The 224,862-nt window shown below is 38.7% G+C and overlaps 1 protein-coding gene and 1 non-coding gene across 4 annotated transcripts; one reads left to right on the top strand and one right to left on the bottom strand.

Moving 5' to 3' along the window:
* Nucleotides 1-3,440: 3,440 nt before the first annotated feature.
* Nucleotides 3,441-135,542, bottom strand: LOC136881060 (kelch domain-containing protein 3). Of its 3 annotated transcripts, XM_067153668.2 has the most exons (9): nucleotides 135,436-135,542; nucleotides 135,107-135,282; nucleotides 95,790-95,960; nucleotides 87,365-87,552; nucleotides 82,853-83,066; nucleotides 70,407-70,493; nucleotides 42,619-42,825; nucleotides 12,273-12,351; nucleotides 3,441-3,812 (listed from the first exon to the last, which is right to left on the bottom strand). In XM_067153668.2, the coding sequence occupies exons 1-9, from the start codon at nucleotides 135,450-135,452 to the stop codon at nucleotides 3,749-3,751; spliced, it is 1,203 nt and encodes a 400-aa protein (XP_067009769.1). In that variant the 5' UTR covers nucleotides 135,453-135,542; the 3' UTR covers nucleotides 3,441-3,748. The 3 variants fall into 3 exon arrangements, with proteins under 3 accessions (XP_067009769.1, XP_067009771.1, XP_067009770.1); XM_067153670.2 differs by lacking the exon at nucleotides 42,619-42,825; XM_067153669.2 differs by lacking the exons at nucleotides 135,107-135,282; nucleotides 135,436-135,542 and adding an exon at nucleotides 126,880-127,003.
* On the top strand, nucleotides 35,910-36,020 carry LOC136881339 (U6 spliceosomal RNA). Its single transcript, XR_010861021.1, has one exon. It is a non-coding gene; the product is annotated as a U6 spliceosomal RNA (small nuclear RNA).
* Nucleotides 135,543-224,862: the final 89,320 nt, after the last annotated feature.

Genomic DNA, 224,862 nt, shown 5'->3' with positions numbered 1-224,862 from the left:
TGGCCTAAATTCTGTAAGAAAGGGTATTGCATTCAACAGTCAAAAAAGTACTAATAATATCCAATGCTCATTTACTCTATACTGGGGAAAACTTCCTCATGAAAATCCAAACTTCAAATGATGTTAAGATTAAAATTAATAATGGAGAAATAATGGCAGCCAAGGATTTTATCACCCTTAATTTTAAAATGAACTCCAAAAGTGATTGTGACTCTGCACCCCTGAAAATAAGCAATGGCTGGTACTTGGAAGGAATGTGAGGATAGGCTTGGAAAATATCAGGAAAAGCAGGGACATCACCGAAAGAGCAATATGCACACTGATTGTGCCATTGTTTTCCCCATAGTAACTTACGCCGACAAAACAAGGACCCTGAAGAAAGCTGACAAGGAGATTGATGCATTTGAGCTATGGTGTTGGTGTTATCTACCTGGAATACAGTGGGCTGCCAGAATTATTCATTAAAATGTCTTCTAACAGGTCAAGTCTAAACTCTCCTTAGAAGGAAACATAGTGAGATAAAAGTTATCCTACTTAAGTCACATAATGAGAAGTAGTATCTCCTTGGAAAAAAAATGTTGCACTGGAATAATAGGTGGCAAATGAAAATGGAAGGCCAAGATAATGTTCGTCAGATGGTGACCGATTGCTAATGGAAAGAAGTTGCATGGAACACAGATGAATGGGGACATGTGATCGATGAGACGAGCAAGAGCTGTACTCGACTGAACAGAATATAGAGAAATAATTAAAAGAATTGTTGAACATAATTAATAAACTAAATTTTGTGGTCAAAGTCAATTTACTAGTTAATTATTTACTATGCTTCATGCTGGTGAAGCTTCCCTGTTGCCTTAATTGTGGACAGAAAAAGATGGGTCTATCAAGCAAAACAGCATTAAGGTCTGTCTATAAGGCATATTTTATTCTGCCTTCAGCATAAGGAACATCCAAACAGGACCAGGGAGAAGGTTGGTCTTAATTAGTTTTTGAGCCAGGATTTATTTATATTTGACACTTGACAATTACAGATGCCTACACAGCAATCTTTTTTCCCAAAGCCTTCCATTATTCAGCCAGAAATAGGGTAAATATGAGGTGCTACCCAGAATTTCTGCAATTCTGAACATGCTGCAAAAACAAGCGGGGATGCCAAGTTCCAATGCCAGGTGTCTCTTGGTGTATGTCTCAAATATTAAGCCTGCTAACTGGCATCCTGTAACTCCAAGTGTTTTGTAAGTTTCAGTGTTTTCCTTTCCACCATGTTACTGTGTTCCTGTGAACTTTAATACAGTTGATACTAAGAACAAAGAATCTGCATTAAATTTTGCTTCACGCTCAATAAAAACTGTGGTTGAAACACATCACATGCTAAAGGCAGCTTTTGGTGACCAAGATTTAAGTCAAGCACTAACATCTGAGGGTTTTAAGCATTTCAAAGAAGGCAGAGAATCTGTGGAAGATAATAAATATTATGGTTGGTCCTCACACAACTTTTGAAATTATTGCAAAGGCATTTTGAAATAACTGAGGGAAGATGTGAGCAGCAGATGGTTTGAGATGTGGCACAGTGGGGACGGATTGCTGCAGCACCCACCCAACATGACTACTATATTGCAAACCCCCATTCCTAGGCTTCTACCACTTCCCTAACTCTAAGTTACAGGTTGGCGTTTTGACCCATTACCAACTACATATAGACAAAACATCAATTTAAAGTTCACTCCCAAAGAACTGACAGTAAGAAATTTGACACTCAAAACTGCATGAACACAAGAAAGATGACAGACTCATAGTGACATGATGAGGAAGTATTTGAAAGTTAAAAAGTACAAGAAGACTAATGCTAACTAATGGTTGTACGTGTTCCTTAGAGGGCTGAACACATAATATACTGTATATACTGTATATACTATATATACATAATATACTGTATATAATGTCCCATTAACTAGTTTGATTATGGTTCTCGGAGAGGGTGAGGTGCTGGAGTTTTATTCCAGAGGAGTTCTTTTACGTGTTGGTAAATCTACCGACATGAGGTTGGCATATCAGAGCACCTCCAAATTCTACCAGACTAAGCTAGGATCAAACCTGCCAATCTGGGCTAAAGACCATATGAACCACTTAGTTCACCATCAGTAAAGAAATCTTTACTGAAGTACGGTAGTGTACTCATTCAGCGATTCCCACATGCTCTGCATAATTCATAATTTATCATTCCCAGAACATCAGAAGAACATGTACTTACTGAGCCAAATATTTTACACGAATTATTTATTACACAAGATTCAATCTTTACGTACTGGTATAGCCATGTTTCCCATAGCAAATCCAAACTTTTGAAAGGAGAATTATCATGTCATGAAAGGTTAGGAATTAGTGAGGAATGACCTGATCTAGTAAGCCCGCAAGAAATCCATGAAAGTTCAAAATTTTATCATACCACTGAAACTAAGACCAATATCCTCTACTGTAATGAAGGCTACATCCAATAAATTTGGACTTCCATGTGTTTCATTTGTGTGCACACTAACCACACATGTTTACATGGTAAGTTATTCATCTCCATCAGTTTCATATTTGGGTTACTACATCACCAACCAACTAGATTCTGGCAAAGATCTTTTCTCCCTAATAGTTCAACGAAAGCTGCTTCAAGCCAGCATTCTTACCTGGACATTTTGATAAGAGTTTAGGGTAACTATTTATCCTTAACTGTGGCTGATAACATTAAAATTAAGACCAATATCTTGTACTATCATTTGTCTCTAAATCTGAAAAATAATAGTTCTATTTTTACTGTCCAGTAATTTAAGGATAGATTCTGTAGAACACAATGCTGTCTCTCTCGTAAAATTAAAAAAAAAAAAAAAAAAGAAATATTCACTGATTTACAAAGGCATTCTAGAATTGTGTTTTAGGTGACAGCCTGATATTGCAGTAGACAAGAAGTAAAATCCACTGTTAAGTCTAGATGTATGCAGTTTTAAATGCTTTCACTGACTTGACTGAGTTGACAGATGGTAGACTCAAAATACAGTATTTACCATTTAAATGTTACACATCAAATAGAACCTACAGGCTTGTATCTCAACTCTGACACATAAACCCCCTTATACAAGTAGGTTTAAATGTTCCACACAGATTCTGTAAACAATTTTTACTGTACAAAATTGATGAAGTCAATTTTATGTGCTGCTTAGATTACCTGAATAAGAAATGCTGTATCCAAGATCTGAGCACCAAATATGAGATTTATGCTCTTGGAAGAATTGAGACAGCCTGAAGAAAATTGAGACTAGGATAATTTCTTTTTAGTTAAATGATATCAATAAGGTAATATTTCATTTCAGTCTGCTACTGGTTAGATTGAAGTAACAGCAAACATAATATTGAGCATTAACAAACACAAAATAGGAGTATCAACACACTTAACATGAACAGTTAAAAAACTTCTTTAATGATATAATAATAAATACTTCATTCATCACAAATGATTTGTAGCCATCCATCTCAAATGATTTGTAACTCTAGTACTAGGAGTGACTGGAAGAAACAAGAGCATGGACGTGTTCAAACTTAAGTATACTTTCAGATCTCTTCAAAGTACTCCACAACACACAGTAAAACTGTGAATTCTTCCATGTCTGTTCACCTCTTGTTTGCATTTCATAAACATGCACCTGATTGCAAGCATAGAAACCACAATAAAACATGGCAGTTCATATAAACCAATTGTAGAAACTTAACCTGTGCTATTGAGGGATCTACTGATGACATTGTTAGTAGTCATGGCATGAAGTTCCATTCTGAAAATAAAAAATAAAATAAAAAATTAAGAGGTGAAGGGAAAAATATTTATTCATTTCTGAAAAAAAACAAACAAACAAACAAACAAACAAACAAACAAACAAACAAACCAACCAACCAACCAACCACAACGACAACTCAGTTTTCACACATCAGATGAAAGCCACCTAAGAACCAATGAATCTGATGTGAGTTGTACAACACAATATTCTATAACAGTCATTAACACAATCGTCTTCTTCTTCTGTAACCCTTATCCAGAAAGTTCCAAGGTTAGGCAGTGAAACACTAACTCCATCTACTTATTACAACTCTCTGGAGATACAAGAGATGTGCACTGCTTCTGGGGTATTTCTTAGCTCCTTGTCCTGATCCACCTTTGACTTCATATAGGTAGAGCCCTGCATGGATGTGGATATCCGCACAGTTAGTGTCTGGTATGGTAATGCAGATAATTATGCTGATAATTTCTAAATAATGATGCTTATTGATTTTCACCCAGATATACTCAGGTGTATCTCGTCAGGTCAGTCTTTCATACATTACATGAAGATATTTTTGCTTATGGTGAGGCGACCCGTAACACTCGTGAGGGAAAGTGGTGGTATATAAAGAGCCCTATGTCCATAAAGACATCTGACCTAAGCCTAACTGGCTCCTGCCCGCAATTAATGAAAGGAACAAAGGTTCTGAAAGGGAACCGCTCAATATGTCGGTAGTTGTCGCAAGAAGAAAGTGTCATTGTAGTGGGCTGTTGCCAGGTATCAGGTCTATTGTATTATGTTAACAGATCTATCTGTTTAAATAATAATAATAATAATGTTATTTGTTTTACGTCCCACTAACTACTCTTTTACGGTTTTCCGAGACGCCGAGGTGCCGGAACTTAGTCCCGCAGGAGTTCTTTTACGTGCCAGTAAATCTACTGACACGAGGCTGACGTATTTGAGCACCTTCAAATACCACCGGACTGAGCCAGGATCGAACCTGCCAATTTGGGGTCAGAAGGCCAGCGCCTTAACTGTTTGAGACACTCAGCCCGGCTATCCGTTTAAATACCTTGGGTGTAGTATAGTTAAACAGTTGCAATATCTGCGGATAACCATTCACGGATGGAGGAAGAGCAGATGCGGATAATATTTTGTATATCCCCACAGGTGTTATTATGATCTGGCCAGGTATCCAGTTACGGTTATAGATTAAGACCGTACAGCCAATGACTCAACGCTGAGTGTCGATAAAAATCTCTGGCTTTGGGCAAATGAGCCCCTTTTGGTGGAGTGACGGTCCCCTTAGTGGAGAAAATGCCATTGGAAGCTACTGCACATTAGGCCCAACGGCAAAGCGGGAGGAGTGGGAACTTATTACAAAGTTCCCATTGTGATTCTTAACAGTCGTGGAGGTGGAAGAGGTTGTGAGGCTGTGAAGGCAAAACTCACCTTTTCTTGAGCCGGTGGCAGTTAGTTGCAGTTCTGGTATTCTGAAATCATGTCTCTTGCTTTATGTGCCATGATGAACGACTGCAGAATCACACTGTGTGGGTCACTTGCTGGCACATTGCAATCCAAAATCATGCTAATGGCAATTTCTCCTGCCATTTCCTTGAGAAGTCCAATGGCGATAGGATAAGAATGGTTGTAGCAGATTTTGGATGAAACTGGGAGCTACTAGTCTGGACCTACTGGTTGGCAGAAGCTGTGTGATGGTCACCTTTCTGAGACCTGTGATTTCTAAGGGATCTGGTCCTGCAACTGTGATTGGGCAGGCCTATATAGGATAACCACTACCCACCATTAATGGGGAAGGCTCTAGAAAATGTGGACTAAATATTTGTAATCAAACTTGAACCTGGCTGGAAATCTGCATCCAGAAGGTCACTCCAATTTTTGCAGACAAAAACCAAGAAATAAAATATATAAACATGGAACATCAAGGTTCTGCTGAACTTTTTTTGGTAACAATAACGGACCAGACAGAAGAACAGCTCTCATTACCCATGAGCTTGCTAGGCAGGATATTGACGTTGTTGCTCAGAGTGAAACCAGGTTATCAGGTATTGGACAAATCAATGAGACAAGCTCAGGCTAAACCATTTTTGGAGAGTAAAGGATGCTGAAGGACCATGCATCTATGTTGTCAGATTTGCAGTGAAAACAATCATCAATTCACCTCTACTGCAGTCAATGAAAGACTCATGACTCTTCGAATTCCTCTTGCTGGAGATAGTTTTCTCACCCTTGTCTCCGTCTATGCTCCCACTTTAAACGATGATGAAGATTCCCGCAGAATCAACCACCAACTAAACAGTGTTCTTGCCAAGACAACTACTAAAGATAAGCTTTTGTCGGTTGGCATTTTAATGCCAGGGTGGGAAGAGAGGGAATTGATTAAGGGGAAATTTCATGAATATTCATCAAGATGATGGAAATTGGAATGCAAAAAGGACTACTACTACTTCTTGGTCTCTGTGGCGAGCACAGGCTCTTCATCACCAAACGCCATTCCAGCTACCTAATAGCTTTAAGACCACATGGATGCATCCACTGGCATCTCATTGAGACAGAAAAGATGTTCTGATTACAAGAACTATAAGAAACATAGATAACTACTGGACTGACCACAGACTTCTAGTTAGCTGACTAAAGATCACCATACTTCGTAAAACACGGTCTTACTTCCTGAACCCTTCCAAGAGGTAACTCAACATCACCAAACTTCAGAATAGAGCTGTGAGTACCGGTTTCCAAAATGCTCTTTTAAATCAGCTAAACAAAAATCTGGTCAATACAAAGTATACAAAGTAACTGGTCTGTTACTGGACACTATAAATTTTCCAGCTAACTCAGAGGCCACTGCGTAGGCTACTTGGAGCCACCGTCAGTGCCAATGCTCTATGAGAGACTTTGTCTCATTTACAAAGTATGTCGAGCTAGTGCTGACCACATAAAAAAGCGTCATATAAACAACAACAGAGAAGATCGTTGGTTTTGATGTAATAAAAAGAAAGAACTTGTTGGACTAAAATAATGAACAGATTCTGAGCCTTGTCAGTGTCAAGAGGGATGCATACCTCTCACTTTCTCCAGTCCATGGAGAAGAAATCATGCTTTCAAGATTGCAAACAAAAATACCACACTGAAATAAAGGAAATAAAAAACAACTAGTGGCAACAAAACGCCACGGAACTCCATAGTTTACCAGATATCAGAGACCTATAGAATTTTTATGCTGGTATAAATGAGCTCCATGTTCCAGTTTGCTCCTCATCAGGTACCCCGAAAGCTACCGACAATTCTACTGTCCTAACAGATAGTAAGGACATCCTGAGCCGCTGGAGAACACTTCAACTTGCTCTTAAACAACATTCCTACCGCTGGTGAAGACTTACTCCAATGTGTGCCACAGCATTCTACACAACCTTGGATGGCAATCCTTCCAACTTTTCAGGAATTTAGTAAGACTCTTGATAGTACAAAACCAGAAAGGCAACTGGATCCAACAACATTCCCCTTGAGCTCATTCAAAGTGGAGGCTTACCTCTAAAAACTACACTCTTCTCCCTGATCGTTTTAATATGGGAAACATGAAAGGTCTCTGCTGACATGAAGTCCACCATTGTCACCATCATCTGTTGCAATTACAGTGGCATATCCCTGCTATCCATAACTGGTAAAATCTTTGCTAGAAATCTGCTTAAGGGCACATGTCTGTGAAATCCACAGTAAAGTAGTAGAAAATCACTATTTTTGCCATCATAATTTGGACAGAAACTTTTTCCAGGGGGTCAAAAATGATCATGTGCAATGAATGAACACTGTAGATTGTTAATAGCTTATTGTTTACATTTCATGCTCAACCTTTTATGACAGTTTATTCCTTGCCATGTTTTTTAAGGCTGCAAATTCACTTCAATCTGTCGGAAGGGTAAACTTGGAAACTACTAGTATCATAAAGGATATTTTTACAGCTACTACCCACATCCTGTACCTACAATGTAGACTACAATCATGGTATTTGGTACAAGTTTTCTTGTTAGAAATGTTCAAATATTGTTATTCAAAAGTTCATAACTTTTGTTAAGAAAGAAGCCATATTTTCCAGTGTAGACTTATTAAATGCAATAAAAACTTTCCAGTCTGTCAGACACACAATTTCAAATGCAAATTAAAACACTAAAGCATAACTGTAAAAATCACATATTATATACAAAGACAGACTGGAAAGTTTTTATTGCATTCGTAACAGGATTTACATCTTGGTTTTTACATGAAAAGTTCAGTTTCTGGTTTCTTTCTACACACTGGACACTTTTCTTATTTTTTTCGTTTGCATATGTTTGAGTATACCACACTTAAAATCAAATAATAATATTAGATTAAAAATTCCACCTGTTCAATATATAAGTGTTTTTTATTTAAATTTAAGATATAGTTCTTAAGATATTACATACAGGGACATGTTTCACCCATGTTGAGGGCATCATAAGCCTAAAAATCTCAAACCTAAAAGAAAGATAGATCAGGATCCTGATTGTTTTTATACTTAAGTAAGAGGTACAATTTGTATAGATTTCTGCAAATGTCTTGTTTTTTAAAATGTGGTAACAAGTGGTTAGTTAGAAGTTTAAAAATAATACGTAAAATTGCTGCGCTGAATTAAAATTTGGTAAAATATGGTGCCTTATTCTGGAGATGGCAAAAGTAGCTTATACTAGCTTAATAAATTAGGAATAAAAGTCACTCTTAGCCAGAGCATTACCAAAATTACACAACAAAGATACTCCCATACGTCCAATAATCAATTGTAAAAACAGCCCACTTATAAAACATCTAAATTTATCCACAAATTTCTCAAAAAACATTACATTTTTAATAAAAAATCCCCTTTAAAGAATTCAGTAGACTTTTGCGATATTCTAACAAAATTCTCCTTACAACCAAACCACATTATGTGCTCTTTTGACATTACAAATATGTACTCTAACGTACCAACCAAAGAAACAGTAAACATCATCAAAGACAACCTCAGTAAACATAGCAAACTTAGCAAGCTTGAAATAGAAGATTTCTTAAGAATCCTAAACTTTGTGTTAAAAAATAATTATTTTACTTTTAATGATAAAATTTACCATCAGGATGGTCTGGCTATGGGAGACCCCTTATCTGGCATCTTAGCCGACATATACTTAGATTTCTTAGAACATCATAAAATTTCAACAAATATAAAAGGCCTAAGCTTTTGGCTCAGATACGTTGACGACACTTTTGTAATTATTGACAAAGAGCTCAACAACAGCGACAACATTTTAACTTACCAAAACAATCTAGACAAAAATATAAAATTCACCAAGGAAGATGAAATCAATAAATCCTTAAATTTCCTACATATCACAGTAACACGTAATAATGATAATTTTGACTTCCAAATTTATAGAAAACCAACCCACACTGCAATAACAATAAAAAACACTTTAAAAAAAAACTTACTACCACTAAGAGTGACTTTTATTCCTAATTTATTAAGCTAGTATTAGCTACTTTTGCCATCTCCAGAATAAGGCACCATATTTTACCAAATTTTATTTCAGCGCAGCAATTTTATCTACCAGCTAACCTGTCTTCGCTCCTAAGCACTTGAACAACTTACTACCACTAAGAGTGTTCTTTATTCCTAATTTATTAAGCTATTATAAGCTACTTATGCCATCTCCAGAATAAGGCACCATATTTTACCAAATTTTAATTCAGCGCAGCAATTTTACGTATTATTTTTAAACTTCTAACTAACCACTTGTTACCATATTTAAAAAAACAAGACATTCGCAGAAATCTATACAAATTGCACCTCTTACTTAAGTATAAAAACAATCAAGATCCTGATCTATCTTTCTTTTAGGTTTGAGATTTTTAGGCTGATGATGCCCTCAACATGGGTGAAACATGTCCCTGTATGTAATATCTTAAGAACTATATCTTAAATTTAAATAAAAAACACTTATGTATTGAACAGGTGGAATTTTTAATCTAATATTATTATTTGATTTTAAGTACATTTCAATACGGAACATAATATGAGATTTATACCATGTAATATACCACACTTCCCGCCACGCGCAACTAAATCACACCTACATATAGTACAGAATGTGAATGTTGGTCCCTTCCTGGATTCACTGAAACTCTTCCCTATAAGCACTTTTAAACACTGCATCATATTTCCTTTTTGACATTTTGGCCAAAACAAATATTAAGGCAGACAACACGAGCACTTACGCAAGTTCTGCCCCGGGTAGACGTCTATGGCGTGCCACTTCTGAGATTAGGTTACTCACTTGCAACTTCCACTTCCTATTAAGCTATTTGAGTATTTGACAAAAGAGAATGAGTATTTGACTGTATTATAGACCAAAGTGGAGCACATGACTGGCCACTGTGCTCCATACTGCCATCTGGTTTCATTATCAGAGCTACTATCGGCCAGCCATACTAAGCCATATATCGATAGAACGAGGAAATGCGTGGGAGTTTAAAATAATACGAAAATTACTGAAACTGCTCTGAAAATCGGGGGATCGGTCCTGGAGATCGGGAGATCAGGAAGAACGATGGAAAATTGGGACTCTCCCGCTTAAATCGGGAGACTTGTTAAAAGTAAAGAAAGGGTTACAGGAATGCTGGGAGCTAATATGAAGGAACCGAAAAACTAAAACTACTAATGATTGGAAAATCGGCGAAGCCTTGCTGTTTCTCGGGTGTGAATTAATTACCAGTCACGTACAAAAACAACCCCCGAAGTTGGGGATGACAAGCTCCATTTACGAATTTCGGCTGCGTGGTATTGATGAGAAGTTTCAACGCGAAGGGAGGAAAGGTTAACAGTAACAAACAGAAGAGACTAATGGATGTTTCCCAAAGGTGTTAACCGAGGTATGTTTCTTGTTTACCTACTGTATGTACTGAACCTGTCTTCTAAAAAGTTACTGTAATAAGGGTTATAATTAAAGTGATGCCATAACATAGTTTGTGTGTATATTTTAAAATATTGTTCAAAATAATGTATTCAGTATAAGCTTCTAATTCAATTATGTGCTATACATGCTCAAAACGGTATTCTCTATATATCGAAATTCCAATAACTCGAAATAAAATTTAGCTCCTGAGGTGATTCAAGATATCAAGGTTCCTCTGTATATCTACTTCACATACTGTTGCAACAGCTGCACCAGGCTACGCATCATTTTATGTCGTCAATGTATGTCAGAACGAGTATCCAAGCGGCGGAGTGCGAGGGATTATGGCAACAATGGAATGCACTAAGCCCATAAGCCCTGTAGTTTTCTTAACCCTGCATGCTCTACAGGAGGAAGGATGCCCACCCTACTGACAAGCTGAGAAGTGGAGTTAAGCCTGTTGGGGGAGGAGAAGAGGCAAGCTCTGGTTCACGAGAAGGGAGTCTAGCAATGTGAAGAGGCAGTTTATGATGAAGTGGAGTTCAATCTTGTCTTCTTGCATTCTCATGTTTCACCTTTTAGTTTCTTCTACTTTGTACAGTGACAAATCATTACAGATATGTTTTGCATGTTCCAAATGTTTACTAGTAATTGCTGCATACTAACATAAAATTTCAATATAAAAGCAATCAAGGTTTTTTAAAAACAAATTTGTAATGGAAGAGGGAAGGATAATGCAGCAGATGATGGAGACTAAGATTGATGGTTGGAGAAAAGAAGTAGTCCCAGACAAAGGTGGTTGGACTTGATCAAGAACAGTATAATAAGAAGGAAACTGGATTGGAACCAGTTAAGGAGCAGCTGTGGTGGCTGGACAGAAGAAGGAAAAATGTCATTAAAGACCTGACAAGACTGGAGCTAGAAAAGGAAAACTGATGATGATATTGATCAATCCAAGGAACTAGAAAATAAATTTTTTTAAAGTTCTTGCAAGCATTGATCAAGGATACAATATACAATTGCCAAAAAAAGTGCACAGTACTAACTTATACAAGATCCTCCCACGTAGGCTTTTCTCAGAAACTTTTTCTGCTAGTTTCTTTACGTCGCACCGACACAGATAGGTCTTATGGCGACGATGGGACAGGAAAGGGCTAGGAGTGGAAAGGAAGCGGCCGTGGCCTTAATTAAGGTACAGCACCAGCATTTGCCTGGTATGAAAATGGGAAACCACGGAAAACCAACTTCAGGGTTGCCGACAGTGGGGTTCGAACCTACTATCTCCCGAATACTGGATACTGGCCGCACTTAAGCGACTGCAGCTATCGAGCTCGGTACTCAGAAACTACTGAATCTAAAGATACAATGTTTGTATCTACATACTGTAGGATGTGAATTATATTTTAATAATACAGTAATTAAAATTAAGTCTGATAAATATTAAATGAGAGGAACATACAATACCATGCACTTATTCCTTTTTTCTTAAGTGACTATACAATACACTTACTTGATATCATCAGGAAGCCAGTATTGATCCATGCGGTGTTCAAGAACCACAAGCATGCAGAGCGTGCGTAGACTTGGGGCTGAAACAAAGATTTCCTGTAAGGAGGTATAGTTCAACAAAATATGAAATAGGCACTTTTTTAAGGGTTCGAGGAACAGTTTCTATGATGAGCAAATACACAAATAAGAATAAATTGAAACAGTAATTTATGTAACATGAAAAATAAAGACAGAAATGCTCAAAATTTGAATACTATCACTATTTTACAAAATATAATATAGCTTAGGTTTGAATTTAAGACCTTTCCCTGTTTTAACATCCTATCATTTTCCATCCTTCGAAGATGACCAGCTCATTGAAGTCTTCTGGAATTGATGATGTTGATTACTGGTGCTTGCTGTGATAGTGTATTTCTTTATTTAATCTCTTATTCCAGGTTTGGGATTTAGAATCAAAGTATGGTCCAAAAATTTTCCTGTAAACTTTATTTTCGAAAACCTATAACTGATGTTCTTCTCTCTCTCTCTTTTTGTTTTTTTGTTTTTTGTTGTTGTTAAACTCCATGATTCTGAACCATAAGTTAGAACTAGTCTGATGACAGTACTGTGTATTTTCAGTTTTGTACTTCTCGTTAAAAATTTTAATCCCAATAGAAGCTCTAGAGAGTAGTATACGTTGTTAGCATTCTGTATTCTAACTTTGATTTCCAATTTTCTTTGATTCTGATCGCTAATAATAACTCCTAGGAACTTGATAAGCTCATTCGTTCAAAAGTATGTTTACCAATAATCAGAGGTGACCGGTTCTCATTCGTGTCAATATTCCTCTTTATTATCATGTATCGAGTCTTTTGGTTGTTAATTCTGAGGCCTAATTTTAACACTGTCTCCTCAAGTTCAATCAACAATTTCCATATTTCAATCTCATTTCTCCCTATGTGTACAGTAACATCTGCGTATGCAAGCACCCTATGATACTGTCCCGAGATGTATTCCTCCCAGAACTAATTTCAGTGATCTAACAACTTTTTCAAGAGCAATATTGAAAAGAAAAGCGGATAAAGCATTGCCTTGTCTTAAACCAGTTCTGTTTTGGAAAGGGTCAAATCTTTTCCAATTCAGGGGAATCTACTTGTATTGTCATCCATACACAGTCTACGCAGATTAATGAGTTTAAAAGGGAAGCCAAATTTTGCCATGACATTCCACAGACTGTCTCTATGAATTGAGTCATATGCTTTCAGGAAATCAATGAACAAATAGTGAATACTTTGATAATATTCCCACACTTTCTCACTTATCATTTTGATCGCAAATATTTTATCAGTCTGGATCTATTGCTGCAAGCTCCATTTTGGTTTCAGGCGATTTAGTAGAATAAAAGATAAAATTTCATAAGATGTAATAACAAGAGATATCCCACGGTAATTTTGAATATTTTCTTTGTCTTCTTTTTTTATGTAGTGGCACTATGAGTGATTCTTTCCACACTACAGGCATAACTTCTTCCTGCCAAATCCTTAGGATAAGTTGGAATATATATATATTTGTATAGTACTTCTCCTCCAGATTTGATTAGTTCAGCTGGGATGTTATCATTACCCAAAGCTTTCTTATTTTTCAGATGTTTAATACTGTTTACTACCTCCTCATAAGTAGGCTCCGGAATTAAATCATACTTAGGAGGACACTTTGGTTTCACAATTGGCTATTCTGGATCAGGGTAGTTTAGCAAATTGTCAAAATATTCCTTGCAATGAGAAAGCAGGTTATTCTATTCAGTTATGAAGTTCCCCTTATGATCCTTCATGAACTTGATTTGAAGCCTTTCTTTATAGTTATATAGTTATATTAATTGTAGCATACATTTGACGGATGTTATTGTTTTGATGATCATCTTGTATTGCTTCAACTTGTTGCTTATAATACATACATACATACATACATACATACATACATACATACATACATACATACATACATACATACATACATACATACATACATACATACATACATACATACATACATACATACATTACATACATACATACATACATACATACATACATACATACATACATACATACATTATCATTATAGACTGTTATGCCTTTCAGCGTTCAGTCTGCAAGCCTCTGTGAATTTACTAGATGTCGCCACAATCCCCTATTTGCAACTAATGCTGTGGCATCATTTAGTTCTATACCTCTTATCTTTAAATCATTAGAAACTGAGTCTAACCATCGTCGTCTTGGTCTCCCTCTACTTCCCTTACCCTCCATAACAGAGACCATTATTCTCCTAGGTAATCTATTCTCCTCCATTCGCCTCACATGACCCCACCACCGAAGCCGCTTTATGCGTACAGCTTCATCCACTGAGTTAATTTCTAACTCAGCCTTTATCTTCTCATTCCGAGTACCCTTCTGCCATTGTTCCCACCTGTTTGTACCAGCAATCATTATCGCTACTTTCATGTCTGTTGCTTCTAGCTTATGAATAAGATATCCTGAGTCCACCCAGCTTTCACTCCCATAAAGCAAAGTTGGTCTGAAAATAGACCGATGTAAAGATAGTTTCGTCTGGGAGCTGACTTCCTTCTTACAGAATACTGCAGATCACAACTGAGAGCTCACTACATTAGCTTTACTACACCTTGATTCAATCTCACTTACTGTATTACCATCCTGGGAGAACACACAACCTAAATACTTGAAATTATCTACCTGTTCTAGCTTTGTATCACCAATCTGACATTCAATTCTGTAGAATTTCTTACTTACTGACATCAATTTAGACTTCGAAAGGCTAATTTTCATACCATACTAATTGCACCTATTTTCAAGTTGTAAGATATTAGACTGCAGGCTTTCTGCACAATCTGCCATTAAGACCAAGTCGTCAGAATCCTTCCCTGTCATTTTATACCTTTCAGCAGATGTAAACTACGAACAGCAAAGGTGAAAGATTACAGCCTTGTCTAACCCCTGCAAGTACCCTGAGCCAAGAACTCATTCTACCATCAATTCTCAATAAAGCCCAACTGTCAACATAAATGCCTTTGATTGATTTTAATAATCTACCTTTAATTCCATAGTCCCCCAGTATGGCGAACATCTTTTCCCTCGGTACCCTGTCATAGGCTTTCTCTAGACCTACGAAACATAAACACAACTGCCTATTCCTCTCGTAGCATTTTTCAATTACTTGCCGCATACTGAAAAATCTGATCCTGACAGCCCCACTGTGGTCTGAGACCACACTGGTTTTCATCCAACTTCCTCTCAACAACTGATCGAACCCTCCCTTTCAAGATGCCAGTGAATACCTTGCCTGGTACACTAATCACTGACATACCTCGATAGCTGTTGCAATCCTTCCTGTTTCCTTGCTTATAGATAGGTGCAATTACTGCTTTTGTCCAATCTAAAGGTACCTTACCAACACTCCGTGCTAATCTTATTACTCTATGAAGCCATTTCAACCCTGCCTTCCCACTATACTTCACCATTTCAGGTCTAATTTCATCTATTCCTGCTGCTTTATGACAATGGAGTTTATTTACCATCCTTTCTACTTTCTCAGGCGTAATTTCACCAACATAATTTTCCTCCTCCCCATGAGCTTGGCTGTTCACAACACCACCAAGAAGATTTCCTTGTACATTGAGAAGATGTTCAAAATATTCCCTCCACCTCTCCAGTGCTCCCGGGGATCTATTATGAGTTCACCTGAATTACTCAAAACACTGTTCATTTCCTTTTTACCTCCCTTTCTAAGATTCTTTATTACTGGCCAGAAAGGTTTCCCTGCTGCTTGACCTAGCTTTTCCAGTTTATTACCAAAATCTTCCCAAGACTTCTTTTTGGATTCAACAACTATTTGTTTCGCTCTGTTTCTTTCACCTACATACAACTCCCTGTCTGTCTCGGCCCTTGTTTGGGGCCATTTCTGATAAGCCTTCTTTTTACGTTTACATGCTGCTCTCACTTCATCATTCCACCAAGATGTTCGCCTTTACCCATCTTTACACACAGTTGTTCCTAGGCATTACCTTGCTGTTTCTACTACAGCATCCCTGTATCCCACCCATTCTCTTTCTATATCTTGAACCTGCTTACTGTCTACTGTTCGAAACTTCTCACTAATCATATCCAGGTACTTCTGTCTAATTTCCTCGTCCTGGAGGTTTTCAACCCTTATCCGTTTGCAGACAGATTTCACTTTCTCTATCCTAGGCCTAGAGATACTTAGTTCACTACAGATCAGATAGTGGTCTGTATCATCGAAAAATCCCCGGAAAACTCGTACATTCCCGGCAGATTTCCTGAATTCAAAGTCGGTTAAGATATAGTCTATTATGGATATGGTACCCCTAGCCTCTCATGTGTAGCGGTGAATAGCCTTATGCTTGAAGAATTTATTCGTAACTGCTAAACCCATACTAGCACAGAAGTCCAGCAACCGCTTCCCGTTCCTATTAGCTTCCATATCTTTCCCACATTTACCAAGCACTCTTTCGTATCCTTGAGTTCTATTTCCAACTCTCGCATTGAAACCGCCTATTAGCACTATTTTACCCTTGCTGTTGACCCTGACCACGATGTCACTCAATGCTTCATAAAACTTGTCAACTTCATCCTCATCTGCACCCTCACATGGTGAATACACGGACACAATACTTGTCCTAATTCCTCCAACTGCCAAATCTACCCACATAATTCGCTCATTTACGTGCCTAACAGAAATTATGTTGAGTGCAATGGTATTCCTGATAAACAGCCCTACATCATACTCTGCCCTTCCCTTTTTAACACCCGTCAAGTACACTTTATAATCTCCTATCTCTTTCTCGTTATCTCCCCTTACCCGAATATCACTTACTCCTAGCACATCCAAATGCATCCTCTTTCCTGACTCAGTCAGTTCTATTTTCTTTCCTTCTTTCTTTCTTTCTTTCTTTCTTTCTTCCATAGGCCCCATTAATATTGATAACTCCCCATCGAATTCCATTTCGTTCGCCAAGTTGTTTCCAAGGAGTCCCTCGCCTGTCAAATGGGAGTGGGACTCCGTTACTCCCAATAGGTCTGAGACTTGCTTAGAATGTTCTGAGCTCGGTAAATTCATGAAGCAGGATGCTACCCTACTTGCACATATAATATTGTTTCTTTTTCTTCCGAATCAATTTACTGCAATTTTTCTGTTTCTCTTTGTAGGCTTGTTCTATAACAGGATCCCTATTTAGACCGCAACCATTCTCTACATAAAACATTACTTCATTCACTGCTTCCTGACATGTTGCATCAAACTATTTCTTTTTAGTTTTACTCTTTTTAGGTAAACAACTCTTTGCTGCTTATAGAATACATTGTTTAATATTATTCCATTCTGTATTACAATTTACCTCCACCTCCTCATTATTCTCTGTAAGTGAACTATTATCTAACAGTTCAAATCTATTTTGAATTTCAATATTATATTTTACACTTTCCTCTGTTATTTTTAAATTTTCCATTTCATATTTCTTAATGAACTCAGAAGAAGACCTCAGTGTAGTTTTCAATTTCATTTTGTTTGTTGCAAATACAAGATTGTGATCAGTTCCCATTTCGGCACCTCTACAGAATCGGATGTCAGAAATAGCATGTCTATGTTTTCTTTTCTATTTATAAGAAAGTGGTCAATCTGATTTGCTCTTTTGCCATCACAGGAATACCAAGTTTCTTTATGTATCTGTCTGCGAGGAAAAATAGTACTACTGATGATCATGTTAGCTGATACAACCAACTTTATCAGCTGCACTGCATATTCATTACTTTCATTATGCAGACTTTCTGCACTTATAGTGGGTTGAAAGAAATTCTCCTTTCCTATTTTTGCATTGAAGTCACCCAATATTATCTTAACATTATGGCATGGCACTCTATTCCATAATTCTGATAAATCTTATCCTTAATATCATCATCTTTTTCATTCGTTGGTGCATGACAGTGTCTTCATAAAAGGTATCCTTAATATCATAATCTTTTTCATTCGTTGGTGCATGACAGTTTATTAAGGACAAACTAAACCATTTGGATCTTAATCTTAAATAGCACAGTCTTTCGTTAACACGTTCAAAGGAGATGACTGAAGAGAGGAATACCAATATAAATGGTCCGTTATTGGACATTATAAATTTTCCTGCTAACTCATTCTTGGTTGCCAGCGTTTCGCCCTCGTGTGCTAGGGTGGGCTCATCAGTTGGTACCTAGCACACCTACCAATACGCTGGCTAGTGCATACCGTGGAGGCCACTGCGTAGGCTAACTGAAGCCACCGGCAGTGCCAATGCACTAAGAGACTTTGTCTCATCAGCAAAATTTACTCATTCAGGACAAATATTTCATATTCCCTATGGGAATCAACATCTATATCATGAAGAGAGGAAGTTATTCAACACACAAAAGGCAGTGTCAAACTCATGCGATCCGTTTTCTTTACTACTATTGAAAAAAGTATACTTTTCTATATCCTGTATATCTGCTCCCAGTTATCTTGTTTCCTGTATTGCAGCAATTACAATTTCATATTTTTCTAACCGCTGACTTAACATTCTAAAAGATTCAGATTTATACATAGTTTGTAAATTCCATGAAAATTAAAGCATGCCCCCCCCCCCCCCCCCAAAAAAAAAAAAAAAAGCCAAGTGTAACGTCGTCAGCCAACATCAGTGTGTTCAAACCGGTCTGTTTTGGAGTTGCCATGTTAAGTAGCTGGTGTGTGTGAAGGTGAGACCTGTCAATCAAGATTACAGAAGGGTCATCCATTCCAGGTAAATAGGAGCAAGCTGAAGATCTTCTGTGAGGACAAGATACTTTTGTAAATAGTCACTAATTAGTGAAGTGTTGTCATTCATTTCCAAGTACAGGGTGATTTATATACACCAGGATGTTGTGATTGCTTTCTAAATGTCAAGAAACTCTGGAAGATTCACTTACAGACATCTGCCAACAAAATGCAAATTATTCTTTGTAAGGTGTCACTTGTTTTCTCAATTTTGCTTGCTGCAGGCTTGATTGTTCATTTACCGTACATTTGTTCAAGATGCAGTACACATAGCCTCAGTGCATGTTTTAAGTGAAAAACTATTGGATTACGAAGTCTATCGTAGAAATGCAAAGGGTTTTTCAGGAAAGAGTATGGTGTGTGAGATCCTCCTAAGACAGAGACAAAATATTGCCTACAAGGAGAAAAACGAGCGCATGGCTATATGATTTGGGTCATGTAGCTGTCAGCTTGCATTCAGGAGATAGTAAGTTTAAACCCCACTGTCGGCCCTGATGGTGGTTTTCTGTGATTTCCCATTTTCATACCAGGCTAATGCCAGGACTGTAACTTCTCAATCCCAGTCCTTTCCTACCCCACCATTGCCATAAAACCTATCTCTTTATTAACTTAACCACTGTGGTTTGCTTTTATAATGGTCCATATTGATTACAATCTCTACTCCAATACATACAATACCTAGAGTTATTTAATGAATTATTTGTTATCACCTAATACATTATATATGTTTCAAAGATCTTATTGTCCCCTTACTCAGCATTTTTTTCACACTACCAAATATCTCTTCAACCTCTTTGCTCGGTATTATATTTGGATACGTATTTGATTCTGGACTTCTTCCCATACAGTGCTCTCTAACGCTATGTCTAACTAACATTCTTGATCCATGACTTCTTCATGATTGACACGCAGTGCTGATCCTTCAAATTATACAGTGTCTTATAAACTGCAGCTGATAAATATGTATTTGATTTTAGACTTTTTTCATAACATTGTGTTACAGTGCTTCATAAACTGCATGTGACTGACTATTTTTCAATGCACAATACTCCCTAAAGATTTTAGTGCTTCACTATCAGCAACCTACAGAATTCTTTATACTTCACAATTTATTTGTCTGTGCATTGTCTTACACTTATTTGCGATCGGCTGCTGATGACCAAAAGTACTGGTCGAAACCGGTACCAATTTTAATTAAATAGGAAAGTAAACTTACATTTCTTATTTTAACAGTATTGAAAGGTTTTACCATTTTATACTTTCTTTTAACTTATTAGTGAACTTACTTCAATACAGAACAATTTGAAATTCTTATCTCTTAATTGCCTTCGAATGTCGACGAGAGAACTCGCAATTGCACATAGCGAGAAAACGTTACCGAAGCTCGCCTTTTGTGGCAAACACTTGTTTTGTTATTCAAACAGCATCACCTAACCCAACTTAAAAACATACATCAAGCGCCAGTAGGAAAGTGATAACCGTACTACTGTATATCTTCACATTAAGTTTTTCTGTATTTAGTGGCAGATAAAAGTGTATTTCTTTTCAAAAAGATAGAAAAACAACCTTTAAGGTATGGATTAGAGGAGATGTTATTTAAGAGGAGCTGCAATTGTAAAGTTCACAATGGCAGACTCATTAATTTAAATCGAGAGCAGATATTTTTAGCCTAAGACTAGCTGCTTCAGAGAAGTTTTTTAAAGGTGTAGTTAATTTGACAAATTTGTTATGATATTCAGGTTGACTCTGCAAATAACCTCAACCTTTGTGGGTGGGGTTAACTTCCCATAAATAACCATGGGAACCTAACCCCAACAGAGCGCGTCCCCAGGTGGCGGATAGGGGGTCCTTACAGTACGTAGGGCTGGTTGAAATACCCAATACAACCCGTGGACCAACAGGAAGCCCAATCCTGGAGGCTTTAAAATACTGGGACACCCTTTCTCCAGGGGTCATAAATATGGAGGGCCCTTGCCCTGGGTTATGGATGGAGACCTCAACGGCATCTACGGCGGAGAAGACAGACTTCGGTATGGTGGAAATGGTGCAAGGGGCAAACTTATAGCGTCTGTACTCCAGAGGAATGGCTACAAGAGGCGTCTGACTCCATGTTAGGGGCGGCCTAATTTGAACCTGGCAGTAGGTAATAAAATGCCTTTGGGAGTGGCGAACCCATTGTACAAACAGCCTAAAAAATGAGTGCGCTTGAATCGAGGCCTCGGAAAATGCTAGGACGTCACCCTGAAGTGACGTGCAGTTCCCGGTGCTCTGGGCGAACTGTGAGAAGTGGGCTACCAGACATCACAAGAATTGGTATCATCAATGTCATGACTTTGAATGGCAAGGTAGAAGAACTGATAGAGTATATGGAGAAGAAAGACATAGTAATGATGGAAATGAGTGAGACAAAATGGAAGGGAAAGGTAAAAAAGAATTGAAGAAAGGGTATAGATTATATCTGAGCGGAGGAAAGATGGCAACAAATGGTGCTGGTGTTATACTGAGAGAAGACCTAGCACAATATGTGGACAAAATTGACCAGATCAGTTTGGTGAAGAACAGGTTACGAAATAGAGAAGATACAAAATTTGTGAAAACTGAAACAGCGCAGATATTGACACAAAGTGATGATATACTAAAAAGGGGGGGGGGGGAATACTTCTCAGAGTTGCTAAATATTAAATACAGTGAACTGGTAGATGAGAAGGAGCAAGAAGAAACAACGGGGAAAGAAGACGAACAAGAAAAGGAGATACTGATGTTTGAAATAGAAGAAGCCGTACAAAAGATGAAGAGCGGTAAAGCAGCAGGAGTGGTCGAGGTAACCATGGGAATGATAAAAGCAGCAGGACCAATAGGGCTACAGTGGCTGTATAGATTATTTAGTAGAATAATCTGGAGGAAGAAAGAGATCCCAGTAGAGTGGGGAAAGGGTTTAATTATCCCGATATTTAAAAAATGTGATAAAAAGGAATGTAATAAATACAGAGGGATATCACCCTTATTGCCCATGTAGCTAAGATATTTGAGAGAGTATTGGAAGGAAGACTGAGGAGGAAGCTAGAAGGAGAAAGGGAAGAAGAACAGTATGGTTTTAGGAAAGGCAGATCAATATTTGACCTGATCTTTACATTAAGACATAATGATGAACAAAAGATGGGAGTTTGGAAAAGACATAATGATGGCATTTATTGACTTTGAGAAAGCTTATGACAATGTGCCCAGACAGTTGGTATCAAAATCAAATCAAAATCTTTTTATTTGCAAATGAGGTGTTTACCTCGGTGGCAAATGGTACACTAAAATACATTATTGTCAAGCACTAAATATTAAATTAACAAGAGAATAAAATTTTCCTATAATACAATATTATATAATTTACGCTAACGATTTTTTCTATTAAACACACAGCTCATCCTTAATAAATTTACATTGTTTACAAAATTCTACTTATAATATCTCCTGTACTACATACAAATATAGTCATCTGATATACAGTATGTGGAATTACTTCAAATGATACTGTACAACTGGTATAAGATTAAAATGTACATTGTATTTATTTACTTTTTCTTTTCTTTACCCATTCTGGAACCTAAGTAGCATAACGACCTGCTGCGTCTTAACCAGAGCCCCTTTTACCACCACTTTTCAGAGTTCCTGAAGGGCCTTCACAGCTACCGTAGCGGTCCCAGGGCCCTCGAAGTCCCCACTGTACTTCACCCCTACAGGCAGTCCCCTACTTTGGCTGTCCAAACTCCTTAGACCAGGGGATGGAATTAATTTATTTACACACATTTTTAATTTACAATAACCTGCACTGGTCGAATGCCCTCTAACACTTCATTTATTTTCTCTGTTGCTGTTTATTCTCTTTTTGAATATCTGTAGAGATTTTGGAAAAGGATCAAACACTACCCCTGGTAAACTGTTCCACTCCTTCACACCCTTCCCAATGAATGAAAATTTACCCCAATCGCTTCTGCTAAAATTCCTTCTAATTTTATATTTGTGGTCAGTCCTGCCGATATAATTATTTTCCAACTGAAGCCTCTCACGGATATCTCCCCATGCTGCTTCTCCTGTATAGGCTCTATATAAACCTGTAAGTCTAGTTTTCTCCCTTCTCTTACTTAAAGTTTCCCACCCTAGTTTCTTTAACATTTCTGATACACTACTCTTTCTCCTGAAATCCCGTTACAAATCTTGCTGCTTTCCTCTGCACACTATCTATTTCTTTTATTAGGTATTCTTGGTGAGGATCCCAAACACTGTTTGCATATTCCAATAATGGACGAGCCATACTTAAGTAACTTTTCTCTTTTAATTCTTTGTTGCATCCTTTAAGTAGCCTCATTATAACATGTAACGATCTGTATGCTTTCCCAACAATGTCATCCACATGACCCTTCCAATGCAAATTACTTTCAAATCTTACACCTAAGTATTTGCACTTGCCATCTTTTGGGATAACTACCCCATCCAAAGTATATTCAAATTCAGTTTTAAAACTCCTGTTTGTAAATGTCGTAACAGTTGATTTGCCTCCATTAACTTTCATGTTATTCTCTTTAACCCATTGTTGGATACTCTCAAGGTCCCTTTGTAATTCTGAACAATCCTCAATGGTATTTATTTCCCTGTAAACAATTATGTCATCTGCATACAATCTTATTTTTGATGTTATATTGTTCCCTAAATCATTTACGTATATTAAGAAAAGTAACGGACCGATTATACTACCCTGTGCAATTCCCTTCCAAACTTTCTCTTCCTGCGATACGTTAATTCCTACTTTGACTTTCTGAACCCTTGAATTTAGAAATGTTTTTACCCAACATGTAACCCTTACGTCCAATCCTATTCCCTCCAATTTCTTTAATAATATTCCATGTTCCACTCTATCAAAGGCTTTGGAAAGATCTATGGCTATGCAATCTAACTGGCCTCCTGAATCCAATTGATCTGATATGTTCTGCTGAAATCCCACCGGTTGTGCCTCACAAGAATATTTCTTTCTAAATCCATACTGGCTCCTCATGAACCAATTTTTATCATCACATATCCCTCTGATGTACTTTGATATTAAACTCTCCAGTATTTTACAAACTATACTGGTCAGGCTGATTGGTCTGTAGTTCTCTGGTTTCCTTTTATCACCCTTTCCTTTATAAATTGGTATTATTATAGATTCCTTCCATTCCTTTGGTATTACACTATTATTTATGACATAGTCAAAGAGAAATTTTAAATAAGGCACTATGTACCACCCCATTGTCTTTATCACCTCCCCAGTAATTTGATCACTTCCTGCTGCTTTTCCTTGGTGAAGCAGTTGGATTTCTCTGAAAATATCTTCATTTGTGAACGAGAAGCTTCTTGTTTCCCTCTGTGTCTGTCCCTCTGTAATTTCTGTTTCGGTGTCCAACTCCTGACAATCATCTACTGAATCTCTAAATTCCCTACTAAAGAGGTTTGCTTTCTCAGTATCTGTTAAATAGTGTTCACCCCCTTCTCCCACCATTATAGGTATTTGGATTCCATTTCCTTTTTGATTCCTGATATATGAATACAGCTTTTTCCATTTCCCTTTGTGGTCATTACGCTCTTGAAGAATGCCATTCATATAATTCTCTTTTGCTTCCTTTTTTACTCTATTCAGTTCCCTCATTAGCTGTTTTCTATTTTCTCTACTCTCCCTACCTTCTTTGATTTTCCTGTTTACTATTCTATATTTTCTTTTTAATTTTCTTATTTCCCTTGTGTAATAAACAGGGTCTGAGGTCATTTTACCCTTCTTAACAGGTACAAATCTCTTCTCTCCTTCCCAAACGATTCCTTTGAATTTAGCCCAAAGTATATCCACATTACTCCCTTCACTTATCCAACAACTGAATTGTGATTTAAGGTAAGTCCCAAATTCATCAACTTTAGTTTTTCTGTACAATTTCTTGTCTTGTGTGACCCTCTTATTAAGCCTTTTTGGTACCAGTCCTACATCCATTATTACAGCCTTATGGTCACCTATTCCTTCAATTACCTCAGTTTTATCAACAATTTCCCATGGTTTAACCAAGAATACATCTAGTAAGTTATTGAGACGAGTTGGTTCTTGTATTACTTGTGTAAATTCTCCCTCCCAAATTAACTTATTTGCCAGTTTCTGTTCATGGGCTTCACTTGCAGCTCCATTCCATTCAACCTCAGGCAAGTTTAGATCTCCCCCAATTATTACCACATCATTATTATTGTTTTTATGAATATAATCTATTATTTTCTCAAATATTTCCATGTCTCTTTCCTCTCTTCCTGGCCTGTATGTTCCTATAATTCTCACCTCCTTCATATTATCACAAATTAATTTTATCCCTAATATTTCATCCCTTTCATCGGTAAACCATTCATGTGAACAATATGTTTCCTTCACCAGAATAAACAGCCCCCCCTCCCTTTTTATCTCCTCGGTCTCTATGATAGACTGTGTACCCTTCTGGAAATACTTCTCTATTACCTCCCACCCCTTCTCTCAACCACGATTCCACTCCTATCACCACATCAGTCTCATAAGATTCCATCAATGTACCGAATTTTAATTGTTTATTTACTACACTCTGACAGTTTACCAAGAGCAATCTCAGACCCCCTTCCTCCCTAAAAATTGACTGTTGCAATTGGGTAACTTGAAATTGCTTACTTTCCTGAGTTTCATTTACTAGTTGGCTGAGCCAGCTTGAAGTACAGCTGGCTCTTTCTACTAGTTTTCCTGGTCAGTATTATAACTCAAGGGAGTTGCCTTTTTTACAGTACGTATCTTATGATTAATAAAATCTAGAACAATATTTGCTATCTTTCGTTTACCTGAATTGTTTAGATGAAGGCCATGCTTTGTGTAACAGTGTCTCTCGAAACTGCTGCTATCAATTACCTGTGTATTACGAAAATGTTTACAAATTTTAACCATATCTGTATTAACTTTGTCCACTTCAGTGTTCACACACGAGTCTCTAATCAAATCATGCCTGTGGGGCACGTTCACTACAAAAATGTTAGTGTGAGTCAGCTTACCTAGTGTACATTTAAGTTCCGAAATAACATTCTTAGCGTCGTTGTGAGCTACGTCGTTCGTCCCGCCGATGATCACTACTGCATCACGACTTCCGAGATTTCTTGCCGCCTGCTCCGTGTTTTCCAATACCTTCTTCATTGGGGCCCCAGGATAGATGACTGCCGATGCTGCAATATCTTCATTGACCATTTTCTCCGCAATTCCCCTCGCCTGGCTATCACCAAATATAAGAACGTTCGATACTTTCGCCGGTGCACTGTGTGGGATTTTAGGCCTAACTTTGCCGCTTCTCGTAACGGATTTTGCGCTATACGTTTGACTGCTTCCTATACGGATACCCTGCGTATCGCTTACTTCCCTCAGGGATGAAAATCTATTTTTGGTGTCAATTACACACATTAAGGAAAAAACAAGTTAACAGAGTGGAAGTGCAAATGATAAAAGCTATGTACAAACTGTATCAGTAGTGTGAAGACTAGTATAGGAAAAACAAAATGGTTTAATGTTGAAACTGGTCTCCGATAGGGAAATGTACTATCCCTCATACTATTCATCATAGTCATGGATGAAATTCATACGAACATTAAGCAGAGATTGGGAAGACAGGCAACAAAAGCCATGTTATTTGCAGATGATATAGTGATATGGGGTGAGGATGAAACAGAAGTGAAAAAACAAGTAGATGTATGGAATCAAGAGACAGAAAAATTTGGGATGAAATTAAGCACCGAGAAATGTAAAAACAATAGTGATGACAAGGGGAAGGAAGGAAGGAAGGAAGGAAGGAAGGAAGGAAGGAAGGAAGGAAGGAAGGAAGGAAGGAAGGAAGGAAGGAAGGAAGGAAGGAAGAGGAAAGATAAAAGTGAATGGTAAAATACTGGAAGTGGTTAAAAGTTTTAAGTACTTGAGAAGACAGTGTGATCACAGAAGATGGAATTTGGGAAAAGAATACAGCACGCAAACAGCTTCTACTACGTGTAAGGGGTATTTTGTGGAACCAAGATGTCCTGAAGAAATGTAAGATAGTATCATATTCAACCTATTATGAACCCATACTAACCTATGCAGCTGGATCGTGGACTATAACAAAACAAGAGGAGAGTAGAATACAGACAGCGGAGATGAAATTCCTAAGAGGTATCGAGGGGAAGACCAGAAAGGATAGAATTAGAAATGAAGAGATAAAGAAAAGGACAGGAATCTTGGAACTTTTAAGACAGAATAGAAACAACAAAGCTAAAGTGGTTTGGGCATATGATGAGAATGGGGGAAGAGAGAGTGCCAAAAAAAGCCTTTTCAGAGAAATTAACAGGAAAGAGACCACGAGGAAGACCCTGAAAGAGGTGGACAGATTCAGTGTGGGAGTGCATAGGGAAGAGGGGAGGAAAACCAAAAGATGTACTTAAAAAACAGAAGAGTGGTGGAGAGACAGGCAGCAATGGAGGTCCTTGATTCACAACCTGACCTGGGAAGCTGGAAATGGGAAATGAAGATGATGATGATTCAGATTGAAATTTTAATACACATAGATCTTTATGTTTTCTTTGAATTGACATACAAAAATATTGTTCCTAGGTACAGGGGATAAATATTTATTCAAATGATCTGCAAATTGTAATTTATATATTAGGCAAGAAAAGGCAGTGATATTAGGAAGTCCTAGAAGTGATTGGTAGATTGAACGGCCACTGAAGAAACGTGTATTAAACCTAGCATAATAAAAAAGACTAAAAAGTACTGACATGGTGGAACTATATTATTTAATTTGATTAGGTGATAGATAAAGTACGCCATTTCATCCGTACTACACCAAGACCACCTGTCTCCTGCCAAGCTCATTGTCTCATGTCGGACCGCCTCTAGATCGCTAAGAAGTAGTTTGATGTCATGCTTCTAGAAGGTACAACACGGCACTCTGAGAGTCCTTGGTTGTCACCACTCCATTTGGTACTGAAGAAGGGCGACGGCTGGCAGCCTTGCTGAGATTATCGCACCTTAAACTCATGAACCATTCCTGACAGATATCCACCTCAGCATATTCATGACTTCAGTTATCTGCTCCACAGATGCACTATTTCCTCCATTATCGACCTAGTGAAGGCCTATACCCAAAATTCCTGAGAACCCAAGTGACATTCCAAAGATCACAATCATAACAACCTTCGGACTCTTTGATTTTTCCTTCAAGAACTTCGGACAGCGCAATGCTGGTTAAACTTTTTAAAGATTCATAGACGAAGCACTATCTGGTCTGAATTTCACATTTGCGTACGTCGACGACATCTTGGTTTTCTCTAAAAGTCCCATAAAACACAGGCGACACCAGCGAGCTCTCTTCCCCCATCTGAGTATGGCATCCTTATCAAAGCTACCAAGAGTGTCTTAGCATCTCCGAGCGACACCTTTCTCAGATATGAAGTCTCCACCACAGGGACAGGATCACTGCCGAAATACACTGCAGATCTGCAGAATTTTCCTCTTCAGAAAAATGCATGTGATCTCAGAAGTTTCTTAGGAATGATCACTTTCTACAGCCAGTTCCTTCCCTTGGCATCACAGTACCAGGCTCCACTCCATGCAGCTGTATCCAGTTTACGTGGCTCTCAATCGGTACCCTGGACACCATGCATGGAAAGCATCTTCGCTGCCTGTAAAGTAAGCCTCGCTCAAGCCAACCTCCTAGAGCATACCGATCTGCAAGCAACAATGGGTTCGTTCACAGATTCATCCAACAATGCTATTGGAGACTGGAGCTAGTCTTCAGCAATACGTGGATGATGCCTGGCAGCTCCTAGACTTCTTCTCTAAGAAACTGTCCCCAAAGGGAACCGGATGCCCAGCCTACTACCGGGAGTTACTGGCGAGCCAAACTTCCTCCGTTATCGACCTACTGACAGCCTATAACCAAAATTCCTGTGAACCCAAATGACATTCCAAAGAGCACAATCATAACACCCTTCGAACTCTTTGGGATTTCCTTCATGACCTTTGGACTGCGCAATGCTGGTTAAACATGTAAGTAGCAACACTGGACAATCAGGAAGAAGTTTGACTTTGAATTTAAATGAAAACATTACAGATGAAATATTCGTTATATAAACTAGCATCTTGTCATTTATGAAAAAAAAAAAAATTTAAAGATAAGAGTTGAAGATCTTGAGTATATTTACGAAGTGAATCTAATTTTACATTATCTTAATAGTGAATATTTTATTTGATAGTAGTTTTCTAATGTACCATTAATAAGGGATTATTCATTGATATTGTAAATTGCGATATATTAGTTGTTTAAATTTAGGGTAAACAAATGAAAACTGTTATACTGTTCTCATTCTTTGATGTTGCAATTAAGTTAGAATTTGATGATCACTGATGCGCCATCCTGATACGTCTTGACTGCATCCGAAATGCACACAAAGATGATCTTGTTGCTTCCTCGGCAGAGCTAGTCTACGGAGAACCAATTCGACTTCCAGGAAAAATGCTGTATAACATGACAGACAGTCGCCTTGAGGACACTTCAGACTTCGTAGTCAGACTCCGCCAACAAATGAGTCGACTGCGTCCTTTACTACCAAAATCACGACATAATCTTCATGGATTTGAACACTTGTACTCATGTTTATCTAAGTGATGAGACGGTCTGCAGTGCCTTGCAGCCACCATACATCGGCCCACACTGAGGGATAGAGTGAAGTGATAGAGCACTGACACGGCAGATATGAAACAAGCCTGTCTGCGCCAGCATTGATTGGATAAAACCTGCCTTCCACCTGGCTGATAACATATCCTCTCCTGGACATAATGCCACCCAGTATCACCTCATCAGTCCAGAGAACACTCTCCACAATGATATAGCGTCAGTATCACTGGCACCTAAAAGTGCTTCGGCATCCCGTACAATAATAGACCTACAACTTGTTCCACAGCCGAAGAGTTAGGTTCCCAGAATACTTTCAGCCGTGACTGTCTCGACTCCATGCAGGGCTGATGTGGCGACCTTACAAGAGGGCTAGCATTCCACAACCACAAGAGTGCACCAGGTAACAGCACCAAAGAAGGGCAAGGAGTTTCCACAATGGCTGCAAAGCGACTAAATATAACAGATATAACTTCCTTGCTAAGACTAACAAAACACAAGATTCAGAAAGGTAAACAAACTACACGTTCCTATATGTTCTCTGAATAATAAAACAGTAAAGCTTGTCTAAAAATTAACATCGCATTTATTGTGTGTACATGTAAGTACAATGAGACAAAATTACCTATCTGGCTGCTCATACGAAGTGTTTAACTCGTAGCAACTGAAAGAAAATATTCAAAATGAACTCCTCGTGCACATGTTTTCATTAAGAGATATAAATTTAATTGTGAATGGTCCATATTGAACTGTGATTACAATTAAAATTAAAAGTACATTGGTTCAACCTTTTCAATACAAATTCAAGTAAAGTGGGTTACTTTACAGAAGAAACATTTACTATGTTCTAGTTTCGACCCATTATCAGGGTCATCATTAGCCAAAAGCACGAGTTGCACAATGTATCAAATAGTCCATAGAAATTGTAAAAAAGTCGCAGAAACATAGTGTACTAGTTTCGACCCATTATCATAGTCATCATCAGCCAAAAGCACGAGTTGCACAATGTACCAAATAGTCCATAGAAATTGTAAAAAAGTCGCAAAAACATAGCATGTCCCAGACACAGATAATGGGTCGGAACTAGTACCTAATAAATGTTTCTTCTGTAAAGTAACCCACTTTACTTGAATTTGTATTGAAAAAGTGGAACTATTGTACTTTTAATTTTAATTGCACATATTTCCAGCCGATCCCTAAAGTAGAAACAGCCACAGTGGCGACACCTGGGGGCGGGAACCGGAGCATAGGTGTCAGTGCATTCTGAATTAAATGTCTGTCACATGGGAACAGCCTAATGATCTTTTAGCATGCATGACATGGCATGTTATGTTTTTACCACCCAACAAACATCACTGTCTTCGGCTGGAATTGAACCTGTGATCTGGGGGTTATGGACAGAATGAGCTAACCACATACCAACAGCACGGGCTACCGCTAACATCATTTGATTATCTGATAAAATGTAATTCAAAACAGAGAAGAGTCTGGAAAAAGTGAAGAGCCCAGTAAAAATATGGAGCCACCAATCACATGGCTGGAGATAGAGAAGAGCCTTAAAAATATGAAGAAAGGGAAAGCTGCAGGAATAGACGAGTTAAGTGTGGACATGTTGAGAGCAGGAGAAACCCCAGCAATCCAATGGCTATATAGACTCCTAAATGTAGTATGGCATCAAAATACCATCCCAGAAGACTGGAAGAAAGGTATAATTGTACCTATATTCAAGAAAGGCAGCAGACGGAAATGAACCAACTACTGTGGAATTATTCTACTCTCTCATGGACTAAAAATTCTGGAAAAATTATAGAGGATAGATTATGAGAAATTGTAGAACCACTTTTAGAAGAGGAACAATATGGCTTTAGGCCTGGAAGATCAACAACAGATCTTATATTTGCTGACAGGATGCTAATGGAAAAACATTGGGAAAAAGAGAAGCCTTTGTATCTACTGTTCCTTGACATCGAAAATGCCTATGCTAGTTGCTTTACATCGCACCGACACAGATAGGTCTTATGGCGATGATGGGACAGAAAAGGGCTAGGACTGGGAAGGAAGCGGCCGTGGCCTTAATTAAGGTACAGCCCCAGCATTTGCCTGGTGTGAAAATGGGAAATCACGGAAAACCATCTTCAGGGCTGCCGACAGTGGGGTTCGAACCCACTATCTCCCAAATACTGGGGAGTAAACCATACAGCCAGTGTCTCCTCGCTGAGTGTTGGGCGGCGGTAAATAGCCTGACCCACTGTAAGGACCAACGGCTAAGGGCGGAGGAGTCCTTATAGAAGGGGGCCCTAAGTGGAGGAAATGCCACTGAAAGCCCATATCAGCTGTAGCATCTGTACTCCAGAGGAGCGGCTACAGAAGGCGCCTGTTCTCCATGTTAGGAGCGGTCTACAAGTTTCGGCTGGCAGTAGCTCTAAAATGCCTTTGGGAGTGGCAAATCCATCGTTATAAAAGCCTATAAATGACAAGTGTACTGAAGCCTCGGAAAATGCTAGGGCGTTCCCCACAAGCGGTGTGCAATTCTTGTGATGCTGGGAGAAACGTGAGAAATGGGCGACCAGCAACCAAATACATCAAGATAGCGACCATCAATGTAGTGACACTAACAGGGAAAGTGGAAGAAATTGTGGATTTCATGGTTGACAAAGATATAGCATTGCTGGGAATCAGTGAGACCAAATGGAAAGGAAAAGGTAAGAGGAAACTAAAGAAAGGATACACCTTATACTGTAGCGGAGGAAGAGAAGCCAAAAATGGTGTAGGTCTCATAATTAGAAAAGACCTAAAGGAATACAGCCTAGAATGGTGGAAAACATAAATGACAGGTTGATTAAGGTCAGATTCAGACTTGAAACTGGTGTTACAGATATAATTCAAGGGTATGCTCCACAAACAGGAAATACAGATATGGATCTAGAGGAATATCTGGAAGGCCATATACACGACAAACAAGTTGTGATCATAGGAGACATGAATGTCCAAGTAGGTCAGAAAAGAAAAGGAGGAGATTATAGGTTCATTTGGATATGGGAGGAGAAACAAGGCTGGACATATTTTGGTAGACTTTTGTAGAATAAATGAGCCGACCATTGGTAACACATGGTTTCAAAAGAAAAACAGTCAGAAGATAACAAGATATAGTTGGGATAACTAAATCAAAACTCTGATAGATTACATTTTGGTCGAGAAAGGTAACGGGAAAATGTTGGTAGATATAACAGCCCTCCCAAGTAAATCTTTCGAAGGAGATCACAGAGGTGTGATAGCTAAGTTAAAGATGGGAAAGATACAAAAGATGACTGAGATTAGGCAGAGAAAGCTAATGGTGTGGAAATTGCAGGAGAAGGAAATAAATAAAGAGTTCCATACACACATTAAAACAAGTATACCTAAGGAAGAAATCGGAAGCGTCGAAGAAGAATACAGTCATGGTCGAGTTTTCAGAAAAGACCAGTGGAAGAGTATCAGGCAGGAAGAAAGATCAAGAAATGCCCTGGTGGAATGACAGGGTAAAGGATATAGTTAAAAGGAAGAAACAAGCTTGGAAAAGATGACTGAGATACAGAACAACAGAATGCAAAACAAAATACAGGCACTGCAAGAAGGAGTGCTCCAAGGTGGTTCAAGAAGAGAAAAAGAAATTCTGGCAAAAATTCACTGAATCTCTGCAAGAAGATACAACCAGAAACAAATAGATATTCCAGTGGGTTAACAAGAAGAAAAGCCCAGGAGAAGGTGCTAACTTCATTAAAAATGAACAGGAGGAAGTGATGACACAGAAGCAGGATATATTGCAGAGGTGGAGAAAATACTTTGAACAGCTTTACAAATACAAAATACCTCAGTACAAGGAGAAATCGAAGAAACAGATTTAGTCCAGATGGAAGATAAGGAAAACCGGGGGTCCACGGCAGAGATTGAGTGGGACACTAAAAGATTGAAACGAGGCAAGGCAGCTGGAATTGATGAGGTCACCATAGAAATTATAATAGCAGCAGGAGTAGCTGGTCTACAGTGGTTGTATAGACACTTCAGAGTGATATGGAGAGAAAAGACTGTTCCAAAAGAGTGGACGAAAGGGGTCATTATACCAATTTTCAAGAAAGGAGACGGGAAGCAATGTGAAAATTACAGAGGAGTGACACTGATACCTCATACAGCTAAGATCCTTGAAAGAATCTTGGATAGACGAATAAGAGACAGAGTAGAGGGAAAATTAGCAGAACACCAGTATGGATTCAGAAGAGGCAGGTACATATTTGACCCAATATTTACATTGCATCAAATGATGAAAAGGTATTGGGAATATGGAAAGGACATGGTAGTAAAGTTTCTAGATATTGAAAAGATAGTGTCCCGAGGAATTTGGTATGGAAAACATTGACAGAGGCACAGATTGGGAATGAAACAATGCAATAGCATTGTATCAAAATTGCAAAAGCTGTGTTAGAACCAAAGTGGGTCAAACTGAATGGTTCAGAGTTGAGACAGGTTTAAGACAGGGAAGTGTATTGTCTCCCTTACTCTCCATTATCATCATGGATAGAATTCTACATAATATCAAGGAGAAGATGATGGGCAAGCAAGTAAAGTCTATGCTCTTTGCTGATGACATTGTAGTTTGGGGAGATAATGAAGAGGAAGTACAGACACAACTTGATTTATGGAATGAGGAGATAAGAAATTTCGGAATGAAGATTAGTACTGCAAAAAGTAAGACTTTGATCATGACGAGAGGTAACAGAAAATCCAGGGGAGTGTTAAAAATGAATCTCTTGAAATAGTGAAAAATTTTAAATATTTGGGCAGCGTGATATCACAGGATGGAAATTTAGATGGAGAAATTGATTTAATACAGCAGTCTGCAAGTTTCTACCAGTGTGTGAGAGACATTGTATGGAACAAGGATGTGCCAATGAAATGCAAGGTTTTATACTCGTCCTATTATAAACCTATACTGACCTATGCTTGAGCAGCCTGGAGATTAATTAAGTGGAACCAAAGTAAGATACAAGCAGCTGAAATGAGGTTCTTGAGGAGCATACAGGGAAAGACAAGACGAGATAGAATACGAAATGAGGAAATATGGAGAAGTGTGGTAATGTGTAAACTTCAAGGGATTGATATAGCAAAGCTAAAATGGTTTGGACACATGATGAGAATGCCAGGAGAGAGAATACCAAAGAGAACATTCATGGATACAGAGACTGGAAAGAGGGCTAGTGGACATCCTCGAATGGGATGGAGGAGCTCTGTTGTGGACTGTATTGCTAACAGAGGGGTCGACAGCAATAAAGTACTAGAAGAGGAATGTTGGAAAGATCGAGTAAGGTGGAGGGCTTTGGTACACTACCCTACCCAAAGAATCTGGAAAAGGGAACGAAGAAGAAGGCTGAAACAGTGGTGTTGAAGATACAGAAGTGTGACAATCAGCCAGAAATTATGCTAAATGGCACTAAGCTGGACAGTGTTACAAAATTTAAGTACTTGGGTAGTACTGTATAATGTCCAAGGATAACTTAGCTTAATATGAAGTAAACAGTCCAATCAGCAAAGCAATACATTTTTACATCCTAGTAAGACAGCTATTATGGGATATACAAGTACCACTCAAAACCAAGATGACACTGTATAAATCATACTACACCCCTCACATACAGCCTGGAAACCACTACATTAATAAGAAAGGACAACTCGAAACTCTAAGCAGCAGAAATGAAGTTCTTACGCCCAATGATCTAGAAGAGCATGAGGGATAAAATCAGGAATGAAAAGTCAGAGAAGATGTAGGACTAGAAGACTCCTTACTCCAGAAGATCCAAAAGGCAAGACTGAAGTGTTTTGGTCATGTGAAAAGAATGAGTGCCAACAGGTCTGCAAGAAAAGAGTATGAAAGAGAAATAAGGGGAAAGAGACCAGTGGGCAGACCTAGAGAAAAATGGACAGACTTAGTGAAGAAGGATGTAGAGGAGAGGGCCAGGATTGGGAGTGGATTGTGAACGGAGAATGGTTCATGGGCCGAATCAAATGGAAGGGGCTCGTATACCACACCTGGGAAACTGGAGTTGGTCAACGATGATGATGATGATGATGATAGAATGAATTATAACATACTTAAATTGGAACGATACAGAGAAGATTAGCATGGCCCCTGCGCAAGGATGACACGCAAAATGCAAAATCGTGAAGTGTTCCACATTTTAAAAAAATGTCGGAAGGACATTTAATTGCTTTGAAGTCTTACAAAAAGAAAAATGCTAGACTGTAACGGGACACATAGCCCAATACTTGGAAGGAAGATGATGATGATGATGATGATGATGATGATAACACACTTACTTTGATGGAGTGTACACTGAACATACGCTTTCAACAATATAATAATATTGATAATTAGAGCTCTGTGCGGATATACAAAATAACATTCGCATCCGCTCCGCACTTCCTTCATCCGCAAATGATTATCCGCATCCACAAAATGATTATCTGTGGATAATTTAAATATTTTACTAGAGTATATTACACCTAAGGTATTGAAATGGATAGATCTGTTAACGTAATACAATAGGCCTGACACCTGGCACAAGAACCCCTACAGTCACAGGTTTATGAGGGATTTTCTCTTGCGACAACTACTGACATATTGACCTTTGTTCCTTCCTTCCATTAATTGCGGACAGGAGCCAGTTAGGCTTAGCTTAGATTTACGTCTTTATTGTTTCAAGCCTCTTTATATATCACTATTCTCCCATACGAGTGTGAAGGGCTGCCTAACCAGAAGCAAAAACAAGAGTATACCTGAGTGAAAATCAATAAACGTCATTATTTAGAAATTATCAGCAAAATTTATCCGCACTGCCATACAGTTTGTATCCGCCAAGACACTAACTTAGCGGATATCCACACCCGTGAAGGGCTCTACTGATAAACTAAAAAATGAAGCATTTCAGGGTGTATGTTTATAGGACATATTTTCCATGTTTTGGCGTGAGGAACCCGCCCCCAAATATTTCTGATACACTCTGTATAATTTCACCTAAGCAATTAAAAAAAAAAAAAAAATCAATTTCCTTTACTTGAAACACGTAAAAGACGGGTTCTGCTGTATTTCCTAGTTACAAGCAAATGACAGGATTGTTCATACAATTTTTATCAAGATATTTTTCAATCTGATAGAGAATGAGAATACCGAGTGAGTTGGCCATGCAGTCAGGGACGTGCAGCTATGAACTTGCATTCGGGAGATAATGGGTTCGAACCTCACTATCGGCAGCCCTCGAGATGATTTTCTGTGATTTCCCATTTTCACACCAGGCACACGTTGGGGCCATACCTTAATTATGGCCATGGCTGTTTCCTTCCCACTCCTAGCCCTTTCCTATTCCATCATTGCCATAAGACCTATCTGTATCGGTGTGACGTAAAGCAACTTGTAAAAGAAGGAGGAGGAAAGAACATACATACATACATACATACATCCATACATACATACATACATACATACATACATACATACATACATTATCATTATCGACCGTTATACCCGTCAAAGTTCAGTCTGCAAGCCTCTGTGAATTTACTAAATGTTGCCACAACTCTCTATTTGCAACTAGTGCTGTGGCCTCATTTAGTTCTATATATCTTATCTTTAAATCGTTAGAAAACTGAGTCTAACCATCGTCGTCTTGGTCTCCCTCTACTTCTCTTACCCTCCATAACAGAGTCCATTATTCTCCTAGGTAATCTACCCTCCTCCATTCACCTCACATGACCCCACCACCGAAGCCGGTTAATGCGTACAGCTTCATCCATCGAGTTCATTCCTAAATTAGCCTTTATCTCCTCACACCGAGTACCCTCTTGCCATTGTTCCCGCTGATTTGTACCAGCAATCTTTCTCACTACCTTCATGTCCGTTATTTCTAACATATGAGTAAGATATCCTGAGTCCACCCAGCTTTCGCTCCCGTAAAGCAAAGTTGGTCGGAAAACAGACTAATGTAAAGATAGTTTCGTCTGGGAGCTGACTTCCTTCTTACAGAACACCGTTGATCGCAACATTCAATCTCACTTACTATATTACCATCATGAGAGAACACACATTCTAAATACTTTAAATTATCTACCTGTTCACCAATCTGACATTCAATTCTGTTGAATTTCTTACCTAACTAACATCAGTTTAGTCACTGAAAGGCTAATTTTCATACCATACTCATTGCATTCAAGTTCGAAGATATTAGACCCCAGGCTTTCGGCACATTCTGTCATTAAGACCAAGTCGTCAGCATAGGCCAGACTGCTTACTACATTTCCACCTGCCTGAATCCCTCCCTGCCACTTTATACCTTTCTGCAGATGATCCATGTAAACTATGAACAGCAAAGGTGAAAGATTACAGTCTTGTCTAACCTCTGTAAGTACCCTGAACCAAGAACTCATTCTACCATCAATTCTCACTGCAGCCCAATTGTCAACATAAATGCCTTCGATTGATTTTAATAAACTACCCTTAATTTCATAGTCCCCCAGTATGGCAAACGTCTTTTCCCTCGGCACCCGGTCATATGCTTTCTCTAGTTCTATGAAACATAAACACAACTGTCTATTCCTCTTGTAGCATTTTTCGATTACCAGGCTTATACCGAAAACCTTCTCCTGACTGCCCCTCTGTGGTCTGAAACCACACGGGTTTTCATCCAACTTCCTCTCAACAGAACCCTCCCTTCCAAAATGCCAGTGAATACTTTGCCTGGTATACTAATAAATGATAATATCCTATTATCAGTGTCATAAAGAAACGCAGACTTCAGTGGTATGGGCACGTAATGAGAATGAACAAGGAAAGACCTGCCAGAAAATATTTCGACCTTAATCTCATAGGAAGAAGACCACAGGGAAGACCAAGAAAACGTTGGATAGAGACTGTAAGATCAGATGTGGAGGAGAGAGGATACAAATGGGAGGATGTACTGGATCAGAAGATGTATGAAGACAGAAGGAGATGGCGAGCGCTTATACACCACACCCGGAAAACTGGAGTTGGGAAATGATGATGATGATGACTAATAAATGAGATATCTTGATAGTTGATCACAACTGCGATCCTTCCTGTTCCCTTACTTATAGATAAGAGCCCTGGACGGATTTACAAAATAATATCCGCATCTGCTCTGCATCCGCTAATGATTATCCGCATCTGCAAAATGGTTATCCGCGGATAATTTAAATATTTAACTAGAGTATATTACACCTAGGGTATTGAAATGGGATAGATCTGTTAACGTAATACAATAGGTCTGACACCTGGCATGGAACCCCTACAGTCACAGGTTTATGGGGGATTTTTTCTTGCAACAACTACCGACATATTGATCTTTGTTCCTTCCTTCCTTCCATTAATTGCGGACAGGAGCCAGTTGGGCTTAGGTCAGATTTACGGCTTTATGGTCTCAAGGCTCTTTATATATCACTATTCTCCCATACGAATGTGAAGGGTCACCTAACCATCGGCAAAAACAAGAGTATACCTGAGTGAAAATCAATAAACGTCATTATTTAGAAATGATCATCAAAATTTATCCGCACTGCCATACAATTTGTATCTGCCAAGACACTAACTTAGCGGATATCCGCGGATAAATCTGTGGATATCCGCATCCATGCAGGGCTCTACTTATAGATAGGTGCAATTACTCCTTTTGTCCAATACGAAGGTACCTTACCAACACTCCATGCTAATCTTACTACTCTAGGAAGCCATTTCATCCCTGCCTTCCCACTATACTTCACCATTTCAGGTCTAATTTCATCTATTCCTGGTGCTTTATGACAATAGAATCTACCATCCTTTCCACTTCCTCAAGCGTAATTTCACCATCATTTTCCTTCTCCTCATGAGCTTGGTTGTTTCCAACACCACCAGGGGCCTATTCCACGAACGAACTTTGCAACTTTTCACTTTGCACTTTTCAGTTCAGATTTTGTTCCAGCATCACTTTTCAGATTTAGCTTGCAAAGTGAAAAGTGAAAAGTTAGAAATCTTTTCACCTTTCAAGCCTGTTTTGTTCCTCCATTGGTACAGAAATGCAAAGTGCAAAGAAATGAAGTGAAAAGTTTTCATAAATCTTGCAAAGAGATGATTCCCTTTTCATATGTTAATTAACAAGTATGTACATTAGTTACTCGGCATAGAATTTGGTTTAGTGATATAAACACGTTACGACGTGAGCTTTTGTTAGCATCAAGTGAGAACAGTGATGAAGAATCCAATAATAGAACGTACAAAGACAGGATTAATTTTCATAACCTCACTTTGACGTAATATCGCAAGTGATTTCGTATTATCCCAACAGAGGCTGACTATATTCTTGAAATGATCGGTCATTTATTGAAACATAAAGAAGTAAATTCCTTTCCGAAAAATAACAAATTCTTATGTTTACATTTTTTAGTAAATGGTGCCCAGCTGTACTGTGTAACAGCAATGCATGGGACATCAAAATCAATTATTTGCAGAACTGTTACCAAAGTCGTAGATGTTATAGTAAATGTAATATTTCCTAACAGTACGTTGGCCTGATAATCCACTTAATATAGCGACGGGATTTCTAATGAAGGGTGAATGTCTTTCTGTGTGTATATGTGTTGACGGTACTCTCGTTAACATTGATGTGTGTCATCATTTGAGAGGTTATCTTTAAAGTTGTCTAAAAAAAGGATGTCACGTTTCTCCTTGACAACTTCCAGCACAGCCAGCTTCTTATAATAACCTTTCTTTTCCATGATAAAAACTTTAACGGTACAACAATTATACCGCCAAGTTCGCCGCGAAAAGTAAAGCATTAAAATCATAGAGTATTACGCCTATACAGTTTGCTCATGGAATAAACTCGATCGCATCACTTATTCGCAAAGACTTTTCACTTTGCGAAGAAACTGAAAAGTACAGCCTAGTTCATGGTGGAACAGAAAGACTTTGCACTTTACGAGAATTGAAAAGTGAAAAGTGCAAAGTGCAAAGTTGAAAAGTTGCAAAGTTCGTTCGTGGAACAGGCCCTAGGAAGATTTCCTTTTACGTTGAGAAGATTTTCAAAATATTCCCTCCACCTGACCAGTGATTCCCTGGGATCTGTTATGACTTCACCTGAATTACCCAAAACACTGTTCATTTCCCTTTTCCCTTCCTTTCTAAGATTCTTTATTACTGCCCAGAAAGGTTTCCCTGCTGCTTGACCTAGCCTTCGTAGGTTATTACAAAAATCTTTCCACGACTTCTTTTTGGATTCAACAACTATTTGTTTCGCTCTGTTTGTTTCATATACGTGCAATTCCCTGTCTGCATCAGACCTTGTTTGGAGCATTTCTGATAAGTCTTTTTATGTTTACAAGCTGCTCTCACTTCATCATTCCACCAAGATGTTCGCTTTTTCCCATCTTTGCACACAGTTGTTCCTAGGCATTCCCTTGCTGTTTCTACTACATCATCCCTGTATGCCACCCATTCTCTTTCTATATCCTGAAACTGGTTACTGTTCACTGTTCGGAACTTCCCACTAATCATATCCATGTACTTCTGTCTAATTTCCTCGTCCTAGAGATTTTCTACCCATAATCGTTTGCAGACAGATTTCATTTTCTCGATCCTAGGCCTAGATATACTTAGTTCACTACAGATCAGATAGGGGCCTGTATCATTGAAAAATCTCCAAAATACCCGTACATTCCTAACAGATTTCCTGAATTCAAAGTCGGTTAAGATATAGTCTCCCATGTGAAGCAGTGAATAGACTTACGCTTGAAGAATGTATTCGTAACTACTAAACCCATACTAGCACAGAAGTCCAGCAAACGCTTACCATTCCCATTAGCTTCCATATTTCCCCACATTTCCCACATTTACCCTTTCGTATCCTTCAGTTCTATTTCCAACTCTTGCATTGAAATCGCCCATTAGCATTATCCTATCCTTGCTGTTGACCCTGACTACGATGTCACTCAATGCTTCATAAAACTTGTCAACTTCATCCCCATCTGCACTCTCACATGATGAATACACCGAGGCAATTCTCATCCTAATTTCTCCAACTGCCAAATCTACCTATATCATTCGCTCATTTACGTGGCTAACAGAAACTATGTTGCGTGCAATGGTATTCCTGACGAACAGCCCAACCCCGCACCCTGATCTTCCCTTTTTAACACCCATCAAGTACATTTTATAGTCTCCTATCTCTTCCCCAATATCTCCTCTTACCCGAATAGCATTAATCCTAGCACATCCAGATGCATCCTCTTTGCTGACTCAGCCAGTTCTATTTTCTTTCTTCCATAAGCTCCATTAATACTGATAGCTCCCTATCGAATTCCATTTTGTTCGCCAAGTTGTTTCCAAGGAGTCCCTCACTTGTCAAATGGGAGTGGGACTCCCGTTACTCCCATAAGTCCGAGGCTTGCTAAAAATGTTTTGAGCTCGGTAAGTTCATGAAGCAGGATGCTACCCAACTTACACCTAGTCCAAGTGAGGATCTCTCCTCTAACAGGTTAGGGACCACGGTGGATTGTATAGTCCTAGCTGCCCGAGCACAAGGGGGGTCGTGGCTCAGAATATGTCCGAGGTGCCCATTCCCATTCCATAGCAACTGGTATCCTGACTCTCAGGACCACTTACTAGGCCACTCAGCCATTGCCCATCGTACACGAACTAGCATGTGACTACAGTAACCCACACCATGAACCATACAAAAAAAAAAAAAAAAAAAGAGATGAATTATAGGTCGAACTGAAGAGAATTAGACTCACCAAAGTCCAGTACATGCATGTCATTGTGATCCATTAGTCTGGTGTCTTGAGTCTCTGGATCCATGCTCAATGCAGTGGGATGATGACCGGGATAGGGACTAGTACCACCAAACAGGAATACTCTATCCCCGACAACTAGACATGATTGACGTCTCCGCTTGCTAGGAGGACGACCATGGGTCTGCACAGTCTGCCATTCATTCTGCTCTGTGGAAACATTGTAAGGTCTTCAATAAAATCTTACAAGGGTTATAATTAAGGAGATGGTGGGTACAGCGATACAAAAACTTTTTCCGTTATGTAAACTTTTAATCAAAAGAGAGTAATTTTAATTTATATTGCCAGCCAGATAACAATGAAGTTCAAATGAAAATTATTTTATAATGAATGAATCTGAAGCCATATAGAGTGAAATTAAAATTTGTCAACATTTGGAAAATCAGTTTGAGTTATAGTCCGATGTGCCCGTATGGACAACAAATATTTTGTGGAGATATTATAGTGTATACTATACAAAATAGTAAACAGTAAAAGAAGTGAATATATAAACATCCTTACACTGGAAACAGATGATGGTAGCTCAATACAAACAGAGGAAGGGATCAGGGATGAAATGAATAAGTACTTCAACACGCTGTTAAATGGAGATGGGGGCAAGACCACCACCAATGAATGTAGTGTAGATGAAGCCAAAAACAACAAATACCCATTAACATGGCTTGAGGTAGAAACAGCACTAAAGAGCATGCGAAGTGGGAAGTCCCCAGGCTTTGATGATCTCAACTCAGACATAATAAAGGCAGCTAGAATACCAGGCTTGAATTGGCTATATAGAGTGTTATCAGTGATTTGGGAAAGTAACAAAATTGGAGTAAAGGAGTCATCATCCCACTGTTCAAAAAGGGCAACCGGCGGAAATGTGGAAATTACAGAGGCACAACGCTGTTGTCACACTCACTGAAGCTGCTGGAATAGATCATAGAAATGAGACTTAGGAAGATAGTGGAACCTTTGCTTGAGGAAGAACAACACGGGCTCCGGAAAGGTCGAAGTACTGTGGATCTTATCTTTGCAGTAAAGATTCTGACAGAAAAGTACTGGGAATACGGAAGAAATCTTGTAATTGCATTTGTGGACATTGAAAAAGCATATGATAGTGTTCCTCGAAACAAGATATGGGAATGTCTGGAAGACCTAAAGGTGCCAAAGTACTTAATTGACAAAGTCAAGATGCTATACCAGAAGTGCTACAGCTGTGTCCAGATAGGCAACGGTCGATCAAAATGGTTTGAAAAAAGAGAGGTGTCCAACAAGGAAGTGCTCTGTCACCACTCCTGTTCATAATAGTAATGGACAAGGTCATCAAATCTATCAAGAAAGTGGAGCTTTTATGGAGAGAGACAGAAGCTGAAGTTCAGAAGAAACTTAATGAATGGAACAACACATTCAAAAATATTGGACTGAAGATGAGCAAAACAAAGACAGTGGAAATGACCATCAACGGGGAACAAGCTCAAATATATTTCTGGAAGGAGCAACAATCGAATCATCTTCCCACTTCAAGTACCTCGGAAGCACAATCTCAAAAGACAACACTGTTAGGCAGGAAATACTCAGCAGGACACAGAAAGCATCGAACTTTTACAGTCAAGTCGGAAATCTTCTCTGGGATTGCAAAATGCCACAAAAAGCAAAAACAATCATGTACCTCACTTATTTCGTACCAATCCTCACGTACGGTTTGGAGACATGTAGCCTACTAAACAAAGACTTCAGTAGAATCCAGGCAAATGAAATGAGATTCATTAGAACCATGAACCAAACTACCAGAAAGGACAAGATCGGAAATGAAGTGAATAGGAAAGTAGCTGGTATTGAGGTTCCTATTACCAGTGTCGTAAAGAAACAGAGACTTCAGTGATATGGGCACAAAATGAGAATGAACAGGGAAAGACCTGCCAGAAAATATTTTGACCTTAATCTCGTAGGAAGAAGACCACAGGGAAGACCAAGAAAATGCTGGATAGAGACTGTAAGATCAGATGTGGAGGAGAGAGGATACAAATGGGAGGATGTACTGGAACAGAAGATGTATGAAGACAGAAGGAGATGTCGAGCGCTGGTACACCACACCCGGGAAACTGGAGTTGGGAAATTATGATGATGATCATAGTGTGATATACCCACATGGACAACCAGTTTTAAAAGTACGTTTACACAAGTGCAAGAGGGGTAAAAGTGAAGGCAAACTGGGTTAAAGAAAGACATCTTGGCTAGGGAACCTCGACCAGTAGTTCCAGCTCAGTGCAGGTTTGCTGTTCCGATGTTTCGATAGCTACAGATAAAGTGTCAGTCATGCTTTTGATCATCGGCATACTTGGAGGGCATTTCACTATTGGGTGTCCCAAGAAAAGTACTCACTCTTGGAATGACAATAAATTCAGTGTTTATTAATACAAATACAAGGTTAATGGTTTCATTTATATTAAAGGACATTTTATGCCCCTTGCATGTTTGCTAATTATCAGACTGATGATCATTATTTTCCAGATACAGCTGACAATGTGGACCAATGAAGATGATAACGTTACAAATCGTCGCATTTGAAAATACAAGACATTGTCTTTAACGCATTGATTGTTGCGGGTTTTGTGCCGTAAAGCTTATCTTTGAGGTAACGCCATAAGAAAACGTCCACTGGCATGAGGATGGGGAACGTGCAGGGAATTCAACACTACCTCTTCCACCAATTCTTCTGTTCCAAAGCATGGCAATAAGATAGGCCTTGGGGTGATGTTCAATCTTGCTGGATGAAACACTCATCACCAAACATCTCTGCAATGTATGGACTGACAGATTAAAGCAGCAAGTTTAGGTAAAACATCCCCCGCGACAGTTCGGTCAAAAAAAAAAAAAAAAATGGTCCTAGGATGCCCATTGCAGATATCCCACACCACCGTTATTCCTGGGAGGTTCACATGGTGTTCAACAGTCACATGTGGATTTTCAGTTGCCCAGTAGGTGCAATTGAGTCAATTGATCAAATCATTTAACTTAAAGGTAGCCTCATTGCACCAGATAATTTTGTTGGGAAATGCTGCATCTTGTACACATCTGTCCAGGTACCGTTCACAAAATTCAACTCTCTGGTCAGGATCATCTTCATTTTGAGTGTGGGATAGATGTTGGAATGTTAGCTCTTCCAAAGGACATGTTTCAAAATGCGGTGGATGTTCGACTGCAGGAGTCCTGTCTCACGAGCTGCTAGCTGTACAGATTTCTTTGGAGAGTTGAGAAGGACTGTCAGCAAATGTTCCTCTCTTTCAGGGCTGGTGGATGTACGTGGTCTTCCAGAATGTTCCTTGTGGACACTGTGAACAGTTCCATCTGCTTCAAACTTGTCTCTGATGCAAGCAATGGTGTGTCATGTTGGTGGGTCTATGTGAAATTCCCTTTGCACCTCTGTGACATTTTCATACAATAATAGGATGCATTTTCTTTCTGCAAAGCTTAATCATACTTGAGCTATTTCCCATCAGTTGCCCCTATAAAAAGAAACAAACATACAGTGAGTGAGTACATTTGTTTGGGAAATACCGTATTTACTTGCGTATTAGACCCCCCTTCCCCCCCCCCCCACATTTACAGGGAAAAAAGTAGTGGGCGGGGGGGTCCAAATATGTGATAACCTCAAAATCTGTGCAGTGAACTCATGACTTCTAGGCTATAAAGAGCTATAAACTGTGCATGTAAACACTCAACACTATTCTTTAACAAACTTGTGAATGTATTCTGAGTTTTACTCGCTATTTTATTGGATCGCAGTATTTCTAAATTTAAAAAGAATAAATAGAATAAATAAATAGTGAACACATGACTTTTAGGTCTACATATAAAGTAAATATGGTCAGTTTTAGTTAGTCTTATTTCAAGTAATTCGTTTCATCCCATCAACTCCTCTGATGAGGTTGACGTTAGGAAGGGCACCTGGCTACAAAGATTTGTCTCACTTCATATTCGACCCCGTAGGGAAAAGTGATAAGGTTATCGTATGATGCAATAATAATACAAAAGAACATAATGTCCAGTCATTTGTCTTTGTCAGTTAAACAGAAGGCCTAGCACACAGTAGGAAATCTGATCACTGCTTTCATTTGAATTATCATAGTCTTGTGCCGCCAACTTCCCTGCTACTGGCATGTCGTTATTCCAAATGACGTCATCTTCACTGCCATTGAGGTATTCAAGATCCCATCTTTTCAAAACTTTTAAAAATACCTAGTTTCATTCCCGACTATAGAGTCCAAACAGTGAGAATCTATTCACAAATGTTTTCTGGAAATGGTCTCTGTTATTCCCAGTTGGTGTAAGTGTAGCAGAAGCCACCCCTTCTGAATAAAGCTATGCTGTAGAAAGCGTGCCAACCCACCAGCTGAAAACTAGTGTATGTTACGAGTTGTACTTCCAAATGTAATACAAAGTGACTGGAAGCATTATTTGAAAGCCAGACTTTTAGTTTTAAGTGTATTTCATGCCCCTTCTCTGCATTTATCACACCAGGATTTACCTAAACAGATGTAATTGAGATAAGAGAGATGGCATTGTTTAGCTTAGGTATGCTATCATTTCAACACCTCCTAGATAATAAGGCCTCACAACAGCGCTGTGACGTCACGCTAAGGAGGCGATCACAATCCAAAGAAACACAAAGCATGGTCACACACAAACAGGATTTTAATACTTTTAGCTTTTGGAATAACTTATTTACCAACAAATAAAGTTTAAATTTTAAAGGACATTGAATTATATTGCCGTTATTACCGTATCTTACAAGGAAACATCGGCAATGGGTTAGTCACCAATCGCGATGAAACTTGGAAAACACATTGAGGTACACGTAAAAATGATGTCGGCATCAATTTTGGGTGCCAACATTCATTAGAGCGTTAACTACGGGGCCTAAAAGTTGCGACATTTCAAATTCCGCGCGATCAGCGATGAATACCTGCTGGCCAATGCAAAGCTGGCACACTGCGTACTTGGAGACACGCCTCTGCACCTCCTCCCCTCCACGCTCCAATTGGTTCGCCACCACACGTTTCCCTTTTCCCCGCGCTTGCCGGCAGCGGTGGCGAACCAATTGGAGCGTGGAGGGGAGGAGGTGCAGAGGCGTGTCTCCAAGTACGCAGTGTGCCAGCTTAGCACTGGCCAGCAGGTATTCATCGCTGATCATGCGGAATTTGAAATGTCGCAACTTTTAGGCTGCGTAGTTAACGCCCTAATGAATGTTGGCACCCAAAATTGATGCCGACATCGTTTTTACGTGTACCTCCATGTGTTTTCCAAGTTTCATCACGATCGGCGACTTACCCATTGCCGATGTTCCCTTGTTAGAGACACTGTCATTAAAGATAAACAACACCCTGTTTTAAATCACAGCAGCATTTTACAACGTTAACTTACTCCAGGCTGACTTCCTAAGACACAGAACTGAAATTCACAAACATATTTCAATTTAAATAGGCACTGAATAGACAGTAAATGATTTTAAAATAAAAAGAGAATGCATAAAATTAATTTAGGCCTAACATGTAGACTGTACTACAAAAATATGATACACTAACTTAACATTTATTTACAGACTTCCATTTTGCGAAAATAACAAATTTTCTTAACTTGTATCGTCTTTTGTGCATGCAATGACTATTTTTATTTTGAATTAAAGTAAGTTTATAATAGCAGTAAATTTAGAAAGACACTGAGTTAATAATATTAAGGAAGAGGAGCATAACATTCACCTGGTCTGTAGGTAGGCCTAGGTCCAAATTATAACACACTGGCATTAAAGTTAATAAGATATACATCATCATATATCAAGCATGCTAGTAATGCAAAAAGACTTCAATACTTTTGCCTATTACATGAGTACTGTACATACCTATTTTGAGAAAATTACAGACTTTCTTGAATTTGTACAATGTTTTATGGATTCATTAGTTTTGTTCCTGCAGTAGTTATTTATTAGAATACTTGTAAACTTCCAAATAATGTTGTAATACAAATATTCTGAAGTGTGCTCCCTACATTCATTCCTGTCGTCTATACATTCATCAGCTGAGAGAACAATTTGCAGGGTCACATCACTTACATACTTTTTATGGTTATTTAAGCTAAGAAATTTTCTCTCACTTTCTGGCCTCAACATCTTTTTTATAATGACATATGTGTATGACACTAAGGTACAGCTGTTTCTGCAGGATATTTCAAATTGCCCCTATTGAGACTGTCAATAACATTATGATGACTATTTCTAACAGTAACATATTTCAAAACTAAGAAATCTGCACAGTAATTACAATTTAATTTCTTGAGAAGGGAATGACAACAATAACCTGCTATGTTTGTTAAAAGACTTGCAACACCAGATGTGTTGTCAAGATCTGAGTCTGTTACATTGAGCTCGCCTGTAAATGTTTGAAATGAGGAAACTGCACAATAATCATGATCTAACAGTATATCTTCAGCAACAATATCATTTACAACAGTTTTCCTACCATTAAAAATGGGCAGTTCAATTGAATTCAAGATCCTTATTTTTTTCTCAATTTCAAACACCTATCTAACAGAAACATGGTATTGGCCACCTGCAAGTTGCCTGTATTCACCAAATCATGCCTCCAATGCATCTGTCTGAAACTTTCCAGGAAGAAAATATGACCATTTCAGTACTTCAGAACAAAACTGTTAGCTGTATAAGGCAGTGAGTTGTTTGAGTAAGAGCCCTATGCGTTTGACTAGACAATTTGCCACATTTCAGACCTAGATTATCCCAGTGATCTAACCACTGAACAAACTTCATTAAAAAACCCTTCCGTTCATCACCAGGTTTGTTGGCGAGAGGCTGTTGAAATTTATCATTAAGTCTTACACCTTTGAAAGGGGTCTTAAGTCTTACACCTTTGAAAGAGGTCTTTACATTAACAATATGCCACCAGGTAGTGATTACTTTTACAAATTCAGCTGTGCCCTCATATGATGTTAAATTGTGCTTTTCTCCTACAACTAGTAAAGCATTTACTATAGGGTCATTAAACAACTGACACACATATTTCATATTTTGTCTCTCAAAACTTGAAGGCCATAGAGCTTTGCCAGTCAAACCATACCCAAGCTTACAAGAAAAATCATCAAAGTCAGGATACACAAATTCCAAACCATTAGTTTTCTGGCTGAGCCAATTATTTCTGACGCATTTAAATAAATGCTTAGTGTCATTGAGATAAAAAAAAGAGACTTGTTAGGATTTCCAGGATTACAATACTCAATTTTAAGTTGAGGTAGATTTGAAAATTTTGACACTGCTTTGGTGTTGAGAGCATTATTATCAGTCATAACAGCCAGAACATTAAATCCCATAGATTCCAAACCAACAATAACCTTTGACATGATACTGTGTAAATCATCACCTGTTAACTTGGACACAGGGAGAATATGAACTACTTCCTTCTTTGATGATAAAATGCTCTGGATCATAAATACATGTGCTGATGTAGCAACATTGGTAGTGTTAGCACATGAGCCTACAATGTTCCCTCCCTTGAAGTCCATGTATGGTTTAATGTGAATTTCATCTACCATCAATGTGACAAATTTGTCATTCTGTTGAAAACCTTGAACTTTCTGTTTTATGTATTACAGAAAATATGTAGGCTACCATTTAGACTGGAACATACTCTTTTCAAGGTATTAACATGTGGCAAAATTAAATTATTTCTATGTCTCATAAATTTGTAAACATGAGGAGAAATCAGTTGGAAGATTGAACTAATAACAACAAAATCATTATCATACTCCCTTTTGCGTTTAGGAACTAAGGAAAGTTTTAACTGTGATTTTATTAAATTAAATGTGGGGTCATCTTCCTCAGTGATTAACTTATTCGTTGTATCTTTCTGCACACTGTTACACTCATTCCCTGTAATGTAGCTATGGAATTTTGTAACTAAAGAATGTACTTCATTTGTGTTGGTAATTTTTTCTACATTAGAAAATTTACACTGCAATAAAACCCCTTTAGAATACACTTTTGAGGTCATGTCCTCTTCAATTATTATATATGCTATGCAATGTGGTTGCTTTAATGTATCCATGTACAGAAAAATTACCTGCATTTCCTTCACCACAGTACACCAACCATCAGGTAACATCAACATATTTATTTTACTTTTCAGTTGTGTTAGATTGTGGACTGAAATTCTGTCTGTGTATGAGGCATGATTGTTGATACTATCTTCAACTGCTCTGTTTATTGATTCCCTCTCTATTCTACTTCTCTTTTTGTCCAGTTCTTCTCTTGAACTGGCAGAATGTGAAGATAAATATGATGGACAGTTGGGAAAGATACAGGGGACTGCATTCTCTGACAGTTGTGGTCTTGGAAGAGGAGTAGTTAAAGTTTTTCCTGTCTTTGAATCAGTAGCAGTTACTTCCCACAAAACATCACTGGCTTTGAAATGTCTGTGGCATACCTATAAAATAAGATACCACCGTGAGCCAACTTCATGTATTTACAGAGTGAATAGGTCTAGATATGTAGGCATGTAGTTTAATGAGTATGATAATAATAATAATAATAATAATAATAATAATAATAATGTATCCCTTGATTGTAAGCTAACATAACCTCATATCTTATGAGAGTAAACATACCTATGTATCACCAGTTGCTGCGTGTAGTTTAATACCTAATAGGCCTATGTGCATTATGATTATGTGAGAATGTAAAAGTAACAGTTACTCACCACTGAGTAATTAGTAACTCGGTAATCTTGTCTTGGAATTGCACGTAACCATCTCTGCTGCATAACCTCATCTTTCGGGAACTTAAACACATGCACTTTGCTATCATTATCGTAATTTCCCTTGCAGTTGGGCACACAACACTTTAGCACCATTATACACAACAATTCGCAACTGGTACAATTAAAATAATTAAAACAATTCTACATAATTGCACTGACACATGGCCACACTCATTGCTTTCTTAACACTGAGAAGGTTCAAGCTTGCCTTCCGGTGCTGACGTCATGGTAGACATCCGGAACAGTTGTGAGGCCTTATTATCTAGGAGGTGTTGATCACTTGCCCGGATAGTACTGGAAATTTCATGACAGAAAGAATAAAAATAAATAACAGGAAAGCTTGCCACATTTATGGATATCTATAGGTGTGGCAGTAATGCGTTTAATTATAATAATGTTTAATTACGTACGTTCCTTGTTTCCATACTTTTTTATTAGCACGTAGTATGTTCTGTTTGGCGCCTCTGAAAATTGTAAAAGTACTTAGTGAGGATATAAAATCAGTAACATTATTATATTACAGTATTATTATTTGTTACAGTTAGGTATGTTATTAAGATCATCATCATCATCATCATCATCATCATCATCATCATCTAGGTATTCTGCCTTATGGCAGGTCTTGTCATGGGATGAACCTCTTCCACTGTTGCCTGTCCTGCGCCAAGTTTTTCATGTCCGAATATTTGTTTCCTTGGATATTGTCCAACATTTGATATTTTTTCCTTCCTCTTCCTCGTTTGCCTTTCACCATTCCTTCTATTCCTTCTTTCAGTAAACAGTCCCTCCTCAAACAATGTCCGATCCAGTTCATTAAGAGGAGGTTACAAAATGTACTGGCATGGTAATGAAATGAAACGGCGTATGGCTTTTAGTGCCGGGAGTGTCCGAGGACATGTTAGGCTCGCTACGTGCAGGTCTTTTGATATGACGCTCGTAGGCGACCTGCGAGTCGTGATGAGGATGAAATGATGATGAAGATGACACACACACACCCACCCCCAGCCCCCGTGCCAGCGAAATGGGTTAAAATTATCGAATGTGCCGGGAAATGAACCTGGGACACCTGCGACTAAAGAACAGCACGCTAACCATTTAGCAATGGAGCCGGACGGCATGGTAATAGAAAGGAAGCAAGAAAAGGAGTAGGTCTGGTACTCCACAAAGATATCACACATGTCACAGATGTTACCTTTGTAAACGATAGGACAATGAAATTTATTTATATTTAGATCCTAAAGTCAAAGTAGCCAAACTGGGCAAAGACATTGAATTTGTCAAACAGTATATCACACACAATTTGACACCCAACTTTCTTAACCCATTTGCCTCACATTTAAATACCATAGGAGTTCACTAAGAAATCACATTTAAATACCGCTCTGCGGCCGTCGTCATCACACTATTATTTAGAAAATCATACAAAACCAACCAGTAAATATTCCTTTCTGAAAATTTGCACGCATGATAAAGAAGTAATAAACTTACCAATGCCGCTATTTTAGTACGTCTGCTGGGTGTGGTACACCTCAAAACATTCTTCTAAGTGAAGAGCTACGCCACACTTTTTGCACTGCCAGCAACTTTCGCTTCTTTTACCCCAGCTGTAGCACACAACACACCTTCTTGTGACTTTTGATTTCTTCTCTGTAGGGGGAATACGCATGGGAAAGTGGGCCCATGATTTAGCTTGTAATCTGGTTGGGGTGGTGCTCGCTGAAGGTCGACCTCGAACCGATTACTCCGGCAACTGAACAGTCTCTAGTAGCTGCTGCGCAATGCTAGTTCGGAAGTCCATGTAGCTCGTCTTTCTGTTAGCAGTGATCTTGTGATAAACAGTGAAGGAATTGAAAATACACATATCTAGGAGATAAAAGAATATTTTCCTATATCCTTTCACCGTGCGTTGCATGACGGGGAACAGAGCTGTAACCTGATCCTGAAGGTCAACACCACCCATCCCCTTCTGGTATTCAAGGCCACACTTAGGCTTTATCACCTCTTCCCTCGGAGTTTGTCCTCTCTTTCGCCTGAGTTTGCCTGTCCCTGTCATGTCAGCTGATTTGTGTTTAGTGGTGAGAAAGCAAACATCCTTGTTATCTTTCCACTTCACACACAACATACTGTTGGCAGCCCACGTCTCATACTCTCCACGTTTTAGTTTCTTCTTTCTGATATTGCGAGGCATGTCTTTTCGGTTCTGTCTAACAGTTCCAATTACATTCATCTGCTTGTCGTGTAGCCTTTTGAATAAATCTGGGGAAGAATACCAGTTATCTAAAAACAATGTATGTCCTCGGCCTAACAAGGGTTCACACATGTTGAGCATGACGTTTGTACACGCTGGCAGACTTGGATCCGTTACATCATCACCTACATAAATTTTGAAAGACATTAGCCAGAACTTGATTCACAAATTTTGTAAATTTTTATTCCAAACCTAGAACGTTTAGACCTATTACACTGGACATATGAAAGGCGGCCTCTGAATTTCATTAGACTTTCATCTAGAGCAATGTCTTGTGAAGGTAAATATAATTCTGAAAATTTGGAGCAGAAATGTTGTATTATAGGCCTAATCTTTCTTAGCTTGTCACTACTATTGACTTGTTCGTCAACAAAATGTAAAAATCGTGAAATTATAATAAATCTTCCCGTGCTCAAGGTTTCACGAAAAATAGGAGTGTTTATATACCTGTTTTTACTCCAGTATAACTGTATTCTTGACTTTCGCACTTGTGACATTAGTATAACTAATGCAAAATATGCCCTAATTTCGTCGGGTGTAGTCTCAAACCATTGGTCATCGTCTTTCAACTTTTTTCTGTCAGGATTGCTCAACTGTTTTGCTGCATATGAATTTGTCTTGACAGATATATTGTCAAACAAAGGGTTCATGTATTCACAAAAAACTGAGAGTTCAGATAGTGGCTGCGTATCAAACTTTTTCAATAAATTTTCACTAACCCCACTGTATTCACTAAACTTATGTACAACAGGTTTACTGTCACTTTTTGTCCAGTTCCAGTCAGTCAAGTTAGTCTGTGCCGAGGTACGAGCTCATTTCGAAAGACTCGGCACACCGTCGTTATTTGCTTCACTTTCCGTGTCATCAGAACTATTATACGCATCGCTAGTACTCGAACTAAGGACTTCAGGGTATATTTCGTCGTCACAAACATCACTGCCTTCAATATCACTCTCTAAAACACTATCTAGCTTTCGTACTCCTTCTTCATCAACACCAGCATATCTGCTTGACGCCATGATGGCAACTGACATGAGCGAAATTATGTGAAAAAAGATTCTCTTATCTCTTGTTCCGCAAGTGTGCGAGAACCTGGTGAAAGGGAAAAAACCGAAGCCACATGTGTAAACTTCAGCTCAGAATGCATACAAGTGGCGTCTGTGAGTTATTGACCGAACTATATGGATTGATGTACAGCTGTGCATCGCCGCGAGCAGAGCTCGTCATTTGATTCATATGCCATGAGTAACTGTGACGAGCTAGGGTCGTCAAATGATGCGATTGGGTTAAAAGCAAGTTCAAGAAGCATCGTTCTTCTTTTCAAATTACTAAAACCCAAACTAGAACAAAAATATGATTTGCCTGAGAGAGATCAAATTTTTGTACAAGAAAATGTCCTTTTATAACATAGATTATATGAGGCTCACCTTGAAACTACAAGTTTACTTTCGGATGCTCAATGGAACCTCTTTCAAGCCCAAGTTGACAATAGCTTATTTATTGTATTATCAAAGAAACAACAAACCCTAGAGAAAAAGCTGCATATGTTAATGAACTCTAAACTCAACAATAACTATGCTAAAGAAACCAATGAAAACACAACGCCTAACATGCTCAACCAATTTCACCATCCGATCATAAATTTGTCCAATGTACCATTGAATGAAGACGAAAGTTCCATTTTAGCCAGGGGCCCTAAACACAATTGGCCTAATTTTAACACTCTGAACACAGCCATCACTACAACAGTAGAAGCAGAATTAGCCATTAGCAAATTGCCAGCAGATAAACAAGACAAAGTACGAATTGAAGTAAAAAGAAAAACTCCATTCTTAACCCAAAAAACAATATTAACTCCCGTAATTCACCCCTTACTACTCATTATGACAATAGCTACAAGGATTTGATTCTCGTACAAAAGCAAATACATGCTCTCAAAAAGAAAATCAATAATAATAATCTTATAATTACAAAAGCAGATAAACGTAACACTACTGTCATAATGTATAAAAACGAATATGTACACAAAACAAATCAATTTTTTAAAGATAGTTCATCCTTTACAGTAAAGAAAGACCCTACCCCGAGAATCTAACATCAACTTAAGTAGACCCTCAAGAATACTTCACATCTATTGACAGATCAAGAAAAAACTAATATGAACCCCGGTATACCCACTGCCAAAGCCCTCCTTTTCTCCCTTTCCCCAAATCACCACATCATCTGCAAATAGCAAAGCATTCACTTCATCACTACTGATACTCTTGTTTTACACGTTTTATGATTTCATCCATATTGATGAGCTGTGCGATATGAGAGGCAGTGGATCTGATCATGAAAGCAAAGCCAAGCAATATGACTGAAGATGTACTCATGTTGGCCACGCGTCAGTCCAGTATCTGCGGACCAGCTAGACGGGCAGCTGTCGTCTTAACAAGCCATAGAATAATGGGCTGTTGTCAAAGTGGGTTTTTTTTTGGTCATTGGCCCTGTACGTTATACATTTCTTGAATCCAGAATCGGTGGTGTATACTGTGCTGATGACTTGAATGTGACCCCATGTGAATATCTGTTTTTTGTGGATGAGATACCGAAAGGTACGTTGCTGCACAGTATAAAAGAATATCTGATTTGCCATCCTGGTAGAGTCAACCAGAGCGTCGTAACTTACACAAGGGTAAACAATGCTTGCACGTGGTACCTCGGGCAATATTATTGAGGAAGTTGCATGGGTGGGAGACTGGACATTTCGAATGAAAATCTGAAGGAGTTTGGATTGGTAATTAGTAAAAAGAAAACTGTAGTCATGGACTGTGAAAAAGAGAAGCCAAGTGAATATAGACGGAGAACGGTTAGAGAATGTAGAACAGTTTACATATCTAGGTAGCATTATTAATGGAACAAGGTAGCAGGCAGTCCTACCCAGGGAGTGGCATCCTTGCCTATTTGAGTCCCACAGCACACTGACCTGGTGTGTAACATCTGGTAAGGGTCCCAGCCCAGCGTTACAAGTGAAGACCTCAACGACATCTACAGCGGAGAAGGTGGACTTCGGAATGATGGAGATGGCGGAAGAGGCAGCCCTGAATTCAGGGATTAATATGAATACAACCTGCTGCCTTGTAGGTTGAGGTGAGGGATTACTGAAGAAGTTGCTTTCAAGAATAATACGAGCCTCGGATGCAGGAATTCACGACGACATCAGTTTGGTGCGAATGACGGTTTATAGTCCGATGTTACACCAGCTACCCAAACCAAACGAAGATAAAGTATCAGATTGGGAACAATAAATATCCTGACATTGACAAACAAAACTGAAGAGCTAGTCGACTTTATGGAAAGGAGGAAACTTCTGATCATGGCCCTGAGTGAAACATAGTGGAAGAAAACTGAGAAAATGAATATCAGACTTGACTGTAGTCTCTACTGGTCTAGAAATGAAGTAGAGTCTGTTGAAAGGATAATTAAGTTATCTGTGAACTTAAGAGGGAAAAAGTACAATGTGATCCACAGGTTGGATGCTCAAAAGAGGAAAAGGCCAACTTCCTTAATAACTTGGAAAAACACACTGAGTATGACAATCTAATTGTAATGGGTGATTTGAATTCACTAGTTGGTTCACAACGAACAGGATATGAATCCACACTGGACCCTCATGGAATGGGAAACAGAAATGAAGAGGGAGAATATAAGCTAGATCTATGCATGAGAAATAACCTGATAGTCACACTTGGTTCAAGAAAAGGGACTCCCATAAAATCAGTAGCGTAGCCAGGATTTCAGTTTGGGGGGGGGCATTCATCCAGAATTTTATTTTGATAGGTGTACAAACTTCCAGAATTTAGGTATTTAACGTTAAGAATTTCATTCTTCAGGTTCCGTATTGAATCAAGATTCACAATAAAGAAAGAAAAAGATAATATCCACCTTTTCAATACTATATATTACGTGAAAATTTAAATTTTTGTTAAATCATCACGTTTTTGTACATCTGGTACCGGTTTCGACAAGATTCCATGTCATCATCAGCCAAGGACTAATTACACAAAGACAAAATACATTGATCATGACTCCCATAGTAATATCACAATAATAGTTCAAGAAAAAATATACATGATAAAGCTAAAATGATATTTATATATACAAGCTGATTGTCACTGAGATAAAAATGGTTGTCTTTCTATAGGGTGTACACCTTAGTATTACTAATTAAAAGAATGATTAGTTAAAAGAAATGAATTCTAGTTGTAGCAAAAAACAATTATCAGCCTTTGATCTATGTTGCCGCTATCTGTTGAACATTCGGATTCATTTTTATAAAGGCTTTATGGCGATGTTTGACATATTAAAAGAAGTGAACAAACACTTAGTCAGAGTGTTCCATATGAATATGTGCACATTAAAAAGTAAAATTATTCTAATGGGGCTGCAACTTGGACTTAACAAATGAAGAATTTTAGTGTATTGTCCAATGTAACCAAATGGATTAGTTGTCACTGCAAGTTGATATTGACAAGCAAAGTGTCCATTGGAAAGTTCTATATATCGGTTTATATGTTTGTTTATATCGTATTAAAGAGTAGGTTGAACATAGTAAAGTAGCCGAAGTTCTTGTTGAATTGGTACTTGAAGAAAGGCTCTTATGATGCGAGTTGTAAATACATAAGTTGATCTAGAAAGGTCCTGAACCAAGACGGAACCTATAAGAAAATGAGGCGCGATTTAGAATTACGTAAAGCAGGAAAAAAAATATTATTAAAGGAAAAGGAATAGAAGACTCACCTCAGGTGCCAAGTTGATAGCAGATGTAATGGGGAGGAACTGACAGACTAAATGTCGAGGGACGGACCTTCGGAGGGGATGGGGAGGGGTGGAGTTTCTAAGTGGGAGGAAGGGGAAGCACAGTAGAGGCAGGGCTATAATCGGGTGGCCGCGGATGGCGGTAGGGGTAGTATGTAAGTGTGTTATGTATAGTTTTGAAGATTGATTGATTTTTGGGTATTTTAAGTTTATTCAGTATTTTAATAAGCGTATCAAACAAAATCGTGGGTTTTTCAGAAAGGTCATTGAGATTAAAGTTTGGATTATGGTACTGATCAAATGAAATATAAAATTGTTCAGTTAAATCAAGTACGGGGCCTTTATTTATTATTTCAATGATGTCTATATCGTGGTCTAAGCCATAAAATTTGTGTTTATAGTCGTTTATATGTTGACCTACTGTGGAAAATAGGTATATTGTCTTTGTGGATTTTGTGGATTGTCTTTGATGATTTACCGAGCATACAACATACCACTTACAAAAGATGATCTAAATAAAGAATTAAATTTAATTCATGATATAGCCAGACAGAATGGATACAAAAAAGAAATGATTAACAAGATTATTAATAAAATAAAAAACCAACCAAAAACCAACTTAACCAGAGCCGAGAAAGATAAAAAAGACTACGTACTATTCACCTATAACAATAGACATATAAATCCAATAACAAACATTTTTAAAAAACAAGGCCTAAAAATAGCTTACAAAACTACACATAGCAACGCCAACATCTTACACAATTAGTATTACTAATTACTCTCCACAGATGCCCTCCCATCCCTCCAAACTTCCCCTCCATATCCGCGAACTACAGCCCCAGAATAACACGTAACAGATCTCGTCGTGCAGCCGTGCAGCATACATCCGTCAACAATAAAAATCAATACAACCACTCAGGTGTCTACCGCTTGAAATGTAATGACTGCGAGGCCAGCTACATAGGGCATACTGGTAGGAATTTTCAGATACGATATAACGAACACATAAATGCAGTTAAGCACAGACATTTTTCAGCTATGAGACAACACATCGATGAACAAAAACATCGATTTACAAATATTAACCATGACATGCAAATTCTGAATACAAACCCCAAAAGCCCCTTGCTCAGCATCTTGGAAGAATTTTACATTAATTTAGATCAATACATCAACCCAAATTTCAATCTAAATGAAATCACAGAAAATACTAACATTCTTTTCGATACAGTCATTCCCTTTCTAAAAAATCATTATCTGAAAAGAATTAAAAAACAACAGCCTATACATACAAATGAACCGTCCAAAGACTCTCCCTACCCTAGTTCTGCTCTCTCCACAGATGCCCTCCCATCCCTCCAAACTTCCCCTCCATATCCGCGAACTACAGCCCCAGAATAACACGTAACAGATCTCGACGTGCAGCCGTGCAGCATACATCCGTCAACAATAAAAATCAATACAATCACTCAGGTGTCTACCGCTTGAAATGTAATGACTGCGAGGCCAGCTACATAGGGCATACTGGTAGGAACTTTCAGATACGATATAACGAACACATAAATGCAGTTAAGCACAGACATTTTTCAGCTATGAGACAACACATCGATGAACAAAAACATCGATTTACAAATATTAACCATGACATGCAAATTCTGAATACAAACCCCAAAAGCCCCTTGCTCAGCATCTTGGAAGAATTTTACATTAATTTAGATCAATACGTCAACCCAAATTTCAATCTAAATGAAATCACAGAAAATACTAACATTCTTTTCGATACAGTCATTCCCTTTCTAAAAAATCATTATCTGAAAAGAATTAAAAAACAACAGCCTATACATACAAATGAACCGTCCAAAGACTCTCCCTATCCTAGTTCCGCTCTCTCCACAGATGCCCTCCCATCCCTCCAAACTTCCCCTCCATATCCGCGAACTACAGCCCCAGAATAACACGTAACAGATCTCGACGTGCAGCCGTGCAGCATACACAGTGTCAACACTCAACGTAAGTATATCATACATAAATTACACTTTTCTTAGCCTATTACACGCCGATTCTTACACAATCTATCTCTAATTTCAGATATTACAGTCTACAATATAAAGGAAGCCCTCACGTTATCACCTAGAACTTATGTATATTGGTTGACACCAACATAGTTTTAATCCCAAGATGCACGGCATTACTCAATATTCCAGTTTAAAATAGGCATTATCTTAACTTAGCAATGGTGCATGCAATTTCTCATAATAATTTAGTACATCAAGACAACTGTAATATATTATACGAGCATTAATCAAGAAAACATCGGAATGAACAAAAACTATCACAAGTTCAAATATTAGAATATAAACACTGTGTACTTACCATATTACAAGAATAATGCAGCAACAACAAACCAGTACAAACTAGAGTTAAATGTGGACCCATTTTATCTTGTCTTTATCATTTCATCCACTTTTAAACGGCCTGTTATAGCGGGTCAAATTTTATGTGTATATATTTGTTTTTAATAGACAACATATGTTCCAATAATATATATGTAAATATGTAATAATTCCACATATACCAATGTAAACTTCATTTAATGTTTACTAGACTCAGGTTACAATGAGATGACGCTTTACATAATAAGCAACTTTTTAGTTAATGAGAAAAGATCCATTATACTACTGTTATATTCACTTTTTCATGATCTGTCAAATTGGGTCAGTGATAGAAAGACATTAGACCTTATGTGATGTTCTTGAAACCGATTTAATGTATAACAGCTGAGGATGACCCCATAGGGGTCGAAACTGGTACTGAATTTACTGCATCTTGTAAATAAATATTGTATTGATAAGGTGGAGGCTTCTATATTATTTTTATATTGTACGATTATGTTATCGAGATCAGAATCTTACATACTGTACATGAAGTCATGGGATGTTTTGGGATTGCCTATTACTGTTTTGGTCCTAATATACGACTGGGAATTTCACGTTTTTGTGCTAAAATGTTATAAAAACTGCAGTCTGTTTTTTTTTTTTTTTTTTTTTTTTTTGCGCACGTTACATTTAAAAACTTTGTACCATTTCGCAGTCGTACCGACTTATGCAGCGCGCGCGCTTTCCAGTTGAGTCAAGGTCGCAAATAACCGTAATTTCGGAAGGGTTAATGATATTTTTTCTCTTTCCAATTTGATTTTGAATTAAATATAACGCATTCGAGAACTTGAGGATCGATACTTACATTCAAAACCATATTCTCGAGTTCAACATAACCCTTAAAAGTGCGATGTAGGCCTAATTTACGCGGTACAAGATTTCCACAAACTGACTACGAACAGTATACTGGTGACTAAATTACAATGGAAGATATAACAAAAAGGATTTCGCCATTGTGTTGGGTGCTTTTGTATCTAATGTGCTTTATTTTATTAGATTAGAGAATTAAAAACTACTTGTGGTCGATTGTCGTTTGGCTTGGCGTTACAGGTGTTAGGCCCCATTCACAATGCAAACATAACCGTAAACTTAACGGTGTAACGTAACCGTAAAATTTGTGGATAACATGGACGTAAAGTGTACACAACAGTCAATCAAAACACTGCCATGTTATTTAGCATGGAAGTCGGGTTTTAGGCTATCTCGCAGTTTTATATTTTAATATCTCGATGGAATCAACGTGGTAGCAGAATTCATATTACTTCAGACATCTCTTGCTTTATTCCTGGGAGCTACTTTATGTACATGAAAAGGCAAACTAAACAACGGTGCAGAAAATGGGTTCATCCCTTGAATCAAAGAAGGTTATTTCAGAGCGATTTCGGTACGGTAATCTACTGTAAGAAATTACCCTCATCAGTTCGTTTTGTACATGTGGATGAAACCTGAACTGTTTGACACTATCTTACGATTTGATTCCCCTTTCCTAATAAAAAGAAGTGCAAGGTCTCCTTTACCGGCATCCATGCGCCTATATAGTTATCACAGTCCGATGAGATGTTTGGATGATATCGTTTTCGTAAACTAGTAGTCTGTCATAATGTTAAAAATATATATACAGGGATACTGTATTATCTATGACAGGAATCGTCTCTCGTCCGCTTGTCTCCCGCCATTTACCGTCAGATTTCATTGCTACAGCATATTTATTTCCACGTAATCTTTTTTGGTACAGCCTCTTTGTAATTCTTTTTCCTTTTGTCATACATACACATAGAGATTGTTTTGAAAGAGAATTACAAGTGTTTCATCGAAAGAAGTCATTATATCGCGCACAAAATACAAGGTTTACGTCTGCTTTGATTGGCTGGTTCTTAAACCTAACGTAAAATTAACCGCAAGAGCTTGGTTCTATTATATAACATGGCCGCTAACTTCTAAGTTAACGTTATTTTTAAGTTTACGTTACGTTATGTTTGCATTGTGAATGGGGCTTTAGATTTTTCGAAAAATTTGGCTGATCAAAGTTGTTGAATTGAAATAAGTTTTCAGAAGAAACTGACTAAGTTTTCCCAGTAAAAGTGAATGTAAAGTTTCGAGATTATTAAGTTGCGTACCAGTGATTAATGTCTGAAACCGGCCCCACAGTCTAACTTGCCTGCCTCTCACCTGGAGCGTCCAGGTTCAATTCCCGGCCAGGTCAGGCATTTTTACCTGGATATGAGGGCTGGTTCCAGGTTCATTCATTCCACCTTTAATTGAGGAGCTATTTAACGGTGAGTTGGCGACCCTGGTCTAGAGAGCCAGGAATAACGGCTGAGAGGATTAGTCACTTTGACCATGAGTCACCTCGTAATCTGCAGGCCTTCGGACCGAGCAGCAGTCGGTTGTTAGGTGAAAGGCCATTGGGGCTGTAGTTTGGTTTGGTTTAGTGGTGTTTGTAAGATTATAAGTATACATATTTCATTTTTGTGATGATAAGCCAAATAGTAGGTGGTCCATTCATTCCTGGATTTTCCATTTTTCCGTGTTGTACGTTTTTATTCCGTGGTGCCTCCAAAAACGGAGAATTGAGGTTTCACTGTAATAAAGTCTATTAAATTAATCACTATATGTTAATTTTAGTCCTTAATTACATTTAAAAAGAATAAAATGTTTCCTCGTGTCTAAATTTAACATTTACTTTGCCATTTAAATTAAAACAGTTTCAATTCATAAAATAATAAATAACATCTATAAAGTAAGCCACTATTTTAAAATCGTAAATAATAAATAGCCAATTCGTAAAATAATAAATAACATCTATAAAGTTAGTTGCTCTCTTAAAATATTTTCTACTCTCTTCTTCTTCTTCTTTCCTTAAGTCTGCTATAATTCCGATACCTCACATGAATTAGAATTTCCTCCTCTTAATCCCGTCCAATTCTTCATTTCATCTAATTTATCCACAAATTAAAGTGATGTAACTTTGGTCTGAACGAAACAATATGTCCTCCTTGCTGTCAAAGACCTTATGGGGCGAGCTGCTACTATGCTGCCGGTTACGTGATAACCATGCTAGCTACTTTTATAACTGTCAAATTCTTCAGTTCGATTGGTTGTCAAATTTAACCATGAACGAAATATTATTGCACTAGTCTGAATAAACAAACATGTTCTTGTTCTCTGCTGTCAATAATAAATAACGAATTTAAACTACAGCAGAGTCTCGATTATCCGACCCAAACGGGACCTGGAGTATGTCGGATCAGCGAAAATATCTGATAATACAGAATTACTTTGAAAATTAACTAAAACAAACAGGAAGTCCGTACTGTATTACTAAAACAAGAACATGTTTTACAGCACTCTATTTATTGAATTATGAGTTCAATTGCACAGTACATGCAGTATTGAACGAAAACATTCCAAGTATCTTACGAAAAGAAACTTGCCAACAATCAAGGATGAAAGGAGTTTCCGCCGATATTTCGTCTTCAGTGTTTCCAGTACACCTCGGTCCACTGCCTGGCATAATGACGTCACGTTAGGAGAGTGGAACGTGAATTTGATGTCACAACTTCTAAGTTGCTGTTCATTTGGGGGTGATGGAGCATTGTCTAGTTGAAGAAGAGGTTTTCTAGGGAGAGTGTTTGAAGCTAGAAATTTTTCTACATCTGGAACAAACTGTGTAACAAAACAGTCTTTACAGATGTCCGCAGACATCCAGGCAGCCTTCAGATTCATGTAATGGACTAGAAGAGCATTAACAGAAATATTTTTATAAATGCCCTAGGCTTCTTTGCTTTACCAATCATAAGCAATTTTCCTTGTAAGTACCCAGTAATATTACTACAGGCAAGAACAGTAAATCTTTCCTTACTACGCTTGTAGCCAGGTGCAGACGTCTCGGCTTGGGCTGCGAGAGTTTTTGATGGCAGCATCTTGAAATTTCGCCTAGTCTCATCACAATTAAAAATCTGTTAACCGGTTAATCCTTCAGCAAGTATTATTACCTGACATTCCTTTTTAAATTTCACAACCTCATCGGATTTAGCTGACAGTTTTTCTCCACAGATATTAAGCTGCCTAATTCCGTACCGTTCTTTCCACCGATGAAGCCACCCAGCACTGGCAGTAAATTTAGGGTCCCATTCATTAAACCTCCTTCTGGAAATACACCGCCTTTTCTTGCAGAACAGGGCCAGATATTGGCAAGTCCTTTAGTCTCCACCAAAACTTTAAAATTAAGGGCATCATCAGCCTCAAATTCAAACCTGTATGGTGAAAAATCAGGATCCATTTAAGAGATCTGTTGTCTTATCACAACATACGATATTGACATCTGTAACAGTGTATCAGCTTTGCTTTTTCTTATCATCTTCAAGGAGGCACATTTCTGTTTCATTATAAAGACAGCTGTTTACTGCCCTACCCCAGGAAGTTTTTCAACGCTCCGGAAAGTATATTCATGTGAACTTATGACATGCAGCTTGATACTGCAATTTTAGCCAAGGACATTCTAATATTTTGTATGTTTAGCCTGACACCTATAATGATATCCTCTTTTTATGGCTTGTAAGAGCAATCAGGATCCTGATTTTTCACCATACAGGTTTGAATTTGAGGCTGATGATGCCCTTAATATGGGCGAAACATATCCCTTAACATTTTATAATAATATTTAATTTCTAAAAAGATCTCTTTGTATTGAATAGGTGGATATATAAATAAACACTTGTAACATACTTTGTATTTAGTTGTTTTACGTCGCACCGACACAGATAGGTCTTACTGCGACAATGGGACAGGAAAGGCTAGGAGTGGGAAGGAAGTGGCCGTGGCCTTAATTAAGGTACAGCCCCAGCATTTGCCTGGCATGAAAATGGAAAACCATGGAAAACCATTTTCAGGGCTGCCTACAGTGGGGTTCAAACCTACTATCTTCCGAATACTGGATACTGGCCGCACTTAAGCGACTGCAGCTATCGAGCTCGGTTTGAAAATTCTAGTTTAAAGTCTGTAACAAATGACATAGTAAGTAAATGAAATGTGAAATTCAGACAAATATTGTAACAATTTCAAGATTTATATATAATTGTTCTATTTGTACCAATGCACCAAGTCCAAAGATGAATTAATGTTTGGCACCGCGGAAGAAGAGAGTAGTTGGCTCTCGAAACATGTACGGTAATTAAATATAATAAAATATGTAAAGTACTGACAAGGCGGGAAAGTGTTCTATAGAGATAGAGGCAACATATCTTAACTATGAAACACAGATGTACCACATGACTATGACGCGTGTTTCTATTGCAGGGTCGTACGGACAAAACTATTCACAAATTTGTGTGATGTCATTGGAACTGCAGTAAGGCTTGTACCCGCTTCGAAGCAGAATCGTTGTTCTTCTCTCACAAATTACGGTTGGTGAGGGGCGTGGTCTTGTATGCAAGATTTATATCTTTCAATTCCTTTGTCTCAAAAAGCCATTGAGGGAGGGTGTCCTAGTACATGAGGCAGTCTAATATGCGAGTAAATACGGTAATGCCCATATTACAATCTGGATGGCCCCTTCGACCAATAACATTTCGAAGACTAATAATTCGGCTTTATCTATTAATTTAAGAGATACAGTACAGTAAAACCTTGTTAATTCCAAGTCGTTAAGACGCAAAAATCGGACTTCGAATTACGTGATTTCGAATTAACCGCCAACACGTACTTCAGAAATGCCAACCCTTGCGGCGACACTATATATATATTATATTCTAATACCTGTAACTGCATGCAATTAACCTTGATTCGCAGTTTAAAGCTCTCAAATGCCATGGAAAAAACTATTTCCAAAATGTGCATTTACAGTATTCAAATAATGCACTTGGATAACTCACCGGCAAACCTAACCTCGTGCAATGAAATCAAAAGAAAGAAAACACGATTCTAAGACGAGGAGAAGTCTATACTGGCTCCCGTGTGCAAGTGCTTTATTCATTGGATTACTGTACTGTATGCATTTTAATTGCCTTGTGCTTGCATAGAATGTACTCGATGCCCTTAAAACATAGCGGCTTATCGAACTTTCCTATGACGAGGGGAGAAAGTCTCTAGCTTCCGGCCACATTACAACAGTACAGTAATCATATTTGTAAGATTTCCCGCCATGGCACTTCTAAGACCCATTAATGCATGCAATCACCTTGATTCTCAGTTTAAACCTTTCAAATGACATGGAAAACACTATTTCAGAAATTTATCCAACAAGGAGCATTTACATTATTCAAATAATGCTCTTGTATAAAACAATGACAAACATAACCTCACACAACGAAAGGAAGAAAAACCCGATTCAAAGACGAGGAAAAATTATGCCAGCTCCCCTATGCAAATGCTTTTATCTTTTAGATTACTGTACTGTCTGCATTTTTAGATGCCTTGTACTGGCATGGAAAGTGCCCGATGCCCTTAAAACATCGTGGCTTTTTGAACTTTCCTATGACAGGGGAAAGAATCCTCGCTTCCGTGTGCAGTGTGCACTCTGCACTGCATAACAACACAGTACATTTCCCGGCTGGCAATTCTCTCCTTTAAAACCATAAGTCCGTTTGGCCTCAGCATTTAAAAAAATAAAACAATCAAACAATGCAGTTTCACCAGCACTGACAATATTGTTTGGTGCGTGCTAATTGATTATAGGCTATAAGCCACGCTTTTTTGCCAACTGTCACCATCGCCAGTTTTCGTGGATTCTACCTCTCCGCACACTGCCTGCTACGTGATATTGTGGCGCCCTAAAAACGCTGAATATAAAATAATTACGATTCCGCTCAAACATAGCAGATATGAAGCACACTGTAGACACGTCGAAGTAGGTGAAAGTGCGCAAAGTTACTCTTTCACGTTCCGGAAGACGCGCTCTTTCATGACGCGGAGAAATTTTGAATTTAAATTACTCTGTAAAATACAATTTTTTAAAATGTAAAGGCAGTTTCAAATTAAAAGTCTGAATTTTGGTAACGGAACCGACATTGTTCTTCGAATTATGAATTATCCGTATTTCGAATTAAACAATTTAAATAACATGCAAAACCGTACTTCATGTTGTCATGTTGGTGACGTGTTTTTAGCTCTCCCCAACCATATTTCGAAACTGCATTCATGCTATAGAAATTGGTATCATTCGGAAATTATTTCTGCCTTGTATTCCACGATTACGTCCCGCATGGCTTTGCTCACATTGTTTATTTGTTATCATCTTCGACATGGAGCCCATGTGCTTATATTGCTTTAATGTTTTCTTCTATTGTACTCAAACTTGGTCTGGTACGATTCCGTGTCCTAAGTTGTGGTGTCACCTTGAGAGCGAGTTTCTCACTCTCTCTTTCCTGTCGGTGGGCCATGCTGGTTATAGCTTATAGCAGTGGGACACCATGAGTCGTGGCTTGAGTAAGATGAAGGAAGGCGGTGTATTTGCTCCGCCCCAGGATCTGGTTCCCATCTACGATATGGAGCCTGGATAGTTGGAATTTGAGTGAGGGTTTTGCCCTCGGAAATCTTTCTTTGTTGAACAAGAACATCCTCTTATTTATTTACTTTTCTTCTGGATATGGTAGCTACTAGTGCTTCTACATGAGTAGACAATTGTAATGTGTTTCTGCAGCTTGAACCAACATGTAAGTCTCTTCACAATTCTATTTCTTTTGGCCTCCAGATTCCACGGAAGATAATGTACCAACTTCGGGTCTGAAGATTTCGGGTGTGTGGACTTCTAAAAGCGTCCATCTTCGCATTCTTTTAATTTTAGTTCGGGTATTCAGTAAATCGGGTTCCTTCTTGTATCTTGATAATGTCGCCTAACTGTTTCTTAAAAGTGAGGGTAGTGAATTTTAAGAAGGTTGCTTCCAAATAAGTATTATGAGTTATTGTTATTTCGCATTTCTTCTTGTTTTGAACAGGCAAATTGGTTTGTATTTATCTAACGTTTCGGGTATGCGTAATTGAAAAGTAACAACCCCATTTATAAAATTATAGACCACAAGAGGTTTCACCTGAATTTTAGTGAAATGTTTTCCTGTCACATATTAATTCCTAATTCCCGTTAATTTATTTTATCTTGTAGTGTTCATATTTAATTATATTTTTGGGGTTTCTTTTCCTTCTGTGTATGTACCGCCTTACCGACTATCAGCAGTAGAATGTTTCCGGGAACGAAAGCTGCTTCGAATTAGGCAAGATTTTGAATTAACCGATTTCGAATTATCAAGGTTCTACTGCATATGCTTGTAACACTTTATCTGGACCCCCCTGTATACATGATGCATCATCATAATCATCCTTCCAAGAATTGGGCAGTGTGGCCCGTTACGGTCTTCCATTTTCTTTCCATCGCTTCGTTAGACGTCCTATAGATCTGCGTCCTCTTGGTTGGCAGCGTAGGATCTCCTTTGGTAGTCTTCCAAATTCCATCCTTTGAACGAGACGTTTCCAGTTTTCTTGGTAATCATAGATGTAATTGATTACTGGTTTCACATTCAGTTCCTTAAGTGCATCTTCATTTCTTATACGATCCCATTTTGTATAGCCTGCTGTTCTGCGCATGAACATCATTTCACGTGCTGTAATTCTGGAAATGTCTCGAGTTGCCTGGTGTGAAAATGGGAAACCACGGAAAACCATCTTCAGGGCTGCCAACAGTGGTGTTCGAACCCACTATCTCCCGGATGCAAGCTCACAGCCGCGCGCCCCTAACCGCACGGCCAATTTGCCCGGTTTTTTCATTTTTTGGTACATTCCCTCTTTATGACTTTTTTTTTTTTTTTGGTCTCCAGAAAAACGTTCTAACTAGTTTTGGCTGTATTTAATTTTTTCGCCATATAACTGTAGAATTTACTTAGAAGAAACAAATTACACCTCGCACAACGTGCTAGCATGCCCAAGTTGAGAACTACACTAATTGTTAGCCATGCGGCATGGCAATTTTTACATCTCACGGTGGTGGCACTATTGCATTACTTGCATATCTCATGCCGAGATCAGACACTTGTTGCTGTGCATACTGATTCCTTCTCTTTACAATGAGGTACTGGGTGCAGTCGTTGCATGTGTTATCTAAAAATTATTTCGATTTTAAAACTCTGAAGTTTCCTGTAACGCTTATCAGCTCAAGCATGGTTCTGAAATTATAGATATATTCTATGTCAAAATATTATGTAATCTTCAAAATCATTCTATTTTTGTTTTATCTGCTTATAGCATTAATTCACAATAACGGAACTGGTTTTAAAGGGGTGCAATTATGACTAGATGTAAGGAACACTGAAAAAATGCATTAAAATAATGGTTTTTATTTTCATTGTGCTTATTGCGGTTGCAATATTATCATGCCTCTACTCATGGTTTATCAACTAGGATGTGATTACATCCACATCATGAATGATATGAAGATCATTCATAAAATCTTACCTGGTGAAAATCTGTATAGATCATTGAAATGCTCATCACACAATCCGTTATATCCTCCGAAGATGAACAGATATCCTTTATACACAACTGTAAGAGAAAAAGAAACACAACTTGTTTTAATTTGCCTAGCAAAAATAAAAAAATCACAACATTAAACCAATATATATTTCAAGAGCAAAGTTAGTAGGAATGGGCTCTTTACACAGGCAAGTATTTTTTCTCACTGCTCTATCAGTCCAGGGAAATTTAATCTTTCATTGATATTATCTGGAAAAAAAAAATATTAGACTGCAGAAGTATGCAGTAGAAGTCCGTTATAGCGAGAATTCATAACAGCGAAAAATTTGCTTTAGTTAGGCCTATGCCGTATTTTCTTGTGGCTGCACAATAATTCTACATTTCCAAATGTTTTATAACCATTAACTTAAAATTGGCATCATAATATCGACTAGAATCCGTTGAAAATTTGCCGTCAATAACTTTTCCACGTATTTTTACAATACGACTGTCCATCACAAAAATATTCCTGCTGTCTATAAAACTTAATTTCACTAAGCGTCAAGTATAATAGACGCGTTATAACTCTGCCACTGAGTAGCAATGGCCTTTCTAAGAATTCGAAGGCTCGTATGTTTTGATGCCATTCTGCAGATTTGAGAAACGTTTTTGTAGAGGCTAAATGAATGCCATACTCTCTTCACTATTTCCCGAGATCCAGTGACGTTACACACAGGCACTCTACAACCGGTTGTTGCGGCTAGCGATGTAGGCTGTAGTAAAGGGGCGGTCGTTTATTGTCAACGCGTTTTGGGCACGTGTGAAAAGAAGCAGCGTGGTAACCGCTGTAGTTGCCAGAGGTATCCATTATCTTACTGTTAGGCCGCAAATGTAAGACAACCCTTGAGTTTTTGCATGAGTTTCTGAGAAAAAAAGTCCTGGATTTGGAGAAGATACGGTATCACTCCAGAGGTTTCTGTGGCAAACACTAAAGTTTTCCTCTTCAAACGGCGTCACCTAACCTAACCGTATAAGTATAATGAAAACATATTTTAAACGCATGTAGAGAAATGATACCTCCTCGTGAAAAATTTACATGTAAATAGCCTTTCCAAAATTTAACTAGACGCGAGAAGATATGAAATATCCTCTGAAATCAGTGATGTATTCTGCCATATCTTGAGGTGTAGGCCTATCACATTCTTCCTTAATTTCCGTATATAACATTAAAATTAAGATATCGTTTACTTCAGTCTTTATTTTTAACGAGTTAACAACTGCTATCGGCCACCTTATTTACGCATTTATTACGAGAACGTGTTATCGCCTTTCATTTCGAATTTTCTTTAGAGAACAGCAGTCGACGGGTATTACTAATCAACTCTAACATCGCCTTTGAATTTCGACGAGAGAGTTCGGAAATGCACAAAGTGAGAAACTATTCCGTACTGAAGATGACTGATCGCATTTTGTTGCAAACGTTTCAGTTTTCTTATTCAAACAGCGTCACCTATGCTAACTTAACCGTACTATACGTATTGCAACCGCTCCGGGTTAAACATTCTTTGCCCGATACCTCCATTTTCTAACTCGTCGTTGGGCAGCCTAGTTTGACGAAATGGAGTCGCTCAGCGGATACCTCAGGGTTTACTTATGGCAAGTAGGACATGTAATCCTACGGTAGAATTCGCTTTACGTGAGTCCAAGAGAATTCCAACTCACGGGTGATACCTATCGTTACTCACGACATAATGATAATCATCGCCGGCAACCTTATCAGAGTTTGACCTCGAGAGAAACTAGCCATGGTTAAATAAACACTTAATTGTACGGTACCTTACTTAGCTAGTAGTTAACTTACAATCTAGACAGTAATTAAAGAACTCATGACACCAGCAATTAGAAAAATAACAAAATATTTATTAATAAAATATTAAATAACTAACTTCATATTATGCAACGCATTATTCAAAATAATTGAAAATACGTAATGAAAATGAGTCAGCGCTGGCTCGTATGACAAACAAAAGATAATATTGAGTATTTAAATTGTTAAAATGATCAGTTCCTTTGTGAAGTTGAAGTTCAATATTTGCTCATTTACAATGTTCACTGGACACATCTGTGGTCCACCTCGCATTTGAAATGTAAGTATAACATCGACCCAATTAACTCATTCCGAAAGTTCACTTTCTTTAGTCGTATTTAAACAATCTCACTTGGATACAATATCCAGCCGCAATGCATTTCAAATACACTAATACATTAAGTGTGAATTAATTGGAATACGTTTAAGTGGTTCTGAGTGAATTATAGGAAAACTAAAATAGAACTGAGTATATTAAGTTAGGTTTTAATAAAATCCGAAGACATGATTTTATTGCAACGATCTCGTTGTGCCTTGAAACGCCTTACGAACTAAGGCATTCTTTCCTAATGCCAGTTAAATACGGCTCCTACTCTAGCCTTTCCCTAGCTGAAGTTCGTTAAAGAAATGTATGTTCAAAACGGAGAATACTAACCAATCTAGCTATCTATCTAACTTTAGCTTAATCTTTGGCTTTCTCACACATACCCTAATAGGTTCAATGTCCCTTTTATTAGTTATCTTTCAATAACATTCAACCACAATGCAAGCTACTTTACTCTCTTGCAATTAACATGGAAGCGCTAAGTTGCGAGGTTTGGAAAACATAATCTCATATATATTGGTATCGTAATGCTTCTGGTTAACTACAGCTATTCAAAGTCGTATAATTCTAATGTTCATAATAAGTCATCTATACTGAGATACAATTTCGTCACGAGCATACATCTATACTAATAAATCCAGTTCGTACCTTGGCTTATGTAGCTCCTGCGGTGTGGGCACTCTTACGCAAATTAATCATATAATTCACTTGTAGTGTGGCACAACTTAACTTGCAGGGACATGATGGTCCTGCATCGCGTAAAACCTTCTCAAATCACTATACATAACTCGAAACTTTCATCTAATTACCATATTCATATTCTCATTACAACATCAATTTTATATAAACACCGTAGCCTCCATAAAAATATATCGCGTTTCCCAACTTGACGACTACGATAAAATACCACACAGATTCTTAATAAAATTTACAAGTCGCAGATTCTCATAACTTACATACGAAGTTCAATGCCCTTTCTATGAACCAAACAAATGCGTAATTCCATGTTTCTTTCTACACCGCGCACAACCATACGTGACGTCAACTTCATGCATTACTTCAATGAAATCTCTATAATCTCCCAGTATGTCATTTCAATCAGCTGTTTCATATTTCTCTACAAACCTCACGCTTCTTTCAAATGTTCAGGTCGATATAGCATAAACTATTGCTATATTATTAAATCGTAACTTCGAACTTAATTATCTTACACTTTGTTGGTAATCATCACTTGCATTGCTATATTATCGGTCTACAATTGCCATCAGCACATACCTAAGGTACATGTGTAAGCAAACCAAAAATTATGCAATGAAATGTTATGAATGACTTAGCTCGCTCATGGTTGTCCCTGGTCCAGCTGTTCCATTCCCATTGGATGTAGATGGGTCTTCGGTTCGGTCAGGGGTTAGACATCTGGAACGTCATCCGCTCCTTCGTTCTGGTAGTACAATCTTGTTACCCGTCGCCTTCCTACGTCATGGCTCGGTCGGATGGTTACCCGTCGCCTTCCTCGTCATTTCCAGGTCGTATGGTAAGATGAATTGTTCCCAGATCGGTCCATCATGTGAATTTAGCACATCATCTTGATCATCTTCTTGACAGTCACAATGTTGAAGATAATATTGCAATATACTGCCATTTCAGTATTCTTCTCTGACGTCGTTTATCCTTAATTTAATTTATTTTTATTTTTCTTCGTATCTTCGTCGTATCCGCGATTTCTTACGTAACGACTTCAGTACATTTATTTTCGTCTCAACTGATTTTGAATTCAGGCGAAGACTTATATTTTATTCTTATTCAATCGTTGTATTCTTTCTTTTCTCTTATGCAATCCTTTGCTTCTCCAAAAGAAATATCCGATGACGATAATTGCGTCCGCTCTCGATGTCGTGAAAATTCAAGATGAAGATTATTTAATAATAATGTTTTTTCTATTTTTTTGAAAACAATACTGTAGACCGTCCACTGTCCGTTTTACTAGAATACATGACCATTCCGTGAAGTATATGGACCTCTGAGACATCATAGCAGGTGACTATTCCTTGCTTGTTTTAGATTACAAGGCCCATACCTTCGGTCGGCGCCATTTTGTAATCTGTCGTGGGACGTGCGAACGGGCACAGTATGATGAAAACACACTTCAAGCGTCAGTAGAGAAACGATAACCTTCTCGCTATAAATTTTCATAATAGCCTTTCCGTAATCTAACCAGACGTGGGAAAATATAAACTAACCTCTGAAATCAATTAAGCACTCAGCCATATCTCGAGGTGTATCCCATTCTTACTTAATTGCAGTATTTAGTCTCAAAATTAAGCGGTCGTTCAGTCAGCCTTAATTTTTAACGAGTTAACAACCGTTGATGGTTATGAATTTCATGTTTTTGGTCCGTATTGAACAATATATAAGTCTTAGGATTTCGCCACAAATGATCTTTGCTCCAATACGGCTGATGATGACCCCTAGATGGGTCGAAACTAGTACCGTATAATTTTGTAATTTTGTGAATATATTGTATTGAAAAGGTGGAAACATTTAAGTTATTATTATTAACAACCGTTATCGGACACGTTATTTACGCATTTATTACGAAAATATGTTCTCTTTCATTTAGAATTTACTTTACGGAACAGCAGTCGACGGGTATTACTAATCGACTCCGACTTTGCCTTTGAATTCAAAAACAATAAATTTTTAATATGGACCAAAAATGAGATTTATAACATGTAATTGCCTTTGAATGTCGACGAGAGAACTCGCTAGTGCACATAGAGAGGAAACGATGCCGAAGGTAATTGATCACATGCAATATCATCGCTGGGGTGTATAAATACCGGTAAAGGAAAAAATTGCACGCGCTTAATCGTTCATAATAACGGATGTGTCAGTGATAGGGCTCTCGTTGTAACCAAAGGACGATACACGATATATAGAAATTTTGAAGGGACAGAAAAAATCGTCGCTATAGTGGAGTTCTCGTTATACGCCGTACTAGCTATAGCGGACTTCTACTGTATTTTTGTGTATGGCAGTACAAGAATGTGTTAAGAAATCTCCTTTTAAGATATTTTGTTATAAGTACATGCCTTGAAAAATGAACATTATGGTATGGTATGGTATGGTATGGTATGTCAAAATTAGCAGACAATTTGTATATTCCAGACACATTCAGCTTCCGATTGTAAAAAACAAAACAAAAAAAACAAAAACAAAACACACCTTTATCATCCTATAACTAACTGCTGCATAAAACAGCAAAACTTTATTTTGCTCAGTGGATCACACTATAATATGATCCAAGATTCGAGTTGAGATAGAAGGGCATGCAAAAATCTTGATGTTCTATGACCATGCCATAATCACAGTGACAGTGCACTGTGCAATAAAGCCTAGAAACCACTTTGAAGAAATGTTCCAGATGACACAGAAAGAATGTCCAAATTGGTAAGTACAGAGGTGGCCAAATTATTAGACTAAAGACAAATTAGTTCTCAATACTAGCTCAATTAGCTTGTGTACTTTATAGGTGGTATCACCTCTTATAGGACATTTTTAGGAATGTGTGGAATACATCTATGTGCATTTTGAACTACATTTTGTGAATTTTCAGGTCATAGGTTGGTATTTCTGCATAATTTGATAGTCGGAGTTGGCTGTTTCAAGGAGCCGTTTTTTCTGTGTCTCTTGTGAGTTTGTTTTTGTAGTTGGTGATTTGTCACTGAGAAAAATTGCCATTGCAAGAACTTTGTTAATGAAGGTCGCTACACACAACAGGAAATTGCAATAAGGCTCAATATTTTTCAAAATCAGTGAGTAGAAAAAAAAATGTCCAAGAACAATGAAATTTGCCAGAATGCAAAGTTGAGCCCCAGAGGTGTAAGAAAATTTGTATGATTGGCATGTAAATGCACTTCTACTACTGACCTGAGAAAATCACTGCCAGCTGGTGGTATACAAATATCAACGAGAACTGTGAGAAGGACTCTATACAATGCGGGGCGGAAAGTTAGGCAGCCAACAAGGAAAGCAAAAATCATACCAACCAGGGCGAAAATTAGATTGGAATGGGCAAAGGGACTGCGACAATGGTCTTCTGAGGATTGGATGAAGGTAAGTTACAGTCTAAATAAGCAATTATTCTCAAAGTTTGATTATAAGAGGGTATCCCTTTGGCTGAACTGTATCCAACAGAAACCTTAAAAACCTCCTTCTAGATTGTTAAAATTAATTTTTAACCTGCATGTTTTAATAACACCGACAATTAACTGCAGCAATTGAAAGTTCTTTTCAGGTATGCTTTAGTGAGGAATCAAGTGTTTGAAGTTGCTGAAGAAAGCAGTCAATTTATCTGGAGGAGTCCAGAAGAAGAGTTCCATCAAGAATATGTTCAACAGACTGTAGAATGTAGAACACCCCCCCAAAAAAAGTATTGGTTTGGAGCGTTAAGTCTGTGTATGGCACTGAACAACTTTACATTGTAGAAGGTAGTATGAAACACGACCAATACATAGAAGTCCTCACAAAGCGACTCTCCCAGATAAAGGAATGGTTTGGGGGAAATCCTGTTGTCCTTGTGCATGAGAGTGCACTGTGCAATAAAGCCAAGCAACGCAGTTTTTGAAAGATTTAAGTCTTTCAGTGCTTCCATGGTCAGGAAATAGTATGGACAAGAACCCGACTGAAAACTTGTGGGGAATAATTAAGAAGAAAATTAGGAAAACAAACCTTACAACCAAAATTAGAGTCATGGAAACCCTGATCAAGACTTGGAACCACAACGAAGACATTAGAAAAATCTGTCAAACAATGGCTTCCATATCGGAGTCCATTTTGCTATGACACAGGGTTAGAGAAAATCTCTGCGAAGTGTGGACCACTGGTGGACATATTTAGCCACATGTGGCAATAGCTAATACCAGTGATCAAATTCAACCACCTGCCAGTGGTCAAGTACAAACACCAGAGGAAGTGGCTAGTAGTTCTGTTTTTTTCCCAGCCGTAAGAGTTCAAGGATATCAGTAAAGTCAATAGCCAACCTTAGGAGCAGAGTTAGTAAGGTGAGGTCAGTGGTACTTGAGAGTGCATAAATGAAACAACGCCATAGTGATGGTTACTAGGCCTTTGAAACAACTTCTGCAGGGCAAACTTCCTGACATTCCATTGTCTCTTAAAATCCATTATTATTTGAAGGGATGTTAAAACAAACAGTAACTTAATGTTGTTATAATAACATGGTAACATCACAATATCTTCCAGTGGCATGAACGGAATTGCAAGTAACATGCCAACCAAGTTTCGTACCTCCTGATTCTCCATTTTTGAGACCACACTTCATCACAGTACGCCACCAAATAGTCTGCGTAAAATGGAATAAGCAAGCACAAATCTGAGATTCAGGAAATACAAGTCCATATTACAAAGCCCATATTACAAAAATAACGAACAATGCCAACCGTATGCTTGGTTTTATAATAAGGAGTTCTAAATTATTTGCTCAATCATCGACTGTTATTCAGTTATTTACTAGCCTTGTTAGGAGTAAATTAGAATATGCATCTGTAATTTGGGACCCGTGTTCTAACGAACAAATACATACTATTGAAGTTGTTCAAAACAAGTTTTTGCGGTATCTGTATTATAAAACAAATAAGACATTTTGCCCTTTTGATACATCAACACGGTATTTAAGAAGTAACTTTAACCTCACGTCGTTGCGCAACAGAAGAATCATTATTTCTCTAAAAACGTTAAACAAAATCGTAAGAAATAAATTTAATTCCATAGGACTGCTCAATTTTATCTCCTTTCATGTTCCACGAGCTGGAGCTCGCATGAACACAGTATTTCAAGTTCCAAGATCTAGAACATCTCATCACTTGAACTCGCCATTTATTAAAATGCTACGATTTTATAACACATTTGCTGCAGGAATAGATTTATTTTCAGAATCACACACTGTCATTAATATACATTTAAAGGCCTGTGTTTCTAATTTATAAATTCAGACTCCTTTTCTATATAATAGGTGCTCTTTAACTTATTTATTAATATAGTCACTTACTACTTTATTTATACCTTTGTTGCAATTCTTGTATTTTTATAGTGTAGAAATAATCATTGTTGTACTCTGGATTGTCATTGTCTCTGTGTATGTGTTTTCCATTCATTCTTCTTCCTTGTCTTTATTATCTTCAGCATTATTAATGTGTATTTATCTTTACTGACATGTATGCATTAGAAGTACTGTTGACTGTTGTGTTAAGAAGGTACTGTATTGGGCTTACTGCCTGTGTACTTCCAATAAATAAATAAACAAACAAACAAACAAACAAACAAACAAACAAACAAACAAACAAACAAACAAACAAACAAACAAACAAACAAACAAATCAATAAACAAACAAACAAACAAACAAACAAACAAACAAACAAACAAACAAATAAATAAATAAATTACTGCTCTCAATGTTCATTAAAATCTTCTCAGGGTCCAAAATAAATTTTTTCTGCTGGCCTGCAATAGTCAGTGCCTCAGATGGTGGTGGTGATTTTTGTTTTAAGAGGAAGTACAACGAGGTAATCATCCTCTCTGAACAAATTAGTGGAAAGGAAATTTAAAATATAAAACAAAATTATTTATTCAACAAAGGAATTTGGAAACGCAGTACAAAATAAAACAAAAAAAACTATTATAGAATTAGGCCGAAAAGATTACTAACGAATCAAAAGGGAACGTACGTTCCCTGAGTAACAGTGCACTTGTAATTTATATACCCTTGATAAGTCCACTGTCGCACATAAAGCGGATGACGAGATCAGCAGTAGTCGCATCATCGGCTAGTATGCGTTCGAGTGTTTCCTGCAGGCCGAGGCTCCGTCTTAGGCCAGAGAGATCGGCGCACTCTGTGAGGATGTTCAGTGCTTCAGAAGATTGCTGTGTAAGATTTTTCATCCTGTATTATGGTCAAGTCGTATACCAGTGGAAATACAAAATACAAAAATTATCCAAAGATTTTGGGGACTGTTTTGAACGTTCCATCGGCAAACAGGCATGGGCTTTGTGCTATGGGACGAAAGATCTCTATCCGTTGAGAAAATAATTATTTGGCACTTCACGTTCTCCCGCACCGTGTATTTAGGAATATCTCACTGGTACTAGCGCTAGTAAGACAACCTGGCTCAGTCTGATGAAATTTGAAGGTGCTCAAATACCCCAGCCTCATGTTGGTAGATTTACTGGCATGTAAAAGAACTCCCGCGGGACTCAATTCTGGCACCTCAGCGTCTCTGAAAACTGAAAAAGTAGTTAATGGGATGTAAAGCAAATACCATTATTATTATTATGTATTACAACCTTGGGGTCTAGATACAGGTATGGACGGTGGTCCCTTGTTTTGTTGTTGATGTCGTCAAAAATTGTCCAAAGATTTTGGGGACTGTTTTGAACGTCGCCATATCACGATTGGATAGCTCCTCAATTAAAGGTAATCACGTAGGCTGAGTGGACCTGGAACCACCTCTTATATCCAGGTAAAATTGCCTGACCTGGTTGGAATCGAACCCAGGGCCTCTGGATGAGAGGCAGGCATGTTAGACCGCAAAACCGCATTAATTACTGGTACGCGAGTTCAAAATCTCAATACTTTATATTCAATTTTACAGAGGAATCTTTGTCAGTTTCCCGTGAAAACTTCTTTCAGTTTGCAACTTTGATTAGCCAAACTCTTTAAAAAAATCTCATGATGCCAAGCCAAACGACAATCGACCACAAGTAGTTTTTAATTCTCTCATCTAATAAAATAAAGTACATTCAATACAAAAGCGCCCAGCATGACGGGGAAATCCTTTCTTTTCGTAATCTTCCATTGTAATTTGGTCTCTGGTATACTCTTCGTAGTCAGTTTATGGAAATCTTGTACCACGTAAATTAGGCCTACATCGACTTTTAAAGATTATGCTGAACTCGAAAACATGGTTTCAAATGTAAGTATTGATTCTCAAAAGTTCTCGAATGCATTATATTAGATTCTGCCTGTCACTAATCCAATCAAATTGGAAAGAGAAAAAAATATCATCAAAACTTCAGAAATCACGTTTATTTGTGACCTTGAGGTCATCTGGAAAGCGCGCTCGCTGCACGTCAGTACGAGTTGGAAATGATACAAACCATTTAAACGTAACGTGTACAAATAAAACAACTGCGGTTTTTGGCATTTCAACATGAAAACGTAAAATTCCCAGTCTTACATTAGGACCAAAACAGTAATAGGCAATCCCAAGACTTCCCATGGCTTTCTTTTTTAATGTAAGGTGTCTTTTTTAATGTAAGGTGCAACATCTGTTCTGGTCTTGATAACATAATCGTGTACGATAATATTAAATTAAAAATTTGTGTTAAGAAGGAGCAGTTTCGATTCCTGCCTGAAAGATAAAACGTATGTCAAAGCTAGCGGAGTTCGGAAATTATGTGGTAGTCGAATGGATCTAAAAGATAGTCAAGTTGATGTGATAATTCCGTTGAAACATTTGTTGGAAGAAATGTTCAGGATTTTTCGTACGGAGCGTATTAGGTACGTCAGGTTGTTACAGCAACGCTAGCTTGATTACATTCACACTTCCATTTTAAATAACTGACAGCGATTTTACCACCTTGGATTCAACTTGGGAATTGAAGAAACATCCCCCTTTGATGATTGTGTTTATACTCAAGGCCATCACAGTCTTGATATTATAAAAAATATGGATTCATTTTAGTTTTAAACTCTCAAAATTTCATGTTTAATCACGTTTTAATCTTCAAAACTGTTAATTCACTCTCTTTTAACATACTTTGGTGCATTATCGTTGTTTTAGATGTTATTGTATAATATTTTACAAAATCATTTTTCAACATTTTAACCTATAATTTATAAGTATATGTATTATTTTTAAGATTGATATAGGCTGATGATGCCCGTAAGGAGGGTGAAACATGTACCTTTGACTTTCCTGCCTGAAAGCCCAGTTACTCTACAGTGCCCTGAGGAAAGTGCCGAAAACTTGTTCGGCAGTACGATCGAAAGAAAGTAAAAATATAAACATCTAACCCCGGACATAATATGGACGTTTTATAAGTGTGAACATTTGATGAAACTCGTTCCGTCTTCAAGCCGAGCCGTCGAAATGCGCCATGTCACCTTACAATTGTGGCCACTTTCTGCTTTATGATTTCCGAGATTCTCTGAACAATACCACTTGAATGTGATGCTAAGATGGTCCCTTATGCAAGTTCACTGCCGATCACTTTTCCAGTACGGTACAGTACATGCTCTAATTAGCGCAATGACGGGGCATTAACGCCAAGATCCATAAGTATGCCATAGCAGTCCTTTCGTGAGATACAATTTATTAAAAAACGATCGATAGAGGATTTAGCATTGATGGGACTGAAATTTCTGGACGGTTGATCCGGGAAATCATTTCTTCGAGGACCAGACAATCAGGATTTTTACAATGTGATTTAATTACAATGCTCGTGGGACCACATAATTTAAACGCATATTCCGGGAAAACGTAGTTTCCGGGAACGGATAATCGAGGTTCCACTGCACTGGCACAAAATTCCAGAAACCAAAAGCGAAGGGCATCTGACTGTTCATTGTATCTATTATTAGTACAAATTGAAGAAATAATATTATGTTGTTTGTCCAACCCTTGCCTTGTTTCTCTACGGGGTCGGGTATGAGGTGAGATGAATCTGTTGTGGAGGGTTTTTATGACCGGATGCTCTTTTTGACGTCAACCTCATCAGAGGAGTTAATGAGATGAAATGAATGACGTGATATATGATAGTAGGGAGAGGGTGAAAACAGGTGCTGGCACATAGCCTACTCCTGTCGAATAACACCAAGGGGTCTACTCAAGGCTTAAAGTCCCCATCCGACGGATGAATCACCATCAACAGCGCCATATGCCCTCACTCCATGTGAGCACTGCGGAGAGGTTTGGAATTTAATCCAGGCTTTTGGTACACAATCTAATGATTAGAAATTGTATACCACCACCTCTCCTACTCTGCTGGCCAACATTCTGATGGTGAATATTTTATGACCAACAGGACTCAAACCGGCTAACCTCGGTGTCAGACCGTTTAGACTTCAGCGCCTTAACGATCACGGCCACGAGGCGGGCTTGAGGAAATAATATAACCAAGGAAAATAAAGTTTCAGTAATTAAGGAAATTCAAAATGCTTACATAAAAAAGATACTTACATGCCGAGTGACTTCGCCTTCCAATGGGAATGGCACCTGTCGTGACAGGTCGATACCACCTCCCATTAATTGTATCCAGGTACATAATATCACTACAATACACCTCTTCTTGAGAATGATAAGGCCCGTTAAGGTCACCTCGACCACCAAAAATGTACATCCGGGACCCCACAGCAGTGGCGGAGTGGAAATCACGATACGACGGAGGTTCACCCTGCAAGAGGAATTGCAAATAGTAGCCTAACATTTATAAAACAAATATCAGATTTTTCCTAAATAAAGAACAGAAAGGTTGCATTGACAAAGATTATACACTCCAGGTGATTATTCTTTTAGGAAACAAAATAAGATTATATCAGCCAAGAGAAGGCTATAGAAAATACATATATCTTCATAACAGTAATAGATTTCAGCCAACATACTGCTAAACTTCATTAACAAACCACATGCCTTTAAGAGAACCTAATAATGAGACATATATTTTGATTGTAGCCACTGGGTCTCCTGTTCCGTGTGGAATCTGAACCACAGAGATGCAAGACTTATTCACAAAAACCCCACATGTACAGGCCTGGATTCCAATCAAAGCCACCTTGTTGAGAAGAGAAAACCAACCTTAAACAGTTGCCACCAATGCATCAATACTAAATTTGTGAAAAGTATACCTCTCATTGCCTGGAAAATTTAAAAGTCAGATTTCCTTAACATGGACTGTACCTGATTTAGCAGGAAATCTTCACACTTCACAAGTTACATAAATAAACACACATACAATAGCGGGTTGATGTAGACGTCTGTAGCATTTGGATATACAGTAAGCTGGCACCACCAAGATAGCTAGGAGCTTGTTTGTCATTTGTCATTTTGAGTGCCACTGCTGCACTTATAGATACACTTTGAATTGTGCTGCTCTGAAGGAGGTGAAGTGTTATAAGAACTGCCAAAGGTGGAGAGCCAAGTGCTGACATATTTTTCTGTTTGAGTTTAACAGATGAGCAAAAGCAACTGAGATGCCTCGAACCACTAAAACTGTATACGGAGACTATGTTATCAGCCATCAGGAAGAGAACAGCATGAAAACGGTTTAATAATTTTAATCCTAGAGTACTAACATTATTCGGTAGTGGCCCAATACTAACATATGTAAAATTTTCTTGTATGTCTATACCTACGCTAAAACAATAAGCAAACTCCACATAGTTGCCAGAAGTAATATATTATTTAAAAATTACAAAGTACAATTTGCATTATGTTGTTAGTAGAGAATAATTAAAGACACATAAATGGATAAGCTTCTACAGTACGTTCGGTGTAGGTCCTGGTTGGGTATGAACTATGTTCTTTTTCTGTGTGGGTATTTTTCTGTGTTTGAATCAGTTGTTTTCCATATATGCCCATCCTTACCAAAGAGTTTATCCACTTCACAGTCAACAAAAAGCTGTTCCAGAAGTTGAGAGGCTGAAGCGGAGCTGTTTGAAGTTATTCTCTTCCTAGTTCCTTTTTGAGATTTTCCTTTTTGATGGCCGCTAAATTGTTGAATTTCAACAGAAGCTCGTAAATCTGGATCACATTCGAGATTATGTTTAGAATCACTATCACTGGGTGAATAGTTCGGATCGTCATCGCAGAGTGTTCGCGTTCAGATTCAGTTTCTATACGGTCTTCTTTTTTTTTTTTTTTTTTTTGCTATTGGCTTTACGTCGCACCAACACAGATATGTCTTACGGTGACGATGGGATAGGAAAGGCCTAGGAGCAGGAAGGAAGCGGCCGTGGCCTTCATTAAGGTACAGCCCCAGCATTTGCCTGGTGTGAAAATAGGAAACCACGGAAGAGCATCTTCAGGGCTGCCGACAGTGCGATTCGAACCCACTATCTCCCGGATGCAAGCTCACAGCAGCGTACCTCTAACCGCACAGCCAACTCGCCCGGTAACGGTGGTCTTACCACTTCTCATCTCCATACAGCTCGTCAAGAATATGGCAAATGAACTTCTCCAGCTTCAGGGCTGCCGACAGTGGGATTCGAACCCACTATCTCCCAGATGCAAGCTCGCAGCCGCGCGCCTCTAACCGCACAGCCAACTCACCCGGTAACGGTTGTCCATACAGCTCGTCAAGAACACGGCAAATGAACTCCTCCTATTTCACTCTGCGTTTATCCATTGTGTCCTAATAACTATAAAGCAACCTTCCACAATGAGCAACATACCCGCATATGACAGCATCCAAGTACCTATTACATACAAATAAAATGTACATTTTATGTTCCAACGATAATGCATCAGTACTAACAATTCGTAAAAAAAACCTACACCAAACAACAACAACAACAACAACAACAAACACCACCACCACCACCACCACCACCAACAACAACAACAACGCAGTGACTTACTTAAAATAAACTCTCCCAGCACTCTCTCCTTCTCATGCAACTAAATGCTACAGTGACATCATCCACACTGATCAACGGAAGCACAGCACAGCATGGGAAGGAGCAGTGTGCAGTTATATGATGCATATGTGTTAATTTTACGTATGTTAGTATTCTAGAGTTAAAGGACTGACTTCAACCTGAAAGACCTTGTGTCCATGGTCATTAAAACGTCAAGATTATATGGCCTGACACTGCGGTTAGCTGGTTCAAGTCCCCTTGGTCGAAAAAAATTCACCATCAGAATGTTGGCTGGCAGGGTAGGAGTGGTGGTGGTATACAATTTCTAATCAATAGATTCCATGCCAAAAGCCTGGATTCATTTCCAAACCTATATGCAGTAATCATATGGAGTGAGAACATATGATGATGTTGACAGTGGTTCGTCCGTCGGATGGAAATGAACAGACCCTGATGCTATTCAACAGGAGTAGGGTATGTGCCAGCACCAGATTTCACCCTCTCCCTTCCTACTATCACATATTACATCCTTCATTTCATCTCATTAACTCCCCTGATGGGTTAATGTCAGGATGGGCATTTGGTCGTAAAAACTCGCTACTAAGATTCATATCCCTTCATACCCGACCCTGTAGAGAACCGGGACAAGTGTTGGACATACATCCTTTAACCTGCGAGATGATCAACATTCAAGAAGACCAACTCAACAAATCAATCCATGATGATCCACATCAGTCAACCCTACAATTAGAAAATATAATTAACAGATCTAGTCAACTGTTGTGTGATTTGTACACTCCGTGAAAAAGTTCAGAAATGGTGGGAGGAGGGGGTACCGTTTGTAAGTGAAAACAACCAACAGCGTGTAACCATTTGTGCATCTTCTGATTGATTAGTCATCAACAAAAGTAAGTTTTATTTCACTCTCAAACAGAATGACAAGTCACAATTACCGTATATTAGTTAGCAGTTAGTTCATAAACACCACTGAACATTATTCTTGTCCAGGATTGTTATGGGTGATGACAAATGGTATCTTTGTAAAAAAAAAAAAAAAGAAGAAAAAAAAAAAAAAAAAAAAAAAAAGAAATGGGTGAGTCCTAATTAAATGCCAAGCCCTCATCCAAGAGCAAGTGTCCATCCAAAAAAGGTCACGTGCGACAAGGAGGGCGTCATGTTTCAACGTCATGTCACAGCTAAAATGTTACCAACTTATTCATCAACATTATATTTCAATACAGCCTCTGAGAATGAACTATGAGCCTGAGCAATCCTGTATTTGTAATCAACCTAACGGCCTTATTTAGTTCCACACCTCTTATCGTTAAATCATCAAACTGAGTCTAATAATGGTTGTGCCCATCTCTCCCTGCTTCCTTTACCCTCTACAGATGTGCCCATTATTCTCCTGGTTAACCTACCTTCCTCCACCTGTGTTGTAGTTTTGACCACCAAGTTCATTCCTAATTAGCCAACTGTAAGTGCCCTGCTACCATTGTTCCAACCCGCTACTATGTGAGAAATCATTCTCGCTACTTTCATGTCCGCTTTTTGCTAAGTCTACCCAGCTATCACTCTCGTAGAGCAGAGTTGATCTGAAAACAGAGCAATGTAGAGATTAGGCCTACTTTATCAGAGAACCCACTTCCTTCTTGTAGAAAACTTGCACTATGCTAATTCAATGAAACGCAATGTGTTATACTGCCGCCCGGGAAAAATGCACATTCAGAAGATTTGAACATCATCCATCTACTCCTGTTCAGTATTCTCCATTTGATATTCAACTCTCTCTGGTTTCTTCCCAAATGACATCAATTTAGATGTGGAAATACTAATATTCATATCATACTTGTTGCATCTTTTTACAAGCTCCAAGATATTAGAGAATAGGCTTTCTGCACAGTCTGCAATTAAGACCAAGTTGTCAGCACAAACTAAACATTCCCACCCACTTGAATTTCTCCCTGCCAATTTACACCTTATAGTAAATGATACCCGTAACCAATATGGGTGGAAGACTAAAGCCTTGTACAGAAAAAGGAAAGAAGATATAACAAAATAAAACTACACACCTCAGCACCAACAACATACGATGAAAGCAGGCTAAAAATTGTACCTGAGTTATGACGTATCTCCACTTCATAGTTCGTAGGTCCAGAGCATGAACATCTTGAGAGAACCTGTCTATTTCCTCCTCAAAACCTCCAAATACATACATACAATGATCTATAATACATGCAGAGTGTCCATCACGAGCACCAGGAATCATGCCACTGACTGGAGGACAACTCCACTGAAGAGTAACTGCAATCACATATCATCAGTAATTATTTTATTATTTACTCAGCATATGATGCATACAAGACAAGAAATACATTTACAAAAATACACAATTTATAGCATTAGAACCACATTTTCATATCGGGATTGAAAGGCTTGTAATCCATGCAATTGCTTCAGGAGTTACTGAGTGGAGTTCACATCCAGAGAACTGGAGTAAGAGTGTAGAAGGTGTTCATGAGGTGATGTAAAATAATCATGGAACAGCAGAATGGAGATGTAGAATACCCACATAAAAAGTGACTGGGGCAGGTGACAGAACAAGTAAGCCAATGATGTTACACTATCAACATATTTATCTCCCTCATCCTCCAGCCTTTCTCTACAATGCACGATATGTTTCACAGTCTGCATTTCAGAACAACAGTCACATAGGAGGAGAGTCTATCCAACTCCACTGATGTAGGGCTGCACCGGTTTGAGCAGTATCACACTGAATTCTGTGCAATCTTGACCATACTGTCTGAGACAAACTGAAACCAGCTAGTCTTCTGGTGGTGGTGGTTATTATAATTCTTTTATGAGGAAGTACAATTGGGCAACCATCCTCAATTAACACTAATCAAACAGAAAAAATGGAAGGGATCCAACACTTCAAAACTGAAAGTATCAGCCAAAGAAAGGCAAGGGCCACAAAGGGCGTGAAAATGCAAGACTCCCTACACCTCGCAACCTAATACCATTGGGGTCGAAGAAGAACAAGATTTGACGATGGGAGGTTGAATAGGATAGATGAAAGTGAGGAGCCTGACTCAAGTGGAAGCAATGTCAGGACTCAGCTAAGGGCCCCGTGGTCGCCAATTCATGCTCCCAAAATAATAGATCCTGGAGTCCCTTTCAGTTGCCTCTTATGACAGGCAGGGGATACTGTGTGTGTTATTCTACTGCCCCCACCCAGAGGGGTAGTCTTTTGGTAGGATTACAGATTTGAATATGGCCATGAGGTGATGAGTTTAGCCATTCATTTCTCCAGGCAATTCAGAGGTTGAACTGTGTGGATGTAAGATCCATAGCTGTTATGCATGCTGGATTTTAGGATTTCAACCTGACTGTTGAGATGTGTTTGAACAACAGGTATACGATTTACAGATAAATCCTTAAATTACAAGGCAAGAAGATATCCCATATGCTTCACTGCCTTTTTCCATAGGTAATTATTATCTAATGGATTATAAGTCAATATAGAGTTGTTAAGAATTAGAACTAAATTGAAACAAGAAATTAAGTGGTTCAACCTATTCAATACAAGTAAATAAGAAATGTAGCATTACATTCTTATTTGGTTAAAAGCAGTACTGGTTTCGACCACCAATCTGGGTCATCATCAGCCGATTAAAAATACAAAAACAATGTTAATAGGGTCTTGTAGATTCCTTAAGAGATGCAGAACAGTTGACATAAAACACAACTGTGAGGAGAAAAATGTTAAAAAGCACAATATTGGAATCAAATGAAAAACGCATATGCATAGCGTGTTATTTCCTGAAGATAAGAATTCAGGTCGTACTTGAGGTAGCGTAAGATATGAGTTTAAATTTGAATGTTGTAATGATCTGAACTGTAGATGGTATTATAGTGTACAGTTCAATTCGGAAAATATTTTTTTTTTAATTTCGAGAGGAGAGGTGAAAAGAAAAGATAAGAAAAGATGGTATAAGGTAATAAAGGAGGAGGATTAGTAGATAAGAGAAGATTAAAAGAGAACTGGGAGTCAAAAGAAGATGGGAAAGGATAGGATAGGGAAATAAAGGAGGGGTAGTTTAAGGTGGGTTAGGAGGATGGGTAATTGGAGGTAGAAAACATGGGTAGGAACTGTGTAAGGCATGGAAAATTGAATTCGGGTTTAGAAATTTAACATTTTTGAGAAGAAGAATTAGGAAGTCAAATAGAATATTGGGTTTTTCAGAAATGTAGTTTAAATTGAAATTAGGGTTGAATTATTGGTCAAGGTGAATAAAACAATTTTCAGTAATATTTAGAAGGGGGCCTTTGTTAATGATTTTAAGTATTTTTATGTCTTTTTCAATACTGGTGAAATTATGTTTGGAGTCTTGTACGTGTTGTCAGAGAATCTGTTGTCTTTAATGGTGTTGATATGTTTGCAGTATCTGATATTAAAGTTACGTCCAGTCTGTCCAATGTACGAGGAGCTGCAGTTGTTACATTTGAATCTGTATACTCCAGATTTAGAAAAAGCATTAGATTTATTTAATGATTTAGAGTTGTGTAAAATATCAAGATTTCTGTTACTGGTTCTAAAAGAAATTTTCATGTTGTGTTTTTTAAGAACATTTGTTATTTTATAAGCATCTTAAGTGAAAGTAAAAGTGGAAAATGCAGTGGGTTTGGTGTTGTCTTTTGTTAACGTGGTTTTAGGACGGTGTTAGAATATGTTGATGATACGCTTTATGAAGTAAAAAGAAAACTTGAAAAAAATCTTCATTAATAATAACAAAAACACTTCCCTAAATAATAATAATAATAATAATAATAATAATAATAATAATAATAATAATAATAATAATTAATGACAAACAGCAACCACAATACGGCAGGATTCTTCACACCCTCAAGCACATAAACGTGCTACTTATAACATCATAATTTTTCGTGCCTTCAACACCCCTATGTCTAAAAAAAGATTTAAATAACGAACTGAACACTATACGTACTATCGCTAAACTTAATGGCTTTAACAACTCTTTCATAAACATAAGTCTTATGGGGATGATGGAATAGGAGTGGGAAAGAGTGACCACGGCCTTAATTAAGTTGCAGCCTGGTATGAAAATGGGAAAACACGATGTAAAACATGTAGCAGAAAAATAAAAACAAAGTACAGAACAAGAATGGCCAACCCAGTAGGATCCAAACCTACAACTTCTTTCTCATGAAACTTTCTTACTATGTCGAATAAGAACTCACGCCTTAGCGCAGAGTTTCTTAAATATTACTAAGTTGGTCACAGCAGGCTGCATGATATAGTGTTTATGAGCGTGATGTCACTCTTTTATAGCTGCTGTAATTTCTTTGTTACAACAAGGAACGAATTTTTGTCAAGTAGTCTCAAAAAAAGATGGAATGGACTCCTTAGCAGCAGCATGAATAACTTGTGTGATGTAACTTATATATGTTCCGGCCATTTGGGTTGTTAAAGCTAATGATGTGAACTCTGGCCAATGAGCACATTTTAGAATCAATCAAAGCTCCTCCTCGATGGATTTCTGTTTCAACAAAGTGAGGACAACTTTGAAACTGTCACTGTCACATAGGTCGTCATGTACATCCCACCAAAGCAGGGGAACGGGCGCATGGCTCCACAGACTAATGCCGATGCAGAAGAAGGTACTGTGCATTACGCTGAAGTGCGTTGATTCCCCTGTACTCAAAATGCATACAAGCAGCTCTCCTATCAAATTCTTCAATTCCCTTCCTCTGGTGTAAGCTATTTCAGAGGCCCGTGATGGGTGTTAAAATCACCAAATTAGAGGAAAGGAGTTGGGAGCTGATCTATAATGTCAATTACATCATTGATATTCAGAGGCTGACTTGGTGGGGAATAAAAATTATAAACTGTTGTTATGAAAAGCAATGAAACACATATGGCTACTGCCTCCACCTGCGTTCTTAGTGGAACTGCTTCGCTGTAGGTGACAGAACAAGTGAAAATATCAATCCCACCGGAAGACTCATTAGCATAATCCCGTTTTTCCAAGTATAGCCTTAAATTTCTTAACACTGTATGATGATCTGGTCTGAGATTAGTTTCTCGAATACAGACAATACTCGTCACGAACTGACGGATTAGCTGGTGCAGCTCAGCAAGATACCTGTCATAAATGTTACAAATTCCACTGTAACAGTGCCACAGTGTGGACTTGAAAAAGGTTCTAGGTTGTAAGCGGTGAGATGCTAACCTAAATACCAACATTTTGATCTGAGGCTGGAGACGAATGCTCAATGTGATGAGGTGATGGATGCCTAGTGCATCGTCGATGCTTTCGGTGGGGGGGTTCTTACAAGTGAAGCACAGGTTGTACAGCAAGTAGATCTGCTGGTGCTGACATATTATACTCTCCAGAATGACAGCATGTTTTCTCCTTCATAGGAGGGATAAGGTAGCGTAGGGAAGGGCTCTTTCCTTCTGAACCTTCTCTTCTTGTCTAGACGGACTGGGAGGTTGATTTCCAGCCCTGGTCGAAGTTGCCATCTCCGCTGGCTTGGCAGCGGCTTTCGCAGACCTACATACCAACATCTTGATCTGAGGCTGGGAAGGAAGGAGCCCTTCCCTGCACTCCCTTATCCCTCCTATGAAGGAAATTGCAAAATTGCGTAAAACATACCGAGACCATAATCCAGTGATTGCAGAAATACGATTACGACCGAGTCCAATGAACAAAGCTTTAGATCACGAGAAGTGGTATAAAGAATTAAAGCTCAAGGATGCAAACGGTTGAAATAATGTGGTCCACAGCCGGTCACAACAAAGCATTAATTTTTGCTCCAAGAGGGAGAGCGAACACGAAGTTCCATCCCGAATTATAAATAATGTTATTAGTTTTATGTCCCAAGGACACCACGTACTCTTGCATGATGAAAAAATTGATTTTTTTATTTTGGCACCATGAAATTCTTCATTCTTTTCTGAATCCAAATATATATAGCTTGTTGGGGTTTAGATGTCTAAAAGTACCTTAAATTCGTTTTTTAAAATAAGAGTCCCAAGCGTCACGCCTACTTACAGTATATGTCATCAGTGTACTGTTGGTTATCATTAGACATAACACAGAAGGTCCCTTGTTTAGCATCTTGAAAAATGCATGAATTCCTTGGTTGGCAATCCTGGGTTATGTTTAAACACCTTGAAATATTTCTGCTTGCCCCATGTATTTGTATACATTGTTTATGTTGAACATCGTGTTGCTTGGATATCATCATTAAATGTTTGATTTTGTGGTGGCGAAACATTGTCAGGACGAGGTAGTTTAACTGATGGGGAAATAGATGTACATCAAAATTATTATGGTCTAGCTATCAGGAGAACTGCATCATCGAATGATGTACATGTAATGAGAAGGGCAGTGTGGGCCACATTTTTTCATAAGTGCTCCACGGACGTTCACCCAATTCACGAGCTCTATCCAAAGGGTAGTGACACTTCGTGTGATTATCAAAGAGCACTGGTATCTGGTGAGCTCTACACTCATAAACATTCTCTTCCTGCAGCGGTAATGGCTGCCATTAATGCAATTTACAGAGATCTGAGTGACACAAAACTCCTCGCCAAGTGCTTACATGGTGGCACTCAGAATCCTAATGCAAGTTTGAACCATTGTATTTGGGGATGAGCACCAAAAAATGTTCTCGTTGGGCATAATACTCTCAAGATGAGTGTTTTAGATGCAGTAATTTGTTTCAATGGAGTTGTAATATCTAGAATGAATGTATTGAAGAACTTGAGGATAAAATGTGGACCTAATATGAAAAATAGTGTCATCACTGTTGACAAGGTGGAGAGTACAAGATGCCGAAAAGTATGCTGAACAGATCACCAAAGAGGCCAGGATGAGAAATAGGAATATAAATAGGAAGAGGGAAGAATCAGAACTAGAGAAAGATCATGATTATGCAGCTGGGATGTTCTAAAATACAGGTAACCCTCTGAAAAATATACTTTTAACTTTGCCAGCTGTTTCGCATTAATACTCATTTTTCATGTTAAGGTACCAATAACTAAAAAACCATTTAAGATAGAGGGCTAATTTTTTGTACATTAACGTGGCTAATGGAGTACTTGAATGTTAACCTATTTTCATTTCCAAAAAATAGTAAGCCTGGATTGGGAAGAGAAAAATTGATACATGTTTTTGAATAAATTTGAAAAGAAAGCGTTCAGAATTTTTTTCTTGCATTCTGTCACAATAATAATGAGACAAAGTGGTTACTCATCTGTCAACGTCTATTCCCAGTATGTGAACAAACTTTGAGAGTATTTGAATCAAAAACAACTGAGAAATGTGTAGTTAAAGTAACTTATACAAATTTTTTTTGGAAAACATATCTGTCCAAATTTTTATTCATTTCGCACATCCTATACAAGCAAAGTAGTACTACATGGTCATAAACAGCTCAGAATATACTGCTTTTTATATGTTACAAGAATCATAGCTGTACCTTTAGCACAAAACCCAGAAAATATTAAAGTGATGCCAAAAAATATACTTTTTTCATCGTGTAAGAGTACGTGATGGTTTTCAAAAGACTGCTAGGTGCCAAAATTTGGTCCCGCAGGAGTTATTTAATGTGCGAGTAAATCTACAACACGAGGCCGGTGTATTTGAGCACCTTCAAATACCACCGTACTGAGCCAGGATCAAACCTGACAAGTTCGCCTCAGAAAGCCAGAGCTCTACCACTTGAACTATTCAGCCCGGCTTCCATGCCGAAGAAGTTTGAGGGAAACTGGAGTCGCGACGCCTGGAAGTACACGTAGAGGGATGACATGCTGTCCATCTGGAGGGTATATCATCACCACTACGGCCAACTAGCGAAAGTGACGAACCAGAGAGACTTTGTCTTCCTCCCCTGCTGTGAAGGCTTAGTTTTCTTAGCTGGCACAGGGTTCTTTGTAATTGAAGGCTCGTTGGCCCCACCTTCAAGCTTTTTCTCTTTGCGCCTTGGGCACAGCGAACTTCACAGGTATTGCTGGAAGAAACGATGAACCTAGTATACTCCGTGCTATAACGCTGAAGTCTAGTGGCTTGGCAGGTGCATTCAAGTAGTTAATCTTATGGTGCGCTTCCTGGTGTGATGGAGATTTGCCAGACTGGCTGCACTCCAGCAACTTAACAGCATGAACTGCAGTGCCTGTCTTGAGTAGCAAACTACCAGTGTGCATTTTCTTAAGACCTTCTAGTTCCCCGTAAACAACTTCGATGTGATGAAAGCATATACAGAGCTTAATACTAATAAAATAGAAATAAACTGATGATAATAATAATAATTTGGTTGTGGGGGACTTGTGTTGTCAGGCAGATACCACTGCAGGGTACATAGTGCTTCCGCTCAAGAGGCTGTGTATAACATCTGGGCATTTGAGTGTTATCAGATATGTATGAGGCCTCTCTATAAGCAGCATGCACATACATTTTAATCGGTTTACAATTAACCATCGATAGGGCACCGATGGTCATATGACATTTTTTGTCACCTTCTACTATATAACACGCAGGAATTACCTGTGAATGTATTCAAATCCTTCCACCCACAGTGGGTCCAATTCCTGATTTCAATACCATAATCCATTTCCGCACCTAAGTCACTCCTTTTAGTTGCCGCTTATGACAGGCAGGGGATACTCTGGATTTGTTCTTTGTCTGTGGGCCCCACCCACAAGATGTTTGCCAGGATAATTTCTTCCACATCTAGAACTGCACATTTGCATACAAGTCTCAATGTTCATTGCGTGGGGTCACACAACCAGTATCGCAACACGCTACACTAATGCACGTACTCTTGCTGAATTGGACACCTGCCTGTTAAGGAATTTTTCCCCAATAAATTCACTTAGCACAGGGAATATTCTCTTATCATGGTATTTGTGGTTTGAATACACACACAAAAAGTGGCTTCAATAACATGGATTATTGGGTGAACCGCTCACTGTATGTCTACAATGCAAAGCATATACCAAGCCTATAGGAAGCATGCTTGTCATGGTAGATGCGTCCACCTATCCAATACAATATTGAACAGGTGGACCTTCTCATCCTCGTTGATAGTGGATAAATGATCAATACGGTCCAAAATGAAATTAATTTCATACGATGGTAGATGTGATTAAAAAGATATTGCCCTAAACATTTTTTCCTGATAAACCATTACATTTTTTTTTTCCACGTCTTTTGGCTTATTCTAACGTAGGGAATTGTACATCCTCGGCGGCGCAAACATCTCCCTCTCCTACACTGTACATATATTTCTGCTGATTCAGCAGCTTGTTGACCATGACTCCATATGATTTACATAATTACACAATCAGCCATTTTGTAACAGAAGTACTGTAATATTTTCAAATGGAGAAATTAGTGTTCCTATACCAATTTTCTTTTTGATGAAGATTTCAGTTTAAGGAGCATTAACATTAAGGTCATCAGACCCAAACTCATTCTTCTGTTGATCATTATTCAGGTGATACTTACCGGTATCAAAACAGAAAAGAATATTACAGGCAGCTTCATCATTGCGACCTCCCCAAACATAGATCTTGGTTCCATATGCGACTGCAGTGTGACCGTACCTCTGATATGGCACACAAGACCACTGTGGATCACTGTGCTTTGGTAGAGGGAGGGCGTACCACCTAAAGCTGGCTGAAAAATACAAACTGGCATGTAAATTTGTACCAATATAAATGGTCCATTATTGGACATTACACATCATGTAAATTTGTTTCAGATTCCTCAAAATCAGATCTCCTCCAATGCACTAATAATGCTACCTAACAGGTGTACTGGATTGAGACATAGACAAATATCAACTACTGATACAGATACTCTGTATAGAAATTTATTTAAAGTTAATTACAAGTAGGGCCAAGGTCCCTTTGGTGTAACCGACTGCCAGTGTAAATTAAATTTATCAATTAATATATGAAAATATAACTACAAAGAAGAGGACTCATAAAAGGACAAGGATTTTCATACTGAGGAGAAATTAAGATTAAACTTATCATCTAAAATATGTATATCTAAAAGATTAAATATTTCTTGCAACATTTCAGAAGCATAGATGTTTGGTGAAATTCACTTGCATATTAATATAAGGACACATTTTTTTCAAGTTTTGAAACTACTTAGCTGTATTTCATATGGACATGGTATAGGCTTTCGGGCTTATGCCATGTCAAGAAAATAAGGTGAAATTCTTTATGTTTCGCAGAGAACTTTTGTTCTGCATCTTCAGAAGAAAATCTTGACTGTTCACGAGGAAGGCTTCTCAAAAAATGAGGTTCGAATTTAGACGTTATAATAGAAGTGGAAGTGGTATGTTCATTCGTCATCAGATGGCTCACCGGATACAGTACAGCGCTAGTGTTCAAAGCGGAAGCTGATGGAACCATCAGAATCAGTCTGAGAGGGGATCACATAACAGATGTACACACATATGAAAGTATGACATTGACACAAGCCTGGAATGAAACATCTAGTGAAGAGGTACGTATGAATTTGGAAAACACCGAAACAAAATAACAATAGTGAAGGGACAGGGAAGGGAACTACCTACGTAAACCCTTAATGGCTGGCAACCACGTATTACTTAATTGATAGCCAGTATCTCTGTTGAAATTGTTAGAATTTCTGCGTATTTCTACAGCTTCCTGTATAATCCTGGACTGTAGTGTCTAATGTGGGTAAGAGCTCGAACATTTCATACAGTTTAAGGTCACTGTTTAACTGAGAGGTTGTGACAATAAATGACTTACTCAACTTCACCGTATGAAACCTGAAGAGTATTAGTTGTAAACCTTTCGTCCCAACCATGCACTTGAGTCATGTGAACAATGGACGTGACCAAATATGAGGAAGCATTAAATATTTAAATTCTTAGCAGTAAGCAAGCAAGCAGCTGAGTATAATCATCATCCCTGAGTTTCAACTACCCCGCAGTCTTGTAGTAAGATGTTACATAACAATCTTTACGAATTACTGAAGGTGAAACATGTACTGTATTTTCTTGCGTATACAACCTGATCGCATATAATTTTTGCCTTGCATATTAGACCCGAAATACAAGTAACTAATGATGCGTATTTACTACAGAGTCCCTTTTACTAGGCATTGTTTAATGGGAAAGGATCAGGTTATTACTATTTTCGATTCGGTATTCTGTGGACATTCTTGCATTACATATCGAGAGTGTACGGTACGAATTGCTGTTACCGTAGGTTACTTTGTGGGTGACAGTACAAGAAACGGCATACTTTCGTAACCGGGAAAAAGGCTGTGACTAGCTGCTATTAGAAATATACCTCGGAAACCCCTGCCCCAAAACCGCTTTCCAACCAGCCTTGAGCCAATCCTCTCACTCTTGCCTTTGTCAATATGCTTTATCAGGTAGCAGTCATTCAGTCAAGTTACAGTAACCTGCTGGTAGTCAGGGAAAGTTACAATCTCACTGGAATTAATTATGTAAGACTATGAGTGGTAACATTAATACCAGTAAGCATAATTATTCTGCTTCTTTTAAATTAAATGTTTGTATGTTTGCCGATGAGAATGGTGTAGGGGTGTAGGGGATGCTGCCCGTTAATTCGCTGTTCAACCAAACATGACGAGATATTCACAACAGTGATGAATGAAATGTAACAACAGATAAATGCAATTTATTTTTGTTCTGAAACTTTCTCCCTTAATAGTAATAATGCATCTACTTTAATTTTAGAAGAAGAATATCCTTAATGGTATTTTCCGTTTATTTCAGACGCGGTGAACATGAAATTAGGGCCACCCTACCACGTGCAGATACTTGCCGCAATTGTGGTAGATTTATATCAGGCTAATATTGTATAATGGTCCATAATTGTATTTTTTAAAACCTGAATAATATATTTTCTGTTCTGAAATATATTTTCGAGGATGTTCGTATGTATAGTTATTTAATTAATATTTTGATACCCTCTTAATTTTTGAGATATGTGTATATAAGACCTTCCTTGATTTTCAGCATTGAAAATAGGATAAAAACTGGTCTTATATGCGAGTAAATGTGGTAAGGGCGTTCTGAATTTATATTTCTCTATCACTGTAAATTAGTCCTTAATTACAACATACCCTCTGGCAAATAGACTGACAAACTGGTATGTAGAACAGCTAGAGTCATCAGAAAGAATGTACATTATGATGTTGAATAGGGCATGATAAATTGATGCCCCCCAAGTTGGTTGTCCTAGATGTGAGAATTCATGCCAATTCAGATCAGGTGAGCAGACAACAGTGAAAAACAGCTCTCTATAACAAAACATTTTATAGTAACCTTTTTGGCATAAACTAGAACAGTCCGATTTACTTCTGAAAAATGAGGAACAGGGTTTTTGCGAATTAAGTAAAAAATTCACACATTCACTCACTTGCAGAAAGAATTGTGCACCATGAAGCAACTCTTGCAATGGAATGTAATACAGCAGAGACACAGGGCATAATAATATAAAGGAACTCACTATATCAGACCTCAACAACCAGGTACTGCAAAGAAACAGAACTAGTCGTGCCATACGTTCTGTTCCTCATATAACCGAGTAAGTTGGCTGTGTGGTTAGGGTTGCATAGCTGTGAATTTGCATTTGAGGGATGGCAGGTTTGAATCCCACCGTCGGCAGCCCTGGAGATAGTATTTTTTGGTTTTCCTATTTTCACACCATTCAAATGCTGGACATGTACCTTAATTAAGGCTATGGCTGCTATCTTCCCAATCCCACCCTTGAGTTGGTGAAAACTTACAATGTGTTTGTGAGCCGTTAAAACTTGAGCAAAAAAAGTCCCTCCTACAAAGGTGACTAGTGTACAGAGAAAGGACAACAGGATTATAACTGGTACACTTCGTGCTACACCAATCTGTTCAATAATATACTACCTTCACACCATCAGATAACAGGAGGACCTGTTTCATCTTTGTCTAGGAAGCTGAGGAATAAGGCCACTACCAATTCACGAAGATGTCAAAAAGCAATGCAAACATCTTAAGTTTCGACAATCTGCTTGGAAGACTGCGATGAAGATCACATCCACCTGCTTCATCCCCACCATCGACTGGTTAAAAGAGAGGCTCTCTTCTCCACCACGAGGAATAGTGAAAATAAAAAAACCATCCATAAAACTTACTGGCTTCAACCTTCCACACTAAACCTGGAGTAGATTAAACTGCCTAAGATCCACTTCGAGCTTTCTCAGGCAACATAGTAGACCTCAACTCAATAACATCCGAGGCAGTGGAGCGGATAAGTAGACTTGATATTCACTTGTAGTTCAGAATGCAGTGCACGCACTCAATGTGCAAATACATTTCTATACGAGTTGTTTAAATGCAAATCAAAACCACAGCAAGGATCTTTTTGACAAAATTAGAATAATCACTCGAGATTTCAAGCCATATTCCTGGATTGTACAGAACCCAAAGGGTGATGATATTGTGGATATAGAGAATGTTCTAGAAGCATGAAGATTGTACTGCCAGGATCTGTACAGTGAACAATGCAACGCACAAGACCAAGTGAAGATAGACAAATAGATCCTGAACCTAACATCCTCCGAGATGAAGTAGAAATGGCTTTGAAAAGGCTGAGAACTGGAAAAGCGTGTTGACCTGATAGAATAATTGCAGAAGTCTTGAAAGCTACAGGCGATGCTGGAATTGAAATGCTATTGAAAATCTTCCAAGCAATATGGAATTCTAGAAGCTGGCTCGAGGAATGGGTACAGTCAATCTTTGTCCCAATCCACAAGAAAGGGTTGAGGAAAAAATGTGGAAATTATTGCTTAATTGCTTTGTTTTCACATGCCAGTAAAGTTATGCTTCATATCCTGCATACAAGACTCCGGGCATTCCTAGAGTATCAAATTCCTGAAGTCCAGACTGGATTCATGAAAGTAAAAGGCACTCGAGAACAGATCTTAAGCCTAAGACAAATCATAGAAAAGACTAGAGAATTGAATGTTCCGGTATACCTGTGCTTTACTGACTACCAAAAGGACTTCAATACCGTCAAATGGAACCATCTTTGGAAAATTTTAGATGACATGGGTTTGCCACTCCATTTGATTGATCTCAAGTCCTTGTATAAGGAAAATACAGCCACTGTGAATATTCAAAACAAAAAGTCACAGCAGTTTCGAAGAGGGCTGGAGTCCGTCAGGGACGTATCCTGCCATCATTACTTTGCAATCTCTGTGGTGAATATGCAATGAGAACTGCATTAGATGACTGGGACAAAGGATTTACCATTGGGGATGCAAGATCAACAACTTGAGATTTGCTGATGACACCACCTTGATAGCATCATCTGAACAGGAGTTGACAGAGCCGATCAAGAGAGTGGAGGAAGCAAGCCTTGAAATTGGTTTACACCTAAATCGACAGAAAACCAAAGTCATGACTGTTGATTGTAAGAACAACAACAGTCCACATGTCCAACAAATTGGAGGTTGTGAAGTTGTACATCAGTATGTATATCTAGGCTCCCTACTATCCAATTCTGGTGGTTCCAAAGATGAAATAAAGCAAAGAATTGAAAGAGCAAAGGTAGCAATGATCCGTCTGCGGAAGATCTGGAAAGATAATAACATCACCATTAATACAAAAAAAAGAAGCTCGTTGAATCTTTAGTCTTCTCAGTCTTCTTGTATGGCGCAGAGACATGGACCATCCTCAAACGTGATCGTGAACAGATAGAAAGCTTTGAAATGGGGTGCAAGAGGAAAATGTTGAGGATTCCTTGGACAGCTCATCGCAAGAACACATTAATCCTGAACCAACTTCAGATAAAAGTTTGCCTATCGTGTAAGGTCTCCCAGCAGATCGTACGCTACTTTGGACATATAATGCGCTGAGATTGTAGTCTTCAAAAGTTGATTGTTGAGGGTAAAGTCCAGGGAACCAGACGAGGACAAGTACCAACATGATGGATTGACATGGTGAACGGCCCCCAACAGAGTTCTCTCAGAGCAACCACATTGGAAGCTTTAGATAGGGAAGAATGGCGGCGTATGGTTCATCGGCTAGATGGCTGCATATTACGATAGTCACGACGTCTCAGTCATAAGGCAAGAAAGAAGAAAAGAAGAAACATCTAGGTCATCGGCTCCTAACGGTACGAAATGAGATGAAATGAAAATTAAAAACCCAAAATCCTATATTGACCACAATTCAAAACATGAGGACGAAGAATGGATGGATGGATATGAATTTAAAACGATCAGTGGAACCGACCCACAGTGCCTCACATGCACAGAAGCTGGTGTAAAACAATAGTATTACTGATCAAGGGACTGCTTCTATAGCACGATACTGAATCGATGATGTTTGTAGTCGAAAGGAGTCCAAAATCCAAGTCATCAGCCCCTCATAATTACTTATTGCTAGAAAAGCAGAACCATGGTATTTGCCATGTTGCGGTACTAATCAAGAGTAATGTAGACTCGCGGTATTTCACACATTATGGTACTGGACACAGGTAATGAAATTCGCACATGCATTAAGACCTACTGTGTTTCGCACATTGCGGTGCCATTGATAGGCAACGCAAACCTATGGTGTTCATCACCTAAGTGTACTAATCACAGGGACTCGTACTACCCTATGGTGTTCCTCATATACTGGGTACTAATCACAGGCAAGCCAGAACCATGGGTTCTGTCATCCCATGGTGTCGCTCATATAGTGCTACTAATCACAGGTACTGTAAAAGCCGCCGCGCTCTCGTTTGCTACTGATCACAAACCTATTTCGTACCTAACACAGTGGTACTATGCGCAAGGAAAAGCGACCCATGTTGTTCCCATCATGGTGGTACTAATCACAAGGAGTTTCATGGTTCTAATATAATCATCCCTTGGTTGCCCCTTGGTTGCCCCTTTTAGTTGCCTCTTACAACAGGCAGGCCATACCATTGGTGTATTCTTTGTCAGCATCCCCCACCCACAGGGGTTGTGGGTTTGGTCCGCGAAAGGTATTTTATTTCCCTCAAGTCCGCCGGCAGGCCGGTTTTATCCCCCTATCCGCCACCTGGGACGCGTCACGTGGGAGTATCACCTCTCCCCCTTCTACGCCATCGTAGTAGGTTTGTGGAGACTCTCGATTAACCATGGTAACTGGGGGCAGAGAACCTGCAGATAACATGAAAATGAGGTTAAAAAACGATACTGACAAAGCAATCTGCTATATTCAAATTGTTGTCTGATTTCTGAGCAATTATCTTCTTCCAATAAAATTCACTTCTGTCTGTGGATGTAATTTCGATGATAGAACAGACCAATCCTAGCATGGAACAAGCCTCCACACAGATTGCACAGAATTGTTGGAGGAGGATGTAGTTGTGCTCCACAGAGTTTTCGTGCTTGTCTTCTGGCCTCTTCACATCTGCGTCATTCCCCTTCAAACAAAGTGACAGCAGCAGGGATGATCCGGGGCCAACCGTGTTCCAGGTTTCTGGATTGAGACCTGTCATCTTCATATGGGCTTAACCTTTACCACGATATTACGACATGGCATTGTATCGCCCACCGCTCGTCTGCCGTTTCTTAGCCGACGTACTGCCATCTTTCGGTTCAGCGTGGAACTTTGTAGAATCCTGATATTATTTGACAGTCAGTCAATAATCTTTTATTTAGAGAGTAGTGTCGCCATCAGCTGTCCACTCATGCACACGAAAGGTCGAGCGATAGTAAACAAACATGGTCGCAATATGCTCTTTTAGTCATATATAGTTTACTGTTCAAAGTTGTATATGTCGTGTAACACACAAAACCACACTATTTTCGCACCTCTTCACCTTCCTTGTACCCTAAAAGTGAACTGGCGATGTTCAGCTTGTGTACCGTAACCCAACATGTGCCTTATGCTGACGGCTGGCACAATCATAAATCAACTGATCCCGATTTCAAGAAATTGCCATTTAGCCTACAAAATACTGTGAGGTATAAAACCAGGGACTGAATAGAGTTTTTCAGTTGGTTTTTACCGATAATTTGTTCAGTGAAATTATTAACGAAACCATTCGGTATGCGATAACGATAATAATAATATTAATAATTTGTCTTAAATTGCACATATTGCATTTATTTGCTCCAGTATAGCTTGCTTGAAACATGTATAGCCTAAATACATCATTTAAAAGCAAATGGTATCTCCAAAATCGTGAAAGATGAATACAGGTCATATAAGATAAAAATTCACATTTAAAATACGAGTAGCAGAGACAACACAGAGAACTTTAATTCAAGAGGTAAGGGTTAAGCTAGTCTTGTGGCACCTCATGGGGGCTCCATAAGGATTGGTGTCGGAACAAAGTTCACCATACAGGATTTGGCATAGAAATCTGGTATCACTCCTCCGACGGCCATGGCCAATCCATCTTTTTTTTTTTTTGCTAGTTGCTTTACGTCGCACCGACACAGATAGGTCTTATGGCGACGATGGGACGGGAAAGGGCTAGGAGTTGGAAGGAAGCAGCCGTGGCCTAAATTAAGGTACAGCCCCAGCATTTGCCTGGTGTGAAAATGGGGAAACCACGGAAAACCATTTTCAGGGCTGCCGACAGTGGGGTTCGAACCTACTATCTCCTGAATACTGGATACTGGCCGCACTTAAGCGACTGCAGCTATCGAGCTCGGTGCCAATCCATCTAAGCTGATGACCAATGATGGAAGATTCTATACTTTTGGCACACGCTTTCTCAAAAACAGCAATGTTGGTGACATGGTCTTCCATTTTGATTCTAAGGATGGATCGAAGATTGTTGGTGGAAGCGTTGAAGCTTTTTCAAGTCACGTCTGTACAGGGTCCAAGTTTCACAACCATACAGCAAATCAGCAATGACAACAGCGGGTACACCATGAGTTTCATGTTCACGGTCATGAACACCCAGTATGATATTCGTCCAAATTCTGCACGGGGAGCACCAATTCTATCTAACGTCGCTCTCGTGACAATGTCTCGAACGTATCAATTTGTTATATTCCCAAACATGACGTATCTTTAGCTTCTCTTAGATGGCGTCTCATGCCAATCGATATCTGACGAAGCATTTCTCTCTTGTGAAACTCTTTGTCTTCCGCTCGCTGTGAGACACAACAATGTCTGATGCGTGAAAGGTGGAAACGTTAAGCTACAAAATGATTGCACTAGATTGTATGTGGTTTATCAAATGGATTTATCATCCACCCTACGCGACTCTCAGACCAGAGTCAATGATTATGATTATACAGAATCAGCCGGTTCTATTCTTTGGGATGTAAGGTATTTATTTTGATTTTTGGTTTGCCATAGTTATGCTGATCTCGTGTACTGAGACCCTGTTCTACAGGTTTTTAAATTTTCACTTGCTGTAGGTTCTGTTGGTTTCTCTTGTGTGTACTCAGCTTACATGCCAGTTTGATTGTTTATTTTACAGATTTGCTCACCATTTCACCTTTATCATAGTGGGATACATTTAACGATTTCATAACCATGGCAACCTCTCATCTTTCATATATTCCTTTTTTTGTTTCTTACCGGGCCATCTTCCCGGTGTTCTTTTGTTTATTGTCTGTGGAAGCGGATCCTTAGAGGTGATTGTTGTGAACTGTGTCTTTTAAAATAAGATACGAATTAAACTCGTGTCTTGTATTACCGAATGCTCGTTTGTATGATTTAAGAAGTGAATGTTTGCTTTCATTGTACGTATCCAACTTGTCACTTTGGTGAAAGAGATGCTTCGTTCCAAATAGTCAATTACTTCACCAAGAAAGTTTTTTTTTGCTAGGGGCTTTACGTCGCACCGACACAGATAGGTCTTATGGTGACGATGGGATAGGAAAGGCCTAGGAGTTGGAAGGAAGCGGCCATGGCCTTAATTAAGGTACAGCCCCAACATTTGCCTGGTTTGAAAATGGGAAACCACAGAAAACCATCGTCAGGGCTGCCGATAGTGGGATTTGAACCTATCTCCAGGATGCAAGCTCACAGCCGCGCGCCTCTACGCGCACGGCCAACTTGCCCGGTCGCCAAGAAAGAGGTATGTTCTAATTCTAGTTGTAATTCACAACGTTTCCTTACAATTTTGTTAATATCTACCAAACGGCACTTATTACGGGAAACACAACTGCACGTTTTAAAGCCCTTACATCTGTGATACGTAAGTAATCCCTTTTCTGTATCCCCTCTTAATTTTTGTTCACTTTAAGTTTTTATTTGAATTCCTACTTGTGTTAATAAATTTATGTTTTTGATCCCATTCTTTTATTTGGGGGTGCGGGTTATCACCTTTCTGCTTCCTATCGTTGCTTGATGAGGTACGAGTCCAGCTCTGGGCTGTTTTAGCCTGTTCCAACCAGTCCACAAGGTAAGTATTTGTGTTAGTAGGCGTGTGTGTGTGTGTGTGTGTGTGTGTGTGTGTGCGTGCGCTATCAGGGGCACAAATATTATGGAATTTAATAGAGTTAATGACTTTGTAGTATCTAATGGTTATTTAAATTGCATTAGCCAACCAGAAGATGCATTTAATTCACCTTCAATTCCCAAACTTTGGACAAAAGTAAAAACAAAAACACGGCCTCTTTGGAGCATGGATCATGCAGAATGAACAGGATACAGATTATAGAATACGACGGTAAGAAAATTATTCATAGACAAACAAAAATATTGTATTATACAATATTCCCTAAATAAATGTATTTTCATTACTTTTACAAATCAAGGCATTGTCTTGTCATATTAATATAATGAAAATGCATTTGAATGTATTTTTTGTCTTGATTTACTAGTTTCATTTCCGTATTGATACTTCACGTATGTATAGACAAGAAAAGGTTCCACCTTATCAACACAATTTTATTATTGTAAGAATTAGCTTACAGGACTGGTTTCGACTTTTAAACAGTCATCATTAGCTGTACATGAATACCTTTACATTTGTGTCGAGCATTAGTTGGTATGCCCTTTTCTAAAGGAAGATGCCATAGGTAAGCATCATATCTAAGTGTCCAAATTGGGCATGTTGAATGTAAAATGGTTATAAATTATAATTCAGGTACTTAGGTATAGAGCTATCTCTTTCAGGACTAGAATTTGTTTATAAAACCTAACTTAAGCTTAAATCTAAATTACAAATACATTAAACACATTAAAATACACAGTACATGTTAAAATCCTATAAAATAATGAATATAAAACATTTCATAGAAATGAATGTATGCGTCTTGAGTGTATCTATGTTCTCGTTTGAGTCCAATGTTGTAAATAATTTAGTGCTTGCATTCATAGGCAATGCCGTAGCTATCTAAGGAAGTTTTATTGTATGTTTAAATGTCTTCACTTGTGTGTGTGGTGAAAAGCTTCTATTGTTAACAAAATCCAGTTATATAGATGGAGGTAAGTATATGCAGCTGTGAGTGGAATGTTATCTTTAAGTATTGGAGGAAGTTGTGGTCTTGGTTGTACGTAAGTATTTCTTGATGCACAGTGGTGGCTCCTTCCTCGTCTATAACTGTATGCTGATATAAATTATCTGTGGAAGACGAAAATAAAGTATGAGTAGAGTTAAAAGCTGAAGGAATGCCTGTATGTGTGTGTGTTAATGTGAATGTGTACTTACTATTGCTGTCGTGGTTGGGTTGCGTTGGATTTGAGAGCTTGGCGTGTACTGTATCGCGTTCTCCTTAGGTTTGTATCTGCTGCTGCAAGGGGAATAGATAAAGGGGTAGGGAGAGCTGCTGTTGTGGGGGTAGGGGCAAAGCTGGGCGCGTCGTTCGACGGTACTATGGCGCGTGTTATGTTCTGTTTTTTGATTGCTCTGAGATAGTAATTTTTTAAAGCGGGGATGGCTTTATTGAAAATGGTATTGGTTTTTTCTGTGATTTCATTTATATTGTAATTGGGATTGGCGTATTAGTCCAACAATATGTAAAACTCTTCTGTTATATTGAACAAGGGGCCTTTAGGATTTATATTTAATACTTTCATGTCATTTGCGATGTTCATGAAGCTGTGTTTATATTCTTCGATGTGTTGGCCTATAGCGGAAAAATGATTATGTTTTATGGCATTTAAGCGTTCATTATATCGGATTGTGAAGTTTCTACCGGTACGTCCAACATAGCTGGTTTCACAATTGTTACATCTGATATGATATACTCCTGATTGATTGTACTTGTTGTTACTGTTGATTATCTTGGCATTGTGTAAGATGTTAGTTATGGGATAAATGTGTGCATTGTTGAAAGTAAATAATACGTAATCCTTTTTAGGTTTGCCTATTTTTGTCAATATGGTTTTTGGTTGAGATTTTATTTTATGAATAATTGTATTGACCATTTCTTTCTTGAATTCATTATTTTTAGCTACTTCGTGGATTAGTCGTATTTCCTCTTTTAAGTCATCTTCTGTTAACGGTATATTAAAAGCTCTATAGATCATGCTGTAATAAGCTGCTTTTTTATGAGTATTGGGATGGATGGAATCTATTTTGATCGTGTTCGATGTATGTGTGGGTTTTCGGTATATTTTGTATGATAAGTGGTTTTCGTGTCTAGTTATTGTTATATCCAGATATTTCAAAGTGTGATTGTTTTCAGTTTCTTTAGTAAATTTTATGTAGGGGTCTATTGTGTTAAGCCTATCCAATATGATATTTTTGTCAGTGGATCTATTATCAATGATGATGAAAATGTCATCAACAAATCTGCACCAAAAGAATATATTATCTATTTCGCTGTTAGATGTGTATTCTAAGTAGTCTATGTAAATTTTGGCCAGTATGCCAGAAGCAGGAGACCCCGTTGGTAGGCCCTGTTGTTGGTAGATTGTGTCGTGAAATCTAAATTAGTTGTTATTAGTGGCGAATTCAAGTAGCTTCATAAATTCAATTTCTAGAGTGCTTAAATTGCTGTGGTTTCTTAGATTAGATTAAATAATTTCTATAGTTTTCTTGGTGGGAATATTGGGATACATGTTTGTTATAACGAATGATGCGATGGTATGGTACTGCTCTATTTTCAGTTCTTTGGTTTTGTTGCAAAAATCTATTGAATTCCGTATAGTTTTGTTTGCTAGGAATGAGTAACATTTCTTAAGGAATTTTCGGATGAATTGTGAGAGTTTATATGTTGGGCTTGCTCTGTAATTAATAATAGGTCTCATTGGTATATTTGTGTGTTTTTGGATAGACTTTTGCAGTCGGTAGTTGGGGGTTCATTTCTATACGATTTGTAGATTCTGTTTCAGTAAGTAAAAAAATGTGTTTTTTAGTAAGGTTTTGAGATTTCTTTGTATGTTGTTAGTTGAGTCTTTACGTATGATTAGAAAAGTGTTGCCTTAGAAGCATTCTTTAGTTTTTGTTATGTATTCATCCTTATCGATGATAACAGTGGTGTTGCTTTGTCGGCTTTCGTTATGAGTAGGTTGTTCTGTTTTATTTTGTTTTTAAGTTTATTTATGTGTACTTAAGTTGCAATGTTGTTATTAGGATTATTGTTTCGAATTTTGTTGATGTATTGTGGTAACCTTTTCATGATTTCATGTCCGACTTCTTCGCATAAATCGTGTGGAATCTTCTGTATGGCGTTTTCGGTTTCTGTAACAGTGGTTGTAATGTTCTGGAAAGTTGACATGCTGCCCCAGTTATGTTTCATGTACAGCTGATGATGACCGTTTAAAAGTCGAAACCGTTCCTGTAAGCTAATTCTTACAATAATAAAAATGTATTGATAAGGTGGAACCTTTTCTTGTCTATACATATATATGTATTTTTTGTACCGATGACTGTGACAGAAATAGACTTTGAACATCATCAGCCCAATGGGCGAGTTGGCCGTGCGGTTAGGGACGTGCAGCTGTGAGCTTGCATCTGGGAGATAGTGGGTTCGAACTCCACCGTTGGCAGCCCTGAAGATGGTTTTCCGTGGTTTCCCATTTTCACACCAGGCGAATGCTGGGGCTGTGCCTTAATTAAGGCCATGGACACTTCCTTCCCAATCCCATCGTCGCTATAAGACCTATCTGTGTCGGTGCGACATAAAACAAACTGGAAAAAAAAAGAAAAAGAAAAAGAAAAAAACAAACTATCAGCTAAAGTCTGAATTATATAAAAAAAATAAGAAAGAATCGTGAGAGTTGTCCTCCACTTGTGGATGCGGTGAGAAGTGGTAGTGATGATTTTTGTTTTACGAGGAAGTACAACTAGGTAACCATCCTCTCTAAACAAGATAAGTGGAAACAAAAATGAGAATAAAACTATTTATTACAAGATATTAGAATCATTCCCTATTGACGGTTTTCACTTTACAATGGCGAAAAATGAAAGTATCCTCCAAATCAATACATCATATATTCCGTCATTAGACGGAGTAAACAAGATCAGACATGTTTCGGCTCGTTTGAGCCATCTTCAGTGAAAAAAATTAGGGGGGTTGGAATAATTTACATAATATGAGTTGAAAAAATGCTAAAAAACATAATGAAAGCGCAAATGAAAAAACAAACAAAAGAGAGCCTATACGGAAACAAAATTAGCACAAATATACAATATTTACATCAATATGCAGAGCAAAAAACAACTTATTGTGACAAAATTCAGTGAAACAGGTGTTAATTTGAAATAATAATAGATACTAAAAACTGCGTTAACCTAAGAAACAAGGGAATGAGAAAACAAATGATGTAGATGGAAATGAATAATAGTAGCACATGGTGAGGTTGTGGACCTCATAGTTTACAAACTATTGGTTTATAAAAATCACAAAACAGTTTGAAATCGCTGTCAAAATCATCTTAGTGGAAACCCATCACATCAAATTGGTCAGGAGGAGAGCGGGAGCAAACATTTTGAGAGAAACCAAGCCTGAATTAACCTGCAGGCGAAAAGCCTGTGATAAGGAGAAAAAAACACCATGAAATTTAAGGCTTTAGAAATAGCAGCATTCTCAATATCTTCTCAATCTAGCGGTCCCTTTCTTCATTATTGTTTCATAATGTTGGCTGGTGTTTTGCCTTATTATAGAGGGGTCGGAAGAGCCGCATATAAAAATATGAGAAGCTGTGTTAGGTGGAAGACAGATGCATAGTAAATTGTAGTAATCTAGTGGAAACCGTCAATGAAGTTCTAATCTGTAATGGAAAAAATGAGGTTGTATGAGAAACATGGGTTGATAAGTAAAAAGTGTGGAATGGTTGTGAAGAATGCTTAAACTTACGGTGTGCAGTAGGTGGTGTCCTCTCTAGTGGCCTGGCTTTCTCAAAGTAACGGTCTCGTTCGCGTGATCGAGTCTATTGTTGGTTCGGCTGTGTTTGCTAGGATGGAAGGAGCGGAGGGGGAAGGGGAGGTGCAGGGCTGGTTTGAGGAAGGGAGGGGTGTTGAGTTGGAGAGATGGAGGTGGGTTTGTTTGGCAAATATAAGGAATGAATGTTTCAAGAGGATGTTAGTTTACTCACTGACTTCTAAAGCTCGAATGGCGTGGCCTTCTCAAAGTGACGGTCTCGGTCGCGTGATCGAGTCTGTTGTTGGTTGGCTGTATTTGCTAGGTTGGAAGGAGCGGAGGGGGAGGGTTGGTGTGAGGAGGGGGGGGGGGGGGAGTGGTGGTGAGTCGGGGAGATGGAGGTGGGGTTTGTTTGTGTTATGGAAATTCTGACAAATGTATGGGATGAATGTTTCAAGTAGAATGTTCTTTTTCTCGCTGACTTCATTTAAATTGTGAGTGGGGTTCATAAACTGATCTAAATCGATGTGGATGCTCTCGAGAATGTTGAGTAAGGTGCCTTTTTGCTCATAATGCAAGATCTTCAGGTCTTTATCTATCGAAGTGTATTTGTGGCTGGATGCTTTATGGTGTTCGCTCATAGCTGAAAAACGATTATATTTGAGAGCGTTGCGATGTTCGGCGTATCTTATCACAAACTTGCGGCCTGTTTGACCTATGTAGCTGGAATTACAGGATTGGCACTTTAATTTGTAAACTCCGGAGTTCAAATATTTGTTGTTGATGTTGCTATTGTTCTTGTTGACAGTGTGTGGATTGAAAATGAGTTTGGAGTTGGTGTGGGAGGTTCTGTAAGCTATTTTGATGCTGTGTTTCTTGAAAATGTTAGAAATTTGGTAAATGCTACTATTATTGAAAGTGAATGTGGAAAATTTTTCTTTTGGAGCGGAATCTTTAACTAGGGTAGTCTTGGGTCTGCTTTTGTATCTATTGATGATTCTGCTGATGAAGGTTTTATTGAAACCATTGTGTTCTGCAATGCTGTAGATGGTATTAATTTCTTTTTTGTAATTCTTGCGAGATAAAGGGATAGTTAATGCTCTGAGGACCATGCTATTGTAAGCTGCTTTTTTATGTATGTCTGGGTGCACAGAGGTCTGATGGATGGTGTTGATGGTGTGGGTGGGTTTCCTGTATATATTGAAGGATAAAGTGTTGTTGCTGTTGCGCCTAATGGTTAAGTCCAGGTAATTAAGGGCTTTATTGTTTTCTGACTCTATGGTGAATTTTATATGTGGGTCAATAGAGTTGAGAAATCCAAGTACTGTGTTGCTGTTAGTAACGTGGGAGTCTAAAATAACAAAGGTGTCATCTACAAAGCGTGTCCAGTGTTGAATGCCATTGATCTTGCCAATGATGTGAGAATGTTCTAAATGATCAATGTAGATGTCTGCAAGGATTCCTGAAGCAGGAGACCCCATGGGAAGACCTATCTGTTGGTAAATGACATTGTTGAAAGTGAAGAAATTGTTGTTCAAAGTAAATTCAAGAATTCAAATAAATTCATCTATTTCGCCTATACTTAAATTGCTGAATTTGGAGAGATTGTTTTTGATCAATTGTACGGCGCTGTTAACGGGAACATTAGCGTACATGTTGGTAATATCAAAAGAATGCAGAGTGTGGTGTTTGGATAAATTAAAGTGTTTGATCTTATTGCAGAATTCTAAGGAGTTCTTTACTGATGTGTTGGCAACAACACTTTATCCTTCAATATATACAGGAAACCCACCCACACCATCAATACCATCCATCAGACCTCTGTGCACCCAGACATACATAAAAAAGCAGCTTACAATAGCATGGTCCTCAGAGCATTAACTATCCCTTTATCTCGCAAGAATTACAAAAAAGAAATTAATACCATCTACAGCATTGCAGAACACAATGGTTTCAATAGAACCTTCATCAGCAGAATCATCAATAGATACAAAAGCAGACCCAAGACTACCCTAGTTAAAGATTCCGCTCCAAAAGAAAAATTTTCCACATTCACTTTCAATAATAGTAGCATTTACCAAATTTCTAACATTTTCAAGAAACACAGCATCAAAATAGCTTACAGAACCTCCCACACCAACTCCAAACTCATTTTCAATCCACACACTGTCAACAAGAACAATAGCAACATCAACAACAAATATTTGAACTCCGGAGTTTACAAATTAAAGTGCCAATCCTGTAATTCCAGCTACATAGGTCAAACAGGCCGCAAGTTTGTGATAAGATACGCCGAACATCGCAACGCTCTCAAATATAATCGTTTTTCAGCTATGAGCGAACACCATAAAGCATCCAGCCACAAATACACTTCGATAGATAAAAACCTGAAGATCTTGCATTATGAGCAAAAAGGCACCTTACTCAACATTCTCGAGAGCATCCACATCGATTTAGATCAGTTTATGAACCCCACTCACAATTTAAATGAAGTCAGCGAGAAAAAGAACATTCTACATGAAACATTCATCCCATACATTTGTCAGAATTTCCATAACACAAACAAACCCCACCTCCATCTCCCCGACTCACCACCACTCCCCCCCCCCCCTCCTCACACCAACCCTCCCCCTCCGCTCCTTCCAACCTAGCAAATACAGCCAACCAACAACAGACTCGATCACGCGACCGAGACCGTCACTTTGAGAAGGCCACGCCATTCGAGCTTTAGAAGTCAGTGAGTAAACTAACATCCTCTTGAAACATTCATTCCTTATATTTGCCAAACAAACCCACCTCCATCTCTCCAACTCAACACCCCTCCCTTCCTCAAACCAGCCCTGCACCTCCCCTTCCCCCTCCGCTCCTTCCATCCTAGCAAACACAGCCGAACCAACAATAGACTCGATCACGCGAACGAGACCGTTACTTTGAGAAAGCCAGGCCACTAGAGAGGACACCACCTACTGCACACCGTAAGTTTAAGCATTCTTCACAACCATTCCACACTTTTTACTTATCAACCCATGTTTCTCATACAACCTCATTTTTTCCATTACAGATTAGAACTTCATTGACGGTTTCCACTAGATTACTACAATTTACTATGCATCTGTCTTCCACCTAACACAGCTTCTCATATTTTTATATGCGGCTCTTCCGACCCCTCTATAATAAGGCAAAACACCAGCCAACATTATGAAACAATAATGAAGAAAGGGACCGCTAGATTGAGAAGATATTGAGAATGCTGCTATTTCTAAAGCCTTAAATTTCATGGTGTTTTTTTCTCCTTATCACAGGCTTTTCGCCTGCAGGTTAATTCAGGCTTGGTTTCTCTCAAAATGTTTGCTCCCGCTCTCCTCCTGACCAATTTGATGTGATGGGTTTCCACTAAGATGATTTTGACAGCGATTTCAAACTGTTTTGTGATTTTTATAAACCAATAGTTTGTAAACTATGAGGTCCACAACCTCACCATGTGCTACTATTATTCATTTCCATCTACATCATTTGTTTTCTCATTCCCTTGTTTCTTAGGTTAACGCAGTTTTTAGTATCTATTATTATTTCAAATTAACACCTGTTTCACTGAATTTTGTCACAATAAGTTGTTTTTTGCTCTGCATATTGATGTAAATATTGTATATTTGTGCTAATTTTGTTTCCGTATAGGCTCTCTTTTGTTTGTTTTTTCATTTGCGCTTTCATTATGTTTTTTAGCATTTTTTCAACTCATATTATGTAAATTATTCCAACCCCCCTAATTTTTTTCACTGAAGATGGCTCAAACGAGCCGAAACATGTCTGATCTTGTTTACTCCGTCTAATGACGGAATATATGATGTATTGATTTGGAGGATACTTTCATTTTTCGCCATTGTAAAGATAAAACTATTTATTCAATGGGGGAATTTGAAAATGAATTTAAATAGTAAAAATAATTTCATTAAGCCGAAAACAACACAAACACATCAAAACCTGACGTAAGTTCTGTGAGTAAGAAAACACTTGAATTTTATATTCTCTCGATTAATCCACTCTCACACATGAAGCGAACGATGAGATCAGCAGTATTCTAGTCATCGGTTTGTATGAGTTTGAGGGTCTCCTGCAGACCGAGATTCTATCGTAGGGTAGAAAGATCGGCGCACTCTTCAGGGATGAGGGGCGGGTGGTGGTGATTTTTGTTTCAAGAGTAAGCACAACTAGGTAATTACCTTCTCTGAACAAATTTAATGGAAAATAAATATAAAATAAAACAAAATTATTTACCCAATGAAGGAATTTCAAAATTAAGTACAAAATAAAACAAGAAATATTTTATTAAGCCAAAAAGATCACTAACGAATCAAAAGGGAACATAAATTCCCTGAGTAACAGAACATTTGAAATTTATATACTCTTGATTAATCTGCTCTCACACATAAAATGAACGATGAGATTAGCAGCAGACGCGTCATCGGCTAGTACGAGTTCGAGTGTCTCCTGCAGGCCAAGGTTCTGTCTTAGGCCAGAGGGATCGGCACACTCTGTGAGGATGTGGGGCACTGTGAAGTCGGCACCACAAGAACACACTGGGGGGGTCTTCCCGCTTAAGGAGAAAAGAGTGCATAGATCTTCCATGACCTATTCTCAGCTTACACAAAACTATGGCGTCTGTCCGTGAAGGCCAGAAAGAGAACTGCCACACAATAGTTGTCTTCTTAATTGCTCTCAGCTTGATGGAAGTTTGGATAGCTAGCCTCTCTGATTCCCAGGATGGTTCGACTTACCTGGGAACAAATATCTTTTAACAGGTAGGCCTACATTCCTAGGCCTTGGAGGTAAAAGTACCGCTTCTTTTGCAGTTTCACCCACACGTTCATTTCCCGCAATACCAACGAAGTTTGGAAGCAACGCGAAAGTGAATCTGGAGCCAACATCACATAACCTGGTTATAAGGTCATGAATCTGTTGTACCAGTAGGTGTTGTGGGAAAATGGTGTCAATAGCATACCTGCCAACCTTCCAAGCAGAAAAATGGGGGGATTTGACGAAGGGATGGGGGGAGGGGGGTTCGTTATCAGTTACGTGAAAAACATCTGGAGTTTTCTCACCAACATGATGAATACACTAGCTAAGAAGTTACTGCAAACATTTACATATACAATTAGAAAATATCTATTAAATGTTCATCTACTTGAACAGGCAGACATGCTGATCCCTTTCAGCAACTAAATGTATTAAATGGCAAGGACATTGTACAATATTTAAAAAAATCTATTTCCCTTCTCAACAGCCCGGCCACACTCAACTTTTGAATCCAGGAACATTTTAAAAAATAAAGGACCAGCTTGATCGAAATGATTATCAGGGAGGTAATGTTCAATAATAAACGACGTGAACAGTACTTCTATACGTGTTACATTGTCAGTGTTGTCATCCTTACACTTGCAATCTTCTTGATTTTTTAACACATTAGGCATTGTCTTTATGACTCTTTGTGAGCATGTTTTGAAATGTCTTACCCGCCACACACCCATGCGAGATACTGAAACCACACTTACAAACACTGCAAAAAGCAAATGTCGAGCCTCTTCTCGACTCAGCCTATATACGGAAAGTTATCCTTGAACACACTTTAAAACATCATGTCAAATTTTTTCGCCATATTACCAAGGAACTGACAAAACCACACAGGCAGAAAATCACACTAGCCTACCGGCCTATTAATGCCAATACTATGGAAGTTCTACACAAACCATATTTTACATGTGAAACAGATGATACAATATTCCACAGCCTACAACTACCTCTCACCCACAGGCTATTAAGCAAAACTTCCAACAACACATGCTAAATTAACCATCAATGATGTTGTTACAGAGAATTATCGATACAACGCACAACTGTGATATCAAAACACGCTTCAAAACATGTAAAATCAATTTCTAATAGATTTGTTTGAAGGACGACTGGTGTTTGTCATCTTGCACCTTAATCCGAAATTACGGGCGTTTTTTTTTTGAAAAATCGGGAGATGAATACGTTAAGCGGGAGAAATGGTGTAAACTCGGGTGTTTCTCGCCTAAATCGGAAGAGTTGGCAGGTATGCATTAGACTACAGAGAGCTTAACGAGTCACTACACACTAGAAAGTGGTTTCTTTCGTCACCCAATGTAAACTGCAGAGTTTCTAAGATGGTGAAAAGCTCCGCAGTATACACGCTACATACATTAGGAATGCGAGATCTTTATGATTACATTATCTGTGACAAAAGAGCAAACCACATTTTCTCCAATCCGTGAAGACATGTCTCGTGGCCAGATACAGGTGAATAAAGTCCTGGAAATAACTCCGATGAACAAGACATCTGTCTTCAGCTTGTGTCCACAGAGTAGATCAAACCGTGTATCTGGTCGTGGACCTAACCATGGAGGTACCTCGCTAGAAGTCCACTCAAGACAACCGCCGATAACCACATCTAACTCACGACACAAGCTATCAATTTGAATCCTAACCAGCCATGTGGTATTTGGCTGGTCTTGGTACCTCTGGTGGTATTGGGTAATAAAGATGCTTTGATAGCTTGGATGTAGCGGCCTTTCACAAATTTAGGCAGCGTACTTGCTGCCTCCTTTTTCGTAAGGGTGGAACTCCGGCTTCAGCGAGTAGGCCGGGAATGGGGCTAGTATGGAAAGCTCCCATTGCCAGCCTAACTCCACTATGGTGAACACTGTCTAAAAGGTTCAGGTTAGATCTTGATGGTGAACCATAAGTTGCACTACCATAGTCCATTCGGGAGAGAACTATTGCTATGTAGAAACATAGCAGCACCGCAGGGTCAGCTTCCCACGAAGTACCGCAGAGAAACTTAAGCATGTTAAGTCTCTTCATGCAGGCAACCTTCAGCTGACGGATGTGGGGCTGCCACATCTTATCAAAATGGAGACCCAGGAACCTGTAGGTATATGTCAGGCACTGTTTCACAGGTGCAGCTCTGGTTAAGGATGCACAAGCCGACGTCGACAGAAGTGTAAAACTGAGGTTTTCCCCACTGAAAATAAAAAATCATGTTACAGGGCCCATCTGTTGACTCCAGCTTTGCTATAGCTGCCTTTCAGCAAATGCCATCCTTCCGGAACTGTAATGTAGAGTTAAATTGTCTACATACAGCGATGCAACGACTGCGAGCCCACCAGCAGCAACTATGTCGTTGATGGCGATTGCAAACAGCATGACATGCAGTACAGATTCCTGCGCAGCTCCATTTTCTTGAATGTCACATTGAGAAAATGCATTACCTACTCAGAGTGGTGAGGGTGGTGATTACTGTTTTAAGAGAAAGTACAACTAGGCAACCATCCTCTATATAACACTAATCAGAGAGAAAAAAGGGAAGGGATCTGACACTTCAAAAAAATGAAGGTATCGGCCAAAGAAAGACAAGGGCCACGAAGGGCGTGAAATTGAAAGACTCCCAAGCCCTTGCAAACTGAATAGCGTCAGGGTCGGAAAAGAACAAGGGTTGACCAAGTGAGGTTGGATAGGATAGATGAAAAGTGAGGAGCCTGGCACAAGTAAGTGGAAGCAATGCCAGGACTCAGCTAAGGGCCCAGTGGTCGCCAAACCATGCTTCAAAGTCCAGATCCCTTGAGGCCCCCGTTAGTTGCCTATTACGACAGGCAGGGGATACCATGGGTGTTATTCTACTGTCCCCACCCACAGAGGTACCCTACTCAGACTTGAAAGAGCTGGAGGAACATGAAGTTCTCAATAAACGTTGGTAAATTTCCCCAAAATCCTCACTGGTGTAGTGTGGAGAGTATCCTGTATTGCCAAGTTGTATTGTAAGCTTTCTCCAGGTCAAAAAACATGGCGACTAGGTGTTCCTTCCAGAGAAAGGCCTCCTGAATGGCGCTCTCCAGTCTGACCAGATGATCAGTGGCAGACAAATGAGAGCGACAACCACACTGGTAGTTGGTCAAGAAACCTTCCTTTTCCATGGCCCACACAAGGCGCCAGTTAACCATCCTTTCAAATAGCTTACAAAGGCCATTTGTAAGACATATTGGTACCACAATTTCCTCATGCTAATGAGATGGAAAAACTTCCTCACTCCATATTTTGTTGAATAGGGTGCGGATATCCTTAAGAAATTGGTCACTCAAAAGTTTAAGCATTTGATTGTGGATTTTGTGCGGTCCAGGAACCAAATCGCTGTACAGTGTGAGCGCACTCCTCAATTCACACTCCATAAAAGGCACGTTATAGGAATGCAAAGCACTAGAGGCGAAAGAGAGATGGTGTGCCTCTGCTTTGCGCTTAATTGGTATAAATGTAGGGTCATATCTTCCAGAGCAATAAGCATCTGCGAAATGTGATGCGATGCAGTCTTCAATGACTGAAGGAATTGTAACTACCGTATATCTCCATTAATAGAGATTCCGGGAACTGAGAACAAATTCTGTACTCTGACAATACAGCGGAGTTTTGTCCACACTTGTGATGATGGAGTATGTGTCGTCTTGAATAAAAAACGGGCCTTATCGCACAGATGCTTAAACGAGATATGATTGGCAATTGTAGGATTCCGACAATAATGCCCAAAAGCCTGTTGGTAATCATATATGGCTGCTGAAATTTTGTCTGTCCACCATCAGACCTGGTTCCTGCGAGGGATACTGGATTAGGAAATAATTGTTTTCTCTGCAGCTGCCGGAATTCCAGTAGTAATGGAAGAAACGCGGTCGTCAACAGACTCCAGCATATCATTGGCCATCACTGCGTGGTTTGCATATTGGCCTGAATGGCCTTAAATTCTCTAATACCGCCGAGGTCAGAAAAGAACAAGAGTTGACCAAGGAAGGTCGGAGAGGATACATGAAAGTGAGGAGCCTAACACAAGTAAGTAGATTTTTTTTGCTAGGGGCTTTACGTCGCAATGACACAGATAGGTCTTATGGCGACGATAAGTAAGTAGAAGCAATGCCAGGACTCAACTAAGGGCCCTGTGGTCGCCAACCCATGCTCCCCAGTTCAGAGCCTTTGGGGCCCCTTTCAGTTGCCTCTTACGACAAGTAGGGGATACTGTGGGTGTTATTCTACTGCCTCCACTCACAGGGTATATGGAAGTCAGGTGGAAAAATACACGTTGCTCACTGCTGTCATGATGTGTAACCGAGTGCGAACTGCAACTGTCTCTAGCCAAGTACGTAGTGGCACTAATTCACTGAATACGATGGAATTACCTAGGGTTCAAATGCCCCCAGCCATCCACAGCTACTCGGTCATTGGAGTAAAGATGATATCCTTCCATAGTTGTGTAACGTCCAGGTCTCAGGTAAACAGTTGATACAATTCAGCAAGGCAACAATGATAAGTATTGCATTTCCACTATAATAATGTTACTGTGTGGATGAAAAGTGTGACAAAATTAGGACAATTGCTTGTCCTTTTGTCCAACTATCTGCCACTTTCTGCTGTCATTGTCACCACCTATGATAATGATACAATAATAAGTGGTTCAGTCTCTATTGTCTCCTCAGTAGTGTGACTTGGCAGCTGAGTACTCCGTAGATGGTAATCTCTTTGACTGGGAACAATGGGCCTTCTTCCCGGGAGAACTGGGTTTCCAACAAAGAAATCGAGCAAGAAGGTGCCGGGGCCTGCCGTTTGCATATCCCTTGGTGGAGAGCCAGCAGATGGTTTGCCAGGTTTATTTGGGAATGTGGTGACCCCAGATTGGGTTGGAGAACGCTTCTTCTCCAACGTGTTAGGGGAGCGCTGGGGCTTCCCCTTCTCTTTCTTCCTATTCTGGGCTGGAAGCCCTGGTTGGGAAGTCATCGTCCTGTCCCCCCCACACCCACCCCAGTAAGGGAGGACTTCCCAGCCAAACATGCTTGGGAAGAGCCCTTCCTGGACGACGTCAGCAACGACACATTTACGGGTTTCTCAGAGGGTACAGATCCCCTCTTTCTGTCTATTTCTTTCATGACCTTTTCAGCGAAGGGGATGAAGAACTCCAGAGCAGCCACTAATTTAAACTTTCTCTGGGCCCAGAATTTTGATCTGGATCTCCTCTTCCTCCCCCCCACTGAATGTTTATCATTCCTTGAATATGGGGAAATGCATGCCTGGGTAGTTGACGCATACAGGCAGTGCTGTACACTTGTCACTAGCATACTGTTAACCTTGACAATTCAGTGAGGTGCGGCCTAATTTCTGGCAGTGATAACACCTCACTGAAGCTTGTATGTATCGTTGATACATAGCGACTATGATTCGTTCGGGTAGTGACTGGATGTTAAATATCCAGATGAAAGCGCCTGGTATTGAGCAGCTTGCACCAATATATCTCTTTCATCTCCTCACATCAGTAACGCCCTGACATGCAAAGTCCCTGATCATATCCTCATTGGAAGCCTTTACCAAACCTCTGTAGAATAAAACTTCTTTGCAGAAGTTCAGGGACTTGTGCACCTCAATTTTGATGGACATATTACTGAACATTGTAGCCTCAAGTAGCCGTTACTTTGTGATCTACCGTCGTAGTCTTAATGAGGACATACCCATCACTGAGCTGCTTCATTTCATCAACTTCACCACCAACAATATTTTCAACTGAATTGCTAATTAAGAAAGGACTTTCAGGAAGAAAACTCTGACCGTTTCTTTTCGTATGTTTTAAAAGTGCTGTTTGAAGGGTGGCACTCTTAGGATTAAAATGATCTGGTTCAGTTTTTGGCCCCATGAGCAGCTTGGCGAATAAAAGGTCAACCCTCAGTAGAACCCTGCGTGCTTAATACTCCAGAGTGTGCCCAGTATCTGGACGTGGGCAACAAGCGACTACTCACCCAGTAGCCATTCATCACCTTGCCACCGAAACTTGTGACTGAGGGAGGATGAAACCCTCACACATATGTACTTGAACATAAAACAAGCATACCAACCAAAGCAGAGCAAGAGAAATGAAAACTAATGAGGTTAAGAAAGGCAAAAAAGGGGAAAAAGAAAGAGGGAAAAAACAAAACAAAACACAGATGCCTCTCAGGCAACTTGGGGTACAATTCGTTAACCTGGCTTTGGTCTGAGGCCAATCTAGCATGGGGTACACTTAGTTAACCTGGCTTTGGTTCGAGGCCAATCTAGCATGGGCAACCCTGAGCCTCCTCAGCTCCTGGGATCAACAATAACACAAGACTCCACACACCAACGTAAAGGTCATGGTAATGGTGTCCCTAGATGTGGAAGGGGGTTGAAGGGGGCAAGCAGGGCAATCCTTTCCATGGCAAAGAGCCATGGTGCAACTTACTCACAGAAAGGGGTGATGCACATGCATGGTCTGATACAGTTTCTTCCTGTCTTGCCCAATACCACTGTCAAGTCAAAGGTATTTTCCTGTGTACTGAGTAAACTGTTACTTTGTTTATTCTATTATTGGCTACAGTTGGAGTTATTGTGTTTCTTAGTGACATGTATATATGTAGATTATTTCTTTTATTCTTATCACTGTGTGTTTATTTTCTTTGTGTAAGAATGGCAAGGGCAATGTAACGTGGTCGCGGAAGGCCCAAGATCCATTCCCTGTGACAGATATCAAGTACAGGCTGTGGTGTGAATCTTCATAGCCAGGCAAGGGAGATGATAGGAGTTGTGAGGAATTCTATGGAGCAGGAAGAGGGGGAACTTCTGATTCCTTTCGTTCAGGTAACTGCAAGGGCTCTTGGAATGAGCGAAACTGCAGTGTATATGGTGAAGTTAGCCTCCAGGAAAGTAGAGGCAGATAGAAGGAGTAGTGACTAATTTAGATATCTGCCAACAAGATGCAGTTAGATGGTGGTACTACAGAAAAACCAACATGTCGCAAACTTTTCTTTCACTCATGAAAGCACAATTTTAACCCATATCTGTCCAAATTATTTTTCTGTGGTATATTGCGATATATTTTGTAAGTACAGTTGTTTGTAACTTAAATGAAAGGGTTATGATGATTTTAGGTTTCATTAACATATTTTCCTGGAGATTTTCCGTGTCAACATATGTCGAAAGTGAGCATGGATGGGTGGAGTAAAAATCATTTAGTAAATATTAGTCACATAAATGTTAAATAAGCACAAAAAATTCTAAATATAATATAACATAGCATTTTGAGCAAGAATGATTACTCAAAAAAAAAAAAAAAAAAAAAAAAAGAAAAAAAAAAAAAAGAAAAAAAAACCTATGAGTAGAACTTCAAAACAGTTTAGTCTGCGTTTTTTATGTTACACTCTGCTTTTCGTCACCCAGTCTAGTTTAGTGCGAGTGAAATGCCTCGAAGCAAAGGATGTGGCAGCCAACGTTACATTTTTTGCACTGTTTCCTGGCAGCTTTATTACACTGAGCGCACTGCACTTGCTTCTCTCTTGTTTCGAGGTAGTGGGATACTCCATCGAAACACACTTATGACAGCATACGTGAAGATACTTTCGTACTCGGTCTTCCCGTGTTAGGACGTGTAGAGGTACAAGATTGGATATATGCCCTAAAGATGTACCATGTGAAGCTGAGAAAGTCTAAATTTTCCTCTTTGCCCTTTGGGGTCAAACGGTCAAGTTGCCATGCATTGTTCCTGGAGACGTTCAGAAGGAACGCAATTAGAGGCCAGTACCATTTCTTGTTTTTGATGCTGATGCGGTAAAAAGATACTTTTTTGATCCAACCGATTGACACCCCCCATGTGCATATTATACAAAATTATACATGCTGGCTGAATTACTGTTATGTATTTCTTTTCAGCATTACTCCATCTTCTGGCATGCCCTACAGGTGCTACACCAGACACAGTTGAGGCTATTGTAACAACATTAACATTCATTGTAGGGTAAGAGGGTGATACCTGAGTTATGTTCTGTTAGCTGGTGGTAACTGCTACGTACAGTATCTCTTTTTTCACATAGATGAATCTCAGGAAGTGGAGCATTTTCCACTCGATTCTGGCGTATGGTACCTGTACCTTCGTGGCCTTTCTCTTCCAGCTTTTCCAACAATCAAAAAGATGTAAAATAATTATCAAAGAACACGCCTTCTGGTAGTTCTGAAATTAGGTCTATAACAACTGAGCCACCTACTCCTAATTCTGGTATAGTGTTTCCAGTAGCCGCTCCTTGGTAAGGTTCTCCTTAAACTAAATACCCAAGACGAGTCGATAGAGCCCAGACTTTATCCCCAAAACATATTGGTTTGCCATGAATGTGTTGCTTGGCACATTGTCTTCCAAAGTGGGGGACAAACAACTCGTCCACAGAAAGACGCGTATCACCAGAATAATGCCGTAGCCAGCGCTCGTTTAGCAGAGTCACAACGGCACAAATTTTTCCAAAACGGTCATTGCAGTCTAGTTTAGCGTTGTCAGAAAAATGTAAATATCTGAGAATTTCTTCAAACCGATTGTGCAACATTGTTATGCTTGCCCCAACATGATGTACATCTTCAGTGATTTCCCAGAATATTGTTATCCTGGCCATAACATTGTAACCAGAAAGAAAAATATTGCAAAGAATAGCCGAAGTTCAGTTTTTTCCAACGAAAATGACGCATTACCGTTTTCAACAGAGTATTGAACTATGCTCTGAATAGTATAATCAAGTATTTCATCATCAAGAACAGCTCAAACAATTGCGTTAGAGAGTATTCATTGTTTAGAAAGTCTGGTCGAGTAAACTCTGGGCTTGGCTTGTACACAGTGTCACTCATTTTCCACACACGTTTGTTTGGTTTCGTTTTCACATGATTAGATGTGTTTGGCCCTGCCTGCTTATTAGTTTTTTTGTTTATTACATTTGGGTTGACCGTCATCGGAATAATTTGAAGACGCACAGGGTACTGCTTCATCAACAACATGACTTACTTACTTTTCACTCAATACATCATCTCACACATGGATTGTACCATTTTTACTTATTTTTGTACACACTAGTTCAGCACCAACCTCGAGCTGATTTGCCAGAGAGTCTGTTTATATCTCCACATGACTCATCATTGTTATCCCTGTCGCTATGGAAAGCATTTTCAGGTGGTTATATATATATATATATTAGCATCTTTTTTCTCTCTCTCTTTTCTTTTTTTGCTATTTTGCTTCACATCGCACTGACTCAGATAGTTTTTATGGCGACGATGGGATAGGAAAGGCCTAGGAATGGGAAGGAAGTGGCTGTGACCTTAATTAAGGTACAGCCCCAGCATTTGCCTGGTGTGAAAATGGGAAACCACGGAAAACCATCTTCAGGGCTGCCGACAGTGGGATTTGAACCCACTATCTCCCGGATGCAAGCTCACAGCTGCGCGCTCCTAATCGCACGGCATATTAGCATCTAGGATGTCTTCTGGTTCCTCCAGGATGCTTACGATCTGCTCGACAGTCAATCTGAGACAAATAAATTAAAATTCGATATCAGTACTGAGGCAATCCCGTTCACGCCCACTCTCGATATGTGTCGATGTGGAACTTTTGTGCTCTGCTAGACAAAAACAACTATAAATCAGCCATAAATGAATTTAAAATCTGTTAAAAGCATGTTTCGTTATTACGTTTAACACAACAGTCCGATTTTACTTTCAACTGGAACAATATTATAACAAGATATTACCACGGAAGCGTCATCCTCTTGACTGTAAATGGAATATTTCATATAGAGCCACGTTATAAGGTGTGAAATTCAGTGCTGTGTACTAAGTATCAAACAATGAACTGTAAACAATGCACCTCAAAAATATTCTTCCGGTTTACCTATATAAGAACGACAACATTTAGATATTAACGTTTGTCGACAGTGGGCACATACGGGTTAAAGGAAGCCTTTCTTTGCTGAAGAAAGTTTTGGATGACCTGGGATCTGAGTTTAAGAAAATTAATGGCAGAGCGATGATCATGAGAGGGCAGAGGTGGTAGTGGTGGTGGTGATTATCATTTTAAGAGGAAGTACAACTATGCAATCATCCTCTATATAACACTAATCAGAGAGAAAAAATGGAAGGGATCCGAGACTTTGAAAAATTAAGGTATCGGCCAAAGAAAGACAAGGGCCATGAAGTGCGTTCATATGAAAGACACCCTTGGCCTTGAGTGCGCTAATATCGTCAGGGTCGGAAAAGAACAAGAACTGACCAAAGGAGGTCGGATAGGATAGACGAAAGTGAGGAGTATGGCACAAGTAAGTAGAAGCAATGTCAGGACTCAGATACGGGCCCTGTGGTCGCCAACCCACTCTCCCAAGTTGAGAGCTCCTGAGGCCCCTCTGTCACCTGTTGCATCAGGCATTGTTCTACCGCCACTACCCATGGGGGGGGAGCGGGGAGGATAGATATTGTGGCTTTGAGATGTCAGCTCTTAAGAGCGATTCAGGACCAAAATATTCAAGATGTTGTGTGGACAGATAAAACTTCAGTCGAAGCTGGCCACACAGTATCTAAGGGTTGGACCATTAACACTATTCAAGGAACAACAGGGTCATCTGGAAGAGGGGTTGATTTATAATCCTTCACACAGGGTTATCACATAGCTTTGTTCCTGCTCTTAAGGTTAAAAAGAACTGGTGATTACCATGAAGACATGGACCATAGCTGGTTTTTAAAATGGTTCCAGGAACAATTACTGCCCAACATCCTTGAAGACAGTGTTATTTTAACTAATGGATGTCGCTCCTTATCACACAGTGCAGATGGACAAGCCACCAACAACTTCAAGCAGGAAGTTGCTAATGCAGGAATGGCATTCCTGCCTTAATATACCATGTGAAACTTTGACAAAGAGAATTCTGATCAACCTTACATGGGAACATAAGTCTAAATCTACCTACCACATCAATGAACTGGCAAAAAAGCATGGCCATGAGATCATTAGGTTCTTCCCATATTATTACCACTTCAATCCAATTTAAATAACATGGGGTCAAGGCAAGGGTTATGTTGCATGACAAACCAAAACTCCCTCAATGAGGTTGAAAACCTTAACATTGAAGCTGTCAGGGAAGTGATTTAAAAAAAAAATTAAAAGAACATGAGAGCATGTCACATTGAAAGTGCAATAAGAATTGGAAGATGCTACGAAACGAGAATGCACACTCGATGATGGGATGGATACATTTATTTTCTTGGAAAAAATTCTAGATCCAGTTCAGATACGAGTGATGAAGAGGTGGAGGAGAAGGAGGCTATGGAAGGAATAAAGCCCATAATTAGTAGTAGTGGCAGCGATTAAGTAAGTTTCATTTACTATTTCATTATTTGATTTACTATCATATAATTTTATTTACTACAATATTAAGCTCTCATTCTGTTATATCGAACCGTGTGTGTTGGATAGTAACTCATATGCTAAGATTACCTGCCACAGTGGAAACACTTGCCATGAGAACTGTCACCATTCTTCTTTCATAATACCGACTCTCGGTCCTTCGTTCACAGCAGGTTAAATTCTTTTGTTATTCAATTGAATACTTTTCCTCCCATGAAGAACAGAAATTTGTTGATCTCGATGGCCTACCCTGTGCTGAACTATCTTCTCTGTGGTGCTGGTGATTTTTATTTTAAGAGAAAGTACAACTACGTTGGAGTAATATAAACATTATGTTTTAGAGTACGTGAAGTATCGGATAGGAGAGATTATTCCTCAATGCTTGCTTGTGGGAGGCTCGCCCGTCCTAAATTTCAAACTGGGACAGCCTACAACTGGAAGTTGCTGCCGTTTTCTTTGTTCCTATTGGCTAGCTGCAATCAGCTGTGATGAGCTTTTGACGAAGGCAATGTTGATATCGTCTGCGATAGTTTTTGTATGAATTGTAGCCCCAGGGTTACCATATCGCATGATATCCTCTGCGCCAATGCAGAGTAAGTAAGCGTGTACCACATAACCTTACTTTTTGTCATTTTGTAATTTCTCCCCCACGGTCTTGTCACTAGCTGAACCTAACCTATCCAGACCAATGGTATTTTCACTAGCCCGGACCTAACCTATCCAGACCAATGGTCTTTTCACCAGCAAAGCTGGCAGCCTTGTGGAGGTCGCTGAAATGCCATCTGAATCGCACTACTTTGTATGTCTAACAGCTGTAACATTGTCCGACCAGTGCCATGTTGCACGAACAATCTCTCTGACATTATCCGAGCTGCACCATGTTCGATCTGTCGTGAGCGGGGTACGGCACATTTACCCAAACAGGAAAGCATCCTCCCTGAAGAAATGAAGTGGAAACAAAAATAAAAATAAAATAATTTATTGAAAAAAAAAAAGAATTTGCAAAATAAGTAAATACCGTAAGTTTATTAAACCTAAATGGACCCAAATACATCAAAAGGGAACGGAACCACAGTTTATGTACTGTACCATGGTGGTGACTTTTGTTTCAAGAGGTAGTACAAATAGGTAACCATCCTCTCTGAACAAATTACGTGGAAACAGAATGAAAATAAAACTATTTATTCAACAGGGAAATTTGAAAATGCATTTTAAAAAATTATTAAGCCAAAATGGATTCAAACAGTAACAGAATGTAACTTAAAATTTAAATGTGCTTGAATAATACACTCTCACACATAAAGTGAATGATGAAATCAGCAGTATTCTCGTCATCGCTAGTATGAGTTTGAGAGCTTTCTGCAGGCTGAGGTTCTGTCTTAGGCCAGAAAGATCAGCACACACTGCGAGGATATGGGCCACGGTGAATTTGGCACTACAAGAAAACACTAGGGATGAGATAGGAGTGCATACATTATCTATGACCTATTCTCAGCCTACACAAAACTACGGCCTCTCTCCATGAAGGCTAGAAAGAGGACCAACACATGGCAGTTGTCTTCTAAATTTCTCTCAGTTTGTTAGGAGTTCGGATAGCTAGCCACTCCAATTCCCAGTACACCAAGATGGCTCGACATACCTTTTTTTGCTAGTTGCTTTACGTCGCACCGACACAGATAGGTCTTATGGCGACGATGGGACAGGGAAGGGCTAGGAGTGGGAAGGAAGCGGCCGTGGCCTTAATTAAGGTACAGTCCCAGCATTTGCCTGGTGTGAAAATGGGAAACCACGGAAAACCATTTTCAGGGCTGCCGACAGTGGGGTTCGAACCTACTATCTCCCGAATACTGGATACTGGCCGCACTTAAGCGACTGCAGCTATCGAGCTTGGTCGACATACCTGAGAACAAATATCACCAGCAGGTACGTTCATATGTACGGGTGGTAAGATTACCACTTCTTTTGCAGCCTTATCTGCTGGTTCGTTGCTTGAAATTCCACGTGGCTTGGAAGCCATGCAAAGGGGATTCTGGTGCCAGCATCACACAACCTAGCTAGAAGGTCATGAAGTTGCTCACCAACGGGTTGTGGAAAACTTGTCTCAACAGACTGCAGAGATATTAAAGTCGGTACACATGAAGTTGTTCATGATGCAGCGCAATCATCAAGCTTTAAAGATGGCGAATAGCTCCGCAGTATACAGGCTACAGACACCAAGAGGCTTGATTTTGATGCTGAGATAAATTAGCACCTAACATTCTCTCCGATCTTAGAATTGTTCCTGAAGACAAGTTGCGTGTCCAAGATACTGGTCAACGAAGTTCTGGAAACACTGTTGATGAACAGAGGCATCAGTTTTCACCTTAGGTCCATGGAGTACATCTAGTTGTATATCCGGTTGCAGAAATAGCCATGAAGGTACCTCGCTAGGGGTCTGCTCAAGACAATCACTGATATCCACATCCAACTAATGACACAAGCTGTCAATTCGTATCCCAACCTGTCGTGTGGAGCTGGGCCGGTTTTCGTACCTCTGCTGGTATTAAGTATTAAAGAAGCACTGATAGCTTGGAGGTTGAGGCATTTAATTACCATATAATCCCAAATACCACCCACATTTTTCCCCCCAAAATACTGGTTCTAAATCTTGGGTGCGGGTCGTATTCAAAAGCCGTTCATTCTCGTAAATATTTACTATATTTACATGGAGTATTGAAATAGATTTGAATACAGTTACCGTACTCAATATACCACATGAAAACGGGCATTCAGGTCTTATTGTGTTTTAGTTGCGTTCTAGAAAACAAGATTGATTTTTTTCTCAATACGGTTACAGTGGTATGTAAACGTGAAATGTAAGGTAATGAAATACAGTAAATCAAAGAAAGTTGGTAAATATGCGGTAAATATGAAAGGCGCTGCTGCAGATGATCGATCGTCATGTGTTTCACAAGTGTTGCTGGCATGCTGGGTGCGTGAATAGCTGATCTCATGGGATATCGTACTTTGCGAGAGCCCAGACTGTTGGTTACGGAAGTCTACCTCGCTCACATTCGAGTTCCGTATCTGTCCCATGAAAGTGCTGTCTCGATAGTAAGCGATGGATTCAAAATGGCGTCTGCGGTCATTTACTGTGTGTGAGAAACTTAAAGTTGTAAGCGAAGCTGAAATATACGGAAATAGTGCCGTTGGCAGAAAGTACGATATTGATGAATCATGTATTTGTGATTGGCGGAAGAAGAAGGAAAAACTTCTAAAAAGTAACGGCGATCACAGAGCGTTTCGCAAGCAGAGTGCAGTGTTCCCAGAAATTGAAGAACGACTCCACAAATTTGTGATATAAAAATGTGAGTTTCGATATAGTGTTTCTAGTGAAATGTGTCAATTGAAAGCACTAGAGATCATAAAAGAACTCAAAACACAGGATTTTACTGCAAGCTGCGGATGGATCTGAAACTTTTATCGGAGAAAGGGATTGTGCATTCAGAGACGTACGTCTATTTCACGTCTCCCTGGGGTGTACGAAGAAAAATTAACGGCCTTTCAGCGTCGCATTATTCATTTGAGGAAGCAAAACTCTTACTTGCTGTCGCAAATTGGGAATGCTGACCAGACACCTGTCTATCTTGAAATGCCGTTGGAAAATATAGTGGGTATGAAGGGTTCTAAAAGTGTAACCATCAGAACAGGTGGTAACGAAAAGCAACGATGCACAGTAATGCTGTGCATATTAGCGGATGGAACCAAACTCCTTCCATGTGTGGTTCTGAAAAGAAAAACATTTCCGAAAGGAAACTTGCCGTCCGGTGTTATTGTTAGAACACACGAGTCCGGCTGGATGGACAGTGCGATAGTTGAAGACTGGGTGAAGTGCGTTTGGCAACGTTGCCTGGGAGCTTTGTTACAAAAACGAAATATGCTTGTGTTGGACAGTTACTGATGACATACAACTGACGCCGTAAAAGATATGATGAGGAAAGGAAAAACCGATCTTGCGATAATTCTCGGAGGACTCGCTTCTATTCTACAGCCATTGGATGTGTGCCTCAACCAGCCTTTCAAAACTGCAATGAAACAGTTTACACCAAAAGGATATCTGATGGTGATCACGCGTTAACACCAACCGGACGAGTGACGAGGCCTGAAGTGAGACTAATATGCAGCTGGATCAAGACCGCATGAGCGCGCATTTCCAACGATCTAGTGTCCAAAAGCTTTAAGAAATGTGGACTTTCAAATTCAGTTGACGGTAGTGAGGACGACTATTTGTGGAAAGATGCCTGCGACGAAAGTTCCTAAGGTGAAACTTCAGATGACAACGGTGAATTGTGAATGATCCGTGTATTGGACCAATTCAGAGTAAGACAAATGTCGAAAATATCTGAAGAAAAGAAAACCTTTATTAACAGATTGCACCAGAAAAACATACCATTAATTAAAAATGATTTATTTTGTCTTTTAGTGCGATGTGTGTAGGCTGTGTTGGGCTTGCTTGTGCATCCATGGGCAACCTGCGCATTAGAGTGTGGGAATGTGGCATTGACACATAGCCTACTCCTGTCAAATAACGCTAGGGGTCTGCTCAAGGTTTAACGTCTCCATCTGAACGGCTAATCACCATTAACGCCATCATATGTCCTCACTCCATATAAATACTGCAGAGAGATTTGGAATTGAATCCAATGATTGAAAATGGTTTACCATCACCTCTAGCTATTGTTTTTACGTCCCACTAACCACTTTTGACGGTTATTGGAGACGCTGAGGTGCCAGTGATTTTGTCCCGCAGGAGTTCCTTTACATGCCAATAAATCCACCGACATGCGTCTGACGTATTAGAGCACCTTCAAATACCACTGGACTGAGCCAGGATCGAACCTGCCAAGTTGGGGTCAGAAGACCAGAGCCTTAACCGTCTGAGCCACTCAGCCTGGCACCACCACCACCACCTAAACTATTGGCCAACATTCTGATGGCGTAGCTGTGAGCTTGCATTCAGGAAATGGTGGGTTCGAATCCAACCGTCGGCAGCCCTGAAGATGGCTTCCCATTTTCACACCTAGTAAATGCTGAGCTGTACCTTAATTAAGGTCATGGCTGCTACCTTCCAGATCCTAGCCCTTTCCCATCCTTGTGTCACCGAAAACGTTCGATGTATTACTGTGACTTAAAACAACTAGCAGAAAAAATTTGGCTGGTGAATTTTTTCCCACCAACAGGACTCGAACCAGCTAACCACTGTGTCAGATCCTATAGAGTGGTCATGGTAGTGGCAATTACTGTTTGAAGAGGAAGTGCAACTAGGCAACCATCCTTAGATCATATCGACATGACGCCTCAATGATCATAGCCACCAGGTGAGGCAAATAAATTTATATAAACTACACACACACTTAAATAAAATCTAAGCCCTTTACCCTCCTTTTTAAGGTCTAATATATTTATTAATAATTGGCATAATTCCAGTCCGCTAGCTCTGCGGTGTAGGGTTAGCGTACCTGCCTCTTATCCAGAGGTCGCAGGTTCGATTCCTGGCCACGTCAGGGATTTTTACCTGCATTTGAGGGTTGGTTCGAGGTCCCCTCAGCCTACATGACTACAACTCAGGAGTTATCTGGTGGTGGGATAGCGGCCCCGGTCTAGAAAGTAAAAAATAACGGCCGAGAGAATCCGCCGTGCTCACCCCACGACACCTCGTTATCTGTAGGCCTTCGGGCTGAGCAGCAGTCACTTGGTAGGCCATGGTCCTTTGGGGCTGTTGCACCATGGGGTTTGGTTTATAATTCCAGTCTGTTTCAGAAAACATTAGTCACCACTTGCATCATCGCGCAGTATGACTGTTGTCATAACGCTGGATCTGTCTACGGTACTTAAGAACTAAGACCAGATGGGTGCAAAGATAGGTTACAGTTACTAAATGACCTACTTTCTTGCCATGTGGGGACGTATGCACCACAACCATACAAAAGAGCCTCTCTTAAGGGAATGTAGCCCCAAGGGGGGTCAATGTTCTCGTGACAGAGATTAGCCTTGAGGCTTGCGATAGCAGTGCATTCTATGTGGGGTAATGGTGAGAAGCTCAACTGCCTTTTTTCTTGCCGTGTGGAGAGTATGCTCCATGGTAATAGAAAAGAGCCTCTCGAGTGTCACTGTTCTCATCAGAGAGATTGGAGCAAAAATTTACTTACTGCAGGGGTTTATCTGCGCGCTATTGCACTGTAATTTGGTTCTTTCTCGTGGTGGACGTGATAGTGCAGTGCGCAAGGGTGTCAACTCTTGACCTACTTATGAACCAGCAGACTACTATGGAGTGTGATCAAGCACAGGGGGTCTGGGGGCGTAATCTCCCAGGTTAGGGCCACGAAGCGGCAGATAGTCCTCTAGCATTCCGTACAGCAATAGCAGCATGCTGACAGTGGGGTTCGAACCTACTATCTCCCAAATACTGGATACTGGCCGCACTTAAGTGACTGCAGCTATCGAGCTTAGTGAACCATCTTCTTAACCTGTTCATTTCACTTGGGAAAACCATTAAGACAGTCTTTCTGAGGATGTAAAAAGGCAAGTGGGAATGAGTATCTGCCAATCAGTACGTTTACATGGGGACTGAGATCGATTTGAGTACAGTTACCGTATTGAATACGATCCCCGTTTACATGTAGTATTGAGTATCGTGTTGAATCCGCCAGGCAACATCGACGTATACAGTCGATGCAGAATTGTAGTAAAATCGATATCACCTCTTAGAATTTAAAAACGCCAAATGAAGTAGAAGCCCAGGAGATAACTTTCAGTTTTGAAAGTATGTGTGGTATTCTAAATGTAGGCCTAATTGGTGCAATAGATAGAACGCACATTCCAATTTTACCCCCAACAGAAGGTTATCGTAATTTTCTTAATCGCCCTTTTAATATGATTGCAGTTGCTGATCATTTATGCAGGTAAATATATTTACTGGCTTATATTTCGACAGAACTTTAATGATGATGATTTTGTTAGAACAAACATGGACTGTGTGCGCAGTCGTTTTCAATACGATCTCAGAACGATCCGCATTTACTTGGAACTAAATTCGAACTGAGTACGATACGATCCCAGATTTTACCGTATCGACCTTGAGACTCAATCCGAATTGAGTCCCCGTTTACATGGCGTTTTCAATATGGGAAGTGTACTCAGATCGATCTGAATCCTGCATGTAAACGTACTAATTATAATGAAAACTCTCCAACCTGATTGTGAATTATGGTAGGCAAGCAGGCCTTCCATTACAATTAAAATTCCCTATCCCAGTCTTCATATGAGAAAAGACATTTGGTGACTTCTAGGGTAACGTTAAGAGCTATGCTCACAACGTGTTCACTACCTAACATAGAATTCTGTATACAATGACGAATTCTGTAGCGGAGCATGGGTACATCAGCTAGTTAAGTTATAAAAGTAAGTTAAATGTACTTTCTGGGGGTGGGTTGGTAGGTCCCTGGACGTCACCACACATCCCTCCTCTAAAAGGTATTCCACATCAATTTTGCATACATTTTACTTCCTCATCATGTTACACAGCTCGCACGAATAGGACTAGAATTCTACCGATCCCGGCCAGAAAAAAAATCATACTAAGAAAGACCTCATAGTCAGATAGCCTATACCCATTTCCAATGTTTAAATCAGAAAATAAAATTCCTTTACTGTTCTTTCAATGTAAACCAGTGACATGTCATCGCTCCCATGCCAAAACCGCAAATGTGACAATGCTCTTCCTATCCATTATTTTCTTTAAGAATGGTCACACCTCCCATCCATATATTGATATGCAGTCCATCAGAACAATATTCATTGAGTTCATTCTCCTATGCGTATATGTAAAGGAATATTAACTTTCAATACATCATACTCTAGGAGGGCCAGGGAAATATACATTCCTACAGTCCAGTACAGTAAGGTTCATTTTCCTTTATTCACATACATGGGAAAATAAACTCAACGAAAATTGTTCTGATGGACTGCATACCAATATGTGGCTGGGAGGTGTGACCAGGGAAATATTGGATAGGAAGAGCATCGTCACATTGGAGTTTTTCGCATAGGAGCGACGATGTGTCAACTATGTAAATAGCAGTATTAGTACAAGTGCATCTTTCAAACTGTTAACAAACAAATTGAATGACTTGACCTCTGATTCGGTTCCTTCAATCAATGCTATACCCACTTGGCAGAAAAAGTCTTCTCAGCCAAAAGTTTGTCTATTACATCAATAAAAAGCTAACCACCTGTGGCAACTGTACCAAATGTATTACATGAATGTCATAAAATTTACCTGTATTTAAAATATGTACATCCATTGGTCTTCGCTTATGATAATTCTCCCCAGTACAATAACCTCCAAAGGAGTATATTTTGTCCATAACCACGACAGCAGCATGATTCACCCGGCGTGGACCTCCTTCCAGATGAACCGTCCAATACATGATTATCCTCTGTTGGTGCACCTTCCTTAAAACGTATAAATTAAGAACAGTGCACAATATTATTTTCGGCAAACGTTGCACTCACTTTACGCACGAAACTGTCATTAACAAACACATTCACGAAGCCACATGAAAATACAAAATTATTAGATTTTATCAAAAAATAAACTTCTTTTACTTTATAAACAGTTTCATGAAATTCTAAACCAAGTACTCCCGCTCCTGTTCCCCATGAGATTGGAGATGATTGGAGATCCCAATTAGCAAACAATACAAGGTCTTTTGCACCATAGAAACCAATGATGTTATCCAAAGATGCTGTATTAGACTCGCACAGCGTGAATTCACTTCATCTGGCCTTATTTATTTTCTATGGCTTAAAGTGGTTTCTCTTTCTGTTCCTATGTTATTGTTTACCTCAAAATACCTCAAAATGGTTGATATTTACATGAAAATGTGTTATAAATTATAGTGAATCTGCTTGGTTGTTTGCTATTTTAAAACACCTGTAAGTCACTTTTCAGTAATAATCATCTGTGAGTTGAGTAGTTTCTAATTATAAGGTGTGATTTCCTGAGTTAGTGAGGAAGCAAATCCTAACCTTACCTATACTTGCCGATTTGGAAGTAGCGGTGATCTTGCAACAAATATGTATGCAATTTTATACATTTCCATCAGCAAACAGTCCACGGCCCATGAACTGTCTGAAATGTTATCGAAGTCGAAATTTCGACATGACAGAACAACACTGAGCATTTTTATATCGAAGAAGATAAAATAATTGCATGACAAATACGTATTTTCCCCTTCCCATTTTTATCCACAACAATGCATTTACAAGCGATCTTCTTCGCGCTATCATAGTTCAAATATATATGTATCTATTTTTGAAGGTTATGAGAGTTAATTCTGTGGAATATATGGGACTTTCGAGTGTTCCGAATCGGGCCCAGGAAAATGCGCTCGTATCTCTGTTACTGAATAAGATGGTGAGGTACAGAACTAATAAAATACTCTGTTTATTTAATTGGTTGGCTGAATACTCTATTTTACGCGTGCTAATGTACTATTTACGTACCAGGTACGTCCCTATGAACTGTGCTTGGGAACAGTGGGGCGGGCTTACACCGATATTATTGTTTCCATTTGGGGGCTGATAATCTCACTGTTTTGTCCCTTGACTTCGCCACAACTCCCACCATCATTGTTTCTATATCTCCGCCTCCGTAGCGCAGCGGTTATTGCTATTAGCTGCCGTCCTTGGAGGCATAGGACTAGTATGTGGTTTATAGGGAACATGCAGCTTCCCTCCTTTAGGGATGTGCATGAAAAGAGCTACACTACATCGGGAAAAACACACATTAACTTAAGTGTTTCTACATGGGTTTTAATTGTGCTAGTCTGGTCTCTCATCTTCCTTTTATGCTCTTCTAACTCTGATGCCACACTGGTGTGCTTGAGTAAAGGACGAAAGCAAAAACAGGGTCTTGCATAGTGAATACCATAGTACTGGTACAAATTGAAAGAAATGTGTTGGCATATTTGAAACATATACAGAGGCCTATATATTCAAAATGAAGAAACACAGGAAAGAAGAGTATCTTTACCTCATAATATGAGATAGTGCAACCAGCATTGTAGCAAAGTGTGAAAGCTGCACTTGTTTCTTTTGCAAAATTGCTTAGGAAGCTTCGTCCTTCTGGTTTTTCATACTACTATATTTTGTTATAAGCAAGTAAAAAGCTACGAAGTTTGGGTCATGAAGCTGTCTGCTTGCATTCGGGAGATAGTGGGCTCGAACCCCACTGTTTGCAGCTCTGAAGATGGTTTTCTGTGGTTTTCTATTTTCACACCTGGCAAATGCTGGGGCTGTACCTTAATTAAGCCCATGGTCGCTTACTCCCCCCTCCTAGCTCTTTCCTGTCAAATTGTTGCCATAAGACCTATCTATGTCGGTGTGACGTAAAATAAATTTTAAAAATGTTTTTAGTTATTTGAGGATTTGAGTTTTATTGGAAGCATTTAAAATCTGTTTTTCATTTGTTTTATGACATTTTCATTCTTACAGGATCTGGTGCTTTTCCATTCTTTCTTTTTGTCTTTTGTTTAATGTTGCATTAACACATATAGGTTTTCAACAGCAGTAGCATGGGAAATGGTTAGGATTGAAAAGGTAGCAGCTGTAGCCTTAATTAAAGTAGATTAGGCCCTGCATTTGCATGCAGTGAAAATGTGGAACCATCTTCAAGACGGTCAGCGGTGGGGTTCAAATTCACCATTTCCCAAATACAAGCAAGCTTACTGCTACTCAGCCCATACCACACAGTTCTCTAGTTGATGCCTTAAATGATATACACCCTGGGTTTCAATATTATTACAAACATACATTCATCTTTATTACAGCCTGTTATGCCTTTCAGTGTTCATTCTGTAAGCCTGAATTTAGTAATCGCTGCCACAACCCTCTGTTTGTAACTAGTTCTGTGGCCTTATTTAGTTCTAATCTTTTATCTTTAAATCATAGAAACTGAGTCTAAACATCATCGTCTTTGTCTCTCTCTATTCCTCTTACTCTTCATACCAGAGTCCATTATTCTCCTTGGTAACCTGTCCTCCTCAATTTGCCTCACATGACCCCACCACTGAAGCTGGTTTATGCGTACAGCTTCATCCATCGAGTTCATTCCTAACTTAGACCTTATTTCTTCATTGCAAGGACCCTCCCGCCATTGTTCCCACCTGTTTGTACCAGCAATCATTCTCGCTACTTTCATATGTGTACTTCTAGCTTATGAATGAGATAACCTCAGTCCACCCAGCTTTCACTCCCATAAAGCAAAGTTGGTCTGAAAACAGACCGAGATAGTTTCGTCCGAGAGTGACATCCTTCTTGCAGAATACTGTTGATCGCAACTGCAAGCTCACTGCATTAGCTGTACTGCACCTTGATTCTCGTTCACGTACTATTGTCTACTACAATCCTGGGAGAACACACATCCTAAATAGGCTACTTGAAATTATCTACCTGTTCCAGCTCTGTATCCCCAATCATCATCATCATCATCATCATCATCATCATCAGTTTTCCACTCCAGTTGCCCGGGTGTGGTTTACGAGCACTCTCCACTTCTGTCTGTCCATGTACCACTCTTCTCTCAAGACGACATCCCAGCTGATTCCTCTTGTTCCTATGTCCTCTTTCACTTGGTCCAGCCACCTCTTCCTAGGTCTTCCTACCGGTCGTTTTCCGGCCACGACTGTGTGTAGCCATTGTTTTGCTGTCCTTCCATTGTCCATTCGTTTGACATGGCCAAACCATTTCAAACGGGCCCTTGTCACTTTTTCATTCAGGGATGGGTACACACGAGCTTGCTCCCTTATTCTTTCATTCCTTACCCTGTCCCTTTTTGTCTTCTGTACCATAGTTCGTAGGAACTTCATTTCTGCGGCTTGTAGTTTGCTGTCCACTTGTTGGGTTGTTGTGCAGGTTTCTAGGCCATATGTTATTATGGGGGTGAAGTATGATTGGAATAGAATCTGCTTTGATCTTAAGGGAACTTGTTCGTTCCAGAGGAGGTTCCGAACTTGATGGTAAAACTGAGCTGATTTTTGAATGCGGTTGTTAATCTCATGCTGTATTCTGTTATCACTTGAAATGATGCACCCAAGATATTTATATTGGTCTACTGTTTCCAGTTGTGTACCTTCCAGCATTATTTTTCCTTTCTTCTTCTGCCTGTTGACAGACATAGTAACAGTTTTCGATTTATTTATTGTTAATCCGTGTGCTTTCAAATGTTCATTCCAGGTGTTCAGCCTCTCTTGGACTTCCTTCTCTGTATTTCCCCAAATTACTACATCATCTGCAAATGCAAATGCATTGATGTCCATATTGTTCTGCTTAATTTCTTTCATGACTTCATCCATGACAGTGATAAAAAGTAATGGTGAAAGGGTACTGCCTTGTTGCACTCCTTTAGTGGTTTGGAACCAATCAGAATTACCGTTTCCTATCTGTACGCAACTGCAGCAGTCTTCGTAAAGCATTTTAACTTTCTGGATAAGCCCTTTGGGTACATTCTTCTTTCTTAAACATTCCCATATAGTCTTCCTTGGAACACTATCAAATGCTTTTTCGAGATCCAAAAACACTAGTGTTAAGTCTTTGCCCTTCTCCCAATGCTTTTCTAACAGTATTCTAAGTGCAAATATGAGATCGGTAGTTGATCGGTGTTCTCTGAATCCATATTGTTCTTCCCGTAGTTGTGGTTCTATTATTTTCCTTAGCCTTTTTTCAAGTATTTTCTCAAATATTTTCAAACCATGAGACAATAAAGTGATCCCTCTATAATTGCTACATTTCTTCCGGCTCCCTTTTTTGAAGAGAAGTATTATTATTCCCTTTTTCCAATCATCTGGGACTTTCCTATCCTTCCATATTGCATTAATTACTCTATGAAGCCACTGTATTCCTATTGCACCAGTTGCTTTGATCATATCTGCACTGACTTCATCAAATCCTGTAGATCTTTCTTTGGGCATACTATTAAGGGCCGTCTCTACTTCCTTCCATGTTGGCGGACTCTCTTGGTCAGGCTCATCATTGCAGCTTAAACTAACCTGCGTGGTTACATCATTGGAGTCTTTCCCAGTACTGTTGTATAAATTATCAAAATAGGATTTCATGATCTTCCTTATTTCTGTCTCCTCCCTAACTATGTTACCATCTGGTTCCTCTATTGCTGTTATGTATTCATTGTCTCTTCTTATATTTCGTATTGTTCGGTAAAGTAGTTTAGAATTAGCTTTGCTGTCTTGCTCTAGTTTATCTGTGAAATCAGTCCAAGCTTTCTGTTTTTCTTCGGCCACAATTTTCTTTACTTGTAACTTCTGATCTCTGTATTTCTGCTGCAGTTCGTTTACTCTACATTCGTTCCTTTGACTTCCTTTTTGCATTTCTTTGTCTCTGGCTTTCCTGGTTTCATTTTTCACTTTCACAGCAATCTTCACCCGATCGTTCCACCAAGGAGTTTCTTTTCCCTTCATTTTGCTATTAGTTTTACCACAAACTTCTAATGCAGCTCCGACAATGCTTTCTTTGAATCTAGTCCACTCGATGTTGCCTTCTTGTAATGCATCTGATGGTAATTTATTGGTGACTTTTTTTGTGTATTCAACTTGTTTCTCTGTCTTCTTTAGCTCCCATGTCTTAATTTTTGGTTTCCTGTATTTCTGAGGTCTATAAATTTCAATGTGCTTTATTGTTGCGAGGAGAAGTCTGTGGTCACTGTCCAGGCTTTCACTTGGTATAACATATGGTCTTTCCTGCTTCATTGTCAGATATAAAATAATCTATCAGAGTTTTAGTATCTCCATTCCAACTGTATCTTGTTAGTTTATGACTTAGCTGCTTCTGAAACCAACTGTTGTTTATTCTCAAGCCATTCCTTACACATAGATCTAGAAGACTTTCTCCTTCTGGGTTCCTGTCTCCATAACCATGTGACCTAGTACATTTTCATATCCACGCCTGTCTGATCCAACTTGAGCATTTAGATCTCCCATTATTATGATATTTTCCTCTCTTTCTATAGCTTCTTCTAAATCAGTTCGGAATTGTTCTTTTTCCTCTTCGTTACAGCCAGTCTGTGGGGCATACACCTGGACTACTGTCAGCACACTCTTGTTAAGAGAGATGTTCAACTTAATAATTCTTTCATTAACATATATTACCTCACTGATGACATCAATGTCCTCTCTTAATATAAAACCTACACCATTTTTGGCTTCTGTTTTATTTCCATTCCAATGTAGTTTGTATCCTTTTCTTAGCTTTTTTGTTCCTCTTCCCTTCCACTTTGCCTCACTCAGGCCAAGAATACAGAGGTTCCTCCTTTCCATCATATCTATCAGCTCCTCGCTTCTGCCAGTCAGGGTCAGGATATATAATGTTCCAATTCTGTGTTTAGGACTCTTTCTTTTGGGCTTCTTCTCAGAACATCGTACTTGAACATCAGCCTTACGGTCATCATACGTTGCAGATGTTTGAGAAGACGTGTCTATCCGGTATTTTCTTCGCGTTCCGAGGCTCGTTTTGTAGTTGAAAGCAATCGATATAACCCTTCAGTTGACTTGCTAAGCCTAACATTGCTGGGGATTTTCTGTCAGGGGTATTCTCCCTTAGCCTTTGGCAGTCCCCTACCTCACTGCAAGGCAGCAGCTGATGAATTTATGTGTCATTTCCTACACAAGGGTCTCATCAAACCTTGGATATCTTACCTACTGACATCAATTTAATCTTAGAAAGGCTAATTTTCATACCACCTATTGCACCTATTCTCAAGATTCAAGATATTAGACTGCAGACTTTCAGCACAATCTGTCATTAAGACCAAGTCATCTGCATTGGCCAAACTGCTTACTAAATTTTCACCTAACTGAATCCCTCCCTGCCACTTAATGCCTTTCAGCAAATGGTCCATGTAAACTATGAACAACAAAGGTGAAAGAATACAGCCTTGTCTAACCTCTGAAAGTACCTTGAACTACATACTCATTCTGCTATCAATTCTCTCTGCAGCCCAATTGTCAACAATGCTTGATTTTAATAATCTACCCAATCCCATAGTCTTCTAGTACGGCAAATATCTTTTCCCTCGGTACCAGCCCCAAGGGCTCTGAACTTTGGAGCGTGGGTTGGCGACCACGGGGCCCTCAGCTGAGTCCTGGCATTGCTTCCACTTACTTGTGCCAGGCTCCTCACTTTCATCTATCCTATCCCACCTCACTTGGTCAACTCTTGTTCTTTTCCGACCCCGACGCTATTAGGTTTGCGAGGGCTAGGGAGTCTTTCCTTTTCACGCCTTCCATGGCCCTTGTCTTCCTATGGCCGATATCTTCATTTTTCGAAGTGTCGGATCCCTTCCATTTTTTCCCTCTGATTAGTGTTATATAGAGGATGGTTGCCTAGTTGTACTTCCTCTTAAAACAATAATCACCACCACCACCACCTCGGTACCAGGGTACCAGGGTGCGAAATCAGAAAGAAATGGTGGGGGGAGAAGGCGTATAGGGCTTAAATACTGGTGTTTATTTCTGATAGTCTCGGGTGGGGGAGGGGGTATAAAATTCCCCTGTAAATAAAATATCCCCTCCCTCAGGAAAATGTAAATTGTAAATCTTTTTGTTTGAATTTTGTTGTGATAACAAGAATGATAAACATTAGAAAGTTATTCCAACCAGCTGAGAAATTTATGATAGACTGTCCCTTTCTTATGAAAGGCCAGACGAGGCGGGATTTGTCCTGACAGATTGCTTTATTAGCGGAAACTTCGACTACCAGGGCTAAGTGCTGGCGGAACAAATTTGTTGGTTTGTACACACCTTAAGTGAATATTGTTCTATTGATACCTATCTGAAACACGCCCTCTCCAAGAAGTACAGGAGTGGTGTAAGCTCGAGCTACTTCAAGCAATGACAAGGGAGGAGAGCTTCTAGAAATTTACATTTTTGCCTGCGTTTCAGATGGACTTGCCAGAATGAAATATGAACAATAGGGTGCAGGTGCGGGTTGCCACTGCTGCGTTGTTTTTTTTGCTCAAGGTCTGGCAGTCTCTTGATTTCTTGCTGATGTTTCTATAAAAATATGCACAGTAAAAATCATTAATTTCAGTAATAAACTATACGTGTTCTACATTTTCCTCATTATTTTATAATGAAAGTATCTCCCCCCCCCCCCGGGCTATTTTAGTGGGGAGGGAACCTTTGAGATAAAATCGTCTGTGGGGGGGGGGGGAAATCCTTCCCTCCCCCCTGCGATTTCGCACCCTGCTCGGTACTCTGTCGTATGCCTTCTCTAGATCTACGAAACATAACTGTCTATTCCTGTTGTTGCATTTTTCAGTTACTTGACGCATACTGAAAATATGATCGTGACAGCCCCTCTGTGGTCAGAAACCACACTGGTTTCCGTTCAAGTTCCTCTCAAGTACTAATCGCACCCTCCCTTCCAATATGCCAGTGAACACCTTACCTGGTATACTGATCAGTGTGATACCTTGATAATTGTTGCAGTCCTTCTGTTCCCTTGCTTATAGAGAAGTGCAGTTACTGCTTTTGTCCAATTTGAAGGTACCTTACTAACACTCCATGCTATCTTATACTCTATAAAGCCATTTCTTCCCTGCCTTCCCACTATATTTCACCATTTCAGGTCTAATTTCATTTATTTCTTCTGCTTTATGACAGTGGAGTTTATTTACCATCCTTTCCACTCAATCAAGCATAATTTCACCAACACCGAGCTCGATAGCTGCAGTCGCTTAAGTGCGGCCAGTATCCAGTATTCGGGAGATAGTAGGTTCGAACCCCACTGTCGGCAGCCCTGAAAATGGTTTTCCGTGGTTTCCCATTTTCACACCAGGCAAATGCTGGGGCTGTACCTTAATTAAGGCCACGGCCGCTTCCTTCCCACTCCTAGCCCTTCCTTGTCCCATCGTCGCCATAAGACCTATCTGTGTCGGCGCGACGTAAAGCAACTAGCAAAAAAAAAAAAAAAAAAAAAAAAAAAATCTCCAACATCATTGTCCTCCCCATGAGCTCGTTTGTTGGCAACATCACCAGGAAGATTTCCTTTTACGTTAAGAAGATTTTCAAAATATTCCTTCCACCTCTTCAGTGAATCCCTGGGATCTATTATAAGTTCACCTGCTTTACACAAAACACTATTCATTTCCTTTTTTCCCTCCCTTCCTAAGAGTCTTCATTACTGTCCAGAAGGGTTTCCCTACTGCTTTACCTAGCCTTTCCAGGTTATTACCAAAATCTTACCACAACAACTATTTGTTTCGCTCTGTTTCTTTTGTCTACATACAATTTCCTGTCTGCATTAGTCCTTGTTTGGAGCCATTTCTGATATGCCTTCTTTTTACATTTACTAGCTGCTTCAACTTTATCATTTCACCAAGATGTTCACTTTTTCCCATCTTTATATGCAGTTGTTTCTAGGCATTCCCTTGCTGTTTCTACTACAGCATCCTTGTATGCCTCTCATTCTCTTTCTATATCCTCAACCTACTTACTATCCACTGTTTGGAACTTTTTACTAATCATATCCATGTACTTCTGTCTAATTTTTTTGGTCTTGGAGTTTTTCTACCCTTACTAATCTGCAGACAGATTTCACTTGCTCTATGCTAGGCCCAGATAGTGATCTGTATCATCAAAAAGTCTCCAGAATACCCACACATTCCTAACAGATTTCCGGAATTCAAAGTCGGTTATGATATAGTCTATTAAGTATCTGGTCCGCCTACCCTCCCTTATGCTTGAAGAATGTAGTGGTAACTACTAATCCCATACTAGCACAGAAGTCCAGCAAACGCTTCCCATTCCTATTCCATATCTTCCCTGCGTGTACCAATCACTCTTTCGTATACTTCAGTTTGATTTCCAACTCTCGCATTGAAATCATCCATTAGGACTATCCTATCCTTGCTGTTGAACCTGACTATGATGTCATTCAATGCTGGGGCTGTACCTTAATTAAGACCATGGCCGCTTCCTTCCAACTCCTAGGCCTTTCCTCTTCCATCGTAGCCATAAAACCTATCTGTGTCGGTGCGACGTAAAGCCACTAGCAAAAAAAAAAATCTGCATTCACATGGTGAGTACACTGACTCATTGATGTGCCGAACATAAACTATGTTGCGTACAATAGTATTCCTGATGGACAGTCCTGCCCCACACTCCAGCCTTTCCTTTTTAACACCTGTGAAGTACACTTTATAATCTCCTATCTGTTCCTCGTTATCATGTTATATCCATATGTAAAAGTACTGGAGCCCTTGCTGGCGAGATGTAGTGTTTACAGTGCGCTATGTCTTCTGGTATGGGCTAGAGCAATTTGTTACTTTCATTGACCTGTCTCAGTCTCATCTTTGGCTTTGACAATATGAAAGTGACCGAGGTATGAGTGATGCTAGTAATACCATTCCTTATGCAGCCAGTCCCTATTATGATTGGTGTGAAAATATCGCCCATAGGGTCGGATGGTGCATGCGTTTCAGTGGGCTTGGCAGACTGATATGCAAAAGCAACTTCTGGCTCGGTGAGGAAAGCAACGGGAAACTACCTCACTCCTCATTTCCCTAGTATGCCTCTTCAGTGACGCCTAGGCTGTCTCTGATAGTCTTTGGTGGAACTGTGGAGGATCAGATCAGCCTTCGGGCTGAATACCCAACATACACATACAACACAACAAAAGGACTGTACATTACTTCCATCATTGTCATTAATTGTTCTTCACTTATTGCTATGTTGTCAGCAAAATGAATTGTGTGTATTCTCTCTTCTTGAATCTTAACACCACAAGGAATAATTGAGGTATAAAACAGACACTCTTAGAATATCTTAGCCATTTTTAGAAATTCTGTCATTTCAACTTATTGCAGTGCTGTGTAATATTACAAGCTCATCTCAATGAGAAGTTTTGCAGTACATGACTAATATAAGTACAGTAACAGAAAGGAACAAATAAGTGACAGATAGTAACATGGATAGGAACACATAGGCTAATAAGATAAACAGAGTGGAAGATCAGTGCAGGAAGAGGGTGCAATAGACAGATGACACAAGGACAAACATGAAAACACAAAAGGACAATCTCTGATTCATGTTTTAATGGTTATCCTGTTTTCTTCTCTCCGTTGCTTTCTTCCGGCACTGATCAGATACATAACCACTCTTGAGGAATGCATATTACTGTATATCATCAGCAACTAATGTGATCATCCTGAATGTCTTACCTTACCGAAGAAGTGCTGTTGATTAAGGTGGAGTGCACGTGTATGATCAGGGCAGTGTCTGCCTTCGTAGCGTAACGGTTAGTGTTCTTAGCTGCCGTCCTCGGAGGCCTGGGTTCGATTCCCGGTACTGCCAGAAATTTAAGACTGGCAGGAGGGCTGGTACGTGGTCCAAAGGATACATGCAGCTCACCTCCAATGGAGGTGTGTCTGAAAAGAGCTGCACCACCTCGGGATGAGGACACGAGTTTTTTAGTCCAACTCGTTGGCTGAATGGTCAGCGTACTGGCCTTCGGTTCAGAGGGTCCCGGGTTCGATTCCCGGCCGGGTCGGGGATTTTAACCTTCATTGGTTAATTCCACTGGCCCGGGGGCTGGGTGTTTGTGCTGTCCCCAACATCCCTGCAACTCACACACCACACATAACACTATCCTCCACCACAATAACACGCAGTTACCTACACATGGCAGATGCCGCCCACCCTCATCGGAGGGTCTGCCTTACAAGGGCTGCACTCGGCTAGAAATAGCCACACGAAATTATTATCAGGGCAGTGATTCATTCTGCTCTGATCATCTTGTGAATTTAGATGGAGACTACTTTGTGAAATGCAACTTCTGTCTCCTGTAGGATGAACTGGGGAAACTCCAACCGTGGGGTATTTCCATTCATCTCCCTTTTACCCTTATATTGTGTATGGGAAAAAAGTAAGCTTTTTTATGAAACATTGTATGCTCTTTGTTGTAGGAATACTCTCTGAAGAAACAAGTGGTACACATTGTAAGGGTGAAAAGACAGGTCACATAGGTGTCAACTTGTATTCGGGTGATAATGGCTTCGAACCCTACTATCCGCAACCCTGAAGATGGTTTTCCGCGGTTTCCCATTTTTACACCAGGCAAATGCCGGAGCTGTACCTTAAGTAAGGCTACGGCTGCTTCCTTCCCACTCCTAGCCCATTCTTATCCTACCGTCACTATAAGACTTACCTGTGTCGATGCGACGTAAAGCGAATTGTGAAATAAATTTTCTGAAAAAATGGGCGGGATTACTCCAGCTGACCCTATATCAACTTCCTATTCAAAGGCAAATGGTTTTTACACTGCCAAGGTTCTCATTCAAGGAATTTTTTCCGTTCGCAGCTATTGTTGCACGTTTGAACTAGACATTGTGTTATGCTTTCAACGTAGTACTTTCCTGTCTTTAAAGAAGAATGGAGATGTGGATTCGAAGCCCCACTGTTGGCAGCTCTGATGAGGGTTTTCTGTGGTTTCTCATTTTTACACCAGGCAAATGCTGGGGCTCTACCTTAATTAAGGCCACTGTTGCTTCCTCCTTCTCACTCCCAGCCGTTTCTTATCCTACTGTCACCATAAGGCCTATCTGTACCGGGTGAGTTGGCCGTGCAGTTAGGGGCGCGCGGCTGTGAGCTTGCATCTGGGAGATAGTGGGTTTGAATCTCACTGTCGGCAGCCCTGAAGATGGTTTTCCGTGGTTTCCCATTTATACACCAGGCAAATGCCGGAGCTGTACCTTAATTAAGGCTACGGCTGCTTCCTTCTCACTCCTAGCCCTTTCTTATCCTACCGTCACTATACGACTTACCTGTGTTGGTGCGACGTAAAGCGAATTGTGAAAGAGATTTTCTGAAAAACTGGGCTGGATTACTCCAGCTGACCCTATGTCAACTTCCTATTCAAAGGCAAATGGTTTTTACACCACCAGTAGTAAACTTTCCAAGGTTCTTGTACAAGGAATGTATTTCATTTGCAGCTATTGTTGCATGTTTGAACTAGACATTGTGTTATGTTTTCAACGTAGTGCTTTCCGGCTTTAAAGAAGGATAGAGATTGTGGATACAAACCCCACTGTTGGCAGCCCTAAAATAGGTTTTCCATGATTTGCCATTTTTACACCAGGCAAATGCTGGGTCTGTACCTTAATTAAGGCAACGACTCCTTCCTTCCCACTCCTAGCCCTTTCCTATCGTTGCCATAAGACCTATCTGTGTCGGTGTGATGTAAAAGCAAATTTTAAAAAAGTGGGGGTGGGGGGTTGCACAGGATTACTCTAACTGACCTCTTTCAACTTCCTATTCAAAGGCTTTTTACACCACCAATAGTTAACTTTCCAAAGTTTTCCTACAAGGAAGTTTTCCATTAGCAGATATTACTGCACATTTGAACTAGATGATGTGTTATGCTTTCAGCGATAACAGCCTTCCTAGCTTTAAAGAAGGGTGGAGATTGTGGATTCAAGCCCTACTCTTTGCAACCCTGAAGATGCTTTTCTGTGGTTTCCTATTTTCACACCAGGTAGTTCAGGCAATAATCACTTCCTTCTCAGTCCCAGCCCTTTCCTAACTCGTCGTGTTCATAACACCTGTCTGTATTACGATGACATAAAATAGAGAGTAGGATGGACTCCCATTCAGTTCTGGAGATGGTCTGTCTGCCAATATTATGTCTCCTATTTGACATTCAATTAATTTAAATCTGGTAGATCATAAAAATCCGTAGTAGGTTATGCAGTCACCCGGAGCTTTTTATATTAACACTTAGGCTGCAGCGAGAGTTGATGGTACAAGCTCTTGGTTCCAAGTAGTAACACTACACTGTAAGTGTTCGCCCTAGCTGTTCATAATGTACATGGATCACTTACTGGAAGCATAAAATTGCTGATCGGAGTTGAGTATTGTAAGCAGTCTGTATTAATAATAAGAACAAAATGATGTATCTAATGTCCTTTCATCTACTGCCATTTTGGGAGAGAGTGGAACGTCAAAATTATATGTGAGAAGGGGTTCTCTAATGTGCCAGTAAATCTGCTGATGAGTATGAGCACTTTTAAGTGCAAAACAACTGCATTACAAATTGTTGTGATAGCAGTGGCTATTTACCATTCTGTATACTGCATGCTTCTCTCTCAGCAGTACCCTGTCATAACACTGCTATTTTAAAGTGTGACAGCTGACGTGACAAGCGACAGGAGATAACCGGGATTTGAAGGAAGCCTGCTTTAAATGGATGGCACTGAAAAGTGATATTGATTATTGTGATGTTGAAACATGTATTCTGTATTTGCAAGCTAAGTCTAAATCCTTTCCAATTGATGTTCTAAAATCTTTTGATCAGTTCTCCAATTTCAAACAATTCCTGAATGAGAGTAGTAATGACCCTGAATTTAACAAGTTACTTTGTATTCAGAACTGGGAAAAGTATTTCATTTCATGTAAGTCAGTTGATTGCAGTTCAGAGTTATTAAAACTTGCAGAATATTTTTTTCTACACCAGACCACAATGCAAATGTAGGAAGACTATTTTCATTGATCTCAGCACAATGGACTGATAATAGGAACTGTTTCAAAGTAGAATCTGTAAAAATCTTCTTAATGGTTCAATATAATCTAAAGGAATTTACATATGAATCTTTTTATAAGTATATTTAGACATGTCAAAACTCTTGAAGGCAACTGAATATTCAGAAAAGTACCAGCAGGGCATGCAAATTAGTTTCATTATTTACATTTGGTAATAATTTATTGTATAATATTGAAATGGTTAAATTTTGTTTGAGTCGTCAGTCCATAGACTGGTTTGATACAGCTGAACATGCCACCCTATCCTGTGCTAACCTTTTCATTTCTACATAACTACTACATCCTACATCTGGTGTAATCTGCTTGTCATATTTGTTTATAAATTTTGTTTATAAGTCTAAATTCAGACTCTCAGTGGAGGATTTTTGTGTCCTCATTTTTTTCCCGATATTTTCCTGCTTTTTAAATAGTTTTGTCCTCTGGTCACCCTAATCTTGACGGATCTTCAGTCTTGATGCGGGAAGTGTAGTGCACTCATGTTTATCTTATGTTTCTTCCCTCTTCCTGTGTTTCTTCGGCTTTCTCTTATTGTACGGTATGCTTCCCACATCAAGAATGAAGGTCTGTCAAGATGGCCCCTTAATGAATGTTGAAGCTCGTCCTCCTGAGGAAGCTGGGAAAGAGAAATGAGACCATTGGGAGCTGCTGAAAAGAGATGGATATAGAAGTGCTGAAAAGAGTGCCAATCTGTTTGAAGATGTGGAGATTGTCCTTTAGTGTTTTCATGTTTGTCCTTTTCTCCTCTTTCTATTACTCTCTCTTCCCTCATTGTTTTTATCACATTATGTGTTCCTTTCCATGTTCGTATCTATATATGACTTCCTTGTTAGTGATGTGTGTAGTTTGTGGTTTATTTATTTTCCTTGCTGCTTCCTCTCTTCATTTTTTAAATTTTGACTTTGTTCGAACATAATACAAATTAGTATTTCAGGAGCAGTATGGCCAAGACAATCGAAGATCTCCCGAGCGAGATGCTTCTGCAGATCTTCTCCTACTGCAGTGTAGAGGACATGGTCCTTTATGTGCAGCATGTCTGCACGCGTTGGTATGAGCTGGCACAGGATGCAGAACTTTGGAAGTGGCTCTCCTACTTCCCAAGACGGGGTGTGCCTACGGAACATATTATTGCGGTACTTGAGAATGCACCTAATTTAAAATCTATTATTTTCTTGGAGAATGTGGATGAGACTTTGATCAATGCTGTATGTACTTACTGTCCAGAAATAGAACTTTTGGCTTTCTATGACACGCAACCTGTCACCACTGAAATGTTGGAAAATATTTTAAAATTTCTACCAAAACTTTTTAACTTAACTCTTAGAAGTATGGATATAGATTCTCAGCAGTTTGCTGTTGTCTTAGGAAGGTTTCATAATCTGAAGAAATTGTCTCTGTTGCACACGTTTTACACTGGATCAGAACTTGTAAAGTGTATTGCAGATGGCTGTAATTCTTTGGAATACTTGCAGATTGATGGATTAGATGTTTCAGACAGAAATATTCAATATTTCATTTCGAAGAAAGGTCCTCAGTTGACTGGTTTAGTTCTAGACGGGTATCGATTATCCGCTGCATGCCTCTCGCAGATCAGCTCGTGTACAAAATTACAAAAATTCATGTTTCATGATTGCACTGCACTCACGGAGCCAATATTTTCAGACATTGTAAGGTTACCAAAGTTAAGACAATTACAGTTAATCTCTCCCATGTACATTTCATCGAAAACTTTGGCCAGTAGTTTGCACCATGATTCATTGCGCCAATTGGTGGCTCTTGATCTCACCAGGAGTAATTTGGATGATGAGGGAGCCATTAATTTATCTGAAACCTGCCAGAATCTCAAGTCGCTGACTCTTGCGATGTGTTTCTACATAAGCGATGAAGCTATGCGATACATCTCACGATGCACCAAATTGCAGTACCTGAACATTAAGAGCTGTGAACTGACTGACACCGGTATGTCATTCCTTCCAAATCTTCGAAGATTAATGTACTTGAATATTTCTCGGAATGATGTCACTGATAAGGGCATGAGCTATGTAATGAAGTGTTCTCAGCTAACTACTCTGCAGATCAACTACTGCCTAGTCAGTGCTGAAACTATCAAAGAAGTATCTTCCACTCTGAAGTTACTAGTAACATTTAACTATATGGGTTGTCGAAGTTACGATTCAGATAACAGCAGAAAGCTTCCTAGTGGCTGTAATGGCTATTTTCCAAGAGTGTGTACTAATAAATTACCATCGAAATCTGTGAACTGAACTTTTGATATACTTGTTCCTCATGATAGAAAGCTAACTTTTTGGTATATTGTTACATCTTTGTATCACATATATTTAAAGAAGAAATATTGTTTGAAGTATTCTTAATTTGATATGTAATCACAAGAGAAATACAAAAAAGAAATAGAGCTTTGTTTTGTTCTTTTGAAGCATTCATTAGTTTTTCAATAAGTTATTTATTTGTAAATTATAAGTAGATAAGGATGTAAAAAATGTTTAACTTTGTATGTGAATTTCACGATTTACTTTTGATATTGAAGATCTCTTGTTCAGCCCAAGCTGTTTGGTTGGGCTGTTTTATGATCCACTTCGAAAGGAATGAAATAAGTGTTCTCCCCACCACATTTAACCCTGGCTTCAAGATGCTTATTTCATGCTCCTTAACTTGGCTTATTGGAGTGCAAATTTGACAAAATGATGAGTATGTCAAGATAACTTAAAATATAATTATTATAAAAATTCCTGGTAAGATAACCACATCGTCCCAACCCTCATTATATTTTCAAAATTGCCAGGTTGAGTAGCTTATACAATAGAGCACTGGCCTTTTGAGTTCAAGTTGTCGGGTTTCATCCCGGCTCAGTCTGATGATATTTGAAGGTACTCAGATATGCCATTCTTGTGTCAGTAGATTTACTGACACATAAAAGAACTCCTGTGGCACAAAATTCTGGCACATTGATGTGGCCTAAAACCTTAAAAGTAGTTAGTGGGACGTAAAACCAATAACAAAATTTCTTCTTTATGTGCCATGTCTGGTCCTCCAGACGTTGGCAGTTACTATGCCATAAAACTTTCATTGTATAAAATAAATTTCATGGTTAAAAGCCCGTGTTGCCAGTGATTAATTATAAATGTTTTGAGAGAAGTCCACCTTATCAATACTAAAAACAATGTACGAGTATTTACTTATTAAAATACTTGATTTTAATTGTATTTATAATGTATTTACTTTTTAAAACACTTTATTTTAATTGTATTTTATTAAGTAAATACATTGTTTTTAGCAATGATAAGGTGGACTTTCCTTAAAATATTTGTAATACAACTTTCAGTCTTGTGTCAGGTGTAAAAGCTAGACATTGTGGATATTTTGTCCATTCCTTGATTGTTGTTGTTGTTGTTGTTATTATTATTATTATTATTATTATTATTATTATTATTATTATTATTATTATTATTATTATTGTTATTGTTTGTAATATTCCATGATGTAATATTCTTTAATGTCCAGGTTTAGGAGAATTCATCACAATTTTTTAATCATCATTACAATTGGTCACTCTTAATTCATAAGGGAATCATGTTTGCCACAGGTGATTTATTGATCACAATTTGAATTGGTCGCAGGTAATTTAAAGGCCATAATTAGAACTGGTCACATTGAATTCCTAACAGAATTGATTCAGCCAGTCTGAGTAGCTCAGGCGGTAGAGCTCTGGCCATCTGAGCTCAAGCTGGTGGGTTCAATCCCACTCATTCCGGTGATATTTGAAGAAGATGCTCAAATACGTCACCCTTGTGTCGGTAGATATACTGGCACATGAGAACTTCTGCGGGACAAAATTCTAGCACATCGGCATCTCTAAAAGCTGTAAAAGTACTTAATGGGATGTTAAACCAATATTATAATTAAAATTACCTAATTAACAATAATTTATTAAACATAAAGTAAATTTCTGTTATTTTACTGTAAGTCCAATGCCTGGAGATAGTCGAGAATGTTTCCTTCCTGCTTACATTCTTCGTAATTTTCAACCACCGCCGTTTCAATCCTATATACTGCCTGCTCTATGCTATGTGGTTAACATTCTTCTCAGCGTGAGCTCTTAATGTCACGAACCTCCGCTAGGGGCGCCAGCTAACGCACCCAACTTATCTCTGTACCCACGTTATTGTGTTCCAGTGTGTTTGCATTGATCATTTATGTGTGTGTCTCGGTTATGAAATGATTAATTGTTGTGTTCCTCTCTGTATATCAAAGCAGGAAATCCAAATTCTTCAGGTGTGAGGATTCCTGTTATCCCTCCAAGTAAAGAACTTAAGAACTTTGGGAAAATTGGCTTAAGGCAAGGATCAACCAAGGGTAATCAATGGATTCCATGCGATTATTCTCGTGTATGTAGCCTGAATTTTAGAGATGGAGATAAAAGATAAAACTTAAAAAAAAACAAAAAAAAAAAATTGAAGCCAGTGAGCGTGCCTAGTCAGTCTTTGAATTATCCCTATTACCTTCAAACCAGAAAAATAGCTCCACGAAAGACCAGACAGCTACAAGATATTTTTTCAGAAGAAATCTGTGACGAAACAAGCTCTTCAACCGCAGGAAATACATTGGATGACGAGTACGAAATTCATTTGAACAACCATGTATCAATCCAAGTCAATATTCCAAGTAAGAATGACAGTGGTGATCAGAAAATCGGACATTAGAGGCTCCGATAAAGAATTCTGAGACTGCAATAACAGCTGATGACTAACCATAATGAAGTTAAAAGACTACAGAGACAGTTCGAAGACAACCCAGAAATTGATCGTCCGAATAAAGTAAAGGAAGCAGCCAAATATAAAAGAAAAACGACCATTTTTAAAAATCAGATCCATAATTTTCGCAAGACAAAATTCGGGCAATCGGAACAAATCACGCGGTACTATGTGGCGTGGGGAATAGTATCCCAAACGGTTACGAATATGACAGGACTCCTGGTCTAGTGTCAGCTCCGTCACAAAGTACTCTAGACAGGTAGCCTAAATGGAAATTGTTGATAATGTTTATCGGAATTTCCCAATTAGTGAAGGAAAGACTTAGAGCTGAATGTAATGAATCAACAGAGAGGAGTGTAACAGTGATCGCCGATTAAATGGCTAATTAGGTACAGCTCCTCTACAACCGAACCAGTGACAAGTTTGTTTGTGTGGTAAATGTTGAAGGTGTATGCAGCACAGATATTGTAAAATCTCCTGCTCTCGCGAATAAACTGTTGTGTTTTCTTGTAATCCGACTTTCAAAGAAGTTATCTAGTCCTGCTGCCTACTTCCTTGTTTAAGGCTTAGAAGTCTCCGATCTATCCCTTTTAGTTCAGAAATGATTACTGTAATGCCTTTCGACAAAACAATCCAGATTGTGTGCATTTCTATTCACCAGCAGATAAAATACTTACAATGGTTGAATGATGATTTCATTGAGTACGTTCAAATAATTCGGTTGGAATCAAAACGTGAAAAACTGAAGTGTATGACTAATGAGATGGCAGATGTTGTTTCGCTAACTGTGAAATCTATAGTGGGATGTGTGTCTTATCTGTTATAAAATCGGTTATTTTATGTTCTCACTAGATGATTTTCTGGAGAAGCAATAGAAGCTCTATTTAGTTCAGTGAGATTGGTGGTGGATTTAATGACATGACGAACGCACGCACTGCATTATGTGCTATAAAACATATCCTGAGATCTGGTCATAAACAAAGGGTCAGCAAAATAGTGACTGACATTTTTTTGCATCCACTGCTGGTAAATAACAGTAAGAAAAGGACTGAAAAAGTTCTCCTTTACTCGTGTCGAGAAAATTCTGAAATTTGTATGTACCATGCAGCAGTGGGATGATCCTAATATATCTACTGTAACTGGTAAGATTTATATATTTTACGTTTCTACATCTTCAGCCAAGCTCAAATGTGAAATGTTAGTTTCTGTATGTGCATTATCTTCTCAATTAGTAACATGTCAAGGATTATTTTTCATTTTATATTGGTGTTATGGACCAACTCTCATTTAACCAACATGTGCTCTGGGTGCAGTAAGTGCTGCCATCTGCAATATTGCTGTAAACGCAATTTTCGCGGCACAGAGCAGGCAGTATGTAGAGATTGAGACGACGGTGTTCTCAACAATGCCAGAAAAATTTGTGTCCTTTTTCAGCATATTGTCTTTTTTCTTCGACAGTGCCCAGCTTCCAGCGCTGTTCGATACCTCTGTCCACTTATGCTACCTACAATAGAAAGTGTAGAAACACAATACATTATTGTGGAAAGGAAAAAAAATAAAAATCTATTTTGAAAGAAAAATAAACTGATATCCTATGGTGTATGGCAAAAGTTTGATGAATTCTGGTAAACTCTATATCTGTGATGAATTGTAATTGAGTTGCAACAAATCATAACTGATACAAATTGTATTTATATGACAAAACACAATTATTATTAATTATAATTCCGTGCCAATTTGTAACAGTGATAAGTAAATTGTGGTGAGTTTCCTAGATTCCCCGGGATATATATCAACCTGTAAAATCTAAATCTGTATTGTACAGTATATAAAACACTACTGTTTATCTATATTCACCATTGCTTTCCAAGACTGCTGGTGGTGGTTATTGTCATAAGGGGAAGTTTATCTGGACAACATTTTCAAGACTTGAAACTTGTATTACGTGTATGTTAATGTACCAGAATGAAGTATTACTTTACAAAATCAGAAACTGTTGTTCAGCTGGTTTCCATTTGTAAACGTTCAACTCAGTGAATTTTTGGATTATCTTGTAATGTTATATTTCAGTGTTACTTGGTACATGGTACTAAGTTTGACTAAGATGATGGAATGGAGCCTGTGAAATTGTCATTGTGTCAACCAGGCAAGATGTAATTTAAGTTAGGCATGTTCATATTAAAGGGCTTGCCTGGCCAAGGCAGTAAAGGTGTGCTTGGTTCACCCAGAAGTACAAGGGTTCGATTCCCCGACAGGAAGTTGAAATATTTAGAAACAAGACCTTTTTATCTGAAGATGCAGAGTGGCTCTTCATCACTGGAATGATATATTTTCTTTCTGAAAGTCTTTGCTCCTCCCAGACGTGGACAGTAATTGGGAATGGTAGTAGTAGCATCAGTGGAAAGCTCTTTGATACTGAAAAGCTGTCAGTTCGTTGCCTGATGACAATGTCATAATAATGTTAGTAGGTGAATAGCTGCCCGACTTCTATTTGATGTTCGTTGTTGTTGCTTTATAATTTCATTGATATTTTTATTTTATTAGCCCAGTGTTTAATGCAAAATATCTTCTTTTACTGAACTATTTATTTTTTTATATTTTATTATATAGCATGTGATGTTTGATTAAATAGTTTTTATTTTTATTAGTAGCCCAATGCTTTATGCCTGTTATGTTCTTTCATTGAACTACTGTCAATTTGTCCATGATGCTGTAACAGACAAACACATAGACAAATATTAAACTGAGCCCTATATTGGCTATCATTTGCCCAATCCAGTGTAAAAAACCAAGTATCAGATTAAATTTTGAAAGTTCAGAGACGATTTTATATACATTGTGTTTGGGAGGTAAGTGCAGATATTCTTACGGAAGGTGGGGATGAATGTCCGCAGCTCTTAAAATATGATTGTTAAAAAATTTATCGAATGGCTTGTCCAAGGGAGGAACTTGAAGTAGAGTGCAATGTTTGTGAGCTTCATTTGTTCCTCAACTTATACCACCTACTATACTATGGTTCATGCGGTATGCGTGCATAATGTGTAAGAAGCAATTCTAAGTGCATCACTTCACTGGGGTGTTAGGACGTATTCTGCATGCGTAATGTGCAAGAAACAATTCTAACTACATCACTGCACCGCAGCTTCGGGCAGTATGCATGCATGAGTTGTATGAAAATGTTCTATGTACAAGAAGCAAACATTTTTGCACTGGAAAAGATTGTAATATATGTTAGCAAAGCCCTAACTCGTTCATCATTATATATTATGTGAGCTACAAACATTAAATTTTCAACTTAATTTATTTTTTATGTTTGAAAGGGGACATTAATTTCATGTCCTGTACAGAGTTGCCAAATACTATGGATTTTCTGTAGTTCCTATGATTTTCTCTCATATCTTCTTTTACTGAACTATTTACTTTTTTATTATTTTATTATAGAGCATGTGATGTATAATTAAATAGTTTTTATTTTTATTAGTAGCCCAATGCTTTATGCCTGTTATGTTCTTTCATTGAACTACTGTCAATTTTTCCATGATGCTGTAACAGACAAACACATAGACAAATATTAAACTGAGCCCTATATTGGCTATCATTTGCCCAATCCAGTGTAAAAAACCAAGGGAGATTTCATGAAATCGAAAGGCTCTTTCCCCCATGAACATGAACAAAAAAAGAATGTATCATATGTTGGAGACTCAGTGTTAAAAATCAGTTCATAAAAATTAACGAAACAGCAGCATTTGCATCTTTAACAGCCGGCATACCATCGTGTAAATTCCCAGCATATGTGCTCGGTTTCTGTTTTCTGTGATTTAGTAATGTGTTTCCTGCACCGAATATTACTTCTGTTGCATGTTTTTGCAGCAGATTTATGTTGTTTAGTACAAGCCTTTATTTCGGTAAAGTTAAAATAACTTAAACTAAGATAATAAGGAGTTGTGTAAACATAAGAACAATGAGAGCCAGGGGATCTGCATTGAATCATTATTACCAAAAGCACTACACAGAAGAGTTTTCATGCCTAGGACCATAAAAAATTTCACCAAAATACGTGTTCTGTGGAACGTGCAAATGATTTTTCAATTGAACAATGAGAACGCAATGACTGTCCATGCTATGGTAAAAATAAAATAAAAAATAACATCGAGAGTATAGATGCATCGAAGGTCAGTGCAAAATGCTCTCATCTTTTTTCATGACAAAAAGTGACAGTAATAGTGTTATACGGACTGAATGTTTTTTTCACACCATTTTTGCTTTAACACAACCTTCTTTTATCTGCAGAATACAATGCCACTACGGACAACCACCTTTAAAGGTTGGCATCTCTGTATATGTATTCAGGGCCACACCAATAACAAGCAGAAAAAATATTTGCACTTGTTTCCCAAACACCTTGTAGAGTATGTGGTTTATAGCGTAATGTACTAACGAGTTAAATGACTGTTTTATGTTCAGTACTTTGATTAGATATTTTATATTCTTTTGACAAATAATGTGTCCTTTTATGTTCAGATTATCTTATCACGTTCTCCTTAAATGTTTTATTTTTAAAAGGCATGTCTTTCTACTGTTGGTTCGATAAAGGATTTCAGTCACATGACTTCCGTCCATATCATGTATTATATTTAGGGGCAGGAAATCTCTTTGTACCTGCTGTTATGAGGGCGACACTTATCATTTTCCTCCCTTTTGTTGATTCCCAATCTGTATGGGGATGATGCATATGTTGTGTCATGACTAGACTTTGAATTTTAGGCAAAACCTACCATATTTTATTCCTAATTGACATACATCACAACAAATATATAAGTTATGTGCACACTTGATATAAGTAAGTGATTGAAATTGATGGTTTTATACTGCCTTAAAACATCTAAACTGACATGAGAAGCAATTTTTGCCAATTTTCCATTCTGTGTATAGAAAAAGAATGGTAATATTTTTTATTACAATAGTTCGTTATATAAAGTTATTTTCAATTCTTTGAATGGACATGTATTCTTGTATTGGTGATTGTTGCTTGGCCTCTGAGACTTCAGTGGGCACACCCAAAAAGTTCTTTCTCTTCTTCTTTTCCCAATTTGCCTTGCGTCGCATTGACACAGATGGGTCTCATGGTGACAATGAGATAGGATAGGCTTAGGCGTGAGAAGGAAGCGGCCGTAGCCTTAATAAAGATACAGCCCCAGCATTTGCCTGGTGTGAAAATGGGAAATCGCAGGAAACCATCTTCAGGGCTGCCAAGAGTGGGATTCAAACCCACTATCTCCCGGATGTAAGTTCACAGCTGCGCGCCCCTAACTGCACAGCCAATGTGCTTGGCCACCCAAAAAGTGCTCGAAATTGAAGTCTTAACATTCCATCTAGTAAAAGATTTCAGAGTGATTGTGGGTTTGTGTAAAGTGTCAGGATGCCAGAATTATAACGCTCCGAGGGGTCCTTAATTTGGCATAGGGTACAGGAGTTCACAGTTTCACGATGCATGGAAAAGTTATGTATTGCAACGTTTGCAACAGAAAGGTTGAGTAAAATTTAACAGTGTATTTAATACTTCTTGCATCAGGTGAATTTCAATTCCCTGTGTTACCTACATTATAATTTATGATTATTTATAAATAAGCCTCATAAGCCTTAGGGTTTGTAATAAGGATATCAAGGAGAGGGCATATAAGTCTCTGGTAAGACCTGAATTAGAGTATGGTTCTGGTGCATGGGGCCCTCACCATGATTACTTGATTCAAGAACTGGAAAAAGGTGCTAGATTTGTTCTGGATGATTTCCAACAAAAGAGTAGCATTACGAAAGTTCAAACTTTGGGTTGGGAAGACTTGAGAGAAAGGAGACGAACTGCTGCACTAAGCAGTATGTTGTGAGCTGTCAGTGGAGAGATGGCATTGAATGGCACTAGTAGACAAATATGTGTGTGTGATTTTTTTAAAAGTACGAAAGATCACAATATGAAGATAAAGTTGGAATTCAAGAGGACAAATTGGGGCGAATATTTCTTTATAGGAAGAGGAGTTAAGGATTGGAATACTGTAATTTATCAAGGGAGATGTTCAATGAATTTCCAAATTCTTTGCAATTATTTAAGAAAAGACTAAGTGAACAACAGATACAAAATCTGCCACGTGGAAAACTTCCCTGAATGCAGATCAGTGGGGATTAATTGATTGACTGATTTAAATACAGTGTAATAATTTTGATAGACTATTTTGTTATTTTTGGAACCATGTTTGAATTGAAATGCAGCCTGTTTTATGTAGCAAAAATATTATTTGTAGAATCTAAAAATCTGAGGTCAAGTCATAACAGAATTGATCAGATTTTTTGAACATTTTTCAACATCTGACAGTTTAATCAGAAGAATTCTGCAAAAAATATTTCTCAGAATGAGGGGATGTTGACACATTGGAAAAGTACAAATTGCCATGTAGAAACTAAGCTTATATGTCCAGTCCCAGAGTCTGATTGTGATGAGCTCGGATATGACCAAGGAGAGTGATCATTTCTCTGTGGTCCCCGCATTGAACTAAATTTTACCTAGTCCTGTTCTTCCTCTGCACTCAAAAGTTCATTCGAAAACGAGGCCTGCTAGATTAAGTTTTCAAATGTAAAACAATTTATTAATTTCATGTTTTTAACCCTTTAACATTCTTTGGTAAATATATGTACCGAAATTATAAAGGCTATATTTCAACATTTTATCAATTGAGTATGGACCTTACTGGTTAGCTATGTTAACTTTGTGTGCTAAATGATCCCTGATAATCATATTGACCATTTTTGTGGGGTTCTGTTGGCTTCACTGGCAAAAAGCGTATAACGGCAAATAACGGTAAGCATATTTACCGATGTTACTTCCGGCTTCCGGTCGGTATATTCTCTTTGGTCGGTATGGCGGTGCTGATCTATTGAGATGCACATGGTTTATCAAATATTGCATCATTTATACGAAGATTTGTGTAGATTTTTGAGGTTAGCATAACATATACACTTTTTGTCTATTGAGTGATTGGCAAAAGATCACGTGATAAGTTTTTACTGTTCCATAATGTGCATTTTTTCTTGCACACATCACAAACGGCTATCGAAAACATTTTGCCAATCCGATTTTCGATTTATTCTTTCCGTTTGAAAGTTATATAATATATGATGGCTAAACCCCAGTTATTCAGTATCTTATTACCATAGTTATTACATGTAAAATGTATGTGGTGCAAAGATGTTAAAATTATTTTACTTCACGAGTGCACCATAACCCTACTTTTCGCTCCCTGCACTGCAAACATTTGTGAAAGTATAGACAGGCTGTAGCAATTGGTTCTGGATAGTTATGAAGAATTATAACGAATTATGTTTTGAAACAAACTTTTCCAGTGCAATAGCCTAATAGTAGTAATAATAATAATAATAATAATAATAATAATAATAATAATAATAATAATAATAATAGTGTTTAGATTTCATATATTGTACATTATACCATGAGCTCTTGGAAACGGAACTCTACAATGGGAGGGGACTCCCTTGCTAAGTTTGTGGGAGATGCTTTGCAAGAGATCACTGTGGATCAAGCCATTGATTCGGAAGTTGGCGGGGACAGTGAAGCTGAAGATGAAAGAAGTTTCAATAATATGTCAGTGGGGAACACCAACAGCTTTCAGTGTACAAGTAATAATGAATAGTTAGGCGCACAAATAAGGAAGGTAACAAAGAAGCAGTAGAATGTCCCGAGGCCATCAAAGACTACAGTATGTTTATGGGAGGGGTGGATCGATTCTATCAGCTCTACTCCTGTTATTCAGTGACCTGGAAATCAAGAAGGTGTGGTTAAAGATATGTTGTCACCTGCTAGGTGCCTGCATTGTCAATAGTTATATTCTGTACAGGGAGACTACGGCTCAAAGACAATAATGTGAAGCCAGTAATTCATTTGGAATTCCATAGTACTTTGGCAAATGACTTGATTGGCAATTTTTGTGGTAGAACGTGGAGAGGAGCCCGGCCAAAAATGGAGAAAAATCTTGAAAAATCCAACTGTGGGGCGACCAAAATAGACGAGTGTAGATTTAGGCTATGTAAAGGAACATTTGCCTGTACCTGGGACATGGAGACGGTGTGCATATTGCAGCAGAGGGGACAAATAGAAGTGCAATAACCTCATTTTTCAGAAATGTGAAGTTGCCCTTTGAAAGTCTTGTTTTCATCCATTTCACACTGAAAATGAGATAAGTCTTATATTACTAACAGTGAATTAAATTTTATCTTTTCAATAATAACCTATTAAGCCTTTAGCTGTACTTTTATATGTCCTAATGTTGTATTAATTTGATTGAAAACCAATAAATTAATTTTGGTAAGAATATTTACCGAAGAAATTGTAGTGATCTTATTTACCCTAAATATCCATTGGTATATATATATATACCAGGGCATAACTGCAAGAAAACAAATGATTATGGCAATATTGGATTATATATTATTATTAGGCTCTATGTGGAACTGTTTGGAAATATTTAATACTAAGCGGTCTTAAATTAATTTGTCACTTAAAGGGTTAAGTGACCGGGCGACTTGGCCGTGCACGTAGAGGCGCACGGCTGTGAGCTTGCATTCGGGAGATAGTAGGTTCGAATCCCACTATCAGCAGCCCTGAAGATGGTTTTCCGTGGTTTCCCATTTTCACACCAGGAAAATGCTGGGGCTGTACCTTAATTAAGGCCACGGCCGCTTCCTTCCAACTCCTAGGCCTTTCCTATCCCATCGTCGCCATAAGACCTATCTGTGTCGGTGCGACGTTAAGCCCCTAGCAAAAAAAAAAAAAAAACCAGGTTAAGTGAGCCTTTTTTTTCTGATGAAGTACTTGCATACAGGGTGGCCACTATTCAGAAAAGTCATGATTTATTTTCTACCGTGAAAAAAAGAATACAAGATGAAATATTTTGGCATTGTTTTATAGCTTTTTTTCCTTTCTACAGCAGGAATTGAATAAGATCAGGTGTAGATGTGCTGAGTACCGGTAATATATTGATCATAAAGATGTTGATTCCCATAGAGAACCTGAAATATTTGTTCCGAATGAGTAAATTTATAATACCAATATACAGTAATTGGTCCGTTATTGGACATTATAAAATTTCCAGCTAACTCATTCCTGGTTACCAGTGTTTCGCCCCAGTGTGCTAAGTTGGGCTCATCAGTTGGTAAATAGCACACTTACCAAGACGCATGGTTAGTACGTACTGTGGGGGCCACTGCGTAGGCTACTTGGAGCCACCAGCAGTGCCAATGCACTATGAGAGACTTTGTCTCATTTTCAAAAATTGATGCCTGCCTGGTCATCAGATGATAAAGATGTTGATTCCCATAGGGAACCTGAAATATTTGTTCCGGACGAGTAAATTTATAATACCAATTGATCTATTAAGAAGAACTGTGCCTCAGTTGTTGGTTCTAGGAGCTATTTGTGGTTTGATTGTATGTGCTGTCCGTGTGTTATCTATGTAGTGACTACGATCTATTATTAGTGATATTAGGGTCATCTTGATTTCTTACAGTTAGAAGGGCAATTTATTATTTTTGTTAATCATACTGTCCTAAGTGTTGGCCATTTTGCATGCTTTAAAACCACAGCCATAGAAACCATGATACAGATGGGGACTCTTTTTCTTCATGTTCTGTGTTGCCTAGGCCACAGAGTTTGTATTGTTTAGCTACTCTTTCTGCCCTTACTTAGCCGACTTTAGGGCACGCAAACTGCGTAGGGACCGAATATCTTTCGGTATAAGGAGATCCTCTTTACCAAGTGCCAACAGTCTTCTTGAGAGGTGGTGGTGGTGATTATTGTTTTAAGAGGAAGTACAACTAGGCAACCATCCTCTATATAACACTAATCAGAGAGAAAAAATGGAAGGGACCGACCCTTCGAAAAATGAAGATATCGGCCAAAGGAAGACAAGGGCCACGAAGGGCGTGAAAATGAAAGACTCCCTAGCCCTCGCAAACCTAATAGCGTTGGGGTCAGAAAAGAACAAGAGTTGACCAAGGGAGGTCGGATAGGATAGATGAAGGTGAGGAGCCTGGCACTAGTAAGTGGAAGCAATGTCAGAACTCAGCTAAGGGCCCTGTGGTCGCCAATCCACGCTCCAAAGTTCTGAGGCCCCTTTTAGTCGCCTCTTACGACAGGCAGGGGATACCGTGGGTATTATTCTACCGCCCCCACCCACAGGGGGTAGTCCTCTTGAGAGTGGATGAGCAGTTACAGGTTAGGGCATTCTGTTGTCCTAGGGCAAAAAAATTGTCCCTAAAGGAGGAGGAACCAAATTTTAGTCAACGGCGTTAGGCTGCAGAAGGCAACGGGAAACCACTGCATTCAAGATCCTCGAGAATATCCCTGTATAGTAATGGCTCAGTACAGTGCAAAGTTCAGAGCTGGATACATGGGTCGCCAACTTCCATATGGGGACAGCATCTTAAAAAGGAGTTACGGGAGGGTGAATTAAGTAATTATTTTTCAGAATCATAATATTCACAACTACTGGACCTGTATATTTTGTTTGAAGGAGCCTAGGATTGATTATAAATCTACTTTATTTACGTATAGAATTATTTCTTGATGAAGTTTACATTGTGTCTTGCCTAGATTACAGTAGTAGCAAGGTAGGTATTTCTGTAGTTTTGGATTTATTTGATCATAGATCTGTTGACCCGTTATTCTCTTATCTGTCCTGTGTAGACACAGTTATTGTTATCTGAAGTAGTGTTGTTAGTTATTTTTCATTTTGTGGTATGTTAAATAATTTTTTTCCATAAGCTCTTTTTGTTACTAATATTACAGTCTAATATATACAGTTGCGAAGCTTTGATGATATTTTTCATCTGAGGCGACTACAGCGCTCCAAACGGCGAGGTAGAGGCAACTTGCTAGCATACAACAGGGAACGAATTACCACTACAGTCTAAAATGGTCATAACTTCTGAACCATTCATGCAAATAATGTCCAGACGAGGTTATTGTAATCCTTATGAAATAGTGGAGGAGGTCAAACAATTTATTTCGATGAGGAATTCGAGGATAATATCAAAATATTTATATAATCTTAAGGAGTTATTCTTCTTTACAGCGGACTATAACATAAAATCGCTTCTAGAGGGCAACCGGTTCGAAATAGGTATATACAATCCCGGACTTTTTTTGTAGAGGTTTCTTTGCTCTACAATTCGTACGCTTACACTTGGGGGTCTATTGTTGACGGTTCACGCAGTGTAAGCCAAGAAGGCAAATGACCAACCGACATCGAACCTGCCAAGTTGGTCTAAGAAGGCCAGCGCTCTACCATGGTCGGTCACTTGCTTTCTTGGCTTACGCTGCCTGAACCGTCAACGAAAGACCCTAAGTGTAAGTGTATGAATTGTAGAGCATAAAAACCTCTACAAAAAAGTCCACGATGGTATATACCTATTTTGAACCGGTTGCCCTCTAGAAACAATTATATGTTATAGTCCGCAGTAAAAAAAATAACTCCTTAAGATTAAATAAATATTTCAATATTATCCTCGAACTCTTCATCGAAATAAATTGTTTGACCTCCACTATTTCTTAAGGATTACAATAACCTTGTCAGGACATTATTTGCATGAACGGTTCAGAAGTTATGACTATTTTGGAATGTAGTGGTAATTCGTTCCCTGATGTCTGCTAGCAAGTGGCCTCTACCTCGCCGCTAGAGGTGCTAGTGTCGCTCCAGCTGTCAAGTGGATAAACCTTCCTCTTATTAGAGCTTCGCGACTGTATATATTAGACTGTGCTAATATAATAAGAATCTAATACATTTGCATTTTTATTGTAATTTTGAGAGGGTTTTTAGTATTCTCAATGTAAAGACATCCATTATTTTTGAGACTTGTCCATTATTCTGTTTGAGTTCACTAAAAACGAAATATACTCGTCCATTTTTTTATGGAACTTAACAGTATTAGAGACATTTCAGAATCCCTGCATGTGGTTTTTATCTCATTCCATTCAATAGGAGCTCAGAAATTACTTTGTTTAAAATATCATCTTTCAGCAACTTCCCTTGCAGGCCACTGATACCATGCCCTGATTGACTATGCATGTCTTCTCGTCACTTGTACCATGCTGCATGACCAGAAAGTTCGTGCTAACAGTAGCGTTTGTGTTTGGTACTTCTTGCCTTCTGCTCGCTGTGTAGAATGTAAAGCCATTTTAACCAAACTCTTGAACGCAGTATTCATCAGTTCTGTAAATAGTCACGAGATCAATTTCCAGGTGTGCAAAGCTGCAGGTGATAGCTGGTTATTAATAAAGTTCTAACACAACTACAGTATATCCTAGTCACACAGATTATATGACGGATATCCCACAAGTTAGGTACATAAGCTGTTGATTGTGATGTCCCAAAACCCAAGCAACAACAGCGTAGTGTATATTTTCTTACCGAGACAAAGAAAAAAAAGAAATTTGCATCAAAACAGCAAAAACCAAAAACAAAAAAAAGGACGTTTTCGTCGCATTTTCGTGGCATATATATGGACAACTAGTATTTATATTTTTTTGACACTCAAGTCAGTTGACTGCCGAGCTGAGTAGCTCAGACGGTTGGGGCGCTGGCCTTTTGACCTCAGGTTGGCAGGTTCAATCCTGGCTCAGTCCGGTAGTATTTGAAGGTGCTCAAATACGTCAGCCTTGTGTCAGTAGATTTGCTGGCACGTAAAAGAACTCCTGGGGGACTAAATTCTGGCACCTTGGCATCTCCGAAAACCGTAAAAGAGTAGTTGGTGGGACATAAAGCCAATAACATTATTAATCAATTGACCTCATAGTTCAAATCTGTTTCGTTTGTTCTCTTGTAGCTTTGAATAGAAAGAAAGAGAAAATCAACTTGATAGCCGCCCCTTTTAGGGAATCAAAAGATCTTAAAACTTTAAAGGACTTAGTTCATTATTTTAAGGATAAAATATGAAATACTTTTGACTTACCTGGTGAAAAATTGGTTCTTCCTCTTCTGCCTTTTCTTGCCATCTCCTTACAGAAGATTGGCAACCTTCATGGAGTAAGTTTCCCTACTTTGTATTTCCCATGTCAGAGTTGGCATATCACAGATATCAAATCACTGTTGGAAATTCTACGTCCAGCATAATCTTCTCTGCCCATGCCTATGTTTTCCTTCTATCTTGCCCTCCATCTCCAACCAGTGAACTTACTTAATACAATGTGGAAACTAAAAGAATTTAACAAATACTTGGAATGAAAATTATAATTTTTTTCCTCAATCCAGACATTGGACAGCAGTAGATTTTCTTTCCATCGCTTTGTCCAGTGCAAGTCTTTGTAGGTTGAAGTAGGTGTTTTATATTTTGTCGTGGATTATGTGCTGGATGTACTGTAGTCTTGGGCAGCCATTCTGTGTTCTTTGCCAACATGTTTTCTTTTGTAAGATTTATAGTGTCTAGATGTCTAACCCATCTCTCTCTTCATTCAGTGAGTTTTCTTTAAAAGATATGTCTCTTTCCAGTTCTGTTGAAGACTTGCTTATTTGTGACTCTGTCTGTTGATGAGATCTTTAGGTTTCTTCTCCAACATCATGCTTCAAAGACTTCCTGTTTTTTCTCTCTCTCTTGTTTCCTTATTGTAGAAATCTGAGCCACACTCCAAACAACATTTTATATGGATTACGAACCTCAGTCTTCTTCCCATTCGTTTTTCTTTTATACCTTTCTTATGAAATTTCTATCAATACCTTCAAGGGACTTTCATAGGCTTTCTTCAGATGCTGCTAAAACTGCTGTGTCTTCTGTAAATTCCAACAATTTTGTACTCCATTTAGTTTCATTTCCACAGTATATTTCTTAGCAGTTATTTATAGTTCTTTAAACATAAATATTAATTTAAAAAATTGACTTAAGTGGTCACCATTCAGACAAATTTCGATATTTTGTGCTGTTATTGAAAATTGCCTGGTTAGATTAGTCATGAAGCTAAAGGCTACATTAATGCCAGATCATTTGTGTGATTATACTGATCCCTTTTTAATAGTATATTCCTTATGTGAGTTTGTTATAGTTCCTACAAATTGTAATATATTGTTAGTGTTGGCCTAAACTTATTTTAATGTTTATCTTAGATTTAAGAACATCTTTTTTTTTAAACCGGTGCTTTTTAGATCTAGAATGCATATATAACACCAATGTTTGTTTTGATTTGTGAATAGAGCTGGTTCAATTCAGAAGAAATGTAAGACATTTCGATGACCTATTGTAAAAGAAAATGAATCAAGTTACTAGTTAATGGTGAAACCATACATGAAATTGAAGAAGGTATTGAGGTTTTGTGGTAAATGGTATTTTAACTCCAAAGAATGCAAGGTACTAACTATAATTATTGTTCTAAAATAATAAAAGTTAATATATTATTGGTATGTCTGTAAATATGTTGACTGTTACATGTAAGCCTTGTTTAATTTTTTTGTTTGTTACACATTTTTGCAAAGTTGGGTAAATTATATTTGAGACTAATTTTTAAAGAAGATGTTTTTTAAAATTGTAAATGTTAATATATAATTTGAACATCTGTCTTTGAGTTTAGCTCCTCATAAACTTTTGGTATTTTTTGTAAAATGAAGTTCACGATTCTAGTCTTCCTCATCCTCTGAGCTGTAATACTGTACTTACCAATATCTGCTGAGTATATTGCCAACTATGTTGGACTTTACAAAGGAAATTTAATGTGTCCTCCCATTCAATACATACACATCTCCATCATTAGACGGTGTAATAGTGAAAATTGTCAATATGGAATGATTCTAATATCTTGTAACTATGTTAGATTCAATAATAATAATAATAATAATAATAATAATAATAATAACTTTTTTTTTTTTTTTTTTTTTTTTTTTTTTGCGATGGTGTGTGGAAAATCTTTCATAAGACGCTTGTGAGGGTCCACACTCAACAAGTGTGTGGAGATTCTTACCCACTAAAAACCACACTCCCTTTTCCCACGACATTTATCTCCGCCCCGGAAACCGCTCTCGCATTACTTCAGGACGGATGTCATGCTTAATGCATCTTGTGTTTCATCTTCCTTCTTCTGCTTTACTGTCTGTCGTAATCGTCCAGGTCCTTCTTCTTCTGGCGCAGAATATTTTCTACGTAGACTGCCACCTGGTCCCAAGATTCTCGACTTCGTAGCATTACTGACACGATCCCTTCTGGCGTCAATTCTCCTTGCATAACTTCTAAGCATCTTCTTTGTGGCAGCCAGTGAACACACACAAAGAAAGTATGCAATACGTCATCGATATCACCGCAGTATATGCACACCGGACTAGTTGCTAGCCCTAGTCTATGAAGAAATTTTCGGAAGTATCCATGACCTGTCAAGAACTGTGTGAGATAGTAGTTCACTTCACCATGATTTCGGCCTACCCATACGCCCAGAGAAGGTATCAGTCTTTTCGTCCATCTCCCTCTCGAATCATCTTCTCATCTTGTTTGCCATTGTTGCATTCTGCGACTTAAGAGCCAAAGCCTTTGCCCTTTCCCTTCCTAGCTCTTCTTGTGTGAGCCAAATTTCTTGTCTTTCGAAAGCCAACAAGTCAATAGGAGCTACTGCTGCTACTACTAGAATCGCAGGTTCTGATACTGTACGATATGCGCAAGCAATTCGTAAAGCTGCTCTCCGTTGTACAGCCACAATTCTTGTCCGATATTTCGCAATTTTTAATGATTCAGCCCAAATTTCCGAACCGTATAGCAGTGTCTTTTGGACAGTTGACATGAGAAGCTGCCTTTAACTAGATTTCGGCTCCTTGATATTTCCCATGAGTCTACTCAGTGCAGTCATGGTTTTCGCTGCCTTATCTGTTACCTGTTGGATGTGGTCCCAATATGTAAGCTTAGTATCAAGCGTTACACCAAGATATTTTGTGCTCCTGGTTGTTTCGATGGCTATCTGCCCGATCTGCATCGGTATAACAGTATTAATCCTTTCCCTCGTCAGGAGGACAATTTCCCTTTTATGATCTGCAAGTTCTAACTTGTTATTTATCATCCATTCTTTAACACGTCGCATCACCTTTCAGTTTAAATTGAGCCAGCTCTAGGTTACGGGTTACTATCAGAGCAGCCACATCATCAGCATAACCCACAAGTTTTACATCTTCTGGCATCTCCAGCCGTAACAAACCATCATACATGATATTCCAGTGGTGTGGTCCAAGAATTGAGCCTTACGCTGCACCAGCTGTGAACCGTTTTCTTCCCTGACCATCTTCCGTGTCGTATAACAATGTACGGTCTTTCAAATAGTCTTGCAGTATATACATGAGATATTCTGGTAGCTTGAAAGTTTCTTGTAGAGCTTCCAAAATATCACTCCATCTTGCCGAGTTGAAAGCATTTTTAACATCTAGAGTCACAAGAAGCGTCAGCTTCCTAGAGTAATGATTACCCATTTGAGCTCGTTCTGCTGTCTTCACCACTTCCTTCACAGCATCTAGCGTTGAGTGACCTCTGCGAAATCCATGTTGTTGGTCAGATGGGTCGCCAGCTAATCGGACTGCTGCTAGTATTCTCGGCTATAGTAGCTTCTCTAAACCTTTCCCAGCAGTGTCCAGCATACATAGAGGCCTGTAACCCCCAGTTTTCCCTTTACTGATCAGAACTAATCTAGCTATCTTCCAACGAAAGCTAAAAACTCACGCTTTCAAACAATGATTATACATTTTCAACAGGAGTTGAGGACATAATTTAACTGCCATCTTTAGTACTTCTGCTGGAATACCATCTGGTCCAGGGGCTTTCTTATTTCTAAGAGAATTAATTGCTGTTATCAATTCTTCAGTTGTAAAAGGTGGTACATTATCTAGTTCTTCCTTGGCCTCATCATGAATCCTCTCTGCATGATCAGGGAATAGTGTGTGTACTATTTCTTCCATGGTGCATGGATCCGTGATAAGGCTCGGTAGCTTCCCGAATTTCTTCATAACGATTTTATACCCTAATCCCCACGGATTTTCATCCACTTCCTTAGACATTTCCCACCACTTGTCGGCTTTACTCTTTTTAATTGTATTTCACAGTCTTTTCTTCATAGTCTTATACTCTAATAATAATAATAATAATAATAATAATTTTCTTCCCATTCATCTTGTACCTTCGTGGGACTTTCATAGCCTTTCTTCAGATGTTGCTAAAACTGCTATGTCATCTGTAAATTCCAACAATTCCCTGGTATGTTAATGCCAAGAAAGACCTAGAAGAAATGTGCCTATGACCGGGTGATGCACACAAACAAGACCTTTCCAGAACAGCATCATGACTTTTGGGAATTCTCGAGATGAGAAATGGACAACTGGTGCAACGTGGTTGGATGAATGCTGTGCTCGACACAACAAGCTCATGTAAACTTAATGGATCAGTTGAAAATTGAATCGCCAGAATGTATAATGAAACTTACCATGGTCCCTAGTTGGCTGATTAGCAAATAATAATAATAATAATAATAATAATAATAATAATAATAATAATAGTAATACGTGAAGTTATAAATGGAGAGAACTTAGGTAGGCACATAAAGCCAAACAAACCGAACCCCATGGCACTATAACCCCGAAGGTCATTGGCTGCTTAGCCCGAATGTCTGTGGATTATGACGTGATGTGTGATGAATCCTGTCGGGTGTTATGTTTGGTTTTCTGCACTTGGACCACCATCTCAACATCAGATAGCTTCTCATTTGTTCTCACGCAGTCTGAGTGGACCTCAATACAGTCCTGGTTTCCTGGTAAAAACTCCCTGTCCAAGCTAGCAGTCAAACCCAGGGTCTCTTGGTAAGAGGTATGCTTGCAACCCATAGACCACACTACCAGCTGAGATGGGCACATATTATAAACACAATGAATGTTGCTGATGGTGATTATTGGTTTAAGGGGAAGTACATAGGTCAGTGTTGGAGCAATAGAGAGGGAAACAAAGACAAAAATGAAAACACAAAACAACAAGTACGAATCTTTGTACACTGCCTTCTTCAGTTAGACAGGCTCTCATCATCCCAGTTTTGCTACATCCATTTCTTCTGAGCCCCCAACAAGATTGTTCCTGCTTCCCAGCTTCATCGGAAGGGCAGGCATCAATGCTTATTGAGGGACCATCTTCACTGATCTTCAGTCTTGAAGTGGTAAACGTGGACTAGGAACAGAGGATAAAAGGAACCCATATTCCATAACATTGGTACATAACTGGATCAAGAAGGAGGGGTGCTCCATCAGTGCTTCAGATGATAAAGTCATTGCATGATTGTGAGACACTCTTAAAAAAAAAAAAAAAAAATTGACCTTTTCTTCTTCTTGTTTTGGCCATCTGGGGACCACATTAATTCATGTCAGCTTTGTTTCTTCTGGTCTTCCTTCTTGTCCAGTATTCTTTCATTCTCATACTTTGTAAACTTCTTTGCTCTTATGTCCATGATGATTTTGTTCTGGGCCTACTTCTGTCCTGAAAACCTGTGCAAGACTGAATTTTTGATTTAAAAATCACCCTGTTGTATATCTCTGGTTCCTGTATTCCCGTTTCTTCTAGATCCCTCTGAACCTCTTTGATCCAGTGTACTTTGGTTCCCTTGTTCACAAGAAACTTTATTATTTGCAGTGTTAACCTCCCCATGTCCATTCTCAGGATGTATCCAAAAACACGCTTCTTCTTTATCGTATGATGTCTGAGATTTTCTGTATCTTGGTATACAGTTCTTGGTTCGCTCGTCTTCTAAATTGTTCTTCGCGGTCACAATATCTTCCCGAGAATTTTTCATTGCACCATCTCTAATCTCTTAAGTATTCCTGTTTTTGCTAGCTTAAGAGTTTCTGTATATTGTTGAGTCATTTAACAATCGGAGTAACAGCGGTGTAGCCGCTGTGGAAATATATTTCACTTTAAATTTACAACATATGTAATAGGATATATTTTAGGCATACTTCATTGTTATTTATCGCACTACTTAATTCAGTTTTTGTGAATATGTGCCATCGTCTGCATTAGAATTCATCATAGATAGGGCCGCATCCTCACTGACCCACAGGTCTATAATTTGACCATATTAGTCACTGTTATTGACTGTTGTCGACCAATATGCTTTTTTTTTTTTTTGGATCCGCCTTGTCAGTACTTAGTAAGTACAATTTTTATGTAGTGTCTATATTAACACATGAGTACATGTTTCGAAAACATAAATTCTCTTCTTCAGCTTATAATTTAAAATCACAGCATTTCTGAACCTATTAAAATAATATCATTCTTGTCTACTTAAAATTATCTGAAAACTATGACCTTGAAATTCTGAATATGATTTAACATCTATAATGTATCTAAAATCTTCCAATAAAAATTGCAAATCTAAAAGTCAATAATATCATTCTTGTCTACTTAAAATTATCTGAAAACTATGACCTTGAAATTCTGAATATGATTTAACATCTATAATGTATCTAAAATCTTCCAATAAAAATTGCAAATCTAAAAGTCAATAATATCATTCTTGTCTACTTAAAATTATCTGAAAACTATGACCTTGAAATTCTGAATATGATTTAACATCTATAATGTATCTAAAATCTTCCAATAAAAATTGCAAATCTAAAAGTCACATGTGGAATTACTGCAATGTTGGTCAGTATTTTTGTGTGTATATGATAGTGTATGAGGTGCCAACTCGAAAGACCTGCACCAGGCTTCTCCGGAGCCACGTACCATTATTAACCATTATTATTATTATTATTATTATTATTATTATCTTTTTTTTACAACTGGCTTTACGTCGCACCGACACAGATAGGTCTTATGGCAACGATGGGATAGGAAAGGCCTCGGAGTGGAAAGGAATCGGCCGTGGTCTTAATTAAGGTACATCCCCAGGAAAACCACGGAAAACCTTCATCATGATCATCGAAATCATTATTATTATTATTATTATTATTATTATTATTATTATTATTATTATTATTATTATTATTATTATTACAGTCTTGTTACATTATTTGCTGTATTTATTTGTTTTCATTAAGTTACTTATTTCCTCTAGAATTGTGGATTTAGTTAAAAATGTTATAGCTTACTGTAGTCAAACATGTTCATGTCAATACCGTACCAGAACTTGTTGAGTTTGCAGTAAATATGTGCTTATAATTTAATCTACTGGATTTTAGAATGGTCTTAAATATATTTGCCTGACTATGCATTTGTATTGTCTTCTCATATTTTTGATGTTTTTAAAGTTTGTTCCATCATGCAGTTCTGTGTTATTTCATGCACTGATTCATGTGTTGTGTATGGGAGATTGGGATACTATTTTTTACTGAAGTGGGCCATGTTGAAATGCTTCTCTTCTATTGTCCGAAGATGGTAACTCTTTGAATATGAGCTGATTAGGGAATATGTCTTCAATCCTTGTATGAGGATTCAAAATGTGACTTTTCCACTTTTAGTCATTTTCATAAAATTAGGAGAAACTGACTGCTAATTTTATGAGCTCCTCTAAAAATTGTATATGAACATTATTAGGTGATGAAAATACAGATTGCAAATCTTATTTAAACGGTAGCCAAGAAAATTTAGCCGAAAGTTTGAAAAAGTCTCGCTTTGAAATTTTCTGCAGAAACTAGTTAAGGCAAAAACACAGATAATCATGTTTAAACTTAATTTTATAAACATTGTTTTATATACAGTATATGTAATGAAGCTTTTTTGGGTTTTTTTTGCTACGTTCATAAAATCAGTTTAAAGCATATTGCTATTTTTCACAGCAGATTGTTCCTCATGAGGTTCACAGAAATCTTCCTGGAGAGTTTTCCCTACTGGGAAATTGTTTGGTTGTTTACCATTACCTTTATGTAGAAAATCAAGTTCCATTTTCTTTCCGGTCACTTCTAAAATGTTTACTATGCGGTTTATTCACATTGTCTTAAAAATAAATAAATATAAACTGTGCTGGCTGCTTTTACATTTGGTTTCATCATTGAAATATTCTTTCCCCATTTCAACACTGACTCGGTGAGCACAGGTTAGATTTATAAAATTGTTCTCTTAATACCAAAACGTACAACACTCTTAACACCCCTGAAATGAAATCATGACCCTGTGATCAGCTGTTGGCTATTTAGAAGTGTGCGACACTTGGTTATGTGTCCCACTGACTAGTCAACTGGAAAGATAAGCTTCTTGAAATTACTGACGGAAAGGCTGAATTCTTAAAGTAACTTACTAATTTGGTAGTAGGTGATTATTTTTAAGTGGGGAAAAGCAGTTTGCATCCTACCGTCTTTACTATATGATTATCATCATAATCGTCATTTCCCTGTATCTAGTTTCCAGGTTGGGGCTCATATGGTTCCCCTCCACTTTTCTCAGTCTTTCCACCACTCCTCATTTGATACTGTAGTCCAGTCCATGTTGTATTTTATAAGGCTGTTCCTCCGAAAATCCATCCAACTTGTTCTTGGTCTTCTCAACGTCTCTTCCCCTCCAGCTGCAGTTCCAAACTATATTTTGTCATCCTTTCACTGCCATCTACTTACATAGTCCAAACTCTCTCGACATGTTCTTCTCTATCATATCTTTTGACTTCTACCCTGTAATTACTCTCCTTATGTTTTCATTTTTAATTTTTTCCCTTTTTGTTTTCTGAACTGTGATCCTTCAAAAATTTCATTTCTGTTGCCTGGATATGTATTTTTTGTCATAAGCCAAGTCTCTGTCGCATACATTGTTATAGAAATGAAATATGTGTTGAGCCTCTGTGGCTCAGGTGGCAGTGCGCCGGCCTCTCACCGCTGGTTTCCGTGATTCAAATCCTGGTCATCCCATGAGAGATTTGTGCTGGACAGGTTTTTCTCTGGGTACTCTGGTTTTCTCTGTCTTTCATTCCAGCAACACTCTCCAATATCATTTAATTTCATCTGTCAGTCATTAAGCATTGCCCCAGAGGAGTGCGACAAGCTTTGGCAGTCGGCGCAGTTCCTATCCTTGCCCCTGGATGGGGGCCTCAATCATTCCATTTCTGACCCGGTCGAACATCTGGAAACAGGCTGTGGATTCTTTTTCATATTGTTTCCTTAGCTTTCGTTGGCATACCGTATTTCTTTATTCCACAGCAGGTTTCTTACACTTTGGTAGAAAGAACTTAACAATTGTATTCTCCTGCTGATTTCCACATCAAGCGTAGCATATGCCATTAGTTCACTTCCCAAGTACTTAAAGTGCACTAATACTTGTCTGCAATTTTTATTCTTCCTCTCCTTTCCCTCTTCCTGTGGACATTACCATTGTTTTACTTTTCTCTGCACTGATCTTCATTCCAAATTGTTCGATCTTTCCACTTACGATATCCATCTGTTCCTGTATTATTCGTTTGTTTACCACATGGCTTTTAGTGTGGGGAGCATTCAGAGACATGTTTGGCTTGCGTGGTGCAGGTCTTTTTATTTGATGCCCATATGTCTGCTTCATGTAAAAGCACTGACCACACCGGGCGAGTTGGCCGTGCGGTTAGGAGCGTGCAGCTGTGAGCTCGCATCCGGAAGATAGTGGGTTCGAACCCCACTGTCAGCAGTCCTGAAAATGGTTTTCTGTGGTTTCCCATTTTCACACCAGGCAAGTGCTGGGGCTGTACCTTAATTTTTTTTTTGCTAGGGGCTTTACGTCGCGCCGACACAGATAGGTCTTATGGCGACGATGAGATAGGAAAGGCCTAGGAGTTGGAAGGAAGCGGCCGTGGCCTTAATTAAGGTACAGCCCCAGCATTTGCCTGGTGTGAAAATGGGAAACCACGGAAAACCATTTTCAGGGCTGCCGATAGTGGGATTCGAACCTTCTATCTCCCGGATGCAAGCTCACAGCCGCGCGCCTCTACGCGCACGGCCAACTCGCCCGGTGTGTACCTTAATTAAGGCCACGGCCACTTCCTTCCCATTCCTAGGCCTTTCCTCTCCCATCGTCGCCATAAGACCTATCTGTGTCGGTGCGACGTAAAGCAACTAGGAAAAAAAAAAAATGCACTGACCACAACCAACATTTAACCATTGTACAGCACAGCTGGAAGTAGAGGTTGTCATTGCAAAGGAGTAACCTTGTTCTAATGTAGACTGGGCTATTTCAGTTCAAGCCTTTGTTTCTCAACCATGATCAAGTTCTTCTGTAATGATGGTACCCAAATACTTAAACTACTTCACGCATTCTATTTCTCTCTCATTAAGTTTTAGAGAGATGTTGTCGATTAAATGAGTTGATCTTGCTGTTAGGGTCGCGTAGCTGTTAGTTTGCATTGGGTATATGGTGGGTTCGAATCCCATTGTCGGCAACCCTGAAAATGGTTTCCTGTGGTGTCCCATTCTCACAGCAGGCAAATGCTGGGCTGTAAGGCGGCGGCCACTGCCTTCCAAATCCTAGATCTTTCACATCCTTGCGTTGCCGAAAACCTTTGATGTGTTAGTTTGATGTTAAATCACTAGGGAAAAAAAAAAAAAGAGATACTGTCATGTTTCTGATGGCTGAAAACCATTATACTACTCATAAGAATTCTTTTAAGTTTCTTCATATTTATTTTCTGACCTTGAATGAATTCTTTATTGTTCATGGTAAAATTATGGCTCCTGGTCCTCTTTAACACTAACCACATACATGTTATTTTATATTACTACTATAAAACAAATTAAAATTTAATATACTGAAAACTACAACTTAGTGCTTTGCATTAGTATGGAATGGCCCAGCTCAGAGTGTGTGAGAACACTATTTTCATTCAGTGCAAGATCAGGAGTGATCCAGACCTGTATGTGAACAAGTCTTTCAAATCATTCTTGTATGTAACCAGTATTTTTTTAATCACCTTACTAACACGAGAATTTGCTCTTTATTTAACACCTAATGACATACTTTGTATTACTAATTAATTGTAAATAACAAAATGCAAATATGCCATGATTGTTCAAAATTGGGAATGAATTTATTTATAATTGAAGTCTGTGCTTATAGAGTTTGTAATATATACCTATATTGTATAACACTGTCTATTTATTCCTTGTTGTAAAATACATTTTTTGTTATTGTTTTAAATTTTAGATGTACCTTCCTGTGATTATGGATGCAAATGGTCATATTTAAAATACAGAATGCATTGTATGGACTGTCAGAATTGTTTCTCTTTAATTTTTCTGGTGGTTTGTCTGGAGTTTCTCTGACAAGTTACGTGTTATTCTACTAACTTTTCAGAGAATATAGTTTGATGTTTAGATACACATTTGAAAAGCTGTGAGTAACTGCCACCCTTTGTCCAGCTCTCGCCAGATTGGGATGTTTATGGCATCTTTCCTTCTTCCTCTGTCCAGCCACCATTGTTCCTCCTTAACTTTTTTCCAATCCAGATTTCTTCTAATTATACTATTATTGATTGTTTTCAATTACTTTAGTCTGGGTCTCCCTCTTGCCCTCACTCCTATATGAGTTCCCATCATATGCTTTGGCATCCTATCCTCTACCAACTTAAGTTTATCTCCATTCTGTCATAAAGCTTTTCGACTCCGATTTCCTTCCTGATGTCCTCATTTCTTACTGTGTCCTTACTTGTCTTTCCTATGTACTTCTTAAAAATTTCATTTCACTGACCTGTCTCAGTCGTTGTTCAGGTCTCTGCTGCATATGTCAGTATTGGGCAGTAGTATATCTTATGCATCATCTCTTTACACTTCATTGGTGTTTCCTTCCTCCACATCAGTTTTCGCACACTCTGGTAGAATGCATTTCCCTGTTGAATCCTTTTAACTGATCTCCATATCCAGCCCTGCATCCTGCATTAATTCGGTTCCCAAGTACAAGGCTTTATTTTTAACTCTTGACTGATGACAGAGCGTTTTCCATCTCTGCTGCCAGGTGTGTAATAGCATCAGTTCTGTACTTGAAAGCCAGTCTGCTGCCTGTGATGGTGAGTACTCAGTCGAAGTTTGAAGCCCTGGATTGTTCATTACAGCAGCGCATCTTCGAGTGTAAAAAGTATTTTAAATACTAATCAGCTCTTCAGGTGCTTGTTGAATACGTTGAGAACTTTCCTGGTGAAGAGCAGCAATTCACAATATTGTATATAAATTGAACAGTACTGGCTCAGTGGAAAAGAAGAAACACAAGTGCAAATGAACAGTTTTAACTGGGAAAAGCTAGATGAAATTTGTGCAAATCTTGAACAGTCACTGGATAAATCTCTCTTGAAATTAGCACAAGAATTAGGAGTTAAGTTTTTTTCTGCATACAAGCTACAAAACTGCTAAACCTCCAGCAGCAAGAGTGCGATATTGTGAGTGGTATCTCACTCGCATCAGTCAGAATGTGCTTTCCAGATGCAATGCCTGTATAACCCAGGAAGAATGACACTTCCAGCATCTGTTATAAAGTTAAATTGTATTGTATACAGAGTATTTGAAGCAGGGAGTCTGAGAGTGTGTGCTGCATGCATGCTTGGTTGTGGAGAGGTGAACGCATTGGTCAAGTGTTAAAAATAAAGCCCTGTACTTGAAACTCAGCACAATTTCAAGGTTTTGTCCGTTTATTTTTATAATCCTTTCTTCTGTAGTCACCACCGTTGGTTTACTCTTTTCCACACAGATTTTAATTCCATAATATTCAATAATCTCAATCAACATATCGAGTTGCCCTTGTTTGCTCCCCACACCAAAATGTCATCCACAAAAAAAACATTACCTTCAGCTCCCTATCCTTTGTCTCCTTCACAATTTTATCCAGAACCTTAGTGAATAACATTGATCAAAGCACACTTCCTTGTCGTAGTCCAGTTTCATTTCCAAACTACTCTGGCCTCCCCACATCTGTCTCGACGCTGCTGCAACAATTTTTGTACATTGCTTGCACATATTATATCATTATTATTTTCCAAATCCTTTCTGTTGCATTACTTTCCATACCTTTGCTCTGGATATGCTATTGTTAGTCTTTTCGAAATCAAGGAATGTTATCACCATATCTCTTTTGTATTCACAATGTTTTTCCATTAATTGCCTCATACTGAAAACAGGATCTAGTATTGATCTTCCATTCCAAAAGCTATATTGCTCTTCTTGTAATGGTCCTTCCACCTTACTTGTCATTCTCTTTTCTAGTACCCTTTTGAGTATTTTGGCTATCTGAGACATAAGTGTATTCCTTAATAATTATCACACATCTTTTTTGTCCCCCTTCTGAAATATAGATATTATTACTCCTGTACTCCAGTCAGTTGGTACTGATCTTTCTTTCCAAATACATCTAAATAGCCTGTACAGCCATAGAAGACTAATGGATCATGCTGCTTTTATCATCTCCACACACTATTCGTCCAAGCCAGCTACTTTTTCCACTTCCATTTGTTTGATAGTAGTTTCTACCTCTTCTATTGTTATTTCACTTGGATTCTGTCTCCTCACACTCTATGTCTATCATCTCGTCTACACCTCTCTCACATTCAGAAGTTCATCAAAGTAACCCTTCCATCATTTTGTTATCTCCTCTGGTATTGTTATAATCTCTTTTTTTTTTTCTGTCTTCCTTTCACCTGCTTTGAGTAGCCTCTTCCTTCTTACAATTCCATATAGCATCCTTTTACTCCTATACACATCCTCTTCAAACTCTCTTCTTCTTCTTCTCTTTTTTTTTCACTTACTACTCTATTGCACCTTCTTTTCATTTCCTGATACTTTCTTCCATTTTCTCCAATATCTGCAGGCCATCTTTCTGGGGCAGCAGTCTTCTTGGTAGAACAAGGCCCTCAGTGGGTTGTATCTGCCACAGAGTTTATACATTAAATGTTGCTCAGTAGTTGAATAATTTCTTGAAGAGATCAGAGGAGATAAACCGAGCATTCTTACGATACTTTGACCATATTTCAAGAAGGAAGGAAGAAAGTCATGAAGGAGATGTTAGTAGAAGGGAAGGTACTAGGACAAGTACGTTCCAGACGGGTTGATTGAATAAGGACTCTTGTCGGAAAGTACTTTTTCAAGGCTTTGTAGCGGGCTAAAGAAGATAATTGATGGTGGTGATTATTGAGTATAGCGGGCTAAAGATAATTGATGGTGGTGATTATTGAGTAATCATCCCCACCTAACATTAGTCAGAGAGAAAATGGAAGAGGTCCAAATCATTAAAGAATGAAGGTATCAGCAGAGGAAAGAGAAAGGCCTGAACATGGAGGACTCCCTAGGCCTCGCAAACCTAATACCGTCAAGGTCGGAAGGGTACAAGAGTTGACCAAGGGAGATCAGATAGGAAATATGGAAGGGAGGAACAGCCTGGCATAAGTTAGTGGAAACAATGCCAGACTCAGTTATGCTCCCCAAAGTTGAGAGCCCCTGAGGGGGGAGTTCCCTTTTAATGCCTTTTGGGACAGGCATAGGATACCATGGATCTATTCTACCATCCCCACTTACAGGGGGAGCTGAAGATCAGTCAGCATGTTGAAGACTCTTCCAACGACTCCTGGCATGTCACCATACCCTGCCAAGGGAGAACTGATCTGTGAAGCTGGCTATTTCCTCAAGGATTTTTTTTTTTTTTACAGTCTATTTTATGTTGCACTTACTCAGATACACTTTCAGTGTTGCTGGGATGGGAAATGTCTGCGAATAGCATGATAGCAGCCATGATCTGAATTAAGATATAGTTGCAGCAATATTTGCCTGATGTTAAACCACAGAGAAACCATTTTTAGGGCTGCTTGCAGAGGCTCTAACCCACCTTGTCCTAAATGAAAGCTTACAGCTACATGACTTGCACTTCATAGTCATCTTGCTTTAAATATAGGTTCTTTTAAAAAGTGTCTAAATAAACATTTTTATGAATAATATTCAAAATGATTATTCTCCATAATGTGTGTTTATAATAAGTATTAAATTTCAGCAATAATATAATTGCAGATTTTTTTGATCAACATTTATAAAATGCTTACTGTAATTTTGTATATTGTTATTTGTTAATTATTCTGTTTTTCTACTTAAAAGCTTCTCTAACAATTGACTATGAAGTTAGATAGGTTGTGAAAGGGTTGTAAATTGTGCAAGGGATGTTTCTTTATTAGTGGTAACACCGTTTTATGTACTCATGGTACATGGACTTTTTCATCCAATACTCTGCGGACGCACTGTGCTGCGAAGAATAGCATCATTTGTGAGAGGCTGGTCAAATGGTTAGCATCCAGCATGTTCTCGAAACATTGAGCCCAAAATGAAACGCCAATCGAACTAATGGCATAATTACGGTTTCCCGTGAAAGTCGGAAATGCGTCAGAATGCCAGCAACGTGAAAGTGATTGTAGCGTATAACTGTGATGGCATTATCTTAATGCATACCTCACCCTAAGGGCAGGTATTACTGTTCATTTTTGGAGCATCACCTGTGATCAGCATTGTGCAAGAAGTGACGATGACACTTACTGCAGACGCCTCGCATCATTTTGCAGGACAGTGCTTGAGCAAACATCGCGCAACCAGTGCCTGATTTATACGCTCGAGAGGACTGGGAAGTGGTCTGTCATTCCCCAGACTGCCCGGACTTAAGCTTCTGTGATTTTGATGTGATACTGAAGATAAAGGAACTGCTTCGTGGCATATGCTTCAGAACTGATTTATAAGTTCTGCAGGTGATAGGCCCTCTCCATTCACACCATACAGAGAATAGGCACTGCTGCAGGGATACTACAGCTTCCACAATGGGCTCTACACAATACTGGGGAATAGATTGAGGGACCACAGATGTTTCATAGAGGTTTCTCTTTTTTAGTATTGATTGTAATTAATAGTCATCACCGATAAAGAAACAGGCCTTGTATAATGAATAATTTGTACATTCTAAGCAGCCTATTGTTATTACACTGCCAGAAACTTCTGAAGGTCCTTAAGTTTGTTACAGAGACATTCTCTATTTGTCAATAGTAAGCATGTTCCTTTATGGCTCAGGGCTTTCTGATGTTCACTTGTCACTGAACAGATGTTTACATTTTTTAATGCTGCACTCTGTACAAACCATGTTGAAAAGAACATTTCTCATGCTTTTGGGTGTTGTGACCATCCAGTTGCCATTTCTTGCACTTCATGGAAGTTGTACCTGCTAACTTGTAATAGTAAAAACAACTTCATGCCATGTAACATTAAGTAGAACAGCCTATGTTTTGTCCCCCTTTTGTGAAGGGAACCAAGAAATGTTTAAGTTTTGCTCAATGTTTGCTTTACATAATAACTAAACATTAGATTTTACATAATAACCTATTTAATTTTTATGTTAAAATGAACACATTTCAATTTTCATAATAAAATTGCTAATTTTACAGATTAATTTAATGTCAGCAAATTTATTTTATTCTATTTTAGTCTAAAATATTGAAGATTACTTTTGTGTTTGCTACAACAAAAGCCAGCTCACCTAGCATTGTCAGGTTAACAATAGTTCTGATTATGGAGAAACAGTACTTGATAAGTTAGATATTTTCTCCAGGAGACTGGACATAACCATCTCATGGTTGAAGGGAAAGTTTTCTCTGAAAAGAGTAATGAAGTGAGAAATTAAATACATTTTGAACAGTACTTTGCCAGATCACAAGCATCCACATTGAAAGCTATGTAACTAACCCATGGTACTTTAACTGTATCTCATAACTAGACATTAGATTTTAAGTAAAGCTTTTTTTATTGAAGAGATGGACTTGAGTTAAAAGTAAAAGATTAAGTAGATTTTTATATGTTAAAGTGATCATTTTACAGAGCCTTTAAATGATAAATTGAATATCACAATCTATTTCATCCTCTCATATTCTGAAATACTTTTAACTCGGTATGAACTTTTTCACACACGTGGAATTTAGTCCAGTTTCATCTGAATTTCAACCAGCAGTAGGTTGCCTCAGTGCTCCCTCCACAGACACCAAAGGTGAATAAGAGAGTTGTAGCTTATCATATTCCAGACTATAAGGCCTGGGGTGATACCAGTGTGTTTTGGACGAATGTATTCTACACTCGCCATGTCTACACTGTAGGTGCAAACGACCATCACATGCATGCAGGCAGAATCGTTTTCATTGCTGAAGATCACGGCACACCATTCTGTTCTCCAGGTGATCTTCTGATGGCAGCAGTCAAATTGTGCACGTCGATGCCGTGGCACGAGGCGAAGATGAGCTAGAGATGTGCATGTCTATAGTCTCATTGTTTGTTAATAATTGGTTCTCAACAGCTCATATTGACACTTCTGGGGGTCACATTTGCTCTTATCTGTGCTGTGGTAGCTGTATGGTCTGTCACTGCTGCCCTTACAGTACAACATTCTTGGCGGGCGTCTGTGCTGCATGGATGTCCAGAACCTTGTCTATGAGTGTGAGAATGTTCACTTGTTCATTATTGCCAGCATCACTGCACAACTGACGTAGCACATCTAACTTATATGGCAATTCCAAAAGGACCATTCTACCACTTGAGAGGCTACAATTTGACACCTCCCAAACTTGCTCAGTTGGCTGTAGGAAGCACGAATGCATTTCTGTGGCATGGTGTCTGCTTGCTGTACACATTTGCACCATTCTGAGCTTTATGACAGCAGGCATTCCCTTTAAAGGAGTAGACATAGATAGTGCTCTGGTAGCTATACCACTATGCCACCTGCTGGTGGATGATATTGAAACCATTATCATTATATCTGCTATCCCCTAGATGTCATATGCTGTCATTATTTCAAAATCAACACTGCCCTTTCAGGTGTTCTGATTTTTTTCCTGAGCAGTGTATATAGCCTATAATTTGGAAGAAATTAGCTTTCTAATCATGAAAGAATTCTGATGATGATGATGATTTTTGTTTTCTGGAGCCTAATATCTATGCCATTGGCCCCTTGAAAGAATTCTCTTTTAGCAAAGATAAGTTTTCTTTACTTTTTTTTCTGTTACAACGGATGTCATTTAGCCTAGCATTGTTAGGATGAGAATAACTGATCAAATAGGAGAATGAGTACTTGAAAAAAATAATTATTCCAGAAAAATAATGTACATCTCAGTGACGAAGGGTGAGGGTAATGAAGTGCATATTTGGGATAATGGGATACAATAGCGATACAAACTGCAGAGTAGTGTCACTTACCAGTGACTTTCTCCCAACACTGGGGCAATTTTTCAATTCCACGTCTGAAGAAATTCACATTTTCATCACGGAAAGAATGTCCTGGCATATTGTTTGATGAAGAACGGGGCCCTTTAGCTGAGTCCTGGTATTGCTTCCACTTACTTGTGCCAGACTCCTCACTTTCATCTATCCTATCTGACCTCCCTTGGTCAACTATTATTCTTTTCCTATAACAACATTATTAGGTTCTGAGGGCTTGGGAGTCCTTCATTTTCACGCCTGTTGTGATCCTTGTCTTTCTTTGGCCGGTACCTTCAGATACCTGCCACTTTTTCTCCCTGTTGTGCTTCCTCTTAAAACCACCACCACTGCCCTCGCAAGATGGGGAGAATAATTGGGAGTGTGGAATAACCTCCCAACCAAAGTGTAACAGCATATGGGCCTGCATTATCGTGCAATAGCAACACTTGATGTGATTGCGGTCGGTTTTTTTACATTGCGGCCACTAGGCGTCTCAATTGTTGATAATAAATGTCAACAGTGATAGTTATATTTCGGAGAAGCAACTCTCAGAACACCATTCCCTCCGATAGTCTTCCTGAATATGGATTGTCTTTCAGGTCAAAGTCACCCTGTTTGTTTGTCCAACCCTTGTCCCGTTTCTCTACAGGCTCAGATGAATCTGTTGTGGCAGGTTTTTGTGACTTGTTGCCCTTCCTGATGTCAACCTCATCAGAGGAGTTAATGAGATGAAATGAATTAGGTGATACATGGTAGTAGGAAGGGAGAGGGTGAAACCCGGTGGTGGCACATAGCCTACTCCTGTCGAATAGCACCAAGGGGTCTGTTCAAGGCATAACGTTCCCATCCAGTGGACCAATTGCCATCAACAGCATCATATGCCCTCACTCCATATGAGCACTGCGAAAAGCTTTGGAATTTAATCCAGGCTTTTGGCACGCAATCTAGTGATTAGGAATTGTATCCCACCACCTCCCCTACCCTGCCGGCTGACATTCTGATGGTGAAATTTTTTCAGGACTTGAACTGATTAACCACGGTATCAGGCCGTTTAGCCTTCAGCGCCTTAACGATCATGGCCACCCTGTTTAAATGATTAAACCATATCCGTGGAAAGAGTGGAAACTATTGCTCCTCCGTTAATTCAAACAGAAGAACATGTCACAAATGTCATTTTTCTCCACTTGGCTATGGACTTGTGCATCATCCCGATACTTGACAAAGCAATATTAAATATAGAGCAAAAATGGCCAACTGGACATCGGCGGGAATCAAACCCATAATCTTTAGATTTTGCATCTGATGTCTTGCTGTTTCTGTTCTGTTGGCTAGGGATGTCGGTTAACTGCTGGTAAGGGCCATGAATGTTGGGAAGATAGAAGACTTCCTGAGGTCAGAAGAGAACAAGAGTTAACAATGTAGGTCGGATAGCAAGGTTAAAAGGTACAACTACCGTAGATTACTTTCAGAATATTTTATTTATAAACTGAAGAAAACAGATTTGAAAACAAGCAAAAATCTTTCAGTTGCACGGGGTTGAGAACAGTTACTATATAGAAAGGAGCATGAATAGGAAAAACACAGTGACACTGCAATAGAAAAGAGAGAAGGACAAAAATGAGAAAAGAAAAGGGCAAGGGCAATCTCCACATCTTTATACACGTATAGATGGCTCTGTCCTCATCAACCCCACGTTTTCTACATCCATTTTTCCTCAGCCCTTGATAAGCTTGATCAATGAGACTCGTAATTTCCTTTCCTTTGTTTACTCCCTGTGGTGGAATTTGAGTGTTCATTTTTAACTATTTTTAAATATTTTTTCTTGTTATGGATTTTGAGGAAAGCTTCTGACATTTAGACACTGCAATCAGTTTAGATTGAACTGAAAATATATTTGAAATATACTAATCTTGTAACCTAATTCAGTTTAATTACATGTTATGATATATTTCATATCTTTGCAAGTGTCTTGAAACTTCTTTTTAACCATATTGTTTAACTCTGAAAATAATTTACTTCTTCAGGAATACTTAGGAGAAGGTTTTTGGACATCAGTATGAGTCGTCTGATAATTGACGTGAATCCAGGGGAGTATGCAGTTTCCCAGTTGCCTTGTGGATCAGCACTGCCCAAATTGGAAGCACCGAATGCTTTAATATCCATCACCAGTACACCAGATGAAATATCGGTAGTATCTCCTCTAGCCATCGCTCCAGCTGGATCCAAAGTAGAGGGAGGCTGGCGGTTGCTAAGTGTGCGTGGTCCACTAAACTTCTCACTCACCGGTATAATGGCATCGATATCAAGTTCCCTTGCCAGAGATGGAGTCCCTCTGTTTGCTGTTTCCACATTTAATACTGATCATATTCTTGTAAAGGAGACTGATCTGAACCGAGCAGTGCAAGCATTACAGAAAGCTGGCCATGATGTACTGTAAGCATTATCTGGGTAATGGAGTCTTGATTAGGAAGTCTAAAATATATTTTACTAGTGGACCCGTGCGCTGCTCTACAGCATTCCTTGTAAATAGGTCAGATAACTCATCTTGATATGCCTGTCGTAATCATATTGTTTTTCCTGCCCATTTCAATAATTTTATGAACATTTAATACTGATAATATAGTTTATGGATTTTCCAAAAATAAAAAAATGTGTTTATTTTTAAAGAAGATTCCAAATACCAATTTTAACGTCTGTAACATCTTCAGTTGTACAATCCCGCCTGTATGTGTGTCATACCCTACAGTTTTCTTTCCCAAACAGTAAGTCATAATATGTTTACCATACCGATTGGGAACGAACTTTGACTTAAACGGCATTCAGAGTGTCACAGTTCGTCTCAGCTACCCCAAAGACTATGAATTTGTCACTAATATCGTCATTTTCGAATTTTTAAGTTTCAACCCCTTCCTTTAGGGGTGCTAGGGGTTTCTTGCCCCTACAGTAATTTTTCCAGATAAAAGCAGAAATAAGTTTTAAGGAACACATCATAATCTTCACATACTGTTGGGAAGGCAACCTGCTGATCGGACTTGTCTTGCGGTTTGCTTATCTTCCCCTATTTTATTTTTCACCCCTGAGTGCCGAACTACCAATCAGATTTTATTATTTATAAATTTCATATTCCGTATTGATTGGATTCAATGTAATAGACTAGAAAAATGTTTCACCGATCAATACATTTATTGTGAATGAATTATTGCACTAGTACCAGTTTCGACCTATCTTGGCCATCATCAGCTAGCACACAAATTTACAGTCATAGGACAAAATTACAAAGATGTTACGTAAGAGCATCCGGATGTCTAATGAAAAATGGAAGTAAAATATATTGCAGTATGTTGCGTTAAAAATATCTCTGATTAAAAGTGGTGATGGTTAGAATCAGATTTCGTTCAAACCACTTCAGCGAAATCGGTCCAGTAGTTTTTGAGTCTATTAGCTTCAAACATACCAACATCAAATTTTATATATAGATTAGATATATAACCACAACAAAGATGAGGCATTTTCTAAACATTTGCTCAAAGATATTGTTTTAATATTGTGTAAGCGCCATTAATTAATGTTTAGTAATGGTAATCAGCACACCATAAATTGTGATTCAGTATTTCAAATCAAACCTGGTTTAAACTAAAAAATACAGGTTTAGACCAATCTGTTCCTTTTCTTTTTGCTAGTGGCTTTACGTCGCACTGACACAGATAGGTCTTATGGCGACGATGGTATAGGAAAGGCCTAGGAGTTGGAAGGAAGCGGCCATGGCCTTAATTAAAGTACAGCCCCCAGCATTTGCCTGGTGTGAAAATTGGAAACCACAGAAAACGATCTTCAGGGCTGCCAACAGTGGAATTCAAACCCAATATCTCCCGGATGCAAGCTCACAGCCGTGTGCCCCTAACCCCACGGCCAACTCACCCAGTCTGTTTCTTTTAACCCTATCTCCTATATCTTAAATAGGCCATCCTGTGAGGGGAACTTGGGCTGCATCTACTTATCTATACTTAACTCCTAAGTAGAAAGAACTCTTAAAATTTTATGTTCACCCTCACACCTGCATGAAGAAGATATTTGCAGTCAAAATTCACAATCCATGGAACCATTTAGTATCACTTTCAAACCAGGCAAATCTCTCTTTAGTTTCTTGATAGCACACACGTCCACATTTTCACATGAATTGATGTCAAGATATTTGATATATTTCATGTGATGTGGAATAAGTTCCCATGGGAATATAGCCATGTTTTGCTCCCACAGTACCAGCTCTTGTAATGTACTCAATTTTGCAACACTTTCCAAACCTGGCTTTCTTAATTTATAACATGCTTCAGTTTGCAACTAGAAGCAACACCTTCAAGTTAGTAAATTTTCCAATAGCATCGCTCATAGTTTCCAAAACCATTCCTGGAATTCTCAAGTATCAAGTTTTGTACACTTTTGCTGTAAATTCTTTTATAAGGTCCAATTCCATGTCACCAGATGAAATTATTTCTAACTTTCTCAACTCTGAACTCTGTTATTGCCTGAAGAACTACATCATCATATTCATTCTATTACATTCTGCAACATGGGGAAAATCTTCAGCGTCTCTACGACATGTTCACAGCTTCTGTCGTTGTTAGGACAGTATGCCAATTTTTCCACAAACTAATACCCAGAGCCACTTGTCTCCGCCAAGAACACGCGTTCCAAAATGAAAGGACTAGATTTTCGGGAGTGCGGTACAAGAAGATTCTCTCCAGTATTTTGCTGGGCAGAGCTTCAGCTATTGAGTACACTGCAGCCTTCATTTCAGATGTCAGTAGCTTCATATACAAGTGATATATTATTTTGTTATACTCTTCTGCCAGATCCCAGCTATCACAAGCTTTACAACTAAAAAGGCACTAAGTATTTGGTATGTGCACGTCTTGTCAAAGTCTGTTACACAATCATTAAATGATATACTCAAAGAATTGAGTTGTTTAAAATTATTCATCATCTTTAAACTAGCATCAGTGAACTTCAGACAGTAAAACAAAATGAGAGTCTGTAATATAGGGCAGTTGTTTACGATCACAACGTAAACATCATCAAAATTATGTGAATTATAGATACTTAATTCCTTTAACTGAGCCAACTTTTCTTGCTCAAATATCTTTTTGATAAGAGATGGCTCTTAAGAACTTAAATCTCCAATTGTAAGTTTTCTTACAGTCTTGAATCTTCCTAAAAGCTCTATTTTCTCATCATGTCTCTCACAACAGTTATAGACATAAAGATGCATGGATTTCAGCTGACACAATGACAAGGCTGGGAAACACATCTCCTGACTCATAGCAACATACACTGAGAGTATGCAATGTGTCTTTTCTAATGGACGAAAGATTGCAAAGACCATTCATTTCAAATTACATACTTTGAAATTCAAAATGTTCTAGTTTCTTACAATGATCTGCAATAAGTTTTAGATTGATCAAATGATAAGACCAATCAACTAGAAGCAACACCTTCAAGTTAGTATATTTTCCAATAGCATCACTCATAGTTTCCAAAACCATTTCTGGAATTCTCAGGTATCCAAGTTTTGTATACTTTTGCTGTAAATTCTTTATAAAGTCCAATTTCATGTCACCAGATAAAATTATTTCTAACTATCTCAACTCTGAACTCTGTTATTGCCTGAAGAACTACATCATCATATTCTGCAACATGGGAAAAATCTTCAGCGTCTCTACAACATGTTCACAGCTTCTGTCGTTGTTAGGACAGTATGCCACATTTTTCCACAAACTAATACTCTGAACCACTTGTCTCGGTCGAGAACACACGTTCCAAAATGAAAGGACTAGATCTTCGGGAGTGCGGTACAAGAAGATTCTCTCCAGTATTTTGCTGGGCAGAGCTTCAGCTGTTGAGTACACTGCAGCCTCTATTTCAGATGTCAGTAGCTTCATATACAAGTGATATATTATTTTGTTATACTCTTCTGCCAGATCCCAGCTATCACAAGCTTTACAACTAAAAAGGCACAAAGTATTTGGTCCGAGCTTGTGAGAAGTAATCTAGATCTGAATGAAGTAATATCACTGAATACAACAACAACAATTTTCTAAACAGTTTTACATCTGAAAAGTAGGCCTTTTCAGGACACTGTTAATCACATTTCTTGGCCTGCTGCCTATACAATGCACCTTCCTCACAAAGTTAGTGATTATTTCTTCTTCAAATACAAAAAGAAGATAACACCTTAAAATAAGACATATATTGCTGTAACATGAAAATATTTCAACAACTTTTTACACATTATTTTAAAGAAAAACTTAATTCACTGAAGTACATCATAATCTTTCTATTTCCGTAGAAAATCATGCCCTACTATACTTCAGTACTTCAAAAGATATGCAAATATGATACATAATACCAAAGTGCACTTACCAACTATAACAATGTAAATGAAGAAAACCCAACAATTCTAATATGTTATACATAACCTTACTTATTTAAAATCTTTCCTCCCATAGAATTAACATTTTTGTTTTGGCAAGAGGTCACATTATGTATACAACTTGTGAAGTGAGAACTTTTTTGCAGTCTTGAAATTTAGGCCCTCATCTAACTGCACCAGACATGTTTTCAAGTTGTTTCTTTGGGGTAGCTCACTAATACCATATTAATTTGTTTATAAGATTCCCCACCGGTTAGGCACGCACAGCTGTGAGCTTGCATCGGGATATAGTGGGTTTGAACCCCGCTGTCGGCAGCCCTGAAGATGGTTTTCTGTTCGTTTCCCATTTTCTTACCGTTGATATATCTTCATTTCTATTCATTACACTGGTTTAGGTAAGCAAATTACACCATAGAAAAACCAGCTTCATCACTCACATCCTTTTATTACGAGCTGTTATCCACAACTGCCAATCACACAAAGCAAGCAGTTCAAAGAATAAAGTTCAAAGAATAAGTCCAAGATAAACCACTCGACTCAATTATCAGAATTACCAACACATAACCTTAATGTTATTTTTCTTATAACTAATACAAGATATATATACATGGCATCTTATTTTTATTTTTATGTGAAAATTATAATATTACAACACCCCCCTTTTCACACACACACACAAAAAAAAAAACTACACTTCAGTCAATTATTCCTCTTATTCCAATCCTATAAGACTATAGAAACTCTTAAGCTTTCTTGCTTGATAAATTCTTTGTGAACAAATCTGCAGCATTTCTCTCTGATACTACATATACAAACTCAATGAGCTCCTTTTCTACTAGTTCTCTACATACATGGTACATGATGTCAGTATGTTTTGACCTTTCACTCACATTATCGTTTTTGCTCAATTTGATCGCTGCTGCATTGTCAGCAAAAACTTTACACGGTGTATCCATAAACCTTTCCAACCCTAGCTCTGATAGCAAATCTTTCATCCAAGTTACTTCTCGAGATACCTCTGCCATTGCCGTGTATTCAGCATCCATGGTAGATATAGCAATGCAACTCTGTTTCTTACTATACCAAATACTGCTCCCCCTGCCGCTGTGGTTACATACCCACTCACTGATTGTCTTGACTCTGTATCTCCTCTCCAATCTGCATCACAGAACACTTGTACTGACTCCTCACAATTTTTGAAACACAACTTTAAATCTCTAGTACAGCATAGATATCTCATGATATGCTTCACCACTTTCCAATCTTTAATCTTAGGTTTTTGACAATTTTGGCTAATTTTACTGATCGAAAATGCAATGTCAGGTGTAGTATTATTTGACAAATATAGCAAACTTCGTACTGCACTGCAATAGATGGTACAATCAAATTCCTGCTCATCATTTTCAGCTTAATAAAATAATCTTACTCGGTTTACAGTCACTCATGGAAAAATCAGCAAGTAATTTGTCAAAGTACAAATTTTGACTCAGCATAACCCCTTCCTTTGTCTGTTCTCTTTTAATTGACAGTAAGTTTGTTGTTTCCCCTAAATCTTTAATCTCTAACTCATCTGCCAACCTTATTTTAACCAACTTAACAATCTCTTTGTCACCTATTACAGTTATGTTGTCGACATACAAACCAATGATATAACTCTCCTTTACATACCCACATGGTTCTTTGACACATCTCTTAAAATCCATTCTTCTAATTATAGCATCAACACAAGCATTCCAGTTTTTACTCGAATTGGGTAGTCCATAGATGCTTTTCTTCAATTTACATATATAATTTTGGACATCCTTTTCTACGAACATTTCTGGTTGTTTCATGTATACAGTACAACTGATTTCACTATTTAAGTAAGCACTAGTTACATCTAGATGTTCTACAGTCCAACCTTTACGTACTGCAATACCTATTAACAGTCTCCTGTTTTCCTCATCTCACACAGTCTTTCTTGATATATAGTTTCTGTTGAACAACCATAGCTTGAGCTTCATCTTCCTCACGTTTTCCAATGTCATAAGCCTTTCCTCCATTTTTCTGAAGTTTCCTTCTGCTTTCCTCAGTGAGTAATCTCGCCTTCACCTTCGAGATGGTCAGTTTCGCCAAATCAGTTTCCAAGGAAGGTATACAAACTGCATATTCCTCTGTAAGATTTCCAATGATCATTTGTGCAACTTGTTGATCTGTGAAATCATATCCGGCTTTACTCGTTTTCCTGCACAGTTGATTTATTTTTACGAAGTATTCTTGAATACTCATGTCCTTGGGCTTCACAAAATGAGTTAACTGTTTCAGGGTTATAGCACCATTCACTAGCCCTCCGTCATTACACAACTCGTCCAGTTTTTCCCATGCCTTTTTCGCTGATTCAATATCTGTAATGTCACTTTCAAAATTTTCTCCCACATATTTGAAAATAACCGCATTTGGCAACCTGGCGTATCCTCATACCCTATTACTGATTCCCACACATCTTTCAACCACAGCTCTTGTTTCACCTTCAATGCCCACGAAAAATAGTTCTCCACTGTAAGCTTAGCCACATTCCTATTCAGTGTTTCTTCACCGGTCCACAAGGTCACAATTTTTTCCTGTCAATAATGTCGCAACTTGCTTCGTCCATTAATTCTCGTCACTCAATTTCAACTTATATTGTCTGGAATGTACTGCGGCGTTCTGAATCTCTGGAGCTCTGGGCCCATAACCTGTTGATATATCTTCATTTCTATTCATTACACCGGTTTAGGTAAGCAAATTATACCATAGAAATACCAGCTCCATCACTCACATCCTTTTATTACGAGCTGTTATTCACAACCAAGCAGTTCAAAGAATAAAGCAAAACCAAGATAAACCACTCGACTTAATTATCTGAGTTACCAACACATAACCTTAATGTTGTTTTCCTTATAACTAATACATGATATATATTCATGGCATCTTATTTTTATGTGAAAATTGTAATATTCCAAAACTCACCAGGCAAATGCTGGAACTGTACATTAATTAAGGCCATGGCTGATTCCTTCCCACTCCTAGGCCTTTCCCATCCCATCATTTCCATAAAACCTATCTATGGTGGTGCAACGTAAAGCAAATTATAAAAAAATAAAAATTGAGATCCCCCTTTTTTTATACAACCAAAATATTGAAAAGGATCTTACATGGCTATATTTGAAAAATCAGTAAATAATAACAATAGCATATTGTCAATAAAAAGTATATGCTTAAATCTTTCCACCCATGCAAAGAGTTGGCATGTGCATGATTACCTTCCTGTTGACCCCTCATACCGTTCCTGAGATTCTGAGGCACATAGGTAGGCATGCCTCTCCCTGTTAGCAGCTTGTCGCGACATACTTGCTTCTTGGGTCTGTTTGGCCCTTTGCAATTTCATCATTAATGCATTGTTGCTGCTCTTGATTCGATCTCTTTCTTCCAGTATAAAAAGCAAATATCAGGTTAATGTTAAAAAAGTGCGGACAGATATACAAAGTCTTTAAAATGTTGTTGGGATCATCTTTATAGTTACTCCCCATACCAAGCAATCTGGATGTGCGGTTAGGGGCATGCAGCTGTCAGCTTGCATTTGGGAGATAGTAGGTTCGAACCCCACTGTCAGTAGCCCTGAAGATGGTATTCCGAGGTTTCCCATTTTCATACTGTACCGCAATCAAGGCCACGGATACTTTCTTCCCACTTTCAGCCCTTTCGTATCCCATCGTCGCCATGAGACCTATCTGTGTCAGTGTGATGTAAAGCCAATTGTAAAAGAAGCTACTCCCCATAGAGTTAGTTACTGGCTGTTGGACTTTCACATGAGTGCCACTGATATTGCCCTTATTTTCACAGTATTAGAAAAATGCACAGTAAAGAAAGTTTGTGTAAAGAATATTCTAAATTAATTTTGTCACAAACTATTTTTGTGTAAAACATATAAATTGAGTTTAGGGTTTTAGGCCTCCCTCTGAATCCTTGCTCCTGCTGAATTTCTTGTAACAACTTTACACTAAGATTCTGCTCGCACTTATCCTATAGTTAAATGCTAAGTTTCATCAAAATCCACCTATCTGGTTGCCCATGATGCTGTAACGCACATTTTATAACTATTAGGTTGTTCAGTCTGCTGACTAATTTTGAGTAATAAATTTATAAACTGCCTGCAGAAAAGCATATGGTAGTATTAAGATTTATAAAATAAAAAAAATCATCCATCCTCCAGTGAGGGTGATCGTAAAGATCCAGAATACGTAACTTAGTATATAATTATAATAATGTTATAACAATATTTTTCTGAAAAATTCATCATAAGGAGATTACGGTTTCAGGGATAATGGTCGGAGCTCGTGGTACCGTACCTCGTCACTTTATCACCACGTGTAAGCGCTTCCAACTTCCAACATAGCTGATCTTCGAAATTGTGACTCTCGTCCTCCTAGGCTCCATCAAGACATTGTGACACCACCTCTACAGCTCTGAAATGCCACACTAATTATACTGTTTCTTTATAATTTAGAGTTTTCTTCAGAAAAAATTGATATGTTTTACCTTGTTCTTAGTGGCAGCCTGTAAATACAGGAGGTTGTTCCTAAATAAATGGAAATGTAATTGCAGGGAACTTAAAATAGAATGACATGTTTCGTTCTTAAAAGGACATCATTCTCTACCAAATCACACTCAAATACTTAAGAAAGGTGTATACATTTATGTCCTGTTTCCTCTGCACTCCGTCATATTTGTCCCATTCTCAAAAGAAGCATTGAGCAATCATTCTCATGAGCCACTTGCTCAAAATTAGTTTTGGCAGACGGAAGAACCTAACAGTTACAAAATAACTGAGTCAAATCCAAAAAGAAATGGCTTCAGATATTACAAACTGTAACAGACAGACAAAAATTACACTGAGCCTGACATTTGTCCTGTCCAGTATAAAAAACAAGTATCAGGTTAATATTTTGAAAATACAGACAGAAAGATAATTTTGTATTCACGGATAAGTCTTAATGAATTTCTCACTTCATTGAAATACATTAAAACTATCTCAATAAATTGGATCTATTACCCCAACAAGCCTTTTGTTATATCTAAACTCTTCCAAACAATAGTTAAAATAAAAATGAAAGGATGCACTTGGGTCTTTTGTTGGGCATTTTATATTCTTTTCTTCCTCACAGTAGTGACAGAAATAATGAAGTATAGAATATGTAGTTGTCCATAAATTTCTCACAGTAGTGACATCTTCAAGTACAGATGTATACAGCATGTAGATAAAGTTCTGTATGGAAATATGTAGGCACCTGCTAATATCTTCCTGTAGCTAATTTGTAGGTTCTTTAGTAAGTTATATAAATATTGCATTTTCCCATTTTGGACTCTGTAATGAAGTTTTTATATGATTATTGTATTATTCTCTTTGGAGTGATTTTTAAAGGAGATATTGCAAATTTATGAACTGCATTGTTTTTCTGTGAAGTTAGCAAAACATTTCCATCTAGTCATAGCTTTCTATTTACTTGTGTTTTTTTGCTCCTGTTATACCCTTGATATATAGGGTGTTATATTTGATGCAATTGTTGGAAATATTTTCATTTCGGTTATAGCTTATGTAATTCTGTAGCATTTATATAAAAAAATTATTAAAAAGTTTATTAAAGATATGAGTCTTTGAGTTGTTTCACAAATTAATTTCTAACTTTCCCAGTCCATCTCTTGCAGTATCCTTGTATAGTTCTGTAAGGAACAAAAATTGCAGAAGTTCGTACAACATTGGGAGTTGACTCATTCTTCTGACTGTAATTCCAGGACCTCGGTAAAAGTATCGTATTTCACTAATAAATTATGTGGTAACAACTGAATGGAGTTCTGTTATGGATGTGTTAAATGGAAACCAAAAGTTTCTGTATCAGTTCACAAATATTATGTTTTACTATCGACTAAATTGGAATGAAAAAGGTGAGTAAAGAAAGTGTATTGCTTGACAAAAATGGCAACATTATTCCTGGCATTAAAGAAAAATTTGAGAGATGGAAGAAACATGCAGAAAAAATGTTTGAAGACTATAGGAAAGAACTTTGTGTTTGTGAAGATGTGCATGTCAAAAATGGTCCAGATATGACAAAAACAAGTTGTACGTTTTGTCAAAAGGTAAAAAATTCCTCGTCCTGTTCTTATACCACCTGACATACTGAAATTTGTCAATGAGAAACAATTAGGTCCTAGTAGACTTGTACAATTCAATCTACAACACATGAATTGATGAACTAATACAGTCTATATTTGTTCCATTGTCGAAAGAAGCAAATGCCTGTCAGTGCAGTGAGCATCAAGCAATCGGTCTCATGAGCCACACCCTCAAAATATTTCTAAATATTGTCCACCAAAGGATCTTCAGAAAATTAGAACAGGATATCAGTGGTTATGGACAAAATTTTAAAGGAGACAAAGGGAGCATATGGGAATGAGATGAAGTTACTACTACTTACAGATGCTATTGTGGTCTGGGGAACAAACAGCAAAGAAGTATAAGAACAGCCTGATGCACTGAACAAGAAAATCAAAAAGTATGGTATGAAGCTCAGCACAAAGAAAATCAAGACCAGGGTGATATTAAGAGGGGAAAGGCATTGTGAAAATTGGTGGTCAAAGCCGTGAGATTATTGACTTTCAAATAGCTAGGGAGTGAATTAATTAAGAATTCAAGGCATATTGATTTATGCCCCTGAGACCTGGGCAATGACAAGTAGGAAGGGGAGTAGAATTCAAGCCAGTGAAATGAAATACCTAAGAAGTATGACAGGAAAAACATATTGAGAAATGAAGATGTGAGAAAGAAGGTTGGAATGGGAAGCTCAAATGAGAGAAGTGATAGGAGTATACTAAGATGGTTTGGACATGTAAAGAGGGTGGAGGAGGAAAGAATACCAAAACAGATGGAGATGAAGTTCGAGGGGAAGAGAGTGAGAGACAGATCTAAACAAGGTGGATGGATTCAGTAAAGAGGATGCAAGAAGAAGAAACTTGGACTGGGACAAAATGATGGAAGAGAAATGGTGGAAGGAGAGAGGAAAGTGGAGAAATGCCATAAATGCCTCAACCCAACAGAAGCTGGGTAAGGGGAAAGAATGATGATGATCAGTGAAACATGATTTGGTTTCAGCTTTGTGCTAGGAACAAGAGAAGCTATGTTTACCTTTAATGTGGTGACACAGAGATGTTTAGAAGACTGCAATCCTATAGCTGTGTTGTCTATATACACCTGCAGAAGATTCTCATAGTTTCCATTTTCGTATCAATTTAGGTGACTTCTGTGTTGTTAATCAGCTTCCAGCTTCTTTAGTTAAAGCTTCATGTAATTTTCAATTCAGGGGCTGGGTAGAGGTCTTGTGATGATCAAATGGAAGAGAAAAATCATGTGATCTGATGTCTTGCAGGTTTGAATAAGTTTGGCACTGGCTCCTTAGTTCCCATAGAGCTTCCACTGTATTCAAATGGAGTTGGATTGTGTTTATGTTACCTGTGGTGATTATCATAATGTGAAGGAGGCCAGCAAAACAGAGCTATGTCTTTTGTTATGACTGAGCATAGGAATTTCATGCACACATCTGTGACATACACCAATATGTCTTTCCACATTCCTTTATTGCAAGAATCTACTATTGTACGGTATACCTAAACATAATACCAATATAGTTGGTCCGTTATTGGACATTAAAAATTTTTCCAGCTAACTCATTCCTAGTGGCCAGTGTTTTGCTCCAGTGTGCTAAGTTGGGTTCATCAGTTGGTACCTAGCACACCTACCAAGAAGTTTAGCTAGTGCATACGGTGGAGGCCACTGCGTAGGTTACTTGGAGCCACCGGCAGTGTCAGTGCACTATGAGAGACTTTGTCTCATTTTCAAAAATTGATGCCTCCTTGGCCATCAGATGATAACGATGTTGATTCCCATAGGGAACTTCAAATATTTGTTCTGAATGAGTAAATAGTTGGTCTGTTATTGGACATTATAAATTTTCCAGCTAACTCATTCCTGGTTGCCAGCGTTTCACCCCAGTGTGCTAAGTTGTGCTCATCAGTTAGTAAATAGCACTCCTACGAAGGCACATGGCTAGTGCAAATACAGGGTCTTTTCTTTAGCATGCTCGGCAGCACCACTCAGAGCACGGCACGGCTGGCGCAATGACACTCAGTCGCTAGCCGGTATAATGCGTGATTTTCCTCCCCACTACTCACGGCAATTCACACTTATAGAAATCCATTTCTAGTGAAACTGTTAGTCTAAAACCTACCTGGCATTACATTTGATGTTCAAAATGTTGTCCCTCAGCTGTCAAACACGCCTGATGCCTCGTAAATAGGTTTGCAGACACTCGACGAATCTCGGCTCGTGTGATGTTTGAAATAACTTGTGTAATGTTCTCTTGTGTGAGGATTGTTCACATACACTTTTCCCTTCAGCATCCACCACAGGTAATAATCACAGGGATTTAAATCAGGAGATCTAGGGGGATAATTTACCACACGATCTTCGAAAACTTCCCGTATTATCTCCATAGACCAATTACCAGTGTCTGCCGTCGCATTATCTTGCATAAAGTAACCATTACTCCTTTCTTCTTCCATCAGCTCTTGAAAGAATGGTCTGAGAATGAGGTCTATATATTGATCAGCATTTATTGTTTTGCGGAAGAATATAGGCCCTATAATTCTGCGAGCACTTATTGCGCACCAAACTCCTATTTTTACATCATGAAGTGGACGGACATGCAGTTGGTGGGGATTTTCTGCACACCAGTAGCGATTGTTTTGACTATTTACATAGCCACTTAAGTGTAGCCATGCTTCATCACCATAAAATAGAAGTTCTGGGTCAACATACCCATCGTGAACTGACTGAAGCAACCAGTTACAGTACCGAACCCTAGCAAAACTGTCAGGTCCTCTTAAATATTGGGCAGGGGTGGGTTTGTACGGTTTTGTTGCTTTGTGGGCAGAAGATAATGACACATTAGCTTGTACGGCAAGACGCGACAGGGATTTTGGAGTTTTTTTACAAGAGAGCTCCTATTTCGTCAAGCTTTTCCTCTGTTAAAACGGTTCGTCTCCTGCGTGATTTCTTGTTAAGAATGGACCCGGTGGTGCTGAACTTCTTTACTGTCTACGTACCGTACTCCTATGGGGAGGGAGGATTCCAGGAAATTTGTGAATGAATTGAAAGCGGCATTCTGTATAAGAAGAATGCTTCGCATAGCATAACACAATGAATACACGCTGCTCTACTGTATACATCACTCGTTAAACACACGATTAGTATTCCTATAGAAACTACACTAAAGCGAACACATTGAGCACGCTACCAATGCCGCAGATGAACTGAACTATTACTGTGTGTGAAGCAATGGTTATCGCTACCGTACTGCATTAGATCATCACAGCCGGTCATGAAGCAATATATCTCTCACCAAATGAGTCACCCGGCCGCGTTATCGCCTTCCGTACGTGTTCTCCTGACACATGGAGCAGGCCATAAAAAAGACCCTGTATTTCAGGTTTCCTATGGGAATCAACATCTTTATCATACCTAATCATTATTAACAATTGCATCACAATTGGGAAATATCCCAGTGGCAATGGTCACTTACAAAACTGTGATAATAAGCTAAAGTTAAAACATAATTACCCGACGACAAAAACAAAAGTACAACAAGCAATTCCATGGAAAGAAAGTATTAATAGTTTAACATTCTTAAGTATATCCAGTGCTTAACATTACATGTGATAATAAAGTAAAGTTAGATAAAACCTAACTACCCAACAACATCACTACAACAACTAGAGTGTAACAAGAAATTCCATGGAAAGAAAATACGACAAGAAATACTACTAGTTTTACATTTGAAATCCAGCATCATCATATACAATTTCACATACAACTTAAGTGTTTCCTGTACTTAACACTACGGCTTACAATACTATAGGTTGATGTTACTACTAGCGTTACGTTACAATGATGATAAAGTAAAGTTAAAAACATGATTACCGAACAAAAACAACAAGAGTAAATCTGTATATCACGGTTGCAGTTCCCATTAAGACTAGCCTTTGCTACGATAATAAATAAATAGGAAGATTGGAATCTGTCTGCCTAAGCCCACTTTTACTCATGGGTAGCTGTATATGGCATTCAGTCATACGAAGTCCCCAACAGATTAATAAAACAAGACCAAGATAGTGATACGGTATATATGCAAATAACATCGTATACACAGAAATACTATACAGAACAACACAACCACCTAGGCTGTTTTGCTGACTTTATTGAAGAAAATCAATTGGTTTCTCACTTCACTGAAATATGTTTAAATATCCTCAATAAATAGGGTCTTTTTTTTCCAACAAACCACTAGTCATATCTAATGTGAAGGTAAGGGGTAGTATTTGTCTGAAGTCCTGCTCCCTCTCTAAAAGTAACTTCAGCAAATTACTTGTATTTCAGTAACAATTATCTAGTCTTGGATATGTCATGGATGCCTGCAAACAGGGTGAGGCTTTAGAAATACATGTCATCACTGCGTTTGAATTATAATCGCTGAGACCTTAAGAGAATGTGAACACAAAGTATATGAGGAAGTACATGGATTTATGCGCAATGGATCCTGTAAGCCAGGTTTGAGCAGGTGAGCAGCTCATGAATTTTGCTCCTGCTCATCGTTGCAGTGCGAGCAAGCATTCCTGCTCTGTTGTTGTATCAGGTTAACCTCTTTTCTCTCTGTGCCTGCCTATCCTCTCCAAAGGGAAGGTAGAGAGACAGCCAAGTATGCACAATTCTCTTTGCCTAAATCGCCTAGCACTTTGGATGTTCTCATCTTCATTTTACTTTTTCGAATTATGGTCATTTGGTAATTTATACAGGTAAAGATACAACTGCTCTGCAAATAACCTCACTCCTTGTGGATGGGGTTAACTTCCAAAAAGTAACCAGAGGAACCTGACCCCTACAGAGCGTGTCGCCAGGTGGTGGATAGAGGGACCCTACAGTATGTAGGGCTGGTTGATATAACCAATACAACCCGCGGACCAACAGGTAGCCCAATTCCTGGGGGTTTTAAAATACTGGGACAGCATCTCTCCAGGGGTCATAAATATGGAGGGCCCTTGCCCTGGGTTAAGGGTGAAGACCTCAACGGCATCTACGGCGGAGAAGATGGACTTTGGTACAGTGGAGATGGTGGAAGAGGCTACCCATCCTTCTGGGGTGCACAGATGGAACCTACTGCCTTGTAGGATGAGGAAGGCATCCTCAAAGGCTAAGGGAGTAAACCCTGAAAGAAAATCCTCTTATGCATTAGGCCTAGCCAAGTCAGCAGGAGAGTATTGAGTACAGTCGCTTTCAATAAGAAAAAGAGCCTCGGAAAGGAGATTATAGACCGGAGTGACACGTCCTCTCAGACAATTGTAAAGTATGATGACCATAAGGCTGATGATATTCAATGTTCTGAAAGGAAACCCCAAATAAAAAAGAGACCCAAATGCTGAATTGGAACTATGAACATTCTGTCATTAACTAGAAAGGTAGAACTCCTAGACATGATGGATAGAAGAAAAATATCAATTTTGGGATTAAGTGAGACCAAATGGAAAGTGATTGGAAGTAAGACACTTTGTGGAGAATATAAATTATACTGGAGTGGACAGGAGAAAGCAGCGGAAAATGGTGTTGGATTCTTAATTAACGAAGGGACTGATGCTACAGCTGAAGTTATCTGCAAAAGTGATGGAATCATTAAAATGTTCATGAAACTGGAGTACACTAAGTACACCGTCATGCAAGTGTATGCTCCACAGACAGGCTGCAGTGAGGAAGACAAAGAGAAATTTTGGCAAGACCTGGAAGATACAGTTAATGAGGAAAATGTTATTATTATTGGAGATCTAAATGCGCAAGTTGGGGTAGACAGACTTGGGTACGAGAACATCATTGGTCCACACGGATTTGGACAAAGGAACCCAGAAGGAGAACAACTATTAGATATGTGCAGAAGAAATGATCTTATAATAAAAAAATACATTCTTCAAAAAAAGAGACAGTCACAGAGTAACAAGGTACAGTTGGGATGGCCAGTGTAGAACATTGATTGACTACATAATCATGAATAAAGATGGTGGCAGATAAATCACAGATGTAAAGATCATCCCTAGGGAAGCATGGACAGAGACCACAGATTGTTGGTAGTAGACTTCAAACATAAGATTAATGAAACACAGAAAATTATTGTGAAAAAAGGAAGGGTTAAAACTTGAAAGTTGCAAGAAATCCAAATAAAGGAAGAATACAAACTAAGGATTCAACAGAGTTTACTGAAGGGTGAAGTAACCAACATTAATGAAGAGTGGAAGGCCTTCAGAGACACCTTTGTGGGAGAAGCCAAAAACCTATGTGGAGTTACAAGTTCTATCAAAAGAAAAAAGGAGACACCATGGTGGAATGAGAGTGAAAACAGCGGTGAAAGAAAGAAACCAAATAAAGAGGGCACTGGACAAGGAAAAACAAAAACAGGGACAAGAACAAAATGAACAAGAAATATAAAGATTTCAGGGAGTATACAGGAACAAGAAACTTGCTGTAAAGAACATTGTAAGGAAAGAAAAAGAGAAGAAATGGAATGAGTTTGCTTTCAAACTGGAAGAGGGCAGTAGAGGAAAGATGAAACTGCTATACAGAGTAGTGAAAAACAAGCAAAGGGATCAAGAGACCATAAAAGCAATAAAACGTGATGATGGCACAAGAAGAGGGAGAAATTAAACAAGAACTCAAGATCTATTTCGAAAAGCTGCTGAATGGAGATACAGAAAACATAACAATGGATAGAGGAGAGCCAAGTCGAGGAACCACAACTGAACCACCAATTACATGGCTTGAGGTTGAAAATGCGCTCAAGAGCATGAAGAAAGGAAAGGCAGTGGGCATAGATGAACTAAGTGCAGATATGCTGAAAGCAGCAGGAATTCCAGGAATCCAATGGCTCTACAGACTGCTTAACAAGATATGGAGGAAAAGACTATTCCTGAGGACTGGAAGGTGGGCATCATTCTACCTCTGTTCAAGAAAGGAAGCCGACGAAAATGTACTAATTTTCGTGGTATCACACTACTGTCTCATGTCCTGAAAATATTGGAAAAAATAATAGAGACCAGAATCACAGGTATTGTTGAACCAATTTTGGAAGAAAAGCAGTATGGTTTCAGACCAAGAAGGTCAACTACAGACCTTATATTTGCAATTAGGATGCTAATGCAAAAATACTGGGAGAAGAACAAGTCTTTATTTCTAATATTTTTGGACATCGAGAAAACATACGACAGTGTACCAAGGGAAAGAATTTGGCAATGCATGAAAGAACTTCAAGTGCGAGACAGCCTCATAGACAAAGTGAAAATGTTGTATAGTGGGAATAGAAGTTGTATTCAAGTAGGATGTGGTTTGTCGGACTGGTTTGAAACAAAGAGAGGAGTGCAGCAGGGCAGCTCATTGTCACCTCTTCTGTTTATTATTGTGAAGGATGTAGTAATGAAATCTATTAAAAGGAAAGAACATGGAGATATCAAAGCCTTCACATTTGCAGATGATGTTGCGATCTGGAGTGACTCAGAAGAGTAATTGGGAAAGAGAATGCAAAGCTGGAATGAGGAGTTTAAGAAATATGGTTTAAACATCAGCAAGACCAAGACGGTGATGATTTAAGTGTATGGGGAAGGAGCAGAACCAATAGTCATGTTAAATGAAGCTCAACTGGATAGCGTTCCAGTTTTCAAATACTTGGGTAGCATTCTATCAAATGACAACCTAGCAAAACATGAGGTGAACAATCGAATCAATAAGGCAACACAATTTTACCACAAGGTAAGACACCTGCTGTGGGATGAGCAAATACCCATGAAAACAAAAATGACATTGTACAAGTCCTATTACACACCAATTCTTACATACAGTCTCAAAACCACAACACTGACCAATAGAGATAATTCCAAACTTCAGGCAGCTGAAATGAAATTCCTATGCACTATGATCCAGAAAACCAGGAAAGACAAGATTAGGAATGAGAAAATTAGAGAAGAAGTAGGAATAGATGATTCTCTCCTCAATAAGATTCAGATATCAAGACTGAAGTGGTTTGGTCGCATGAAGAGGATGCCAGTAAACAGAACTGCAAGGAAAGAATTTAACAGAAAAGTAGAAGGAATATGACCCGTGGGAAGGCCATGAAGGAAATGGATAGATTTAGTTAAGAACGATGTACTACTGAGAGGTCATGATTGGGACAAGTTGGTGGAGGAAGAATGGTACAAGGACAGGATGAGATGGAGGAGGCTCATATACCACACCCAGGAATCTGGAGATGGTTCAGGATGATTATAGTGAAAGATACAACTGGCTCATCAGTAATTGTTTTCCTAAATGGACCTTAACCCTTTCACTCCGGACAACTGCTCTAGCAGTCGGGAGGGAGCTGTGCCACGCACCCAGTGGACTGCTGGAGCTGTGCCTCATAGCTGCAGAAGTCGTGTGTCTTTCGGCTGTTTTCCATTTCGCTATGATAGACTGCTGGGGAAGTTTGGCCTTGGAGGTGGCTGACTTGGGAGTCTATAGTTACGGCTATCATCACCAGATGACAGGAGTAACCAGTTCGAAGATGAAAGCAATGTGTCCGGTATACTACTCACTTCGCGCCTAGTTGCTCCCCTGTGCTGAAGTGCGTTTGCTTCTCCATTTAGCTTCCAGTCACTTTTAAATTGTGAAAGGCCTGATGACGGAGGGAAGATATACTGTGGAGAAAGCTCTTGCCCTCATATTGGGCAGTGACTTTGAAGAAGATAACGATGATAGTGATTTATCATCTGATTCTGGTGACAGAACAACTTCAATCACACCTACTTCCAGCGCGTTTTCTACTTCAGTTACCGCTTTGTCATCTAAAAGGTTGGCCTACTTCGATGATTCAACTGAAGATGAAGATCAGATACCTGAACCACCGAGCAGAAAACAAAATTGGAAAAAGAAGAACCTGAATCCGAAGAAATATAAATTCGACGCAGCTAATTCCGGACTGAAAAGTTTAGTGGACAAAGCTAGCATGTTAAGTTCTTTCAGCTCTTTTTTACATGAGTATCATAACTCTTTTATGTGAGGAGACTAATAGATACGATTCTCGGAAGGTGGTTGCAGGTCAAGTTCTGCATTAAAAATAAAATACATTTAACCTCTTCCTGTTCTCTCCTCATGTTGCGAGCCGTGTGCGGACGGGAGAGCGGAGCGAGACAAGTATCCTATACAGCGGGCTTGGTGAGCCACTCGCTGCTCACATCCAGACGGTCACGCCACTGTACTTGCTACGCTGGAGTGAAATGGTTAATTTTGCAGTGGCTCTGATGTTAGAGCGCTGGCCTTCTGAGCCCAAATTGGTGGTTTCAGTCCATTTCACTTCAGTGGTATTTGAAAGTGCTGAAATATTCCATCCTTGTGTTGGTACAATATTACTGGCATGTAAAAGAACTTCTGTGGGACAAAATTCCTCAGTGTCTCTGAAAAGCATCTAGTTAGTGGGACAAAATACTATTAAAAAATATTCATTTGCACATGCAAAAGGAAAAAAATACTTGCACAAAAAAAGAACAACTGTCCTAAATTAGTACAATTATTTTGTACGATATAGTGTAAGCCATGTAAAAAAATAGCAAACCATACAACGAAGAGATCAGTGTGTTCATAGATTTAACCAGGGGAGTTTGAGCCCAGTCGGCAGCTGATACGTGGGGAGTAGAGATGGTTGGGGTGGCAGGCAGCTTGCTCACTGTCAGCTCGTGAGCAAGTGAGAGTGCTCCTCACGTTTGCTGCAGTTACACAGACCTGCTCTAAGTGGAGACATATGATGGCCATTCCAACAAGGTCAACTCATGGACAATACTGTTAGAACTGAGGCTTCTAAGGCTCAAGCAGCAAATGTTCATAAAGAAAGTGTGACACCTATGAACACACAATTCCATACCAAAGAGAAACTTATGCATTAACATCTATAGATCTTATGGATGGTGCTAGAGACAGTATGCCATAGTTGCACAATTCTATGAGTTTTTCAGATTAAATAACAAATTTGTGAATTGGTGGCCTTGGTTGCTATGAAGTGTTTAAACGATTCCACTTCTGAGGATCCATTTGTATAACAGTTGCGAGGGACATGTGGAACAGGTGACCTTTCTCTGCTAGAACATATCTCTTTCATCACATTGAAGCATCGTCAAGTTTGATGAAGCTGATTGACATTTGTTGTTGAAAATAATACCGCTCTTTATGTGAATGGAAAATTCCCGTGAATAGAAGCCTGAGACAAGCTGATACAATTTCACCTAAGCTATTCACCCCGGTACTAGAAAATGTGTTAAAGAGATTGTTACGGGATCACAAAGGAATTAACATTGATGGTACCTACCTGCACCACCTGTGCTTCACCAGTGACATTGTCCTTATCAGCAACAGTCTTGAGGAACTGGAATTGATGTTGCATGAACTTGAGGAAGTCTCCCAGCTGTGAGTCAGAGGGTCAACCTCAGTAGAACAAACAAAAATTATGAGTAGATATGATATGGGCTTCTGGACTTATGCTGTGTCAAGAAAACAAGGTCAAACTCTTTACATTTCGCAGAGAACTTTGCTCCGCATCTTCAGAAGAAGATCTCAACTGTTCACAAGGAGGTCTTCTACAATAATGAGGGTTTGAATTTAAGAATGCTTTACCATTTGAGAGCTGTAGTGGTACGCCGGTTCATCAGTTGAGGAGTATGTATAACTGGGGCACAGCATTAAACTAGGTCGGGACAATCAGATGGCAGAGACACCAGAAGAATCTACCTGACCTGGGCAGCTCTCAGCAGGCTCAGATACATCCTGCAAAATCTGCAGATGCAAATGAACCTCAAGAGGTAAATGCACAACACATGCATTCTACCAGTCACAGTAAGTGGGCTTGAAATTTTTTACTTTCACGATGAACAGCTCAAATTGCCTCTGAGTCGGCCAGAGAGCAATGGAGCACTCTATGCTTCGAATCGGCCTGGGAGATAGAGCCCGAAACGAGGAGATCAGGAAGAAGACTGGAGTCGCCGATGTGATGGAGCAAGTGGCATGACTGAATTGAAGATGGATAGGCCACATTGTGAGGAGCACCTGGAAAGAGGACGTTCAATGCCATGGTGGAGGCAACTGGAAACTCACTTCCCAGTACAGGTTGATATGGAAGGAAAAGGAAGGCTTATGTTCAGGAGTAGACGACAGCAGGCTTGGGAAGAAGAGGAATAAGAAGAAATTGAAAATAAATTTTATGAAACTTTGGACAATTTGTCTATATTCATGTCATGCGGTTACAGGCAAACTGACAAAACAACTATGAAATAAAAAGCAAGTTAGTTTGCAGTTTCACATGGTCATAGTCGCCGCTAGTTTTGTGTGACTTTTCATTTTAAAAATCCAGCACACATTGGTCAGAATTTGAACTGTGATCACCCTGTGAGAAGCCAGTGGCAATGTCATTCAGCTATCAATGCCCAACCACTTTTTTACATTTTAAATGTTGTCAGTTAGGCTCTGTTCAGTTTGAGAAAACCAATTACTCCAATCCAAGCATTCTATAGTAAAAATCAGGAGATTGTAGTGGTTGGGGCATTTGATGATGATGAAAGAGCTGTAAAAAGAGTATTCAAGGGTAAGCATGATACTCAGAGGACATGAAAATCCAGAATGAGATAGCAAGATGATATAAAGGAAGACTTCAAGAAAATAAGAGTGAGGAGATGGAAAATCAGCAGCTGTTGATTGAGAAGAAAGGGATCATTGTAAAAGAAGCAATGGCCAAAATATGAGAACTGTATGGTAAAGAAGAAAAAGTTACTTCAAAACTACCAGTCGTGCTGGGAAAGAATGTAGGTTGACATGGTCGGTACAGGTTGATATAAGATATAACAGAGTTATTTAATTGATGAATAATATCTGAACAACATACATGTTTATGTATTATTAAACCTCCTTTTATATACAGCCGTTTGTCCTTTTAGGACAATGGTGTAACTCTTTGATTCAGTTTCTACAGCGTCGTAAGTGACTAAGAGGCCCACTCTAGAGTGCTGGTCCCTTTTATGTAAAGCTGAGGACCTTGGGAAGAAGCCGGTCTTTCTCTCCGTCTGACTCTTTTTGTCATTAGATCTTTGTTCTGTTTCCTCTATGGTTTCAGCTCCCCACTTCTCACAGGACTTCAGTGTTGGGTAATCTGTCTCTACACAAGATCTGGAAGATCCTCGTAAGACAGCGTAGATGGAATATGTTCAGTCTTTTTTCATATTGGTAATGATTGTCCAGGTATTACTACTGTAAGAAAGTGTGCTGATAACACATGCATTGTAGACCTGAATTTCAGTACCGGTATTTAAAATGCTGTGTTATTCAGCTTGGACATAATGGTCATAGTTTTGGAAATTCTATTAGTAATCTCAGAATCCAGAGGCATGGTGTTGGATATAGTGGACCCTAGGTTGATGAAATCATCAACTACCTTCTGTACATGTCTGCTGATGGCAGTCGATCATCGCGATCCGTTGCCGTGCCGAGTTTAAAATTTAGGCCTAGAATTCAGATTCAAGACCCAGTTAGGCCTAAATCAGCGAAGGTAACTGTGTTTGGTGATAGCCAAGGAAGGGGAATTGCGGGAGTGATTAACGACGAGAATATAGCAGCAACCGGAGAAATATATCCAGGAGCTTCTATCAGCAGTGTTGTGGAAAACGTAGAAGCAGCAACTAGGAACTTCGGGAGCGGCGATGCAGTGCTTATCATCGGTGGGACGAACGACGTAGCTCGCGATGACGCCAAGAATGTAAGATCACAACTTAAACATACACTAGGGAAGCTGACCCACACTAACGTTTTTGTAGTGAACGTGCCCCACAGGCATGATTTGAGTAGAGACTCGTGTGTGAACATTGAAGTGGACAAGGTCAATACAGATATTGTTAAAATTTGTAAACATTTTCGGAATACTCAGGTTATTGAATGCAGCAGTTTTGAGAGATACTGTTATACAAAACATGGCCTCCATCTAAACAATTCAGGTAAACAAAAGATAGCAAATATTGTTCTAGATTTTATTAATCTTAAGATATGTACTGTAAAACAGGCAACTCCCTTGAGTTATAATACTGACCAGGAAAACTAGTAGAAAGAGCCAGCTGTACTTCAAGCTGGCTCAGTCAACTAGAAAAAGAAACTCAGGATAGTAAGGAATTTCAAGTTACCCAATTGCAACAGTCAAGTTTTAGGGAGGAAGGGGGTCTGAGATTGCTCTTGGTAAACTGTCAGAGTGTAGTAAATAAACAATTAAAATTCGGTACATTGATGGAATCTTATGAGACTGATGTGGTGATAGGAGTGGAATCGTGGTTGAAAGAAGGGGTGGGTAATAGAGAAGTATTTCCAGAAGGGTACACAGTCTATCGTAGAGACCGAGGAGATAAAAAGGGAGGGGGGGTGTTTATTCTGGTGAAGGAAAATTACTGTTCACATGAATGGTTTACCGATGAAAGGGATGAAATATTAGGGATAAAATTAGTTTGTGATAATATGAAGGAGGTGGGAATTATAGGAACATACAGGCCTGGAAGAGAGGAAAGAGACATGGAAATCTTTGAAAAAATAATAGATTATACTCATAAAAACAATAATAATGATATGGTAATAATTGGGGGAGATCTAAATTTGCCTGAAGTTGAATGGAAAGGAGCTGCAAGTGAAGCCCATGAACAGAAACTGGCAAATAAGTTAATTTGGGAGGGAGGATTTACACAAGTAGTACAAGAACCGACTCGTCTCAATAACTTACTAGATGTATTCTTGGTTAAACCATGGGAAATTGTTGATAAAACTGAGGTAATTGAAAGAATAGGAGACCATAAGGCTGTAATAATGGATGTAGGACTCGTACCAAAAAGGCTTAATAAGAGGGTTACACAAGACAAGAAATTGTACAGAAATACTAAAGTTGATGAATTTGGGACTTACCTTAAATCACAATTCAGTTGTTGGATAAGTGAAGGGAGTAACGTGGATACACTTTGGGCTAAATTTAAAGGAATTATTTGGGAAGGAGAGAAGAGATTTGTACCTGTTAAGAAGGGTAAAATGACCTCAGACCCTGTTTATTATACAAGGGAAATAAGAAAATTAAAAAGAAAATGTAGAATAGTAAACAGGAAAATAAAAGAGGGTAGGGAGAGTAGAGAAACTAGAAAACAGCTAATGAGGGAACTGAATAGAGTGAAAAAGGAAGCAAAAGAGAATTATATGAATGGCATACTTCAAGAGGGTAATGACCACAAAGGGAAATGGAAAAAGCTGTATTCATATATCAGGAATCAAAAATGAAAAGGAGTCCAAATTCCTACAATGGTGGGAGAAGGGGGTGAACACTATTTAACAGATACTGAGAAAGCAAACCTATTTAGTAGGGAATTTAGAGATTCAGTAGATGATTGTCAAGAGTTGGAAACCGAAAGAGAAGATAGAGAGGGAGAGAGACAGAGGGAAACAAGAAGCTTCTCATTCACAAACAAAGATATTTTCAGAGAAATCCAACTGCTTCAGCAAGGAAAAGCTGCAGGAAGTGATCAAATTACTGGGGAGGTATTAAAGACAATGGGGTGGTACATAGTGCCTTATTTAAAATTTCTCTTTGACTATGTCATAAATAATAGTGTAATACCAAAGGAATGGAAGGAATCTATAATAATACCAATTTATAAAGGAAAGGGTGATAAAAGGAAACCAGAGAACTACAGACCAATCAGCCTGACCAGTATAGTTTGTAAAATTCTGGAGAGTTTAATATCGAAGTACATCAGAGGGATATGTGATGATAAAAATTGGTTCATGAGGAGCCAGTATGGATTTAGAAAGAAATTTTCTTGTGAGGCACAACTGGTGGGATTTCAGCAGGACATATCAGATCAGTTGGATTCAGGAGGTCAGTTAGATTGCATAGCCATAGATCTTTCCAAAGCCTTTGATAGAGTGGAACATGGAATATTATTAAAGAAATTGGAGGGAATAGGATTGGACGTAAGGGTTACATGTTGGATAAAAGCATTTCTAAATTCAGGGGTTCAGAAAGTCAAAGTAGGAAATAATGTATCGCAGGAAGAGAAAGTTTGGAAGGGAATTGCACAGGGTAGTATAATCGGTCCGTTACTTTTCTTAATATACGCAAATGATTTAGGGAACAATATAACATCAAAAATAAGATTGTATGCAGATGACATAATTGTTTATAGAGAAATAAACAACATTGAGGATTGTTCAGAATTACAAAGGGACCTTGAAAGTATCCAACAATGGGTTGAAGAAAATAATATGAAGGTTAATGGAGGCAAATCAACTGTTACAACTTTTACAAACAGGAGCTTTAAAACTGAATTTGAATTTGGATGAGGTAGTTATCCCAAAAGATGGCAAGTGCAAATACTTAGGTGTGAGATTTGAAAGTAATTTGCACTGGAAGGGTCATATTGATGACATTGTTGGGAAAGCATACAGATCATTACATGTCATAATGAGGCTACTTAAAGGATGCAACAAAGAATTAAAAGAAAAAAGTTACTTGAGTATGGTTCGTCCATTATTGGAATATGCAAACAGTGTTTGGGATCCTCACCAAGAATACCTAATAAAAGAAATAGATAGTGTGCAGAGGAAAGCAGCAAGATTTGTAACAGGGGATTTCAGGAGAAAGAGTAGTGTATCAGAAATGTTAAAGGAACTTGGGTGGGAAACTTTAAGTAAGAGAAGGGAGAAAACTAGACTTACAGGATTATATAGAGCCTATACAGGAGAAGAAGCATGGGGAGATATCCGTGAGAGGCTTCCGTTGGAAAATAATTATATCGGCAGGACTGACCACAAATATAAAATTAGAAGAAATTTTAGCAGAAGCGATTGGGGTAAATTTTCATTCATTGGGAAGGGTGTGAAGGAGTGGAACAGTTTACCAGGGGTAGTGTTTGATCCTTTTCCAAAATCTGTACAGATATTCAAGAAGAGAATAAACAGCAACAGAGAAAATAAATGAAGTGTTAGAGGGCATTCGACCGGTGCAGGTTATTGTAAATAAAAAAAATAAAAATGTGTGTGAATAAATTAATTCCATCCCCTGGTCTAAGGAGTTTGGACAGCCAAAGTAGGGGACTGCCTGTAGGGGTGAAGTACAGTGGGGACTTCGAGGGCCCTGGGACCGCTACAGTAGCTGTGAAGGCCCTTCAGGAACTCTGAAAAGTGGTGGCAAAAGGGGCTCTGGTTAAGACGCAGCAGGTCGTTATGCTACTTAGGATCCAGAACGGGTAAAAAAAAAAATAGTAAATAAATAAATGCAATGTAAATATTAATGTTATACCAGTTTTATAGTATCATTTGAAGCAATTCCACATACTGTATATCAGTTGACTATATTTGTAAGTAGTACAGGAGATATTATAATTAGAATTTTGTAAACAATATAAATTTATTAAGGATGAGCTGTGTGTTTAATAGAAAACATTGTTAGCGTAAATTGTATAATATTGTATTATAGAAAAAATTTTCTTCTCTTGTTAATTTAATATTTAGTGCTTGACAATAATGTATTTTAGTGTACCATTTGCCACCGAGGTAGACACCTCATTTGCAAATAAAGAGATTTTGATTTTGATTTGATTTGATTTGATTTGATTGTCCCTGTCCTGTTTTCTGTATGCTGACACTTAGACCGAATTCTTTGCAGGCATGTGACAATTAGTCAATGAAGTGTCACAACTGGAATTCTGTATGGGTTACCAAAGTGGTGTCATCAATGTATTTGACCAATTGTTTGGCCAGTGAATAAGGTGTGTAGTGGTAGTGCGTCTTATATCCATCTTTAAAGAAGAACTGCACTTCGTTTGTGGTTTCCTTGGTGCGTGCTATTTGCAGATGACATCGTACTATGCAGCACTAATAGAGAACAACTTGAACTTAAACTAGAACACTGGAGAAAAGCACTGGAGAATAGAGGTCTTAAAATCAGCCGGAATAAGACAGAATACTTATGCCTCGATGGAAAGGGAAATTATAGTGTGAAAAATGGATGGAAATCAACTCCATGCAAGTCATTGTTTCAAGTACCTTGGATCAACTGTATCTGATGATGGCAATCTAGATCTGGAAATTACACACCGAATTCAGGCTGCTTGGTTAAATTGGAAAAGGCTCTCTGGTGTCCTCTGCGACAGGAGACTAAATGTCCAAGTGAAAGGGAGAGTCTTGTTAGGGTCAATTTTATGTTTTTAGCGTATACGTACATGAAAGTCGATAATATCTGTAGAGAGATGAGATAATACAAAATGCAAAAAATCCAAGTTATAAGTCTGTATAAGTCTAGAAGCCGAAGCACTGAGCCCAAGGTCACGCGCAAATGAAAACACCAGCCAAGTCTTTCGCAGCACATACACAGTACTCGCAAGTATAGCAATCAAAATAAATTCCATTGTGTCAGCAGAATAGCACAGAGATTATTTTCTGGACCTTTACCCAGGAGGTATACCGTGGTAAGTGCATAAAAGAAAAAAGGGGAGGGGAAGCAGGGATAGCAAAAACAGCCCAAACAACAAGGTTTAAATCACAAGATGTATTACAAGACCACCAGAAGGAAAGATTTTTACAATCAAGAACACCTTTGATAAATATGAAACAAAAATAACAGTAATTACAACGTTTAGGTGCGTAAGCAAGAATTGGAAAGTTTACATGCAACTCCACAAGGGAAAGTAGATTTGGAGATTGTAACAAGAATTCTCTAAATTATGTTGGCAATAGAAAAAGAATGTAAAAGGACGATGATCAGACTATGAGTAGACCTAATTATAACCCTATTAACAAGAGAAAATATGTACATCTGGGGAAACATATTATGGAATGACTGGAAATAGCATATGTTATGGACAATACCAAAGGGATCTAACAACAATATTTTTACATTAAAAGAGAAAAAGCACCATAATTATTCACCATGTGAGAAAAAGTTAACAAAGAGTACAGACCACTATTACAATTAAGAACGACGTAAAATTTATGAAAATAGAAAGGAAGTCAACGGAACAGAAAGAAAAAAAAATACGCAAGGAGGGGGAAAAGAATGCAGGATTAAAGGAAATGGTGAGGGTGAGAGAGGGTAAAACACCAGGCTGCTGTGTCTATTTCCGTATTAATAAAATCACGCATACACAGGGCGTACACAAAGTTCCGAGTCAATGGTAGAGTTCGCCGAAGCACAAGTCCTTTTGCACAAGATTCTGACCAAGTCTGAAGAATTTGTTTAACAAGCGACTTGAAGTGCCCAGAATGGGCCAAAGTTCAAAAAAAAATATGTATGCTAAGGCCTGAAGGGCTAAGGAGTGAAGAAAATCAAAAGTATTAAGATATTATAAATTACAAGTCTGCTCACCCTGCACAAAGATGATATGATGTGATGTAGAATAGAATGTTTAAAATCGCCACAGGCCAGCCGTGCGAAAGAGTTCCTGCTCCCACTGCTTTACATGCACAATGAATACCTGACCGCCGATAGAAAGGCAGCGGCAAGTTATATAGCGGAGCGAAGCGTAATCTGGAATATACGAGAAACAGACGACGTAATCAAGAGCCGGCAAGGAAGGCGAGACAGCACACAGTCGCTGGTGAGTCGGGTGAGCAGACGGAGCACAGTTTGTCCAGTAGGAATGTTTACGGCAGCACGACGGTGAAGTATGCAGAAGGTAAGATGAACATAGTAGCCATGATTTAGGGAGCACGTAACAGTCTACAAAAGTGCGGTGAGACCTGCCATGATATACGGTGCAGAAACTTGGCCAATAGTACAATCGCAAAATAAGTGGCTGGATGTAACCGAAATGAAAATGCTGCGATGGATGTGTGGTGCTACTAGGAAAGACCTTATCAAGAACAGCTTCATACGAGGCAGTGTTAAGGTTACTCAAGCATCACAGAAAGTTCAAGAAAGGCGGTTGCTCTGGTATGGTCACATTAAGCGCAGAGATGAGAACTATGTAGCAAGAAGAGTGCTTGACTTGGAGGTGAAGGGCAGGAGGGAGAGAGGCAGACCTAGAAGAAGATGGATGGACTGTGTGCGAGAAGACTTCGCAGAAAAGCAGTTAACTGAAAACACCATTTGGGACTGAGGAAAATGGAAAAGACTTGTAAAAAACGTCGACCCCGCATGAGCAGGAAAAGACGAAGAAGAAGATGAAGAATTTGTAATTTTATTTTGGGTGCTGAGTTTATCTAGTGAGTCCACATTCATTTAATAGTGTTTTAGGGTCATATTTTTTATCAGTTTTGTGCCCTAAATATCTGCCATCTTGTTCACTGCTACAATCGTTCCATAGATACCACTACTTAGAGAGAAACTCGTTATATCTATTTTAAACATTTTGCCCTAACTGGCACCCATTTTGTCTCATCTGCCATCACTACCATGGAGACCACAAAGAAGATGTGCACTCTACTCTCTTTTCACGCGGTTGCCTAGGTCACAGAGCCTGCCCATTTTGTCAGCCATCTTAAGAAGGGCAATTTTTGGTACGACGTGTAGACAACCTCCAAATGGTGTACCCTGGGCAACGGACTGCAAGAGCAGGACGGCAGAAAGTCTACATAAACGGTAACTGAACTATATCTCGTATCTCTCTCAGTTTTTGTGATCTACAAACTTATCCCAATGGCTCCTTTAAGAGCCGATTCACACAGAACTCAAAATGCATTGGACCTTGTGCCGTGTCCTACAACTGAACATCGATGGCATATCCAAAGATAAATGCAAATACCTGAGTAAATTATCTAAAGAACATAAAATTGATCTCATCGGCCTACAAGAAACCCATCTGAAAGACTATCAAGTAGACTCTAGAGCAAGAATAGCCGGTTATAAAATTGTAGGCATGCTTGGTTAAGAGATTTATGGTTCCATCATGTACATTCGCCAGGACATATCCGTCTACAGTGTTACTTCTTGCTACCAACAAAGTAATACTGAAATCATCTTTGTCAACGTAATGGGAACAACAATATCTGCAGTGTACAAACCACCTCAGGAACGCTGGCCAGATCCCCCTCTTCCAAACATAAGTCATCCAGGTGTTTACCTTGGTGATTTCAACAGTCATCACACTTCATGGGAGTATGACAAAAATTATGAAAATGGTGAAAAGCTATCAGATTGGATGGACCAGAACCAACTTCATCTGTCCTACGATCTTTCCATTCTGCTAGATGGCATAAAGACACCAATCCTGATCTCTGCCTAATAACAATGGATGCTAACCATATTCCTTTACCTCACACAAGATATTTACTATCAGGTTTTCCATGCAACCAGCATCATCCAATTATTTTAACCATCGGTTTACAAGTCGCATAAATTACAACAAAACAGAAACCCAGATGGAACGTCAAGAAAGCGCAATGGATGAAGTATTCTCATGAGGTTGATTCTCATCTTCGCTGGATTCCACCTAAACTAGAGTATTATAAACGCTTTGTTGGAACAATTATTGGAGCAGCAAAACGTAACATACCTCGTGGGTATAGAAGGAACTACATTCCTTGCTGGAATGAAGAGACTGAAGAGCTTGCTAAAGCATACGAAGAAAACGGAGATCCTGCCTTGGGCATGCAGATTCTACAATCCTTGAACACCCAAAGAAGGGAGCACTGGCATAGCACAACACAAGGTCTTGATTTTACTCACTCCAGTCACAAAGGTTGGTCACTTCTTAGAAAACTTGGAGCAGCAACACCACTGCCGATTTCCAGAACTGAACTTAATCCATCTTCCATCGCACAACACATTAAAAAGAGGTCAGAAGATGTTCCGATAGATGCCTGCCAATACAAAATTATACAAGAGAGTCTTAAAGCAATCAATGATCAGCTGGATGATAACCCATTTTATTCCTCTCCTTTTATGAGTGCTGAACTCAATCAAGCAATTTGATCTTTGAAATCTGGAAAAGCAGCTGGTCTGGATGGTATATTCTCAGAATTTATAACTCACCTCAGAAGTAATGGCAGGAAGTGGCTCAGGAATTTCTTCTCAGATATCCTTGCCAAAGGAAAAACACCACCAGAGTTCAAAATTGCAAAAATCATCGCAGTCCTTAAACCTGGGAAACCAGCAGACGACCTAGCAAGCTACCGTCCAATTTCACTCCTCAGCGTTTGCTACAAAATTCTGGAATGCCTAATTTACAACAGAATATACTGCACATTAGACAGCAGAATACCACCAGAACAGGCTGGATTCAGGGAAAAATAAAGGTGTTGTGAGCAAGTCTTAGCTTTAACATCCTTTATAGAATCAGGTTTCCAAAGAGGATTGAAAAGATCCGTGGCTTTCATCAACTCAACTGCTGCATATGATACAGTGTGGATTGATGGATTAATGCTGAAGATAAAACAAGCACTACCGTGTAGAAGACTCACTGCCCTGTTATCTACCATGTTAAGGAATCGTTATTTCAGAGTGTGTTCAGGTGACAAGATGAGCAAGTCGTACACCATCAAGAATGGCCTCCCTCAAGGATCTGTCTTAGCCCCATTGTTCTTCAACCTTTATACAAGTGATGTACCAAAAACAATGTCCCATAAGTTCTGCTATGCTGATGACTCTGCCACAGCAATTCATACTAACCATCTTGAAGAAGGAGAAGAAATCCTGACACAGGATCTGCAGAAACTAGAAAACTATTTCAAACAATGGAGGCTTTGCCCAAATCCATCAAAAACGGAGGTCACAGCTTTTCACCTTAACAATAGAATCTTCAAACAAGAGCTGAACATTACATTCTGCGGAAAAAGGGTGAGAAACAATCCTAACCCCAAATACCTGGGAGTTACTCTGGACCGCTCTCTGACTTACAGAAAACACCTCGAGAATACTGCAGGAAAATTTAGGACCAGGAATAACATAATTCGCAAACTAGCCAGCACAACATGGGGTGCTGATGCAAGCACTCTTCGCATGGCAAGCCTTGAACTGGTCTACTCTGTTGCCGAATACTGTGCACTGGTATGGTATAGAAGTGCCCATGTCCACCGAGTGGATACTCAGCTCAATGAGACCTTAAGGATCGTAACGGGCACATTACGATCAACCCCTTTGCCATGGTTGCATGTACTGGCAAGTTTATGTCCTCCACAACTGAGAAGACAACAAGCTGCTGCCCAAACTTGGAAAACTTACATCTGTCCTGACTTTAAACACCTTCCGATTCACCCAGTGCTGAGTAATCCACCAACCATGCGTCTGAAATCCAGGAAGCCTATTTGGGATGATAACATTATTAAACAGCCAGGGCCTTTCAACATCAACAAAATCTGGAAGGAATGGTGGAGAGATTTCTCATCATCTCGTCAAATCTAATTAGATGATCCTTCCCAGCATGTTCCAGGAACTGATCTACCAAGAGCTACGTGGTGCCAACTAAACCGCATACAAACTGGTCATGGTAGGTGCAAAGCAATGCTGCACAAATGGGGATGGCTAGATTCACTTGCTTGCGACTGCGGAACTCAAGAACAGACGATGAACCACATCATTCGGGAGTGTCCACAGCGTAGATTCACAGGTGTTTGGGAAGAGTTCATGAAAGGATCAGCTCCAGCGCTTTCCTGGCTGCTTGGCTGAAGGGTCTTGATATTCATTTTTAATTTATTACGAACATATTTGTGTTAAATAATGTAGATCATTAGTTCCATACGAACTATCTATCTATATATATATATATATATATATAAATGTCATTGTATGTACATACTGTATGTATGTATGTATGTATGTATGTATGTATGTATGTATGTATGTATGTATGTATGTATGTATGTATGTATGTATTACATCTCCTCCTAAACCACTGGAGCGATTTACACCAAATTTGGTCCACTTACGACTTAGTATCAGGAGACAAACCACGTGGGGCTAAGACACCCTAAGTACCCTTGGGGGCGGGGGGGCGAGGGGGGTCACATATAAAAATATACAAAACTAGTGTCCATAACATCATTTTTGGATTCACTGAGATGAATTGTGATACTCCCGAATTTTTCCAAGTCCACATTCAGCCCCCTTTTGGGAGGGGGCGAGGGGGAAGTGATATATCAAAGTAATAGGAAATGGTGTCGAATCCATCCTTTTCGGGGTCGCTGAGATGAATAGTGACACTCCGGATTTCTTTTGACAAACCACATGGAGGTAAGACAACCCATGTACCCTTAGGTGCGGGGGGGGGCAAGGGGGGTGACATAAAATATTCGAAAACAGTGTCGAATCCATAATTTTTATAGTCGCTGAGATAAATAGTGACTTACAGAAATTGTTTGAAGTCCAAATTATGCCCCCTTTGGTGTGGGGCCCGGAGGGGGGGGGGCGAGGGGGTCACATGTAAAAATATACGAATATAGTGTCGAATCCATCATTTTTGGATTCACTGAGATGAATAGTGATACTCCCAAATTTTTCCAAGTCCACATTCAGCCCCCTTTTGGGTGGGGGGCGAGGGGGAAGTGATATATCAAAGTAATAGGAAATGGTGTCAAAACCATCCTTTTCAGGGTTGCTGAGATGAATAGTGACACTCCGGATTTCCTTTGACAAACCGTGTGGAAGTAAGACACCCCATGTTCCCTTAGGGGTGGTGGGGGCGAGGGGACGGGTGACACATAACATATTCGAAAATAGAGTCCAATCCATACTTTTCGTGGTCGCTGAAATGAATCATGACACTCCGGAATTTTTAAAGTCCATTTTCAGCCCCCTATGGAGTGGGGGGGCAAAGGGGAGTGAGATAGACCGCAGCGATTATATTCATAATTTATCGTACGGCCTTGGAATCTAATAAAAATGTTTAAGTTTAATACTGTTGCAAGTAAGTTTACTTTTATTTAGATAATATTTAAAACATTTTTACATACTCAATGACCGGATTAGAAAAAATAAAAACTTGTTGAAAATTGAGTTGATTTACAAATAAATGTTGAAAGCTATGAAAAATAACTTTCCATTCTATTTATTTTTTCTGGTTTGTAAAATGGAAGCTGTTTGAACTAGATATATATTTATCCTCTCCTTCGTTGATTGTCACTGTAATATTTCTGGCATAAGTAATCATAAATTAAAACATCGTTTTTCAGTAATGTTTGTATTTCAAATGAAAACACTTCTAATTTTACAGCCTAACAACCACCTTTGTGAAAAACATATATATGTGAGAATTATAGATTATTTTATGTATATTTGAGTTCATATTCAAGTTCAATTTTGCAATATTTTCTTTATGTGAATACACTGAAGAATTATTATCATTGTTTTAACCAAATATTGGTATAGTCGACTATCTTTTGTACAATATTGTCTGAAAAAAAATAGCTCCCGGGTTTCAATTGGAGTTTTGACATCCCTGGATAAAACTTTAGGCCCTTTAAGGCGTGTTACAATATTATGACCTGGTCTACGACAAGTCCTTGCGAATGTTGGGTGCGCATGCCATTCTGTCTTACCGTCCTTGCCTGTCAAATTCACTTCAGAAACACCAGCACCGCATCCGTCATCACCAGGTAGCTCACTATTTGTAACATGGTCAGTAACTTGAAGATTGTCAGTTTTACCTTCATCATCACTTTGTGGCTGCTGTCTGGAAGTATTTCTGCTGCCTCATCAACTTCTTCCAATAGGCATCCTACTGCTTTGTCTGTGTCTTTCATACATGCAGTTATTCTTTTACTTTCTTCCTTTTCAACACTCTCTATCAAAAATCAGATCCTTTCCTCTTCAGCAGGATCCATATTGAGATGTATATGCACACGAAAGTAAACGAATCTAGTAAAACACAGCCGGGCGCGTGCTGGTCACAATGACCGAGACACAAGTTACACTAGCGGGCGCATTGGTGTAAAAGACCGCACACTGACTCGAACATCTACCTTCCTGTCTACAGGGTGTCTGAGGAGGGGCCACCCTATCAGGTGGCTAGATGATCCCTTGGGGGAGATAGTCTGGAGGAGGGGGGGCATAGCTGACCTTCGGACGGATTTCCTGACCAAAACGTTTAGTGGTCGGTCATTTAGACCGCTACGCGCCCGATTAAGGGTTAATAATTGTACTTTTAACGGTATTTTACTTAATAATTGTACTTTTAGCACATTTTTTACTAAATTAACGTACTTTTAGCAGTATTTTACTAAATTATTTTACTTTTAGCAGTTTTTTTACTTAATAATTGTACTTTTAGCACTTTTTTACTAAATTATCGTACTTTTAGCAGTATTTTACTAAATTATTTTACTTTTAGCAGTATTTTACTAAATTATTTTACTTTTAGCAGTATTTTACTAAATTATCGCACTTTTTGGAGCATTTTACTTAATAGTTGTACTTTTAGCAGTATTTTACTTAATAAATGTACTTTTAGCACTTTTTTTTACTAAATTATCATACTTTTAGCAGTATTTTTCTAAATAATTTTACTTTTAGCAGTATTTTACTTAATAATTGTACTTTTAGCACTTTTTAACTAAATTATCATACTTTTAGCAGTATTTTTCTAAATAATTGTACTTTTAGCAGTATTTTACTTAATAATTGTACTTTTAGCACTTTTTTACTAAATTATCATACTTTTAGCAGTATTTTTCTAAATAATTGTACTTTTAGCAGTATTTTACTTAATAATTGTACTTTTAGGAGTATTTTATTTTTAACAGTATTTTACTTAGTAATTGTACTTTTAGCAGTATTTTACTAAATAATTGTACTTTTAGCAGTCTTTTACTTAATAATTGTACTTTTAGGAGTATTTTATTTTTAACAGTATTTTACTTAGTAATTGTACTTTTAGCAGTATTTTACTAAATAATTGTACTTTTAGCAGTCTTTTACTTAATAATTGTACTTTTAGTAGTATTTTACTTAATAATTTTACTTTTAGCACTTTTGTTACTAAATTATCCCACTTTTAGGAGTATTTTACTAAATAATTGTACTTTTAGCACTATTTTTACTAAATAATATACTCTTAGTACCCAGGGCTGTTGGACGTGATGTCCCAAACTCCTTGCATGAAGTAGCAATTCTCCATTCTATACCAAATATGTACTTTTAAGTTTGCATTCTCTTGGCATAGTGTAAGACAGTAATTCCCATAGAGTGCCACATGGATTCGCCAACAGTTATCGGTAATCCGTGGGTTTGTCATATTGGTATTCTTCAAATAAATACAGTAAAGTCTTCATAGTCCAACACTTTGCTGGTCTGACACGTCCAGTATAAGGAAAATATGCAACTGGTCCACCTTAGTCAATAGACAGACAAATGTATCTTAAAAATAACTTTAAGAAAAATTATACAATAGGTACAGGTTTCTGCCCCTTTGGCCATTCTTTAGTCTTAAAAATAAAATATAAAATATGAAAATCTCTAAAACATAACACTAAAAATGTATCCTTATGAAAAATTAATCTTGAAATATCTTATCGTCAAAAACATAACCAAAAAACACCCCATAAAGGAACACGTGAAGGCACTTGTTCTTGAAATCTTGATGTATCAAATGACTTGAGTAGTCTAGTCCAACACTATGAGCCGAAGTCACATGATATTCCTTATTGTTAGAAAGTTCTGCAAACCTCTTTGAAAGCAAAAAAAAACAAAGAAATATTAAGGGACTTCAAAGAAATTAATCATGGTTATAAATAATATATTAGGCGGCTGAAGTTTTACGGGCACCTTCTGAGAATGGACAACGGTAGGCTTACAAAGATCTTCTCGCTCATCAAAAGCTACAAAACTAGAAGCATGTGGCTCAACGAAGTAAAAAAGGACTTCACTTCCGCTGGAATTTCTGAAACTGATGTCTCAGACCATCCTAAATTTTGTAAATTGGTAAAT

Source organism: Anabrus simplex, chromosome 9 (assembly GCF_040414725.1).
Source record: "Anabrus simplex isolate iqAnaSimp1 chromosome 9, ASM4041472v1, whole genome shotgun sequence".
NCBI lineage: Eukaryota > Metazoa > Arthropoda > Insecta > Orthoptera > Tettigoniidae > Anabrus > Anabrus simplex.
This window is presented reverse-complemented; position numbering and strand designations above follow the sequence as displayed.

Excerpts from the sequence above, each read along its gene's own strand:
- LOC136881060 (XM_067153668.2), bottom strand. Across the intron at positions 42,826-70,406 it reads TCTATACAGATTTTCACCAG|AGCAGAATGAATGGCAGACT; the intron begins GTAAGATTTTAT and ends ATGTTTCCACAG. Across the intron at positions 12,352-42,618 it reads CATGCATGTACTGGACTTTG|CCCCAAGTCTACGCACGCTC; the intron begins GTGAGTCTAATT and ends TCTTTGTTTCAG.